At 36.6% G+C, this 288,358-nt stretch overlaps 1 non-coding gene and 1 pseudogene across 1 annotated transcript; both read right to left on the bottom strand.

Moving 5' to 3' along the window:
- Positions 1-256,929: 256,929 nt before the first annotated feature.
- LOC118635458 lies at positions 256,930-257,729 on the bottom strand (annotated as a pseudogene).
- An 18,483-nt stretch (positions 257,730-276,212) lies between these two features.
- Positions 276,213-276,346, bottom strand: LOC118636840. The gene has a single exon (XR_004960809.1). It is a non-coding gene; the product is annotated as a U11 spliceosomal RNA (small nuclear RNA).
- Between the last annotated feature and the right edge of the window lie 12,012 nt (positions 276,347-288,358).

Raw genomic sequence — 288,358 nt, 5'->3', positions numbered from 1 at the left:
ATTCTTTTGGACAGGGCAACTTTCTTGGCACCCCTGAAATCTCTTTTCACAGGTAATACCAAGAGGTAAGGCTGACCATATTTGTCCAGGCATGTTTCATCTGACAGACAACCTTGCTAGAGTGAAAGTACATCACAAGTAGAGATCATGTTTTTGATCTCTACATGCCCCCTATAGCTCCTAATGCACACAGTAGGGCTTGATAAATGTTCTCATTAATAAATGGCAGAAATCAATGCAGGCACATCCATCAGTCAGTCAGTCAGTATTTGGGGTTGTTCCAGCTGATGGCTGCTTAGCTCTAGTAGAAAATACCCCCTCAGGGGATGGATGCAACTCTTCAAAGAGATTATCCTCCATCCCAATGTAAAATGGTCACTTTATATAATTGTGTTCAAAATAATATATTTTATTATCAGTTTTTTAAGAAATAAGCACTTAAAAAAAGACAAAAGAGAATATTGTTTCATGGCTCTGGCAATATCTCTCTGTCTCTATTGTTTGTTGAAGTCTTATTAGGGTCAGATGTGCCTTGAATTATTCCATCTCACATTTTCCCATACCTTTATACTCTCAAATATTGCAGAAACAAAGTCCCCCCCACCTTTTTATTTTACTTTTTCATAGGGAAGTATTGAGTATGACAGGGCCTGTCATCACCTAATGAGAAATTGCTCTTGGGCCACTTATAACTATTAGTAAGATGACATTTTCCCCTCTGAGTACCAATAAGAAACTGAGATGCATGGGCTCTAAAACAAAACAATGAACGACCAAAGAGAAGACGATAGCCAAAGAAAAATAGAAGAATTCGGTTTATGAGTTTAGGCTGAGGCTGATAACCTTTTCAAAGGCATCTTGAAAAATTTCATTTAGAGAAAAATAAATACAAGCAAAGAGATACCAGGGAAATGAGATTCACTATATCATGAGGCTTCCAAGCCCATGTGGCTCAGTGGATTGAGTTTCGTCCATGGACTGAGAGGTCTCAGTTTGATTCCTGGTCAGGGCACATGCCTGGGTTCGATTCCTAGTAAGAGGCATGCAGGAGGCAGTAGATCAATGTTTCTCTCTCACATCCATGTTTCTATCTCTCTTTCTCTCTTCTTCTTGGTCTAAAAAACAAATAAAAACATATTTAAAAAAAACAATATATCATGAGGTTTATTGATTTTTAGTAGGCTTCTTGCATTAGGGACTCAATATTCTCACAAGGAGAAACGTTCCTCCCATTGCCCGATCACCAGGGAACCTGTAGTAGAGAAAGCCATTTCTAAGTGGGTTTAAAACTCAAGATGAAAATAATTAGTATGACAAACATGTACAATTGATCCTTGAACAACACAGGTTTGAACTGATGCATCTATTATACATGGATTTTTTTTCAATAAGCACTCTAAATAAATGTTCTTTTCTTTATGATTTTCTTAATAACACTTTCTTTTCTCTACTTTATTGCAAGAATACAGTATATAATACATATAACATACAAAACACATTAATCAACTGTTTATGTTGTCGGTAAGGCTTCTAATCAACAATAGGCTATTAATAGTTAACTTTTTGGGAGTTGAAAGTTATACGTAGGTGGATTTCTGACTGCCTGAATGGGGGGTTGGTTCTCCTAATTTTAACATTGTTCAAGAGTCAACTGTATATGTAATGCATAGGTGCAAAATTAATATTGGGTATCACACTGCAGACATGAAATAATGTATTAGAAAACTACCATGAGGTACTGAATACTTACAAACCCCATTTTTCTTTTTTGACAGAATAATGAAAAGTTTCAAAGCACTCTTGTCTTTCAAATTGTACTACCATTTTTTTTAATGGTTTAATTTCCCAGTAGATCTTTGATATCTGCCAACAATCATGGGGATGAAGTTTCGTATGAAGATGAATCACAAACTCAGAACTGTCACTAAACTAAAGCTTGGGTTCCTGAAAGTTAGACCAGATGCCTGAGTTATGAATTGCGATTTTGTATGGAAACAATCTGTCAGCAACTTAAGGCTGAGTAGCAACTGTTCTCAATAAAATAGCCTGTCTCCTTTGGTAACATGGCTATGCTTGAAGGATGCAAGTCATCTAAAATTTTGGAGACATGGAAGTAGAGATGTGGGATAGTTAAATTTTATTGCAGGTGCTGACATCATATATGGAGCTGTCATTTTTTAACTGGACTCCCAAACTCTCTAAGTTGGAAGGAACTCAACATTTATCTAGGCAGGTGCTTCTCAAACTTTAATGTGCTTATGAATCATCTAGTGGATATTGTTAAAATGCAGATTCTGATTCAGCAGGTCTGAGGATGATCCTGAGATTCTTCAGGTCTAAAATGCTTCCTGGTAAGAGCAATGATGCTGGTCTGTGAAACACATTTTGAGTACCTAGGTCTAAGACCATTTTTTTTGTTTTTACACTTATATTTTCCAGACATTCTAGTATTTTGTAATTATGTCACAGGTAATTTTTTACCAATGCTGGTTAAATCACCAAGGACTTTTTATATTGTAACTATATGAGTAATTATATCTATTGTATATTTCTATTTCTGCATATATATATATATATATATATTTATAAATGAATGAAAATAATTTCAGGTTATCCTCATAACATTACTCTTCTTGATATATAGCTTCTGACATGCTATCTTTAATGGAAGAGAAAAAGATAGATTTTTGATAGGGAATTAAACATAGACCTGGTTTTACCTTTGGGAATGTGTTACCCATGTGAATGTCATGTGCCATCAGTGGAGAAAAGATTGATAACTGCTAATCTAGTTCAATCGCACAACTAATATTTTGAAAAACAGATCACAATGAACCTTAAATAAATCTGTACTAATTTTTTTTAATTTACAAAAATAATACATCTCCATTAACAGATTTAATTAGTGACTATCTATGCAAAAGATGAAGTAATCAACTCTATGTGTTCCCTGAAACCCTTTGTTAACTGTTTATTGTGTATACTTTTTGATGGAGTTTTTAATGCTATATATTTTAAAAAATGAATTATATAATTGATCTGCAATTTTCTGTACTTATTTATATTTTGGAAACAACTATGGTAGATCTATTAGAAAAATAAAACCAAGTATTTTTTTTATTTAACATTTTAACCAGGTTAAAAATAATTTCCTTGGGCTTTAACTCCACTCAGTAATGCATAAACCACTTTTATTGAGAAGAAGATGAATATCAATCAAAATATTTTCCCAGAAAAGTGAATGGCAAAGATGGTGGCAGGCAGGTCTGGAGGGAGGGTGAGTGTGTCAGAGAGAGAGCTAATGTGTGAGAGAATGTGAGTAGACTTGAAGGTGTATGACCAAACTTGTGCAGTGCAGAGACACAGAGCAGAAGGTTCCTGTGCTGTGGACGGAAGCAGCCAGCTACCATGGTAAGTGGCTCTTCAAGGTGCTTCTACTTGCAAAACAGGGAGGTCCCACCATTTTGGAAGATCCCGGGTCTTCCCTGGGAGGAGGCAGTGTGAGCGGCTAGGGCCCAGCAACCTGAGCCCACCAGCACATCTAGCACCATCGAACCAGTGGACACTCTGTGTCAACACAGACCAGGGCACAGTAGTGGAGCTCCCACGGTGCCAGTGGTAGAAGCCACAAACAGCCAGCAGCCCAGCACCATACCCCATAGTAGCAGCCTGAACAGAGTCGAGATATACCCCCCACAACAGAGGCTAGGGAGCAGACATCTACTCCCAGGCAACAGAAACACAGACCAGCAGCTGAGACCCATCCCCAAAACTACAGAAGAAGTTGAGCCCCATGGGGCAGCAGCACTCCCCAGCCGCCAGAGGCCTGTGCAGTCCAGCAGCTCACAAGGGCAGTGGGAAGACTGAGCCCGAGATGGACTGCTGCAATTCAGCTGCTTGCCCTCAGGACCTTCAGGGTGCGGGGGAACTAGAGAGGCCTGTGCAACCTAGGAGGGACTATGCGATCTAGTTACCCATGGGACCTGCGGGGTCCTGAAACACCAGAGAGGCCTGTGCCACCCAGCAGGATCTGTGCCAGCAGGTCACAGCGGGACCTGCAGGGTACTGAAGCACTGGAGAGTCCCGTGTGACCCAGCAGCCCATAACATAGGCATAGAGCCCGATCCCCAAAGGAACTATGCTATCTAGTTACCCACAGGACCTGCAGAGTTCAGGGGCACCAGAGAGGCCTGTGTGACCCAGCTGTGCACAAGATAGGCATAGAGGATGTGAAAATGATGGCAGAGTGAATGGAAGCTACACAGATGATCTCCCAGGACCAAATGGGAATTACAACTAAAATAAAGACATATCCTCAGAAAAAAAAACAACAGAAAAGCAGCAGGACAAAACCATATAACCAGGGACACTGGTAGAATCTGCAGAGGTGTGAGAGATTGGTGGCTGGGAGCCCATGGACAGCAGCCGTCTTAGCTGTGAGGAGCACTCTTGGGGAAAAAAGACCAAGCCTACTCCACAGCACAGAGAGCCCGGACAGAGTGCTAAATGAGACACAGCTACTCACCCAAGAGCTACCACAGATGGTGTGGGGGCAGACTGGCCTGGAAATCTGTGTGGACAACCGGGATTTGAAGGGCAATCAGAGTTCTTGCTGAGTTGCGGCCACATAGGACAGTGGCCAGTGTGCTCTTTCCCAGACCTGTGGGGAAAAGCAGCAGCATCCCTTCAGAGATTCAGCCTTTCCCAGGAGAGGCAAAAAATGCAAATTGAGGCTCATTAACAACAAGCATCTATCCCACCCTCTGGAAATCCTTTTATGCAGAACACCAGGGCTATATTCCAAGGCACTGAGTAACTGAGACTACTAGACTCCAGGAAAAAGCTAGAGTATAACTGAACCTTTCCTGGGTGTGCAAATAAATCCAGGAAAGTAAGACTTGACAGTGGTGTTTAACGTGGGCCCACCCAGGCTCATCCACACCCAGTAGAGGGAGCCACAAACAGCAGAACACTAACACCCACAGGAAAAATTTGGCACACTGGAAAACCCACGGAGATAGCCATAATGGTAAAACAAAGAAACAAATCCCAAATCAAATAACAAAGGTACGTGATTGAAAATGAAATCAATGAAATGCACTAAGCAAATTATCAGAGGTAGATTCAGAGCCATGATCTTCAAAAAGCTCAACAGCATGAGTAAGGACATCAGCACCATGAGAAAGATATAGAAACACTGAAAACTAACCAAGTGGAAATTAAGAATGATATAGCAGAAATAAAAAACACATTGGAGGACCAGCAAAGTAGAGGAAGCTGAGGACCGTATCAGTGACTTAGAAGACAGGGTAGGAAAAATCAACTAATCAGAAACCAAAAGAAAAAACAAAACAAAACAAAAAAAAAAACAATTAAAAAACAGTAAGACAGCTTAAGAAAACTGTGGGACAACTGGAAATGTAATAACATTTGCATCATTGGAGTCACCAAAGAGAAAGAAAATGGGCAAGGGTTAGAGAATATATTTGAAGATGTAGTGACAAAAAACTTTCCTACTTTGGTGAAGAAAGAAGGCATTCAAGTTCAAGAAACACAGAGAGCCCCAAGTAAGAAGAACCCAAACAGGTCCACACCAACACACATAGTAATTAAAATGCCAAATATTAAAGACAAAAAGAGACCTCTAAGGAAGCAAGAGATAAGCAACAGGTTACCTACAAAGGAAACTCCATAAGGCTCTCAGCTGACTTCTGAACAGGAACACTATAGACCAGAAGGGAGTGACATGAAGTACTCTAGGTCATGAAAAACAAGGATCTGAATCCAAGACTACTCTATCCAGCAAGGCTATCATTCAAAATAGAAGGACAATAAAGACCTTTCAAGACAAAAAAAGGCTAAGGGAATATATTAACACCAAACCAGCACTGCAAGATATGCTAAGGACTGCTGTAATTAGTAGAAGAAATAGGAAGAAAATATAAGCACACTGAACAAAAACTGGCAATAAATAAGTACATATCAATTATCACCTTCATTGTGATTGGTTTGAATGCTCTGATAAAAAGACACAGAGTAGCTGACTGGATAAGAAAGCATGACTCACATATATCTTGTTTACAAGAGACCCACCTCACAACAAAAGACTCACATAGGTTGAAAGTGAACAGATGGAAAAAAAAAATCTTTCAAGCAAAGAGAAAGGAAAAATAAGTTGGGATAGAAATACTCATATCTGATAAAGTAGATTTCAAAATGAAGACCATAACTAGAGACAAAGAAGGCCACTCTATAATATTGAAAGGATCTATCCAGCAGGAAGATATAACTTTGGTGAACATATATGCACCCCGTATAGGAGCACCCACATATATCAAAAATCTTCTGTAGAACTTCAATGGAGATATCGACAGAAATACAATCATAGCAGGGGACTTCAACACCCTGTTGACATCACTGGATAGATCACATAGACAAAAATTAACAAGATTACAGACTCTAAATGAAGTGCTAGATCAAATAAATGTAATAGATATTTACAGAGAATTACAACCCAAAACTGCAGTATTCACATTTTTCTCAAGAGCTCATGGGACATTCTCAGATAGATCATATATTGAGGCGCAAATTAAGTCTTTACAAATTCAAGAAGATGGAAATCATATCAAGCATGTTCTCAGATCAAAATGGCATGAAATTAGAAATCAATTGCAATAAGAACATGTAAAGACATTGGAACACATGGTGGTTAATTAGGATGTTATTGAACAATGAATGTGTTACCATGGTGATCAAGGAAGAGATTAAAAACTTCCTGGAAACCAATGAAAATAAACACAGAACAACACAAAATCCATGGGATGTATCGAAAGATGTTCTGAGGCGGAAGTTCATAGCACAACAGGTCTACCTCAAGAAACAAGAAAAATCTCTAATAGACTATCTAACCTCATAACTTAAAGAACTATAAAGCAAACAGAAAGAAATCCCCAGAGCAAGTAGAAGGAAGGAAATAGTAATGATTAGAGCAGAAATAAATTACATGGAGACCAAAAACACAATTCAAAGGATCAATGAAACAAAGAGCTGATTCTCTGAAAATATAAACAAGATTGATGGACCCTTAGATAGATTCACCAAGAAACAAAGAGAGAGAACCCAAATAGACAAAATCAGAAATGAAAGAGGAGAAATAATAACTGACACCACTGAAATACAAGGGATCATAACAAATGTTATGAACAATTATACGGCAACACATTCATTAATCTAAGCAAAATGGACACATTTCTAGAAACCCATAGTCTCCCAAATGTGAACCAGGAAGAGATAGAAAACTTTCACAGACCAATAACAACAAAAGAAATTGAAGATATAATCAAGACTCTCCCAGAAAACAAAAACCCAGGCCCTGACATATTCATGGGGGAATTTTACCGAACATGCAAAAAGGAACTAAAACCCATTTTCCTCAAAATCTTTCAAAAAATTCAAGAAGAAAAAAGACTTTCAAACCTGTTTTTTGAGGCCAGCATAATTCTAATTCAAAAATCAGAAAAAGACACTCCAAAAAAAGAAAACTACAGGTCAATATCCCTGATGAACAAAAATGCCAAAATCCTGAACAAAATACAAGCAAATCAAATCCAGAAATACATCAAAAAAATTATTCACCATAACCACCTGGGATTAATACAAGTGATGCAAGGATGGTATAATATTCACAAATCAATATATGTGATACACCACATAAACAAAATGAAAGATAAATGTATGAGCATATCATTAGACGCTGAAAAAGCATTTGACAAAATCCAGCACCCATTTCTGATAAAACTCTCAGCAATCTGGAAATAGAGGGATTATAACTAAACATAATAAAGGCCATATAAGAAAGACCTACAGCCAACATCACATTCAATGGACAAAAACTAAAAGCATTTCCATTAAGAACAGAAACAAGACATGGATGCCCACTTTCATCACTCTTATTTAACACAGTACTGGAAGTCTTAGCCACAGCAATCAGACAGGAAGAAAAAATAAAAAGGATCCAAATTGGAAAGGAGGAAGTGAAACTGTCATTATTCGCAGATGACATGATACTATATGTAGAAAACCCCAAAGACTACATCAAAAATCTACTAGACTTAATAAATAAATTTGACAAAGTAGCAGGGTACAAAATTAATGTCAAGAAATTGATGGCATTCTTATACACCAATGATGAACTCACAGAAAGGGAAACTAAAAAAAAAAAAAAAAAAAAAATCCCATTTATCACCATAGCAAAAAAACTTAAGATATTTACTAATAAACCTAACCAAAGAAATAAAAGACCTATTTGCAGAAAACTACAGGGCATTTAAAAAAGAAATAGAGGGAGATATAAAAACGTGGAAACACATACCTTTTTCATGGATTGGAAGAATTAACATCATTAAAATGTCCATACTACACAAAGCAATCTATAGAGTCAATGCAATCCCCATCAAAATACCAACGACATACTTCACAGAACTAGAACAAATACTTCAAAAGTTTATATGTTACCAAAAAAGACCTCGAATATCTACAGCAGTCTTGAAGGAAAAAAAAAAAAAAAAAAAACTAAGTTGAGAAATCACATTACCAGATTTCAGGTTATACTACAAAGCCACTGTAATCTAAACAGCCTGGTACTGGCATAAAAACAGGCACATAGATCAATGGAACAGAATAGATAACCCAGAAATGGACCCAAGAAAATATGCTCAATTGATATTTGACAAAGGGGGAAAGAGCATAGAGTGGGGTAAAGACAGCCTCTTCAATAAATGGTGTTGGGAAAATTGGACAGCTACATGCAAAAAAAATAAACTACACCATCCAATTATAGCATACAGAAGAATAAGCTCAAAATGGATAAAAGACTTAAATGTGACTCATGAATCCATACAAATCCTAGAAGAAAATGTAGGCAAAAAAAAAAATTTTAGACATCATATGCAGCAGAATTTTCACGGATACATCACCTAAGGCAACAGAAACAAAGGAGAAAATGAAAACATGGAATTACATCAAACTCAAAATCTTCTGCACAGTAAAGGATACAATCATCAAAATTAAAAGGCAACATAGTGTATGGGAAAGCATAATTGCCAATGATATATCAGATAAAGAGTTTATTTCCAATATATATAAAGTGCTCATACAACTCAACAAAAGGAAGACAAAGAACTCAATTAAAAATGGGCAGAAGGCCCTGGCCAGTTTGGCTCAGCGGTTAGAGCATCGGACTGTGGTCCGGAGAGACCCGGGTTCGGTTCCCGCTAAGGGCACGTACCTCGGTTGCAGTTTGTCCCCGGCCCTGGTCGGTCGTGCGGGTGGCAGCCACTCGATATGTCCCTTCACGTCGATGTTTCTCACTCTCTCTCCCTTCCTCTCTCTCCTCCCACTCTGTCTGTGCAAAAAATGGAAAAGTGTCCTCAGGTGAGGATTAAAAAAAATGGGCAGAGGAACTAAATCGACACCTTTCCAAACAAGATATTCAAATAGCTAAGAGACATATGAAGAAATGCTCAACATCACTAATCATCAGAGAGATGAAAATTAAAACAACAATGATGTATCTCCTCACACCTGCCAGAATGGCTGCCATCAACAAATCATCAAACAACAAGTGTTGGCGAGGGTGTGGAGAAAAGGGGACTGTAGTACACTGCAGGTGGGAATGCAGACCGGTGCAGCCACTATGGAAAACACTATGGTGTTACCTCAAAAATTTAAAAATTGAACTTCCATTTGACCCAGCGATCCCACTTCTAGGAATATACCCTAAGAAGCCTGAAACACCAATCAGAAAGAATATATGTACCCCCATGTCTGTAGCAGCACTATTTATAATAGCTAATATCTGGAAACAGCCCAAATGTCCATCAATAGACAAATGGATAAAAAAAAGTTGAGGTATATATACACAATGGAATTCTATGCAGCTGTAAGAAAGAAAGATCTCTTATCCTTTGAGACGACATGGAGGAACCTGGAAAGTATTATCCTAATTAAAACAAGCGAAACAGAGAAAGTCAAGGATCATATGATCTCACTTATTTGTTGAATATAATGAACTTAACAGTCTGAGTAATGGGGTAGTCCCAGAGATGTGGAAATGTGGTATGGGCTGACAATCCCCAGAAGAGTGTGTGGTGGGGGAGAGATAAACTACAGAACTTATTTGCATGTGTGCATGAACAATGGACATGGACAACAAAGCTGGGGCAGGGTGGGGAGGGAGGGGGGTGGAGAAATCAGTGGGGGAAAAAGAAGAAACATCTATAACAAAAATATATAAATTAATAAATAAATAAATATTTAATTAATTAATAATAAAGAACAGTTTTGGGTGGTTTACGGGGTTCAAATGTAAAAAACACACAAACAAACAAACAATCAAAAAAAACAGCCAAGCTGTCATTTCTACACAGGCGCTTTTCACACAAATTACCGTTCAAGGAGAAGCTTGCACTGAATGGCCTGCCTCCTTCGGTGAACTGCCTCTCTGACTCTGTTCCTGACATCTGAGTCAGCCTTTATTTAAAAAAAAAAAAATTGCCTGGATTCTTATTTCAACCAATAGGACTGAAGCTTTCCCCATGCAATCAGAACTGTGCAACTATATCCCCATTAGTATCTTCACCAACCAATTTGAGTGACTCCCTTTTGAACAATCAGAATAGTAGTTTTTGGACCAATCAAACTGTGAGGATTTTTGGTTCTTATTTTCATAAGGACAGACCAATCAGAGACTAGGGGCAGGACTTATATCTATATGTCAGCTCCTTTTTGGCTTGGCGAGCTCACTTTCCCTTTCCACTGAAGACAGTGGCTCCCTTACTGGAGCTAAAACACCAAAGACTTCTTACTGGAGCAGATGCAGGAGACCAGTGCAAAGTAGAGTGAACCAGACAGAAGCAGGTGGAGCAGACCAGAGGAACAAGGAACGCTGTCTAGTCAGAGAGCCACCTCACCCCAGGGCTGCCTAGCAACAATGCTGTTCCAGAGTTATCCTGCTTCATAATTGATCTGTAACACTACTGAGTTGTTTCCACAGCCATGCTGTATCACAATTGAGCTGTTTGCACCAAATAAAGTTGCCTTATTCACCACACTCCAAATTGGAGATTATTGTTGGTGTTAAATTAGAAGTAATGACCACTGATATATCTGTGTCTAAATTTTGTTTAATGGCTGGTCACATACCAATTTTTTTTTTTATCCTAGCAATGTGACAAAATGAATATGCATTTGATTTGCCTTTTTTAATATGCTAAGATAACCTTAAGAAGGTTAGTTAATTTAAAATGAACCTGTGGCCCTGGCTGGTTTAGCTCAGTGATTAGAGCATAAGCCTGCGGTCCAGAGAGATCCCAGCTCGGTTTCCGCTAAGAGCATGTACCTCGGTTGCAGTTTGTACCCGGACCTGGTTGGGTTGTGCAGGAGGCAGCCACTCGATGTGTCCCTTTCACATTGATGTTTTTTTCTCTCTCCCTCCCTCCCACTCTGTCTAAACAAAAAATGGAAAAATGTCCTTGGATGAAGATTAAAAAATAATAATAATAATAAAATAAAATGAACCTATGGAACAATATATAATTGATTAATTAAATTATATGATTTATTGATAGTCTCTTCTGATAAAGTTATTTGTGTGTGTGTGTGTGTGTGTGTGTGTGCGCGCTTATATAAAGGCTTTTGCTCTCAGTTCTTTCTAATCTGCAGAAAAAAATTATTCCTTCATTGAACAAACATTTCTATACCAAGATCTAGGGGTCATGTATAAATGGCAGTACAATCAGGGTGTTAGAGCAGGATGGAGAACATTCCAATATAATGTGACTCTCATCTTTAGCACAATACTATCCCTTAGAATGCTGGAAAATTTCACAGCTACTCAGTAATTATCATGCTCAACTTCCAAGTAAAATAAATGTATTCATTTTGTGAATCAGAGGAAAATGAGGCTTGGCCATATTTAATATTGTACTGATAACTCTTAAATGCACTCTCCCACAGACTTTGGCTTCATCTGAGGACAAAAAAAAATCAAGAAAGGTGCTTTTCAAATGCTCCAGGACATCTAGAATTTTGAAGTTGTTATGCAAAGACAAGAAAAAACACTCTTTGCTTCAGGGGAATTAGTTTTGTTTTGTTTTTAATGTTTTTTATTTTTTATTATAATGTTTTTTTCTTTATTGATTTTTAAAGAGAAGAAGGGAGAGGGAGAGAGAGATAGAAACCTTGATGAGAGAAAATATCAATTGGCCGCATCCTGCATGCTCTCACTGAAAATCAGGCCCACAATCTGGGCATGTGGCCTGAACAGAGATTGAACCGGTGACCTCTTGGTGCATGGATCGAGGCTCAAGCACTGAGCCACACCGGCCAGGCTGTTTTTCTTTTTTTAATTAATTAATTTTTGTTACAGATGTTTATCCTTTTTCTACCATTGACACCCTCCTCCCGATCCTGCCCCTCAGAGCATTGTTGTCTATGTCCATTGGTTATACTTATATACATAAGTTTTTTGGTTTATCTTTTCCCTGCCAACAAGCATCCTCCTCTGAGATTTGTCAGTCTGAACCCTACTTTTATGTCTCTGGGTTTATTTTGTTCATAAGTTTATTTAGTTAACTGTATTCCACAAATAAGTGAGATCATGTGACACTTGTCTCTTTCTCTGACTGGCTTCTTTTGCTTAGCACAATACTCTCCAGGTCCATCCATGTCGTCTCAAAGGTTAAGACATATTTCTTTCTTACAGATGCATATTATTCCATTGTGTATATGTGCCACAGCTTTTTTTATCCACTCATCTATTGATTGACAGTTGGGATGTTTCTAGATTCTAACAATTATAAATAATCCTGCTATGAACACAGGGGTACATATATTCTTTCTGATTGGTGTTTCAGGCTTCCTAGGATATATTCCTAGAAGTAGAAATACTGGGTCAAATGGCAGTTCAATTTTTAATTTTTTGAGAAAACACCATATTGTTTTCCATAGTGGCTGCACCAGTCTGCATTTGCACCAGCAGTGTACTAGAGTCCCCTTTTCTCCACACCGTGGCCAACATTTGTTCTTTGCTGATTTGTTCATGTCAGCCATTCTGAAAAGTGTGAGGCAATACCTAATTGTTGTTTTAATTTGCATCATTCTGATTATTAGTGATGTTGAGCATTTTTTATATGTCTTTTGGTCATTTATGTGTCCTGTTTGGAAAGGTGTCAATTTAGCTCCTCTGCCCATTTTTAATTGGGTTCTGTGTCTTCCTTTTGTTGAGTTGCATGAGCACTCTATATATTTTTGGAAATTAACCCCTTATCTGATGTATCATTGGTAATTATGTTTTCCCATACAGTAGGTTCCTTTACCAAAAATCCCATCACCATTGCAACAAAAAAAAAAATTAAGATACACAGGAATAAACTTAACCAAAGAAGTAAAGGACCTGTTCAAAGAAAACTACAGGTCATTGAAAGAAGAAATAGAGGAAGATATAAAAAAAAGTAGAAGCATATACCTTTTTCATGGATTGGAAGTATTAACATATTTAAAATGTCCATACTACCCAAAGCCATCTATAGATTCAATGCAATCCCCATCAAAATACCAACAGCATATTTCAAAGAACTATTACAAATACTCCAAAAGTTTATATGGAATCAAAAAGGACTCCAAATAGCCACAACAATCTTGAAAAGAAGAAAAAAAGTGGGAGGTGTCACAATACTGCATATCTGGTTATACTACAAAGCCATTGTAACCAAGAACAGGCATATTGATTAATGGAACAGAGCAGAGAACCTAGAAATTGACTCAAGACATTATGCTCAATTAATATATGACAAAAGTGGCAAGAGCATACAATGGAGTAAAGACAGTCTCTGTAATAAATGGTGTTGGGAAAACTGGGCAGCTACATGCAAGAAAATGCAACTAGACCATCAACTTACACTACACACAAGAATAAACTCTAAATAGATAAAATACATAAATGTGACTTGTGAATCCATAAAAATTCTAGAAGAAAATGTAGGCAGCAAAATCTCAGATACCACAGACAGCAGAATTTTCACTGATACAATGCCTCGGGCAAGAGAAACAAAGGAAAAAATTAATAAATGGGACTACATCAAACTAAAAAGCTTCTGCACAGCAAAAAAAAAAAAAAAATACAGGAATTTGTTTTAAAGATTCACTCAAGCTTTGAACTTGTTTGCATGCAAGGTATAGAAATACCTTTCAAGATGAAAATCATTTTGTCATATAAATCAGAAGAGATCTGTTGAAAAATACTGTGGACTTTGGCAGTTTAATGAAAGGCTTACTTTCAAACCGTTGCCTTATGCAGCTTGGATCCTGTCAGGCGATTTAATTTTGATATTACTTGGAGTTAATGAAGGGGCAATGAATTCTGAAAAATGGTTTTGCAGTATAATAAAGTAAACACAGTAAGGCCAGAAAAGGACAGATTCTATCCTCATTTCTGTAGCTTAGAATCTTTGTGAACCTAAACAAATTACTTAACCACCCTGAGCCTTGGTGTCCTTATTTACAAACAGAATAAATGCTAATATTTTCTTGACAGGTTTATAGAAAGGAGCAAGTGAGATAATGCATGGAACATTAACTTGATGCCTGGCATGAAATAAATGGTCAACAAGGTTAACTAGTATTGTTACTAATAAGAATAAATCATACATTATAAGTATGAGTATATTTGTATTTGTTTTAGTCTAAACTCCTTATACTTCTCTGTTGGAGAAAGGTCTAAGCCAACATGTGGACTCAGCTTCCTGGTATCATTTGGCCAGCACTATAGTTTGCTTTTAAACTTTTGTTTTGGCTGAAACTTGAGTACTGGAAAACTTGAAAGAGAACACAGGAGAAGTAATGTTATTTTTAAATTACACTTTATTGCAATCTAGCCTTGAACGTCTTTGGCCAGATCAGTCCAAAGTGGTGCTAATAAAATCTTTTGCCCTCTTGTTGACCTGAGATGAGCTGTCAGGAATTGATTTTTATGTTCCACTTTAACAAGCCCATTCTGAGTCATTATGGTTTTTGGTTAAGTACTTCTGTTAATTCAAACATTATTTCAGCTCCTCACAATTATTGCCATCTCTTATGCTGAGCAATCTCAATTCAACTGACATTACATTAATATGTGTGTGTGTGTGTGTGTGTGTGTGTGTGTGTATGAGAGAAATTAACCTGAAGAGAAGTTACTGCACCAAGACCTACAATATAAAAGCAAATAATGCAAATCTGACATAGTTTGACTGGGTAGTTATTAGTCATGGCTTTTTTGATGTATACTTTAGTAGTCATAACCTTGCATTTTCCTAAAATAGCATGAGTCTTATTATTGTCCCTCAAACATATACTAGTCCCTCATTCTTATTGGTATTGTAGAGAATGAAGGAACTTGGCCTTCAATTTATTCTATTTTTAAAATTTATTTTTAATTAATTAATTTATTTTTGTTACAGATGATTCTCCTTTTTCACCCACTGATTCCCCCCTCTCCCACTCTCCCCGCACCATCCCCAGCCCCCTTGTCCATGTCCACTGTTGATGCACACATGCATATTAGTTCTGTGATTTATTCCTCCCCCACGACGCCCCCTTCTGGAGATTGTCAGGTTGCACCCCACTTCCATGTCTCTGGGACTACCCATTCTTCAGACTGTTATGTTAATTATATTCCAAAATAAGTGAGATCATATGATCCTTGACTTTCTCTGTTTCGCTTGTTTAGCTTAGGATATTTTCCAGGTCCCTCCATGCCATCTCAAAGGACAAGAGATCGATCTTTCTTACAGCTGCATATACTCCATTGTGTATATGTACCACTGCTTTTTTATCCATTCGTCTACTGATGGACACTTGGGCTGTTTCCAAGTCTTAGCTATTGTAAATAGTGCTGCTACAAACATGGGGGTACATATATTCTTTCTGATTGGTGTTTCAGGCTTCTTAGGGTATATTCCTAGAAGTGGGATCACTGGGTCAAATGCAAGTTCAATTTTTACTTTTTTGAGGTAACACCATAATGTTTTCCATAGTGGCTGCACCAGTCTGCATTCCCACCACCAGTATACTAGAGTACCCTTTTCTCCACAGCCTCACCAACACTTGTTGTTTAATGATTTGTTGATGGCGACCATTCAGACAGGTGTGAAGTGATACCTCATTGTTGTTCCAATATGTATCTCTCTGATGATTAGTGATGTTGAGCATTTCTTCATATTTCTCTTAGCCATTTGTATGTCCTGTTTGGAGAGGTGTCTATTTAGTTTTTCTGCCCATTTTTTAATTGAGTTCTTTGTCTTCCTATTGTTGAGTTGTATGAGCACTCTATATATATTGGAAATTAACCCCTTATCTGATATATCAATGGAAATTATGCTGTCCCATACAGTGGGTTGCCTTTCCATTTTGATGATTGTATCTTTTGCTGTGCAGAAGCTTTTGAGTTTGATGTAGTCCCATGTATTCATTTTCTTTCTTGTTTCTGTTGTTTTAGGTGATGTATCAGTGAAAATTCTGCTGCGTATGATGTCTGAAATTTTCTTGCCTACAGTTTCTTTTAGTAATTTTATGGATTCATGAGTCACATTTAAGTCTTTTATTTATTTTGAGTTTATTCTTGTGTAGGGTGTAAGTTGATGGTCTAGTTTTATTTTTTTGCATGTAGCTGTCTAATTTTCCCAACACCATTTATTAAAGAGGTTGTCTTTACTCCACTGTAAGCTCTTACCACCTTTGTCAAATATTAATTAGGCATGTTGCCCTGGGTTCATTTTTGGGTTCTCTGTTCTGTTCCACTGGTCTATATGCCTGTTCTTGTGCCAGTACCAGGCTGTTTTGATTACAGTGGCTTTGTAGTTCAACCTGAAATCTGGTAATGTGATCCCTCCTGCTTTATTTATTTATTTTTCTTTTTCAAGATTGCTATGGCTATTCGAAGTTTTTTCTTGGTTTCATATGAAATTTTGAAGTATTTATTCTAGTTCTGCGAAGTATGTCATTGGTATTTTTATGTGGATAGCACTGAATCTATAAATTTCTTTGGGTAGTTTGGACATTTTAATTATGTTAATTCTTCCAATCCATGAACAAGGTATGTGCTTTTACGTTTTTATATCTTCCTCTATTTCTTTTTTCAATGACCTGTAATTTTCCACCTAATGGTAAATGGGATTGTTTTCTTACTTTTTCTTTCTGTGAGATCATCATTTGTGTACTAGAATGCTGTCGATTTCTTGACGTTAATTATGTATCTTGCTACTTTGCCAAATTCATTTATTAAGTATAGTAAATTTTACAAGGAGTCTTTGGGGTGTTCTACGTATAGTATCATGTCATCTGCAAATAATGACAGTTTCACTTCCTCCTTTTCAATTTGGAACCTTTTATTTTTTCTTTCTGTCAGATTGCAGCGGCTAAGACTTCCAGTACTTTGGTTTTTTTTTTTTTTTTTAATCCTCACCCGAGGACATTTTTCCATCTCTTGTACAGACGTAGTGGGAGGGAGAGAGAGGAAGAGAGAGAGAGAGAAATGTCAACGTGAAAGGGACACATCGAGTGGCTGCCACCTGCACGACCAACCAGGGCCGGGGACAAACTGCAACCGAAGCACATGCCCTTAGCGGGAACCGAGCCCGGGTCTCTCCGGACCGCAGGCCGATGCTCTAACCGCTGAGCCAAACTGGCCAGGGCAGACTTCCAGTACTTTGTTAAATAAGAGTGGCGAAAGGGGGCATCCTTGCCTTGTTCCTGTTCTTAAGGGAAATGCTTTTACTTTTTACCCATTGAGCATGATGTTGGCTGTAGGTCTTTCATATATGGCCTTTATTATGTCAAGATATGATCACTCTATTCCCACATTGTTGAGCGTTTTTATCAGAAATGGATGCTGGATTTTGTCAAAGGCTATTTTGGCATCTATTAATATGATCATGTGCTTTTTATTCTTCATTTTATTTATGTGGGGTATCACATTTGTTGATTTGTGAATATTGTACCAGCCTTGCATCCATGGGATGAATCCTGCTTTATCATGGTGAATAATTGTTTTGATGTATTGCTGGATATGATTTGCTAGTATTTTATTTAGGATTTTTGCGTCTATCTTTATCAAGTTATTGGCCTGTAGTTTTCTTTCTTTGTAATATCTTTTTCTGGTTTTCAAATTAGAATTATGCTGGCCTCATAAAATGAGCTTGGAAGTCTTCTTTCTTCCTGAGTTTTTTGAAATAGTTTGAGGAGAATGGGTGTTAGTTCTTTGAATGTTCTGTAAAATTCCCCCAGGAAGCCTTTTGGACTTGTGCTTTTGTTTCCTGGGAGTGTCTTGGTTAGGTCTTCAATGTTTTTTGTTGTTGTTGTTGTTATTGGTTTGTTCAAGTCTTGTATCTCTTTGCAGTCCAGTTTTGTGAGACTATGGGTTTCTAAAAATTTGTCCATTTTGCTTAGATTGTAGAATTTTTTGCCATATAATTTTTTGTAGTAGTTGTTAACGATCCTTTGTATTTCTGTCGTGTATGTTGTTACTTCTCTTCTTTTGTTTCTGATTTTGCGTATTTGGGTTCTCTCTCATTGTTTCTTGGTGAGTCTAGCTAAGAGTCCATCAATCTTGTTTATCTTTTCAGAAAACCATCTCTTTGTTTCATTGATCATTTGAATTGCTTTTTGGTCTGTATATCATTTATTTCTACTCTGTTCTTTACTATTTCCTTCCTTCTACTTGCTGTGGGTTTGTTTGTTTGTTTGTTTGCTCTCTAGTTCTTTGAATTGTGAGGTTAGATAGTCTATTAGAGATTTTTCTTGTTTTTTGAGGTAGGCCTGTAGTGCTATGAACTTCCCCCTCAGAATTGCTTTTTCTGCATCCCATAGATTTTTTTTTTGTTGTTGTGTCTTCATTTTCATTGGTTTCCAGGAAGTTTTTAATTTCTTCCTTGATCACCTCGGTAACCCATTTATTGTTTAATAACATGTTAGTTAGCTTTCATGTGTTCATATGTCTTTGCATGTTCTTGTTGCAATTGATTTCTAGTTTCATGCTATTGTGATCTGAGAAGATGCTTGATATGATTTCAATCTTCTTGAACTTGTAGAGACTTAATTTGTGTCCTATCATGAGGTCTATCTTTGAGAATGTCTTATGTGCATCTGAGAAGAATGTGAATTTTGTAGTTTGGGGGTGTAATTCTCTGTAGATATCTATTAAATCCATTTGATCCAGTGCTTCATTTAGAGTCTCTGTTTCCTAGCTATTTTTTTTTTTTCTAGCGGATCTATCCAGTGATGTCAGCAGGGTGTTGGATACCCATGCTATGATTGTATTGTAAACAATTTCTTCTTTGAAGTCTTCCAGAAGAGTTTTAATATATTTTGGTGCACCTATATTGAATGCATATATGTTTATCAAAGTTATATCTTCCTGTTGGATAGATCCTTTCAATATCATGTACTGGCCTTCTTTGTCTGTAGTTATGGCCTTTGTTTTGAAATCTATTTTATAAGATATGAGTATTGCTACGCCAGCTTTTTTTTTTTTTCCTTTCTGTTTGCTTGGAAGATTTTTTTCCATCCCTTCACTTTCAACCTCTGTGAGTCTTTTGTTGCGAGGTGGGTCTCTTATAAACATCATATAGATGAGTCATGGTTTCTGATCCAATCAGCTACTCTGTGTCTTTCTATCACAGCATTCAATCTATTTACATTTAAGGTGAGTATTTATATGTGGGGTTTGTTTTTATTGCCATTTTTGTTTAATGTGGTTATATTCTTCCTATTTCTCCTGCTAATTACAGCAGCCCTTTTAACATTTCTTGCAGTTCTCGTTTGGTGTTAATGTATTCTATTAGTCTTTTTTTGTCTGGAAAACTCTTTAGTTGACCTTCTATTTTGAATGATAGCCTTGCTGTGTAGAGTAGTCTTGCATTCAGATCCTTGTTTTTCATGACCTTGATTACTCCATGCCACTCCCTTCTGGCCTGTAGTGTTTCTGTTGAGAAGTCAATTGAGAGCCTTATGGAGTTTCCTTTGTAGGTAAACTGTTGCTTATCTCTTGCTGCTTTTAGGATTCTCTCTTTGTCTTTAATTTTTGGCATTTTGATTACTATGTGTCTTGGTGTGACCCTGTTTGGGTTCTTCTTACTTGGGGCTCTCTGTGCTTCTTGAACTTGAATGCCCTCTTCTTTAACGAATTAGGAAAGTTTTCTGTCACTATTTCTTCAAATATATTCTCTAACTCTTGCTCATTTTCTTCTTCTTTGGGGACTCCTATGATGCAAATGTTATTATATTTTTAGTTGTATCACAGTTCTCTTAAGCTATCTTCCTGTTAATTAATTGTTTTTGTGTTTGTTTGTTTGTTTGTTTGATTTTCTGCTTGGTTGATTTTTTCTACCATCTTCTAATTCACTCATTCAGTCCTCCGCTCCTCTACTCTCCTGTTTAGACCTTCCAATGTGTTCTTTATTTCTGATATGTCATTCTTCATTTCTTCTTAGTGGTTTTTAATTTCCAAGTGGTTGATTTTCAACATTTCTATGTCTTTACTCATGGTGCTCATGTCCTTACACATGCTGTTGAGATTCCTCAAGATCATGGCTCTGAATTACAGTTCTGTTAACTTGCTTAACTGCACCTAATTTATTTAATTTTTGGTAGAGGTCTCTTGTTCTTTCATTTGGCTTTTGTTTCTGTGTTTCACCATTTTGGTTATTTCAGTGGGCTTTGGAGTCTGCCTAATTTTCCCTGTGTGTATTGATATTCTGCTCTTTGTGGCTTGCTTTCCTACATTTGGATGAGCCAGTGAGGATCCACATTAAACACCACTGTCAAGTCTTAACTTTTCAGGTTAAAGTTGCTAGCCCAGGAATGGTACAGTTATCCTCTAGCGCTTTGTCTGGAGGCTATCAGTAGTGGTTACTTGAAGAGCCTAGGCCCCTCAGTTGAATGAAAATCTCCCTCAGGTGTTTAGCATAAGAGGATTCCCTGGGGGTGGGGCAGATGCTGGTTGTTAATGAGCCTCAATTTGCATTTCAACGGCCACCAGGTGGGGTTTAATCTCTGAGGGAGGGACTGCTGCCTCTGCTCAGAGCCCTGGGAAGGAATAAGATGACCACTGTCCTGTGTGTGTCTGCAACTCAGCAAAAGCTCTGAGTTCCCTCCAAATGCCGAGTGTCCCCACACAGTTTCAGTGCAGACTGCCCTCCCTTTGCCGGAGCCCAAGGTGAGTGGCTGTGGCTATTTTAGCCTCTGTCCCGGCTCTGCACTGTGGAGCCCCTTGGGAGTGTAACCTTGAGGGCGCTGCTGACAGCTAAGGCCGCTGCTGTCTGTAGGCTCCCAGACCCCTCTCATGCCTTCGCAATCCTACCAGGATTGAGTCAGTGTCCCTAGGTATGTGATCCTCCACACTGCCTTTCTATTGCTTTTTCCTGACAATTTTTCTTTATTTTCATTGTAATTCCAGGTTGGTCCTGGGTGATGGTCTGTGTAGCTTCCATTAACTCCGCCACCATTTTGTAATTCCCCTCAATTTATTCTTTCTAGTGTTTTCTGTTAGGTTTATACACTAACTTGAAATTAGCAAAGAAATAAACAAATAAAATTATGTACAACAGAAAATAGAACATTTCTGTTCCTTTTAACACAAATTTGCTAGGCAGAAGCCAGAATGACCTTTTAAAATAGTAAATCATATCATGTTATTCTCTTGCTCAAAAAGCTTTACAGTATTGTCTTTCCATTGAATCTACAAAAAATAATCCAAATTTCTTCCTCAACAGGTGTATTATTTGGGCCCTGGCTCTTCCTTCTTTGTCCTCATCTTCCACTATCTCCCCTCCATCACTGTCTTACTTTGCTCTTACATACAATTTAGTTTAGCATTATGGAGTTCACAATTGATGTTCTTTCTGTTTAGAGAGATCTTTCCCTAATCTTTTGCATTGCAAGGCTTTCAGATCTCAGCCCACAGGTCACTTTCTCAGTGAGGCCTTCTTTGCTACACACACTAAATTAGCACCTTCCCCTTTCAAACACTCTTACCCTTCTGTTGTTGTTATTATTATTATTATTATTATTATTAATACAACACTCATCACCACAAAAAAATTATCTTCATCTTTGTTTTCTCACTTGCTATCTATCTTTTTCTACTAACATGAAGGAAGGACCTTATTAATGTCATTCATTGATATATCTACAGTGCCTACATCAATACCAGGCACAGAGTAGGCACTAAATAAATATTTGAATGAATCATACAGTGATACCTCAGAGATGTGGTATGTTTCTCTTAGAAACAAGATAAAGTGTGTTATTATTTATCAAGCTCTGTATTTGCTTAGCTTGTTATTTTAGGCTGTACTTGGTTTATCCTTAAAATGAGAAGGATATAGCAGGGTTTTTAAAAACTAGAACCAAACATTAATAATAAATACTCTTTATTTTTAATATTTCCAAAAGGTTGATGAAAATCTGACATTTTGTCCATATTACATTCATAGACAGCAAACATAATACCCATTTTTTGGCTTTGTCTACAATTCCATTAGTTAAGATTAATTAGCAGTTTTATTTCTTTTATTTATAAAAAGGGTGAACTAGTAAAGTATAATTTAATTTTCTAGTAAAATTGTTTTAAATGGGAAAATAAAAAAAAAAAATAGGTTTTGAGGGCTGAAAAAGCATTAGAGTAAATGATCTATAAATGTATTATCAGCTTCAAAATTCTGTGATGTTTAGTACACAATTCAGGATTCTTAGTTGCAAGCAACAGAGTCTAGTCTAGCCAGTTACTTAAGACAAGAATTTAATAAAAGAATGGCTTGTACCTCACATAACCTGTACAGCAGCCAGTAGCAATGACTAAACACAACTTGGGATTACAAAAATAGCGATACTTAATTATATCACTGTCAGATCAAATTTTTAGACCGAATTTTTTGGTTAAAACATATACATTATTTATGTTGATAGCCAACTCCAAATTTATACCAAAGTATATGACCAACAATAAATTGGAGAAGATTCATTTTCCCTCTCATCTTTGTCAAGTGCCAAGACATTGGTGAGTTGCTGGCCATTCATCTGTTCAAGTTCATATTGAGATACCTCATTCTTCTCTGCATGGCCTCTCCATAATCATTTGCTCTCCTAGACTTCGTTGCTACTCTGGAAATCCAAACAGACTTTTAGGGTATAAATCCCTTTGTCAGTTGGTCTTCCATTTTCCCATGGGGTCTTTCTAAATCCCCAGAACACACACCCAAAGATAAGGGCCCAGAGTTATTTCTCTCTCTTAGAATAAAAGTGTTCAAGGTTCCTTGCTTCCCCTTTGTCTCTTCTATTCCCCCTCATTCCAAGTAATATTTTTCCAACCTGAGTAGTAGTGGTGCTCTATTATCATTCACATAACTCTTCAAACATTGTATATGCCCCAGATCTGTTCTAATTTCTCTCAAACAGAAGTCATGATAAGGTGGCCAAGAGGCCAAATATGACCATAGATTAGCTTTCTTTGTCAGGGTAGTATTTTTCAAAAAAAATAAATTTGAAAGCTTCCAGGTGGGTCAAATATTTTTAATTCAGAAAACATGTTGTAGCAAAAACAAACATACAAAAACCCTTTATAAAAGTTTAAAAAATTTATTTTCCACCCGTGCAATATCTTTAACTAGTTGAAAATTATTAGAACCTTCTTCAAAGCTCAACACTAGGTTCTCCTCTCTTTCCCTTTTTGTTGTACATCTAGGCTGCCTCATCCATGCTCCAGGCTCTAAACCCCATCTATATGCATTAATTCTCAAATGTATACCTCTTGCCCAGATCTTTAAATTTCAGCCTCTTCTTTGACATCTCTACTTCTATGGCTTGACTATTTTCAAGCTAAACAATTTCAAAGCCAAATTCAAGATCACTTTTCCCTGGTCTTCTTCAATTTTACCTGATTTCAATGAATGGTAAGATAGTCCTGGTAGTACAAAACCAAGAAAAATAAAACAAATGAACAAAGGACTGGAGTCATACTTGATATCTCTCTCTTCCTCATCCCCTGTATTTATCAATCCTAACTATTGCCAATTCCTTTATATTGTTAATTCCAAAGCATAATGAGTCCTCAGTCATCCCTATTTCTACTGTGGCCTCTTTAGTTCAAGCTACTATTGCCTTTTGCTTGATCAGTCTCCTCAGTGATCTCCTAGCATCCATTTATTTCCCTCCAATTAGTTCTCCACTAAACTCAGTGAGCTTTTCAAAATGTGAGTCTGATCATGTTTGCTAAGCCTCCTCTTCACCAAATACCTCAAAGAGTAGAAATATTGTTTTTGTAATTCTTAAGATGATTATCACAATCTACACAGGGTCTTCCCACACTTGTATGGCCTGGCCCCTGACTTTTCTGTTTCATTTTGTGTCATGATACTCTAGCTTTCTCTACTCTAATCATACTGGCTTTCTTTTGGGCCCATCCACTAGCCATATCCTACCCTATTTTAATACCTTAAAAATTCTTCCCAGACCCCAGTGTTACTATCAGGGTAGATAAGTACTACTTCTCATGCAAATCTCAGCTCAAGTATCACTTCTTCAGGGAGACTTTCTCCAAATCCTCAGACAACCTCAGGTTCTCATGTATATGTGTCATAATGCCATGTACTTCCTTTGAAAGTTGGGTGGACATTTGTCTTTTTTTTTTTTTTTTCCATTTGGCCTGCTACTTGCCTAACTTCTTAGTCAGAAAATGTCCTGTTTTAGATACTATGGAACCAACATATTTGGGGAAAATCTCAGTTGATTCTTGCTACACATAAAGCATAACTGATAGAGAAAAAAAAGCAGAAAAAATCAAGAGAGGGCCTATAGTTCTCAAAAAATGCAGTATTTCATGGGCACCTTGAAGCATGTTACACAATAGGAATGGAGATCCCTACCAGATATCTACTGTTTGTGAACTTATTTGAATAAGGTATCTCTATAAGTATCCTATTGCTGCTGTAAGAAATGACCGTCAACTTGGTGGCTTAAAACAATGTACACATTTTCCCTCAATTCTAGAGGTTAGAAGTCTGAAATCAGTGTCACTGAGCTAAAATTGAGGTGGCTGTAGGGCTGCACTCTCTTCATAGTAGGAGAATATCAATTTCCTTGTATTTTCTTCCAGAGATGCATTCTTTGATTCAAGGCCAATTCCTGATCTTCAAAACCAGCAGTAGAATCTTGCTTCAGTCACTGCATTTGTAGTATTTTCCTGTAGTTCCATCTCCCTCTGCCTCCCTTTTATAGGACACGTGATTATATTGGGCTCACCCAGCTAATCCAGGATAATCTCTCCATCTCAAAATCCTTAATATAATCACATCTGCAAAGACCCTTTAGTCACGTAAGGTCACATATTCACATGTTCCAGGGATTAAGAGATGGATTCCTGGGGGCTTTTATTCATCCTACTATAGTGTCTCTCTTGTATTAGATTTTCAGCTTTAAGAGGGTAGGGTCTGAATTTACTTTTGTATATTTTTGTGCTTAGCAGACTTTTTGACCTATAGTAAAACTTAGAAAATATCTGCTAATGAGTGAATACTATTTAGCATCTTTTTGAAGAATTATGAACCATATTTGTCCCTTTTAAGACATTTATTTTATAGTTTCTTTGTTGGAATTAGAATCAAGCACTTTAAAGTTTTATTTACTAACACTTTGTAGAATAAAGGTATACTTAGCACTAACATGACATAATATCAACACTAATATTTAACAGATATTCAGTAAATGATTTATGTAAATTTAGGGCTGTTAAATAATTTATTCTAATATTTATTTCACAAAGGAGAGAATGGAGATCTAAAAAACAAAAAAAAATTGTTTGTTTAAGAGTAGAATGTGAAAGAGAGGTCTAGTTAGGATTTGAACTGAGGTTTTGTTTCTTGCACCAAGTGAAATCATGTGATATATCGAGGTCCTTCATATCACAAGTTGTAAAACTAGGGGAAAGTTATTTTTAATTTCATTCTTTATATTTTTTAATAAAATTAAAGCAATATTTTCTATTAATATTTGTGGTAGAGATTAAGTTACACAATACATGTAAGTACATCTAAGACACCAAAACATGTTACTGACTCTTACTCTTTCTTTAAATCATTGATGGAATGTTTAGGCGTCTGAAGACATTTCTTACTTGTTTGTGACTTTCTTTTAAGATCAATCCTTAAACACAGAATGAAAATACTATTTAAAAAAAGACTTCCCAAAAAGGATGTGATGCAAAGAAAATTATGGATATTTTAAAATTCTTAAGAATAGATTTTAGGACTTAAATACTGACTGATTCTTTGTTGTAAGGGCTAGCACAGCTAATTTACCCTTAGAGTCCAAGTTGCTCAATAACTTAAAGCTAACAGATAAAAAAGGTAAAAATTTATCATTTGGATGTTTAACCTGTATTTGTTAAGAAAAGCACCTTAAAGAAGGTACTCCTACCTTTGTACCTCAAAATAAGAAACCATAATTCCATTGTACTGAATAAATGCCTTAGTTAATAAAATATGAAAAATGATAGTTTAGAAGCTTCTGTCAGAAGCCCCCCCCCCCTAATCTTACTACAACACAGAAGGAAAGAAAAGATCATGAACCATGAGTGACATAAGAAAACCTGTCACACTCACAAAAAGCTAAAACAGGTAAAGAGGCCCTGGGAAAATTCATAAGTAAAAATAAATAAATAGCAAATATTTTATTTTTGCAGAAAATTAGAAGCGTCAGCACAAGAAGGCTTGTACAAAGATGTTCACTGTTGAACTATTTATAAAAGAAAAAACTGTGAAGTCTAACTCTTCACTAATAGATAAGTGATTAAATAAGTCATTGTCCATTCACACTCTGGAATATGACACAGCAGTTAAAATACAATGACATAGGTCATGATCTGCATACATAGAAAGGAAACACATATGTTCATAAGTTGAAAATGCAAAGTGCTATTTATGATTAAAACAAGACAAAAAGAGAAATTATTTATTTCTGCTTCATTTATACAGAGAAACACCTAAAACCATATATACCATAATGACAGAAGTGATTGATAACCTCGTTTTGGTTTTAGAGAGAGGCAATTCTGTGATTAGAAGTAATGACAGGAAGGATTTTAGCTTTATCCATATTATATGTTTTATAAAAAACTATAAAGCAGAAAAGCAGCTTGGAAGACCACATAACCAGGAACACTGACTCAATACTGGTAGGCTTGCAGAGATGCGAGAGGGGGGCTGAGAGCCCACGGTTGGCAGCGGCCTTAGCTGTGAGCAGCGGCCTTAGCTGTGAGTTGCAACCTTGGCCGGGAGCTGTGGCCTCAGCCGGGAGCGGCATCCTTAGCTGGGAGCAGTGCCCTCAGCCGGGAGCGGCATCCTTAGCTGGGAGCAGTGCCCTCAGGTTAAACTCCCAAGCAGCTCCACAGCGCAGAGCCAGGACAGAGGCTAAAATAGCCACAGCCACTCACCTTGGGCTCTGGCAAAGGAAAGGAAGACTGCACTGGAACTGTGTAAGGACACTTGGCATTTGGAGGGAACTCAGAGCTTTTGCTGAGTTGCTGCCACGCAGAACAGTGATCATCTTTTCCTTCCTAGGGCTCTGTGGAAAGGCAGAGACCCCTCCCTCAGAGATTCAACCCCACCCGGTGGACACTGAAATTCAAACTGAGGCCCATTAACAACCAGCATCTGCCCCACCCTTGAAAAATCCCCATACTCTGAACACCTGAGAAAGTTTTTAATTCAACTCAGAAGCCAAGGCTCTTCAGGTAATCGCTACTGATAGACTCCAGGCAAATAGTTAGAGGATAACTGTACCATTCCTGGGCTAGCAACTCTAATCAGGAAAGTAAGACTTGACAGTGGTGTTTAACATGGGTCCTCCATGGCTCATCCAAATCCAGGAGAGGGAGCCACAAACAGCAAAACATCAACATCCACAAGGAAAGATTGACAGGCTCCAAAACCCGCTGTGATAGCCAAAATTGTGAAAGACAGAAACAAAAGCCAAATGAAAGAACAAGAGACCTCTACCAAAGATGGAATAAATGAGGTGCAGTTAAGCAAGTTAACAGAACTAGAATTCAGAGCCATGATCTTGAAGAAGCACAACAGCACGTGTAAGGACATGAGCACTATGAGTAAAGTCATATTAATGTTGAAAATCACCCACTTGGAAATTAAAAACCAGCAAGAAGAAATGAAGAATGATATAGCAAAAATAAAGAACACATTGGAAAGTCTAAATAGCAGAATAGAGAAAGCTGAGGACTGAATCAGTGAATCAGAAGATAGGGCAGAAAAAAATCAACTAATCAGAAAACCAAATGGAAAAAGCTATTAAAAAAAAGGAAGACAGGAGAGAAAAAATGGCAGAGGAGTGAATGGAAGCTAACAAGACCATCTCCCAGGACCAAATTGGAATTACAACGAAAATAAAGACAAATCATCAGGAAGGGGCAACTGAAAGGCAGCTTGGAGGACCACATAACCAGGGACACTGACTCAATCCTGGTAGGCTTGCAAGGACGCGAGAGGGGGCCGGGAGCCCATGGACTGCAGCAGCCTGGATAGGGACCAGCGGACTCGGCTGGAAGCTGCGCCCTATGCTGGGTCCTGTGGCCTTAGCTGAGACCAGCGGCCAACTTGGCTGGGTCCTCTGACCTCGGCTGTGTGCTATGCCCTCGGCTGGGTCCAGCTGACTCGGCTGGAAGCTGCTGCCGCCTTGACTGGGTCTGGCGGTCCCGGATGGGTCCTGTGGCCTCGGCTTGGTGCTATGCCCTTGACTGGGTCCTGAGAACCAGGCTGAGTGCTATGCCTTCGGCAGGTACCGCAGCCTCTGCAACCCTTAGCTGGGAGCAGAGCCCTTGGGTTAAATGTCCCAGGCGGCTCCATGATGCAGAGTTCAGACAGAGGCTAAAATGGCAGCAGCCACTCACCTTGGGCTCCAGCAGAGGGAAGGCAGACTGGACTGGAACTATGTGGGGACACTCAGGATTTGGAGGGTGCTCAGAGCTTTTGCTGAGTGCAGCCAAGCAGGCCTGTGGTCATATTACTCCTTCCCAGGGCCTTGGGGAGATGTGGCAGCCCCTCCCTCTGAGATTCAACCCCACCTGGTGGCCACTGATATGCTAATTGAGGCCCATTAACAACCAGTATCCCCCCCACCCTCTGAAAATCCTCTTACACTGAGCACCTGAGGGACTTTTTCAGGCAACTCAGAAATCAAGGTTCTTCAGGTGACCTCTAATAATAGCCTCCAGACAAAAAAACCTAGAGGATAACTACCATTCCCTGGGCTATCAACTCTAACCAGGAAAGTTAAGACTTGAAAGAGGTGTTTCAAGTGGGTCCACCCTGCCTCATCCAAACCCAGGAGAGGGAGCCACAAACAACAGAACACCAATACCCACAGGGAAAATTTGGCAGACTCCAAAGCCCACTGTGATAGCCAAAATGGTGAAAAACAGAAACAAAAGCCAAATGAAAGAACAAGAGACCTCTACCAAAGATGAGATAAATGAAGTGTAGTTAAGCAAATTAACAGAACTAGAATTCAGAGCCATGATCTTGAGGAAGCTCAACAGCATGTATAAGGACATGAACACCATGAGCAAAGGCATAGAAATGTTGAAAATCAACCAGTTGGAAATTAAAAACCACCAAGAAGAAATGAAGAATGACATATCATAAATGAAAAACACATTGGAAGGTCTAAAAAGCAGAGTAGAGGAAGCTGAGGACCAGATCAATAAATTAGAAGAAAGAGTAAAAAAAAATCAACAAATCAAAAAACCAAAAGAGAAAAATGATTAAAAAAGAGGAAGACAGCTTAAGAGAACTGTGGGACAACTGGTAAGGTAATAACATTCGCATCATAGGAGTCCTGAAAGAAGAAGAAAATGAGCAAGGGTTAGAGAATATATTCAAAGAAATAATGACAAAAAAACTTCCCTAATTTGGTGAAGGAAGAAGGCATTCCAGTTCAAGAAGCACAGAGAGCCCCAAGTAAGAACAATCCAAACACGCCCACACCAAGACATATAGTAATCTAAATGCCAAAAATTAAAGACAAAGAGAGAATCCTAAAAGCAGCAAGAGATAAGCAACAGGTTACCTACAAAAGAAACCCCATTAGGCTCTCAGCTGACTTCTCACAAGAAACACTACAGGCCAGAAGGGAATGTCATGAAGTAATCAAGGTCATGAAAAACAAGGATCTGAATCCAAGACTACTAAACCCAGCAAGGCTATCATTCAAAATAGAAGGTCAAATAAAGAGCTTTCTAGACTAAAAAAGTCTTAGGGAATACATTAGCACCAAACCAGCACAGCAAGAAATGTTAAAAGGACTACTGTAATTAGCAGAAGAAATGGGAAGAAAAATAGGACCACACTAAACAAAAATGAAAATAAATAAGTACATATCAATAATCACCTTAAATTTAAATGGATTGAATGCTCGCATAAAAAGACACAGAGTAGCTGATTGGATAAGAATGCATGACTCATCTATATGTTGTTTACAAGAGACCCACCTCACAACAAAAGACTCACATAGATAGAAAGTGAAGGGATGGAAAAAAATCTTCCAAGAAAATGAAAAGGAAAAAAAAAGGCTGGGGTAGCAATACTCATATCTGATAAAATAGATTTCAAAATGAAGGCCATAACTAGAGACAAAGAAGGCCACTACATAATATTGAAAGGATCTATCCAACAGTAAGATATAACCTTGATAAACATATATGCACCCAATATAGGACCACCAAAATATAATAAAAATTTCTGGAGGACTTCAAAGGAGAAATCCACAACAATACAATCATAGCAGGGGACTTCAACACCCCACTGACATCACTGGATAGATCCTCTAGACAAAAAATTAGCAAGGAAACAAGGACTCTAAATGAAGTACTAGAACAAATGGATTTACTAGATATCTACAGAGAATTAACCCATAACTAGAGAATTCACATTCTTCTCAAGTGCACATGGGACATTCTCAAAGATAGAGCACATGTTAGGGCACAAACTAAGTCGCTACTAGTTCAGGAAGACTGAAATCATATCAAGCATCTTCTCATAACACAATGGCATGAAACTAGAAATCAATTGCAAGAAGAATATACAAAGACATTTGAACATATGGAAGCTAAATAACATGTTATTAAACCATGAATGGGTCACCGAGGAGATCAAGAAGAAATCAAAACTTCCTGGAAACTAATGAAAATGAAGAAAAAACAACACAAAATCTATGGGATGCAGCGAAAGCAGTTCTGAGAGGGAAGTTCATAGCACTACAGGCCTACCTCAAAAAAACAAGAAAAATCTCTAATAGACTATCTAACCTCACAACTTAAAGAACTAGAGAGCAAACAAAAAGAAAACCCCATTGCAAGTAGAAGGAAGGAAAAGTAAATGTCAGAGCAGAAATAAACGACATAGTGACCAAAAAATCAATTCAAAGGATCAATGAAACTAAGAGCTGTTTTTTTGAAAAGATAAACAAGATTGATGGACCCTTAGCTAGACTCACCAAGAAACAAAGAGAGAGAACCCAATTACACAATATCAGAAATGAAAGAGAAGAAGTAACAACTGACACCACAGAAATACAAACGATCATTAACAACTTATATAAACAATTATATGGCAACAAATTCAACAATCTAAGCGAAATGGAGAAATTTGTTGAAACACATAGTCTCCCAAAACTGGATCAGGAAGAGATAGAAAACTTGAACAGACCAATAACAGCCAAAGAAATTGAACATGCAATCAAAACTCTACCAGCACACAAAAGCCCAGGATTGGATGGATTCATGGGGGAGTTTTACCGAACATTCAAAGAAGAACTGACACCCATTCTCCTCAAACTATTTCAAAAAATTCAAGAAGAAGGAAGACTTCCAAACTCGTTTTATGAAGCTAGTATAATTCTAATTCCAAAACCAGAAAAAAAAAAAACACTACAAATAAAGAAAACTACAGGACAATATCCCTTATGAACATAGACGCCAAAATCCTGAACAAAATACTAGCAAATCGGATCCAGCAACACACCAAAAAAAGTGTCCACCATGACCAATTGGGATTCATCCCAGGGATGCAAGGCTGGTACAATATTCACAAATCAATAAACGTGATATATCACATAAATAAAATGAAGAATAAAAACCACACAATCATATCAATAGATGCCAAAAAAACCTTCGATAAAATCCAGCATCCATTTCTGATAAAAACGCTCAGCAATGTGGGAATAGAGGGATCATATCTAGACATAATAAAGGCCATATATGAACGACCTACAGCCAACATCATACTCAATGGGGAAAAACTAAAAGCATTTCCCTTAAGAACAGGAAAAAGGCAAGGATGCCCACTTTCTCCACTCTTATTTAACATAGTAGTGAAAGTCTTAGCCACAGCAGACAGGAAAAAATAAATAAATGGGATCCAAATTGGAAAGGAGGAAGTGAAACTGTCATTATTTGCAGATGACTTGATACTATATGTAGAAACCCCAAAGACTCCATCCAAAATTTACTAGACTTAATAAATGAATTTGGCAAAGTAGCAGAATACAAAATTAATGTCAAGAAATCAATGGCATTCTTATACATCAATAATGAACTCACAGAAAGAGAAACTAAGAAAACAATCCCACTTACCATCGCGGCAAAAAAATTAAGATACCTAGGAATAAGCTTAACCAAAAAAATAAAGGAGTTATTCACAGAAAACTACAGGTCATTGAAAAAAGAAATAGAAGATATAAAAAAGTGGAAGCACATACCCTGTTCATGGATTGGGAGAATTAACATCATTAAAATGTCCATATTACCCGAAGCAATCTATAGATTCAATGCAATCCCCATCAATATACCAAAGTCATATTTTACAGAATTAGAACAAGTACTTCAAAAGTTCTTTTGGAACCAAAAAAGACCTCAAATAGCCACAGCAATGTTGAAAAGTAAGAACAAAGTTGGAGGGATTACATTACCAGATTTCAGGTTATACTATAAAGCCACTGTAATCAAAACAGCCTGGTGCTGGCACAAGAACAGGCATATAGACCAGTGGAACAAAACAGAGAACCCAGAAATGGACCCAAGGCAATATGCTCAATTAATATTTGACAAAGGTGGCAAGAGCATACAGTGGAGTAAGGACAGCCTCTTTAATAAATGGTGCTGGGGAAATTGAACAGCTACATGCAGAAAAATTAAACTAGACCATCAACTTATACCCTACACAAGAATAAACTCAAAATGGATAAAATACTTAAATGTGACTCATAAACCTATAAAAATCCTATAACAAACTGTAGGCAACAAAATTTCAGACATCATACACAGCAGAATTTTCACTGACACATCCCCTAATGCAATAGAAACAAAGGAGAAAATGAACACAAGGGACGACATCAAACTAAAAACCTTCTGCACAGCGAAAGATACGATAATCAAAACGGAAAGGCTACCCACTGTATGAGAGAGCATAATTGACACTGATATATCAGATAAGGGGTTAATTTCATATAACTTGAGTTGCTCACACAACTCAACAAAGATGAAAAGAACCCAATTAAAAAATGGGCAGAGGAACTAAATAGACACCTCTGCAAACAGGACATACAAATGACTAAGAGTCATATGAAGAAATGCTCAACATCACTAATCATCAGAGAGATGCAAAATCAAACAACAATGAGGTATCACCTCACACCTTTCAGAATGGCCGCCATCAACAAATCATTAAACAACAAGTGTTGGGGAGGGTGTGGATAAAAGGGGACTCTAGTGCACTGCTGGTGGGAATGCAGATTGGTGCAGCCACTATGGAAAACAATATGGTGTTACCTCAAAAAATTAAAAATTGAACTTTCATTTGACCCAGTGTTCCCACTTCTAGGAATATACCCTAAGAAGCCTGAAACACCAATCAAAAAGAAAATATGTACCCCCATGTTTGCAGCAGCACTATTTACAATAGCTAAGATCTGGAAACAGCCCAAGTGTTCATCAATAGACAAATTGATAAAAAAGCAGTGGTACATATACACAATGGAGTACTATGTAGTTGTAAGAAAGAAAGATCTCTTATCCTTTCAAATGACATGGAAGGACCTGGCAAGTATTATCTTAAGCTAAACAAGCCAAACAGAGAAAGACAAATATCATATGATCTCACCTATCTGTGGAATATAATGAACATAACAGTGTGAGGAATGGGGTAGTTCCAGAGATGTGGAAGTGGGGTATAGACTGACAGTCCCCAGAAGAGGGGGTGGTGGGGAGAGATAAACTACAGAACTAATATGCATTTATGCATAACAATGGACATGGGCATGGACAACAAAGCCCGGGACTGGGTGAGGATTGAGGGGGAGGGCAGAATCAGTGAGGGAAAAAGGAGAAACATCTGTAACAAAAATTAATTAATTAAAAAAACAAAGAAAAAACTATGAAGCATATTTATGCTGTATCAATTATTAATTATTATATTATAATATGGTTGAAATAGAATTCCATTTGGAAATCATTACTTAACAGTATTTTCAAAAGCCAAGCAGAAAAAGACAAATACCACATGATCTTACTTATATACGGAATATAATGAACATAACAGTCTGAGGAATACAGTAGACCCAGAAACATGGAAGTAGGGCACAGACTGACATCCCTCAGAAGAGGGGGTGGGGGGGGTGGGAAGAGATAAACCACAGAACTTATATGCATGTATTCATAACCCATAGTCATGGACAACAAAGCCGGGGACAGGGTGGGTGTGGGGTGGGGAAGGGGTTGCCAATGGGGTTAAAAAGGAGAAACATCTGTAACAAATAAATAAATAAATAAATAAATAAGACTGCTCCATTCTCTTCTGATCTCTAATGTGAATTATTATATTAAGGTTAAGATAATTATCATTCCTATAGAAATGACCTTTTTTATCTCTGGAAGTTTTCAGAAATATTGTCCTTGTTATAAGTGTTTTCAAAATTTACAGTGTTTTTAAATCTCACATGGTAACCTTTTAAATTAGACCTTCTAATTAAAGAATCACCTCTCTTCTTAGGTTTTGGAAAGTTTCTTATTTATTCACTAATTTTCTTCTTTGTACTTTCTTTTATATATATTTGTGAAATCTATTTGTTTTTCTATACTCTAATATTTTTCATAATTTTATGCACTTTGCCTTTTGGTTAATGTTCTGAGAAATTTTCTGAATCTCAACAACTTTTTATTAAACTTGATATTCCAGTAATCATATTTTTAATTTCAAAGAGATCTTTATTGATTTTGGATTATTCCTTTTACCACTGTATTCTCTTATTGTCTCATGTATGCAATAATGCCACCAATCTTTTTGTGCACACTGTTTTTCTTTTAAGTTTTCATCTTCTTTTAAAATTACCACTCTTAGAAAGCTGATTTTCCGTCTTTTTTTTTCCCATTTATGTGTAAGTATTTCCACCAAATATCTAAAGATTCTTAGCTTTTAATGCAAATACAAGGTTGGAACTGAGTGGAGGGGAGCAATAGGGGATAAAGAGGGGCATCTGTAATACTCTCAACAGTAAAGATAAAATTTAAAAAACAACAAAAAAGCAAATGAAAGAATTGCCATTTATAGAAAAGCTAACTTCAGTAGTTAATTTTATGTATCAACTTGGCTGGGACACAAGGTATCCTGATATTTGGTCAAACATTATTCTGTGGGAGTCTGTAATAATGCTTCTGGATGAGATTAACATTTGAATCCCTAGACTGGGTAAAGCAGAGTGCCCTTCCTAATTAGGAGGAAACTCCTCCTGGCTGACTGTTTACACTGGGACTTTTTTTTTTTTTCTAGCTTTTGAATCTGAACTGAAACATTGGCTTTTCTTGGGTCTTGGGCCTCCTGGTTTTGAACTGTAATTTACACTACTGGCTCTCCTGATTTTCAGGCCTTTGGACTCAGACTGAAAATATACATCAGCTCTCCTGGATTTCCAGCTTGGTGACAATAGATCTTGGGAGGTCTCAGCTTCCATAATCACGTGAGCCAATTCCTTATAATAAATCTCTCTTTGTCTCTCTCAAATATATAAATTTGCAAAAAGTTTTTGGTTACCCGGGTTCTCCAGAGAAACAGATTCTATATATCTCCTAATCATCAATAGGATATATAGTGCCCCAAAAATGTATACAGGGTGTCTGCAGATTCTATTACATTTTGAAAGTAAACTATATTTTAATAAACACTGGCTTTATAATTATTCAAAGTTGTGAATACACTTTTTGATATTATATATATTATATATATATAATATATATATAGTCTTTTTCTGAAGAACGCTGACTAAGAACTTTTTGGAAATGGCTGTGGTCTGTCAGCTGTGGCTTTTACATTAAAGGAATCAGATGGGGTGCAGTCAGGGAGGTTACTATCATGCTGGGATTCTCCGAATTTCAAAATTGAAAGGCTGTCTTTTGGAGCACCCTAATATATCATAGACACGATAATGTACCCCAAATATTTTTATTTATTTTATTTGGATAGCCTTTCTTTATATTTTGGAAAATGGGGAATGCACAATTACATGTATGCTATTTTGAATGCATTTATTGGGGATAAACTGAGGAAGACTACAATTACATGTATTAATGTTGCTTTTATCATCACTTCTTACTCCTGTACCTGTCATGCCTACAACTTCCATGCTAAAGTGCTATTTAAGGCTCTTCCAAGTAAGTTAATCCTCCTTCCTTATCCTGCAACCCATTCCTGTGTATATAGTCTCGAGTTCAGTTTTTTCCTCTTTACTTCATGTGTTATTTTTCTATTCTCTTTTGATATTTTAGAAATGTGTTGATATTCTTTATCTGATAATGACCTGAATTCCATTTTTATTGTTAAGGGCTCATCCTTGTTTTATTAATTTTGCTATTATTTTCATAAAATTTTATGTGGTCATTTGCCATGTTTAGTAAAATAATGGCTTTGAGGTGTTTGGGGTTATAGAAGGAAAATGCTGAAACAAGAAAATTCTTTTGATTATTTCTATTCTGTAGTAATTCTTTCTTTCTGGTCAAAACTAGCATGCATCTTATAAGACTTTTAGTAGTCCTATAGTAAGGTAAACCTAGGCTTTTAAGACCATTCATAAGGGTGTGTGTGTGCTTATGAATGTGTGACTATTTATGTGTGCAGTACTGGAAGCTCATCAAGAACCATGGCTCCTACGAATGGGGGATGAATTTGCAGCAAGAGCTCTAAAATTATTTTTAAAATATGTAATATTTGAGATTAATCTGATTTCTGAGCTTGGGGTAAAATGGAGGGAGAGGTTAGTTTCAAGAAGGAAAGGAAAATAATGATTCTGGTTATATAGCAACAATATTATCCTAATCTTAGGTTATGAGTATGACAATATGACAATGGGCTAAATACAAATGGCTATTTCACAATGTTGCCTATGAGGCATGAGCATAGATGGAAGGAAACTTGCAGGAAGAAAAGCAGTATCATTTTTGATCCTTGGATCAAACACTTCTTGGAAGATTCAATTGTCATTAACACACCTTCTTTCCTGTTGGCCAGTAGCAAACATGGTTTTCTGGTCTTCCTTCTCAGCTACTTCCATGTACTGGCCTCCTTAATCTTGGAATGTCCTTTTGAAATCATCCTAAAACCAATAAAAAACATGTATGTGGCTCCTCCTTGTCTGTATGGTTCCTTAATCTTCAATTTCTACCTTTCTTTTTTCATCAAATACCAGGTAGAAAATAGCCTTGTTTACAATTGAAATTACATTTCCAAGGAAAATGTGTCCTTGATTTATGTAAAAAGCAATACTATGCTTCAAGACTGCTTGTGCCATTTCTGGGCAAGGAGAATAAATATCTTACTCTCAATGATCATGATTTGAGGGGCCAAAGTTAGCCTTTATTTTTACATTTTATAGATATCTTTAATTTTATTGTTGAAAGGGCCCTTAACACTACTCACTTCACAGATGAATAAAACTGAGGTCTCAGAGACATAGTAGTTTACCCAAGGTCAAGTGTTTTCCCCTCCAGCATGTTCACAAGCAAAGTTAGCAACAATTTCCAGTAATTAAATATTGATCTTTCCCAGTTCTTTACCAGAATATGCATAAGAGTAAGACTAACTGTAAAGAGAAAGAAGAGGAGGGGAGGGAGTGTGGTGTTGTGATGTGTGGTTTTGTGCTGTGTAGTATGTGTGTGGGTGCATATTGTGTGTGTGTATGCCAGGGGTGTGAATGACAACAGATCTACTAGGACAGAAGCTCCTTCTCTTCTTTTTTGGATTTAAACTTTTAAAAATATTTTATTAAACTTAGTAGTGTGACAGTGGTTAATAAAATTATATAAGTTTCAGTTGTACAATTTTATAATGGATCATGTGTATATTATATTGTGTGTTCACCACCAAAAGTCAAGTCACCTTCTGTCACCATTTATCTCACCTTTACTCTCTTCTTCCTCCACCCTTCCCTCTTTCCCCGCTCTGGAAATCACTATACTGCTGTCTGTCTATGAGGTTTTTCTTTGTATTCATCCCTTCACATTTTTACCCCGTCCCCTTATCCTCCTCCCCTCTGACAGCTGTCATTCTGTTCTCTGTATCCATGAGTCTGTCTCCATTTTGTTTGTTAGTTCATTTTGTTCATTGGATTCCACATATAAGTGAATTTATATGGTACTTGTCTTTCTCTGACTTGCTTATTTCACTCAGTATAATAATTTCCAGGTTTATCCATGCTGTCACAAAAGATAAGATATACTTCATTTTTATGGCTGAGTAGTATTCCATTGTGTAAATGTACCACAGCTTTCTTATCCACTCATCTACTGATGAGTACTTGGGATACTTCCAAATCTTGGTTGTTGTAAATAATGCTTCAGTAAACACATGGGTGCATTTATTCTTCAAATCAGTATTTATCAGACTAGTTTTAAGGTGTTGTGTTAAATCTGTATCTTTTTTACTTTCTTTTTTTTAGTAGTCATAACATTAATCTTTATTAGAATCATCTTTCTTTAAAATTTTAATCTATCTTTATGACATTTATTTTTCTTCTAATTCTTATTTAATAGTTTTAACATTAGTAATGTTTTCTTAATTTTTTTTCTTACATTTTATCTTTAATTTTCTCTTCTATATTTATTAATTTTATTAATTGTTTTCTTAAAAGCTTGTGAAAGTATAGTGACAAAGGAGGTAACATTAGTGAAAGCCCACCCCACAAATAAGAGGGGATACTGTACTGGATTTGTGCATGTTTGTGCACTTGTGTATGTGTGTGTGTGTGTGTGTGTGTGTGCATCTATACTTTGTACCCCACAGCCTTGAAAAGTGGCAAAGAATCTAGTCATCTACTTGAGGCTGTATGTAAGAGTTACCCAAGAGAAATTAGAATATCAATCTTATATAATACATAGTATAAATGTTGTATGCATAATCTATATAAGAGAAAGTAAATGTAAGTAAAAAAAATTAACTTTTAGTACTTATTTAGAACCAACAAAGATAGACTACTGCTGTCTTTCAGGGATGCCATAACAAAATAACACAAAGTAGCTGAGTGTATATCAATGTGAACCAAAAATATTCTATCTAATCAAATTATGCTTAAAATACAAAACAATAAAGACAAATAGTTTTGAATATGCCAGAGCTGAGGGAAATTCATTATCATGAGCACATCCTGAGAAAACTAATGAGAGACAAATTTAAGACAATAGATTAACAAGAAAATTATGGAGAAAATTTTTAATACATTTTTATATATTTAACAGTAGAAGTGAGTCTAACACATGTGGTGCAGAAAGCACAAAATAAAATAAAAAGTACACATTATAATAATGGAGAAATAATATAATATGTAGGGAACTCTGTCAGTGCTACATCTGTATCACTGTAGCTTTATAATTTAAGTTTGTTGTAATTGATGTATGTCTTTTTCCTAAAGGCAGCATAAAAGAAGTACCAACAAGTTAAAATACCCCCAGGAGAAGCCCTCAACAAAAAATTGATAGGAGTTGGTAAATAAATACTTCAGATCCCTTGATCCTTGGAGAGACAACTCTGGGGTATGTGTATTACCATATTTCCCATAAAATTTTCACAATATTAAGGTTCAGTCACCCACAGAAATAACTAGGATAATACTTGTTTTATTTGTTGCTTTGTTTTTTCTTTGTCGTTTATTACTTTTCTACTGATATTTCTTGCCTTTCACAAATAAATAAGTTGTGCTTCAATCATTGTTTCATTGTTTGCCTCTGAGGAAACCCAAATTAAGACAATATAAATAGCCAAAATTTATTGGGGAAGAAAAATATATACAAATTGTATTACACATATCTAGTTGCTTTGAGTGCAAAGAGATAATTTAAAATTGCAAATGAAGTAATAGAAGCATAAGCACATTTAAGCATAATTGTTAAAGAAAATATAATATAATTAACCAAAACTGAGTGGTAAAAGTGAAGCAAGGAAACTAAAAAGATGAAATGATTTGCTAAGTTTATCATTGCTCAGATAATAGATACTGGCTAGGAAATGGAACATTAAGAATATTATATAAATTTAGAGTTTTAAAATGAAAATGGCAAAGTAGGCCCTCCCAAATTTTCTCTTCCATAAAAGCAATGATAAAACTTGAAAATTGAACCGAATCAGCTTTTCAGAACTCTGGAAATTAACTAAAGGTTTGCAGTGTCCTGAGACTATTCATTCAAGAAAAAGTGCTGTTAAATCTTGGTATGAATGGCAAGTTTTGGGCCATTTAACTTGTTGTGGTCCATTCTCTGCTTCCCAGAAGCATGATGGCCTTCAAAAATAACAACTCACATTGATGGTAAAGAAGGGGGATCAATGGTGGACATCTGTAATACTGTCAACAGTAAAAATAAATATAAACAAAAAATCACATAGCTTTAAAATTCAGATGAGCAATCCATCCAGAATTGATTTACTTTTTGTGTGGATGGAGAATTGTATCTTTCTCATAGGCTAATAAATTTTCATTCATTCAGAAAAAATCAGAAAGATTGGCAGCTACAGGAGATAGTAAAATAGAGTTAAAGTTCTTTCAAAGCATGAGTCCCTCAAATTGTCAATTTGTGACATGCCTGGCAGTTCTCTAGAACACCATATTTTCAAGCTATCTGTATCTTACCATACTTGAGCTTGTGCACTGTGAAAAGCCTTATACCCAAAAGACATTTTTCAAAAATTAATTGCAGACCATTGGTGAACTTCATGGCTGCCTGAAGCAATGAATAACAGTTGAGACAACCAATAAACTAACCGAAAATATTAAAATCAATAACTGGAGAATGAAATTCTGTAGGGCCTTTTAAAAGCTCTGATATATTTCTGGAAATCTATAAGTCTAGGCACATGCCTAAGGTTTTTGTATGCCCAGAGTTTTGCACATGGGTATAAAGAATCTGAGGAGGGTTTAAGCTCTTACCTCTGGCTGACCTTGAGATATTGTGCAAGTAGAAAGGGAAAGCTAAGGCAAAATTTTATACTAACTGGACATACATAGAGCTCCTCAGCAAAGACTAGCAGTGATTTACTGGTCATGGCATTTAAGAAAATCTCTGTTCTATCATTAGCTGTTTAGGTAACCAAATAGAGACTTCAATAGTCACACATGAGAAAGACACAGACTTCTCAGAATTAGTTCAGAAAACTCACTAAAAAAAAAAAAAAAAAAAGTAAGCAACAAACCCTAGGGAGGGGAAAATCTGATTTTCAGAGTTACCACATTATATTACTTCAAATACAAAGAAACAAGAAAATATGACCTAAAACATTATATAGAGAAAAAAATCAATCCATAGAAAATATTTTTGAAACCCAGATATTTGACTTACTAGATAAAACTCTAAATTAGCTATTTTAAATATGTTCAGAGCTAAATAAAACTATTTCTAAAGAGTTAAATGAAAGTATAGAAATTATGTCTCACCATATAGAGAATATCAATAAAAAGATAGAAAGTTTAAGAAGGAATGAAGTAGAAATTCTGGAGTTGGAGAGTATAATTACTGAAATAAAAAAATTCACTAGAGTGGCTCAACATCAGATCTGAGTAGGCAGAAGACAGAATCAGCAAACCTGCAAATAAGTCAATTGATATTATTCTGTCTGAGGTACAGAAAGAAAAAATAATAATAAAGAAAAATAAACAGAGCCTCAGAGATTTGGGAAACCATTAATCATACCAACATACACATAGAAATCTCAGAAGGAGAGGATAGAAAAAGTATTTGAAGAAATAATAACCACAACCTTTCAAAATTTGATAAGAAAACATCAATCTACATATCAAAGAAATTCAACAAGTTCCAACTAGGAAAACTCAAGATGTCCACACTGAGATGCGTCATAATAAAACTGACAAAAGTCAAAGACAGATTAATTTAGAAAGCAGCAAGAAAGAAGTGAATCATCATGTACTAGGGATCCTTGATAAGAATAACAACTGATTTTTCATCAGAAACTTGGGAGTTCAAAAGGCACTAAGATAACATACTCAATGTAGAGGAAAGACCTATTAACCAATTATTTTATATATGACAAAACTATTCTTCAAAAAGAAAGAAATTAGGACTGCCAGAGGAGCAAAAACTAAGATAATTCATCTATAGCAGGTCTGTCTTATAAGAAATAATAAAGGGCCCAATAAAGACATACAAATAGCCAACAAGCCCATAGAAATATACACAACAAAATTAGTTATCAGAAAAATGCAAATTAAAGATGCCATACATACTTGGATGTCTAAAATTTAAAAGTCAGATAATAACAAGTATTAGCAAAGATTCGGATCAACCAGAACATTCATACACTGATGGTGGGAATGTAAAATGATGCAACTACTTTTAAAAACATTCTGGCAATTTCTCAAATGAATAAACGTAAAGTTATCCGATGACCCAGCAATTCCACTCCTAGGTATATAGCCAAGAGAAATAAAAACATGTACATACAAACTTTGCAAATGAATGTTTATACCAGTATTGTTTATAATGGTCAAGAGCAATCTAAATGGTCATCAACTAACAAATGGATAAATAAAAAGTGGCATATTTAGAAAATGGAATATTATTCAGCCATAAAAAGGAATGCATTATTTATACATGCTACAATATGGCTGAACCTTAAAGACATGTTAAGTGAAAGAAGCTAGTCACAAAACACACACACACGCATACACACACACACACACACTATATAAATCCATACATATTAAAGTCCAGAATAGGAAAATTGATAAAAACAAAAAGTAGATTAATTATTAATTTAGACTGGGAAGTGTGTAGAGGAATAGGTGATTGTTGTCTTAAGGGTGTAAGCTTTCTTTTCTGGATCTATGAAAATGTTCTAAAATTGACTATGGTGATGATTGAACATATCTGTGAATATACTAAAAACATTGGGTCAAACACTCGGGTGAATTTTATGGTATGTGACTCATACCTCATTAAAGCTGTTAAGTAAAAAGAAAAAATACTAAAGGAATCTTTCAGGTTTAAAGGAAAGGATAGTAGACAGTAATGTAAATCCACATAAGTAAATACAGAGGGCCAATAAATATTCAGCCATCCAACTTTTCTCACTACCACAATGCTGTCCATGCACTTCTATACACTTGGTCCCATGTGGATGACACCAGCAATCTCTGCCCCTTTGTAGATTTTAGACTAGAGAAGAGAACAAACATGAACATATCCTTTCTCTTGTGTTGATTATTAAAATAGGAAATAGGCAGATCACTGTAAATTAACAGCCTCAGGCTGAAATCTTTCCATGTGTCAGTTCATGAAACATTGATACTCCTGTGAAGCAGGGACTGTTGACTTCTCGGGAATTCACTTTTTCTATCTGGGAAATGAACTCAAAAGATTTGTCTCAGGTCTTAATTTATCAGGGACAAAGCCTTATTTTTAATACTAAATAGGCTAAACCCCTAATTCCAGAAAGTTAATTATTATGTCACATCAGTTCAGTGAAAGGGTATCAATCATTCCTTTTGTAATTATTAAGACTATGTTAAAGCATTACATAGAACACTTTAACTGGTAGTCTGACACATTAAATGAAAGAAACACAATACAGAATTTCATTTATTTGATGTTTATAGCCTTGTAATACATGCAAATTGTGTATAAATGAAACAGATTACAGGTATAAAGTGATTACTATATAAAATATAAATCTTCTTACAAATATGAAGAGTTCACATAGTAAAAGACTTGAAAATTATGAATAAAGCCTGGCTGGTTTTCTCAGTGGTTAGAGCATCGTCCACAGACCAAAGGGTCTCAGGTTTGATTCCTGATTCCTGGTCAAGGGCATTAGGAGGGTGCTTGGAGCTTTTTTTTTTTTTTTTGTAATTGACTAATTAATTATTGTTACAAATGTTTCTCCTTTTTTCCCCCACTGATTCCCCCTCCCCACCCTCCCTACCCTGTCCCCAGCTTTGTTGTCCATGTCCTTCTTCATGTATACATGCAACTAAGTTCTGTGGTTTATTTCTCCCCCACCACCACCTCTTCTGGGGATTGTCAGTCTGTACTCCACTTCCACGTTTCTGGGACTACCCCATTCCTCAGACTGTTATGTTCATTATATTCCACAAAAAAGTGAGATCATATGATACTTGTCTTTCTCTGTTGGCTTGTTTCACTTAGGATAATGCTTTCCAGGTCCCTCCATGTCGTCTCAAAGGATAAGAGACCTTTCTTTCTTACAGCTGCACAGTGCACCATTGTGCAAATGTACCACGACTTTTTTTATCCATTTGTCTACTAATGGACATTTGGGCTGTTTCCAGATCTTAGCTATTGTAAATAGTGCTGCTACAAACATGGGAGTACGTACATTCTTTCTGATTGGTGTTTCAGGATTCTTAGGGTATATTGCTAGAAGTGGAATAACTGTGTCAAATGGAAGTTCAATTTTTAATTTTTTGAGGTAACACCATATTGCTTTCCATAGTGGCTGCACCAGTCTGCATTCCCACCAGCAGTGTATTAGAGTCCCCTTTTCTCCACACCTTCACCAACACTTGTTGTTTGATGATTTGTTGATGGCAGCCATTCTGACAAGTGTGAGGTGATACTTCATTGTTGTTTTGATTTGCATCTCTCTGACGACTAGCGATGTTAAGCATTTCTTTATATGTCTCTCAGCCATTTGTATGTCTGGTTTGAAAAGATGCGTTTTTAATTCCTCTGCCCTTTTTTTTTTTCTTTTTTTTATCCTCATCTGAGGACATTTTTCCATTTTTTGTTCAGATAGAATGGGAGGGTGAGAGAGAAAGAGAGAGAAAAACATCGACGTGAAAGGGACACATCGAGTGGCTGCCACCCACACAACCAACCAGGGCTGGGGACAAACTGCAACCGAGGTACATACCCTTAGCGAGAACCGAACCCGGGTCTCTAGGGACCACAGGCCAATGCTCTAACCACTGAACAAAACTGCCCAGGGCCTCTGCCCATTTTTTAATTGGGTTCTTTGTCTTTCTTTTCTTGAGTTGTATGAGCACAGTATATATATTGGAAATTAACCCCTTATCTGATATATCATTGGCAATTATGTTGTCCCATACAGTGAGTTGCCTTTCCATTTTGATGATTGTATCTTTTTCTGTGCAGAAGCTTTTGAGTTTGATGTAGTCTCATGTGTTCATTTTCTCCTTTGTTTCTCTTGCTTTAGGTGATATATCAGTGAAAATTCTGCTGCATATGATGTCTGAGATTTTTTTGCCTACATTTTCTTTTAGGATTTCTATGGATTCATGAGTCACATTTAAGTCTTTTATCCATTTTGAGTTTATTCTTGTGTAGGGTGTAAGTTGATGGCTAGTTTCATTTTTTTTTGCAAGTAGCTGTCCAATTTTCCCAACACCATTTATTAAAGAAGCTGTCTTTACTCCACCGTATGCTGTTGCCACCTTTGTCAAATATTAAATGAGCATATTGCCTTGGGTCTATTTCTGGGTTTTCTGTTCTGTTCCACTGGTCTATATGCCTGTTCTTGTGCTAGTACCATGCTGTTTTCATTACAGTGGCTTTGTAGTATAACCTGAAATGTGGTAATGTGGTCCCTCCAACTTTGTTCTTCTTTTACAAGATTGCAGTGAATATTCAAGGTCTTTTTTGGTTCCATATGAACTTTTGAAGTATTTGTTCTAGTTCTGTGAAGTATGTCATTGGTATTTTGATGGGGAATGCATTGAATCTATAGATTGGTTTGGTTAGTATGGACATTTTAATGATGTTGATTCTTCCAATCCATGAACAAGGATTGTGCTGCCACTTTTTTATATCTTTCTTTTAGGATATCTTGCAGTGCTGGTTTGGTGTTAATATATTCCCTTAGCCCTTAGCCTTTTTTTTTTTTTTTTTTTTTTCCTTTTTGGTCTGGTAAGCTCTTAATTGACCTTTTATTTTGAATGATAGTCTTTTGTTGGATAGAGTAGTCTTATATTCAGATCCTTGTTTTTCATGACCTTGATTACTCCATGCCACTCCCTTCTGGTGTGTAGGGTTTCTGTTGAGATGTCAGCTGAGAGCCTTATGGGGCTCCCTTTGTAGGTAACCTGGTACTTATCTCTTTATGCCTTTAAGATTCTTATTTTTCTTTAATTGTTGGCATTTTAATTACTATGTATCTTGGTGTGGGCCTGTTTGGGTTCTTCTCACTTGGGCCTCTCTGTGCTTCTAGAACTTAAATAAATGCCTTCTTCCTTCACCAAGTTAGGAAAATGTTCTCTCATTATTTCTTAAAATATATTCTCTAACCCTTGCCCAATTTCTACCTCGTTGGGGAATCCTACAAGGCAAATGTTATTACGTTTCCAGTTGTCCCACAGTTTCCTTAAACTGTCTTCCTGATTTATTTTAATAAATTAATCAATTAATTTTTGTTACAAATGTTTCTCCTTTTCCCCTACTGATTTGACCCCTTCCCTCCCTCCCTGCCCTGTCCCCAGCTTTGTTGTCCATGTCCATTGTTCATACATACATCCATATAAGTTCTTTGGTTTATCTCTCTCCCACCAATCACTTTTCTGGGGATTGTCAGTCTCTACACCATATCCACGTCTCTGGGACTGCCCCATTCCTCAGACTGTTATGTTTATTATATTTCACAAATAAGTGAGATCATGTGATATTTGTATTCTCTGCTTGGCTTGTTTCACTTAAGATAATACTTTTTAGGTCCCTCCATCTTATCTCAAAGGATAAGAGACCTTTCTTTCTTATAGCTGCAGAGTACTCCACTGTGTATATGTACCACAGCTTTTTTAACCATTTGTCTACTGATGGACTTTTGGGCTGTTTCCAAGTCTTAGTTATTGTAATAGTGGTGCTACAAACATAGGGGCACATATATTTTTTTCTGATTGGTGTTTCAGGCTTCTTAGGGCATATTCATAGAAGTGGAATCACTGCGTCAAATGGAAGTTCAATTTTTAATTTTTTGAGGTAACACCATATTATTTACAATAGTGGCTGCAGCAGTCTGCATTCCTACCAGCAGTGTACTAGAGTCCCCTTTTCTCCACACCTTTGCCAACACTTGTTGTTTGATGATTTGTTGATGGCGGCCATTCTGACAGGTGTGAGGTGATACCTCATTGTTGTTTTAATTTGCATCTCTCTGATTATTAGTGATGTTGAGCATTTCTTCATATGTCTCTTAGCCATTTGTATGTCCTGTTTGGAGAGGTGTCTATTTAGTTCCTCTGCCCATTTTTTTAATTGGGTTCTTTATCTTTCTTTTTGGAGTTGTATGAGCACTCTATATATATTGAAAATTAACCCCTTGTCTTACATATTGTTAGCAATTATGCTCTCCCATACAGTGGGTTGCCTTTCCATTTCAGTGATTGTATTTTTTGCTGTGCAGAAGCTTTTGAGTTTGATGTAGTTCCATGTGTTTATTTTCTCCTTTGTTTCTGTTGCCTTAAGGGATGTACCAGTGAAAATTCTGGTGTGTATGGTGTCTGAAAATTTGTTGCTTATATTTTCTTCTATGATTTTAATGGATTCATGACTTGCATTTATCTTTTTTATCCTTTTTGAGTTTATTCTTGTATATGGTGTAGGTTGATGGCCTAGTTTCATTTTTTGCATATAGCTGTCCAATTTTCCCAACACCATTTATTAAAGAGGCTGTCTTTACTCCACTGTATACTCTTGCCACCTTTGTCAAATATTAATTGAGCATATTGCCCTGGGTCCATTTCTGGGTTCTCCGTTCTGTTCCACTAGTCTATATGTTTATTCTGGTGTCAGTACCAGGCTGTTTTGATTATAGTGGCTTTGTAGTAGAACCTGAAATCTGGTAATGTGATCCCTCCAACTTTGTTCTTCTTTTTCAAGATTGCTGTGGCTATTAGAGGTCTTTTTTGGTTCCACATGAACTTTTGAAGTATTCCTTCTAGTTCTGTGTGGTATGTTATTGTTATTTTGATGAAGATTGCATTGAATCTATAGATTGCTTTGGGTAGTAAGGACATTTTAATGATGTTGATTCTTCCAATCCATGATCAAAATATGTGCTTCCACTTTTTTATGTCTTCCTCTATTTTTTTTTTTTTTTTCAATGACCTGTAGTTTTCTGCAAATAGGTCTTTTATTTCTTTGGTTAAGTTTATTCCCAGGTATCTTATTTTTTTTTGCTGCAATGGTAAATGGGATTGCTTTTTCAATTTTTTTCTTTCTGTGAGTTCATTATTGGTGTATAAGAATGCCATTGCCTTCCTGTTTGTTAATAACTCATTTTTTTTGTTTTGTTTTGTTTTCTGATTGGTTGATTTTTTTCTACCCTGTTTTATAATTCACTGATTTAGTCTTCAGCTTCCTCTACTCTGCTGTTTTGTCCTTCCACTGTGTTCTGAATTTCTGCTAAGTCATTCTTCATTTCCGCTCTGTTGGTTTTTAATGTTTCTATATCTTTACTCATGGTGCTAATGTCCTTACTCGTGCTGTTGATCTTCCTCAATATCATGGCTCTGAACTCTACCTCTGATAATTTGCTTAGCTGTGTCTCATTTATTCCATCTTTGATAGAGTTCTCTTTTTCTTTCCTTTAGAATTTGTTTCTTTGTTTCAACATTTTGGCTATCCCAGTGGGTTTTGGAGCCTGCCAATTTTTTTCTGTTGGTGTTGGTGTTCTGCTGTTTGTGGTTTCCTCAACTGGGTGGGCTTATCCAAACGCCACAGTCATGTCTTACTTTCCTGGGTATATTTTCAAGCCAAGGAAAGGTTCAGTTATTCGCTAGCTCTTTCCTGGTGGCTAGTAGTCTGTTACTCAATGCCTTGGAATGTAGCCCTGGTGTTCTGCAAAAGAGGATTTCCAGAGGGTGGGATAAATGATGTTCTTAATGAGCCTTAATTTTCATTTCTTTGTGTCTCCTGGGAAAGGCTTAATCTACGGTGGAGGGGGTTGCTCCTTTTCCCCACAGCTCAGGGAAGGAGCATACTGGCCACCAGTATTTGTGGCTGCAATCCGGCAAAAACTCTAAGTGCCCTCCAAATCCCGGGTGTCACCACAGAGTTCCAGCCCAGACAGCCCTCTCTCTGCTGTATCCCTCAGGTGAGTGGCTATGGCTATTTTAGTGCTTTGTCCTGGCTTTCTGTGCTGTGGAGTGGGGTTGGTCCTAATTCTCCAAGGGCACTGCTCACAGCACAGAATTCTGCTCTCTGTGGGCTCCCAGCCCACCACCCTCTCCCAACTCCACAGATCACACCAGTGTCACTGGTGATATGGTCCCGTCCTGCTGCTTTTCTGTTACTTTTTCCCAAGGATTTGTTTTTATTTTAGTTGTAATTCTCGTTTGGTCCTGGACAAAAGTGTGTATAGGTTCTATTCATTCCACCTCCATTTTCACATCCTCTAAGCTTATCTGTGTGAAGCTGGATTACACATGTATTTCTGGTGCCCCTGACCCTGCAGGTCCTACAGGTAACTGGATCATACAGTCCCTTTGGGGACCTGGCTCTATGCTTATGTTATGGGCTGCTGGGTCACACAGGCCTCTCTGGTGCTTCAGCACTCCACAGGTCCTGTGGGTAACTGGATCGTGCAGTCCTTTCTGGGACACAAATTCCTTTCTGATGCTTCAGCATCCCACAGATCCCATGGTAACTGGATTGCACAGTCCCTGCTGGGTCGCACAGGCCTCTCTGTTGACCCTGCACCCTGCAGTTCCCATGGGAAGGCAGCTAAATTTCACCAGTCTTTATAGGGCTCTGACTTCCCACTGCTCCTGTGGGCTAGTGGACACCACAGGCCTCTGTTGAGCCCCAGGTCCCGCCGCAGGAGACTGGGTAGTGCTGCTGCCCCATGGAAGAAAACTCCTGTTCCACTTTTGCTGTAGTTTTTGGGGATGGGAATCAGCTGTTGGTCTGTGCTTCTGTTGCCTGGGAATGGATGTCTTCTCCCCAGCCTCAGTTGCTGGGGGTATATCTAGACTCTGATCAGGCTGCTACTATGGGGAATTGTTCTGGGCTCCATGCTGTCCCCAGCTTCTGCAACCGCCACTTTTGGACTTCCACTACTGTGCATCAGGCTGTGTTAGCACAGAGTGTCCACTGGTTCGATTATGCCAGGTGCATTGGTGGGCTCAGATTGCTGGCCCCTAGCCGCACCCACTGCCTTCTTCCAGGGAAGATCCAGGATCTTCCAAAATTATGGGACCTCCCTGCAGAATAGGGAAACGTGCACTGAGGGACTGCTTACTGTGGTAGTGAGCTGCTCCCATCCACAGCACAGGAACTTTCTGCTCAGTGGTTTGCATTGCTTGGGATAGATTGTCCACCTTCACGTCAACTTACGCTCTCTCACACAGTCGCTCATTCTCTCACACATTCAGCCTCCCTTTGGTCCTTCCCACTGCCATCTTTTTGGGTGCTCAGAGCTTTTGCTGAGTTGCAGCCATCAGGACGATGGCCATCTTACTCTTCCCAGGGCTCTAGAGAGAGGTAGAGGCCCCTCTCTCAGAGATTCAACACCATTCAGGAGGGCCACTGAAATGCAAGTTGAAGCTCATTAATAACCAGCATCTGCCCCACCCTCAGGAAATACCCTTACTCTGAACCACTGAAGGAGTTATTCATTCAACTGAGAACCAAAGGCTCTTCAAGCAATTGAGACTGAAAACCTCCAGGCTAAAAGCTAGAAAATAACTACTTCTGGGCTTGCAACTCTACCCAGGAAAGTAAGACTTGACAGTGGTGTTGAACATGGGTCCTCCCACACTCATCCATGCCCATTAGAGGGAGCCACAAACAGCAGAACACCAACATCCACAGGAAAAATTTGGCAGACTCCAAAACGCACTGAGATAGCCAAAATGGTGAAACAAAGAAACAAATCACAAATAAAAAAATAAGAAACTTCTACCAAAGATGAGATAAATAAAATGCAGTTAAGCAAGTTAACAGAGTTAGAATTCAGAGCCATGATCTTGAAGGAGCTCAACAGCATGAACAAAGATATCAACACCATGAGTAAAGACATAGAAACATTGAAAATCAACCAGTTGAAAATGAAAAACACCAAGAAGAAATGAAGAATGACATAGCAGCAATAAAAAACACATTGGAAGGACTAAACAGCAGAATAGAGGAAGCTGAGGACCGGATCAGTGAATTCAAAGACAAAAAATCAACCAATCAGATAACCAAAAAAAAAAAAAATGATAATAATAAAAAATAAAATAAAAAACAGGAAATCACCTTAAAAGAACTGTGGGACAACTGTAAACGTAATAATATTTGTATCATAGGAGTCCCCGAAGAAGAAGAAAATGAGCAAGGGTTAGAGAATATTTTTTAAAAAATAGTGAAGGAAAACTTTCTTAATTTGATTAAGGAAGAAAGCATTCAAATTCAAGAGGCACAGAGAGTCCCAAGTAAGAACAAGCCACACAGGCCCACACCAAGACACATATTAATTAAAATGCCAAAAATTAAAGACAAAGAGAATCATAAAGGTATCAAGAGATAAACAACAAGTTAACTACAGAGGAACCCCCATAAGGCTCTCAAATGACTTCTCAACAGAAACCCTACAGGCAAGAAGGGAATGGCATGAAGTAATCAAAATCATGAAAAACAAGGTTCTGAATTTAAGACTACTCTACCCAGCAAGCCTATCATTCTAAATAGAAGGTCAAATAAAGAACTTCTCAGACACACACACACACAAAAAGCTAAGAGAATACATTAGCACCAAACCAGCGCTGCAAAATATGTTGAAACAAATGCTGTAATTAGTAAAAGAAATAGAAAGAAAAATATAACCACATTAAAAAATGGCAATAAATAAGTACATGTCAAAAATTACTTTAAATGTAAATGGATTGACTGCTCTGATAAAAAGACACCGAGTAGCTGATTGGATAAGAAACCATGACTAATCTATATGTTGTTTACAAGAGACCCACCTCAGAACAAAAAACTCACATAAGTTTAAAGTGAAGGGATGGAATACAATCTTTCTAGCAAATGGAAAAAAAAAAACTGAGGTAGCAATGCTCATATCTGATAAAGTAGATTTCAAAATGAAGGTCATTACTAGAAACAAAGAAGACTACTATAATATTGAAAGGATCTATCCAACAGAAAGATATAACATTGGAAAACATGTATGCACACAATATAGCAGCATAAAGATATACTAAAAATCTTCTGGAGGACTTCAAATAAGAAATCAACAGCAGTACAGTCATAGCAGGAGACTTCAACACCCCACTAACATCACTGAATAGATCCTCTAGGCAAAAAAATTAGCAAGAAAAGAGAGACTCTAAATGAAGCACTAGACCAAATTGATTAAAGAGATATCTACAGAGAATTACTCCTCAAAACTGCAGAATTCACATTTTTCTAAAGTGCATATGGGACATTCTGAAAGATACACCACAGGTTTGAACACAAACTAAGTCTCTACACGTTAAAAAAAGATTGAAATCATATCAAGTATCTCTCAGACCACAATGGCATGCAACTAGATATTAATTGCAGAAATTACAGGCAAAAACTTTTGAACACATGGAAGCGAAATAGCATGTTATGAAACAATGAATGCGTTACCAAGGAGATCAAGAAAGAAATTAAAAACTTCTTGGAAACCAATGAAAATGAACACACAACAACACAAAATCTATGGATTTCAGTGAAAGCATATCTGAGAGGGAAGTTTATAGCACTACAGGGCTACCTCAAGAAACAAGAAACATTTCTAATAGACTATTTAACCTCACAACTTAAAGAACAAGAAAGGAAACAAAAAGAAATACCCAGAGCAAGTAGAAGGAATATAGTAGTAAAGATTATATTAGAAATATACTACATAGAGACCAAAAAATAATTCAAAAGATCAATGAAACAAAGAGCTGGTTTTCTGAAAAGATAAACAAAATTGACAGACCCTTAGCTAGACTCACTGGGAAACAAAGAGAGAGAACCTGAATACAAAAAATCAAAAATGAAAGAGGAGAAGTGACAACGGACACCACAGAAATACAAAGGATCATTAACAAATACTATGAACAATTATATGGCAACAAGTTTGACAATCTGAGAGAAATGGACAAATTTCTAGAAACACATAGTCTCCCAAAACTGGACTTGGAGGAGATAGAAAACTTGAACAGACCAATAACAACTAAGAACATTGAAGAAGTAATCAAGACTCTTCCAGCAAACCAAAGCCCAGGTCCAGATGGCTTCTCAGGGGAGTTTTACTGAACATTCAAAGAGCTAATACCCATCCTCCTCAAACTATTTCAAAAAATTCAAGAAAAAAGACTTCAAACTCGTTTTATGAGGCCAACATAATTCTAATTCCAAAACTAGAAACAGATGTTACAAAGAAAGAACAGTAGACTGGATTTTTGGGAAGATGGCAGCAGGCGGGACCAGAAGGAGGGTAAGTATGTGACAGAGGGAGTGAGTGTGTGAAATAGTGTGAGTGAACGTGAAGATTGACAACCAAACCCCAGCAGTGCAGAGCTGCTGAGCAGAAGGTTTCTATGCTCTGGACGGAGCAGTCAGCTACCGAGTAAGTGGCCCTTCAGGGCTCTTCTCCCTGCGCCATGAGGTGGACCTGGCATTTTGGAAGACCCCAGGTCTTCCCTGGGAGGAGGCAGTGGGAGCGGCTAGGGCCCAGCAAGCTGAGCCCACCAGTGCACCTGGCACTATCGAACCAGTGGACACTCTGTGTCAACACAGACCAGTGCACTATAGTAGAGCTCCCAAGGTGCTGGTCATGGAAGCCAAAGACAGCCCAGAGCCCAGCACATCCTGCAAGGTAGCAGCTTGATCAGAGTCTAGATATACCCCCAGCAACAAAGGCTGGGGGCAGACATCCATCCCCAGGCAACAAAAGCAAAGACCAGCAGGTGAGGCCCATCCCCCAAAACTACAGTAAAAAATGTGCAGTAGTTGAGCCACATGCTACAGCAGCACTTCCCAGTAGCCAGCAGCAGGACCTGGGGCTCCACAGAGGCCTGTGGTGTCCAGTAGCCCACAAGAGCAGTGGGAAGCAGGAACCAGAGACAGACTACTGCAATCCAGCTGTTCGCATGCAGAAACTGCAAAATATGGGGCACCAGAGAGGCTGGTGTGATAAGCAGGACTGTGCAATCCAGTTACCCATGGGACCTGCAGGGTGCTGAAGCACCAGAGACACCCCTGGGACCCAGCAGAGACTGTGCCATCTAATTACACATGGCACATGTGGGGTGTTGAGGCACCAGAGAGGTGCATGCAACACAGCAGGGACTGTGCCATCCAGTTACCTACAGGATCTGCAGGGTGCTGACGCACCAGAGAGGCCTGTGCCACCAAGCAAGAACTGCATGATCTAGTTACCCACAGGGCCTGTGGGGTGCTGGAGTACCAGAGAGGCCTGTGTGACCCAGCATCCCATAACATAGGCACAGAGCCTGGTCCCAAAAGACTGTGGAATCCAGTTACCATCAGGACCTGCATGGTGTGGGGGCACCAGCAAGGCTTATGCAACCCAGCTGCGCATATGATAGGCTTAGAGGATGTGAAAAAAGGAGGCAGAGTGAATAGAAGCCATGCAGACTATCTTCCAGGACCAAATGAGAATTACAACTACAATAAAGACAAATCCTCAGATAAAAGCAACAGAAAGGCAGCAAGACAGGACCATCAAACCAGGGACACTGGTAGGATCTGTGGAGGCATGAGAGGGTGGCCGGCTGGGAGCCCAAGGTCAGCAGTAGCCTTAGCTGTAAGCAGGGACCTTAGAGAACAAAGAGGAAGCCCTCTCCACAGCCCATAGAGCTAGGACAGAGTGCTAAAATAGCCACAGCTACTCACCTGGGGGCAACAGCAGAAGGAGGGCAGACTGGGCTGGAACTCTGTGGGGTCACCAGGGATTTTGAGGGCACTCCGAGTCTTTGATGAGTTGCAGCCACTAAGGACGGTGGCCAGTGTGCTTTTCCCCGGAGCTATAGGGAAAAGCAGCAGCCCCCACCCCCATTCAGCCTTTCCCAGATGAGGCAAAAAAATAAAAATCGAGGCTCATTAAAAACCAGAATCTACCCACCCTCTGGAAATCCTCTTATGCAGAACACCAGGGTTACATTCCAAGGCACTGAGTAACTGAGACTACTAGCAACCAGGAATAAGCAAGAGGATAACGGAACCTTTCCTGGAATTGAAAATCAACCCAGGAAAGTAAGACTTGACAGTGGTGTTTAATGGTGGCCTGCCCAGGCTCATACAAACCCAGTAGAGGGAGCCACAAACGGCCGTACACCAACACCCACAGAGAACATTTGGCAGCCTACAAAATCCATGGAGTTAGCCAAAATGGTGAAACAAAAAAACAAATCCAAAATGAAAGAATAAGAAAATTCTATCAAAGATGAGATAAATGAAATGCAGCTAAGCAAATTGTCAGAGGTAGAGTTCTGAGCCATGATCTTGAGGAAGATCAACAGCATGAGTAAGGACATCAGCACAATGAGTAAAGATATAGAAATATTGAAAACAACACAAGTGGAAATGAAGAATGTCATAACAGAAATTAAGAACACATTGCAAGGACTAAACAGCAGAGTAGAAGAAGCTGAGGCATGGATCAGTGAATCAGAAGACAGGGTAGAAAAAATCAACCAATCAGAAAACCAAAAAAAAAAAAAGAATTAAAAAACAGGAAGACAGCTTAAGAGAACTGCAGGACAACTGGAAATGTAATAATATTTGCATCATAAACTCCCTGAAGAGGAAGGCAATGGGCAAGGGTCAGAGAATATATTTGAAGAAATGACCCCAGAAAGTTTCCTCACTTGGTGAAAAAAGAAAGCATTCAAGTTCAAGAAGCATAGATAGCCCCAAGTGAGAAAAACTGAAACAGACCCACACCAAAACACATAGTAATTAAAATGCCAAAAATTAAAGACAAAGAACGAATCCTAAGGGCAGCAAGAGATAATCAACAAGTTACCTACAAAGGAACCCCCATAAGGCTCTCAGCTGACATCTCAACAGTAACACTACAGGCCAGAAGGGAGAGGCATGAAGTAAACAAGGTCATGAAAAACAAAAATCTCAATCTAGGACTACTCTATCTAGCAAGGCTATCATTCAAAATAGAAGGTCAAATATAAAGCTTTCCAGACAAAAAAATGCTAAGGGAACATATTAACACCAAATCAGCACTGCAAGATATGCTAAAAGTACTGCTGTAATTAGTAGAAGAAATAGGAAGAAAAATAGAACCACACTAAACAAAAATGGCAATAAATGAGTACATATCAATTATCACCTTAAGTGTGAATGGTTTGAATGCTTCGATAAAAAGATGCAGAATAGCTGACTAAATAAGAAAGCATGACTCACATATATGTTGCTTACAAGACACCCACCTCACAACAAAAGACTCACATAGGTTGAAAGTGAAGGGATAAAAAAAATCTTTCAAGCATAAGAAAGGAAAAAAGAGCTAGGGTTGCAATACTCATATCTGATATAGTAAATTTCAAAAAGAAGACCATAACTAGAGATAAAGAAGGCCAGTACATAATATTAAAAGGATCTATCCAACAGGAAGATATAACCTTGGTAAATATATATGCACCCAGTATAGGAGTACCAAATATATTAAAAAATTTGGGAGGACTTCAAAGGAGAAATCAACACCAAAAGCAGGGGACTTCAACTCCCCGCAGACACTGGATAGATCTAGAAAAAAATTTAACAAGGAAACACAGATTCTAAATAAAGCGCTAGATCAAATGGGGTTAACAAAATCTACAGTGAATTACACCCCAAATATTCAGAATTCACATTTTTCTCAAGTGCACATGGGACAGTCTCAAAGATAGACCACGTGTTAGGACACAAACTAAGTCTCTACAAGATCAAGAAGATGTAAATCATATCAAGCATTTTCTCAGATCACAATGGCATGAAACTAGAAATCAATTGCAACAAGAACATGCAAAGACTTTGGAACACATGGAGGCTAAATAGCATGTTATTGAACAATGAATGGGTTTCCATGGAGATCGAGGAAGAAATTAAAAACTTCCTGGAAACCAATGAAAATGAACACAGAAGAACACAAAATCCATGGGATGCAGCGAAAGCAGTTCTGAGAGGGAAGTTCATAGCACTACAGGCCTACCTCAAGATGCAAGAAAAAAATTTAATATACTATCTAACCTCACAACAGAAAAAACAAGAAAGCAAACAAAAAGAAAACTCCAGAACAAGTAGAAGGAAGAAATAATAATGATCAGAGCAGAAATAAATGTCATGGAGACAAAAAAAAAAAAGAAAACAATTAAAAGGACCAATGAAACAAAGAGCTGGTTCTTTGAGAAGGTGAACAACATTGATGGAACCTTAGCTAGACTCACCAAGAAACAAAGAGAGAACACTCAAATACACAAAATCAGAAATGAAAAAGGAGAAATAATAATTGAGACCACAGAAATTCAAAGGATTGTGAACAAATTTTATGAACAATTATACTGCAACTAATTCGACAATCTAAGTGGAATGGACAAATTCCTAGAAACACAGAGTCTCCCAAATCTGAACGGGGAAGAGATAGAAAACTTGAATAGACCAATAAAAAAAGAAGATATAAAACATGTAATCAAGACTCTCCCAGCAAACAAAATCCCAGGTTCGGATGGCTTTATGGGGGAATTTTACCAAACATTCAAAGAAGAACTAATACCCATTCAGCTCAAACTATTTCAAAAAAGTCAAGAAGACGGAAGACTTACAAACTTGCTTTAAGAGGCCAGCATAGTTCTAATTCTAAATCCAGAAAAAAAACACAACAAAGGAAGAAAACTATAGACCAGTATTCCTGATGAACATAGATGCAAAAATCCTGAACAAAATACTAGCAAATCAAATCCAGAAATACATCAACAAAATTATTCACCACGACCAAGTGAGATTCATCCCAGGGATGCAAGGCTGGTACAATATTCGCAAATCGAAAAATGTGATCCACCACATAAACAAAATGAAAGATTAAAATTATATGATCATAATAATAGGCAGTGAAAAGCATTCAACAAAATTCAGCACCCATTTCTGACAAAATGCTCAGCAATCTGAAAATAGAGAAATTATATCTCAACATAATAAAGACCATATATGAAAGACCTACAGCCAACGTCATACTCAATGGGCAAAAATTAAAAGCATATTTCTTAAGAACAGGAACAAGGCAAGGATGCCCACTTTCATCACTCTTATTTAACATAGTAGTAGAAGTCTTAGCCACAGCAATCAGACATGAGGAAAAAAGTAAAGGATTCCAAATGCAAAAGGAGGAAGTGAAACTGTCATTATTCGCATACTACATTATGTTATACGTAGAAAACCTCAAATACTCCATCAAAAATTTACTAGACTTAATGAATGAATTTGGCAAGGTAGAAGAATACAAAATTAATGTCAAGAAATCAATGGCATTCTTATACACCAATGATGAACTCACAAAAAAAGGAACTAAATTATTCCCATTTACCATTGCCGCAAAAAAAAATTAAGATACCTAGGAATTAACTTAACCAAAGAAATAAAAGACCTATTCCCAGAAAACTACAGGTCATTGAAAAAAGAAATAGAGGAAGATATGAAAAAGTGGAAGCATATACCTTGTTCACGGATTGTAAGAATCAACATCATTAAAATGTCCATACTACCCAAAGCAATCTATACATTCAATGTAATCCCCATCAAAATACCAACGACATACTTCACAGAACTAGAACAAATATTTAAAAAGTTCATATGGAACCAAAAAGACATTAAATAGCCACAGCAATCTTGAAAAATGTGAACAAAGTTGGATGGATCACATTATCAACTTTCAGGTTATACTACAAAGCCACTGTAATCAATACAGCCTGGTACTAGCTCAAAAACAGGCATATGGACCAGTGGAACAGAACAGAGAACCCAGATTTTGACCCAAGGCAATATGCTCAATTAATATTTGACAAAGGTGGCAAGAGCATACAGTGGAGTAAAGACAGCCTCTTTAATAAATGGTGTTAGGAAAATTGGACAGCTACATGCAAAAAAATGAAACTAGCCATCAACTTACACCCTACACAAGAATAAACTCAAAATGGATAAAAAACTTAAATGTGACTCATGAATCCATAAAAATCCTAGAAGAAAATGTAGGCAACAAAATTTCAGACATCATATGCAGCAGAATTTTCACTGATACATCACCTAAGGCAACAGAAACAAAGGAGAAAATGAACACATGGGACTATATCAATCTCAAAAGTTTCTGCAGTGCAAAAGATACAATCATCAAAATGGAAAGGCAACACACTGTATGGGAGAGCATAATTGCCAATGATATATCAGATAAGGGGTAAATTTCCAAAGTATATAGAGTGCTCATACAACTGAACAAAACGAAGACAAAGACTCCAATTAAAAAATGGGTAGAGAAACTCAATAGACACCTCTCCAAACAGGAAATACATATGGCCAAGAGATAAGTGAAGAAATACTCAACATCACTAATCATCAGAGAGATGCAAATTAAAACAACAACAAGTATCACCTCACGCCTGTCAGAATGGCCGCCAACAACAAATCATCAAACAACAAGTGTTGGCAAGGGTGTGGAGAAAAGGGGACTCTCTTATACTGCTGGTGGTAATGAAGACTGGTGCAGCACTGTGGAAAACACTATGGTGTTACCTCAAAAAATTAAATATTGAATTGCCTTTGACCTAGTGATCCCAGTTCTAGGAATATACACTAAGAAGCCTGAAACACCAATCAGAATAAATATATATGCCCCCATGTTTATAGCAGCACTATTTACTATAGCTAAGATGTGGAAACAGACCAAGTGTCCATCTGTAGATAAATGGATCAAAAAGCTGTGGTACATATACACAATGGAGTACTATGCAGCCGTAAGAAAAAAAGATCTCTAATCCTTTGAGAAAACATGGAAGAACCTGGAAAGTATTATCCTAAGCTAAACAAGCCAAGCAGAGAAAGACAAGTATCATATGATCTCACTTATTTGTGGAATATAATGAACATAACAGTCTGAGGAACAGGGTACTCCCAGAGAAGTGGAAGTACGGTGCAGACTGACAACCTCAGAAAAGGAGATGTGTACAGGAGGGAAGAGATATACCACAGAACTTATTTGCATATACGCATAACCAATGGACATGTACAACAAAGCTGGGGATGAAATGGGGGGATAGGTAGAAAGATGTCAATGGGGAAAAAAGGAAAAACATCTTTAACAAAAATAAATAAAAAAAAAAAAAGTGTGGTGAAAGTGGACATTTGTGTCTTGTTCCTGTTCTTAAGGGAAATGCTTTTAATTGTTGCCTATTGAGTTTGCTGTTAGTTCTAGGCTTGTCATATATGGTCTTTATTATCCTGAGGTAGGATAATTCTATTTTCACTTTACTGATAGTCACAAAAATTGGTGCTGGATTTTGTGAAATACTTTTTCTATATCTGTTGACATGATCATATAATTTTTGGTTATGTGGTGTGTACATTTATGGATTTGTAAATATTGTCCCAGTCTTGCATCCCTGAGGTAAATCTTTCTTGATCATGATACATAATTTTTAATATATTGCTGGATCTGATTTGCTAATATTTTGTTAAGGATTTTGAAATCTGTGTTCATCAGAGATATTGGCCTGTAGTTTTCTTTCTTTGTAGTGTCTTTATCTGTTTTCTAAATTAGGATTATGCTGGTTTTGTGTAAAGAGTTTAGAAATATTGCATCCCCTTGAATTTTTGAAATAGTTTGAGGAGAATAGGTTTTAGTTATTCTTTGAATATTTGGTAAAGTCTCTTGTGAAGATATCTAGACCAGGGCTCTGCTTGCTGGAAGTTTATTGATTACAGCTTCAATTTCATTTGTTGTTACTGGTCCATTCAAGTTTTCTGTTTCTTCCTTTTTGAGTTTTGGAAGATTGTATGATTCTAGAAATTTGTTCATTTTCCCTAGGCTCTTCAATTTGTTGACAAATAATTGTTCATAATATTTTCTTACAATCTTTTGTATTACTGTGGTATCAGTTGTTACATCACAACTTTTGTTTCTGATCTTATTTATTTTGGTCTTCTCTCTTTTGTTCTTGGTGAGTCTGGCTAAAGGTTCATTAATCTTGTTTATCTTTTTAAAGAACCAGCTCTTGGTTTCATTTATCTTTTGTATTTTTTTAAGTCTCTATGTTATTTATTTCCATTATAATTTTTTATTATTTTCTTTCTTCTGTTTACTCCGGACTTTTCTTTTTTTCTCTCTCCAATTCTTTAAGTTGTTGCATTAGATAGTATATTACAATTGTTTCTTGTTGCTTCAGGTAGGCCTGCAGTGATATAAACTTCCCTGTCAGGACTGATTTTACTGTGTCCCATAGATTTTGTGTTGTTGTGTGTTCATTTTTATTAGTTTCCAGGATTTAAAAAAATGTTTTCCTTTATCTCATTGGTAACCCATTTATTGTTTTATAACATGCTATATAGCCTCCATTTGTTGAGTGTTTTAAGTGTTTTTATTATTATTGTTTTCTTAATTAATGTTATTGTGATCTGAGAAGATGCTTAATATGATTTCAATCTTCTTGAACTTGTAGAGACTTTGTTTGTGTCTTAACATGTGATCTGTCTTTGAGAATGCTCCATGTGCACTTGAGAAGAATGTAGTTTGTAGCTTTGGAGTGAAATGGTCTGAAACTATCAATTAAATCTATTTTAGGCCATGTGTTATTTAGGGTCTCTGTTTCTTTTTTAAGTTTTTGTTTTGTTTTGTTTTCTGGACGGTCTATGCAGTGCTGTCAGTGGGGTGTTAATATTGCCTACTGTGATTATATTACTGTTGATCACTCCCTTAAAGTCCTCAAGAAATGTTTAAATATATTTCAGTACTCCTATATTGGGTGCATATATGTTTAACAGGGTTATATCCTCTAGTTGGATTTATCCCATTAATATTATGTAGTGACCTCCATTGTCTTTTGATATAACTTTCATTTTGAAGTCTGTTTCATTAGATATGAGTATTGCTAACCTAATTTTTTTTTTATTTGCATGGAATATTTTTTCCATCCATTCACTTTCATCCTGTGTGAGTCTTATGTTTTGAAGTGGATCTTGGGCAGACAACACATATATGGGTTATGTTTTCTTATTCACTCAGATATTCTATATCTTTTGATTCAAGAATTTCTTCCTTTTACATTTAAGGTTATTATTGATATATACTTACTTATTGCCAATTTGTTCATTATGTCCATGTTTATTTCCATATATATTTTTTCTTATTATTACAGCAGTCCCTTTAACATTTCTTGCAATGCTGGTTTGGTGGTTATAAATTCCTTTAGGCTTTCTTTTTTTTCTTTCTGTGAAGCTCTTTATTTAACTTTCTATTTGGAATGGTAGTCTTGCCAGATAGAGTGGTCTTGGTTTCAGATCCTTGTTTTCCATTGTCTTGAATACTTCATGCCATTCCCTTCTGGCCTTTTGTGTGTCTGTTGAAAAATCAGCTGACAGCTTTATGGGAGAGCCTTTGTAGGTAACATGTTGCTTTTCTGTTTCTGCCTTTAAGATTCTCTCTTTGTCTTTATTTATTTTTTTGCATTTTATTAATTGATTGATTGATTGATTGGTTAATTCTTTCTCAAGAATGTTTTCCCACTGATTTATAGATAGAATGGAAGGGAGGGGAGGGAGAGAGAGAGAGCGAGCGAGCGAGCGAACAATGTGAGAGAGACACATTGTTTGGTTGCCTTCTGCATGACCCTGACCAGGTGACCAGGGCTGGGGATTAAACCTGCAACCCAGATATGTTCCCTTGGCTGGGAATCAAAACTGTAACCTGTTAGTCTGCAGGCTGATACTCTACCTGCTGAGCCAACCTGGCTCAATTTTTGGTATTTTTATTGTGATGTGTCTTAGCATGAGCTTCTTTGGTTCTTCTTGCTTGGGATTTTCTGTGCTTCCTGTACTTGTGTGACTATTTTTTTTTCACCAAGTTAGGGAAGTTTTCTACCACTATTTCTTCTGACAGGTTCTCTAAACCTGTATCACTTTCTTCTTCTTCTGGTACTCTTATGATGCAGATGTTGTTACATTCATATTGTCCCATAGCTCTCTTCAACTGTCCTCCTGTTTTTTAATTATTATTATTATTATTTTTATTATATTTTTGTCTTTTTTGTTCTCTGCTTGTGTTTTCTATTGTATCTTCTAATTTGGATATCTGATCCTCATCTTTCTCTAATCTCCTGTTCATTTCCTCCAGTGCATTTTTTTTATTTCTGCTATATCATTCTTCATTTCCAATAGGTTGTTTTTCATTGTTTCTATATATTTTCTTGTGCTTTTGAGCATCCTTAGAATAATTACTCAGAACTCTATATCTGATAAATTGCTTGTTTCATTTAGCTCTTCTGGAGAATTCTCTTTATCTTTCATTTGGGGCTTGTTTCTTGGTTTCCCATATTGGCTGCCTATTTGGGTATGTTTGTATGTATTTGGTAGATCTGCCATGACTTCCAGTCTAGGTAGGGTGGTCTTATGTAGTAAGTGACTTGTGGGACCCTGGCGCTCTATTAATGTCCCTTGTGCACTTTGTGGGGGCCCTCCTATGTAATGTAGTCTTGATCACTATTGGCCTGTTTTTGCATGTCCCTCAGGCTGGCTGACAGTGATGCATAGCCCCCCCACCCCCAACGCAGCATGCAGGCTGTTGTGCAGTTGTTTATTAGGTGAAGTACAATTCACATCATCAGGGTTTGAAGCCTGCCAAAATCTCCTTGTGGATATTAGTGATCCACTGCTTGTGGCTCCCTCTGCTGGGGCTGGGTGTGTATGGAAAAGACCAAGTTGAACACCGAGTTCTTTTTTTTCAAGACCCAGGCAGAGGAGCAGTAGAGTAAAAGACTCAATGCACCCAGAGATTTGTCTCTGACCGTAGGCTGACTGTTAGTCTCAGTCACTTAATGAGCCTCAGGTTGTAATCCTCTACCAGTCAGAAACTCTACCAAGTGGGCTGAGGAAGATAATTTCCAATGAGTGAAGCAATTCTTCCCCTAGGGCCAAAGCTGCTTTGATGGTAAAAGTCTGCCTAAGAGATGGTTTCTGCAGCTTGGGGCAGTTAGTCAGCACAGGGATCCAGACAGCAGTCTTCCCAACACTCTCCCCACAGCCATGAACCCCAGAGTCTCTGTATGAAGCTCTAGTCCACTCTGCCCTCTCTCTGCCAGAGCCCAAAGTGAGTGGCTGCCAACAAAATTTAGTGCATTGGCCGATAAGAGAGTGCTTGTGTTTCCAGACATCTCTCCCAGCCAGACAGAATCTCTGGTACTTTTCACAGGCAGGTGTTATGTGGGCACCTTTTCCAGTTCCATAACTCTGGGCTGGGGAGCCAAGCTTGGTATTTAGGCCCAAGACTTCTCATGGGGAACCTCCTGTAGCTGAGATATCCTTCTGGAACTTCAGCTGCTACCTGTGGGAACTCAGCCAATCCTCTCACACCTCCACACTTCCTACCCATCTTGATGTGGGCTCCTCTTTACATCCTTGATTACAAGGGTTCTCTCCAGCTAATCTTCAGTTAGTTATTCAGGATGATTTTTCTATATTTTATTTTTACTTTCAGTTTGGTCCTAGGAGATGATCAGTGTAGCTTTCATTCAGTCTGCCACCATTTTGGAATCTAAGAAAGTAGTTTCTTGAGATGGAACCTACTCATGGTGAAGATATGAGGGTTCTTGAAATGACAAGAAAATATTCAGAATATTACATAAATTTAGTTGATAAAGCAGTAGCAGGATTTGAGAGGAGAGACTCCAATTTTTTTATTTGATTAATTTATTTATTTTTGTTACAGATGTTTCTCCTTTTTTCCCCACTGGTCCCCCCTTCCCCTCCCTCCCCACCTGTCCACAGCTTTGTTGTCCATATCCATTGTTCATGCATACATGCATATATATTCTGTGGTTTATCTCTCCCCCACCACACCCTGTTCTGGGGATTGTCAGTCTGTACCCCACTTCCACATCTATGGGACTACCCCATTCCTCAGACTGTTATGTTCATTATATTCCACAAATAAGTGAGATCATATGATACTTGTCTTTCTCTGTTTTGCTTGTTTCGCTTAGGATGACACTTTCCAGGTCCCTCCATGTCATCTCAAAGGATAAGAGATCTTTCTTTCTTACAGCTGCATAATACTCCATTGTGTATATGTACCACAGCTTTTTTATCCATTCTTCTACCGATGGACATTTGGGCTGTTTCCAGATCTCTAGCTATTGTAAATAGTGCTTCAATGAACATGGGGGTACATATATTCTTTCTGATTGGTGTTTCAGGCTTCTTAGTGTATATTCCTTGAAAGGTGTTATACCTTGGACCAAGTGGTATATAAAAACAACAAATGCTAAAGAAAAATAGTTTATGAAAGTAAGTCATCAATGTGGCAGTCTTCATTTGGCCTTATTTTAAGAAATTACCATAGCCACCCCAAACTTAAGCAACCACCATTCTGATTAATCAGCAGCCATCAACACTGAGGCAAAAGCATCTATTAGCAAAAAGATTATGATTTGCTAAAGGCTCAGATGGTAGTTAGCATTTTTTAAAATTCTCACCAGAGGATACTTTTTGTTGTTGTTGATTTTATATAGAGAGGAAGAGAGAGGGAGAAAGAGAGAGAGAGAGAGAGAGAGAGAGAGAGTGAGAGAGAGAGAAGTGATACATACACACACTGACACATCAATCAGTTGCCTCCCATACATTCCCCGACAGGGAATCAAACCCACAACCTTTTTGGTGTAGAGGATGATGGTCCAACCAATTGAGCCACCTGACCATACTGATAGCATTTTTTTTTTTTTAGCAATAATGTATTTTTAATTAAGGTACATAAATTTTTTTGTTTGTTTTTTGTTTTGTTTTGTTTTATTTTTGGACATAATGCTATTGCTCACTTTATAGATCAAAAATATAGTATAAACATAACTTTTATATGCACTTGAGAATTAAAGATGTCTGATACTTTTTTTTATTGAAATATTGACTTTATTGTGGTGATCTGGAACTGAACTTGCAATATCTCTGAGGTATGCCTGTTCTAGGCATATATAAACCCAAAGCAAGATGGTTTTTGACCTTTATATTAAATGAAACTTAGGGACAAAATAATTAGACAGAGTAAAGCACTTTGTAAACATAATGGTACAAATCACCATGAGAATATACACAGACCATGTTTTAGAATCTAGTTTTAACCAAAACCATAGGCGATAACCATAACTGGAAACTCACTATTATTGGGAAACTTTAAATATATTCTCAATGTCCAAGGAAAATTATTTGTTAAAAAATGAAGAATGCTATAAAAGACTTGTGCTGCTGGATCTTCAATTTGTTCCTCCAGATGCAGATTATACCTTGTTCTATGTTGCTCCAGTGCCCTGGGTAACAGAAGTTTTCTGTGGTCTACATCAAATACAACACTGGCTCTCTTTGTTTCTCTGTCTTCTGGTTATGTCCAATTAGTGGGGAGCACTAGTAATAGAACAGAGGATGAAAGGAGACTGAGATCAAAGTATTTATTTCAATGTCTCCCTTCCTGTTGAGTTGCTGAAGGTTAGCTATCTTTCTACTGAAGTTCTTCTTAGGTGGCCCTTTTTACTTTCTCTCTATATCAAGTTCTGTAATAACTCTTCCCTTACCTTTAGGTCTATATGTGATAATGGAACCCCCCAAATATTTTAGTTACTGCTTTATCCTTTGCGTTTTCCTTCCATGCCACTACGTCATTGTAAATTTTTCCTTAAAGTATTTTCAAGTTATCCAATTTAAGTGTGCCCCTCCTGTTTTCTGATTATACAAAAGCCAAACATAATTAATAAGATAAATCTAATCTATACATATCAAACGCTATTCTGAAAATAAGAATATTTTTTTTTTTTAGTATCCATTAAATAATCATGAAAAAAATGACTATGTAGTGATTTATGAGGAAAAACAAAATAAAACAAAAACCTCAGTCAATTCCAAAGGAGGGGAAAAAAAACAAAGAAACAAATGAACAAGAAATGTTCCCTTGATTCAGTGCAGTAATACTAGAAAAATATAATTAGAAATAAAGTATCTGCTGGTAATAAAGAAAAATAAAATCCTGTTAGTTGAGTCAATGAGAAATAAAAATTAAAATTGCAAGCTTAGTCCAAGGCAGAATTAAAAAACAAACAAACAATAATACCTAGATAAATTGCAATACATATGTAGACAAACAAAGACAAAGAGAAAAAATAATAAAGCAGTCAAGAAGAAAAGAGAGCTTGCCTAGAAAAATAAACAACAAGTTTTTGGCCAGTTATGACAGAAGAATAGCATTTCCAAATTGTGGGAAAATATTTGTTACATTAGAATTCTATGTTAGGTGAAGGCATTTGAATTATGTGAGAACCAGGAGAGTTTACTGTGCACATAACATTGTTAAAAGAATGAAAGGAAGTGCTTCAGTAATAATACAGAAAGAACATGTAAGATATAAAACACATGGTGAACAAATAGATTAGTAAGCATGATATTACTTCTAAAGTATTATAGGATATTAAGGAAGAGAAAAAAAGACAAGCTTTGGTGTGTTTAAAACAAGAGGGAGCTAAAATACAATAACAAATAAATAGTAGAGTAAAGTTTTAAAATTTTATGAGCTCATTCTATTTTTTGGATAGAGGCTAGAGATGAAGATGGTTTTCTGTTTTATTTTTATGCATGTTAAAATCTAATTGCAAGGTCACAAGTGCTACTTACATAGCATCTAACTGGCATTCACATCTTTATTACAGTCAAATATTAGTAGAGACCCAGCAAGTAAAGGAAAATTGGAGGCCAACCCATCTTCTGATCTGTAAGATAGAAGAAACCAACACCAAGGGCTGTTGAGACCCAGGATGCTCATATTTTGACTTTTGTGGAAGAATGATTTTATACATAATATTCTATAAATTGCTTCTTTGGTTACTTACTGGATGTCAAGTTCAGTGTCCTGTATGTCATTGGTATATTCTCATTCTAAGCATCTGTTCTCAGAATGAAATGAGCATAGATAAATAAGTGGCCTTGTTGACAAGATTCAAAGTCACAAGACAAATATGTGGAGTCTAGAGATATGAGAGACTGTTTTCTAGCATAATGTTGTCTGATTGTAGCTTATTCTTGTGGACTTTATTTTCATGTTATCTCCCACTGGCTTTCCTACAGGTGACCTAGTTTACTAAGCTAACATGTGTACTTCCAGAGACAAAAATATGATGAATGTTGTGTTTAGCAGCCCAGCATTTTGTAGTTCCGGGCAACACAAACCAAAACCTGTATTAGATGAAGCTTTTTTCTGTTACAAATGAGTATTTAGCTATTCAACTTACACTGAGTTTTTTAAAAAAATGAAGGAAGGGAAGTTGCTGGGAATTTCATTTGATGAATATTTTGGATTGTTCTATAATGAGATTAATTGCCTTTACCCCCAGGTACAGATGCCACATTTTATCTCTAGAGCCTGGGGAAGAACTCTCATCTTCATTTTAAAGCTAGTCTAGGGCCACAGGAATTCAGTGCAGGGGCTTGCACACACTGGAAAGAAATGGGAAAATTCTCTGTTCACGTTTCACTGCCTTTCTTTTTTCCCTCAGATTCCTGGGATTTTGCTTAGTCAGCTCCCGAGAAAGCTTGCTCATCTCCCATAGCCTATATAATTAACTCGAATTAACCTTCTCATTAATCCACAGATGGAGAAGACCAGCACACACAGCATGTGTAGACTCACATGGGCTCTCACTGGCTATGATTAAGAACTAAATTCCATCTCATGTGTACAGGAGGAATAGCTAAAATATATTTAAATTTGAATTTTTATTGCAAACAGTAGTTACCAGAACATATATTTTTATGATAAGCCCACACTTGGAATATAATTGTTAATTAAGAAAAATATTGAGTCATCTCAGGAATTGGATCCACATTTCTATTGATTTTGCCCGTTTATGGACCTGGCCTACTAGTGAGCACCATACTCAACCTGTTTCACACGGTTTGGTTTATTTACTGTCCAGGGCACATAGAGGTCTCCTATAAACCCATATATACGAGATTTTTACTTCTGTTAATCCTTTTCCATGTTCATGTTCAAAATTATCTTCTTCATCAAACCTTGTTAACAGAGTAACTGTATTTATTGACTGCCATTGTGTTTTGGCACTAATTATAAGTCAATCTCTATCTTTTGATGAGTCCCAGGAAAACCTTCTTCCTAATTAACGCACATGGCTCCATTTTCTCTACTTTACCTAGCTAGTCTTTGGGAGTCTGCCTGTCAAATTCCACGTATAAAGGCAAAACAGCAGACAATAAGTTTCCAGTTTTATGCCTGTCTTAGCAATTCTATAACAGATGTTTGAAGCTCCTCTTGAAAAATCTGTGCCAAAGACCTGGTAATTGTTTATTATGGTTTTCCAATGAAGTGTGAAGTCCTTCTAATAGCTGCCAATAGATTTCTCTTTTCTGTAGCTGTGAACACTAAGAAAGAGGCCTATAACAACCATTTCTGCTGTTTCCTGTCTCTCTCCCATCATCACTAGTTTGGTCTGAGACTGAACAATTGACATTATACCCCTGCATAGCCTAAGAGGTGTTAGGCATAGGTACAATCAATCCTGGTGGATCCCTTCTGAATTTTAAAAGAATACAAAATCTTTATATATGATTTATATCTAAAAGTTCAACACTAAAATGATGGACATATACTCTGCGCTGGATTTTGCTAAAAGCTGAGGATAGGTAGATAAAGAAAGGGGGTCCTTTTTCCTGATTAATTCTTAGTCTAGTTGGGTGAAGAGAGATGTAAATCAGAACACTGTAAGATTTTGTGCTCTGAGGAGAGAGGTAACCAGAAAAGACTGACTCTGAGAGATGAGCATAAGCACGTCTAGTATCACTATGCTTCCAGTATTTAACATAGGGTCCAACTTTTAATAGATATGAAATAAATGTGTATGTTGAATTAAACCATATCATACATCTTACTCTTGTTAAGTCATCCATAAGAATAGTGAAATAATCTTAAAGACATTACTATTTGCAGTTTATTTTTTTTAAAGAAAGTTGTCTAAGCTTTCCTAGATATCTCTTAAAAGAGATGAGCCAGCAAAATCATCCCTTAAGAAACCCTTTATTTTTTTTTAAGAAGGCACATGAAATTATTGTTAAGTAAATGTTTAATTATGTTTATTGTACTTAGCATAATAGTTTAGGTCAAATTCATGATTCATGAGAGCTGTATTTTTTATGCTGTTGGTACTCTTTATGGCACATTAGAGTCCCGTTTGTGTAATCAATGTGCAGAATATATTTCTGTATATTATATAGCACTTGACACATAATTTTATTCTCCTAAATTGTTATAGACATTTGTAGTTGTTATATTTTTGCTTCTATAACATACTGTTTCTCAAATTTATAATGTATTTTATATCATATCTTGGTTAGAAACACAGTCCCAATTATTTCCTTGTTACTTGAGAAGGAAAAAATGACCTGTTTCAGGACAATACGCTCTGTTCCTAGAAATATAAGAAATCTTTGTGGTAGAAATTGTGAATACCTGTGCAGCCATGTATGACTTGTCATTTTTTCTTTGGAGTGTTAGAGTTCTTTGTTCAATCTGAATGTATACCCTTTGAGTGAATAATTTTTTCTTCCTGTAACCATTGGTAGGTTATTCTTCTAGGCAAAGGTTGTTTGCCTCAGGCCCTGAGCCAATCCTGGAAGCCAAAAATATCACAAGCTCCAGGTCAACATCAAGAGGAGTTTAGAGTTAAACTTTAATGAGATACACTAAGGGTCAGGCATGCTAGGGATGCATGTTCTCCCCTAATCTCTACAGAATAGTCCAGCTTAGTTAGCCCCACAGTCTCCCTCTGAACCCACCTACTGTTTAACTGGGTTAAGGTCCTGCTACATTTTTGTTAAACTTGTCTCTGAAGTTACTGGACTTCATTCTCTATATTCTTCACCATTACCTGAGGTCTGCCTTTGAATAGACAGTGTTCAGAAACATGATTCATCAACTTTCATCCAACTCAACAGTCACTACCTGACTTCCAACCAAACTGGACTTTTTCTAAGACCTTACCAATTTTAAGACTTAGTCTCCATGGTTAGAATGCCTGGATATGTTATAACCTTAGGACAATGTAGTTCTCTGTCTAGGCATCCTTGCTAGGGCAAGCCTCTCTAAAATTTCCAGACTTACCAGTTCTAGTTTTGTCTCCTTTTTCACTAGCTCATGATTCCAAAGTACCAAGACACTTCACAACAGAACTGGCTGGACTTTTGTTCCACAGATATGAACATTCTATTAACCCTGCATCCTCCACAATATCTAGCACAGGATGGAGCACAGAGCAATTCCTGTTGAGCCAAGGTCTGGGATAAAAATAGGGGGCTTATCTGCAAATCCTGCTCGAGAGATAAAGAACAAACTTTGGCAGAGAAAAATTATTTTGACATTTATACCCTCATGAGTTTATAACTTGATGAAGAGAAGAGGATCAACACACAGGAAATACAAATCAATAATACAGACTGTCTGATTCCTGTGTTTTCTATGAAGATAAATGTTACTCTTTCCTACTTAGTCACTCCAACAAGAAAATAGGACACCTCACTTATTTAAATCCCTACTGACATTAATGGTGGTCAATAACCACAAGTTCCTCATTTTTGCTGTCTCTCATGTTTATTCATTCTTTCCACTATCAGTGATAATACCTCAACTGAAGTAATAACTCCTCACTTGGACCACTGTTACAACTTTCTAGTTGATATCCCTGTTTTCAGAATTCTCCCATTGCATCTATTCTTCTTCTTATTTTTTTTGTATTTATTTAATTTTATTTTTTTGAATTTTTGTTAATTTATTCTTGTTACAGATGTCCCTCCTTTTTTTTCCTATAAACTCCATCCTCCCCATCCTGCCCCCAATCCCCCTACATTTGTGTTTATGTCCATTGGTTATACATCTGTGCATATAAGTTCTTAGACTCATCTCATCTAACCCCCCCACCCTACTTCTTAGGTTTGTCAGTCTGAACCATACTATTTTCTATGTCACTGGGTCTATTTTGTTCATCAGCCAACCTTGTTCATTATATTCCACAAATAAGTGAGATCATGTGGTATTTGTCTTTCTCTGATTGGCTTATTTTGCTGAGCATAATACCATGTTGTCTTAAAGGATAAGAGATCTTTCTTTCTTACAGCTGCATGGTATTCCATTGTATATATGTACCACAGCTTTTTTTATCTACTCATATATTGATGGACACTTGGGCTTTTTCCAGATCTTAGAGATTGTAAATAGTACTGCTATGAACATAGGGGTACATATATACTTTCTGATTGGTGTTTCAGACTTCTTAGGATATATTCCTAGAAGTAGGATCACTGGGTCAAATGGCAATTGAATTTTTAATTTTTTGAGGAAACACCATACTGTTTTCCACAGTGGCTGCACCAGGGTGCATTCCCAACAGCAGTGTACTAGAGTTTCCTTTTTTCCCCCCACCCTTACCAGCACTTGTTTGATGATTTGTTGATGGCAGTCATTCTGGCTGTGAGGTGATACCTCATTGTTGTTGGAATTTGCATCTTTCTGATGATTAGTAACATTTCACATTTATTCATGTGTCTCTTGGCCATTTCTATGTCTTTTTGGAAAGGTGTCTATTTAGATCCTCTTCCCATATTTCAATTAAGGTCTTCCTTTTGTTGAGTTGAATGAGCACGCTATATATTTTGAAAATTAACCCCTTATCTAATGTATTATTGGCGATTATGCTCTCCCATACAGTGGGTTCCCTTTCCATATTGATGGTTGTTTCATTTGCTGTGCAGAAACTTTTTAAATTGATGTAGTCCCATGTGTTCATTTTTCCCTTTGTTCCTGTTGCCTTAGGTGATGTATCAGTGAAAATACTGCTGCATATAATGTCTGAAATTTTGTTGTCTATATTTTTTTCTAGGATTTTTATGGATTCACAGGTCACATTTAAGTCTTTTATCTATTTTGACTTTATTCTTGTGTATGGTGTAAGTTGATGGTCTAGTTTCATTTTTTTTTTTTCATGTAGCTTTCCAATTTTCCCAGCACCATTTATTAAAGAGGCTGTCTTTACTCCACTGTATGTTCTTGCCACCTTTGTCAAATATTAAATAAGCATAATATCTTAGGTCAATTTCTGGGTTCTCTGTTCTGTTCCATTGATCTATATGCCTGTTCTTATGCCAGTACCAGGTTGTTTTGGTTATAGTAGCTTTGTAGTATAACCTGATATCCGGTATTGTGATCCCACAAACTTTGACCTTCTTTTTCAAAATTGCTGAGGCTATTCAGGGTCTTTTTGGGATCCATATAAACTTTTGAAGTATTTGTTCTAGACTGTGAAGTGTGTCATTGGTATTTTGATGGGGATTGCATTGAATGTATAGATTGATTTGGGTAGTATGGGCATGTTAATGATGTTAATTCTTCCAATCCATGAACAAGGTATGAGCTTCCACTTTATTATAGCTTTCTCTATTTTTTTTAATGACCTGTAGTTTTCTGCAAATAGGTCCTTTACTTCTTTGGTTAAGTTTATTCCTAGGTTTCTGAAATTTTTTGCCAGGATGGTAAATGGGATTTTTTTAAAAATTTTCATTCTGGGAGTTCATCATTGGTGTATAAAAATGCCATCAATTTCTTGACATTAAATTTGTATCCTACTCCTTTGATAAATTTATTTATTAACTCCAATAGATTTTTTATGAAGTCTTTTGGGTTTTCTATATACAATATAATATCATCTGAAAATAATAACAATTTCACTTCCTCCTTTTATTTTTTCTTCTTGTCTCATTGCTGTGGCTAAAACTTCAAGAACTATGTTAAATAAGAGTGGTGAAATTGGGCATCCCTGTCTTTTTTCTGTAGTTAAGGAAAATGCTTTTAGTGTTTGCCCATTGAGTATAATGTTGGCTGTAGGTCTTTCATATATGGCCTTTATTATGTCAAGATATGATCTCTATTCCCAGGTTGCTGAGCATTTTTATCAGAAATGGGTGCTGGATTTTGTCAAATGCTTTTTCAGCATCTATTGGTATGATCATATGATTTTTATCTTTCATTTTGTTTATGTGGTGCATCACATTTATTGATTTGTGAATATCATACCAGCCTTGCACCCCTGGGATGAATCTCACTTGGTCATGGTGAATAATTTTTTTACTTTATTGCTGGATCTGATATGCTAGTATATTGTAAAGAATTTTAACATGTATGTTCATCAGGGATTTTGGCCTGTAGTTGTTGTGTTTTTTTGTTTGTTTGTTTGTTTGTTTGTTTTGTAGTCTCTTTATCTGGTTTTGGAATTAGAATTATGCTGGCTTCATAAAAAAAGTTTGGGAGTCTTCCTTCTTCTTAAATTTTTTGGAATAGTTTGAAAAGAATGGTGTTAGTTCTTTTTTGAATGTTATGTAAAACTCCCCCATGAAGCCCTCCAGGTCCAGGCATTTGTTTGCTGGGAGAATCTTAATTACGTCTTCAATTTCCTTAGTTGTTATTGGTCTGTTCAAGTATTTTCTCTTCCTGGTTCAGTTTTGGGAGACTGTGTTTCTAGAAAATTGTCCATTTTGCTTAGATTGTTGAATTTGTTGCCGTATAATTGTTCATAGTATTTGTTAATGATCCTTTGTATTTCTGTGGTGTCAGTTGTTACTTCTCTTCTTTCGCTTCTGATTTTGTGTATTTGGGTTCTCTCTCTTTGTTTTTCTGTGAATCTAGCTAAGGGTCCATCAACCTTGTTTATCTTTTTAAAGAACTAGCTCTTTGTTTCATTGATGTTTTGAATTGCCTTTTTTTTTTTTTTTTCTGGTCTCTATGTAGTATACTTCTGCTGTGATCTATACTATTTATTTTCTTTTACTTGCTCTGGGGTTTTCTTTTTGTGTTGATTCTAGTTCTTTAAGTTGTGAGGTTAGATAGTCTATTAGAAATTTTATGTGCTTCTTTAGGTAGGCCTGCAGTGCTATCAACTTCCTTCTCAGAACTGCTTTTGCTGCATCCCATAGATTTTGTGTTGCATGTTCATTTTCATTGGTTTCCAGGAAATTATTAATATCTTTTTTGATATCCTTGGTAACCAATTCACTGTTTAATAGCATGCTATTTAGCATCCATGTGTTCAAATGTCTTTGCATGTTCTTTTTGCAGTTGATTTCTAGTTTCATGCCACTGTGATCTGAGAAGATGCTTGATATGATTTCAATCTTCTTGAATTTGTAGAGACTTGCTGTGTGTCCTAACACGTGGTCTATCTTTGAGAATGTCCTGTGTGCACTTGAGATGAATGTATATTCTGCAGTTTTGGGGTGTAATTTTCTGTAGATACCCGTTAAATCCTTTGGATCTAATGCATCATTTAGAGTCTCCTTTTTTGTTTTAATTTTTTGTCTAAACTCTAGAGGATCTATCCAGTGATCTCAGTGGTGGGTTGACGTCCCCTATTATGATAGTAATGCTCTCAATTTCTTTTGATTTTTAATGTATTTTGGTGCATCTATATTGGATGCATATATGTTTACCAAGGTTATATCTGTCTGTTGTATAGAGCCTTTCAAATTTATGTAGTGGCCTTCGTTGTCTCTAGTTATGGTCTTCACTTTGAAGTCTATTTTATAAGACATAATCATTGCTACCTCAGTTGTTTCTTTCTTTTTTTTTTTTCCATTTGCTTGGAAGATATTTTTTCCATCCCTTCACTTTCAACCATTGTGAGTCTTTTGTTGTGAAGTGGGTCTCTTGTAAACAACATATAGTTGAGTAGTGCTTTCTTATCCAATCAGCTACCCAGTGTCTTATTTTTTATTAATTTATTTTTGTTACAGATGTTTCTCCTTTTTCCCCAACTGATCCACCCCCCGCCCCTGCAATCCCAGCCTTGTAACCAGCTTGGTTGTCCATGTCCACTGTTCATGCATACATGCATATAAGTTCTGTGGTTTAGATCTGCCCCACAACCCCACTTCTGGGATTTTCAGTCTATACCCCACTTCCACCTCTCAGGGACTACCCCATTCCTCAGACTGTTATGCTCATTATGTTCCAAAAATAAGTGAGATCATATGATACTTGTCTCTCTCTTTTTGGCTTGCTTCACTTAAGATGAAACTTTCCAGGTTCCTCCATGTCTTCTCAAAGAATACGAGATCTTTCTTTCGTATATCTGCATAGTAATCCATTGTGTATATGGGCCACAGCTTTTTTATCCATTCATCATCTGATGGACATTTAGACTGTTTCCATATCTTAGCTATTGTAAATAGTGCTGCTATGAATATGGGGGTACATATATTCTTTCTAATTGGTGTTTCAGGCTTCTTAGTGTATATTCCAAGAAGTGGAATCACTGGGTCAAATGAAAGTTTAATTTTTAATGTTTGAGTTAACATATTGTTTTCCATATTGGCTGCACCAGTCTGCATTTCCACCAGCATTGTACTAGAGTCCTTTTTCTCCACATCCTCACCAACACTTGTTGTTTGATGATGAGTTGATGGCGGCCATTCTGACAGGTTGGAGGTGATACCTGGTTGCTGTTTTAATATGCATCTCTCTGATGATTAGTGATGTTGAGCATTTTTTCATATGTCTCTTAGCCATTTGTATGTCCTGTTTAGAGAGAAGTCTATTTAGTTCTTCTGCCCATTTTTTAATTGGTTTCTTTGTCTTCCTTTTGTTGAGTGGTACGATCACTCTCTATATATTGGAAATTAACCCCTTATCTGTTATATGATTGGCAAGTTTGCTCTCCCATACAGTGGGTTCCCTTTCCATTTTGATAATTGTGTCTTTTGCTGTGCAGAAGCTTTTGAGTTTGATGTAGTGCCACGTGTTCATTTTCTCCTTTGTTTCTGTTGCCTTAGGTGATGTATTCGTGAAAATTCTGATGCATATGATGTCTGAAATTTTGTTGCTTACAGTTTCTTCTAGAATTTTTATGGATTCTTGAATCACATTTAAGTCTTTTATTCATTTTGAGTTTATTCTTGTGCATGGTGTAAGTTGATGGTCTAGTTTCACTTCTTTGCATGTACCTGTCCAATTTTCCCAACATCATTTATTAAAGAGGCTGTTTTCACTCCACCGTATGCTCCTGCCACCTTTGTCAAATATTAATTGAGCATATTGCTTTGGGTCCATTTCTTGGTTCTCTGTTCTGTTCCACTGCTCTATATGCCTGTTCTTGTGCCAGTACCAGGCTGTTTTGATTACAGTGGCTTTGTAGTATAACCTGAAATCTGGTAATGTGTTCCTTCTTACTTTGTTCTTCCTTTTCACGATTTCTGTGGCTATTTGAGGTCTTTTTTAGTTCCATATGAACTTTTGAAGTATTTGCTCTATTTCTGTGAAGTATGTCGTTGGAATTTTGATGGAGATTTCGTTGAATCCATAGATTGCTTTGGGTAGTATGGACATTTTAATGATGTTAATTCTTCTAGTCCATGAACAAGGTATGTGCTTCTACTTTTTTGTATCTTCCTCTATTTCTTTTTTCAATGACCTGTAGTTTTCTGAGAATAGATCCTTTATTTATTTGGTTAAGTTTATCCCTATGTATATTAATTTTTTTGCCACAATGGTCAATGGGATTGTTTACTTAGTTTCTCTTTCTGTAAGTTCATCATCAGTGTATAACATTGCCATGGGTTTCTTGACATTAATTTTGTACCCTGCTACTTTGCCAAATTTATTTATTAAGTCTAGTAAATTTTTCATGGAGTCTTTGGGATTTTCTATGTATAGTATCATGTCAGTTGCAAATAATGACAGTTTCACTTCCTCCTTTCCAATTCAGATTCCTTTTAGTTTTTCTTGCTGTCTGATTGCTGTGGCTACGACTTCCAGTACTATGTTAAATAAGAGTGCCAAAAGTGGGCATCCATGTTATGTTCCTGTTCTTAAGAGAAATGATTTAATTTTTGCTCACTGAGTGTGACGTTGGCTGTAGGTCTTTCATATATGGCCTTTATTATGTTGAGATATGGTCCATCTAATCCCACATTGCTGAGCGCTTTTATCAGATATGGGTGTTGAATTTTCTCGAATGCTTTTTCAGTGTCTATTGGTATGATCATTTGATTTTTATCTTTTTCATTTTGTTTATGTGGTTTATCACATTTATTAATTTGCGAATATTGTACCAGCCTTGCATTCCTGTGATGAATCCCACTTGGTCATAGTGAATAATTTTTTTGATGTATTTCTGGATTTGATTTGCTAGTATTTTGTTCAGGATTTTTGCATGTGGTTCATCATGGATATTGGTCTTTAGTTTACTTTCTTTCTAGTGTCTTTTTCTGGTTTTAGAATTAGAATTATGCTGGCCTCATAAAATGAGTTTGGAAGTCTTTCTTCTTTTTGAACTTTTTGGAATAGTTTTAGAAGACTGTGTATTAGTTCTTCTTTGAATGTTTGGTAAAATTTTCCCATGAAGCTGTCCAAGCCTGGGCTTTTGTTGCCTGGGAGAATCTTGATTATACCTTCAATTTTATTTGTTGTTATTAGTCAGTTCAAGTTTTCTATCTCTTCTCGGTTCAGTTTTGGGAGACTATGTGTTTCTAGAAATTTGTCCATTTTGCTTTGATCGTCGAATTTGTTGCAGTATAATTATCCATAATATTTGTTATCGATCCTTTGTATTTCTGTGGTGTCAGTTATTATTTCTCCTCTTTAATTTCTGATGTTGTATATTTGGGTTCTCTCTCCTTGTTCCTTGGTGAGTCTAGCTAAGAAAAGAACCAGCTCTTTTTTTCATTGATCCTTTGAATTGTTTTTTTTTTCTCCATGTCATTTATTTATGCTCTAATCTTTACTATTCCCTTCCTTTTATTTGCTCTGGGGTTTTTCTGTTTGTTTGTTTGTTTGCTTTCTAGTTCTTTAATTTGTGAGGTTAGATGGTCTATTAGAGACTTTTCTTGCTTCTTGAGGTAGGCCAACAGTGCTATGAACTTTCCTCTCAAAATTGCTTTTGCTTCATCTCATAGATTTTGTTGTGTTTTGTGTTCATTTTCATTGGTTTCCAGAAAGTTTTTAATTTTATCTTTGTTCTCCATGGTAACCCATTCATTGTTCAATAACATGATATTTAACCTCCATGTTTTCAAATGTCTTTGCATGTTCTTGTTGCAATTGGTTTCTAGTTGTATGCCATTGTGATCTGAGAAGATGCTTGATATGATTTCAATCATCTTGAACATGTAGAGATTTAGTTTGTTCCCTAACATGTCATCTGTCTTTGTGAATGTCCCATGTGCACTTGAGAAGAATGTGAATTCTTCAGTTTTCGGGTGTTATTCTCTGTAGATATCTATTAAATCCATTTGATCTAGTGCTTCATTTAGAGTCCATGTTTCCTTGTTAATTTTTGTCTAGAAGATCTATCCAGTGATATCAGCAGTGTATTGAAGTCCCCTATTATGATTGTATTGTTGTTGATTTCTCCTATGAAGTTCTCCAAAAGTTTTTTTTTTTTTTTTTTTTTTTTTTTTAATATATGTTGGTGCTCCTATATCGGGTGCATATATATTTACCAAGGTTATATCTTCCTGTTGGATGGATTCTTTCAATATTATGTACTGGCCTCTTTGTCTCTAGTTATGTCCTTCATTTTGAAATCTAATTTAGCCCTAGCCAGTTTGGCTCAGCAGTTAGTGTGTCAGCTTGTGGTCCAGAGAGGCCCAGGTTCAGTTCCCAATAAGGGCATGTATCTCAGTTGCAGTTAGTTCATGGCCCTGGTTGGGTCATGCGGGTGGCAGCCGCTCGATGTGTACCTTTCACATCAATGTTTCTCTCTCTCTTCCTCTTTCTCCTTCCCACTCTGAACAACAACAACAACAAAAAATGTCCTCAAGTAAAGATTAAAAAAAAGAAAAAAAAATCTACTTTATCAGATATGAGTATTGCTACCCCAGCTTTTTTTTTGCTTTCCATTTGCTTGAAAAAAATTTTTCCATTTTTTCACTTTCAACCTATGTGAGTCTTTTGTTGTGAGGTGGGTCTCTTGTAAACAACATATATGTGACTCAGTCTTTCTTATTCAGTCAGCTGCTCTGTGTCTTTTTGTGGAGCATTCAAACCATTCACATTTAAGGTGATAATTGATATGTACTTATTTATTGCCATTTTTGTTTAGTGTGGTACTGTTTTTCTTCGTATCTCTTCTACTAATTACAGCAGTCCTTTTAGCATATCTTGTAGTGCTGGTTTGTTGTTAATATGTTCCCTTAACCTTTTTTTTTTTTTTTATCTGGAAAGCTCTGTATTTGACCTATTTTGAATGATAGCCTTGCTTGATAGAGTAGTCTTGGGTTCAGATCCTTGTTTTTCAGGACCTTGATTATTTCATGCCACTTTCTTCTGGCCTGTAGTGTTTCTGTTGAGAAGTCAGCTCAGAGCCTTATGGGTTTTTTTTTTTTTTTTTTTTTTTTTTGTATGTATCCTGTTGCTTATTTCTTGCTGCTTTTAGGATTCTCTCTTTGTCTTTAATTTTTGGCATTTTAATTACTCTATGTCTGGGTGTGGGCCTGTTTGGGTTCTTCTTACTTGGGCCTCTATGTGCTTCTTGAACTTGAATGCCTTTTTCCTTCACCAAGTTAGAAAAGTTTTCTGTCACTATTTCTTCAAATATATTCTCTAACCCTTGCCCATTTTCATCCTTTTCAGGGACTTCTATGATATGAATGTTATTATGTTTCCAGTTGTCCCTCAGTTCTCTTGTCTTCTTGTTTTTTAATTGCCCCCCCCCCCTTTGGTTTTCTGATTGTTTTTTTTTTTTTTTTGTACCCTGTCTTTTAATTCACTGATCCAAACCTCAGCTTCCTCTACTCTGCTGGTTAGTCCTTCCAATGTGTTCTTTATTTCTGCTATGTCATTTTTCATTTTCACTTGGTTGCTTTTCAATGTTTCTATATCTTCACTCATGGTGCTGATGTCCTTACTCATGCTGTTGAGCTTCCTCATGATCATGGCTGTGAACTCTACCTCTGATAACTTTCTTAACTACATTTCATTTATCTCATCTTCAGTAGAGTTCTCTTGTTCTTTCATTTGGGATTTGTGTCTATGTTTTACCAATTTGGCTATCTAGATTTTGGAGCCTGCCAATTTTTTTCTGTGGTTGTTGATGTTCTGCTATTTGTGGCTTCCTCTACTGGATTTGTATGAGTGTGGAAGGACCCATGTTAAACATCACTGTCAAGTGTTACATTCCTGGGTAGATTTGCAAGCCCAAGAAATGTTATCTTTTAGCTTTATACCTGGAGGCTATTAATTTCAGTTACTTGATGAGCCTTGTGTTGTAGCCCTCAACTGAGGGAAAAACTCTCGCAGGTAGTCAGCATAAGAAGATTTCCAGAGAATGGGGCAGATGCTCGTTTTTAATGAGCCTCAATAATTAAATACTAAATCTTCTTAAGATTTATTCCTCAGTCTTCTCTTTCTGGGCTGCATAATGTTTAACTGTATGTGTTAAATTAACTGGGCTAAGGGATGCTTAGATAGCTGTTAAAGCATTATTTAAGTGGTGGGTCTGTGAGGGTGTTTATGGAAGAGATTAGATTTTGATTCAGTTGACTGAGCAATGACATCTGCCCTTAGCAGTGTGGGTGGACATCTCATTCTATTGAGGTCCCAAACCAAAGGACAAAGGAAAGGTTAATCCTCTTTCTCTCTTCATTTGTGAGCTGAGGCATCTATCTTTTCCTGTCTTCAGACACCAGAGCTCCTGTTTCTCAGGCCTTTGAACTCAGACTGAATTATACCACTGGCTTTTCTGGGTCTCTAGCTTGCATATAGCAGATTGTAGGATTTTACAGCCTAAACAACCATGTGAGCCAATTTCTATAATAATTATCTCACACACACACACACACACACACACACACATTCTGTTTCTCTGGAGAACCTATTGGTTCTGTTTCTCTGGAAAACCTTGACTAATATAGGTTGTGTTCTATTGGTTTATTTAATATCTGTAAATCATAGTTCTTTTGAGAATGTGTGTCTTTAAATAAATTAATTTAATTTTCCAAAATTTAAAATAAATACATATATTGTTTAAAATACTGTGAAACAAAACACACACAAGGAAAAGTACAAAAAACATAAATATTTAGCTTAACAAATTATTATACTATGAAAACATGCAACTGAGGCAAGTTAGTAAGAAACTAAAAAAATCCCTTAGCAAACAAAATGAGGAATTGGGGACAAATGGCTAAAAAAATAGCCAGAACTGCTGAACAATGAACAATGAGCTAATAAATCACAGGACCCTATCCTTCCTAACTGAATATGCCTAAGAGCAGATGGTTTAAATCACCAGTCAGGGAAGTAGGTAACAGAAAACAGTTAGATCCAGACTAATCTAAGATGGAGAAAAAATTGACCAGAGAACAACCCCAAGACTCATCATACCGTCATTATAATGAAAATTGACACCATAAGTAGAAGGAAGGGCCCAGGGGAACTAATGCCATGACACTTCCAGAATGAATCATATTAGAAACAAGACCCCCTCCCAAAAAGAAGACAGAGTCAGATTTTGGTGCCACAAAGCTTTGAGATAATAACCCCTTTGAAACACAAAATCTCAAGAACTAAATGACCACATATGCAACTCTCTTTCAAGGCGGCCCAAGTCCGCTCAAATGTGTACTTTTGTTTTTTTCACAGTGGTGCCTGCACCCTGGTCTCTTTTTATTTCTCTACCTGAATAAAACTTGCTTTGTTCTCACTTAGTCTAATCCTTCAAATTTTTCTTGTTGAGTCATGAACCTGGAGGTCACTTGACTTGTGAAAGTTTCTGGACCCTGCCAGGGCAAGGCCAGCCCTTAATGTGGAAGTGGTCAGATATCATAACTACCACTCGGGTTAAAAAACAACATTGTTGGCTACCTAGAAGCCCTCTGTGGGCCCCTTTCCAATTACATTTCTCTCCTTGTTAAATTTATTCTCAAGTGTTTTAATTCACATAATGTGAAATATTTTATTACTTTTGAGAAAGAGAAAAGCAGCCTCTGACATCTGGGAACTGACCAGGCCCTTTCCTGTTGAACATAAAAACAATTTCAAAGAACACCAACATCATGCAAGGCTACTCTGCAACCTTGATGTATTAAGACAAAAGCTAGACTACTCTGTAATCATGTCTGAACAAAAACAAAAATATAAACTCTTCCAAACCATAAAAATTACTCCTCTCCAAACTCCCATGAGTAATGGCTATTTGTCTACCAATTATAAGTTTGTCCTCACTCTAATATTCTCTTTTTCTAGAAAAGATTTATTAAAATAATCACAAAATTACCTCCATTTTCCGACAACATGAAACTTTGTTTCAATCCAGAACAAAGTCCTATTTAAACTATCCCCTAAAGCACCAGAAGCAAGCCTAAATTATGTAGTAAGTACTTTCTAACATTCTTTTACTGAGATGATCTTTTGTGGAATGCATTTTCTCTCATGACAATGACCAATAAACCCAACTTGTTCAACTCTAAGTGTTTTCTTGGCATCATTTGCCTAAAGGACAGAGACATTGTGTGTGTGTGTATGTGTGTGTGTGTGTGTGTGTGTGTGTGTTATTATCTATAGGTTTCTTTATTTTATTGTTGAAAGTATTACAGATGTCATCACTTTTACCCCCATTGACCCCTTCCTTCCTGTTCCCATCCCCCTCATGCCTTGCCCAGCCTAGTGTCCTTGTGGATTGATTGTGCATATATGCATATAAGTTCTTTGGTTTATCTCTGCCTACCCCGCCCATGCCCCCTCCCTCTGAGGTTTGTTAGGCTGTTCCCTACTTTCATGATTCTGGATCTTTTTTGGTAAGTAATTTTTAAATTTCATCTAATGAATATTTATTGATGCCTACTATGAGCTATTGTGCTAAGTACTTGGTAAACAAGTAATATAGTCTTGGTGATTTTCATTTATGTAAAGATAGTTAAATTTTTTTATATTAATTAAATTTTTTTGTATGTGCCCCTAGCGGGCATCGAACCCGGGACTCTTTGGTCTGCAGGCCAATGCTCCAACCACTGAGCCAAACCGACCAGGGCTATATTAATTAATTTTGTGAAGAGTCTCCTTACTGACTTTTTATTGTTTAAGGTTTCAATAATTACATCTGTAAAATTGTGAAAAAATGTTTACTTTTTCTTTTCCAACATTTATTCCTCTGATTCCTTTTTCTCATATATTTTCATTAATTAGTACTTATAAAACCTAATAAATATTTCTGGTGATAATAGATATATTTACCTTGTTCTTACTTTAAAGAAAATTTGTTACACTTGATCTTAGCCAAAAGGCCAAGAAGCAATAATGGAAATTTGTTGAGTGTCTCACTATTAAACATGATTCTGGCCTTTGGTTTGAGATGTATATCATATAAAGAATTATTCTGGTTCAAACTCTGGCTTTGCTTCTTACATGCTTCGTGACCTTGGGCAAGCTACTTAAACTTTTAGAATTCACTTCTTCATCTGAATATTCTGGCAACAATAACACTACCTCACATGGCTTTGTCAAGTTTAAATTCATTAAAATGTTAAAAATATAAAGAATGCTTAAAATAGTACTTGGTTCATAATAACTGCTATTTATAAATTATAAATTCTATAATATCAATATAATATAATATGATAGTTATATAACACATAAATAATATGAGTAAAATAATATTTCATATATAAATGCTATTTATTACTACTCTATTTTTATTTAATTAAGAATGTTATCAACATTATAGGTTGGATTTTATCAAATGCATTTGTAGCATTTGTAACAATGTTCATATGGCATTTCTCCTTTCATGGATTCATTTTTCTTAAACATTTATCTGAACATTTTTCTTACACCCCAGTTAGAAATCATCATACCTGCATATGATGACATATAATTTTTAGCAAGTCATTCAAGAACTTCAATGATATAACTACTGTTTTTGTTTCTAACCTCACGTATTTCCTCTATGCACCCTCTGCTCTGAATGTATTAAATAATTTATTCCATAAAAATACAATAATCTATAATATTTTTACCATGGGGTTTATTGTAAGGGTTAAATAATTTATGTATTTTAAAATATGTGAAATTAATAGAATGGTACCTGGAACAGTGTAAATGCACTATGTGTTCCTATAATTATTTTATTCTGCTTTCACTAAGTGTTTTACCAGTAAAGATGCTTGAATTTTATTAAATTATTTTGGGGACATCATAGAGATATTTATGTGGTATTTTTATTTTGATTGAGTTATCTTTTTTTTTTTTTTTTTACATTTATTTTCAGACAGAGTGGGAGGGCGAGAGAGAGAAAGAGAGAGAGAGAGATCAATGTGAGAAAGACACATCAATTGGTTGCCACTCACAAGACCCTGACCAGGGCCAGGGACAAACCACAACTGAGGTAGGTGCCCTTGGAATGGAACCCGGGACTCTTTGGTCCAAAGGCCGATGCTCCAACTGCTGATCCAAACCAGTCAGGGCTTCAGTCATCTTTTAAAACACATATCCAGCCCGGTTGGTGTGGCTCAGTGGATTGAGCATTGTTGAATGGACTGAGAGATCACAGTTTGATTCCTGGTCAAGACACATGTCCAGGTTGTGGGCTTAATCACCAGTAGGGGGCGTGTGGGAGGAAATAGGTCAATGTTTCTCTCTCACATCGATGTTTCTCTCTCTCTCTCTCCCCTTTCCTCCTTCCCTTCCACTCTCTCTAAAAATCAATGGGAAAATATCCTCAGATGAGGATTAACAAAACATAAAATAAAATAAAAAATAAATACAACAATATCTGAGCATATGACATCATTTATATAGATTCACCACTGACTGCAAAGCAAGACATTCAGTACCTTCCATGATCTAACCCAGCCTTTGGAGGACTTGACTGTGGTCCAGTAAATAAAGTTTTGAATTTTCTTTTAATACAAAATAATTTTGACCAGGCTGTGAATTTTCAACTTTTTCCTGCCTTCTCATGTCCTTAGTGTTGAAATAAATTGTAAGACAAAATCATAGCTTTGTAGGTGTTGAAGTTCATTGTTCTGAAAACTTTTATTTTTTATTTTTATTTCTTTATTGATTGAGAGAGAGAGAGAGAGAGAGAGAAACATTGATGAGAGAACATCGAATGACTGCCTCTTGTATGCTTCCCACTGGGGATTTGGCCCACAACATGGGCACGTGCCCTGACCGAAGAATCGAACCAACCTCTTAATGCATGAGTTGATGCTCAGCCACTGAGCCACACTAACCAGGCTGTTCTGAAAACTTTCAATTTATTGGACTGATTTTGTGCCAACCTTGTGTTTCTTCTTTGGGTCCCCAGGTAGCATTTTTTTTGTCTTTAATTCATATATATATATATATATATATATATATATATATATATATATTGGAGAGAGGGGAAGAAACAGAGAGATAGAAACATCAAACATCAATGTGAGGAGAGAAACATTGATTGGCTGCCTCCTGCACACCCCCTACTAGGATTGAGCAGGCAACCCAGGCATGTGCCCTGACTGGGAATTGAACCAGCAACCTCTTGATGTATAAGTCAATGTTCATTCTACTTAGCCACACTGGCCAGGCCCAGATACCATTTTGTTAAGTGTTCAGTAGTATAACTTATATTCTGTATATGGAAAAATTCCACATGTATTAAAAATATCTCCCATGTCAATACCTAGGTCATTGTTCTAGAATATTTTCTAGGTATACATTATAGACAACTGAATAGTATTTAGAGATTCCCTTAGAGCTATCTGAAAATGCAGAGATATATTGAAATCACATCAACAATACCTTGTCCTTTCATAATTTGTGAAGATTTATAATCTCTCCTAGGGAAACAAAATTAATTATTCAATATTCATCCCCTGTGAGAGAGGAGAGCATACTGAATACTCCTTCTCTGTACCTTTGGAGATAATTGCTTGGAATGCGATTGGGTAAAAATTGTTTTATTACTCAGAGTCACTCTGCTGCACATTAGCACCACTGAGGCATGCTTATGATTACTAGGAACATGCCCTCAGACAAAGATTAATTAGATGCAAAAGTTAAAAGAGAGAAACAAATGAATTCTCAGCATGGCTTTCAGAATATAAGCAGTGAGTGCAGTGCATGTTAATGGCTGAGCTAGTTTTCAAAGCTAGCCTTTTGAATCCATCTTATTATGTACCTAGTTTAAAAGGCTTATATTCCTATTAATAATAATATTGTAGAATGAAAGAGATCAATCTGGCATTCATTCAAAGGAAATAATTATTTACCATAAAAAAATAATTCACAAATGTCACCTAAAGAACCAAACTGAGGAGAAACCACTGCTTTGCTCATTCTCTTTTATTCAATTACAACTTTCCATGGCACTGGAAAAGGTTGCTTTGGGGTTGCAAAGATGAGTATAATGTGGTCTCACTACTTGATAATAGGTTCTTTAAGAGCAATAACCAGGGCAAATGTACAAATACCTTTGATACATTTCAAAAAAGAAAAATATCACATTTCCTGTTTTTATTTTGATGCTTTGTCTTGCTTAATCATTATATCAAACATTGATTGGCCACTTCCTCCATGACCCGCAATGGGTGTTTGGCCGAAAACCTGGGTATGTGCCCTGACCGAGAATCGAGCTGGTGACCTCTTGGTGCATGGCTTGACACTCAACCACTGAGCCACACTGGCCCGGCTATACAGTTTTCAATGAGCAACTGAAATGGCTGGGTCTGGATCAACTGAATATTTATATGGAAAAAATGATCCTTGATCCCCTTTCTCACACATATATAATTAATTTGATATAGATCATAGACCCAAATAGATTTAAGAGAATGCATAGTGGAATATAGTCATGACCTTGGAATAAGCAAACTTTCATAGCAAGACAGAAAAAGCACTAATCAGATAAAAAAATAAAATATGATAAATTGGATACACACAGATACTTCTGCTCTGATTTTCAAAGTAAACATATAACTTTATTCTCTCATCAGTAGCATAGAATTGTTCCAGTTGTTTTATATCTTGATCAACATATACCATTGGAAGGTTTTTTAAACTTTATTGTTGTTTTAATTTTAGACATTTTAGTTGGTGTATATCTTATTGTGGTTCTAATTGTACTTTCTTGGTGACTAATAAGGTGAATACCTTTTCATTGGCTCTTTGGATATTTTTTTTTTCCTGTGAAATATCCATTAAAATATTTTGTTCATTGAAAAAAAAATGAATTGTCTGTTTCTTGTTGATTTGGAGGCATTTTTAAAATATATATTATAGACAGGAAATATATCAATATCAAGCATTTTCTCTCAATCCCGTTCTTTCTTCTATATACCTTAATACAGTATTTTGATAACAAGAAGTTCCTAATTTTAATGAAATATATTTGGACAATCATTTCTTTATTGTTAGTGCATTTTGTGAGGGCTACCTAGGCAAGCCCAAAATTTATAGAGAAAGTAATCAGGAAGGCAAGATCACAAACAAGCTTCCATCCCATAGGCACTGGCTAAAGCTCATCCACAAGGAGGCAGGCAAGGTAGATGGAAAGACTACCAGCAAGCTGGAACAGCACAGCATGGGTAAAGTTTATTTTCCCCAGGCAGCAGTTAGGAAGGAAGACCCAGGAGGGATGGGAGAACAATTGCAGACCCAGGTGCTGTTTCGAGTTTCTGACCTCAGGAAACGCCTAAACCCTTTACTAAAGTTCTCCCAAATGATTAAATCAAGCCCGCAAAGATAATGTTCCTTTTGATTAATAAAAATCAACTGATTATGAACTTGAATCACCTTTGCAAAATCCCTTACAGCAGCACCCAGATTAGCTCTGTGTATACTACAAGATGGCTGCTGCCTCCTTTCTATTCCCCAACTCTTGCCAGAGAATCTCCCTTGGAACTGTAGTTCAGCATAGTCAAGTTAACACATCAAGTCCTCATCACAGGTATTCTTCTATGTTATCTTTTAGATCAATGTCCAATATGGAAGCCACATAGCTATTTAAATTTAAATAATTCAATTTAAATAAAATTAAATTTGGTTTCTCAGTACAACTACTCAGTCACCACATGTGAATACTGTGTTAGAGAGTACCAAGAAAATATCTCCAATATCTCAGAAAGTTATCCTGGACAGTGCTATTTCAGAAACTTTATTGATTGCCTTTAATGTTTAGGTTTATCTCCCATTTGGAGTTTATTTAAAAAATATATAGAGTGAGGTAGAGGTCAATATTTATTTTTTACTATGGAAATTTAATTAAGTTGACACAGCATTATTTATTGGTAAGTCTACCTATTTTACTACATTTCAGTGGCTGGCACCTTCGTTTTAAATTGGGAAATCATATATATGGTGATCTGGGTGGTCTGCTTCTTGGCTTTTTATTCTGTTTTATTTGCCTATTAGTTTATGCTTATACAAAAGGTACCTTATCTTAATTCCTATCTCTTTATAATAAATATTGGCAACGGAAATGAAAGCTTTCCCATTTTTTTCTTCTTCAGAATTGCCTCAGTGTTTTGACCTTTTGCATTTCTTTATGCATCTTAGAATTCAGTTTGTCAATTTACACAAACAGTATTTTGGGGATTTTCATTGGGATTGCATTAAATCTATAAGTTAATTTGGAAGAAATAGGGTACATATTTTACATTTTAGTGCTATTAAATACTGTATAGTTTATTCAATTATGTCCATAGACATATTTCTATTAGCAATATGTAAAATCTACTTCCCTTATGTTATCATCACCACTAAATATTATTAATTTAAAAAATATATATTATCCAATGAATAAAAATAATATTTTTAAATTAGAATTTTTCTTCTCATTCCAATCTTTTCATTTTCTCCATTTGAATTTTCTTTTCTTAAATTAATTTTTTACATAAAATTATTTTTGTTAATTCAATTGTAGGTCTCTTTGTATATTATGGATTTAGTGAATGCTATGCTATGCCACCCAGATGCCCGATCAGGAAAGAATCACTTTTTCTACCATCTTCCTGGAGAGTTGGCTACTGATAGACCACAGCTGTGCACTCTCTGGAACTTACGCTTAGCCAGAGTATGTTGCATCACCAAAGGTTTTATTTTATAATTGGCTGATGCTGGTGTACAGAGCCTTAAAGGTAGCTCTGAAAAGTTACCACAGTTTTAGAGCTCCTCCATTGCATTACCTGAAGTTGGTGGTATAACTGTACTGTATTTCAACCTGTTCTTCCTCGGCCCAATCTCGCTTCTCTTTTGGTCAAAGAACATTTCCCAATAAACCTCCTGCATGTAAATCTCAGAGTCTCACAATCTGTTTCCCTGGAACCTTGGCCCGTAACAGTTTGTACCTAAAGTGGTCACAGATAGCCAATTCTAAAATGCTATTTTGGAAATGGATTATTTGCAGGCAGGCTGGCAATGCGAACTCCAACACTGAAGTTGGAAAGCCCCTGGAATGCTGTGATTGTACAATTTTAAAAATTCATGCCAGTTGTAAACTCCTATGTGATATTGGTGGAGAGAAATGCACCTGTGTCTGCAATATCTTAGGCATTTGAGATGTTTGGGGAAGTGGTGATTTTTAAAACTTGGCATTGGGTAGCTATTGTTGGAGGCAATTGTGTTAAATAAAAGCAATGCAATAATGAAATAGATTAATCAGTAACTAAAAGCTAAATGCATAAGTCAGATGATCTTCTTGGCAGCATAGAAAGAGGTTGTCTTTATATAATTATGGGGTATAAAAAGTGGGATCAAGCCCAGGACTTAATTATAAGAGAAACAAATCTCTACAAGAGATTGAATTTTCAGGGTACAGGTCAGAGATATATAGGAATTATTAAGAGGCGGAGTTGAAATAATCATATATTTAACATGTTCTTAAAAATATAACTTTTAGCTCTCCCATTTTATTTTTTCTGACACAGTAAATATAAGTATTATAGGTTTGAAAATTAGAGAAACTTGACTACATTGCTATTTATTTATATATTTTTATTTGCAGTGGAAATAGAAATTCCAATTTGTTCTTCTGTTACCATTTTACTTTATTTCTTTTAGTTTTTAAAAGTACCTGGAAAGTTTATCTGATTTAATTATGTAATTTTTGAGATGTGTCAAGAATACTCAGAGGATAAAGAGTCAAGAAAATTTCTCAAGAAATCAGAGTTTTTAAAAGTTATATAACTCAGAGAAAACATAGTCTCCATTCACAATAACAAAAAAAAAAAACAGAAAAAAATTATTTGAAAGACAAGTATATGTGGAAAAACATAAGAAAAGACAACATGGGAAATTAATACTAAATAAAAAGTAAAATTAAAGTGTGTAGTCGACAGGGTCCTAGAATTTTATTACTTAGGCTGTTTCACAGGACACAAGCCTAAACTGAAATGAACAATTTCTTAAAAGCCAATATTGACAGAATAATAGAAGAGATTGCATGTACCTGCCTCATGAGTCTCCTCCAAGACCTTTTTATAATTACACAAGTCAGAAACATAGTGCTTCTTAGTTTTCCATTGTCCTACTTTTAAAATTTATACCAGAAATACAGAGATGCCAATAAAAAATATTAAAATTATTCATGGGATTGCATTTTTATAAAAGCTAAACTTTCAGAAGATGAATGTCAAGAAAATCCTAGGACATTGACTTTGCTAAGACAGAAAGACCATTGGAGAACATGGTATTCTTAATTTTTGTTACAATTCCAGGGTAAGGAATACACAATACATAGAACATATTCTCACCTACAAAAGTCAGTTGAAACTATATATAAAAATGTACTAGTTTTATTTTATATTGAAAAAAAAATCAAAAATTGGAAGATGGTGGCAGGCAGGACCAGAGGGAGGGTGAGTGTGTGAGAGAGTGAGCCAGTGTGTGAGAGACTGTGAGTGAACCTGAAGGTGGGCAACTACACCAAGCAGTGCAGAGCCTCAGAGCAGAAAGTTCCTGTGCTGCGGACTGGAGCAGCCAGCTACCTCTATAAGCAGCCCTTCAGGGCACTTTTCCCTGCCACGTGGGGAAGTCCCACCATTTTGGAAGATCCCAGGTCTTCCCTGGGAGGAGGCAGTGGGAGCGGCTAGGGCCCAGCAACCTGAGCCAACCAGCACACTTGGCACCATCAGACCAGTGGACACTCTGTGTCAACACAGACCAGTGCACAGTAGTGAAGCTCCCAAGGTACCAGTCTCAGAAGCCACAGACAGCCAGAGCCCAGCATCATCCCCCATAGTAAGAGCCATATTCGAGTCAAGATATACCCCCAGCAACAGAGGCTGGAGAGAAGACATCCATCCCCAGGCAAAATAAGCACAGACCAGCAGCTGAGACCCATCCCGCAAAACTACAGCAAAAGCTGAGCAGGAGTTGAGCCCCACAGGGCAGCAGCACTCCCCAGCTGCCAGCAGCGGGACCTGGGGCCCACAGAGGCCTGTGCAGTCCAGCAGTTCACAAGAAGAGTGGGAAGCCTGAGCCCAAGAGACTGGTACCATCCAGCTGCCCACCCTAGGGAATTTCAGGGTGCAAGTGCACCAGAGAGACCTGTGCAACCCAGCAGGGACCTGTGGAGTGCTGAAGCACCAGAGAGGCCCGTGTGACCCAGCAGGGACTGTGCCTTCTAGTTACCCATGGGATTGTGCGGTGCTGAAGCACCAGAGAGGCCTGTGCAATCCAGCAGAGACTGTGCCATCTAATTACCCATGGAAACTACAGGTTGTGGAAGCAACAGAGAAGCCTGTGCTACCCATCAGGGACTGCGCAATCTAGTTACCCAAAGGGCCTTTGGGGTGCTGAAGCATGAGAGAGGCCTGCATGACCCAGGAGGGACTGTGCCATCCAGTTACTCGTTGGATCTGCAGGGTGCTGAAGCACCAGAGAAGCCGGTGCCACCCGGCAGGGACTGTGTGATCCAGTAACCTGTGGGACCTGTGGGGTGCTGAAGGACCACACAGGCCTGTGCAACCAGGAGCCCATAATATAAGCAAAAAGCCAGGTCCCCAAAAGGACTGAGCAATCCAGTTACCCAGGAAACCTGCAGGTGTGGAGAATGAAAAAGTCCTGTGCAACCCAGCTGTGCACAAGATAGGCAAACAGGATGTGAAAATGGAGGAGGAGTGAATAGAAGCTACGCAGACGATCTCCCAGGATGAAACGGGAATTACAAGTAAAATAAAGACAAAAAAAAAAAGCAGCAGGATAGGACCATATAAATAGGGACACTGGTAGGATCTACGGAGGCGTGAGAGGATGGCAGGCTGGGAGCCCATGGACAGCAGCAGTCTTAGCTGTGAGGAGAGCTATTGAGGAATAAAGACCAAGCCCACTCCACAACACAGAGAACTGAGACAGAGCACTAAAATAGTGACAGCCACTCACCTGGGGGCTAAAACAGAGGGAGGGCAGACTGGGCGGGGACTCCATGGGGACATCCAGAATTTGAAGGGCATTCAGAGTTTTGCTGAGTTGCAGCCAAAAAGGGGGGGGTGGCCAGTGTGCCCCTTCCCTGGGCTTAGGGGAAATGCAGAAGCCCCCCCACCCTAGAGATTCAGCCTTACCCTGGTGAGGCAAAGAAATGCAAATTGAAACCCATTAACAACGAGCCTTTATCCCACCCTCTGGAAATCCTCTTATGCAGAACAAAAGGGTAACATTCCAAGGCACTGACTCACTGACACTACTAGCCACCAGGAAAAAGCTAGACGATAACTGAACTATTCTTGGGCTTGCAAATCTACACAGGAAAGTAAGACTGGACAGTGATGTTTAACGTGGCCCCACCCAGATCAATCCAAACCAAGTAGAGGGAGCCACAAACAGCAGAACACCAACACACACAGGGAAAACTTGGCAGGCTCCAAAACTCATGGACATAGCCAAAACTGTGAAACACAGATACAAAAGCCAAAAGAAAGAACGAGAGACCTCCACAGAAGATGAAATAAATGAGGTGCAGTTAAGCAAGTTAACAGAACTAGAATTCAGAGCCATGATCTTGAGGAAGCTCAAAGCATGTGTAAGAACATGAGCACCATGAGTAAAGACATAGTAATGTTGGAAATCAACCAGTTGAAAATTAAAAACAACCAAAAGAAATGAAGAATGATATATCAGAAACAAAGAACACATTGGAAAGTCTAAATAGCAGAGTAGAGGAAGCTGAGGATCGGATCAGTGAATTAGAAGATAGGGTAGAAAAAAAACAACCAATAAGAAAACAAAAAGAAATAAACAATTAAAAAACAGGAAGACAGCTTAAGAGGACAGTGGGACAACTGGAAACGTAATAACATTCATATCATAAGAGTCCCCGAAGAAGAAGAAAATGAGCAAGGGTTAGAGAATATATTTGAAGAAACAGTGACAGAAAACTTTGACAATTGGGTGAAGAAAGAAGGCATTCAACTTCAAGAAACACAGAGAGCCCCAAGTAAGAAGAATCCAAACAGGCCCACACCAAGACACACAGTAATCAAAATGCCAAAAATTATAGACAAAGAGAGAATCCTAAAAGCAGCAAGAGATAAGCAACAGGTTACCTACAAAGGAAACCCCATAAGGCTCTCAGCTGACATGTCAACAGAAACACTACAGGACAGAAGGAAATGGCATGAGATAATCAAGGTCATAAAAAACAAGAATCTGAATCCAAGACTACTCTACCCGCAAGGCTATCATTCAAAATAGAAGGTCAAATAAAGAGCTTCGCAGACAAAAAAAAAAGAAGGCTAAGGGAATGCATTAGCACCAAACCAGCACTGCAAGAAATGTTAAAAGGACTGCTGTAATTAGCAGGAGAAATAGGAAGAAAAATATAACCACACTAAACAAAAATGGCAATAAATAAGTACCTATCAATAATCACCCTAAATGTAAATGGATTCAATGCTCCAATAAAAAGACACAGAGTAGCTGACTGGATAAGAAAGCATGACTCATCTATATGTTGTTTACAAGAGACCCACCTCGAAACAGAAGACTCACATAGGTTGAAAGTGAAGGGATGGAAAAAAATCTTCCAAGCAAACGGAAAGGGCAAAAAAGCTGGGGTAGGAATACTCATATCTGATACAATAGATTTCAAATAAGGGTCATAACTAGAGAGAAAGAAGGCGACTACATAATATTGAAAGGATCTATCCAACAGGAAGATATAACCTTGATAAACATATATGCACCCAATATAGGAGCACCAACATATATTAAAAATCATCTGGAGGACTTCAAAGGAGAAATCAACAGCAATACAACCATAGCAGGGGAATTCAATAGCCCGCTGATATCACTGGGTAAATTTTCTAGACAAATAATTAACAAGGAAATACAGACTCTAAATGAAGCACTAGATCAAATGGATTTAATAGATATCTACAGAGAATTACACCCCAAAACTGCAGAATTCACATTCTTTTTAAGTGCAAATGGGGCATTCTCAAAGATAGACCACATGTTAGAACACAAACTAAGTCTCAACAAGGTCAAGAAGATTGAAATCATATCAAGCATCTTCTCAGATCACAAATGCATGCAACGAGAAACAAATTGTAACAAGAACATGCAAAGACATTTGATAACATGGAGGCTAAATAGAATGTTATTTAACAAAGAATGGGTTAACATGGAGATCACTGAAGAAATTACAAGCTTCCCAAAAACAAGTGAAAATGAACACACAACAGAAAATCTATAAGATGCAGCAAAAGCAGTTCTGAGAGAGAAGTTCATAGCACTAGAGGCCTACCTCAAAAAACAAGAAAAATCTCTATCAGACTATCTAACCTTACAATTTAAAGAACTAGAGAGCAAACAAACAAACAAAAATGTGAAAGCAAGTAGAAGGGAGGAAATAGTAACGATCAGAGCAGAAATAAATGACATGGTGACAAAAGAAACAATCCAAAGAATCAGTGAAACACAGAGCTGTTTTTTTGAAAAGATAAACAAGAATGGTGGACCTTTAGCTAGACTCACCAAGAAACAGAGAGAGAACCCAAATACACAAAATCAGAAATGAAAGAGGTGCAGTAACAACTGACATCACAATAATACAAAAGATCATTAACAATTACTATGAACAATTATATGGCAATAAATTTGACAATCTAAGCGAATTGGACAAATTTCTAGAAATGCACAATCTCCCAAAACTGGACCAGGAAGAGATAGAAAACTTGAACAGACCAGTAACAACTTAGAAAATTGAAGATATAATCAAGACTCTCGCAGCAAACAAAAGCCCCAGCTCGATGGCTTCACAGGGTAGTTTTACCGAACATTCAAAGAAGATCTAACACCCATTATCCTCAAACTATTTCAAAAAATTCAAGAAGAAGAAAGCCTTCCAAACTTGTTTTATGAAGCAAGCATAATTCTAATTCTAAAACCGGAGAAAGACTTTACAAAGAATAAAAACTACAGGCCAATATCCCTGATGAACATAGACGCTAAAATACTAAACAAAATACTAGCAAATTGGATACAGCGATACATCAAAAAGTTATTCACCATGACCGACTGAAATTCATCCCAGGGATGCAAGGCTGGTACAATATTCACAAATCAATAAATGTGATACACCACATAAACACAGTGAAATATAAAAACCACATGATCATATCAATAGATGTCAAAAAAACCTTCGACAAACTCCAGCATTCATTTTTGATAAAAATGCTCAGCAATGTTGGAACAGAGGAATCATATCTCGGCATAATAAAAGCCATATATGAAAGACATACAGCCAACATCATAATTAATGGGCAAAAACTAAAAGCATTTTCCTTAAGAACAGGAACAAGACACGGATGCCGACTTTTGCCACTCTTATTAAAATAGTACTGGAAGTCTTAGCCATGGCAATCAGAAGGAAGTAAACATAAAAGGGATCCAAATTGGAAAAGAGGAAGTGAAACTGACATTATTGCAGATGACATAGTACTATATGTAGAAAACCCCAAATACTCCATCAAAAATTTACTATACTTTATAAATTAATTTGGCCAAGTAGCAATATACAAAATTAACGTCAAGAAATCGATGTCATTCTTATACACCAATGATGAACTCACAGAGACAGAAACTAAGAAAACAATCTCATTTACCACTGAGGCAAATAAATTAGCGTACCTAGGAATAAACTTAACCAAAGAAATAAGGGACCTATTCGCAGAAAATTACAAGTCATTGAAAAAATAAATAGAGGAAGATATAGAAAAGTGGATGCATATACCCTGTTTATGGATTGGAAGAATTAACATCATTAAAATGTCCATATTACCCAAAGTAATCTACAAATTCAATGCAATCCCCATCAAAATACCAACGACATACTTCATAGAACTAGAACAAATACTTCAACAGTTTATATGGAATAAAAAAAGACCTCGAATAGCCACAGCAATTTTGAAAAAGAAGAACAAAGTAGGAGTGATCTCATTACTAGATTTCAGGTTATACTACAACGCCACTGTAATCAAAACAGCCTGGTACCGGCACAAGAACAGCCATATAGACCAGTACAACAAAACAGAGAACCCAGAAATGGATTCAAGGCAATATGCTCAATTAATATTTGACAAAGGTGGCCAGAACATACAGTGGAGTAAAGATAGCTTTTTTAATAAATAGTGTTGGAAAAATTGGACAGTTACATGCAAAAAAATGAAACTAGACCATAAACTGACACCATACACAAGAATAAACTCAAAATGGATAAAAGATGTGAAAGTGACTCATTAATCCATAAGAATCTTAAAAGAAACTGTAGGCAACAAAATTTTAGACATCATACGCAGCAGAATTTTTACTGATACAACACCTAAGGCAACAGAAACAAAGAAGAAAATGAACACATGGGACTACATCAAACTCAAAAGCTTCTTTACAGCTAAAGATACAATCATCAAAATGGAAAGGCAACACACTGTATGGGAGAGCATAATTGCCAATGATATATCAGATAAGGGGTTAAATTCCAAAGTATATAGAGTGCTCATACAAATGAACAAAAAGAAGACAAGGAATCCAATTAAAAAATGGGCAGAGAAACTAAATTGACACCTTTCCAAACAGGAGATACAAATGGCCAAGAGACATATGAAGAAATGCTCAACATCACTAATCATCAGAGAGATGCAAATTAAAACAACAATGAGGTATCACCTCACACCTGTCAAAATGGCCGCCATCAACAAATCATCAAACAAGTGTTGGTGAGGGTGTGGAGAAAGGGTACTCTAGTACACTGCTGGTGGGAATGCAGACTGGTGCAGCCACTATGGAAAACAATATGGTGTTACCTCAAAAAATTCAAAATTGAACTTCCATTTGACGCAGTTATCCCACTTCTAGGAATATACCCTCAGAAGCCTGAAACACCAATCAGAAAGAGTATATGTACCCCCATGTTTGTAGCAGCACTATTTACAATATCTAAGATCTGGAAACAGCCCAAATGTCCATCAGTAGATGTATAGATGAAAAAGCTGTGGTACATATACTCAATGGAGTACTATGCAGCTGTGAGAAAGAAAGATCTCTTATCGTTTGGGACGACATGGAGGTACCTAGAAAGGGTCATCCTAAACAAAACAAGCTAAACAGAGAAAAACAAGTATCATATGATCTCACTTATTTGTGGAATTTAATTAACATAACAGTCTGAGGAACCGGGTAGTCCCATAGACGTGGAAGTCGGGTACAGACTGACAATCCAGAAGAGGGGTTGTGGGTAGAGATAAAACACAGAACTTATATGCATGTGTGCATGAACAATGTACATGGACAACAAAGCTGGTTACAGGGCAATGTGGGATGGGGAAGGAGGAATCAGTGGGGATAAAAGGAGAAACATCTGTAATAAAAATAAATTAATTAATTAAATTTAAAAAAAAACTTCCTGGAAGCCAATGAAAAGGAACACACAATAACACAATATCTATTGGACACAGCAAAAGCAGTTCTGAGATTGAAGGTGACAGTACTACAGGCCTACATCAAGAAACAAGAAAAATTTCTAATTAACTTTATTACCCTACAACTTAAACAACTAGAAAGCAAACAATAAAGAGAACCCCAGAGCAAGTAGAATAAAGAAAATTGTAAAGGTCATAGCAAAAATAAATGACATAGAGATTCAAAAAACAATTCAAACGATCAATGAAACAAAAAGCTGATTTTTTGAACATATAAACAGGATCAATGGACCTTTAGCCAGACTCACCATGAAACAAAAAGAGAGGACTCAAATAAGCAAACTCAGAAACAAAAAAAAGATATGTAACAACTGACACCACAGAAATACAAAGGATCATTAAAAAATACTATGAACAATTATATGCCAACAAATTGGACAATCTAGGAGAAGTGGACAAATTTCTGGAAACACACAGCCTCCCAGAACTGAAAAAGGAGGAGATAGAAAACTTGAACAGACCAATAACATCAAAACAAATTGAAGATGTAATCAATAAACACTCAGCAAACAAAAACCCAGGCCCAGATGCCTTCATGGGGGAGTTTTACCGAATGAACATTCAAAGAAAATCTAATACCCATTCTCCTCAAACTATTCCAGAAAATCTAAAAAGACAAAACACTTCCAAACTCATTTTATAAGGCTAGCATAATCCTAATTTTAAAACCGAATAAAGACACTACAAAGATAGAAAACTACAGGCCAATATCTCTGAGGAACACAAATGCCAAAATCCTTAAAAAATATTAGCAAATTGAATATAGCAATACATAAAATAAATTTATTCATCATAACCAAGTGGGATTCATCTCAGGGATGCAAATTTCATACAATATTCGCAAATGAATAAATGTGACACACCACGTAAAAAAAGGAAAGATAAAAACCATATGATCATATTACTAGATGCTGAAAAAGCATTTGACCAAGTCCAGCACCCATTTCTGATAAAAACGCTCAGCAATCTGGGAACAGAGGAATCATATCTCAACATAATAAAGGTCATATATGAAAAGCCAAAGCCAACATCATACTCAATAGGCAAAAAATAAAAGCATTTTCCTTAAGAATGGGAAAAAGACAGGGATGCCCACTTTCACCACTCTTATTTAACATAGTACTGGAATTCTTAGCCACAACAATTAGACATGAAGAAAAAACCAAAGAGAATACAAATTGGAAAGGAGGAAGTAAAACTGTCATTATTTGCAGATGACATGATATTTTACATAGAAAACCCTAAAGACTCCATCAAACATCTACTAGAGTTAATAAGTGAATTTGGCAAAGTAGCAGCATACAAAATCAACATCAAGAAATCAATTGCATTCTTATACACCAATAATGAAATTACAGAAAGAGAAACTAAAAAGACAATCCCATTTACCATTGTGGCAAAAAGAAACAAACAAAAAAAATGATACCTAGTAATAAACTTAACCAAAGAAGTAAAGGATCTCTTCACAGAAAACTACAGGTCATTGAGAAAAGAAATAGGGGATGATATAGAAAAGTGGAAGCATATACCTTGTTCATGGATTGGAAGAATTAACATAATTAAAATGTCCATACTACCCAAAGCAATCTATATATTCGATGCAATCCTCATCAAAATACCAATGACATACTTCACAGAACTAGAACAAACACTCCAAAATTTTATATGGAACCAAAAAAATATCCCGAATAACCACAGCAATCTTGATAAATAAGAACAAAGTTGGAGGGATCACATTACCAGATTTCAGGTTATACTACAAAGCCACTGTAATCAAAACAGTGTGGTACTGGCATAAGAACAGGCAGATAGATTAATAGAACAGAATAGAGAACCGGGAAATCAACCCAAGATACTACACGTAACTAATATTCAACAGAGAATGCAAGAGCATACAATGAAGAAAAGACAGTCTCTTCAATAAATGCTATTGGGAAAATTGGACAGCTACTTGCAAAAAAAAATGAAGCTAAAACACCAACTTACACCATACAGAAGAATCAACTCAAAATGGATAAAAGACTTAAATGTAAGTCCTGAAACCATAAAAATCCTAGAAGAAAATATAGGCAGCAAAATCTCAGACATCATACGCATCAGAATTTTCACTGATTTAACACCTAAGGCGAGAGAAACAAAGGAAAAAAAATGAACACATGGGACTACATCAAACTAAAAAGCTTCTACACAGCAAAAATAAACAACCATCAAATCAAAAGGGATCCCACTCTATGGGAGACCGTAATCCCCAATGATGCATCAGATAAGGGGTTAAATTCCAAAGTATATAGAGTGCTCATACAATACAACAATAGGAAGACAAAGAACCCAATTAAAAAATGGGCAGAGGACCTAAATAGACACTCCAAAAAGGATATTCAAATGGCCAAGAGACATATGAAAAAATGCTCAACATCACTAATCATCAGAGATGCAAATTAAAACAACAATGAGGTATCACCTCACACTTGTCAGAATGGCCACCATCAATAATTCATCAAACAAGTGTTGACGAGGGTGTAAAGAAAAGGGGACTCTAGTACACTGCTGGTGGGAATGCAGACTGGTGCAGCCACTATGGAAAACAATATGGTGTTACCTCAAAAAATTCAAAATCAACTGCATTTGACCCAGTAACCCTATTTCTAGGAATATACCCTAAGAAACCTGAAACACAAATAAGAAAAAATATATGTACCCCTATGTTCATAGCAGCACTATTTTCAACAGCTGAAATCTGGAAACAATGCAAGTGTCTATCATTATATGAGTGGATTAAAAAGCTGTGGTACATATACACAATGGAATACTATGCAGCTGTAAGAAATAAGATATCTTATCTTTTGAGATGGCATGGAAGGACCTGAGAGTATTATGCTCAGCGAAACAAGCCAAGCAAAGAAAGACAAATATCTCATGATCTCACTTATTTGTGGACTATAATTAACTAAACAAACTGCTGAACAAAATTAACCCAGAGATGTAGAGGTGGGGTATAGACTGACATGCCTCAGAGGAAGGGGTTTTTAGGGGAGAGATAAAGCACAGAACTTACATGCATGTATGCATAACCAATGAACATAGACAACAAAGATGGGCATGGGGGGTTTAATGGGGTAAAAATGAGAAACATTTGTAACAAAAACAAATTAATAAATAAAAATAAATGAATTAATTATGAAAGTTAATTGTATATAGTTCTCTCTCACTGATGTACATTCATTTTTATCAATTATTATTTATTACTTTTTTATTTTAACTAAAAATCCACTCAACATCTGCTTATATGTAAGTTCAGACAATAATAATTACCTCTCAGATGAACAGAATGTGCACCCATGATAAGCAGCCCCTTTACAAGTGACTGGAATCAGAAACATTCCTTCTGCACATGTCATAATTCATACTAGCAAATCTGCATGTACAGATACTAGTCATAGAAATTGAACCCTGAAAATTTTTAACAACTATCACAATTTTATGTTTAAAATTCTAGTCTTGCTTGTGGGACTAATTAGCATTTATCCAGACAGAGATTATCAAGCAATTTTTCTTCATATACTTTATCTTATCATTTATGGCAAGAATATTTTACTGTATTGTAAAATGTCTCAATGGCGAGAAAGTTAAATTTTTATGAGACTATAATTTTAGGGTTGAATGACTGATATTATCCATTCTTGCTTTCAGAAATAGGTAATAAAAAAGTAATAACTAAAAATCATTAATGAGAAGAGTATTCCTTAGAAAACAGGATAATAATAGATTTTCAAATAATTGGGGTGAGTCACTAGAAGGCAGTGAGTGATTGAAGTTACTTCTGCCACCACCCCTTTTTATTGGCAACAAAGAAAATCAAGTCATTGGTCTACAATCACTTTATTAAGAAGAATTATGATTCAGATGGAAAGTCTTAGGAATGTGGTATGGTATAGCTGAAGTGGTACTTCCAGAAATTTTGTATCTGAACCCATATTAGCCATGAAAAGATATGAGTTTTAAGAGATCATGGGCCAAATTTACAACTCCCTATTTGTTAACATTACTGACAAAAATTAAATTTTACATTCATAAAGCAGATATTTTGTGAGTTCCTACCTATTATCATGTACCATGAACCAAAAAGAGAAATGGCAAAGGTAAATGGGATAAGCATTGCCTCAAGGCACACCCCAGTTAAGGGTCATCACAGTCACTCACTTGACGACATATTCCATACACCTTATGTTTCTCTTTTGCTGCCTATTTGGTAAAGGGCATTGATGGGAAGGGAAAACTACAGCTTTTATGATCATAACTGTTTTATTAAAGTGCATGTGTTTCCTTTATTTTGTTGCATTTTTCTTTCTCTACTAGTTACCAATTTCTCCACAGATAGGACTTTTGCCTAAGATTACGTTTCTAATATTTCCCCATTTATCCTCTGCCCCACTAGAACCATAGATAGGATACTCCACTAACAATGCCAAGCAATTATTTCATAGGTTTGAACGATTTGAGTTCCTAGGATTCTCCATTTTGTGAGGTAACATCAGGAATCTCTCCTATTTTTTAAAGACTTTATTAATCCTCACCTGATTTATAATTATGTGTTTTGGGGGCATTAAGAAGACCCACTGTACTTTTGAGATGGCCTTAAGACTGAGTTCTAAAACTGTGCACATTCATACCATGAAATATTATCCATGAGTAAAAATAATAAAACATGGATAAATTTCAAATGTATTATTATAAGTAAAAGAAGCCAAACTTAAAAGGTTACATACTATAAGATTCATTTATATAGCATTCCGAAAAGGACAGAACTATAAGAGGAGAAAATAGATTAGTAGTTTCTAGGGGCTGAAAGTGGGAGAAGGGGTGTTGACTGCCAAAGGGTGGGGGTTAATTTGGAGGAGTGACAGAAATGTTCTATATGTTAATATAATGGTGCTTTCTATATGCACTTGTCAAAACCTATAGAACTATGAACTCAAAGGGTAAATTGTATTATATGTAAATTATACCTCAATAAACCCAGAGTTGGAGGAGACTGAGTCCTAAGGCATAGACAGTGTCCTTTAGGAACTATCTCCTTGAGTCTTTGTGTGTTGGGGAAATGATTAAACCTATGAACTTATACATTAATGCAATCTTCGGAGTAAAATATGTATTTCTACTAAAGTCAAAGGCTATCACTTGACTTCTGGATGGGAACAATGATTTCCTAATGCTCTCACTAAACTTCTCTAGTTATTAGAAAAGCACAAGTAGAGTGGATAAGGGACCGGCTTCTGGAACCATACTGCCTGCGTATGAATACTAACATCTTCAGTCACTAACTATGCTGCCTTTGGAAATGTACCTATTAGAAAACTACATATTAGTTTGTATAAAGCTGTATCAGTCAGCCAGTTAAATAATAAATAATTGAGGTTTTTTGTTTTTTTTCCCTAATTAAGACAGTAAAGGAAAGCTATACAGTTTGAGGTTAAGGGATAAAAATGATAATACTGCTGATAAAGCTCTGTACTAGGTACTCTTTCAAGCATTTTGCATATACAAATTAATTCTCACAACAACCCCATGATAGTTACGATCATTGTCACTGTTGTACAAATGAGGAAACTGAAATGTGGCATAAAAAAAGTCACTCAGTTAGGGACTGAGAAAGCTGGGATTCAAACCCAGTCAGTCTGGTTCCAGAAGCCATGTGCTAATTTCCTCTACTCTACTGCCTTTATATTAATTAGGAAACATTAATTAGAACATTAGTAAGTCATTGTTCCCAATGAGAATTCAAGCCAAGTTTAATTTCTAATATCACTTGTAAAAAAATGAAGAACAATTTTCTCCCCACCCATATTCAAAAGATAAAATCAGGGAGTATTCATAAAGTTGCTCATTCTCAGCCATGTTATATCAAACTACACGGGACTTCATTTTCCACAAGGAAGTGAAAGATATGGCAATCTTTTGGGAAAAGTGGAAGCAATTTGCTTCTGTGAAGGTTATATGGCAAACTATGTCACAATTTATCATGTGGCAATCTACAGAACTGCTTCCCTGACCCTGCCTACAATTCAATTTCTTATTATGTGACTTTTTTCACAGCTGTAATTCATCTCATTAGCATTGCGTGTCCTAATATTACAGCAGTGTTTTTAAAATTGCAATCCAACAACAAATGCCTTGACTCTAGCACCCAAAATATCCTCAGCAATATGTTCCTCTCCTTGGACTTTATTTAAATGAATATATGTTGAAATAAATCCATGTAGATATTGTTATATATTTATAGCATACCTTGTTTCCTAAACAAGATATGAGGTATGGTAAGTCCATAACATACAATTTTTAAAAATCTGTATTTGTGCAATCTCACAATTGATGATATACTGACAATATATGCTATGTATTAGAATCCACATTGAACATCACTTTTATCTTCAAGAGGCAATCTTTTCCCATTTTTCTTTGTCAAAGACTTCTGGAAATATTATGCTAAAAATAACAGACTTTTAATGTGAATAACAGGTTAACAAAATGAAAGTTGCTATAGAAACAGAATACAGACTTCAGAAAATGGAACTGCAAGGAGAAAAGATATTTACTTGCTGCATTGAATTGGCAAAAGCTTATCAATATATATTTCATAGTCTGTTTCAGATAACTTAGTAGCTGCTAATGGCAACATTTCCCAGTATTTTCCTGAGTTCTAAGAGTATATGCAATAAAGAATGTTTAGTCAAGAGAAAAAACAAAGATGGCTACTTTATGAATTCCTACACTAATAAGCATAAGCAAAATTGGGTTTATTAGGGCAGGGCCCTCATGTCTCCTTACTGCTATGATTTATTTTGATGTCTTATCCATTAATATTTATAAGGTTGTCAGAATTATTCATGCAAATAGTGGGGGAGTTCCCAAATCTCAGAATTATTTATTTACATGGGGTTTGATGTGCTTGGTTTTCTCTGAGTAGTAAGCTGCCAGTATGCTTAAGCAAAACTTCAATGATTGGCTATCTCTTATTTAACTTTATGATTAAAGGATATTTCATTTATTATTGCTCCCCAACTGAAACTTTTGACTGAATACTGCCATGGTTTGGTCATATTCTATTGAAGAGGAACAAACAGTAGTTTTTATATAGCATGTATCACTCTGCTTTTATAGCCTGCATTTTTCATGCAGTAAATCCAGACACTTTACAATCATTAAGACGATGTAAGATGACTTGGCTCCATAATATCCTCTCTCCAGAATTCAACCTTTGTTATAAAATAAGCTACCACAGAAAACATACATTTAGGCTCAAATCTCTAAAAGCCGAAAACCTCTATTGCAAATACGTTATTTCTGATAGGAAAGTCATAGGCAGCTCTTTTTAATGTTTTGCTAATTTTGATCTAGATGGCTGTTGCTTCTTCCCTGCTCACCTCCTTCAAATTACAATTTATCCTCTTTTTTTTTTTTTGCTCATTAATAATAAAGCTTTTGTTAAGTGCACAGTGCTTAACTGAGATGACTATATTGCAGTTGCTAGAACCCCACTGGTTTCTGCAATGAGATTATGTAAAGCTCTAACTAGGCAGGTTTCTCCCCTCAAAATTTCCTCCAGGTAATTTTGAGAGGATAGTGATGAGATGATGGTGATAGTTCTGCTCTGGAGTTCACTGAAGTCATGCTGGGAATCCCTTATTCTCATCCTGTCTCCCCAGCTCCTGGCTCCTCCTGTGTGAGAGAGTAGTAATGGTAACAAATTGGATTTTTTGAGCTAAAGAGCCGAAAAGTGAATAATTAATTGCTTTCCTACCCGAGACAACAACTTTCTCCAAGACATGGAACTGGCTCTCTGGAGAAAATGGAACCAACATAGATCAGGGAGATTTTCCAAACTTATGGATTTCTGGACTTGAAACAGTACAAATGGCCTTTCTTTCTTTCTTTGCTCCCAAAGAACAGTTCTCATAATAAGAAAGGGTTAAGTTCAGAAGCAACATTACCTGATGAAGACTGAGTAACAGGAAGCACAGGCTCGGTTTATTGAGCCTTAACTATACAGTGGGCATTGTGCCTTATCTCCTGCTTTAGCTCATTCCATGTTTACAACAGCCCTGTGAAATAAGAGGTTTTTTTGTTTTTGCTTTTTTTTAATACTGGTTCTCTTTCTTGTTGAATAGAGAAAGAAGTCGGAACTACTGAATTCCCTTTTTTTTCTGTCATTTTTTTTTCTTTATTGATTTTTAGAGAGAGAGAAAGAGAGAAGGAGAGAGAGATAGAAACATCGATGAGAGAGAACATCACTTGGCCGCCTCCTGCATACCCCTCACTGGGGATTGGGCCCACAACCTGAGCATGTGCTCTGACAGGAAATCAAACCAGTGACCTCTTGGTGCATGGGTTGGTGCTCAACCACTTAACCACACTGGCTGGGTGCCTTCTGTCATTTTTTTAATGCTCTATCTTCCTTAAGCAGGGCCCCTACTCTTTTTTGCTACATAATGTTTCTCAAAAAGTAATAATTTAAACCTCTCTTTTTATGGTATTTATCTTTCAGTTTAATTCACGACTCAGTATGTCATTGCATAGACAGAGGTCAGCAAACTTTATCCATAAAGAGGCAGATATTAAATACTTTAGGTTTTGTAGGCTATATGGTCTATCTCAATTCTTCTGCTATAGTATGCAAAAGGCAGCAAAATTAAAACATAATTTACAGAAGAAAGAGACTTCCCCATAAAACTTAGTTTGCTGATGTATAGATTTTTAAAAAATGAAAGTGCCAGGAGATGGGCTGCAAAGAAAAGGGATGGTTATCAATTTATTAATTTCTAAGACCACGATATTATCTGTGTGATGTTAGACAAATTGCTTTATTTCTTTAAGGCTTAGTTTTCTTTTCTGTACAACAAAGGCAATTGCTTTTTCCTGGGATTATATTGGGAGGCTTAAAATAGAGAAACATGTCCTCCTTGATTTGTCCCACTGTTTGATTCTTTACAGTGTTCCAGCTTTCCTTCAGTGTTCATGATACAACTATAAGACAAGACCCCTTGGAAAACTGGACAACTACATGCAAAAAAATAAAACTAGACCATCAAATTACACCATACACAAGAATAAACTCAAAATGAATAAAAGACTTAAATGTGACTCATGAATCCATAAAAATCCTAGAAGAAAATGTAGGCAACAAAATCTCAGACATCGTACGCAGCAGAATTTTCACTGATACATCACCTAAGGCAACAGAAACAAAAGAGAAAATGAACACATGGGACTACATCAAACTAAAAGGCTTCTTCACAGCAAAAGAAGCAACCATCAAAATGGAAAGAGACTCCACTGTATGGGAGAGCATAATCCCCAATGATACATCAGATAAAGTGTTAATTTTCAAAATATATAGAGTGTTCAACAACAACAACAACAACAACAAAAAACAATTGGGCAGAGAAACTAAATAAACACCTCTCCAAGCAGGACATACAAATGGCCAAGAGACATATGAAGAAATGTGAAATGTCACTAATCAACAGAGAGATGCAAATTGCAACAACTATGAGGTATCACCTCACAACTGCCAGAATGACTACCACCCACAAATCATCAAAGAACAAGTGCTGGTGATGGTGTGGAAAAAAGGAGCTGGTAGAAATGCATACTGGTGAAGCCACTATGGAAAACAGTATGATTTTACTTCAAACAATTAAAAATTGAACTGCCATTTGACCCAGTGATCCGACTTCTAGGAATATATCCTAAGAAGCTTGAAACACAAACCAGAAAGAATATGTGTTCCCCTATGTTCATAGCAGTACTATTTACAATCACTAAGATCTGGAAACAGCCCACGTGTCCATCAATATATGAGTGGATTAGAAAGCTGTGATACATATATACAATGGAATACTATGCAGCTGTAAGAAATAAAGATCTCATATCCTTTGAGACAACATGGAGGTACTTCGAGATTATTATGCTAAGTGAAATAAGCCAATCAGAGAAAAACAAATACCACATGATCTCACTTATTTGTGGAATATAAGGAACAAGATGGGCTGATGAAAGAAATAGACACAGAGACATAGAAAGGAGTATGGTTCAGACTGACAAACCTCAGAGTAGAGAGGGTGGGGGATGGATGAGATGAACCAAAAAATTTATATGAATGTATGCATAACTAATGGACATAGACAACAATGCTAGTGTGTTTGGGGTATGGTATGGAGAAGAGGGGTTTGGGGGGGAGGAGAAATATCTGTAACAAATATAAATTAATAAAAATTGGAGAAAAAATAAATAAATAAGACATGATCATTGTTTCTTGTTGTACCCTTCAGGAATACAAGGAACATTAATCCTGTCTCAGAGGATAACAGAAGGAAGTCAAGACCAACCTTCAAAGATGAGTTAATTTTTTTTTTTAAGTTGAGAAACAAGAAGGCATTCCAAGTAGAGATAACAGCTGGAAGCAAAGAAATAAGAGCCTTGTTGAATTGCACAGCATTTCAGGGGCTTGTGAAAAATAGTCCAGTATAACTAGAGAACATGATAATGCATGGTGAGGCACATACTAATACACTCTACCTAATATCCACTTACTTTTTCTTTTTTTTTCTTAATCAATTTATTCATTTTTGTTACAGACGTTTCTGCTTTTTCCCCCACTAATTACCCCCTCCCCACCCTCCCCGCCCTGTCCCCAGCTTTGGTGTCCATGTCTATTGTTCATGCACACATGCATATAATTCTGTGGTTTATCTCTCCCCCACCACCTCATCTTCTGGGGATTGTCAGTCTGTATTCCACTTCCATACCTCAGAGTCTACCCTATTCCTCAGACTGTTATGTTCATTATATTCCTCAAATAAGTGAGATCATATGATACTTGTCTTTCTCTGTTTGGCTTGTTTCGCTGAGGATGATACTTTCCAGTTCCCTCAATGTCATCTCAAAGGATAAGAGATCTTTCTTTCTTACAGCTGCATAGAACTCCATTATGTATATGTACCACAGCTTTTGTATCCATTCGTCTACTGATGGACATTTGGGCTGTTTCCAGATCTTAGCTATTGTAAATAGTGCTGCTACGAACATGGGGGTACATAAATACTTTCTGATTGGTGTTTCAGGCTTCTTAGGGTATATTCCTTGAAGTGGGATAACTGGGTCAAATGGCAGTTCAATGTTTAATTTTTTGAGGTAACACCATATTGTTTTCCATAATGGCTGCACCAGTCGGCATTCCCACCAGCAGTATACTAGAGTCCCCTTTTCTCCACACCCTCTTCAACACTTATTGTTTGATAATTTGTTGATGGCGGCCATTCTGACAGGTGTGAGGTGATACCTCATTATTGTTTTAATTTGCATCTCTGTGATAATTAGTGATGTTCGGCATTGCTTCATATGTCTCTTGGCTATTTGTATGTCCTGCTTGGAGAGGTGTCTATTCAGCTCCTCTGCCCATTTCTAATTGGGTTCTTTATCTTCCTTTTGTTCAGTTGTATAAGCACTCTACATATATTGGAAATTAACCCCTTATCTGATATATCATTGGCAATTATGCTCTCCCATACAGTAGGTTGCCTTTCCATTTCAATGATTGTATCTTTCGCTGTGCAGAAGCTTTTGAGTTTGATGTAGTCCCATGTGTTCATTTTCTCCTTTGTTTCTGTTGCCTTAGGTGATGTATCTGTGAAAATTCTGCTACGTATGTCTGAAATTTTGTTGCCTCCATTATCTTCTAGAATTTTTATGGATTCTTGAATCACATTTAAGTCTTATATCCATATTGAATTTATTTTTGTGTATGGTGTAAGTTGATGGTCTAGTTTCATTATTTTACATGTAGCTGTCCAATTTTCCCAACACCATTTATTAAAGAGGCTGTATTTAGACTTGCAATCCCCTGAAGAGGGGGTGGAGGGGAGAGATAAACCACAGAACTTATATGCATGTATACATGAACAATGGACATGAACAACAATGGTGGGGACAGGGTGGGGAGGGAGAGGGAGGGGGTAATCAGTGGGTGAAATAGGGGAAACATCTGTAACAAAAATAATTAATTAAAAAAGAAAGAAATTATCATCACTGAAAGTGGTAAATATTTGAGTAAATATATATTGATTCTTTAAAAATAAATAAATAAATAAACCTGTGAAATGTTGCTCGCTGCAGCTTTCCTTAGATGGAGGTTTATAACTTTAATTGAATATATTAGAAAAGAATAAAGATATAAAATAAAATAAAGCGGCTGCATTTACTCCATGGTATGCTCTCGTCACCTTTGTCAAACATTAATTGAGCATATTGACTTGAATCCATTTCTGGGTTCTCTGTTCTGTTCCACTGGTCTATATGCCTGTTCTTGTGCCAGCATCAGGGTGATTTGATTACAATGACTTTGCAGTATAACTAGAAATCTGCTAGTGTAATCCCTCCAACTTTGTTCTTTTTCAAGATTGCTGTAAATATTCTGGGTCTCTTTGGGTTCCATATGAACTTTTGAAGTATTTGCTCTAGTTCTGTGAAGCATGTCATTGGTATTTTTTGGGGGATTGCACTGAATCTATAGATTGCTTTGGGTTGTATGGACATTTTAATGATGTTAATTCTTCCAATCCATGAACAAGGAATGTGCTTCCACTTTTTTATATCTTTTTCTATTTCTTTTTTCAATGACCTGTAGTTTTCTACAAATAGGTTCTTTATTTCTTTGGTTAAGTTTATTCTTAGGTATCTTTTTTTTTTTTTCCCCACGATGGTACAAGGGATTGTTTTAGCAGTTTCTCTTTTTGTGGGTTCATGATTGTTGTATAAGAATGCCATCTATTTCTTGACGTTAATTTTGTACCCTGCTACTTTGCCAAATTAATTTATTAAGTCTAGTAAATTTTTGATGGAGTCTTTGGGGTTTTCTATGTATAGTATCATGTCATCTGGGAATAATGACAGTTTCCTGCTTTTCAATTTGGATCTCTTTTATTTTTACTTCCTGTCTGATTGCTCTGGCTAAGTCTTCCAGTACTATGTTAAATAAGAGTGGCAAAAGTGGGCATCCTTGTCTCATTACTGTTCTTAAGGGAGATGCTTTTAGTTTTTGCCCATTGAGTGTAATGTTGGCTGTAGGTCTTTCATATATGGCCTTTATTATGTTGAGATATGATCTCTACTCTCAGAATGCTGAGCGTTTTTATCAGAAATGGAAGGTAGATTTTGTCAAATGCCTTTTCAGCGTCTATGGTATGATCATATGATTTTTATCTTTTATTTTGTTTATGTGGTGTATCACATTTATTGATTTGCGAACACTGTACCAGCCTTGCATCCCTGGGATGAATTCCAGTCGGTCATGGTGAATAATTTTTTTGATGTATTGCTAGAATAGATTCGCTAGTATTTGGTTCAGGATGTTGGCATCTATGTTCGTTGGGATATTGGTCTGTAGTTTCTTTCTTTGTAGTGTCATTTTCTGGTTTTAGAATTAGAATTATGCTGGCCTCATGAAACGAGTTTGGAAGTTTTCCTTCTCCTTGAAATTTTTGAAACAGTTTGAGGAGAATGGGTATTAGTTCTTTGAATGTTTGGTAAAATTCCCCCTTGAAGCCGTCAGAACCTGGGCTTTTGTTTGCTGAGAGAGTCTTGATTACATCTTCAATTCCTTTTTTTGTTGTTGTTGTTATTGGTCTATTCAAGTTTTGTATCTCTTTCCTGTCCAGTTTTGGGGACTACGTTTTTCTAGCTATTTTTCCATTTTACTTAGATTGCCAAATTTGTTGCCGTATAATTGTTCATAATATTTGTTAATCCTTTGTATTTCTGTGGTATCAGTTATTATATCTCCTCTTTCATTTCTGTATTTGTGTATTTGGGTTCTCTCTGTTTCTTAGTGAGTCTAGCTAAGTGTGCATCAATCTTGTTTACTTCTTCAAACAATCAGCTCTTTGTTTCATTGATACTTTGGATTGTTTCTTTTGTCTACATGTCATTTATTTCTGCTCTGATTGTTACTATTTCCTCCCTTCTACTCAATCTGGTGTTTTTGTTTGTTTGTTTGTTTGCTCTCTAGTTCTTTAAATTGTGAGGATAGATAGTCTGATAGAGATTTTTCTTGCTTTTTGAGGTAGGCCTGTAGTGCTATGAACTTCCCTCTCAGAACTGCTTTTGCTGCATCCCATAGATTTTCTGTTGTGTGTTCATTTTCACTTGTTTTTGGGAAGTTTGTAATTTCTTCAGTGATCTCCATGTTAACCCATTCTTTGTTAAATAACATTCTATTTAGCCTCCATGTTATCAAATTTCTTTGCATTTTCTTGTTGCAATTTGTTTCTAGTTGCATGTCATTGTGATCTGAGAAGATGCTTGATATGATTTCAATCTTCTTGACCTTGTAGAGACTTAGTTTGTGTTCTAACATGTGGTCTATCTTTGAGAATACCCCATTTGCACTTAAGTAGAATATGAATTCTGCAGTTTTGGGGTGTAATTCTCTGTAGATATCTATTAAATCCATTTGATCTAGTGCTTCATTTAGAGTCTGTGTTTCCTTGTTAATTATTTGTCTAGAAAATTTATCCAGTGATATCAGCGGTGTATTGAATTCCCCTGCTATGGTTGTATTGTTGTTGATTTCTCCTTTGAAGTCCTCCAGATGATTTTTAATATATGTTGGTGCTCTTATATTTGGTGCATATGTGTTTACCAGGGTTATATCTTCCTGTTGGATAGATCTTTTCAATATTATGTAGTGGCCTTCTTTATTTTGAAATCTATTTCATCAGATATGAGTATTGCTAACCCAGCTTTTTTTTTTGGTTTCTGTTTGCTTGAAAGATTCTTTTCTATCTTTTCAGTTTCAACCTATTTGAGTCTTTTGTTGTGAGTTGGGTCTCTAGTAAACAACATATATGTGAATCATGCTTTCTTTTTCAGTGAGCTACTTTGTGTCTTTTTATTGGAGCATTCAAACCATTCACATTTAAGGTGATAATTGATATGTACTTATTTATTGCCAGTTTTGTTTACTGTGGTTATATTTTTCTTCCTATTTATTCTACTAATTACAGCAGTCCTTTTAGCATATCTTTCAGTGTTGGTTTGGTGTTAATATTCCATTAGCTTTTTTGGTCTGGGAAGCTATTTATTTGACCTTCTATTTTGAATGATAGCCTTGCTGGGTAGAGTAGTCTTGGATTCAGATCCGTTTTTTAAATGTCCTTGATTACTTCATGCCACTTTCTTCTGGCCTGTAGGGTTTCCATTGAGAAGTCAGCTGAGAGCCTTATAGGGTTTCCTTTTTTTTTTTTCATTTTCTGACTGGTTGATTTTTTCTATCCTGTCTTCTAATTCACTAATCTGGTTTTCAGCTTCTTCTACTCTGCTGGTTAGTCCTTCCAATGTGTTCTTAATTTCTGCTATGTCATTCTTCATTCACACTTGGTTGGTTTTCAGTGTTTCTATATTTTTACTCGTGGTGCTGATGTCTTCACTTATGCTGTTGAGCTTCCTCGAGATCATTGCTCTGAACTCTACCTCTGATAATTTGCTTAGTTGCATTACATTTATCTCATCTTCAATAGAGTTCTCTTGTTCTTTCATTAGGGATTTATTTCTTTGTTGCACCATTTTGGATATCTCAGTGGGTTTTGGAGCCTGCCAAATTTTTCCTGTGGGTGTTGGTGTTCTGCTCTTTGTGGTTCCTTCCCCTATTGGGTTTGGATGAGCCTGGGTGGGCCCACGTTAAGCACCACTGTCAAGTCTTACTTTCTTGGGTAAATTTGCAAGACCAGGAAAGGTTCAGTTATTATCTACCTTTTTTCCTGGTGGCTAGTAGTGTCAGTTACTCAGTGCCTTGGAATATAGCCCTGGTATGTTTTATAAGAGGATTTCCAGAGGGTGGGATAGAGGCTGGTTGTTAATGAGCCTCAATTTGTATTTCTTTGCCTCTCCAGGGAAAGGCTGAATCTCCAAGGCAGGGGGACAGCTGCTTTTCTCCACAGCTCAGGGAATGAACACACTGGCCATTGTCCTTTGTGGCCACAACTCAGCTAAAAATCTGAGTGCCCTTCAAATCCCGGGTGTCCCCATAGAGTTCCAGCCCAGTCTGCCCTCCCTCTGTTGTAGCCCCCATGTGAGTGGCTGTGGCAGTTTTAGTACTCTGTCCTGGCCCTCTGTGCTGTGGAGTGGGCTTGGTCTTTATTACCCAAGGGCGCAGCTCACAGCTAAGCTTGCTGCTGTCTGTGGGCTACCAGCCCGCCACCCTCTTGCACCTCCACAGATTTTATCAGTGTCCCTGGTTATATGGTCCTGTCTTGGTGCTTTTCTGTTGCTTATTTTCTGAGGTTTTGTTTTTATTTTAGTTGTAATTCTCGTTTGGCCCTGGGAGATTATCTGCATAGCTTCCATTCACTCACGCTCCATTTTCACATCTTTCAAGCCTATCTTCTGTGCAGCTGGGTCGCATAGGCCTTTCTCGTGCCCTTGAACCCTACAGGTCCACAGGTAACTGGATTGCACAGTCCCTTTAGGGACCATGCTCTATGCCTATGTTATGGGATTCTGGGTCACACAGACCTCTCTGGTCCTCATCACCCCACAGGCCCCGTGGGTAACTTGATCACACTGTCCCTGCTTGGTCACATGGTCCTCTATGTTGCTTCAGCACCCCACAGGTCCCTTGGGTATCTAGATTGCACTGTCCCTGCTGGGTTGCACAGGCGTCTCTAGTGTTTCCATACCCCACAGGTCCCGCGGGTACCTAGATTGCACAGTCTCTGCTAGTCACACAGGCCTCTCTGGGTATCTGCACCCTGCAGTTTCTGTGGGTAACTGTATTGCACAGTCCCTGCTGGGTCGTACCGGCCTCTCCTGTGCTCCTACGCCCTGCAGTTTGGGTTGGCGGGCAGCTGGATAGCACCAGTCTCTCTAGGGCTTTGGTTTCCCACTGCTCTTGTGAGCTGCTGGAAGGCACATTCCTCTGTGGAGCCCCAGGTCCCACAGCTGGCGGCTGGGGAGTGCTGCTGCCCTGTGGGGCTCAACTCCTGCTCAGCTTTTGCTGTAGTTTTGGGGGATGGGTCTCAGCTGCTGGCCTGTGCTTCTGTTGCCTGGGGATGGATGTCTTCTCCCCAGCCTCTGTTGCTGGGGGTATATCTCGACTCTGATTGGGCTGCTACTATGTGGGATGGTGCTGGGATCTGGGCTGTCTGTGGCTTCTGAGACTGGCACCTTGGGAGCTCCACTGCTGTGCACTGGTCTGTGCACTGGTTTGATGGTTCTAGGTGCGCTGGTGGGCTCAGGTTACTGAGCCCTAGCTGCTCTCACTGCCTCCTCCCATGGAAGACCCAGTATCTTCCAAAAGGGTGGGACCTTCCCACGCTGCAGGGAAAAGGGCCCTGAATGGCTGCTTTTTGTGGTTGCAGGCTGCTCCCGTCCACACCACAGGAACCTTCTGTTCTGCGTCTCTGCACTGCTTGGGTTTGGTCATCCGCCTTCACGTCCACTCACACTCTCTCACACATTAGTTTACTCTCTCACACACTCACCCTCCCTCAGGTCCTACCTACTGCTATCTTCCTCAATCACTTCCTGTTTTTCTTTACTCATAGGTCCATGATTTTATTCAGGGCAGAAAATATATCCAGGTAAAAGTACTCAATCCCCATTATTTCTTGTAGTTAGAGGTAGCCATATGACAGAGTCTAGGCAAAGATATAGGAAGAAGCCCCTGGGAAGGACTTCTTTTTCTGGATAAATAGAAATTAACTGTATAGAGAAAGGCCTTCTTCTGGTCTGTAGCATGGACATTCATCAACACTTTGGCAATCATGAAAACAACATCCACATATTGACAGTGACAGGTCAGAAAGACCAAAGAAGCCCGCCTTTCCTATAGCATTGTTGAACTACGTCAGCCCTAAAGATGTATTTCCAGGCTTTTTCTGCATGAGAAAAAATAGTTCCATTATTTAAGCCACTGTGTATTGCGTTTTCCATTGTTCACAAGTGAACAAAATAAAAATTGATACTCATGGAGTTGGAAGTGATAGGAAAGTCACTGAAAAAATAGATTAGGTTCAAATTGTAAAGAGTGACAAATGTTATAGTAAGGAATTTAGACTCTGTCTTATAGACAAGTGAGATACAGCAAAATGTTTTAAGCAAAGGAGAGATATAACATAATTTATTCAATTAAACTCTAAATGTACATCAGGTATTGTGGGAAATGATAGAGAAAAGAACAACAAGGAGATATACTAACAAATACAATAATACTATCTTATGAAGGAAACAAATTGTTTACCTAAAGAGTAATGAGAGTAGCCTACTTTAGATATGATAGAAAGGCCTTTAGAAATAATAATAATAAAACTCAGACCTCAAAGATGAGAAGTTGATTATGCACGTACTTATGATAATAACATTCTAAACAGAAAAGCCAGTGTTTGTAAGGACCCAGAAGTAAGAAAGAATTTAGTAGCTTCTAGGAACTTTAAGATTATCAGTGTAGTTACAAAATAGTCATGGAGATGTAAAGTACAGCAAGGGAAAACAATCAGTAATATAATAACTATGTATGTGCCAGGTAGGTACTGAAAATATTGGGGGGAACACTTTGAAAAGTATATGATTGTCTAACCACTATGCTGTATGCCTGAAACTAATACAGAATAATGTTGAATGTAAACTATAATTGAAAACAAAATAAAAATAAAAAATGAGCCCAGTATGACTGGAACTTATTATGCAAATTGGAAGTTGATTGTTTGAGGTGATATTGGAGACATGGGCAGAACATTGTAGGCTATGGCAAAGAGCGGTTTGAAGCAAGTGATATGATTCAGGTCATATTTTAATACAGTGTTTTTGACATGAAGAAAATGGATTAGAAAGGAACAAGAGTAGAATGGTGTAGCCCAAATAACATTTTTTTGCAGTAGTCTAGGTGAAAGACTACAGAGGGGTGATGGTGGCCTAGTCTAAGGTGATGAATATGAGGATGGAGAAATGTGGGTGGATACAGGGAGGCACATCAGCATGACTTGTCATATGCATTGGGTGTGGGGGTTAGGGAAAAGTAAGGATCAAAGATGACTGTCTCTGAACTGATCTCCTAGGTCTAGAGTGATACCACTTATTGAAATAAGGAAGACTGTGGGAGAGGATACATTTGAATGGAAAATTTACTGTTCTGTTTTAAACAGGTTTCATTTGAGATGCCTTGAGGCATCCAAGTGGAAAGAAACATCAAGTAGGCTGTTCAATATGTGGGATGTGTGAGTCTGAGATTCAGAGAATTTCCCTGCCTGGAAATAAAATTTTGACTCCTCAGCAAAATGATTATATTTTAATCCAAGATAATAAATGAGCTCATTTTGGAATATTTTTATGAAGAAAGAGAAAATCTGAGGTATGCTTGGGGAAGATAAGAGGATGATGATTTAGAGAGAAGAGAGACTAAGGACAGGGAAATGAGCTCAGAAGTTGTAGTAGTTTTGAGTGAGAAGTAAGGAAGGTCTGAACTAGAGTAGGAGTTATGGAAATGGAGAAAAAAGGATGGATTTAAGGAATAGTTCACAGGAAGAATACACAGAAATTGGAAACTGATTGAATTACAAGGGTGGGAAAGTTGAAGTCGAAAATAACTCTGAGGTTCCTCCTACATCAATTGACTGTATCCTGATGCTCTCAATCATTGTGTGATACACAGAACAAAAGGGAGTTACAGGTCCAATAACAACTTTGATTTGGGTACTAGAAGGGTGAACATCAGATAGAACTAAAGTCTAGGACTACTGGGTGATGTTCTTGAAAAATTGCCCCCTCTTCATCTAAAACTGAAGTAAATGCTCAGGAATGTTTGTAGTTGTTCGGAAGTTCGTGAAAAGTCAGTATCCAGGATAGTCATGTGGGTGGTGGAGGGCTTTTACAAGGTGATGAAACTTCATAAGAATACAAGGGCAATTAAAAAAAAATCTTTATTGTCCCCCATTGTCCCTTTCCACCAGGTACCCACTCCACCCCAGGCCTTCAGCAGCCTATTGTCTGTGTCCATGGGCAGTGCGTATATGCATATAAGGTTTTTGCTTAATCTCTTCCTACCTCCCTTCCCTCAGAGTTTTGTCACTCTGTTCCATGATTCTATGCCTATGGTTCTATTTTATTCATGAGTTTATTTTGTTCATTAGATCCCATATATATGTAAGGTTATATGATACTTTTCCTTCATGTGAGATTATATGATACTTTTCCTTCTCTGACTGTCTTATTTCACTTAGTATAATAATCTCCAGGTCCCTCTATGCTGTTTCAATTGGTAATAGGTATTTGTTTCTTACAGCTATACAGTATTCCATTGTGCAAATGTACCACAGCTTTTTTATCCATTCATCTACTAATAGGCACTTGGGCTGTTTCCAGATGTTATATATTGTAAATAATGCTGATATGAACAAAGGAGTGCATATCATCTATCTGGTTGGTGTTTTGGAATTCTAAGTGTATATTCCTAGCAGTGGGACTGTGGAATCAAATGGCAGTTCCATTTTTCATTTTTTAAGGAAACTCCACACTGTTTTCCTTAGTGGCTGCACCCACCTACATTTCCATCAGTAGTACAATAGGGTTCCTTTTTCTCCATATCCTCATAAACACTTGTTTGTTGATTTATTGATGGTAGCCCTTATGAGGCGATACCACATTGCTGTTTTAATTTGCATCTCTCTGATGATTAGTAACCTTGAGCATTTTTTTTTTTCATATGTCTCTTGGCCATTTGTATGTCTTCTTTGGAGAAGTGTCTATTTAGGACCACTGCTCATTTTTAATTGGAGTGTTTGTCTTCCTTCTATTGAGTTGTATGAGTTTATGTATTTTGAAAATGAACCCTTTATCAGATAAATCATTGGCAAATATGTTCTCCCATATAGAAGGTTCCCTTTTCATTTTGATACTTTTTTTTTAAGTATAACTTGATATCCAGTATTGTGATCCCTCCAATTTTCTTCTTTCTCAACATTGCTGCAACTATTTGGGGTCATTTTGGTTCCATATACATTTTTAGAGTCTTTGTTCTGGATCTGTGAATTACGCCATTGGTATTTTCATAGGAATTGCATTCAATCTGTAGATTGCTTTGGGTAGTATGAATATCTCAATAATATTAATTCTTACAATTCATGAATACAGTATATTCTTCCATTTGTTTGTATCTTCCTCTACCTACTTTTTAAAAAACGTTCTGCAGTTTTCCAAGCACAAGTCTTTTACCTCCTTGGTTAAGTTTATTCTTAAGTTTCATATTTTTTTGTTGCAATGCTAAGAGGAATTTTTTTTTAAAATTTCTCTTTCAGAAAGATTATTACAAGTGTATAAAAAGGCCATCAATTTATATATGTTAATTTTGCATCGTGCTACTTTACCGAATTCATTTATCAACTCTAGTAGTTTTTTGGTGGATTCTGTAAAGTTTACTATGTACAATATTATATTATCAACAAATAATGACAGTTTTACTTCCTCTTTTCCAATTTAGATGCTTCTTATTTTTTTCCTTTTGTCTAATCAGTATGGCTAGGAATTCCAATACTATGTTGAATAAGAGTGGTGAAAGCAGACATTTCTGTCTTGTTCCTGTTCTTAAGAAAAATGTTTTTAGTTTTTGCCTATTAAGTATGCTTTTGGCTCTAGCTTTGTTGTATATGACCTTTATTATTTTGTATGATCCCTCTATTTCCACCATGCTGAGAGTTTTTATCAAAAATGGGACCTGGATTTTTTTTTTTAATTGCTTTTTCTGCATCTTTTGATATCATGTGATTTTTATCCTTAATTTGTAAATTTGAGGTATCACATTTATTGAGTTGAAAATATAGTACCGGCCTTGCATCTCTAGACTAAATCCCACTTGGTCATGGTGTATGATCATATTAATGTGTTGTCGGATCCTATATGCTAATATTTTGTTGAGGATTTTAGCATATCGATTCATCAGGGTACTGGTCTATGATGTTCTTTCCTTGTAGTGTGTTTATGAGGTCTTTTAATTAGGATAATGTCCTTGTAAAAAAAGTATGGAAGTCTTTTTTTCTCTTAAATTTTTTGGGAATATTTTGAAAAGGATAGGTGTTAATTCTTTGAATGTTTTTTGAAGCTCCCTTGTGAAGCCATCTAGTTCAGGACTCTTGTTTGCTGGGAAGTTTTTTTTGTTTTGTTTTGTTTTGTTTTTTTACCATTTCAATTTCATTACTTATTATTGGTCTATGCAGATTTTTCTGATTCTTCTGATTGACTTTTGGAATATTGTATGTTTCTATGAATTTGTACATTTCTCCCAGGTAGTCTAATTTATTGGCATAAAGTTGTTCATATTATTTGTTTACAATCCTTTGTATTTTTCTGGTGTCAGTTGTTACATCACCTGTTTCATTTCTTATTTTATTATTTTGAGTCATCTTTGTTTCTTGATGACTCTTGCTAAAGGTTCATCAATCTTATCAATCTTGTTTATTTTTTCAAAGAACCAACTCTTAGTTTCATTTATCTTTTGCATTTTTTAGTCTCTATTTAGTCATTAATTTCTACTGTGCTCTTTATTATTTACTTTCTTGTAGTTATTCTGTTTTTTTTTTTTTTTTTATGGTTCTCTTTCTAATTATTTTTGTTGTAGGAATAGATAGGTTATTAGAGACTTTTCTTGTTTCTATAAACTTTTTTCTCAGGACTGCTTTTGCTGTGTTCCATATATTTTGGGTTGCTGTGTGTTCATTTTCTTTTGTTTCCAGGAAGTCTTTTTTTCTTCCTTGATTTCATTGGTCCCATTTCTTGTTTAGTAACATGCTATTTAGCCTCCATGTGTTTGAATGTTTTTGAGTGTCTTTACTGTAGTCGATTTTTAGTTTCATGCCATTGTGATTGAAGAAGATACTTGATATGATTTTAATCTTCTTGGACATGTAGAGACTTATTTTGTGTCTTAACATGTGGTCTATCTTTGAGAATGTTCTGTATACACTTGAGAAGAATGGACATTCTGCAGCTTTGGGGTGAAATATTCTGTAAATGTCAATTAAATTAATCCGATATAGTGTGTTGTTCAAGGTTGCTGTTTTCTTCTTGATTGTAAAATCTATCAAGTGATATCAGTGGCATGTTAAAATACTGTACTATGGCTGCATTACTTTATTTTTTAAAGCACATGCCATGTTTTATTAAATCACTAGAAATAAAAACTAAGTGAGAGTTACTAAATTAGATTACCCTATATAAAACAAACATATTTTATCTAAAGTTTCTCTAAACAGGTGTTATTACCATTTGCTGTAAAGGTAAGATATTTTCTTTCATTTTTTTTATTAATTAGTTTTTGTTACAGATGTTTCTCATTTTTCTCCCATTGGCACCCTACTCCCCATCCCCCCACCCCATTCCCAGCTTTGTTGTCTATGTCCATTGGTCATGCATACATGCATATAAGTTCCGTGGTTAATCTGTCCCTTAAAGTCCTCCAAGAACTTTTAGTTATATTTAGGTGTTCTTATATTAAGATGCATATATGTTCACCAGGGTTATATCTTCTAATTGTTTGATCCCCTTAGTATTATGTAGTGACCATCTTTGTCTCTTGTTATGACCTTTACTTTTATTTATATATTTATTTTTTTTATTATGAATTTTTATTTATTTTTTGTTACAGATATTTTACCTTTTTACCCCATTGGCACCCCCACCCCCCCCCCTCCACCCTGTCCCCGGCTTAGTTGTCCATGTCCATTGGTCATGCATACATGCATATAAGTTCTGTGGTTTATCTCTTCCCACCTCTCCACCCCCCATCCCCTCTTCAGAGGGATGTCAGTCTGTGCCCTACTTCCATGTGTCTGGGTCTACTGTATTCCTCAGACTGTTATGTTCATTATATTCCTCAAATAAGTGAGATCATGTGGTATTTGTCTTTTTCTGCTTGGCTTCTTTCACTTAGGATAATACTTTCCAGATCCCTCCATGTCGTCTCAAAGGATAAGAGATCTTTCTTTCTTACCACTGCATAGTACTCCATTGTGTATATGTACCACAGCTTTTTTATCCATTCATCTACTGGTGGACACTTGGGCTGTTTCCAGATCTTAGCTATTGTAAATAGTGCTGCTATGAACATGGGGGTGCATATATTCTTCCTGATTGGTGTTTCAGGCTTCTAAGGGTATATTCCCAGCAGTGGGATCACTAGGTCAAATGGAAGTTCAATTTTTAATTTTTTGAGGTAGCACCATATTGTTTTCCATGGCGGATGCACCAGTCTGCATTCCCACCACCAGTGTATTAGAGTCCCCTTTTCTCCACACCCTGGCCAACACTTGTTGTTTGACGATTTGTTGATGGCGGCCATTCTGACAGGTGTGAGGTGATACCTAATTGTTGTTTTAATTTGCATCTCTCTGATGATTAGTGATGTTGAGCATTTCTTCATATGTCTCTTGGCCATTTGTATGTCCTGTTTGGAGAGGTGTCTATTCAGCTCCCCTGCCCATTTTTTAACTGGGTTCTTTGTCTTCCTTTTGTGGAGTTGCATGAGCACTCTATATATATTGGAAATTAACCTCTTATCTGATACATCATTGGCAATGATGTTCTCCCATACAGTGGGTTGCCTTTCCATTTTGATGATTGTTTCTTTTGCTGTGCAGAAGCTTTTGAGTTTGATGTCGTCCCATGTGTTCATTTTCTCCTTTGTTTCTGTTGCATTAGGAGATGTATCAGTGAAAATTCTGCTGCGTATGATATCTGAAATTTTGTTGCCTACATTATCTTCTAGGATTTTTATGGAATCATGACTCACATTTAAGTCTTTTATCCATTTTGAGTATATTTTTGTGTGTGGTGTAAGTTGATGGTTTAGTTTCATATTTTTGCATGTAGCTGTCAAATTTTCCCAACACCATTTACTAAAGAGGCTGTCTTTACTCCATTGTGTGCTCTTGCCTACTTTGTCAAATATTAATTGAGCATAATGTCTTGAATCCATTTCTGGGTTCTCTGTTCTGTTCCCCTGGTCTATATGCCTGTTCCTGTTCCAGTACCAGGCTGTTTTGATTACAGTGGCTTTGTAGTATAACCTGATATCCCGTATTGTGATTCCACCCACTTTGTCCTTCTTTTTCAAGATTGCTGTGGCTATTTGGGGTCTTTTTTGGTTCCATATGAACTTTTGAGGTATTTGTTCCAGTTCTGTGAAGTATGTAGTTTGTATTTTGTGGGGATTGCATTGAGTCTATAGATTGCTTTGGGTAATATGGACATTTTAATGATGTTAATTTTTTCAATCCATGAACAAAGTATGTGCTGCCACTTTTTAATATCTTCCTCTATTTCTTTTTTCAATGTCTTGTAGTTTTCTGGAAATAGGTCTTTTACTTCTTTGGTTAAGTTTATTAGTAGGTACCTTAATTTTTTTGCCACAATGGTAAATGGGATTTTTTTTTTTTTTCAGTTTCTCTTTCTCTGAATTCATCAATGGTGTATAAGAATGCCATCAATTTCTTGACATAAATTTTGTATTCTGCTACTTTGCCAAATTCATTTATTAACTCTAATATATATATATATATATATAATTTTATATTTATTTTATTTTTTAACAGATGTTTCTCCTTTTTTAACCCATTGACACTCTCTTCCCCAACCCCCTGGCCCATCCCCGGCTTTGTTGTCCATATCCATTGGTTATGCATACATGCATATAAGTTCTGTTGTTTATCTCTTCCCTCCCCCCACCATCCTCTCTTCTGAGAGTTGTCAGTCTGTACCCTATTTCCACGTTTCTGGGTCTACCCTGTTCCTCAGACTGTTATGTTCATTATATTCCATAAATAGGTGTGATCATGTGGTATTTGTCTTTGTCTTTATATTCTATAAATAAGTGAGATCATGTTGTTTGGCTTGTTTCACTTAAGATAACACTTCCCAGATCCCTCCATGTTGTCTCAAAGAATAACAGATCTTTCTTTCATTCATCTGAATAGTACTCCATTGTGTATATGTACCACCACTTTTTTATCCATTCATCTACTGATGGACACTTGGGATATTTCTAGAACTTAGCTATTGTAAATAGTGCTGCTATGAACATGGAGGTACATATATTCTTTCTGATTGGTGTTTCAGGGTTCTTAGGGTATATTCCTAGAAGTGGGATCACTGGGTCAAATGGCAATTCAATTTTTAATTTTTTGAGGGAGCACCATATGGTTCTCCACAGTGCCTGCACCAGTTTGCATTTCCACCAGCAGTGTACTAGAGTTCACTTTTCTCCACACCCTTGCCAAGAGTTGTTGTATGATGATTTCTTGCTGGAGGCCATTCTGACACGAGTGAGGTGATACCTCATTGTTGTTTTAACTTTCATCTCTCTGATGATTAGTGATGTTGAGCATTTCTTCATATGTCTCTTTACCATTTGTATCTCCTGTTTGGAGAGGTGTCTATTCAGCTCCCCTGCCCATTTTTTAAATGGGTTCTTTGTCTTCCTTTTGTTGAGTTGTACGAGTACTCTTATATATTTTCAAATTAAACCCTTATCTGATGTATCATTGGCAATGATGTTCTCCCATACAGTGGGTTGCCTTTCCATTTTGATGGTTATTTATTTTGCTGTGCAGAAGCTTTTTAGTTTGATGTAGTCCCATGTGTTCATTTTTCCCTTTGTTTTTGTTGCCTTAGGCGATGTTAGTGAAAATTCTGCTACGTATGATGTCTGAAATTTTGTTGCCTATATTTTCTTCTAGAATTTTTATGGATACACAGGCCACATTTAAGTCTTTTATCCATTTTGAACTTATTCTTGTGTATAGTGTTATCTGATGGTCTAGTTTTATTTCTTTGCATGTAGCTGTACAATTTTTCCAACACCATTTATTACAGAAGCTGCCTTTACTCCACTGTATGCTCTTGCCACCTTTGTCAAATATTAATTGAGCATATTGCCTTGGGTCTCTTTCTGGATTCTCTATTCTGTTCCTCTGATCTATACATCTGTTCTTGTGCCAGTACCAGACTGTTTTGATTACAGTTGCTTTCTAGTATAACCTGATATCTGGTATTGTGAACCCACCTACTTTGTTCTTCTTTTTCAGAATTGCTGTGGCTACTCGGGGTCTTCTTTGGTTTCATATGAACTTTTGAAGTATATGTTTTAGTTCTGGGAAGTGTGTCGTTGGTATTTTGATGGGGATTGCACTGAATCTTGAGATTGCTTTGGGTACTATGGACATTTTAATTATGTTAATTCTTCCAATCATGAACAACGTATGTGCTTCCACTTTTTTATATCTTCCTCTATTTCTTTTTTCAATGTCCTGTAGTTTCCTGCAAATAGGTCCTTTATTCTTTGGTTAACTTTATTCCTAGGTATCTTAATTTTTTTGCCACGATGGTAAATGGGATTTTTTCTTCAGTTTATCTTTCTGTGACTTCATCACTGGTGTATAAGAATGTCATTGATTTATTGACATTAATTTTGTATCCTGCTACTTTGCCAAATTCATTTATTAAGTCTAGTAGATTTTTAATGAAGTCTTTAGGGTTTTCTATGTATAATATCATGTCATTTGCAAATAAGGACAGTTTCACTTCCTCATTTCCAATTTTTATCTCTTTTATTTTTTTCTTCCTTTCTGATTGCTGTGGCTAAATATTCCAGTACTGTATTAAATAAGGGTGTCGAAAGTGGGCATCCGTGTCTTGTTTCTGTTCTTAAGGAAAATGCTTTTAGTTTCTGCCTATTGAGTATAATGTTGGCTGTAGGTTGTTCATATATGGCTTTTATTATGTCAAGATATGTTCCCTCTATTCCCACATTGCTGAGCATTTTTACCAAAAATGGATGCTGGATTTTGGCGAAGGCTTTTTCGGCATCTATTGATATGATCATGTGATTTTTATTCTTCATTTTATTTATGTGGTGTGTCAGATTTATTGATCTGCAAATATTTTTACTAGCCTTGCATCCCTAGGATAAATCCCACTTATTCATGGTGAATAATTTTTTTGATGTATTGCTGGATCCAATTTGCTAGTATTTTGTTCAGGATTTTGGCATTTATTTTCATGAGGGATATTGGTCTGTAGTTTTTCTTTGTAGTTTCTTCTTTTGGTTTTGGAATTAGAATTATGCTGGCCTCATGAAACAAGTTTGGAAATATTATTATTAATTTTTTTTTTAATTTCTAGAAATAGATTGAGGAGAATGGGTGTTAGTTCTTCTTTGAACGTTCGGTAAAACTCCCTTGCGAAGCCACACGGGCCTGGGATTTTGTGTGCTGGGAGAGTCTTGATTACATTTTCAATTTCATTTGTTGTTATTGGTCTGTTTAAGTTTTCTATTTCTTCCTGGTCCAGATTGGGAGACTGTGTGTTTCTAGAAATTTGTCGATTTCGCTTAGATTGTCGAATTTGTTGCCATCTAATTGTTCATAGTAGCTGTTAATAATCTTTTGTATTTCTGTGGTGTCAGTGGTTACTTCTCCTCTTCCATTTCTTATTTTTTGTATTTGGATTCTCTCTCTTTGTTTCTTGGGGACTCTAGCTAAGGGTCTATCAATCTTGTTTATCATTTTGAAAAACCAGCTCTTTGTTTCATTGATCCTTTGAGTTGTTTTTTTCAGTCTCTACGTCATTTATTTAGGCTCTGATCTTTACTATTTCCTTCCTTCTACTTCCTCTGTGCTTTTATTTTTGTTTGCTTTCTAATTCTTTAAGTTGAGATGTTAGAGAGTCAATTAGAAATTTTTCTTATTTCTTGAGGTAGGCTTGTAGTGCTATGAACTTCCCTCTCAGAACTGCTCTTGCTGCATCCCATAGATTTTGTGTTTGTGTTCATTTTCATTGGTTTCCAGGAAGTTTTTAATTTCTTTCTTGATCTCCTCAGTAAAGCATTCATTGTTTAATAACATTATATTTAGCATATATATGTTCAAATGTCTTTGCATTTTTAGTTGTGATTGATTTCTAGTTTCATGCAGTTGTGATCTGTGAAGAAGCTTGATATGATTTCAATCTTATTGAACTTGTAGAGACTTAGTTTGTGTCCTATCATGTGGTCTATCTTTGAGAATGTCCCATGTGCACTTGAGAAGAATGTGAATTCTGTAGTTTTTGGGTGTAATTCTCTGTAGATATCTATTAAATCCATTTGTTCTAGTGTTTCATTTAAAGTCTCTGTTTCTTTGCTAACTTTTTGTCTAGGGGATCTATCCAGTGATGTCAGTGGGGTGTTAAATCCCCTACTATTACTCTATTGCTGTCAATTTCAACTTTGGAATCCTCCAGAAGATTTTTAATATATTTTGGTGCTCCTATATTGGGTGCATATATGTTTATCAACTTTGTATCTTCCTGTTGGATAGATCCTTTCAATATTATGTAGTGACCATTTTTGTCTCTAGTTATGGTCTGCATTTTGAAATCTATTTAATTAGATATGAGTATTGCTATCCCAGCTTTTTTTTTTTTTGCTTTCCGTTTGTTTGGAAAAAATTTTTTCATCTCTTATATTTCAACCTATGTGAGTCTTTTGTTGTGAGGTGGTTCTCTTGTAAGCAACATATAGATGAGTCATGCTTTCTTATCCAATCAGCTACTCTGGGTATTTTTATCAGAGCTTTCAGTCCACTTACATTTAAGGTTATTGTTGATATGTACTTATTTATTGCCATTTTTGTTTAGTTTGGTAATATTTTTCTTTCTATTTCTTCGACTAATTAAAGTATTATTATTTTTTTAACATTTCTTGCAGTGCTGGTTTGGTGCTAATGTATTACCTTAGCTTTTTTTTTGGGGGGGGGGTCTGGGAAGCTCTTTATTTGACCTATTTTGAATAACAGACTTGCTGGATAGAGTAGTCTTGGATTCAGATCCTTGTTTTTCATGACCTTGATTACTTCACGCCATTTTCTTCTGACCTGTATTGTTTCTTGTGAGAAGTCAGCTGATAGCCTTATTGGGTTTTCTTTGTGGGTCACCTGTTGCTTATCTCTTGCTGCTTTTAGGATTTTCTATTTGTCTTTAATTTTTGGCATTTTAATTACTATGTGTCTCAATGTGGGGCTGTTTAGGTTTTTCTTACTTGGGGTTCTCTGTGCTTCTTGAACTTGAATGCCTTCTTCCTTCACCAAATTAGGGAAGTTTTCTGTCACTATTTCTTCAAATATATTCTCTGACTCTTGCTAATTTCCTTTTTATTTGAGGGGGGGGGACTTCTATTATGCTAATATTATTGTGTTTCCAGTTGTTCCACACTTCTCTTAAGCTGTCTTCTTGTTTTTTAATATTTTTTCCTTTTGGTTTTCTGATTGGTTGATTTTTTCTACCCTGTCTTCTAATTCACCGATGCGGTCCTCAGCTTCCTCTACTGTGCTGTTTAGACCTTCCAATGTGTTCTTTATTTCTGATATGTCATTTTTGATTTCTTCTTGGTGGTTTTTAATTTCCGATTGGTTGATTTTCAACATCTCTATGTCCTTATTCATGCTGTTGAGCTTCCTCAAGATCATGGCTCTGAATTCTAGCACTGTTAACTTTCCTAACTGCTACACATTGATCTCATCTTCTGTGAAGGTCTCTTTTTTTTTTCATTTGGCTTCTGTTTCTGTGTTTCACCATTTTGGCTATCACAGTGGGCTTTGGAGCCTGTCAAGTGTTTCCTGTGGGTGTTGGTGTTCTGCTGTTTGTGGCTCCCTCTCCTGGGTTTGGATAAGGCAGGGAGGACCCACGTTAAACACCACTGTCAAGTCTTAATTTCCTGGTTAGAGTTGCTATCTCCGGTATGGTACTATTATCCTCTAGCTTTTTGCCTGGAGGGTATTTATTAGTAGGTTACCTGAAGAGTTTTGGGTTTTAAGTTGATTAGAAAAACTCCCTCAGGTGCTTAGAATAAGGGGATATCCTGAAGTTGGAGCAGATGCTGGTTGTTAGTGAGCCTCAATTTGCATTTCAATAGCCCACAGGGTGGGGTTGAATCTCCGAGGGAGTGGCTACTGCCTCCTCCCAGAGCCTTGGGAAGTAGCAAGATGGCCACTGTCCTGCGTGGCCACAACTTAGCAAAAGCTCTGAGTGCCTTCCAAATCCTGAGTGTCCCCACACAGTTCTAGTCCAGTCTGCCTTCCCTCTGCTGGAGCCCAAGGTGAGTGGCTGTGGCTATTTTAGCATCTGCGCTGTGGAGCCACCTGGGAGTTTAACCCGAGGGTGCTGCTCACAGCTAAGGTGACTGTTGACCATGGGCTCCCGGGCCCACCTCGCACCTCCACAATCCTACCAGGATTGAGTCAGTGTCCCTGGTTATATGATCCTTGCAAGCTGCTTTTCTGTTGCTTTTTCCTGTCGATTTGTTTGTGTATTAGTTGCAGTTGCAGTTTGGTCCTGGGAGATGGTCTGTGTAGCTTCCATTCACTCTGCCGCCATTTTGGATTCAGTCCAACTCTAGTAGATTTTTGATGGTGTCTTTAGAGTTTTCCATGTATAATATCATGTCATCTGCAAATAATGAGTTTCACTTCCTCCTTTCCGATTACTCTCAGCTTTAACCTTGGTGCTCTGCAACCTGTGCAATCTAATTGCAGTTTTAAAAATATGTTCAGAGAGAGCAATTTAAAAATAATTTTCTCATTGGACGAAACCAATTCAAGTAGAAATCACTAGTGTTTCAATGAGGTATAAATCGCCCACTGATTGATGTGTACAAGAAGCAATTTCTTTTTGAAACTTCTGTTTGAAAGATAAGTGTTTGGTTGCATAGAGGTTAGACAGGAGGTGATTGTTGAAATGTGACTGAGAAATAGATTCCTACATGTCATCATTTTCAAGATGACCCACAGTTTCTAATTATGCTAATTAAATGGTATTGTGATGATGCACCTAAAATGGTAAATAATTAACTTTATAATTATAGATATATATTTTTCTTAGAAAAACCAAGCTACCTAAACAAAGAAGGGAAATTTGGCCTTTCCAAAGTTATGAATCTTGCGGCTGGTATAGAATAAAATATGTATATGTTTTGAATAATTAGAGAGCTAGGAAATAATGAATATTTTGACAAATTTACTGTTCCCTGAATCTTTAGTAAAATAAATACTATAAACGCATTTTATTTTTAATTTTTTTATTGTTTAAAGTATTACAGATGTTCCCTTTTTTTCCCCACTGACCCCTCCTTCCCAATCCCATCCCTGCTCCACCTAGCCCAGCATAGTGTCCTTGTAGATTTGTTGTGCATATATGCATATAAGTTTTTTGGCCTTTCTTTCCATCCCTCACTCCATGCATCCCTCTGAGGTTTGTCAGTCTGTTCCCTGCTTCCACGATTCTGGATCTCTTTTGGTCAAAAGCTCATTTTGTTTATTATGTTCCACAAATTAGTGAGATCATGTGGTACTTGACTTTCTCTGACTGGCTTTATTTTGCTTAGAATAATACTCTCCAGGTCCCTCCATGTCATCTCAAAGGATAAGAGATATTTCTTTCTTACAGCTGCATAGTGTTCCATTGTGTACATGTACCACAGCTTCTTTATCCACTCATTTACTGATAGGCATCTGATCTTCACTATTGTAAATAGCACTGCTATAAACATAGGTGTGCATACATTCTTCCTGATTAATGTTTCAGGCTTCTTAGGATATATTCCAAGAAGTAGGATCACTGGATCAAATGGCAGTTTCGTTTTTACTTTTTTGAAGAAACACCGTATCATTTTCCATAGTGACAGCACCATTCTGCATTCCCACCAGCAGTGTACTAGAGTCTTTTTTTCACACCCTCGCCAGCATTTGCTGTTTGAAGATTTGTTAATGGCTGCCATTCTGTCAGATGTGAGGTGATATCTCATAGTCACTTAATTTGAATCTCTCTAATGATTAGCAATGTTGCACCTTTTTACACTTTTATGTTTCATGGCTATTTGTATGTCCTGTTTGGAGAAGTGTCTGTTTAGGTTCCCTGCATATTTTTTAATTCAATTGTTTGTCTTCCTTTTATTGAGTTGTATGAGTACTTTATATATTTTGGATATTAACCCTTTATCTGGTGTATTGTTGGAAAATATGTTCTCTCAGAGAGTGGGTTTCCTGTACATTTTAATGCTGGTTTCTTTTGCCATGCAGAAGCTTTTAAGTTTGAGGTAATCCTATTTATTATTTTTTTTGTTCCTTTTGCTCTAGGTGATGTACTAGTGAAAATTCTACTATATGTGATGTCTGAGATTTTTCTGCCTACATATTCTTCTAGGATTTTTATGGTTTCATTTATGTCTTTTATCCATTTTGTGTTTATGGTTGTGTAGAGTGTAAATTGGTGGTCTAGTTTGTTTGTTTGTTTGTTTATTTATTTATTTATTTATTTATTTATTTATTGCACTTAGCTATCCATTTTTTCCAGCACCATTTATTGAAGATGCCATTTTTTTGTTTTTTCTCCATTTTATGCTCTTGTTTCCTTTGTCAAATATTAATTGTGCATACTGTCTTGGGTTAATATCTGGGTTCTCTATTCTCTTACATTGATCTATATGTCTGTTTTTGTGCCCTTATCAAGCTATTTTTATTATGATGGCTTTGTAGTATAACTTGATATCTTCTATTGTTATCCCTTCCACTTTGTTCTTCTTTTTCAAAATTTCTGTGGCTATTCAGGGTCTATTATGGTTCCAAATAAACTTTTGAAGTATTTTTTCTAGATGTGTGAAATATGCCATTGGTATTTTAACAAGGATTGAATTGAATCTGTAGATTACTTTTGGTAGTATGGACATTTTAATAAAATGGATGTTTGTGGTCCATGAACATGGTATGTGGTTCCACTTTTTTATATCTTTCTCTATTACATTTTTCAATGTCCTGTAGTTTTCTGAAAACAGGTTTTTTATGTCCTTGGTTAAGTTTATTCCTAGGTATTTTATTTTTTTGTTACAATGGTAAATGAGATTGTTTTTGTTTGTTTGTTTGTTCTCTAAGTGTTTATCATTGGGGTATAAGAATGCCATTGATTTCTGGATATTAATTTTGTGTCCTGTTACTTTGAAAAATTCATTTATTAGTTCTAGCAGATTTTTTATGGCATTTTTACAGTTTTCTATGTACAATATCATGTCATCTGAAGATAATGACAGTTTCACTTTTTTCTTTCCAATTTGGATCCCATTCATTTTTTCTTCTTTTCTAATTGTTGTTGCTAAGATATCCAGTACTATGTTAAGTAAGAATGGTGAAAGTGGGCATCCCTACCTTATTCCTGTTCTTAAGGAAAACTATTTTAGTTTTTCCCTACTGAGTAAATTTTTGGCTGTGGTTTTTTCATATATGACCTTTATTATGTTAAGTTATGATCTTTATATTCCCACTTTGCTGAGCATTTTTATCATAAATGGGTGCTGAATTTTGTCAGATGCTTTTTCAGCATCTATTGACATGATCATATGATTTTTATCTTTCATTGATTTATGTGGAGTATCACATTTATTGATTTGCAAATATTGTACCATCCTTGCATCCCTGGGAAAAATTTTATTTGGTTACAGTGAATATTTTTTAATGTATTACTGGATCTGATTTGTTAATATTTTGTTAAGAATTTTGACATCTATGTTCAACAGGGATATTGGCCTGTAGTCTTATTTCTTTGTAGTGTCTTTATCTGGTTTTGGAATTAGGATTATGCTGATCTCATAAAAAGTGTTTGAAAGTCTTCCTTTTTCTTGAATTTTTTGGAATAGTTTGAGAAGAATGGGTGTTAGTTCTTCTCCGAATATTCAGTAAAACTCCCCTTGAAGACTTCTGGGCCCAGGCTTTTGTTTGCTGAGAATTTACTGATTACATCTTTAATTTTTTTTCTTGTTATTGGTCTGTTCAAGTTTTCTGTCTCTTCCTGGTTCAGTTTGGGAGACTGTGTGATTTTAGAAATTGTCCACCTAGATTGTCCAATGTGTTGGCATTCATAGTATTTTTTAACAATTCTTTGTACTTCTGTGGTGTCAGGTGTTATTTCTTCTGTCTTTTTTTTTTTTTTTTTCTGACCATGCTTATTTGGGTCCTATCTGTTTCTTAGTGAGTCTAGCTGAGAGTTCATCAATCTGGTTTAGTTTTTCAAAGAAGCAGCTCTTTGTTTTATTGATCTTTTGAATTGTGTTTTTTGTCTCAATGTTATTTATTTCCACTCTTACCTTTAGTATTTATTTCCTTCTACTTGCTCTGGGTTTCTCTTTTTGTTTACTTTCTAGTTCTTTAAATTGTAAGTTTAGATACTCAATTATAAATTATTTTTTGTTTTTTGAGGTAGGCCTGAAATGCTATAGACTTTCTTCTCATGACTGCTTTCACTGCATCCTATAGATTTTGCATTGTTGTTTATTTTCATTAATTTCCAGAAGTTTTTTGTTTCTTCCTTGATCTCCTTGTTAACTCATTCATTGTTTAATAACATGCTATTTAGCCTCCATGTGTTTGAATGTTTTTGACTGTTTTTATTGTAATTAATTTCTAGTTTCATGCCATTGTAATCTGAGAAGATGCTTGATATGATTTCAGTCTTCTTGAACATGTAGAGACTTAGTTTGTGTCCTAACATGTGGTCTATCTTTGAGACTGTCTCATTTGCACTTGAGAAGAATGCAAATTCTGCATCTGTGGAGTGTAAGTTTCTGTAAATATCTATTTAATCCATTTGATCTATTGCATCATTTAGAGTCTCTGTTGCCTTGTTAATTTTTTGTCTAGAGGATCTATCCAGTGATATCAGCAGGGAGTTGAAGTCCCCTGCTATGATGATATTGCTGTCAATTTAGCCTTTGAAGTTCTCCAAAAAATTTTTAATATGCTTTGGTGCACTTACATAGGGTGCATATATGTTTACCAGTGTTATATCCTACTGTTGGATAGATCCTTTCAATATTATATAGTGGCCTTCTTTGTCTCTAGTAATGGCCTTCATTTTGAATTCTATTTTATTGAATGTAAGTATTGCTCCCCCAACTTCTTTTTCCTTTTCCATTTGCTTAGAAAATGTTTTTCTATTCCTTCACTTTCAACCTATGTGAGCCTTTTGTTTTGAGGTGGGTCACTTGTAAACAACATATATATGAGTCATGCTTTCTTATCCATTCAGCTACTCCATGTCTTTTGATTGGGACATTTAATCCATTTACATTTAAGGTTATTGATATGTACTTATTTATTACCATTTTTATTTATTATGTTTATGTGTGTCTCCCTATTTCTTCTACTTGTTATAGCAGTCCTTTTAACATTTCTTGCAATGGTGGTTTGGTGCTAATATATTCCCTTAGCCTTTAGCCTTTTGTTTTTTTTTTTTTGGGGGGGGGTGTCTGGAAAGCTCTTTATTTCACTTTCTTTTTTGAATGATAGCATTGCTTATAGAGTAGTATTACATTCAGATCTTTGTTTTTTGTTACTTTGAATACATCATGTTATTAACTTCTGGCCTGTGTTTTTCTGTTGAGAAGTCAGCTGAGAGCCTATGGGGGCTCCTTTGTAAGTAACTTGTTGCATATCTCTTGCTGCCTTTAAGATCCTCTCTTTGTCTTTAATTTTTGACATTTTAATTATGATTTTTTGCTGACATGTTTATAACCCCATAATTGATGATTGGTATATTTTTGTGCTGACTTGTTTATAGCTCCATAATTGATGATTGGGAAAGTCACTGTGTACCCTCTAGCTGAACCTGTTTTGTAAATAATTTAATGAACAGGATAGAGATAAAAATAACCTCAGTAAATTGGAATACTCTCTGGACCAAGAAATGTCTAAGATATGTCCAAGAAATGTCAGGTCCCCAGGCACTGGACCAAGACATGTCATATTCCCAGGTTAGCCAGGTTAGCCAACTGCCTAAATGCATATTTGTGCTTCTATATGTGCATGCTTGCTATGCTCCAATGCATACCAAAATGTAGTTTTAAGCTGTAAAAGGTGGGTGTGTAGGGAGGTCAGGGCTGATCTCTGAAGACTCTGTCACAGGAGTGTTTGGAATCAGATGCTGGCCAGCTAATAAATGGCTCTTATTTGGACTTCAGTTCTCTAGAGTTCATTTTTTGACTCTGTCGCACCACAACGATTTGCCTTGGTGTGGGCCTCTTTGGGTTCTTCTTGCTTGAGGATCTCCGTGTTCCTGAACTTGTATGCCTTTTTTCTTTACCGAATTAGGAAATTTTTCTGTCACTAATTTTTTGAATATATTCTCTAACCCTTGCTCATTTTCTTCTTCTGGAGTTCCTATGATGAGGTTGTTGTTATGTTTGATATTGTCCCACAGTTCTCTTAAACTGTCCTCCTCTTGTTTTTTTTTCTTTTTCTTTTTCATTTTGGTTCTGATTGGGTAATTTTTTTTCTACCCTCTCTTCTAATTCACTGATCTGATCCTCGACTTCCTCTACTCTACTGGTTATTCCTTCCAATGTGTTCTTTATTTCTATGTCATTCTTCATTTCCACTTGGTGGTTTTTCCTTTCCAATTGGTTGATTTTCATTGTTTCTGTATCTTCACTCAGGCTATTGACCTCTTTACTCATGCTTTGAGCTTCCTCATAATCATTAGTCTGAACTCTACCTCCGATAAATTGGTTAATTTATTTTCATTTATCCCTTCTTCTGTAGAATTATCTTGTTCTTTCACTTGGGATTTGCTTTTTTTGTTTGTTCGTTTCATCATTTTGGCTGTCTCAGTGGGTTTTAGAGCCCACCTAATTTTCCCTGTTGTTGTCGTTGGTGTTCTGCTGATTGTGGCTCTTTCTACTGGGTTTGGATGAGTGTGGGAAGGCCCATGTTGAACACCAATGTCTAGTCTTACTTTGCTGGGTAGATTCACAGGCCAAACCAAGATTCAGTTGTCCCATAGTTTTTGCCTGCAGGCTTTTAATCTCAGTTGCTTAATGAGCCTTGTGTTGTAGCCCTTATCTGAATGAAAAATTCCTTGGGTGGACATGGTAAGAGGATTTCCAGTGTGTGGGGTAATTGCTTTTACCTAGGTTAAAGTTGCTTTGATAAGAAAGTGTTTTCTACAGTGTGGGTTATTGGTTCTGCCCAGGGGTCCAGGCCTCTGACTTTACAGCTCAGTCCCCAGAGCCACAGGGTGGTGTTAAATACCTGAGAGAGGAGCAGAGTTGCTTCTCCCCAGGCTAAAACTGCTCTGATGTAGCTACTTGACAGATGGCTACTGAAGCTATGGTATGTGTGACTCAGCACAGAAACTCATGACTCAGCTTTCATAGCTCAGTCTTCAGACTCAGGATCCCAAACACTGAGAGCCCAGTCCAAATTTCAAATCTTTTGGAGGCTTTTGTTCCTCCTTGCTTGCTGGTAGTCTCTATATGTTAATGAGCTTCAGTTTGCATTTCTTTGGCTAAGTGGTGTTAAATTCCTGAGGGAGGAGCTGTTGCTTCTACCTGGGGCTCTGGGAAGGGTCTCTTTGAGTAAGATATCTGCTGTCCTACGAAGGAGTGATTCAATATAAAAATCCTGATGGCCTTTTTCCCAACTCTCTCCACAGTGCCACGGACCCCTGACTCTCTTCACACAGTTACAGTCCAGTCCACCCTCCCTCTGCCAAACCCCAAGGTGAGTGGCTGTAGCTAATTTAGTGCACTGGACCTTCAAGGAAGTGTCGGTGTTTCCTGCACCTCTCCCTGCTGGATAAAACCTCTGTTCTGGTGTTTTTCTCAGCCAGGTGTTATGTGGGCACCTTTCCCTGTTTCACCTCTCTGTTCTAGGAAATATGCTTGGGGTTTTAACCCCTAACTTCTCTAAGGGAATTGCTCACAGCTAAGACAGTCCTCAACTGCTGCCCGTGGGCACCCAGCCAACCCTCTCACAGCTCTGCAGCTCTTACCAGGCTTGATTTGAGGTCCTATTTATGTCCCTGGTTTTAAGGGTTCTCTCCAGCTGCTCTTTAGTTCGTTTTTCCCAATGACTTGCTTTATTTTAGTTATAATTCCAGTTTGGTCTGAGGCTATGGTCTGTGTAGTTTCCATTCACTCCACTGTCATTTCAAATCTCTCTATAAAATCATTTTTAAAAGTTGCACAAAGTAGAGAGGGTCTTAAAAAATAAGTGAACACTAGTGAGAAAAAATGTCAAAGTAGTTAATAGAGGGTCAGGTGCTCTTGCAAAGATGGCCTATATTATTCTGCTCTGGCTGTCATAGCAATATACCACAGACTGGATGACTTAAACAACAGAAATTTATTTTCTCACAGATCTGGAGCCAGAAGTACAAGTTCAAAAGTTTTGGCAAATTCAGTTTCTGGTGAGAGCTCCCTTTTGGCTTGAAGATGGTCACATTTTATGTCCTCACATAGCCTTTCCTCAGTGTGCTGCTGTAGGCAAGGGGAATGGGAGTGAGAGAGCACAAACTCTCTAGTGTCTTTTGATTAAAAACCTTAATCTTATCTGGTCAGATCCTCACCCTTATTACCCCATTTAACCTTATTACATACTTCCTTAATGGCCCCATCTCCAAATACAGGGAATTAAGACTTCAGCATAAATAGGGAGTGGGGGGGGCATGCAATCATTCAGTCTATAATACAACTCAAGAGACCAATAAGTGGAGTAACAGCACCACTGGAAGCTATGGAGGCAGGACAGAGAGAAGCATTTCTGTGCCTCTGCAGACTCAGCTTAGACTTCTTGAGGCTGGGTGAACTATTAAAAGCAGAAACCTGCCCTGGCCTGTTTGGCTCAGCAGTAAGAGCATCAGCCCATGGGCCATAGTCATGGGTTTGATTTCAGCCAAGGGCACGTACCTCAGTTGCAGTTCAGTCTCCTTCCCTGGCAGGGGTCACACAGGAGGCAAACAGTCAATGTGTCTCTCTCACATTGATCTCTCTCTCTCTCTCTCTCTTCCTCCCCCCCCCCATCTTAAGATAAGTGGAAAAAATAATACTTGGGTGAGAATTTAAAAAATAAAAGCAGAACCCTTCTTTCTACCCTCTGCTCACCCAGCATAAGGAAACCAGATATAAAAATGGTGTTAGAAACGTGTAGCCTATGTATGAAGTTGTAATTACTAAAATGCTTTATATGCTATTTTTAAATAATATTAAGCCTGCAGAAGAGTTGTTCTACACAGGCAGTGGCTGAACTTGCCCCAGAACCAGCACACCCAGTGGACAGCTTCAGAACATTGCAAAGAAACATCTCCACAAGTGACACACTCTGTGAGTGGACTCAGTGAGTAACAGAGCCTTGCTAAAGTAAGTCTTGTTCTGTGTGGTGGGCCCCTGCAAAACTGATCATCCAAGGTAGTCAGAGATTGGTGGATAGTGGGCACAGCCAGTTCTTGCAGCCGATCAACCTTAGTAAAATCCTCTCATTAATGTGCCAACAGCAATCAAGGCTCAATCACAACAGAAGGGTGTAAAGTCTACATGAGAGGTGTACCTTGAGGTCCCAGCTGGGAAACCAGAGAGGCTGTGCAACTGGATTCTACAAGACACCTACTATAATAGGTCACCCTAGGAAGCCCAGGAGACATAGCAACTCTATCGAATACATAGAAACAAACACAGGGAGACAGCCAAAATGAGGAGACAAAGAAACAGGTCACAAATAAAAGAACAGAACAAAACACCATAAAAAGACCTAAACAAAATGAAGATAAGCAACCTAACAGATGGAGAGTTCAAAACACTGCTTTTAAGGATGCTCAATGAACTTAGTGAGAACATCAGTGAACTTAATGAAGGCCTCAAGAGCATAAAAAAGAAAGGACCAGTCACAAATGAAGGAGGCACTAACTGAAATAAAAAATAATGTACAGAGATTCAATAATAGAGTAGATAAAGCCAAGAAGCAAACCATCGATGTGAAATATAAGAAAGCAAAAACACCCAATCAGAACAACAAAAAGAAAAAAAAAATCCAAAAATATGAAGATAGTGTAAGGAGCCTCTGGAAAAACTGCAGGCACACCAACATTCATATCATGGGGGATCCAGAAGAAGGGAGTGAACAAGAAATTGAAAACCTATTTGAAACAATAATGACAGAAAACTTCCCTTGTTAAAGAAACAGGCATACAAGTCCAGGAAGCACAGTGATTCCCAAGCAAGATGAACCCCAAGAGGGCCTCACCAAGACATATCATAATAAAAATGCAAAGTTTCAAGCCAAAGAGGGAATCTTAAAAGCATCAAGAGAAAAGCAGTTTGTTACCTACAAGGGAGCTCCCATAAGACTGTCAGCTGATTTCTTAAAAGAAACTTTGCAGGACAGAAGAGAGTGGCAAGAGACATTCGGAGTGATGAGAAGCAAGAATCTACAACCAAGATTACTCTGTCCTGAAAAGCTGTCATATAGAATTGATGGGCATATACTTTCCCAGACAAGAAAAACCTAAAGGAGTTCATCACCACCAAACCATTATTATATGAAATGTTGAAGGGTCTTCTTAAAGAAAAAGAAGGTAAAAAATATGGACAAACTGGCAATAAATACATATTTATCGACAATAGAATCTACAAAGAAAATGAACAAGCAGAACAGAAACATTCTCATAGATACAGAGAACATTTTGTTGATTGCCAGGTGGAAGCGGGGTTGAGGGAATGGGTGAAAAAAGTGAAGGGATTAAGAAGACAGCAGCACACTTAGCTGTAAGCAGCACCCTCGAGTTAAACTCCCAAGCAGCTCCACAGTACAGAGCCAGGCAGACACTAAAATACCAACAGCCACTCAACTTGGGCTCCTGCAGAAGGAGGGCAGACTGGACTGAAATTGTGTGGGGACACTTGGGATTTGGAGGGCGCTCAGAGCTTTGATGAGTTACGGCCACATAGGACAGTGGTTATCTTACTCCTTCCCAGGGCTCCTTGAAAAGGCGGTGGCCCCTCCCTTGGAGATTTGCCCCACCCAGTGGCCATTGAAATGCAAATTGAGACTCATTAGCAACCAGCATCTGCCCCACCCCCTGGAAATTCCCTTACACTGAGCACCCGAGGGAGTTTTTTATTCAACTGAGATACCAAGGCTCTTCAAGTGACTGTCACTAATAGCCTCCAGGCAAAAACCTAGAAAATAACTGAACTACTCAGGAATTGCAACTCTGCAAAGGAAGATAAGACATGACAGTGGTGTTTAACTTCGGTCATCCCATGTTCATCCAAACCCAGTAGAGGGTGCCACAAACAGCAGAACACCAACACCCACAGGGAAAATTTGGCAGGCTCCAAAGACCACTGAGTTAGCCAAAATGGTGAAACAAAGAAACAAATAGCAAACGAATAAACAAGAGACCTCTACCGAAGATAAGATAAATAAAGTGCAGTTAAGCAAGTTAACAGAACTAGAATTTAGAGCCAAGATCTTGAGGAAGATCAACAGCATGTGTAAGGACATGAGCACCATGAGTCAAGATATAGAAATGTTGAAAATCAACCAGTTGAAAATTAAAAAGGAAAGAAGAAATGAAAAATGACATATCAGAAATAAAAACAAAACAAAAAAAAAAAAACAAAACAAAACATTGGAAGTTCTAAACAACAGAGTAAAGGAAGCAAAGGACTAGAACAGTGAATGAGAAGACAGGGTAGAAAAAATAAACCAATCAGAAAAACAAAAAGAAAAAATTATTATAAAACAGGAAGACAGCTTAAGAGAACTGTGGAACAACTGGAAACATAATAATATTTGCATCACAGGAGTCCCCGAAGGAAAAAAAAAAAATGAGCAAGGGTTAGAGAATATATTTGAAGAAATAGTGAAAGAAAACTTCCCTAATTTGGTGAAGGAAGAGGGCATTCAAGTTCAAGGAGAACAGAGAGCCCCAAGTAAAAAGAACCCAAACAGGCCCACACTAAGACACATAGTAATCAAAATGACAAAAATTAAAGACAAAGAGAGAAACCTAAAAGCAGCAAGAGATAAGCAACAGGTTACCTACAAAAGAACCCCATAAGGCTCTCAACTGACTTCTCAACAGAAACACTACAGGCCAGAAGGGAATGGCATGAAGTAATCAAAGTCATGAAAAACAAGGATCTGAATCCAAGACTTCTCTACCCAGCAAGGCTATCATTCAAAATAGAAGATCAAATAAAGAGCGTACCAGACAAAAAAAAGGCAAAAAGTATACATTAGCACAAAACCAGCACTGAACGAAATTTTGAAAGGATTGCTATAATTAGGAGAAATGGGAAGAAAAAAATATATACTAAACAAAAATGGCAATAAATAAGTACATATCAATAATCACCTTAAATGTAAATGGATTGAAAGCTCCAATAAAAAGACACAGAGTAGCTGATTGGATAAGAAAGCATGACTCATATATATGTTGTTTAATAGAGACCCACTTCACAACAAAAGACTCACATATGTTGAAAGTTAAGGGATGGAAAAAAATTTCCAAGAAAAGAAAAAGAAAAAAAAGCTGGGTAGCAATACTCATATCTAATAAAATAGATTTCAAAATAAAGGCCATAACTAGAGACAAAGAAGGCCACTACATAATATTAAAAGTATCTATCCAACAAGAAGATATAATCTTGATAAACATATATGCACCCAATATAGGAGCACAAACATATATTAAAAATGTTCTGGAGGACTTCAAAGGGGAAATCGATAGCAATACAATCATAGCAGGGGATTTCAATACCCCTCTGACATCACTGGAGAGATCCTCTACACAATATATTAACAAGGAAACTCAGATTACAAATGAAGCACTGGATCAAATGAATTTAATAGATATCTGCAGAGAATACTCCCCATAACTGAAGAATTCACATTCTTCTCAACTGCCCATGGGACATTCTCAAAGATAGACCACATGATAGGACACAAGCTAAGTCTCTAGAAGTTCAAGAAGATTGAAATCATATCAAGCATCTTCTCAGATTGCAATGGCATGAAAGTAGAAATCAATTGCAACAAGAACATGAAAAGACTTTTAAACATATGGAGGCTAAATACCATGTTATTAAACAACAAATGGGTTAGCAAGGAGATCAAGGAAGAAATTAAAAACTTCCTGGAAACCAATGAAAATAAACACACAACAACACAAAATCTTTGGGATGCAGCGAAAGCAGTTCTGAGAGGGAAGTTCATAGCACTACAGCCATACCTGAAGAAAAAAAAAAATCACTAATAGACTATCTAACCTTACAACTTAAAGAACTAGAAAGCAAACAAAAAGAAAACCCCTGAGCAAGTAGAAGAAAGGAAACAGTAAAAATCAGAGCAGAAATAAATGACATAAAGTCCAAAAGAAAAAAAAATTCAAAGAAAGGATCAATGAAACAAAGAACTGGTTTTTCAAAAAAAATAAACAAGATTGATGGACCGCTAGCTAGACTCACCAAGAAACAAAGAGAGAGAACCCAAATACACAAAATCAGAAATGAAAGAGGAGAAGTAACAACTGACACCACAGAAATATAAAAGATTGTTAACAACTACTATGAACAATAATATGGCAAAAAATTTTGACAATCCAAGTGAAATGGACAAATTTCTAGAAACACATAGTCTCCCAAAACTAGATTGGAAAGACATACAAAACTTGAACAGACCAATAATAACTATTGAAATTGAAAATGTAATCAAGACTCTCGCAGCAAACAAAAGCCCAGGCCAGGATGGCTTCATGGGGGACTTTTACCTCACATTCAAAAAAGACCTAACACCCATTCTCCTCAAACTATTTCAAAAAATTCAAGAAGAAGGAAGATGTCCAAACTCATTTCATGAGGCCAGCATAATTCTTATTTCAAAACCAGAAAAAGATATCCCTGTTGAACATAGATGACAAAATCCTGAACAAAATACCAGCAAATCGGATCTAGCAATACATCAAAAAAATTATTCACCATGACCAAGTGGGATTCATCCTAGGGATGCAAGGCTGGTACAATATTTGCAAATCAATAAATAAGACACACCAAATAAATAAAATGAAGAATAAAAATCACATGATTATATCAATAGATGCCAAAAAAGCCTTTGACAAAATCCAGCATCCATTTCTGATAAAATCACTCAGCAATGTGGGTATAGAGGCATCATATCTCAACATAATAAATGCCATATATGAAAGACCTATAGCCAAAATCATACTCAATGGGCAAAAATTAAAAGCATTTTCCTTAAGAACAGAAACAAGAGGAAATGCCCACCTACACCACTCTTATTTAACATAGTATTGAAAGTCTTAGACACAGCAATCAGACAGGAAGAAAAAATAAACAGATCCAAATTGGAAAGGAGGGAATAAAAGTGTCATTATTCGCAGTGACATCATACTATATGTAGAAAACCCCAAAGACTACATCAAAAATTTACTACACGTAATAATTGAATTTGGCAAAGTAGTAGGATAAAAAATTAACATCAAAAAATTGACAGCATTCTTCTACACCAATGATGAACTCACAGATATAGACACAAAACAAAGAATCCCATTTGCGATAGCAGCAAAAAAAATTTAAGATACCTAAGAATAAACTTAACCTTAGAAATAAAGGACCTCGTCACAGAAAACTACAGGATATTAAAAAAAAGAAAAAGAAAAGAAATAGAGGATGATATAAAAAGTGGAAGCACATACCTTGTTCATGGATTGGAAGAATTAAGATCATTAAAATGTCCATGCTACCTCAAGCAATCTACAGATTCAATTCAATCCCCATCAAAATACCAATGACATATTTCACAGAACTAAAACAAATACTTCAAAAGTTCAAATGGAACCAAAAAGATTTCGAATAGCCACAGCAATCGTAATAAAGAAGAACAAGTTTGAGGTGATACCTCATAATTGTTTTAATTTGCATCTCTCTGATGATTAGTGATGATGAGCATTTCTTCATGTGTCTCTTCGTCATTTCTATGTCCTGTTTATAGAGGTGTCTATTCAGGTCCTCTGCCCATTTTTTAATTGGGTACTTTGTCTTCCTTTTGATGAGTTGTATGGGCACTCTCTATATATTGGAAATTAACCTCTTATCTGATATATCATTGGAAATGATGTTCTACCATACAGTGGGTAGTCTTTCCATTTTGACGATTGTTTCTTTTGGTGTGCAGAAGCTTTTGAGTTTGATGTAGTCCCATGTATTCATTTTCTCCATTGTTTCTGTTGCCTTAGAGGATGTATCAGTGAAAATTCTGCTGCGTATGATGTCCAAAATTTTGATGCCTACATTTTCTTCTAAAACTTCTATGGATTCACGGGTCATATTTAAGTATTTATTCATTTTGAGTTTATTTTTGTTTTTGGTGTAAGTTGATGGTCTAGTTTCATTTTTTTGCATGTATCTGTCCAATTTTCGCAACACTATTTATTAAAGAGGCTGTCTTTACTCACCTAACATCTATCAGAATGGCCGCCATCAACAAATCATCAAACAACAAGTGTTGGCGAGGGTGTGGAGAAAAGGGGACTCTAGTACACTGCTGGTGGGCATGCGGACTGGTGCAGCCACTGTGGAAAACAATATGGTGTTGCCTCAAAAAATTAAAAATTGAACTGCCATTTGACCCAATGATCCCACTTCTAGGAATATACTCTAAGAAGCCTGAAATACCAATCAGGAAGAATATATGTACCCTCGTGTTCATAGCAGCACTATTTACAATAGCTAAAATCTGGAAGCAGCCCAAGTGTTCATCAGTAGACGAATGGATAAAAAAGCAGTGGTACATATACACAATGGAGTACTATGCAGCTGTAAGAAAGAAAGATCTCTTATTCTTTGAGACGACATGGAGGGACCTGGAAAGTATTATCCTAAGTGAAATAAGCCAAGCAGAAAAAGACAAATACCACATGATCTCACTTATATATGGAATATAATGAACATAACAGTCTGAGGAATATGGTAGACCCAGAAACATGGAAGTAGGGCATAGACTGCCATCCCTCAGAAGAGGGGTTTGAGGGGTGGAAAGAGATAAACCACAGAACTTATATGCATGTAAGCATAACCAATTGACATGGAAAACAAAGCAGGGGACGGGGCGGGGGAGATGAGGAGGGGGTGCCAATGGGGTAAAAGAGGAGAAAGACCTGTAATAAAAAAATTAATATAAAATAAAATACTTTTTAAAAAATTAGTAGTTTGGCACAGGACAGCAAAGTTATGAAAAATGTTACAAATCATTGTGTTTGAGTAGGGTAGTATTGCTGGCTAAGTAAAAATTCAATGTCTGATGCATTCAACAGTGAACTTTTAACCTAATCAGTGTAATTCAGATTGTGGAATTCAAACCAATTAGTGTACACATACACATACTGGGAAATATAATATGGATTGTAGCTAATAAAATCATGAGCCAAAGAAGTAGCTGAAACACAAATAATAATGACAAAAATAAAGTGAGATACCCATCCACTGTTTTAGTAGGCATGTGTTACAATCATATCTTCCCACCATCTTTTGAAAAGCTTTTCTGTATTTGAGGAAATCCCCACTTCATAAGTCCTGCCTCTGTAATGTTGAAGTCTGAACTCAAATGTCCAGCATCCTTTACAACAAGCATGAAGTCATGTGGCTTAGGCCCCATGATCAGATATATCTAGGAGATACTTCAATTTGGAAGTAAGCAAAAAAGATGCAATCTTGGTATGGAGTTTCTGTTTGTGCCAGCACAGATAATAGCCAAGGCATTTGGTTTTTAAATGGCAGCGCCATCTAATGCTACAAATTTGAGTTCCTGATGCAGAAATAGCATTGTGGCTAGCAGTAGAAATTGCTGAGTAGTCAAATTCTTGGCATTTAGTGTTTGGTTGGTTGGTTTTTCTTCAGGTGGTTTTTCTTCAGGCTAGTTCTGGAATGTGGCTTTGAACATTTCCTTAGGAAATAATTATTTGAACTAGCCTCTTTGTTTTTACCTGTAATCTTGTTGTTGTTAATTCTCACCTGAGGATTTTTTTAAAATTGATTTTTAGAGAGAGTGGATGAGAGGGAGGGAGAGAGAGAGAAACATTGATGTGAAAGAAACACATCAATATCAATTGGTTGCCTCCCGTATACTCCCTGACCAGAGCTGAGGATTGAACCTACAACCCAGGTATGTGTCCTTGACCAGAAGTCAAACCAGGACACTTTGGTGCATGAATCAACACTCTAACTACCGAGCTATGCTGGCCAGGGGTTTCCCGTAATCTTTTTTAATTGAACCCACCAAATTATATTCTGGTTGTAACTTCTTAATGTAGTATTATAAGTATCTCCCTGCTTAGTTCTTCTAGAAGCCAAGTAGTGAATGATCAAGTTTGTAGCTATCAAGAGATAAGAAAAATCAATACAGACTTTAAGGAAAGTAAATACAGAAACTCAAATGGAATAGACTTTCCTGGGTAGCTCACATTTTATTTGACTTCTTTGCTTTTACATTGCACCCACTTTGAATTCTCAGTTGGCTCTTCATAGTTCCCCAAATATAACCAACACTACAACACATGATTGGAAGTAGATATTTTCTATGAAAATGTCATGGACAGATAAAGAAGAGGTCGCATTATACATCTCAAAATAGCACATTATGTTACCATTAGACACTTTTATTCCTTTCCTAAAGACCTTTTCTGTCTGATGGAAAGGACAAAAGGAGTGGATTCTGATTTCAAGAACATAGAAATTTTAAACTATATTTTAAGCGAAGAATGCCTTGAAAATACACTTCTCATAGAATGGGCACCATATACTTACAAATTCTTCTATTTTAAACATTTGGGCAAAACTCTAACACTATGTCAATTTTAATGAGTATTAGCTATCTGGAGATTATTTTATCTTATTTTCATTTTTATATGGGAATACAAGCAACAATAACTGTGGAGAAATGGTGAAAGTGAAAGCAACAATTGTTTTTTTCCGTCTATTTTTCTGTATGTCTCGTAATGTGTGTGTGTGTGTGTGTGTGTGTGTGTGTGTGTATGTATTATGCAGGGACAGAGAAGTTACATAGATGCATTTCAGTAGCCATGGGCAGTATGTTTTTGTGAATTTTCCTGTTGTGTCTCCCAATCACTTAAAAGTTTCATGCTAATGGGCTTACCCATTACAACCTTCAGAAAGATCAGGACCCTGGTCCTATATAAAAGCCAGAGATAGTCTATTTTCCCCATAGCCGACTGCCTGTATTTGTTTTCATTAGCATAAATAAAAACAAATGGAATACCTAGGTGTCCTAGGCAGAAGGGGTGCTATGCCCTGCTGCTCTCTGCATTGCCGCAGCCTACAGACTTCTGAGCTCATTCAGAAACCTTGCCAATAGAGGGATACTTCCACTACAGCTCTCCCCTTCAGAAGCTCTGGGCATATTATTTTGAATTATTTCATAAGAGAAGACTCTCAGCCAATCAAAATGCAGCAGTAATATTAGCTCATTTTCAACCAAATGATAGCTTTGTAGAATAAAAGTCTCCTCAGATCTTACCATTTCTAGTCTGCTTGTTTCCTTAGCCTAAATTTAGTCTCCATCTTGAGAACACTAAATCTATGTTGCTGTGTCTGGAATTTTGTATGAACAAAGGATCTCATAAATATCTGCAGTTAATTGTTGGAATGTGTGTTTACATGTTCCTTTTCTGTTTTGAAAACTCAGGCTCAACTCAGCCACATCAAAAAGCTGCTTCCCCCCAGCAGATGTTCTGGCAGTCAATGTGTTCTTGTCTGCACTCATTTGTCTCACTTGGCTATCCATCTCCACAATACAAAATAACCTGGAAATGCAATTCTTCTTCTTCTTCTTCTTCTTCTTCTTCTTCTTCTTCTTCTTCTTCTTCTTCTTCTTCTTCTTCTTCTTCTTCTTCTTCTTCTTCTTCTTCTTCTTCTTCCTTCTCCTTCTCCTTCTCCTTCTCCTTCTCCTTCTCCTTCTCCTTCTCCTTCTCCTCCTCCTCCTCCTCCTCCTCCTCCTCCTCCTCCTCCTCCTCCTCCTCCTTCTCCTTCTCCTTCTCCTTCTCCTTCTCCTTCTCCTTCTCCTTCTCATTCTTTCTCCTTTTCCTTCTTCTTCTTCGCCTCCTCCGCCTCCTCCTTCTTTTTGGTTCGTTCGTTTGTTTGTTAATTATCACTTAAGGATATTTTTCCATTGATTTTTAGACAGAGTGGAAGGAAGGCAGGTGAGGGGGTGGAGAGAGAAAGAAACATCAATATGAGAGAGACACATTGATTGGTTGCCTCCTGACCGGGGCTTGGGATTGGACCTGCAACCCAGGCACATGCCCTTGACCAGGATTCAAACCTACAACCCTTCAGTCTGTGAGCCGATGCTCTAGCCACTGAGTAAAACTGGCCAGGGCAATGCAATTTCTTCTTTTCCCTCTCAAGTCCTCTCCAGTCATGACTTTTCCACTGCTTCATTCCACAAACTGCAACTACCAGAGTTCTGTATCATTTGCTGAATTGAAGTTATTTCTGCTTCCATGGTTCTTCACAGTTGGACATTAAAAACATCGATGACTAAAGCCTTAATTTTTTTCTCCTCACACCATCTCTCCATACTCAAGCTTTTCTGTCACAGTGAGAGACATGACTACTACAAAAACGTAGTTGGCTATCAAGAAAGTCATAGAGCAATATTTGACTTTATTTTCTCTAATATTTAAAGTAATCACTATATGCTGAAGAAACATGTCTAATTTATATCACCTTACCAATTATTAGAGTCAAATGCCTGTTCCTATCTCAATTCAAGCTCTTGTAATAGTATCCTCACTGATCATAACATCTGAGGCCTTAATTCGATAAATGTTTACTGGTAGGTGAGGAAGCATTTACTAAATTGCTCCTGAATGTAGATTACCTATTTGTCTATATTCTCAGGCCTTTAAAGAAGTGTGAGGACCACATATTTTTTTTTGTTTTACAGAGAGAAGTAATTCCTTTCCTTTTTCCTCCAAATGGTCCTGCAATCAGACCCCTCAGGTAAATGTGGGAGTCAAAAATGGGAATGAAAAGAGGAATAAACATATGATTTGAGGAGGGGAATAATCTGAGAGAGGTCATAGCTTTGTGACTGATCAACATTACCTGGACATTAGGGAAGTAAGTTTACCTGTGTCAGGTTGTGAAATTTGACAATGTGTTATAAATCAGATATTTTCTTCGGTTAATAAACTCTTACATATTCTGTGCCAACTACTGTTTTTAAAATTTTGGGAGGTACAAAGTTTCAATTTCTTCCTCTTCATTTATTGCAGGTTTCTGCCTTGACTGAGACCTCCACCCTCTCCAGCAGCCACCTGCACAGATAAGCCTATAGCAGCTTCAAAAGGGGCAGAAGCATGGCTGGTGTGGCTCAGATGGTTGAGCATCATTCCATGAATGAAGAGGTCACTGGTTTTATTCCCAATCAGTGCACATGCTTGGATTGCTGGCTTGATCACCAGTAGGGGTTGTACAGAAAGCAGCTGATCAATGTTTTCTCATCGATGTTTCTATCTCTCTCTCCCTCTCCTTTCCTCTCTCTGTAAAAAATAAAATAAAATAAAATAAAATAAAAAAAGTCAGTAAAATATAATTTTTAAAAGTGGGGGCAGAAAATTAGGAGGATAAATGTGGCTCCTCAAACCATCAACTGAAATTTCAATATCTGGTTGGATTCTCTCTGGGGTTCTAAACACCTCAGTGTATCTACACTGTCTCCTCCGTCCATCTGAGTGGTTCTCAAACTTGGGTGCATTTCAGAATAGCTGGGAAACTGAAAAAAAAATAAATTTAACATCTAAAATTATTGAATTGGTAAATTCTATATTATGTAAATTTTTCCATAATAGAAAAAAATGTAGTGGGTCTTCTATCCTCAAGGAGGTGGAGTATAACTATTCACCCTTTATGTGTGGGCTGCACCTAGTACCTTTATTCCAAAGAGGACAGTATGGAAAGGGGGAAGAAAGTGGACAAAACTAACAAACTTCAGCCAGGTGATCAAGGTCAACATCAGCAGTGAAAGCCATGTTGAAACTATGTACTCCAGATATTATGTGATGAAAATGGCATTTAACCTCTTCAGTTTTTCTCTCCAAAATCTATAACCCCAGGCTAATTATGGGGAGATTATCAAAACAATCTCAAATGAGAGACAGGCTACAAATCATCTAGCTAGTAAACCTCAAAATTGTCAAGGTCATCAAAAACAAGAAAAGTGTGAGAAACTCACAACTCAGAGAAGCTTAAGGAGACATGACAACTAGATATAATGTAGGATTCTGGATGGGATTTAACAGAGAAAACAGACATTAGGAAAAAGCTGAGGAAATCTGAATAATTCATTGATGTTAATTAATAATGATGTTTCAGTAACAGTTCATTTTTACAAGCGTTCCATACTAATAAAAGGAATTAATAAAGGAAACTGAGTGTGGGGTACATGGGAGATCTCTGTACATTTTTTTCCCAATAGTTCTGTAAATCTAAAACTGATCTAAATAAAAAGTTTATTAAATAGATAAATATGTTTGTATCTCATCCAAGGTAAATACATATCTTTGGATGTGAGGGTCTAGGCAAGTGCAGTTTTACAAGCTTATCCAAGGGATTCTGATGCACAGTGAAATTCAAGAATTATAGGTTCATCTGCCCCTCTTCTCTGCAGGTCAAGATTCCGATGTTATCTTGCTGTCTCATTTCACTAGCTTAAGCCTTCCTTAGTTCTAACAGGCAGATTTATCAATTAGCCTGATCTCGTGGCCCAGATCCAGCCATTTCCATTTTATAATGAAGGTTAGCTTAAGCTGGGGCTGGAATTTGTTTTTTCCCGTACACCACCCAGACTTGAAATGATGTTCTATAATCCCTGACTCCTCCCAGTCAGCCATAACCCAGTTGTATAAGAATTTGCTTCTATGTCAATTTCTTTCCTGTGGTCTCTTCAGGGAACTGCTCATATCAAGACACCTTCTTGAGTATGGGCCTCAAACTTCTTATGTAGACACCCTATCTTTGGTAGTTGCCTTATGGCCACTAATTAGATACTGATGAGGATAGGCAAGGCCTCGATTCTGCCTGACGTCTGTGTCACTGATTGAAAGTTGCCAAAAGTTTCCCCAAGAAGGTACCATATGCTAGGTGAGACCTCCTGAGGTATATATCATGAACTCACTAATTTCCTACCCAAGCACTGTAGGTTCTGGGTGAAGTTTTTCAATTTACATTTGGAATATTAGAAATGATTCTAGCTCAATTTCATCTTGGTGGCCCTCTTTTGCTCATTATAACATACTGAATCTTGAGCTAACTCTCACTATAACAACAGTTCTGTCAAGCCAAACGTCCCTTTTTTCTGATTTTCAAGTTGTACCTCTAATATATCTGTCAACTTGTTATCCAAATACTTTAGTCTGGTAACACTTTCACATCTTCATTTACTCCATTCTACTCCATTTCATCTATATATTCTCCTTGATCCTCTTTTTTTCCTGCCATTACTAATAAAATTCCTTCAATTATCTGTCCCACCAATATTACCAGACTTTTGAAGAGAACCTGTAATTTGAAAAAATAGACCAAAAAAAAAACCCACAAAGAAATAGGGGAAAAAAGAGGATTTTAGAAGAAACAGAGAATACAGGAAGTAGAATAAAATTTAAAAGAGAAAGAAAACACCTATAATTATTATCCTGAAGAGAGGAATGAAAATATTTTATCTCTGAAACAGAAACAAAACCCTACATTAAAACATGTAAAAATAAGAAAGAATTCTTCAAATTTAAAATTTGATACAGAAAATATAAAAGGTTATTTGAAAAGTTTTTTTTTTTTCTTTCTTGTGCTTTCATTTCTGGGTAGGGAATTGATAGGTATACTTGAACATCTTGCCTCCTTGAAATGAACAAATCAGGCAGAGTCTTCTTTACCTTTTGCTATTGAATGTGTAGGGCCCTTCTGGGGTTCTTGACCATGTAGCTGGTTGGATAAATGGACCTAAAATATACACTGTATAGTCAGTCATTTCTCTGAAGGGCCACCTGAGCAGGTGGCTCCTAAAGTAAAGATTTAGGATGAAAACCAGAAAGTTTCTTTTGAACCTCAGGCCCAAATCAGATTCTTAAATCCAGATCTTACCTTGAGCTTTGTACTTGGTTATTTTGGGATTAACTCTCAAGCTACTAATAGAGTCTTACTTGGACCCATATGATTTCTGATCTTTCTATGCTTGCTTCAACAAACAGAATCCCAGATGGGAAAAGAGGTGAATGGTAACCAGAGCCCTTGATATGTGCTTTCCCCCAGTAACAAAATAAAGTGTCAAAAAACTAAGGCATGTCTCAAACATGAACGTTTGAGGAAATTTTAGTGACCTAAAATAAATATATTATACTCCCAACATTGCATATCAAGGCACTATGTGCCTCTATGGTCTATTTTCTCAGAGGTATACCCCCCTACCAACTGTTCTTATCAACTGAAACAATAACAACAGCAAAAACAAAAAAACCTGTTTTATGGGGTAACTATTTTGTGTCAGGCATTGTGCTAAATACTTTACAAATGCTGTTTCATTTGACCATCATAAAATATATTCCAAGAGGCAAGTAAAATTCCTATCTCCATTTTACAAATTAAAAAACAGGCAGAGATCAAGCAAATTGCCCATGATATAGTAGGGAAGGAACTCAAAAATATATAGGATGACTTCTTTCAGTCTATATTCTCATTCCTAAACTTGTTTTTCATGGTGCCTTTGCGAACACTGGTTCTTTGTTTAGAGTCTCTCTCCCTTTCATTTCTCTATTGAAAGCTCATTGGTTACTCAAAAATCAAATCAAATGTCATTTTTTTTTTCAAGGAAATATTCCTCTTTCAAAAGTATTCTCTCTCTCCTCAGTATTCTCATCAACTTTTTAAAAAAAATGTCTTTATGATTTAGGTCAGGTTTTCCAGAAGCAGATCCAAAAATGAAGTTCTGTGTGCAGGTATTTTATGTAGGGAGTGATCCCAGGAGAAACTGATAAGGGAGTGATGAAGTCAGACACAGAAGGAGAGGAAGCCCCAGCTTCAGTTTGATCCTGCAGGGGAGTTCTGAAGTATAAGTTACAACTCAGAGTTTATCTGGACCCTAGGCAAGGAAGCTAAAATGTCCCCCTAACCTGCCAATCATTGGCTAAACCCTTCATCTCTGAAAAATAAAAATTCCAGGCATTTCAGGATTTAAGTATTGCAAGGTAAACTGGCTTTAATATACAAGGGACGTTTTCTAGTAAGTATGAACATTATGGGCCCTTAGAAGCAAAATAATCCAAAAACTGGGGTGAGGATCACAAAAATGGTAAAAGTAATCTTAGGGTATCTGAGAAGAGTCCCAATAGTGCCTGGCAATCTCTGTAATAGAATTTATGAATTACTGCTCTGTTATTTATTTAAGTATGTGTTTTCTTTACTAAACTATTTGATAAAACCTCCTGCATCTTTTTATTTGCACCTAACACAATTTATTTAAATGTATTTCACCCTAATTAGGAAGAGAAGCCATGGCAAAAACTATGAATTCTCAATTCATTTTTTTGGCTTCTTTGAAAATTCCTCAATTCCTACCATCTATGCTCAGTTCCATTTTTGTTAAAATCCCCAAAGACAACATTCTCTACTGAAAGTTCCCTTTTAAATATGATGAGGGGAAAGCACAGAGGATTTAGCTAAGGACTACCTTCAAGGGATGTTTCTTTTAAAAAAATAGAGAACTCATTGCTGAATAACCAAGTTATCCATTCTGCCACTCCAGAACCAAACATGTTTCTGCACTTTCGACCCCATGCCTTTCTACCTTTCTAATCCCAATACTGAATAAAGAAAATTTGAATGTGACTTTGTAAGGGATATAAGGAAAAATTGGCTAGTATAATCATTGTCATAAATGAATACCTCATTTTGTAACATCAAGACGGAGAGAAACCTCTACATGTTGAGTTGCTGTCATGACAACTGAGAATTATGAATTTCTGTAAGTGAGACAATCTTCTCAGAGGTTCAGATAACCATTTTACATCACAGTCTGCTCAGGTCTGGAAGATAACACTAATGCAGAGCCACTTGATTTTCACAGAATTCTGATAGCAGAAACTGAAATAATCATGGATCACTGAAATTACTTGTGTTATAAAGTAGAAGCGGGAGATCACTCTTTATCAAATTTCTGAACATAATAATGTTTAATATTATTGAGTGCTTACTGTTAGCCACCCAATATGAGAGTGTTAGAGATGCGTTATCTAGCTTGTGCTCATAACTGCCCTTTGATGTAAATACTTAACATCATCCCTATTTTCTAGATGAAAAAACTGAAATCTGGAAACTTAAATCACATGACCAAGGTCAGACAATCTAGAAGTTGTAGAGATCTGAGATCTGAATATAAGAAAAAAGGACTGATGTCAGCATCTGCTCTCAGAACATTCTGTCTTTCTGCCTCTCCACACAGGATCAGAATGTGTGTCTCTTTCATAAAACTCTGTCTTCAATATATCATGCAATAATTTTGAAAGTTCCACACTGAAGATTATGTTCCTCCAAATGGATCCTTAAAATATCTAAACAGCACTGAACACAGACCTCTTAAATCCCTGATCATACACAGCTCTGCTAAAGTTTATGTTAATTATAAATAGAATATTGGGGTGTAAAAATAATAGAAATAAGAATGAAGGGAAGATAGTTCCAATATGGCTGAAGAGTAAATGGAAGCTCTGTTCACTTGTTCCCAGTCCTATACCAGAGTTGCAGCAAAATTACAGAGCAATAAACTTGAAAAACCAGTTGAAGTGTAGCTGATTTTAAATATTATAACAAAGGAGCATAGAAGAAGCCAAGAAGAGACTGGTGGGAATGGTGGAAACATGGTGAAGGTGAACCCCCTCTTGCAGGTGTGGTGGCTGAGAAAACAGAGGGATATCAGAGATATTGTGGCTGCACAACTCCCTCCCACTAGGAGTGTGCTGTCTCAACCCCAGGCAGGTATCCCCAACCCCGAGCACCAGAGACAGGAAGGGGAAGCTGTGTAGCCTAAGGAGGTAGGAATCAGTGGGGATTCTGTCCACCTGGGAGACTTTCACCATACCATACCATATCAAGGAAGGAACACTCTTATTGTTACAACACCAGTTTGGGAAATTTGCTCTGGTCTATGACTGATGGAGAGGCCATGCAGCCTTGCTTGAGTCTGGCAGAGGGGTCTGTTCGCTATACACAGCAGTTACTTTGAGAAGCACTCTATTATCTGGAAAGGTTTTTGGAAGAGAGCTAGTCAGTGACTAAAATGTGTGACTTGGGAAAGAAGGTTGGTCTTGCCCAGCTTGAGTGCATAGACAGCGCCCCTCCCCGCACCTGCAGAACTGCTTAGTCTGTCCCATACTGCTGGGTTCAATGGCACAGAGGAACAGCACAACCTGGGATTTTCACCTTGCCCTGCTCAGTTTGACAACATTGAAGAGCATGACTTTTAATCTGTTCAGAGCCTGGGCAGATCTGGAAATTTCGGCCCTGCCCTGCTGTGACCAGCCATGTGGGAGAGACTAGAGTGTGGACTGAGGCTGATTTTTGGGCCCCTCCTGCTTGCTTTGGTGGTACAAGGGTTCAAGAGAGCCACACAGAGCTGGGTTTTTTGAGACTCTGTATCCTTGTGTGGCTTCTGTTCAGGTGTCTGATGGGCAAGTACTGGGCTCTGTGACTGCATTGTGAGGAGGTATATCTGAGCTCCCCTGTGAGTTCACCCATGCTGTCCTGGGAAGGAAAGGAAGTGGGCACCACCCCCAACAGGAGACTATTTGAATCAGCCCTGTCAAGTCCTGGATAATCCAGCTGAGCAAAGCTCCATGGGGGAAGGGAGAGTGACTCAGAACAGAAATATTCAAAGTGCAAGACCGGTGGAAGAACCAACCTCTGGGTTCCAGATGCCCTACCTGCTGGACTACTAGGGTTTTGGCCCTGCCAAGGTCAGGGGAAGAAATCCAGGACACACTCAGACTTTTGGTTTTAGACAGAGAAACATACCCACTATCTTCCCTGAAGTCTTCCCTTCATGGGAAATCCAGTGACTCTACCATCCCCAATTCCACCAGTCTCTTTCAGGGACTGAGCCTTTTCAGTTACTAAACCTGAACAGGTTGAGGCAGGTGGAGGCAGATTTCAGGGTGCCTTAGGACATTTGCTAACCTGCCCCTGGGCCCTGTGTTGGTAAAAGCCAACCTTGGAGGGTGTCATGGTTTATCCTGTGCACAACCAGGCCCAGCAGAGGCAGCCACAAACTATGAATCACGTGTTGCTTCAGACAGTTTGTTAAGGGCCAGGCGTGGACAGTGTCTAACATTGGCTTACAGCAGAGAACCACCTGGGAGGCCTGAAACTCCAGCCAGTTTTAGACAACATCGGATTAAGATCGAATAAGCTTCACAAAGTGCATATTCGAATGGTGGATTATAGCAGCAGGCACTAAACTCTGCTGAACTGAACTTCACTTTTTTCTATTTTATTATTTTCTTTATTTATTTTCTTTTGTATTTTCCTTTTCTTCTCTTTTTTCTTTCATATTTCTTATTTCTCTCTTTTCTTTTAATATTCAAATTTTTCCTTTCTCTTTTTATTAAATTTTTCTTTTCCTACTCTTAATTTTTAATTTTTCTCTTCCTCCTTTCCATTCATATTATTCTTTCTTTTTCTTTTTTCTTCTCTTCTTTTTTGTCTTTTATCATAATTTTTATTTTCATAGTCTTTGTTGTTTGTTTTGTTCTTTGTTTTCTTTTGTCTTTTTTTTTTGCTCTCTCAGCACCTGTACAACAGTTTGCATGATGTAGTTGGCCAGCTTGAGCATTGATCCCATCCATGAATGGGCCAACAGTATTCAAGACCCAATTACAACAGGAAGACCCACAAAACTCACACAAGGGACATTCCTAGAGCATCCTGCTTAGGATACCAAGGAGACCGCACTACTGCATCCCACAGAACACCAACTACATAATGCCATGCCATGAAGACTAGGAGTTTTAGCAGTTACATCTAATACATAGAAATAAACAAGAGATAACTAAAATGGGGACACAAAAAAAAAAAACAAGCCCAAATGAAAAACAGGAAGAATCACAAAAAAAAAAAAGAGCTTGATGAAAAGGAGGCAAGCAATTTATTAGATACAGAGTTCAAAGAAATCCTTATAAATATGCTCAAGGAACTCAGTGATAATGACAGGAACTCAGTGGGAACTACAGTAGCATGAAAAAAGACACAGGAATCATGAATAAGAACTAGTCAGAAATGAAGAATACCATATATGACATCAAGAATACATGGGAAGAAATTAAAATAGGACTGATGAAGCAGAGAATTGACTCAGAGATTTGGAAGACAAGGCACAAAAAACATCCAATCAGGGCAGCAAAAGGAAAAACAATAATTAAAAAATGAGGATAGTTTAAGGGAACTATGAGACAATATGAAATGTAACAACATCCATATCAAAGGGGTAAGAGAAGGAGAAGAAGTGAGCAAGGGATAAATAAACTTTAAAAAAATAATGACAGGAAATGTTCTCATATTGGTGAAAAAAAAGTCACATGATTTCAGGAAGCACAGAGACTCCTAATCAAGATGAACCCAAAGAGACCCACAACAAGAGTCACCATAATTAAAATGACAAAGGTTAAAGATGAAGGGAGACTGTTAAAGGTAGCAAGTGAGAAATAGTTAGTTACCTACAAGGGAGATCCCATTAGGCTGTCAGCTGAATTCTCAATAGAAACATTTTAGGCCAGAATGAACTGATATGGAGTATTCATCCTAATGAAAAGTAAGCACCTGGAACCAAGACTATTATATTGAAACATGCTATCACTTAAAAATGAAGGCAAAATAAAGAGCTTCCCAGACAAAAAAACAAATAAACAAAAAACAAAACAAAACAAAAAAACTAGAGGAGTTCATTACCACCAAACCAGCATTACAAGAAATGTGAAAAGCAGTGCTTTAAAAAGAATAATAAATAGAGACAGAGGGAAAAATGGGCAGAAAAAAAGGCAATAAATAATAAGCTATGAATAATAACCTTAAATGTAAATGGATTAAATGCCCCAATCAAAAGGCATAAGGTAGCTGAATTCATAAGAAACCATGACCCGCCCTGGCCAGTTTGGCTCAGCGGTTAGAGCATCAGCCTGCAGTCCAGAAAGACCCCAGTTTGGTTCCCGCTAAGAGCACATACCTCGGTTGCAGTTTGTCCCTGGCCCTGGTTGGGTCGTGCAGGTGGCAACCACTCGATGTGTCCCTTTCACATTGATATTTCTCTCTCTCTTTCTCCCTCCCACTCTATCTGAAAATATGGAAAAATGTCCTCAGGTGAGGATAACAAAAAAAAAAAAGAAAGAAACCATGACCCCTCTATATGCTGTCTACAAGAGACCCACCTCAGAACAAAAGATTCATGCAGGCTGAAAGTGAAGAAATGGAAAAAAATATGCAATGCAGATGAAAATGGAAAACAAAAAAAGCTGAGGTACCAATACATATACTTGACAAAATAGACTCAAAACAAAACAAAAAATGGCCATAAAAAGAGACAAAGAAGGACACTACATAATAAGAAAAGAATCAATCCTTATAAACATATCTACACCCAATATAGGAGCACTTAAATATATTAAAAAATTTTGGTGTACTTTCAAAGACAGATTAATAGAAATACAGTCATAGTAAAGGATTTTAACCCCTACTGTCATCAATGGATAGATATTCTTGACAAAAAATCAACAAGGAAACAACAATCTTGAGTGACACACTATATTGGATAGATTTAATTGATGTTTGCACAAAATTTTATCCCCAAACTAAAGAATATACATTCTTCTCAAGTGCACAGGGAATATTCTCAAAGATAGAGCATATGTTAGAACACAAAATGAGTCTAAACAAATTCAAGAACATTGAAATCATTCCAAACATCTTGAATTACTATGGCATGAAACTAGAAATAAACTACAACAAACAAACAAACAAATAAAAAAAAAATAAAACAACCACTCAAAAACACACCTCACACATGGAGGCTAAATAGCATGTTATTAAATAATGAATAGGTAAATAATAAGATCAGAAAAAATAATAAATTGCCTGAAAATAAATGAAAATGAACATATAACACCCCAAAATTTATGGGACACAGAAAAAGAAGTCCTGAGAGGCAATTTCACAGAATTACAGGCCTACCTCAAGAAGCAAGAAAAATCTCAAATAAACTATCTAGTTTTACATCTAAAACAACTAAATAAGAACAAGAACAGCCCAAAGTAAAAGGAAAAAAATAATAAAGATCAGAGTGAAAATAAATGACATAAAAACTAAAAAAAAATACAAAAGGTCAATAAAACTAAGAACTTGTTCTTCAAAAAGATAAACAAGATTGATGAACTTTATTTATTCTCATCAAGAAACAAAGAGAGAGGATAAAAATAAATAAAATAAGAAAGGAAAGAGGAGAAGAAACAACTAACATCAATAAATACAAAGGATTATAAGATAATACTAGGAACAACTATACAACAATAAAGTGGACCACCTGGACATAATGGACAAATTTCTAGAAACATACAATATTCCAAAACACAATCAGAAAGATTCAGAAAACCTGAATAGACCAATAATAACTAATGAAATTGAAGCTGAAGAAACAAAACAAAACAAAAAGAAACAAACAAACAAAAATCCTCCCAGCAAACAAGAGTCCTGGACCAAATAGCTTCACTGGCAAATTTTACCAAACATTCAAAGAAGAACTACCCATATCCTCCTCAAACTATTCAAAAAAATTCAAGAGGAAAAATACTTCTAAGCTCTTTTAATGAGGTGTGCATTATCTTAATTCCAAAACCAGATGAAGACACTATAAAGTAATAAAATTACAGACCATTATCCCTGATGAATATAGATGCTAAAATCCTCAACAAAATATTAGCAAAGTGGATCCAGCAATTTATTAACAAGATCATACACCACGACCAAGTTGAAGTTTTTCCAGGGATACAAGGTTGGTATAATATTTGCAAATCAATAAATATGATATATTACATAAACAAAATGAAGGAAAAAAATCACACAATCATATTAATACATGTAGAAAATCTTTTGATAAAATTCAGCACATATTTATTATAAAAACTCTAAGCAAGACCAGCTGCTATGGCACAATGGTTGAGCATTGACCCATGCACCAAGAGGTCACTGGTTTGATATCTGGTCAGGGAACATGCCTGGGTTGTGGGCTCAATCCCCAGTAGGAGGTATGCAGGAAGCAGCCAATCAATGGTTCTCTTTCACATTAATGTTTCTATCTCTTTATCCTTCATTCCTCTCTCTCTAAAAGTCAACAACAACAACAGCAAATATATTTATGACATCTCAGCAAAGTGGGAATAGAGGGAACATACATCAACATAATAAAGGTAGTATATGAAAAGCTTACATCCATTATTATACTTAATGGACAAAAACTAAACTCATTTTCCTTAAGATTAGGAACAAGACAGGGATGTCCACTTTCACCACTCTTATTCAACATAGTAGTAAAAATTATAGCCAGAGCAATCAGACAAGAATAAGAAATAAAAGGTATCAAAACTGGAAAGAAGAAGTAAAATTGTCATTATTCACAGATAACATGATATTCTACATAGAAAACCCTAAAGATGCCACACAAAAAGACTACTAGATTTAATAAAGGGATATGGCAAATTAGCAGAATACAAAATTAATATCCAGGAATTGGTAGCATTTTTAGACACCAATAATGAGCTATCAGAAAGAAAACTATCCCATTAATTATTGTAACAACAACATAAATAAGGTACTTAGGAATAAATGTATGCAAGGAGGTAAAAGACCTCTACATGGAAAACAAGATGACATTAAAGAAAGAAGAAGGTAGATACAAACAAGTGGAAGCAGATACCATGTTCATGGATTAGAAGAATTAACGTTTTTTAAATGTTCACATTACTCAAAGAAATTTATAGATTCAACACAATTCCTATTAAAACATTGATGGCATACTTCATAGATCTAGAACAAATATTCCAAAAATTTATATGGAGTCAAAAAAGACCCCAAACAGCTTCAGCAATCTTAAAAAGTGAAAACAAGTGGGAAGGATCACAATACTAGGTATAAAACTATACTACAATGATATTAAAATCAAAGCAGCTTAGTTTTGACACAAGGACAGGCATACAGATCACTGGAACAGACTAGAGAGCCCAGAAATCAACCCACACCTTTATGGTCAATTAATGTTTGACAAAGCAGGCAAGAGCAGACAGTGGAGTAAAAACAGTCTCTTCAATAAACGTTGGGAAAATTGGACATGTACAGGGGAAAAAGGAAACTGAACCACCAACATACACCATACACAAGAAGTAACTCAAAAGGGATAAAATAATTAAATGTAAGTTGCAAAACCATAAAAATCCTAGAAGAAATGATAAACAATAAAATGTCAGACATTTCATGTAACAATATTTTTGCTGATATATCTCCTAGGGAAAGGGACACAAAGGGAAAAAATAAACAAATGAGACTACATCAATCTAAAATGTTTCTGCACAGCAAAAGAAAACATCAACAAAATGAAAAGGGCTTACAGTATATAGGAGAAAATGTTCACCAATGATACATCTGAAAAGGGGTTAATTTCCAAAACGTACAAAACACTCATACAACTCAACAAACGGAAGACAAGTAATCCAATTTAAAAATGGGCAAAAGACTTGAACAGACAATTCTCCAAGGAAGATATAGGGCTGGCCAATAGACATATGAAAAAATGCTCAACATTCCTATTCATCAGAGAGATGCAAATTAAAACAGCAATGAGGTATCACCTCACATCTGTCTGAATGGCTGCCATCAATAAATCTACAAACAACAAGTGCTGGCGAGGGTGTGGAGAAAAGAGAACTCCAGTACACTGCTGGTGGGAATGCAGACTGGTGCAGCCACTATGAAGAACAGTATGGAAGTTCCTAAAAAAATTAAAATTGAAATTTCCTTTTGACCCAGTGATCATCCCACTTTTGAGAATATAGCCAAAGAATACTGAGACATTAATAAGAACAAATATATGCATTTCTATATTCATAGCAGCATTATTTACAATAGCCATGATTTGGAAACAGCCCAAGTGCTCATCAGTACATGAATGGATAAAAAAACTGTGGTACATTTACACAATAAAATATAATACAGTTGTAAATATAAGAAACTCTTACACTTTTGGATAGCATGGATAGACCTGGAGATTATTATGTAAGCAAAATAAGCCAGTCAGAGAAGGACAAATACTATGTGATCTTAATTATATGTGGAATCTAATGAACAAAATAAACTGACAAACAAAATAGAGCCAGAGGCATGGGTAAATAGAACAGACTGACATATCTTATAGGGTAGGGGGTTGCAGGGACTACATAAAAGAAGGTGAAGAGATTATCTAAAGAACATATATGGACACAGACAATAGTGTGTTGAAGGCCAGGGGAGGGGTCAGCTGGGGCTAGGTGGCCAAAGGGAGGAATAATGGAGGACATCTGTAGTAGTGTTAAAAATAAGAAAAAATAAGGCAAGGAAAGTGTTCATTCTGCTAAACAAAATGACGTGTTATACATGTATTTGAAAGCACTAAAATCAAGTAGTAATGTTTACTAAAATTAAAAACTATGTAGATAAATCTCCTTTTTAAATTATTTTTATTAATTCATTTTTGATACAGATGTTTCTCCTTTTTCCCCATTGACACCCTTCTCCCAATCCCCTCACCTTGGCCTGTCCCCAGCATTGTTGTCTAGGTCCATTGGTTATGCATACATGCATATAAGTTCTGTGCTTTACCTCTTTCCTCCCCCCCACTCCCTCTTCTGAGGTTTGTCAGTCTGTACCCTACTTCTGTGTCTCTGGGTCTATCTTGTTCATCAGTTTATTTTGTTCATTATATTCCACAAATAAGTGAGATCATGTGATACTTATCTTCCTCTGATTGGCTTGTGTTGCCTAAGATAATACTCTCCAGGTTCCTCCATGTTATCTTAAAGGATAAGAGCTCTTCCGTTCTTACAGCTGCATAGTATTCCACGGCTTTTGTATCCACTCAACAACTATTGATGGACATTTGGGCTGTTTCCAGATCTTAGCTATTGTAAATAGTGTTGCTACAAACATCAGATTACATATATTCTTTCTGATTGGTGTTTCAGGCATCTTAGGGTATATTCCTAGAAGTGGGATCACTGGGTCAAATGGAAGTTCAATTTTTAATTTTTTGAGGAAACACCATAGTGTTTTCCATAGTGGCTGCATCAGTCTGCATTCCCACCAGCAGTGTACTAGAGTCCCCTTTTCTCCACACCTTTGCCAACACTTGTTGTTTGATGATTTATTCATGGCGGCCATTCTGACAGGTGTGAGGTGATACCTCATAGTTGTTTTAATTTTCATCTCTCTGGTGATTAGTGATGTTGAGCATTTTTTCATGTTTCTTGGCCATTTGTATGTCCTGTTTGGAGAGGTGTCTCTTTATGTCTTCTGCCCATTTTTTAATTGGGTTCTTTGTTTTCCTTTTGTTCAGTTGTATGAGTACTCTATATATTTTGGAACTTAACTCCTTATCTGATGTATCATTGGCTATAAAGGTCTCCCATATAGTGGATTCCCTTTCCATTTTGATAGTTGTTTCACTGGCTGTGCAGAAGCCTTTTAGTTTGATGTAGTCCCATGTGTTCATTTTTTCCTTTGTTTCTCTTGACTTAGGCATTGTATCAGTGAAAATTCTGCTCTATGTGATGTCTGAGATTTTGTTGCCTACATTTTCTTGTAGGATTTTTATAGATTCATGAGTCCCATTTGAGTCTTTTATACATTTTGAGTTTATTCTTGGGCATGGTGTAAGTTGGTGGTCTAGCTTCATTTTTTGCATGTAGCTGTCCAGTTTTGCCAACATCATTTATTGAAGAGGCTGTCTTGACTCCACTGTATGCCCTTGCCACCTCTGTCAAATATTAATGGAGCATATTGTCTTGGGTCAATTTCTGAGTTCTCTGTTCCATTCCATTGATCTATATGCCTGTTCTTGTGCCAGTACTGGCTTGTTTTGATTAAAGTGGTAGATAAGTCTCTTTTCTAGAACATGTGATTTTTCATTAATCACATATGTTTACATGTAGAAAATAATGCATACATAATTCTATGGTTTAGACATTTCATTATTTCACAATGGTTTTAATTTTATCAATATATTTTAATTATGTTTTTAATTAAATAACTTTAAATTAAACTATTAATTAAACTATGTGCTACTTTTCTTAAAGAAATTATTGTTTCTGATATATACAGCTGTTAAGGGTAGACAGTTTTAAATTTCATTTGATCTTTTTTTTTAAATTATTTTTTCAGTTAAATTTAATTAACAATATTTCTCGGCAGAAAATGTTGGATGTCTGTCTTTTTATGGTATCAAAGTCTCACCAGGATGCAGATGGCATGCTTAAATTACAATATTCAAGGAGAGTTTAACAAAGAGTTTATCTACAAAGATGTTGGTCAGGTATAGGGAAGTCAGAAGGGATTACACAGTACCAAAGGCTTGTAACAATGGACAAGGACAACAAAGCCAGGGACAGGGTGGAGGTGGGGGGGAGAGTGTCAATGGGGAAAGAAACCAGACACATCTGTAACAAAAATCAATTAATTAAAAATAAAAAAATAAATAACTAAATAGTTTCTCTTTCTGTGAGTTCATCATTGGTATATAATAATGCCATTGATTTCTTGACATTAAGTTTGTATCCTTCTACTTTACCAAACTAATTTATTAAGTCTAGTAGATTTTTTATGTAGTCTTTAGGGTTTTTTATGTATAATATCATGCCATCTGTGAATAATGGTAGTTTCACTTTCTCCTTTTCAATTTTGATCCCTTTTATTTTTTCTTCCTGTCTGATTTCTGTTGCTAAGACTTCCAGTACTATGTTAAATAAGAGTCCTGAAAGGGACATGTTTGTCTTGTTCCTGTTCTTAAGGGAAATGCTTTTAGTTTTTTTTCATTGAGTATGATGTTAGTTGTCGATCTTTCATATATGGTCTTCATTATGTCGAGATATGATCCATCTATACCCAAATTGGTGAGCACTTTTATCAGAAATGGATGCTGGATTTTGTCAAATGCTTTTTCATCATCTATTGATATGATCATATGATTTTTATCTTTCATTTGTTTATGTGGTGTATCACATCTATTGATTTGTGAATATTGTATCAGACTTGCATCCCTGGGATGAATCCCACTTGGTCATGGTGGATAATTTTTTTGATGTGTTGTTGCTAGTATTTTGTCCAGGATTTTGGCATCTATGTTCATCAGGGATATTGGCTTGTAGTTTTCTTTCTTTGTTGTGTCTTTTTCTGGTTTTTGAGTTAGAATTATGTTCCCTCATAAAACAAGTTTGGAAGTCTTCCTTCTTGAATTTTTTGTAATAGTTTGAGAAGAATGGGTGTTAGCTCTTCTTTGAATGTTCAATAAAACTGCCCCGTGAAGCCATCTAGATCTGGGCTTTTGTTTCCTGGGAGAGTCTTGATTGCATCTTAAATTTCCTTAATTGTTATTGGTCTGTTAAAGTTTTCTATCTCTTCCTGGTTCAGTTTTGGGAAACTATGTGTTTCTATAAATTTGTCCATTTTGCTTAGATTGTCGAATTTGTTGCCATATGATTGTTCACAATATTTGTTAATAATCCTTTGTATGTTTGTGGTGTCAGTTATTATTTCTCCTCTTTCATTTCTGATTTTGTGTATTTGGGTTCTCACTCATTGTTTCTTGGTGAGTCTAGCTAAGGGTCCACCAATCTTGTTTATCTTTTCAAAGAACCAGCTCTTTGTTTCATTGATCCTTTGAATTGTTTTTTTTTTTTTTTTTTGTCTCCATTTATTTCTGTTTTGATCTTTACTATTTAGTCCTTCTACTTTCTCTGGGGTTTTATTTTTGTTTGATTTCTAGTTTTTTAAATTGTGAGGTATATATATATATATATATATATATATATATATATATATATGTATTGTCTTGAGGTAGGCCTGTAGTGCTATGAACTTCTCTCTCAGAACTGCTTTCACTGCATCCCATAGATTTTCTGTTGTGTGTTCTTTTTCACTGGTTTCCAGGAAGTTTTTAATTTCTTCCTTGACCTCCGTGGTAACCCAATCATTGCTCAATGGATGCTGTTTAGCCTCCATGTTTTCAAATGTCTTTGCATGTTCTTGTCATTGATTTCTAGTTGCATGCCATTGTGATCTGAGAAGATGCTTGATATTATTTCAATTTTCTTAAACTTGTAGAGACTTAGTTTGTGTCTTAACATGTGGTCTGTCTTTGAAAATGATCCATGTGCACTTGAGAAGAGTGTGAATTCTGCAGTTTTGTGGTGTAATTCTCTGTCGATATCTATTAAATCCATTTTATCTAGTGCTTCATTTAGAGTCTGTATTTCTTTGTTAATTTTATGTCCAGTGAATCTATCCAGTGATGTCAACGGGATGTTGAAATCCCCTGCTATGATTCTATTGGTGTTGATTTCTCCTTTAAAGTCCTCCAAAAGATTTTTAATATATTTTTGTGCTCTTATATTGGGTGCATATATGTTTACCAATGTTATAGTATCCTGTTGGATAGAACCTTTCAATAATATGTAGTGGCCTTCTTTGTTTCTAGTTATGGCCTTCGTTTTGAAATCTATTATATCAGATATGAGCATTGCTACCCAGCTTGTTTTTCCTTTCCATTTCTTTGGAATATTTTTTCCATCCTTTTAGTTTCAACCTGTGTGTCTTTTTTTGTGAGGTGGGTCTCTTGTAAACAACATATATGTGAGTTATGCTTTCTTATCCAGTCAGCTACTCTGTGTCTTTTTATCTGAGCATTCAAACAATTTACATATAAGGTAATTATTGATTATGTACTTATTTATTATCATTTTTGTTTAGTGTGGTTATATTTTCCTATTTCTTCTACTAATTACAGCAGTCCTTTTAACTTTTTTTTTTTTTTTTTTTGCGGTGCTGGTTTGGTGCTAATATATTCCCTTACCCTTTTTTTTTTTTTTTCTGGGAAGCTATTTGGCCTTCTATTTTGAATGATAGCCTTGCTGGGTAGAGTAGTCTTGGATTCAGATCCTTGTTTTTCATTACCTTGATTACTGCATGCCATTTTCTTCTGGTAGTGTTTCTGTTGAGAAGTCAGATGATAACCTTATGGGGTTTTCTTTGTAGGTAACCTGTTGCTTATCTCTTGCTGCCTTTTGGATTCCCTTTTTGTCTTTAATTTTTGGCATTTTAATTACTATGTGTCTTGGTGTGTGCCTGTTTGGGATCTTCTTAGTTGGGGCTCTCTGTGCTTCTTGAACTTAAATGCTTTCTTCTTTCACCAAGTTAGAAAAATTTTGTGTTACTATTCTGTAACCCTTGCTCATTTTCTTCTACTTCGAGGACTCCAAAGATGTGAATGTTATTATGTGAATGTTATTATGTTGTCCCGCAGTTCTTTCAAGCTGTCGTCTTGGTTTTTAATTGTTTTTTCCTTTTAGTTTTCTGATTTGTTGATTTTTTGTACCCTGATTTCTAAATCACTGATCTGGTCCTCTGCTTCCTCTACTCTGCTGGTTAGTCCTTCAATGTTTTCTTTATTTCTGCTATGTCATTCTTCATTTCCACTGTGTTGGTTTTCAATGCTTCTATATCTTTACTCATGGTGTTAATGTCGTTACTCATGTTGTTGAGCTTCCTCAAGATCATGGCTCTGAACTCTACTTCTGATAATTTGCTTAACTACATTTCAGTTCTCTCATCTTCAATAGATGTCTCTTGTTCTTTCATTTGGCATTTGTTTTTTAGTTTCACAATTTTGGCTATCTCAATGGGTTTTGGAGCCTACCAAATTTTCCCTGTGGGTGTTGGTGTTCTGCTGTTTATGGCTCCCTCTACTGGGTTTGGATGAGCGTGGGAGGGCCCACATTAAACACCACTGTCAAGTCTTACTTTCCTGGGTAGATTTGCAAGCCCAGGAAATATTCCGTTATTCTCTAGCTTTTTGCCTGGAGTCTATTGGTCTCAGTAACTCAGGGCTTGGAATTTAGCCCTGGTGTTCTGCATAAAAGGATTCCCAATGGGTGGGACATATGCTGGTTATTAATGATCCTCAATTTGCATTTATTTGCCTCACCTGGAAAGGGCTGAATCTTTGATGGAGGGGCTGCTGCTTTTTCCCACAGCTCTGGGAAGGAGCAAGCTGGCCAACATCCTTTCTGGCCACAACTCAGCAAAAACTTTGAGCACCCTCCAAATACCTGATGTCCCCACAGAGTGTCCCGCCCACCCTCACTCTGCCGGAGCCCCAGGTGAGTAGCTGTGGCCAATTCAGTGCTCTGTTGTGGCCCTCTATGCTGTGGAGCAGGCTTGGTATTTTAACCCCGAGGGTGCTGCTCACAGCTAAGACTGCTGCTGTCCGTGGGCTCCTAGCCCACCACCCTCCAGCACCTTGGCAGACCCTACCAGTGTCTCTGGTTATATGATCCTGTCCCACTGCTTTTCTGTTGCTTTTTTCTGACTATTTGTCCTTTTTTAGTTGTAATTTCTGTTTGGTCCTTGGAGATGCTCTGTGTAGCTGCCATTACTCTATGGCCATTTTAATACCATCTGTTTGTTAAATATTGTTGAGTCCCACATGGTCAATGGTTAGGATTCCTGATAAGATTTAAGAATAGTCGACATGCATATAGAGTTTACTCAAAAACTTAAAAATAAAACTGCTTTATTAAATCCCATTTCTGGCAATATTTCCTAAGAATTCTGAAATACTAATGCAAAAGAATATATGCACCCCTATGTTCCTAGCAGCGTTATTCACAATAATCAAGATCTGGAAACAGACCAAGTGCTGATCAGTAGATGACTGGATAAAAATCTGTGGTATATTTAAATACTATGTGGCCATAAAAAAAAAAAAAAAAAAAAAAAAAGAACTCTTACCTTTTGCTACAGCATGGATGGACATGGAGATTATCATGCCAACTGAGATAAGCCAGTCAGAGAAAGACAAATACAATATGATCTCATTCATATGTGGAATCTAAGCAACAAAATAAACTGATTAACAAAATAGAACCAGAGGCATGAAGACATGGAACTGACAGACAGTTCTCACAGGGGTGGGGGGTGGTGGAAGGGATTAGCCAAAGAACATATATGCATAACCCATAGACACAGAAAATAGTGTAGTGTTTGCTGGAAGGAAGTGGAGGTAAGTACTATGTGGAGGTGGGCAAAGGGGGATGAACAATAAAAAAAATAGTTGGAATAAGTACGATATCAGTGATCTGGAAACATAGAAGGCTGTTATGAATGCCTGTGAAGGCCCGGCTCTTATGGCTCAGTGGCTGAGCATCAACCCATGCACCAAGAGGTTGCTGGTTTGGTTGCCAGTCAGGACACATGCCCAGGCTATGGGCCAAATCCCCAGTGGGGAGAATGCAGAAGGCAGTCAATTGATATTCTCTCTCATCGATGTTCCTATCTCTCTCTCCCTCTCCCTTCCTCTCTCTCTAAAAATCAATAAAGAAAAAATAAAACATGTGATGTTTGAAGTTAGTATTTAGGGTATTCCTCATCACAATTTTATCTGAGTAATCAGAAGTGCAATATATGATGATTTCTAAAAGAATGAGCCAAATTCTGGGTAAAATGATTAGCAAACAACAAGAACACCTAGTCTACCTCTAGTTCCTATAAGTAGCATTTTAAGAGGATGCAAAGGAGGTGTTCTTCTGAGGACTCAGCTTGATTATCATTGAAACAAAAATTTAAGGAACTTGAAGAGATGAAGTAAAAGTTAGGAGGAATTTTTCTTATGACAAACTATGAGCTTCAAAGGATGTGGGATTGAGGATCAGGAAAATGTGGGTGACGAAATCAGACTTGCACATGTACAGAGCTGAACAGGGAGAAAGTCTAGATGATGATGTATTACCTGAGAGATTTGTATTTCTGGTAGTAACTAATAAAAACAGGTATAGGAGAGAGTTTGATGGGATGAAAAAAGAAAAGCGTTTAGTCCTAAAATGGTCTCTTAGAAGAAAGTAAGTGATCACTTCTATTGAGGCTAATAGTTGATATCAATGGCCCTGAAAATGTCAAGCTGTGTTGTAGATATTATCTTACCTGGAGCATGCTGAGCCTTGTCCACATATTTTATATACTATAGAGACTTGTGTTAGGCTCAGAAGAGGCCACCAGAAACTGGTGGTGTTTAGGCCTACATTAAATCCTGCTTTGGCTATTGGTGTTGTGGCCAAGGAATAAGGGTAGTATTCCTAGGCCTTCTTGCTCAGACTTTCTCTTTGAGTCCCAGGCCCCCATGTCCAACTTCTACTCAACTTCTTAATTTCAATGGAGATTTCAAAGATATCTCAAATTCAACAAGTTTAATAAAGCACTCATAAACTTCAAACATTACCACCCCAAATTTCATCCTCTTTTAGTCGTCTCTAATATTAAATAGTACAAACCAGAAATTCAAGAGTCATTTTTACTATACATGTAAAATCAATTACCTAGTCCTGCTGACTCTATTCCCACAGTATACACCAATATATCTACTTTTTCCAGTTCTTGTACAAACACTCTTTACAGATACTTCCCTGGAACAACCCATTATCTATCCTCTATTCTAGTATAACAACTTCTCAACTGGACTTGCTCCTTCAATTTTTGCTCCTAATGTAACTACCAGATTTGATCTTTTGTTAAAGAATAGTTTATTGATGTCAGTTGTTACCTCTCCTTTTTCATTTCTGATTTTGTGTATTTGGGTTCTCTCTCTTTGTTTCTTGGTGAGTCTAGCTAAGGGTTCATCAATCTTGTTTATCTTTTTGAAAAACAAGCTATTTGTTTCATTGATCCTTTGAATTGGTTTTTTGGTCTCTATGTTATTTATTTCTGCTCTGACCTTTACTATTTCCTTTCTTCTACTTGCTCTGGGGTTTTCCTTTTGTTTGCTCTCTAGTTCTTTAAGTTGTGAGGTTAGATAACCTATTAGAGATTTTTCTTGTTTTTTGAAGTAGTCCTGTAGTGCTATGCACTTCCCTCTCAGTACTGCTTTCACTGCATCCCATAGATTTTGTGTTGTTCTGTCTTCATTTTCATTGGTTTCCAGGAGGATTTTGATTTCTTCCTTGACCTCCTCGGTGACCCATTCATTGTTTAATAGCATGCTAAACGCTCAGCAGTGTGGGAATAGAGGGATCATATCTAGACATAATAAAGGCCATATATGGAAGACCTACAACCACCATCATACTCAATGGGCAAAAACTAAAACCATTTCTCTTAAGAACAGGAACAAGGCAAGGATGCCCACTTTTGCCACTCTTATTTAACATAGTACTAGAAGTCTTAGTCACAGCAATCAGACAGGAAGAAAAAATAAAAGGGATCCAAATTGGAAAGGAGGAAGTGAAATTGTCATTATTTGTAGATGACATGATACTATACGTAGAAAACCCCAAAGTTTACTAGACTTAATACATGAATTTGGCAAGGTAGCAGGATAAAAAATTAATGTCAAGAAATCAATGGCATTCCTATGCACCAATGATGATCTCACAGAAAGAGAAACTAAGAAAACAATCCCATTTACCATTGTGGCAAAAAATTAAAGATACCTAGGAATAAACTTAACCAAAGAAATAAAGGACCTGTTCACAGAAAACTACAGGTCATTAAAAAAAGAAATAGAGCAAGATATAAAACTGTGGAAGCACATACCCTGTTCATGGATTGGGAGAATTAACATCATTAAAATGTCCATATTACCCAAAGCAATCTATAGATTCAACGCAATCCCCATCAAAATATCAATGACATACTTCACATAATTAGAACAATTACTTCAAAAGTTCATATGGAACCAAAAAAACCTCGAATAGCCACAGCAATCTTGAAAAGGAAAAACAAAGTTGGAGGGATTACATTACCAGATTTCAGGTTATACTACAAAGCCGCTGTAATCAAAACAGCCTGGTACTGGCACAAGAACAGGCATATAGACCAGTGGAACAGAACAGAGAACCCAGAAATGAACCGAAGGCAATATGCTCAATTAATATTTGACAAAGGTGGCAAGAGCATACAGTGGAGTAAAGACAGCCTCTTTAATAAATGGTGCTGGGAAAATTGGACAGCTACATGCAGAAAAATGAAACTAGACTATCAACTTACACCCTACACAAGAGTAAACTCAAAATGGATAAAAGACTTGAATGTGACTCATGAATCCATAAAAATCCTAGAAGAAACTGTAGGCAACAAAATTTCAGACATAATATGCAGCAGAGTTTTCACTGACACATCACCTAAGGCAATAGAAACAAAAGAGAAAATGAACACATGGGACTACATCAAACTCAAAAGCTTTTGCACAGAAAATGATACAATCATCAAAACAGCAAGACTACCCACTGTATGGGAGCGCATAATTGCCAATGATATATCAGATAAGGGGTTAATTTCCAATACATATAGAGTGTTCATACAACTCCACAAAAGGAAGACAAAGAACCCAATTAAAAAATGTGTAGAGGAACTAAATAGACACCTCTCCAAACAGGACATTCAAATGGCTGAGAGAAATATGAAGAAATGCTCATTATCCCTAATCATCAGAGAGATGCAAATTAAAACAACAATGAGGTATCACCACACACCTGTCAGAATGGCCGCCATCAACAAATCATCAAACAACAAGTGTTGGCGAGGGTGTGGAGAAAAGGGGACTCTAGTGCACTGCTGGTGGGAATGCAGACTGTTGCAGCCACTATGGAAAAAAATATGGTGTTACCTCAAAAATTAAAAATTGAACTTCCATGAGACCCAGTGATCCCACTTTTAAGAATATACCCTAAGAAGCCTGAAACACCAATCAGAAAGAATATATGTACCCCCATGTTTGTAGCAGCACTATTTACAATAGCTAAGATCTGGAAATAGCCCAAGTGTCCATCAGTAGACGAATGGATAAAAAAGCTGTGGTACATATACACAATGGAGTACTATGCAGATGTAAGAAAGAAAGATCTCTTATCCTTTGAGCCTACATGAGGGACCTGGAAAGTATCATCCTAGGTGAAACAAGCCAAACAGAGAAAGGCAAGTATCATATGATCTCACTTATTTGTGTAATATAATGAACATAACAGTCTGAGGAATGGGGTAGTCCCAGATACGTGGAAGTTGGGTACAGACTGACAATCCCCAGAAGAGGGGGTGGTTGCGGAGAGATAAACCACAGAACTTATATGCATGTATGCATGAACAGTGGACATGGACAATCAACTGGGGAAAGGGCAGGGAGGTAGGGGAAGGTGGGAATCAGTGGGGGGAAAAGGAGAAACATCTGTAACAAAAATTAAGTTAAAAAAAAAAGAATAGTTTATTGATTTTTAGAGAGAGAGGAAGGGAAAAGAGAGACAATGATGTGAGAGAGAAACATTGATTGGCCACTTCCTGCACTCCCCCTACTGAGGATCAAGCAGACAACCTTGCCATGTGCTCTGACTAGGAATCAAATCAGTAACCTGTGTGTTTATGGGATGATGCCCAACCAACTGAGCCACATTGACTCGGGCCAGATTGATCATTTTATTTATTTATTTTCAGATTGATCCTTTTAAAGGATGTCATATATGTTTCTCTTTAGCTGAATACGCTTTCATGATTTCCTAATATACTTAAAATAAAATCCTAATTCCTTGTCATGATATCTAAGGTCCAATATGAACTACTTCTAGCTCACAAAATTCCAGCCACCCTGGCCTTTCTGATCTTTGATTATAAGTTTATTTCAAACATTAGGCTTTTGAGTGTATCATTCCCTCTTCCAAACACTCCCATCTTCGAATATTTCAAATGGCTGCCCCTTTCTTATTATCCAGGCTTTAAAGCAAATGTCACTTTCTCAACATAGGTTTGTCTTAGTATAATAAAGTAGCCAACCCCCACTTCTAGCTTGCTTCAGTCATTGTCACATTGCCTTCTTATATTTTCTTCATCCTTATTGCAATTTATTTTATTTACTTGTTTATTGCTTGTTTCTTCTAGAATTTGATTTCTATGAGGAAAGGAGCTTAATTATGTGCCCATAATATTGTCAGTGCCTAGAAAAATGCTCGGTACATGGTACTCATTTACTAATATTTATTGAATAAATGTCAAGGGTTTCTACTGTTAAATAATTATGCTCCCCATTGAGTGGATAGTGTCAGCTTCACAAGATTACTAATCAAAATTTTTAATGTATCATTATTTAATGTGCAACAATTTAAATTGCTCCTTAACCTCTAATTTATACATTTCTATTTTTGAGGCTACTCTGAATATTTTCAGGACTCTGCAAAATATTACACTATCACTAACTTCTAAGGTCTGCTCTGAAAAGAAACATGTTTTTTAGTGTGAAAAATTATTTGGACAAAATCATATTTGTAAATGCCTCTTTTTACAACTGATATATTTCATGGTATTTACTTAGTTATCTTTAGAAAAAAAAAAAAGATCTTTCTTTAATATTCTCCAGCTGTACACACACACACAGTTAAACTAGCTGTTTTTGAGTCAGTGAACATGTCAAAAAAAAATTTTGTTGCATAGTAATAGCCACTTATTAGAAAAATATGTTTGTTTTTAAAGTAATACCCTTTTGTATTCCAGAAAAAACATATCAATAACCACTAAAGTATAGAGAAATCTTTACTTTCTTCATTTCTTTCACTGTACTATTGGATATCATTTGCTGGGGAGATTGGGATAATGGCTGGTGGAAGTTCACAGTTCTAAATAAAAATCCTGCTGAGGCTGTGTGGAAAGATTAATAATGCCTAAGAATTGTGAGCTGCTCAGTTAATTGATTTTTTAGAATAGTCATTCTTTTATTTTCACTGTAGTTGGTCTATAGTAGACTGAGCCCAGTGGGCACAACTGAACTATCTTCAGTTGTGAGAACATGTGCTTTTTAAATGAAATTTTTGGTACCAATTTAGTAACAGAAATTATATATGCTGACATTAACCCTTCTCATATTTTACTGTGTCTATGTAATCACCATTTTCATGGCTCAAAGCTGACCCAGAAGACAAATAACAAAAGGACAGTAAATTAGTGTATTTGTAGTGAGTACTACATGCCTCCTTTTTATTATAAGTAGATTATTTTGTTCTTCTGGAAATAAAAGCTCTTTATGATCCTATTTCTAAGGGCATAGATGATATTTTTCTTTAAAATTAATCATAATCATCATATATGTTGTATACATTCTATTTCTGAATCTATGAATTTTTATAAACATTAATTTTGAGAGCTCTGCTATGAAGCAAGATAGGTTAGACTCACAAATCAGATATTCTATTTTCTTGTTTCTGGAACAACCTAAAGAATTTCCAGAGTTGGAATTTAAAAGAGTTTCTCTTCCATCTTACCTAAAGGATAGTAACTTGGCAGTTTTGGCAGATATCATAAAATTGATAAACAGAAACCTCATTTATAATGGAGTCAGGAGGCTAGAAGAGAGAATTCTAAACACGTGTCACCAAACATATACTACTAGCTCTAACAAGAAGAGAGGTGCCTTGACCTGGCCGGTTTGGCTTAGTGGTTATAGCGTTGGCCTGTGGTCCAGAGAGACCAGGGTTTGGCCCCCGCTAAGGGCGCGTACCTTAGTTGCAGTTTGTCCCTGGTCGTGCAGGTGGCAGCCACTCAGCATGTCTCTTTCACATCGACGTTTCTCTCTCTTTCTCTTTTCTCTCCCTCCCAATCTATCTGAGCAAAGAATGGAAAAGTGAAAATGGAAAAGTGTCCTTGGGTGACGTAAAAAAAAAAAAAAAGAAAGAAAGAAGAAGAAGAGAGGTGCCTTGCATCTCTGAGAAGAAGTGATACTACTTTACTACCTCAGCAGGAGGAAAAGAAGATTCTTCCTTGCCTAGTAACAGCTCAGTCAATGGAAGACTGCCATAACTCAGCCAATAAAATGTCACTGTACTTCAAACTTTCAGTTTCCTCCAGTGGACTCTTTGTTTACAGTGAAACCTCCCAAGTCCATACATAACATTCCTCACCTTTGTTTTTCTGGAATTACCTATGGTTTGCCATTTGACCATTCAACCACATGTCCCAAATTGCAATTCTTTGTTGTTCCAGAATAAATCAATTTTTCTGGAGAAATATCTGGCTGTCTATTTGTTAAGGTCAATATGTTATTTATTTCTGAGGTATTTCAACTCTACTGGTAGTTTTAAACTAAGATTCAATTGCCAACAAGGTAATGTATTAGTTATAATTAACACATTAGTTGTAAATAAATTGTGTTTGAACTAGCTATTTCATCTCTGGGACCCTTAGTTTAATTGGACTTCCCAGATCTGGTACAACTTGAATGAGAATGTAGAATGTTTAAGTCTCCTAACTCTTGAGTATGGTCAGAAAATTAGAATTACAGGTTGAAATTCTATTTAAAAATATATCAATTATTCTCTTTTTGTATCCCTGCATTTGTTCTCATCCTAGAAAAATTTACACATCTATGCACAAATAATATTTTGAATATAGTTTTAGGAAGTTTATGAATGCCCAGATGCCAATCCAAGGACTAGTATAATTACGTTACATTATTGAATCCTTCCAATTATCTTGGTATGTAGTATCCTGTAGAGAAGTTTCAAAGTAGCATAATTATTCTCCCTTTTGTAGGTTGTATTTTTATAAGATTCCCATAGAATACTTTTTATTAATCTTTAAATATTAATTTTTTATCTATATTGTTGAGAGTATTACCGATGTCACTTCTTTCTCCCCCATTGCCCTCTTCCTCCGGATTCCTGCCTTGCCCCAGACTTTCACCACCCTGTTGTCTGTATTCATGGGTAGTGCATATATGCATATAAGTTCAATAGCTTCACCAGTAACTTTTCCTAGGAGTCAACCTAATTTAATCATGAGTCAAAAATTGTATTTTGAAAACACTTGTATTAAAACTTTGAATATCCTTTTTATCTTATCTGTTCCCTCTTTGTTTTATTTCTATTTAATATAATCTTCTTACAATAATTTTATGTTTAATTTGTTTCTAATTTCATGTTATGTGATCTTTATTGAAGCCTGACTTCCATGTCCTTGATTATGGGTTCAGATATTGTTTACTCTAGTTATGGTGGCATCCAACGTGACATTTACGTCTAGAAACATTTTTATTTTCTTCTAATATTTATTACTCATATATTTATTTCATTGACAGCTTATTTTCCATATCCTGTTTTAAGTCTTTTTAAACAAGGTAGCATTGACTATACATTTTTGAAATTATAGAAAAATTTGTTTTTAACTCTTAGTCTTTGAGTCATGCTTGTTGTAATACATGTTATTAATTTGCTTTTGATTGTTTTTTTTTCTGTCTTTGTTTTGTGATGTCTACTCATAAGTCCAGTAGTTAGACCAGCTATTAATTAATTTAAAGAGCCAGTACTAGTCCTGGCCTCCATACATCCAGACAGTTTATGTGAGAGCATAAACCTTTCATCAGCTTTAAACTACTATTTAGAAAAATATTTCTTACTCTTAATCAAACATAATTCCTAATTAATACATGCTCACTGTATAATGAAGATGTAACATTGATGACTATTTATAAACCAGATAACATTTTGTTATCATTCATAAAACAGAAACTACAGCAAATGTAAAAAAAAATAAATAAAGAAAGAAAATTATAGTAGTATTAGTTAGATTTGATTTACTTTTCTTAGATCAACTATATAAAATTATAAAATATATGAGGAAAAGCCAAACTGCAATATGTTGAACTCAAATTAACTGGTAGAAAATATGCCGGCAAATCTGTAGAAGAGTTGAATAATGTGATCCACAAATTTGGCTTTTCAGTACCTGAGAAAGGTGAATTAAATTTTACTATAATTCTTTGGAATTTGGCTATTGCTTTATTTTCTCCTGTCACATTTTTTTGTGTGTATTTGGGGAGTAAGTTATTAGACACATAAATCTAGAGCTATCATATCTTTCAGTTGAATTAACTCTTACACAATAAAAAAATGTTTCTTTTATTATAAAATTTTTTGCCTAAAAGTTTTCTTTGATGTTAGTCCAGCTACACCAGATTTCCTGTGGGAAGTGGTTGTATGTAATCTTTTCTATCCTTTGCTTTTAAAATTCTTGTATAATTATATTTGAGGTTAGTATCTTATAAGTAGGATATTGTGCTTTCTTAATCAACTCTTATAATCTCTGGAATATTTATATATTTTACATTAAATGTAATTACTGATACAGGTACATCTCAGAGATATTGTGTGTTTGGTTCCAGACCACAGTAATTAAGCGAATATCACAGTAAAGTCAGTCACATAATTTTATGTTTTCCAGTACAAATAAAGTTATGTTTATACTATACTGTAGTCTACTAATTGTGCAATATATATCTAAAAACAATGTACATACTTTAATTAAAACTCCTTTATTGCTAAAATGTGCCAACCATCATCTAAGCCTTCAGTGAGTCATGTTTTTGCTGGTGTAAAAAGCAATATCTGTGGAACACAATAAAGTGAAGTACAACAAAACTAAATGTGCCAGTATACTTGCATTTATTTATTTTTTAATCCTCACTGGAGGTTATTTTTCTATTTATCTTCAGACAGAGTCAAATAGAATAGGAGAGGGGAGAGAGAAAGAGAGAAACTTTGATGTGAGAGAGACACATCGACTGGTTGCCTCCTGCGCCACCCTGACCATGGCCAGGGACCAAACTGCAACCAAGGTACATGCCCTTGACTGGAATCAAACCAGAGCCTCTTTGGTCTGTTGGCCAACACTCTAATATCTGAGCCAAACTGTCCAGGACAGTATACTTGTATTTAAACATATCATCACACTTGTTTTTCTATATGTTCTATATATATTGCTATTTCTGTCTTTACTTACTTTTATTTTTCCTTTTTTTTTAAATTTATTTTGTTACAGATGATTCTCCTTTTTTCCCCCATTTTTTCCTCCTCTACATCCCCCCCACCCCATCCCCAGCTTTGTAGTCTGTGTCCATGGGTTATGCGTACATGCATATAAGTTCTGTGGTTTATTTATTTTCTCCCCCCAAATCCCTCTTCCGAGGGTTGTCAGTCCATACCCTACTTCCATGTCTCTAGGTCTACCCTGTTCCTCAGACTATTATGTTCATTATATTCCACAAATAAGTGAGATCATGTGATATTTCCCTTTCTCTGCTTGGCTTGTTTCGCTTAGGGTAATACTCTCCAGGTCTCTCCATGTCGTCTCAAAGGATAAGAGATCTTTCTTTCTTATAGCTGCATAGTACTCCATTGTGTATATGTACCACAGCTTTTTATCCATTTGTCTGCTGATGGACATTCGGACTGTTTCCAGATCTTAGCTATTGTAAATAGTGCTGCTTTGAACATTGAGGTACATAATTTCTTTCTGATTGGTGTTTCAGGCTTCTTAGGGTATATTGCTAGAAGTAGGATTACTAAGTCAAATGGCAATTCAATTTTTAATTTTTAAAAAATTTTTGAGGTAACATCATAGAGTTTTTCATAGTGGCTGCACAAGTCTGCATTCCCACCAGAGTGTACTAGAGTCCCCTTTTGTCCACACCCTTGCCAACACTTGTTCGATGATTTGTACACGGCGGCCATTCTGAGAGGTGTGAGGTGATACCTCATTGCTGTTTTAATTTGCATCTCTCTGATGATTAGTGATATTGAGTAGTTCTTCATATGCCGCTTGGCCATTTGTATGTCCTGTTTGGAGAGGTGTCTATTTAGCTCCTCTGATCATTTTTAAATTGGGTTCTTGTCTTCCTATTGTTGACTTGTATGAGTACTCTATATATTTTGGAAATTAACCCCTTATCTGATGTATCATTGGCAATTATCCTCTCCCATATAGTAGGTTGCCTTTCTATTTTGGTGGTTGTATCTTTTGGTGTGCAGAAGCTTTTTAGTTTGATGTAGTCCCATGTGTTCATTTTTTCCTTTGTATCTGTTGCCTTAGCTGATGTATCAGCGAAAATTCTGCTACATATGATGTCTGAAATTTTGTTGCCTACATTTTATCTTAGGATTTTTATGCATTCTCGTGTCATATTTAAGTCATTTATCCATTTCGAGTGTATTTTTGTGTTTGGTGTAAGTTGATGATCTAGTTTCATTTTTTTACATGTAGCTGTCCAATTTTCCCAACATCATTTATTAAAAAGGCTGTCTCTACTCCATTGTATGCTCCTGCCACCATTGTCAAATATTAATTGAGCATAATGTCTTGGTTTATTTCTTGGTTCTCTGTTCTGCTCATTGGTCTATATGCCTGCATTTGTGATAGTACCAGGCTATTTTGATTACAGTAGTTTTCCAGTACAACCTGATATCTGGTGTTGTGATCCCACCTACTCTGTCCTTCTTTTTCAAGATTGCTGTGGCTATTCGATGTCTTTTTTGGTTCCATATGAACTTTTGAAGTATTTATTCTACTTCTGTGATCTATGTTGTTGGTATTTTGATGTGGATTGCATTAAATCCATTAATTACTTTGGGTAAATGAACATTTTAATGATGTTGACTCTTCCAATCCATGGACAAGGTATGTGCTTTCACTTTTTTATATCTTCCTCTATTTCTTTTATCAAGGTCTTGTAATTTTCTGCAAATATGTTCTTTACTTCTTTGGTTGAGTTTGTTTCTAGGTATCTTAATTTATTTGCTGCAATAGTAAATGGGATTAATTTTTTAGTTTCTCTTTCTGTGACTTCATCATTAGTGTATAAAATGCTGACAATTTGTTGACATTAATTTTGTAACCTGCTACTTTGCCAAATTCAATTATTAAGTCTAGTCAATTTTTCATGGACTGTTTAGGGTTTTCTATGTATAATATCATGTCATCAGCGAATCATGACAATTTTACTTTCTCCTTTCCAATTTGGATCCCTTTTATTTCTTCTTCATGTCTGATTGCTGTGGCTAAGACTTCCAGTACTATGTTAAATAAGAGTGGCAAAAGTGTGAATCCCTGTCTTGTTCCTGTTCTTAAGGGAAATGGTTTTAGTTTTTGCCCATTGAGTATAATGTTGGCTGTAGGTCTTGCATATATGGCCTTTAGTATGTCAAGATATGATCCCTCTATTCCCAGATTGCTAAGTGTTTTTAACAGAAATGGGTGTTTGATATTGTTAAATAAATTTTCAGCATCTATGGATATGATCATGTGGTTTTTTATCTTTCATTTTATTTATGTGGTATATCACATTTATTTATTTGTGAATATTTTACCAGCCTTGCATCCCTGGGATGAATCCCACTTGGTCATGGTGAATAATTTTTTTGATGTATTGCTGGATATGATTTGCTAATATTTTGTTCAGTATTTTGGCATCTATGTTCATCAGGGATATTGGCCTATAGTTTTCTTTTTTGTAATGTCTTTTTTCTGTTTTTTTAATTAGAATAATGCTGGCCTCATAAACGAGTTTGGAAGTCTTCCTTCTTGAATTTTTCAAAATAGTTTGAGAAGAATTGGTGTTAGATATTCTTTGAATTTTCAGTAAAACTCCCCCGTGAAACTGTCCGGGCCTGGAAGAGTCTTGATTACATCTTCGGTTTCCTTCATTTTTATTGGTCTGTTCAAGTTTTCTCTCTCTTCCTGGTCCAGTTTTGGGAGTCTATGTGATTCTAGAAATTTGTCCATTTTGCTTAGATTGTCGGATTTGTTGCCATATAATTGTTCATAGTATTTGTTAACAATCTGTTGTATTTCTGTGGTATCAGTTGTTACTTCTCTTTCATTTCTGATTTTGTGTATTTGGGTTCTTTCTCTTTGTTCTGTGATGAGTCTAGCTAAGGATCCATCAATCTTGTTTATCTTTTCAAAAAAAAAAAAAAAAAAACAGCTTTTTGTTTCAGTGATCCTTTATTTATTTATTTATTTATTTTTTATCTATGTCACTTATTTCTGATCTGATCTTTACTATTTCCTCCCTTCTACTTGCTCTGGGGTTTCCTTTTGTTTGCTTTCTAGTTCTTTAAGTTGTGAGGTTAGGGAGTCAATTAGAGTTTTTCTTGTTTCTTGAGGTAGGCCTGTAGTGCTATGAACTTCCCTCTCAGGACTCCTTTCACTGAATCCCATAGATTTTGTGTTGTCTTGTGTTCATTTTCATTGGTTTCCAAGAAGTTTTGATTTCTTCCTTGATCTCCTTGGTAACCCATTTGTTGTTTAATAATATGCTATTTAGCCTCCATGTGTTCAAATGTCTTTGCATATTCTTCTTGCAATTGATTTCTAGTTCCATGCTATTGTGATCTGAGAAGATTCTTGATATAATTTCAATTTTCTTGAACTTGTAGAGACTTAGTTTGTGTCCTAACATGTGGTCTATCTTTTAGAATGCCCTATGTGTAGTTGAAAAGAACATGCATTCTGTAGTTTAAGGGTGTAATTCTCTATAAATATCTATTAAATTCATTTGGTCTAGTGTTTCATTCAGAGTTTCAGTTTCTTTGCTAATTATTTTTCTAGAGGTACATTCCAATGATGTTAGCAGAGTGCTGAAGTCCCCTGTTATGATTGTATTGGTGTTGATTTCTCCTTTGAAATCCTCTAGAAGATTTTTAATATATTTTGGTGCTCCTATATTGGATGCATATATTTTTATCAAGGTTGTATCTTCCTGTTGGATAGATCCTTTCAATATTATGTAGTGACGTTCTTTGTCTCTAGTTATGGCCTTCATTTTGAAATCTACTTTATCAGATATGAGTATTGCTAACCCAGCTTTTTTTTTGCTTTCCATTTGCTTGAAAGGTTTTTTTCCATCCCTTCACTTTGAACCTATGTGAGTCTTTTGTTGTGAGGTGGGTCTCTTGTAAATAACATATATATATGGCTTATACTTTCTTATCCAATCAGTAACTCTGTGTCTATTTATCAGAGCTTTCAAAGCATTTACTTTTAAGGTGATTACTGATATGTACTTATTTATTGACATTTTTATTTAATGTGGTTATATTTTTCTTCCATTTTTTTCTACTAATTACAGCAGTCTTTTTCACATTTCTTGCAGTGCTGGTTTGGTGCTAATATATTTCCTTAGCTTTTTCTTTGTCTGGGAAGCTCTTTATTTGACCTTTTATTTTGAATAATAGCCTTGCTGGATCAAGTAGTTTTGGATTCAGATCCTTGTTTTTCAGGACCTTGATTACTGCATGCCATTTTCTTCTGGCCTGTCATGTTTGTGTTTAGAAGTCAGCTGATAGCCTTATGGGGTTTCCTTTGTAGGTAACCTGTTGCTTATCTCTTGCTGCTTTTAGGTTTCTCTCTTTGTCTTTAATTTTTGGCATATTCGTTACTATGTGTCTTGGTGTGGGCCTGTTTGAGTTCTTACTTGGGGCTCTCTGTGCTTCCTGAACTTGAATGCCTTATTCCTTCAAGAAATTAGGAAAGGTATTTGTCGTCATTTTTTCAAATATATTCTCTAACCCTTGTTCATTTTCTTCTATTTTGTGGACTCCTGTGATGCGAATATTATTACATTTGCAGTTTTCCCACAGTTCTATTAAGCGGTCTTCCTTTATTTTATTTTATTTTAATTTATTTTATTTTACTTTTTTTTGTTTTCTGATTGGTTGATTTTTTCCTACCCTGTCTTCTATTTCACTGATCCAGTCCTAAGATTACTCTACTCTGCTGTTTAGTCCTTCCAGTGTCTTCTTTATTTCTGCTATGCCATTCTTCATTTTTTCTTGTTGGTGTTTCATTTCCAGTTGTTTGATTTTCAATGTTTCTATGTCTTTACTCTTGGTGTTGATGTCCTTACTCATGCTTTTGAGCCTTCTCAAGATCATGGCTCTGAATTCTAGCTCTGTTAATTTGCTTAACTGCATTTCATTTATCCCATCTTTGGTAGAGGTCTCTTGTTCTTTCATTTGGAATTGTTTCTTTGTTCCACCATTTTGGCTCTCTCAGTGTGTTTTTGGAGCCTGCCATTTTTTTCCTGTGGGTTCTGGTGTTCTGCTGTTTGTGGCACCCTCTACTGGGTTTGGATGAGCATGGAAGGACTCGCGTTAAACACCACTGTCAATTCTTACTTTCCTTGATAGAGTAGCAAGCCCAGAAACAGTTAAGTGATCCTTGAGCTTTTTGCCTGGAGGCTATTAGTCTCAGTTACTTGAAGAGCCTTGGGTTCTCGGTTTAATGAAACACTTCCTCAGGTATTCAGTGTAAAGGGATTCCTTATGGTGGGACAGATGCTGGTTGTTAAGGAGCCTCAATTTGCATTTCACTTGCCCACGTGGGTGTGCTTGAGTCTTTGTGGGAGGGCCCGCTGCCTCTCCCCACAGCTCTGGGAAGGAGTAAGATGGCCACTGTCCTGCATGACTGCAACTCATCAAAAGCTCTGAGTGCCCTCCAAATTCCGAGTGTCCCCGCACAGTACCAGTCCAGTCTGCTCTCACTCTTCCGGAGCCCAAGATGAGTGTCTGTGGCTATTTTAGCACTCTGTCTCAGCTCTCTGCCCTGTGGAATGGGCTTGGGAGTTTAACCCAAAATGCATTGCTCGGAGCTAAGACTGCTGCTGTTTGTGGGCTCCCAGCCCCTACTCACACCTCCACAATCATACCAGGATTGATTCAGTGTCCCTGGTTATATGGTCCTCACAAGCTTTTTTTCTGTTGCTGTTTCCTGATGATTTGCCTTTATTTTAGTTGTAATTCCAGTTTGGTCCTGGGAGATGGTCTGTGTAGCTTCCATTCATGGTACCGACATTTTGGAATAAAAAAAAAAAAAGTTTTCTTGCATTGATAAAATATTATACTTGTAATCAATTTCTCCTCCATTAGCTTATTACCTATGCATCCCTTTACTTTTTTTTTTCAAGATTACTCTAGAGATGAAAAAATGAATTATTTATTTATTAGGTTTTAATAGAACTTAGATGTTTTCCCACATCCCAGAAAATATAAGGACTTTAGAACACATTAAACTTATACTCTGTGGTAGATTATATATTTTTTCAGATTCAGAAATATGTTTTGACTCTTGTATGTTTTATAAAAGATTATATAGTTCTGCTCAATATCACATGATTCAAAATGCCTCCCTGTGGAAAATTTTATTGACTCATTGATACAAGGCTTTGGTATGTTATTTACACTGGCCAATATATATATATATATATATATATATATATATATATATATATATATATATATATATTAGCTGAAGTGATTGCATGTGATGTCTAAGCAGATACTTTAGGGATATTGGACAGTCCTAACATGTCACTTTTTGTTCTGCCATGAGAGTAGTATGTCCCAAATAGTACTTGCTTCTACTGGCTATGTATTGAAATAAAGACAATATATAGAAATGAACCAAAGTCAACCCAGAGTGATTACAGCCAACATATAATATGAGAAAAAAAATGTTGTGTTAATCCACTGAGACTTTGAACATTGTTTGTTATTGCTGCATCACCTATGGATGCTGATTAAAACATTCCTTACTTTCTTTAGTGGTATTGTTTGAATGTATTTTAATTCTAAATGTGTATTTTAACAGTCTTAGACATTATTATTACAATTTTATTAAGTGTATATAACACATAATTATTTACATGTTCATTTTTTAATAGAGAATTAGACTTTTAATGAAAAACTATTTCTATTTGAGCCATATAAGCAATTTTAAACTATCCAATGTTTTCAATTAGATTCTTTTTTCTTTTTTCTTTTTCAATTACAGTTGATATTCAATATTATTTTATATAAGTATGTAACAGCCAAGCTATGGAAGCAACCTAAGTGTCCATCAATAGACAATTGAATAAAAAAAGGTGGTACAGCCCTGGCTGGTTTGGCTCAGGGGTTAGAGCGTCAGCCTGCTATCCAGAGAAACCCAGGTTCGGTTCCTACTAAAGGTGCATACTTCAGCTGCAGTTTGTCCCCAGCCCTGATTAGGTCATGAGGGAGGTAGCCACTTGATTTGTCCCTTTAGCATCTATGATTCTCTCTCTCTCTCTCTCTCTCTCTCTCTCTGTCTTCTCTCTCCCTCCCACTCTATCTGAACAAAAAATGAAAAAAATGTCCTTGGGTGAGGATAAAAAAAAAAGGTGGTACACATATACAATGGAATATTGTTTGTTCACTTTTTTAAAAACTTTTCATTCCTCTGAATTCTCTGTGTTTCTATCTGGGATAATTTTTCTTCTGCATGAAGTACTCCCTTTAATAATTCCCTTATTTGGGTATTTAAGTGATGAATTTTCTTAGTTATGATTTTTCTGAAACATCTTTACAGTATTTTGTTTTCTGTTTAGAAAAATATTTATGCTGGACATATAATTATATAGATTGCAAGTTATTTTCTTTCAGCATTTTGAAGATCCCATTGCTGTCTGGCTTCCATTATTTAAGGTAACAACTCTTTTTAAATTTATGGTATTTCTCCTTTGAAATTAAATATATTTTCCCTCTGACTGGTATCAAGATTTTATCTATGTCTTTGGTTTTCAATAGTTTTACTCTGATATGTTTAGATGTGGGTTTTTATATGTATTTTCTTTGTTTCTAATATTTCTCAAGTTTGTAGTTTGGTATATTTCATCAGTTTTGGAAAATGCTCAGCGTCTATTTTTTTAAAATTTGCTTCTATATCCTCTTTTCTGGAATTTAAATTTCATATGTGTCAGATGTTTTCTCCAGTCACCATATATATCTTATACTCTTTTTTTCATTTTGTATCCTTCGGTCTATTCATGATTCACTTCTGAGCATTCTATTTTAAACTATATTTTATGTATAATTTTTTCATTTGCGATATCTAATCTCTTCTTAAATGTATCTATTGTGTTTTTAACTTTTAGCTATTTATTTTTTCTGTTATAAAATTTCTATTTGATTCTTTCTATTTATATTTTCTAGTTCTCTATTGAAATCTCTGAATATATTGATACTTATTTTAAAGTAACATTTGGTCATTCCGAAATCTGAATCTCCTGAAAGCCTGATTCCAATATTTAATTTTTCTCTGTGTCTATTTGTCTGCCTGACTATTTTTATTGCATGTTGTTCACTGTGTATAAAATACTGTAGAGGCAATTTGAAGCTCTGGAACATGTTTTCTTTCTCCAGTGAGGATTTGACTTTGTTTCTGTAAGCAGTTGTATTAGGGACATACCATCTTTACCAATGAGGTATTGGGTTGTTATAAAGATAGTTTTCAGTTATTTTTAGTATTAGACTATTTGCCATTCACCATTATTCTTAAATTGCAGGTCTTTGGGAATTAAGTTTATAGTATTTATCTGTATCCCTTCTTCATCACAGGCTCTAAATTTTAATTCCTCCACAAGTCTATGAAACTTCAAGAGGCTCTCCTCAGTCTTTCAGCTTCTCAACCATCACCATTTGCACCATTTGCTTAAGTCTTTTTTTTTTTTTTTCAGATGCAATCTTTTGCTCAGCTTCTCAGACTCTCAGAAAACAACTTTGAATTTTTAAATGCCTATACTATGTATTAATTTGCTATAGTGGCTGAAAATAACACACATTTATTATCTCAGAGTTTGTACGGGTCAGGGTCTGGGCCTGGTTTACCTGGATTCTCTACTCAGGGCCTCACAAGAATGTAATCAAAATGTTAAACAAACTACATTTTTACCTGGATCATCTGATTCCAAGCTCATTTGAGTTGTTGGTAAAATTAATTTCCTTCAGGCTATATTATTGAAGGGTCCAGCTTTTTGTTGGCTGGAGGTTGCCCTCAGGTTCTACAGAAAACTGCAGTTTCCTGCCATGTGACCCTCTCTATAGGCAGCTCACAACATATCAGGTTGCTTCTTTAGGATTAGCATAAAAGTTATCTTACTCCAAACAGCTAAAACACAGTTTACATAACATAATCTAATAATGGAAATGACATCTCATCACCTTTGCCATGTGACATAACCAAATCAAGTGAGTGATATCCTATCTTTTTTACTACATATTATATTTATTAGAAACAAGTTACAGATCTCACCCTTACTCAAAGACTTGATGGTGGCACAAATCTCTAAAATGCCTACAGGCATGTGATATTGATTTTGGTTTAGTATATTTATAGTTAGAGGCAGTTTTAGTGGTTTCTACTTTGCCTTTCTACCATAATAGGCCTCTGTCTATGTGTCAGAGAACCAATGTTGTAATTCTGGAAGTTGTTGAGTATATCTATTTAAATTATAATTACTGGAAAATAGAGAAATGATTTCATGATTGGTTTATGGATACCCTTTGGGGCACTGTGAGATGGACTTGAGTCAAAATACCATGGATCACCTGACTTTTGACCTAAGTCTCTACTCTGAATTTGTGGACAATAGTGACATATCAAGTCTTCAGAAATTAGTGTCACTTCAGAGCCAATATTCAGTAATCCCCCACAAATCTGATTATTTCTAATTTCCAAGTGCTCAGTCACCCTAATAATTGGTAAATGACTACAGGTTCCTTTAAGAAAGGCTAAGAAGGAGATCAACAGTACAATGAATTTTGACAACATAACATTTAATTTTCTTAAAGGTACCCATTCTCACCTTTAAAGGATTCTAGGTCTTTGAGCAGGCTTAAATTCTGAAATTGATTGAGGGGTATGGTTTTGAGGGATTCATGTTAAACTTTGTACTAGGACTAGATCTATTCTACTTATATAGATTAACTAAAAAATTAGAAAACTGCTCATCTATTTTTTCCCCCCTAGGGACACCATGTTCTACTAGTCAATACTAATGATCACTGTGAGTCAGAGTATTCTAATTGTTGCTTTGATTCTGCTGTGTATTATAGTAATCACCCCATCTTGTCTTTGGTGATCATACTAGTTTCCTACAGCTATTGCATCAAAATACCACCAACTAGATGGCTTAAAAAAACAGAACTGATGGGGGAAGAAGATGGCGGTGGGCAGGACTGGAGGGAGGGTGAATGTGTGAGAGAGTGTGAGTGGATGTAAATATGGACGACCAAACCAATGTAGTGCAGAGACGCTGAGCAGAAGGTTACTGTTCTGGGGATGGGAGTAGCCAACTACCACAGTAAGTGACCCTTCAGGGCACTTCTCCCTGCACCTCGGGGATGCCCCACCATTTTGGAAGATCCCAGGTCTTCCCTGGGAGGAGGCAGTCAAAGCAGCTAGGGCCCAGCAACCTGAACCCAACAGCATACCTGGCACCATCAGACCAGTGGACACTCTGTGTCAACAAAGAGTAGTACACAGTAGTGGAGCTACCAAGGTGCTGGTCACAGAAGCTGGGGATGGCCTGGAGCCCAGCATCATCCCCCACAGTAGCAGACCAATCAGAGTCAAGAAATACCCCCAGCAACAGGGCCTGGGGAGCAGACATCCATCCCCAGGCAAAAGAAGCACATACCAGCAGCTAAGACCAATCCCCGAAAACTAGAACAAAAGTTGAGCAGCAGTTGAACCGCATGGGGCAGCAGCACTCCCCAGCCACCAGCAGTGGAGCCTGGGGCTCCAGAGAGCTCACAAGTGCAGTGGGAAGCCAGAGCCCTAGAGAGACTGGTGCAATCCAGCTTCCCCCCTCGCAAGAAATTCAGTTGCAGGGGCACCAGAGAAGACTGTGCAACCAAGCAGGGACTGTGCCATCCAGTTACTCGCCGGACCTGCAGAGTGATGAAGCACCAGAGAGGCCCCAGTGACCCAGCCAGGAATGTGCCATCCAGTTACCCATGGGATCTGCAGGGTGCTGAAACACCAGAGAGGACTGTGCGACCCAGCAGGGACTGCGCGATTGGATTACCCATGGGGACTGTGGGGTGCTGAAGCACCAGAGAGGTCTGAGCGACACAGCAAGGACTGTGCCATCCAGTTACCCATGAAACCAGCAGGGAGCTGAAGCACCAGAAAGGCCCCTGCAACCCTGCAGAGACTATGCCATTCAATTACCTGTGGGACCTGCGGGGTGCTGAAGCACCAGAGAGGCCTGCAAGACCCAGCAGGTACTATGCCATCCAGTGACCCACAGGACATGCTGGGTGCTAAAGCACCAGGAAGGCCTGTGCAACACAGCAGCCCATAACATAAGCATAGAACCAGGTCCCCAAAGGAATGTGCAATCCAGTTACCCATGGAACCTGCAGGGAGCAGGGTCACCAGAAAGGCCTCTGCGACCCAGCTGTGCACAAGATAGGCTTAGTGGATGTGAAAAAGGTGGTAGAATGAATAGAAGGCACACAGAGGATCTCTGAGGACCAAATGGGAATTACAAGTAAAATAAAGACAAATCCTTGGAAAAAAGCAACAGAAAAGCAGCAGGACAGGACCATATAACCAAGAACACTGGTAGAATCTGCGGATGCGAGAAAGGGTGGCAGGCTGGGAGCCCATAGACAGCAGCAGTCTTAGCTGTGAGCAGCGCCCTTGGGGAATATAGACCAAGCCCGCTCCAGAGCACATAGAGCCAAGAAAAAGTGCTAAAATAGCCCCAGACACTCAGCTCGGGACTACAGCAGAAGGAGGGCAGATTGGGTTAGAATTATGTTGGGACACTGGGGATTTGGAGGGCACTCAGAGTTTTTGCTGAGTTACGACCACAAAGGATGGTGGTCAGTGTGCTCCTTCCCCGAGCTGTGGGAAAAACAGTACCACCCCCCCCCTTGAAGATTCAGCCTGTCCAAGGTGAGGAAAATAAATAAAAATTAAGGCTTATTAACAACCAGCATCTATCCCACCCTCTGGAAATCCTCTTATGCAGAACACCAGGGCTACATTTTAAGGCACTGAGTAACTGAGACTATTAGCCACCAGGAAAAAGCTAGAAGATAACTAAACCTTTCCTGGGATTGCAACTTTATCGAGGAAAGTAAGACAGTGGTGTTTAATGTGGGTTGACCCAGGCTCATCCAAACCCAGTAGAAGGAGCCACAAACAGTAGGACACCAACACCCCCAGGACAAATTTGGCAGGCTCCAAAACCCACTGAGATAGCCAAAATGGTGAAACCAAGAAACAAATCCAAAATTAAAGAACAAAAGACCTCTATCAAAGATGAGATTAATGAAATGCAGCTAAGCAAATTATCAGAGGTAGAGTTCAGAGCCATGATCTTGAAGAAGCTCAACAGCATGAGAAGGACATCAGGTCCCTAATTAAAGATATAGAAACATTGAAAACCAACCAACCAAGTGGAAATGAAGAATGACATAGCAGAAATTAAGAACACATTAGAAGGACTAACCAGCAGAGTAGAGGAAGCTGAGGACTGAATTAGAAGACAGGGTAGAAAAAATCAACCAACAGAAAACCCAAAGAAAAATGCAATTAAAAAAACCAGAAAGATAGCTTAAGATAACTGTTGGACAACTGGAAATGTAATGACATCGCATCATAGGAATCCCTGAAGAGAAAGAAAATAGATAATAATTAGAGAATATATTTGAAGAAATAGTGACAGAAAACTTTCCTAACTTGGTGAAGGAATAAGGCATTCAAGTTCAGGAAGCACAGAGAGCCCCAAGTAAAAAAAAAAAACAAAAACAAAAAAAACAAACAGGCCCACACTAAGACAAATAGTAATTAAAATGCCAAAAATTAAAGACAAAGGGAGAATCCTAAAGGCAGCAAGAGATAAGCAACAGGTTACCTACAAAGGAAATCTCATAAGGCTCTCAGCTGACTTCTCAAGAGAAACATTGCAGGCCAGAAGGGAGTTGCATGAAGTAATCAAGGTTATGAAAAACAATGTTCTCAATCTAAGAATACTCTATCCAGCAAGGCCATCATTCAACATAGAAGGTCAAATAAAGAGCTTTCATGAAAAAAAAAAAAAAAAAAAGCTAAGGGAATATATTAACACCAAACCAGCACTGCAAGATATGCTAATAGGACTGCTGTAATTAGTAAAAAAAAAAAATAGAAAAAAAATAAGACCTCCCTAAACAAAAATGGCAATAAATAAGTACATAACAATGATCACCTTAAATATGAATGGTTAAATGCTCTGATAAATTATCTAAGGCAATAGAAACAAAGGATAAAATAAACACATGGGACTACATCAAACTCAAAAGCTTCTGCACAGCGAAAGATACAATCATCAAAACGGAAAGGCTACCCACTGTATGGGAGAGCATAATTGCCAATGATGTATCGGATAAGGGGTTAATTTCCAATATATAGGGAGTGCTCATACAACGCAACAAAAGGAAGACAAAGAATCCAATTAAAAAATGGGCAGAGGAATTAAATAATCACCTCTTCAAACAAGACATATAAATGGCTAAGAGGCATATGAAGAAATGCACAACATCACTAATCATCAGAGAGATGCAAATTAAAACAACAATGAGGTATCACCTCACACCTGTCAGAATGGTGGCCATCAACAAATCATCAAACAACAAGTGTTGGCAAGGGTGTGGAGAAAAGGGGACTCTAGTGCACTGCTGGTGGGAATGCAGACTGGTGCAGCCACTATGGAAAACAATATGGTGTTAGCTCAAAAAATTAAAAATTGAACTTCCATTTGACCCAGTGATCGCACTTCTAAGAATATACCCTAAGAAGCCTGAAACACAAATCAGAAAGAATATATGTACCCCCATGTTTGTAGCAGCACTGTTTACAATAGCTAAGATCTGGAAACAGTCCAAGTATCCATCAGTAGACAATGGATAAAAAAAAAACAAAAACATTGGTACCTATACACAATGGAGTACTATGCAGCTTTAAGAAAGAAAATCTCTTATCCTTTCAGATGATATAGAGGGACCTGGAAATTATTATCCTAAGTGAAACAAGCCAAGCAGAGAAAGTCAAGTATCATATGATGTCACTTATGTGTGCAATATAATGAACATAACAGTCTGAGGAATGGAGTAGTTTCAAAGACATGGAAGTGGGGTACAGACTGACAATCCCCAGAAGGGGTGGTGGTGAGGAGTGATAAACCACAGAACTTATATGCATGTGTGCATGAACAATGGACATGGACAACAAACCTGGGGACTGGGCCAGGTGGGATGGGGAGGGGGGTATCACTGGGGGGAAAAGTAGAAACATCTTTAACAAAAATAAATTAATTAAAAAAAAAAAAAAACAGTACTGACTCTCTCATAGACTGCAAGTTTGAAGTTTAAAATCAAGGTGTTAGAAACGATGTATCTTTCTGGAGTCTCTGAGGGATAATATATTCCATACATCTCTCCTAATATTTGTTAGTTACTATGAATTTTTGTCATGGCTTGGAGCTGCATCACTCCAATCAGTGCTTTTATCATGACATGGTACTCTCCCTGTGTTAAATTTCCCTCTTTTTTAAGGAATGGCAATCATGGATTAGTATCTGTCCTAACTCATAATGACCTTATCTTAACTTGATTGCATCTGCAAAGACCCTATTCTCAAATTAAGTCACATTCATAGGTATTAGGAATTGTGACTTCAACATATATTTTAGGGCACACAGTTCAATCCACAACAGCACTTAAATATCTCTACTTGGCTTCTGTCATTCCAGGATTTCATAATTCTTATTGTATTTAGCAATTCCAGTTTCATGTAGAAGTTTCCACTATAATGTCTGACCTATACTAAATAGCCAGAACAAAGCTTGTCAAGGATGTTGGGGTCCCCTTACAGATTTATTTCTCACAGCCAAGGTAAAAATCATGTTTTCAAAACCATCTCAGGATGATGCAGATGTTAGAAGATAAAGCCATTTTGACATTTTAATATCCCCAAGTGTTTATATACCTTACTCTATAGTATACCAAAGCAGTTCTGGCATTTCAATTTCATTAACTTTAAATCACCTTTGGGTTTGTGTTTGATCCAAGGAATCAAGTAAAATATTAAAGCCATTTCAAACCTCTCAAGCTAATATATAAATATGTAATCTTTGCTATGTGATCCCTGTTATGGACTGAACTATGTCCCCCCCAAAAAAACATTTGTTGAAATCATAACCCCCAATGTGACTGTATTTGGAGACAGGGACTTCATTTATTATTTTATTATTTTCTTTATTGATGTTAGAAAGAGAAGAAGGGAGGAGAGAGAGATAGAAACATCAATGAGAGATGTCAGTGAATATTGATTGGCCACCTCCTGCATGCCTCACACTGGGGATCGAGCCCACAACCTGGGCATGTGCCCTGACTGGGAATCAAACTGGCGACCTCTTGGTGCATGGGTTGATGCTCAACCACTGAGCCACACCAGCGAGGCTGGAGAAGGGCCTTTAAAAGACAAATAAAGTTAAATGATATCATAAGGATGGGGTCTTTATCTGATAGCATTGATATCTTTGTAAGAAAAAGAAAGGCACTAGGTTTCTCCCTCTCTTTCTGTGGGTGCATAGACAAAAGGCAACAAGGGCACAGCAAGAAAGTGACCATCAGCAAACCAGGAAGAGATGTATCACCAGAAATCAAATATGTGGACATCTAATCTTGAACTTCAGCCTTCCAAAACTGTGACAAAATACATTTCTGGGTTTTGTGGCAGTCTATAGTATTTGGAAAGTCCAGAATTACTAATATAGGTCTATATCAATAAATTTGACCTGATTCAACTTTCTATTCCTTTCACCTTGATGCCATATCTTTAAGATTGATTCAAATACGTATTCCTCAGATTTCTGTCTATATAAATTGACAAAAAACATATTTTTTATTTTGTGTGTGTGTGTGTGTGTGTGTTTTGGTGTGCATAGCAGGTACTCATTGTCACACTTTGTACTTCACCCTTTGGAGCCTGCTGAGACTTGACTATAGTTATAAGTCTTATTCTGTCACTGGAAGAGAGAGAAAAATGCTGGGTTTGGAGTTTCAGAATCTTGGCCCCATTACTACAGAAGATAAGGATTTTTTAAGGCCTGTCATAGAAACTAACAGGTCATTTACATGGACACTGAGCTGAGAATTCAAATCCCTGATCTTATCCTTTCCCTACTTTCTGCAGCACAGGAGAAACTAGCCAATTCCATTATACTCTTTAGTTTGGCTAAAATGTTCTAAGACATCAAATACATGGTCATCTAGAACCTTGCCTTCTATAAATATTTTATTAGGGATGTCCAATGGTGATATTTTGTGTATACCAATTGCCACATTATGCCATTTACTGCTAGTACCCTCTTTACCACTGAAAACAGATTCATCAGTGCCTTTAAATCTAATGATATTAGAGAACTATTTCCAGAACACTCAAAGCCATTTTTGAGATCTCTTGCTTAAGATCCTCTTCCTCTGGAATCATTCTGTTGCAAAATCTGTGTTGGTTAAAGTTTAATTGGAGAAACGGAACCACTAGGATCTATCTATATTTATATTTATATCAGAGCTTCTCAGTAGTGGCATTATTGATGTTTTAGACTGGATAATTATTTTTTGTGGGGCTGGGGAAACTGTCTTATATGTACACTAATATTTAGTTAGCAGCATTCATGACCTCTACCCACTAGATGTCAGTAGCACAACTTCTTCAACCCCAACCAGTTATAACAACTCAAAATGTCTTCAGACATTTCCAAAGTTCCCCTAAGGAGCAAAATTGCCTCGAGTTGAGTACCACTGGTATCTCTACCTGTATCAATTATTTCTATATCTATATTTATGTCTATATATGTATCTATCTAAGAGAGATTTGTTACATGGGATTGACCCTTTGTGATTGTGAAAGCAGGTTAAGTAGTCTCTGCAAGGTTGTTTTTTCCCCATATGATGCTAGAGCTTCAAGTCCACAAGGAAGGCATCCAAGAATGGAAGATCCCAAGCCTACTGGAATCCACAAGCTTGAGCTGGAACCCCATAGAGAAGGGTTAAAATCTGTGTCAGTTCTTGTTGTCACTTCCCTTAGTGATGAGGGTATTTAGCATAAGTGAGGCTCTTTGTCAGAGAACTAAACACGCACCTGGCCTAGTAGTTAAAGAAGCTGAAGGAGAATCAGAGGAAGGCGGAAAACTTGCAGGATTAGCTGCTGAATCACACCAATAAGTTAAGTCAGCAAATCAGCAACATGTATGTGCTACAAAATGGCCACTGTTTCCCTTCCAGCCTCCAAATCTAACAAACTTTCTTGTAACTGACCTTAACTGGAAAAAAAATAATGAATTCTGGCAAATGTAGTTCAGCCTAGGCAACTTGACACATTACAAAGCCATCAAAAGACAGTTTTCTCAAAGTAGGATTCAAACTAAGCTCGTACTCAAATGAAATATCAACCAAGCTGGAAAAATTTGCAGTTACCAAGACTAACTCCAAAATAAATTGTGAGTTTAAATGGATCAAAATCATATTAAATATCTAGAAAACTTCAAAACTCCACAAATTAATAGTATGTAATGTATGAACACAAATTGTTTTTCTTTATTAATGAGATTGAAAAGGGATTTGTCTGGCACAAATTTATGATCCCTTGTATATTGAAAATAAATTAAGCCAAAGCAAAATGTTCAACAGATATATAAATTTAATGTTAACCAACACATTTGATCATTGTCCCAGGAGGATGATAAGTAACAACATATAAATATTTTATCAAGTAATCTATGATAACCAGCATTTTAATGTGCCATGGAGACATTTATTTCAGAGAATCAGCAAAGCAGCATAAACTTTCATGTCAGAACAAAGTATACATCTTCTGGTTGGAGAAGATGCTGAAAATATACTCCAATTTTAGCAAGAATATCTCAATTTTTTTTTCTCTCTAAGATTTCCTAGAACCTCACTGAGGCCTCATGCAATTCATATAGTGATCCAACAAACATATATGGAGCCTCTGTTATGTGTGAGGCACTGTTCTCGGTGCTTTCTATATAACAGAGAATTAAAAAAAAAAAAAAAAACAAGAATCAGCTCTTCAGTAACACACCTTCCAGGAGGAATGTAGATAATGAATCAGTAAACAAATATATATATTTCATTATGGTAAATGCTATGAAGGAAAATATGTCAGGGTATAAAGATGGAATGTTATAAAGTAGGGTGCTAGTGATATTTTAGATCAGGTATTCAGAGAAAGTCCACTAAAAAAAAAGTGATCTATAAGCAGAGATATGGATCAAGTGAGGAAGTAAGTAAATGAAGATTTCTAGAGGAGGGGCATTCTAGGAAGAGGAAATCTTAATTGTAAAGGCCCAGAAGATTGGACCTGTTGGCACATTAGACATCCAGCAAGGGGGCAGAATACCTGGAGTTGAATAGGCCAGGGAAAAGAATTTGGAGATGAAATCACAAGACATCCAGTGGCCAATCTCACAAACCATGTTAGAATTTTCTTCTGAGAGATAAAAGAAACCACTGGAAAATTTTAAGCACAGTAGTACAACCTGGCTTTTATTTTTAAAAGTACTGTTCTGTTTGCTTTGTGTGGGACAATGATGCAAACAAGGATACTGAAGAGGAGGCTCTTGCAGTAATCCAGGAAAAAAGGGTGGTTGGTAGTTATGGAAATAGGAGAGGTGATTGAATTCTGGGTATATTTTATTTTTATTTATTTATTCATTGGATTCTGGGTATATTTGAAATAGAGATCAAAATATTCTTGAAGGGATTAAGCAGAGAGAGAGAGAGAGAGAGAGAGAGAGAGAGGCGCAAAAACTCATAGACACAGACAACAGTGTGGTGATTACCAGAGGGAAAGGGGATTTGTGAAAGATGGAAGAGGGTAAAGGGGGATATATGTTGATGTAAGAGACTTCACTTTGAGTGGTCAGCATACAATACAATATACAGATAATGCATTATAGAATTATACTCTTGAAACCTATATAATTTTATTAACAAATGTCACCTCAACAAATTCAATATGTTTTAAATCTTCACCTGAGGATACCATTCCTTTGATTTTTTTTTTTTTTCAGATAGAATGGGAGAGAGGGAGGAAGAAAGAAAGAGAGAAGCATCAATGTGAGAGATACACATTAAATGATTGCCTAACACATGACCTGACCAGGGCCAGGGATGAAACTGCAACCTATGATCGTGCCCTTGACTGGGAATCCAACCCACTACTCATTCTTCAGTTCATGGGCCAATGCTCTAACCACTGAGCAAAACCAGCCAGGGTCAATAAACTATTTTATAAAGTAAATTATAAAAAGGAAAAATAAAATAAAGATTATTACATTTGCTAATAGATACTATCTGGTGAGAAAGAAATATAGGGATCAAGTTGATGCGGTTAGTAGGAAGAAATTCATGATTAAGTTCTCTCTCTTTTTTTTTTCTTCAATAGAGTCATCTTTTATTTTTCTCCCAACATTCAGCATCCTAATACTTGCTTCTAACTTCTTAAAACAATGTGACCCTCAGACCTACAAATGTAGCATATAATCCAGCTCTATCATTTCCACTCCTCTCTTTTTCTTATAAAAAACCTCTTTCTGCCTGTTCCTTATTGAACGTACACCCTACCACCCCATTCAAAACCCTTAAAGCTCAAGACAAACTTTTTTTATTTCAGTATTAAACAGAAAGTATCTGATTCATGTAGAAATGAGTAATAGCTTAAATTAAAATAATTTTATTTTCAGCAAGGGTATTTTAAAGAGCTTTGAAATCACTCAAATGAGCCCCCTTTTTTTGTGGTGAATATTCTTAAGTAGTAATGTGTTTTATGATCACCTGCAAATTTCACTTAGTTGATGACTACCCTCCACCCACATGGGTATTATGCTGATTTTGCTCAGAGCTCAGGCTTTATTTATTTATTTATTTTAAAGAAAGCTACAAGGGAATGAATCATTATTTTTAAAGGGCAACTCCAGGAAGATATCCACGGGCAGGACTGGAGGGAAGGTGAGTGTGTGAGAGAGTGAGGGAGTGTGTGAGAGAGTGTAAGTAGACGTGAAAGTGGACAACCAAACCCAAGCAGTGCAGAGCCACTAAGCAGAAAGTTCCTGAGCTGTGGACAGGAGTAGCTAGCTACCATCATAAGTGGCCATTCAGGGTGCTACTCCCTGCACCGCAGGGATGTCCCACCATTTCGGAAGATCCCTGGTTTTCCCTGGGTGGAGGCAGTGGGAGCAGCTAGGGCCTAGCAAACTGAGCCCACCAGCACACCATCACCATGTGACCAGTAGACACTCTGTCTCAACACAGACCAGTGCACAGTAGTGGAACTCCCAAGGTGCCTGTCACTGAAGTCACAGACAGCCCAGAGCCCAGCACCATCCCCCATAGTAGCAACCCCATCAGAGTCCAGATATACCCCCAGCAACAGAGGCTGGAGAACAGACACCCATGCCCAGGCAACAGAAGCACATACCAGCAGCTGAGACCCATCCCCAAAACCTAAAGCAAAAGCTGAGCAGAAGTTGAGCCCCATGGGGAAGCAGCACTCCCCAGCCCCCAGGGGCAGGACCTGGGGCTCCACAGAGGCCTGTGTGGTCCAGTAGCCCTAGAGAGACTGGTGCAATCCAGCTGCCTGCCAACAAGAACTGCAGGGTTCAGGAGCACCAGAGAGGCCTGTGCGACCCAGCAGAGACCATGCCGTCTAGTTACCCTCAGGACCTGCAGGGTACTTAAACACCAGAGAGGCCTGTGCAACCCAGCAGGGATTGTGCAATCCAGTTACCCTTGGGACCTGGGGTCGCTGAAGCACCAGAGAGGACTGTGCAATCCAGCAGGGTCTGCACGATCTAGTTACACACAGGGCCTGTGGGGTGCTAAAGCACCAGAAAGGCCTGTGTGACCGAGCAGCCCATAACATAGGCATAGAGCCGGTTCCCCAAAAGGACTGTGCTATCCAGTTACCTGCGGGACCTGTAAGGTGCGGGGGCACCAGAAAGGACTGTGCGGCCCAGCTGTACACAAGATAGGCATAGAGGATGTGAAAATGGAGGGTAAGTAAATAAAAGCTAAGCAGAAGATCTCCCAGGACCAAATGGAAATTACAAATAATATAAAGACAAATCCACAGAATAAAGCAACAGTAAAGCAGCAGGACAGGACCAAATAACCAGGGACACTGGTAGGATCTGTGGAGGTGCGAGAGGATGGCAGGCAGGGAGCCCAGGGACAGCATCAGACTTACCTGTGAGCAGTGCCCTTGAATAATAAAGACCAAGCCTGCTCCACAGTGCAGAGAGCTGGGACAGAGCACTAGAATAGCCACAGCCACTCAACAGTGGGCTATGGCAGAGGGAAGGCACATGGGGCTAGAACTCTGTGGGGACACCTAGGATTTGGAGGGCACTCAAAATTTTTGCTGAGTGGCAGCCATAAAGGACTGTGGCCAGTGTGCTCCTTCTTTGAGCTGTGGGGAACAGCAGCAGCCACTCCTCCCCCCACCCCACACCCAGAGATTCAGCCTTTCACAGGTGCAGCAGAGAAATGCAAATTGAGGCTCATTAATAACCAGCATTTATCCCACCCTCTGGAAATTCTCCTATGCAGAACAATAGGGCTACATTCCAAGGCACTGTGTAACAGTCTACTAGCCACCAGAAAAAGCTAGAGGATAACGGAACCTTTTCTGGGATTGAAAATCTACCCAAGAAAGTAAGACTTGACAGTGGTGTTTAGTGTGGGCCCACCCAAGCTCATCCACACCCAAAAGAGGGAGCCACAAACAGCAAAACACCAACACCCACAGAAAAAAATTGTCAGGCTCCAAAACCCACTGAGATAGCCAAAATGGTCAAACAAACAAACAAATTCCAAATGAAAGGACAAGAGAACTCTATGAAACATGAGATAATTGAAATGCAGTTAGGCAAATTATCAGAGGTAGAGTTTACAGCCATGATCTTGAGAAAGCTCAACAGCATGAGTAAGGATATAAACTCCATGAATAAAGATATACAAAATTTTAAAATCAACCAAATGCAAATAAAGCAAGACATAGCAGAAGTTAAGAACAAATTGGAAGAACTAACCAGCAGAGTAGAGAAAGCTGAGGACCAGATCAGTGACTTAGAAGACAGGATAGAAAAAAATCAACCAATCAGAAAACCAAAAGGAATAAAAAACAAATTAAAAAACAAGAATACAGCTTAAGAGAACTGTGGGACAACTGAAAACATAATTCTATTTGCATCATAGAAGTCCCCAAGGAGAAGGAAATGGGCAGGAGTTAGAGAATATATTTGAAGAAATAGTGACAGAAAACTTTCCTAACTTGGTGAAGGAAAAAGGCATTCAAGTTCAAGAAGCACAGAGAGCCCCAAGTAAGAAGAACCCAAACAGGTCCACACCAAGACACATATTAATCAAAATGCCAAAAATTAAAGACAAAGAGAGAATCCTAAAAGCAGCTTGAGATAAGCAACAGGTTACCTAAAAAGGAAACTCCATAAGGATCTCAGCTGACTTCTCAAAAGAAAAACTACAGGCAAGAAGGGAATGGCATGAAGTAATCAAGGTCATGAAAAACAAGGATCTGAATCCAAGAGGACTCTACCCAGCAAGGCTATCATTCAAAATAGAAGGTCAAATAAAGAGCTTTCCAGACCAAAAAAAAAAAAAAAAAAAAGTATATTAACACCAAACCAGCACTGCAAGATATGCTAAAAGGACTGCTTTAATTAGTAGAAAAAATAGGAAGAAAAATAGAACCACACTAAACAAAAATGGCAATAAATAAGTACACATCAATGATCACCTTAAATGTGAATGGTTTGCATGCTCTGATAAAAAGACACAGAGTAGCTGACTGGATAAGAAAGTATGACTCACATATATGTTATTTACAAGAAACCCACCTCACAACAAAATACTCACATAGGTTGAAAGTGAAGGAATGGAAAAAATCTTTCAAGCAAACGGAAAGCAAAAAAAAAAAAAAAAAAAAAACTGGGGTAGCAATTCTCATATATGATAGAGTAGATTTTAAAATGAAGCCATAACTAGAGAAAAAGAAGAATACTACATAATATTAAAAGCATCTAGCCAACAGAAAGATGTAACCTTGGTAAACATATATGCACCCAATATAGGAGCACAAACACATATTAAAAATCTTTTGGAAGACTTCAAAAGAAAAATCAACAGCAATACAATCATAGCAGGGGACCTCAACACCCCACTCACATCACTGGATAGATCTTCAAGAAAAAAAATTAACAAGGAAACACAGAGTCGAAATGAAGCTCTAGAACAAATGGATTTAATTAGGTATCTATTCAGAATTACACAATAAAACGACAGAATTCACATTCTTCTCAAGTGCACATGGGACATTCTGAAAGAAAGGCCACATGTTAGGGCACAAACTAAGCCTCTACAACTTCAAGAAGATTGAAATCATATCAAGCATCTTTTCAGATCACAATGGCATACAACAAGAAACCAATTGCACTGAGAACATGTAAAGACATTGGAAACCATGGAGGCTAAATAGCATGTTATTTAACAATGAAAGGGTTACAATGGAGATCAAGGAAGAAATTAAAAACATCCTGGAAACCAATGAAAATTAACACAAAACAACACAAAACCACCCATGGGAAGCAGTTTAATCAGTTCTGAGAGGGAAGTTCATAGCACAACAGGCCTACCTCAAGAAGCAAGAAAAATTTCTGATGGATTATCAAAACTTACAACTTAAAGAACTGAAAAGCAAACAAAAAGAAAACCCCAGAGCAAGTAGAAGGAAGAAAATAGTAAAGATCAGAGCAGAAATAAATGACATGAAGACAAAAAACAAAAACAAAAACAAAAAACAAAACAATCCAAAGGATCAATGAAACAAAGAGCTGGTTCTTTGAAAAGATAAACAAGATTGATAGACCCTTAACCAGACTCACCAATAAACAATGAGAGAGAACGCAAATACACAAAATCAGAAATGAAAGAGGAGAAAAAATAACTGACACTACAGAAATACAAAAGATCATTAACAAATATTATGAACAATTATATGGCAAAAAATTTGATAATCTAAGTGAAATGGACAAATTCCTAGAAACACATAGTCTCCCAAAACTGATCCGGAAAGAGATACAAAACTTAAACAGACCAATAACAATGAAGGAAATTAAAGATGCAATCAAGACTCCCAGGAAAGAAAAGTCCAGGTATGGATGGCTTCACGGGGGAGTTTTACTGAACATTCAAAGAAGAGCTAACATCATTCTCCTCAAACTATTCCAAAAAATTCAAGAAGAAGGAAGACTTCCAAACTCCTTTTATGAGGCCCCCATAATTCTAATACAAAAAGCAGAAAAAGACACTACAAAAAAAGGAAACTACAGGCCAATATCCCTGATGAAAACAGATGCCAAAATCCTGAACAAAATACTAGCAAATCGGATCCAGCAATACATCAAAAAAATTATTCACCATGACCAAGTGGGATTCATCCCAGGGATGCAAGGCTGGTACAATATTCGCAAATCAATAAATGTGATACACCACATAAAAGAATGAAAGATAAAAATTATATGACCATATCAATAGATTTTTAAAAGCATTTGACAATATCCAGCACCCATTTCTGATAAAAATGCTCAGCAATCTGGGAATAGAGGGATCATATCCCGACATAATAAAGACCATATATGAAAGACCTACAGCCAACATTATACTCCATGAGCAAAAACTAAAAAAAAAAAAAAAAAAAAAAAAAAAAAAAGCCCTGGCCGGCTGGCTCAGCCATTAGAGTGTTCGGAGAGATCCAGAGACATCCAGGTTTGGTTCCTGCTAAGGGCACGCATCTCAGTTGCAGTTTGTCCCCATCCCTGATTAGTCATGTGGGTGGCAGCCACTCAATACATCCCTTTCAAGTTGATGTTTCTCTTCTTCTCTTTCCCTCCCACTGTATCTGAACAAAAAATGGAAAAATGTCCTCTGGTGAAAAAAAAATTAAAGCGTTTCCCTTAAGAACAGGAGCAAAGGAAAGGAAAATTGCAGCTGAGTGAGTGTAAGCTACACAGACCATCTCCCAGGACCAAACTGGAATTACAACGAAAATAAAGACAAACCGTCAGGAAAAAGCAACCAAGAAGCAGCTTGGGGGACCACATGACCAGGGACACTGACTCAATCCTGGTTGGCTTGCGAACACGCTAGAGGGGGCCAGGAGCTCACGGTCCTAGCGGCCTGGGCTGGGAACTGCGGTCCCTTGGCTGGGACCTGCGGCGGCCTCGGCTTGGACCTGCGGCCTCGGCTGAGAGTTGCGCCCTCAGCTGGGGGCTGCAGCAGCCTTGCCTGGGACCTGCGGCCTCAGCTGAGACCTGTGGCCTCGGCTGGGAGCTGCGACCTCAGCTGGGAGCTGTGGCCTCGGCTAGGAGCTGCCACAGCCTCAGCCAGGAGCAAAGGCCTTAGCTGGGAGCAGCACCCATAGCTGAAAGCTGCGCCCTCGGGTAAAAGTCCCAAGCAATTCCACAGCACAGAGCTGGAACAGAGGACAAATTAGTAGCAGCCACTCACATTGGGCTCTGGCAGAGGGAGGGCAGACTGGACTAGAACTGAATGGGGACACTTGAGATTTGGAGGGTGCTCGGAGCTTTTGCTGAGGTGCAGCCACACAGGACTGTGGCCATCTTACTCCTTCCCAGGGCTCTGGGGAGAGGTGGCAGCCCATCCCTCAAAGATTCAACCAAAATGGTGGCCATTGAAATGTTAATGAAAGCCCATTAACAACCAGCATCTGCCCCACCCTCGGGAAATTCTATTACACTGAGCACCTAAGGGAGTTTTTCATTAAACTCAGAAACCAAGGTTCTTCAGGTGACCTCTGCTAATTCACTCCAGGCAAAAAAGCTGCAGGATAACTACCATTCCCTGGGCTAGGAACTCTAACCAGGAAAGTAAGACTTGACAGTGGTGATTAACAAGGGTCCTCCCTGCCTCACCCAAACCGAGGAGAGGGAGCGACAAACAGCAGAACACCAACACCCACAGGAAAAAAATTTGGCAGTCTCCAAAGCCCACTGTGATAGCCAAAATTGTGAAACACAGAAACAAAAGCCAAATGAAACAACAAGAGACCTCTACCGAAGATGACATAAATGAGGTGTAGTTAAGCAAGTTAACAGAACTAGAATTCAGAGCCATGATCTTGAGGAAGCTCAACAGCATGTGAAAGGACATGAGCACCATGAGTAAAACATAGAAATGTTGAAAATCAACCAGTTGGAAATTAAAAACCAACAAGAAGAAATGAAGAATGACATATCAGAAATAAAAAAAGAAATTGGAAAGTCTAAGTAGCAGAGTAGAGGAAGGTGAGGACCGGATCAGTGAATTAGAACATAGGGTAAAAAAAAAAAATCAACCACTCAGAAAACCAAAAGAAAAAAAATAATTAAAAAACAGAAAAACAGCTTAAGAGAACTGTGGGACAACTAGAAACGTAATGATATTCACATGATAGGAGTCACTGAAGAAGAAGAAAATGAGCAAGTGTTAGAGAATATATTTGAAGAAATAGTGACCAAATTCCCTAATTTGGTGAAGGAAGAAGGTTTTCAAGTTCAAGAAGCACAGAGAGCCCCAAGTAAGAAGTACTCAAACAGGCCCACACCAAGACACATAGTAATCAAATGCCAAAAATTAAAGACAAAGAGAGAATCTTAAAAGCAGCAAGAGAGAATCAACAGATTACCTACAAAAGAAACCCCATAAGGCTCTCAGCTGACTTCTCAACAGACACACTATAGGCCAGAAGGGAATGGCATGAGGTAATCAAGGTCATGATAAACAAGGATCTGAATCCAATACTACTCTACCCAGCAAGGCTATCATTCAAACTAGAAGGTCAAATGAACAGCTTCCCAGACAAATTAAAAGGCAAATGGAATACATTAGCACCAAACCAGCACTGCAAGATGTTAAAAGGACTGCTGTAATTAGTAGGAGAAATAGGAAGAAAAATATAACCACACTAAACAAAAATGACAATAAATAAGGACATATCAATAATAATAATCACCTTAAATATAAATGGATTGAATGCTCTGATAAAAAGACACAAAGTAGCTGATTGGATAAGAAAGCGTTATTCATCTATTTGTTGTTTACAAGAGACCCAGCTCACAACAAAAGACTCACATAGGTTGAAAGTGAAGGGATGGAGTGGGATCACTGGGTCAAATGGAAGATTAATTTTTAATTTTTTGAGGTGACACCAGACTGTTTTCCATAGTGGCTGCACCAGTCTGCATTCCCACCAGCAGTGTACTAGAGTCCCCTTTTCTCCACACCCTCGCCAACACTTGTTGTTTGATGATATGTTAATGGCGGCCATTCTGACAGGTGTGAGGTGATATCTCATTGTTGTTTTGATTTGCATCTCTCTGATGATTAGTGATGATGAGCATTTCTTCATATGTTTCTTAGCCATTTGTATGTCCTGTTTGGAGAGGTGTCTATTTAGTTCCTCTGCCCATTTTTAATTGGATTCATTGTCTTCCTTTGTGGAGTTGTATGAGCACTCTATATGTATTGGAAATTAACCCCTTATCTGATATATTATTGGCAATTATGCTCTCCCATACAGTGGGTAGCCTTTCCGTTTTGATGATTGTATCTTTCGCTGTGCAGAAGCTTTTGAGTTGGAATATACCCTAAGAAGCATAAAACACCAATAAGAAAGAATATATGTACCCCCATCTTTGTAGCAGCACTATTTACAATCGCTAAGATCTGGAAACAGCCCAAGTGCCCATCAGTAGACGAATGGATCATAAAGCTGTGGTACATATACACAATGGAGTACTACGCAGCGGTAAGAAAGAAAGATCTCTTATCCTTTGAGACTACATTGAGGGACCTGGAAAGTATCATCCTAAGTGAAACAAGCCAAGCAGAGAAAGACAAATTTCATATGATCTCATTTATTTGTGGAATATAATGAACATAACATTCTGAGGAATGGGGTAGTCCCAGAGACGCGGAAGTGGGGTACAGGCTGACAATCCCCTAAGGAGTGGGGAGGTAGGGGAGGGATGAACCACAGAACTTATACACATGTATGCATGAACAGTGGACATGGACAACAATCTGGGGAAGGGGCAGGGAGGGGTTGGGGAGGGGGGAATCAGTGGGGGGAAAAAGGAGAATCATCTGTAACAAAAATTAATCAATAAAAAAAAAATTAAAAAAAGAAAGTGAAGGGATGGAAAAAAATCTTCAAAGCAAATGGAAAGTAAAAAAAAAATCGGGGGAAGCAATACTCATATTTGATAAAATAGATTTCAAAATGAAGGCCATAACTAGTGACAAAGAAGGCCACTACATAATATTGAAAGGATCTATCCAACAGGAAGATACAACCTTGGTAAACATACATGCACCCAATATAGAGGCACAAAATATATTAAAAATCTTCTGAAGGATTTCAAAGGAAAAATCAATAGCAATAAAATCATAGCAGGGAACTTCAACACACCACTGATATCACTGGATAGATATTCTAGACAAAAAATTAGCAAGGAAACGAGACACTAAAGCACTGAACCAAATGGATTTTATAGATATCTACAGAGAATTACATGCAAAACTACAGAATTCACATTCTTCTCAAGTGCACATGGGGCATTCTCAAAGATAGACCACATGTTAGGACACAAACGAAGTCTCTCCAAGTTCAAGAAGATTGAAATCATACCAAGCATCTTCTCAGATGACAATGGCATGAAACTAGAAATCAATTGCAAAAATAACATGCAATAACATTTGAACACATGGAAGCGAAATAGCATGGTATTACACAATGAGTAGGTTACAAAGGAGATCAAGGAAGAAATTAAAAACTTCCTGGAAACCAATGAAAATGAAGACTCGGCAACATAATATCTATGGGATGCAGTGAAAGCAGTTCTGAGAGGGAAGTTCATAGCACTACAGGCCTACCTCAAAAAAACAAGAAAAATCTCCAAGAGACTATCTAACCCCACAACTTAAAGAACTAGAGAGCAAACAAAAACAAAACCCCAGAGCAAGTAGAAGGAAGGGAATAGTAAAGATCAGAGCTTAAATAAAAGACATAGAGTCCAAAAAAACAATTCAAAGGATCGATGAAACAAAGAGCTGGTTTTCCGAAAAGATAAACAAGATTGATGGACCCTTAGCTAGACTTACCAGGAAACAAAGAGAGAGAACCCAAATACACATAATCAGAAATAAAAGAGAAAAGTAACAACTGACACCACAGAAATAAAAAAGATTGTTTAGAACCACTATGAACAATTATATGGCAACAAATTCATTGATATAAGCGAAATGGACAAATTTCTAGAAACACATAGTCTCCCAAAACTGGACCAGGAAGAGAGAGAAAACTTGAACAAACCAATATCAAAAATAGAAATTGAAGATATAATCAAGACTCTCTCAGCAAAGGGAAACCCAGGCCCGTAAGGCTACACCGGGGAGTTTTAACAAATATTCAAAGAAAAACTGACACCCATTCTCCTCAAACTATTTCAAAAAACTTAAGAAGAAGGAAGACTTCCAAATTCATTTTATGAGGCCAGCATAATTCTAATTCCAAAACCAGAAAAAGATACTATGAAGAAAGAAAACTAAAGACCGATATCCCTGATGAACATAGATGCCCAAATTCTGAACAAAATACTAGCAAATCAGATGCATCGATACACCAAAAAAATTTTTCACCATGACCAAGTGGGATTCATCCCAGGGGTGCAAGATTGGTACAATATTTGCAAATCAATAAACATAATACACCACATAAATGAAGTGAAGAATAAAATCCACATGATCATATCAATAGATGCTGAAAAAGACTTCAATAAAATCCAGCATCTATTTCTGATAAAAACATTCAGCAATGTGAGAATAGAGGGATAATATCTCGACATAATGAAGGCCGTATATGAACGACCTACAGCCATCATCATACTGAATGGGCAAAAACAAAAAGTATTTCCCTTAAGAACAGGAACAAGGCAAGGATGCCCACTTTTGCCACTCTTATTTAACACAGTATTGGAAGTCTTAGCCACAGCAATCAGACAGGAAGAAAAAATAAATGGGATCCAAATTGGAAAGGAGGAAGTGAAACTGTTATTATTTGCAGATGACATGATACTATATGTAGAAAACCCCAATGATGCCATCAAAAATTTACTACACTTAATAAATGAATTTGGAAAAGTAGCAGGATACAAAATTAACATCAAGAAATCATGGCATTCTTATACAACAATGATGAACTCACAGAGAGAGAATCTAAGAAAACAATACCATTTACCATTGCAGCAAAAAAAATTAAGATACCTAGGAATAAACTTAACCAAAGAAATAAAGGACCTATTCACAGAAAACTACAGGTCATTGAAAAAAAATAGAGGAAGATAAAAAAAAGTGGAACCACATACCTTGTTCATGGATTGGAAGAATTAATGTCATAATGATGTCCATACTACCCAAAGCAATCTATAGAGTCAATGCAATCCCCATCAAAATACCAAGTGCATACTTTACAGAATTAGAACAAATACTTCAAAAGTTCATATGGAACAAAAAAAAGACCTCAAATAGCCACAGCAATCTTGAAAAAGAAGAAAAAAGTTGGAGGGATCACATTACCAGATTTTAGGTTATACTACAAAGCCACTGTATTCAAAACAGCCTGGTACTGGCACAAGAACAGGCATATAGACCAGTGGAACAGAACAGAGAACCCAGAAATGGACCCATGGCAATATGCTTAATTAATATTTGACAAAGGTGGCAAGAGCATACAGTGGAGTAAGGACAGCCTCTTTAATAAATAGTGTTGGGAGAATTGGACAGCTACATAAAAATAAAATAAAACTAGACCATCAACTTACACACTACACAAGAATAAACTAAAAATGGATAAAAGACTTAAATATGACTTGTGAATCCATAAAAATCCTAGAAGAAACTGTAGGCAACAAAATTTAAGACATTATGCACAGCAGAATTTTCACTGATACTTCACCTAAGGCAATAGAAACAAAGGAAAAAATGAATACATGGGACTACATCAAACTCAAAAGCTTCTGCACAGCGAAATATACAATCATCAAAATGGAAAGGCTACCCACTGTATGGGAGAGCATAATTGTCAATGATATATCGGATAAGGGATTAATTTACAATATATATTGAGTGCTCATACAACTCCACAAAAGGAAGACGTAGAACCCAATTAAAAAATGGGCAGAGTAACTAAATAGACACCTCTCCAAACAAGACATACAAATGGCTAAGAGACATATGAAGAAATGCTCAACATCACTAATCGTCAGAGAGATGCAAATTAAAACAACAATGAGTTACCACCTCACACCCGTCAGAATGGCCACCATCAACAATTCATCAAACAACAAGTGTTGGCGAGGTTGTGGAGAAAAGGGGACTCTAGTACACTGATGGTGGGAATGCAGACTGGTGCAGTCACTATGGAAAACAATATGGTGTTACCTCAGAAAATTAAAAATTGAACTACCATTTGTCCCAGTGATCCCACTTCTAGGAATATACCCTAAGAAGCCTGAAACACCAATCAGAAATAATATATGTACCCCCATGTTGGTAGCAGCACAATTTACAATAGCTAAAATCTGGAAACAGCCCAAATGTTCATCAATAGACAAATGGATAAAAAAGCAGTGGTACATATACACAATGGAGTACTATGCTGCTGTAAGAAAGAAAGATCTCTTATCTTTTGAGATGACATTTAAGGACCTTGAATTATCTTAAGTGCAACTATCCAAGCAGAGAAGACAAGTATCCTATGATCTCACTTATTTGTGGAATATAATGATCACAACAGTCTGAGGAACTGGGTAGTCCCAGAGACGTGGAAGTGGAGTACAGACTGACAATCACCAGAAGAGGGGTGAGGAGGGAGGGATGGGCCACAGAATTTATGTGCATGTATGTATGAACATTGGACATGGACAAAACAAAGGTGGGGACAAGGTGGGGAGGGAGGAGAAGTGGCGAATCAGTGGGGGACAAAGGAGAAACATCTGTAACAAAAATAAATAACTTAATTAATTATATAAAATAAATAAGAAAATAAGAAATATTATGGCCAAAGACATTCAAACTCTCTAGTAATAAAGAATGCTTATTAATACTTTTGCCTCTGGCCAAGATGCGGTAACAGGGACTAGATTTACCATTATACCTGAAACAACTAAATAAAATAGAAATGCATATATGAAATGAGAGTTTTCAAGACACTGGTTATCAAGCAATGAAGGAGAATGGTCCCTATGAATTGGGAAACAAATGAGGTGAATCCTGTGATTACCCAGTTTCCAGGCTGAGGTACATGGAGGGGTGGCCCAGGTAGAACAGGGCAAACTCCTTGAGTTGAGGAGACAGAGCTGAAATTTGTGGGAAACCAGGGCATCTAGAGTTCATAGGACAGAATACTGAAGAGGAGAGAGATTCACAGTGAAGGAACAGCAGAGATCTATAGAAAGTTCTCGAATATTCAGCAGAGTACTAATCAGATGACATCTGACAGGCAACTATGCAAAGCCAGGAAAAGAACCATTTGGATAGATTAAAGTACTACATAGTACTCACACAAGGTTGGTAATAGTCCCTATTCCCAATAGCCAGATTGGAAAATTTGTGATTCATGGAACATTGGGTAAACAAGTTAGAAAATATTTTGACTCAGTACAAGAGAATAGTTAGCCCCAATGTGGTTTAGGACATGCTACCCCAAAATATGGCAACTTGGCATATTGAATATTTTAAGCTGAAGGAATTGAAGAAATGGAAGGTGCAGGAATAGGTTTCTCATCTTCCTCTGAAACCAAGTCACAGACCCTCATGTGAAAAGTACCTTCCATTTAACCTGAAGAAAGGAGTATCCTTATCACTAAAGACAAAGGATTTTCAGAGGAAACTGAAGGAACAGGCCTTGCTGTTTTCCCCAGTTTACCACACTTAAGCTCATACACCTTTCGTTCTATAGTAGCTATTTTCTACCTTTTTCATCTCATGGCACACATAAACTAATTACTGAAATTCTGCAACGCATACAAAAATGTATTTTTTGCCGATCTGACAAAAAAATAGGTATAATTATGATTCATTCACACTGGGCAACTATTGTATTGGTTGTTGTCATTTATTTTTACTTGACAATCTAATGGAAAGGAGTCAGTGCCCCTGACTAAATAGTCAGGTATTGCATAAATGAACATTTGTAATACTTTCAACAATACAGATAAAAATAAAAAAGTCTTGTGGCACACAGGTTTAAAATCGCTATCCTATGGCATTTTCCTATAACTTTTCACTCTTCACCAAACCTAGCATTAAAAAATGTTTGGGCTTAACTGCTTCATTGGGTCTTCTCTCTTGTTAATCTGTCTTTTATTACAGGAGCTCCAGCCAAAAACTCAAAAGGGTAAAGAGAAAATTACTTTTCCCTCCCCTACAGCCCTAAAGTGTGTATTGCTCCGAACCCAAGAAATTACAAAATCAGGGCATGAGGGATCAAATGCTTCCAAATAGGAAAACAGTACAACCATTCTAGAAAATGGTTTGGTATTTTCTTATTAGGTTAAACATGTATTTACCATATGACTCATTGATCCCACTGCTAGGTAGTTACCTTAAAGAACTAAAAAGTCAGGGTCATGTAAAACATGTTCTAAAATGTTAAAGAAGTTTTAGTCATAATTTTTAAAAACTAAAAATAACCCAAGTGTCTAACAGCAGTTTAAAAGACGAACAAAATGTGGTATATTCATACAATAAAACATCACTCAGCTATAAAAAGGAACAAATTAATAATACATGCCATTACATGGGTGAATCTCAAAGCCATTATGTAAAAAAGTAAATCCCAAAAGATTATATACAGCATGATTTCCTTAACATGACATTTGGAGAAGGAAAAATTATGGGGATAGAAAACAGATTAGTGGATTACAGCGATAAACAGAGAGGAGGTTGTAATTATGAGGGAGATTTTTGGGTGACAAAAGAATGCTGTATCCTGATTATGGTCGTTGTTATACAAATCTCTAGATGTGCTTAAATTCACAGAATAGAATACACACATACACAACACAATGAAATACTATCCAAATAGTTAAAATGCAAAAGACGAACAGTATCAAGTATTGACAATGATGTGCAGCAACTATATTACTTATATACTACTGGTGGGTTTTTTTGTGAAATCACTTTGGGTAACTGTAGCACAATTTACTACATTTGAACAAATATGTGTCCTAATAACTTGTACTTCCATGCCTTCAAATATATAGAACATAAAAACATATAATGTTCACACACATATAAGTATAATAATGTTTATAGTTCAAAAATAGAAACCCCTGCTTGACCAGTGTGGTTGAGCCTTGGCCCATGCGTCAAGCGGTCACCACTTTGATTCCCAGTTAGGGCACATGCCCGGGTTGCAGGGTCAATCCCCAGTGGGTAGCATGCAGGAGGCGGCTAATCAATGTTCTCTCTCATCGATATTTCTGTCTCTCTCCTCCCTTCCTCTCTATCTAAAAATCAATCAAAACATTTTAAAAATGGAAAGCCCTCAAATGCCCATAAACAAGAAAATGGATAATAATCTGTGGTATATTGCTTTAATAAAATAGAATATAGAAAAGAAAATGAATAAATTACTGTTACATGAAAAAATATAGATATATTGCCCTGGCCGGTTTGGCTCAGCGGTTAGAGCATCGGCCTGCGGTTCACAGAGACCCAGGTTTGGTTCCCACTAAGGGCACATACCTTGGTTGCAGTTGGTTCCCGGCCCCTGTTGGGTTGTGCGGGTGGCAACCACTCGATGTGTCCCTTTCACGTTAATGTTTCTCTCTCTCACACACACTCTATCTGAACAAAAAATGAAAAAATGTCCTCTAGTGAGGATTAAAAAAAATAGATAGATAGATATATTGAGCAAAACCCAGACAAACACATATAAATGCCTAATTATGATTTCCTATTTAGAATGCATAAACGGAGATAAATCTAATATACTATGGATCAGGATATTTATTATCTTTTAGGAGGAAACAGGATTTGTAAAGGCTGATATTTGATGACATAATGACACAGAATCATTCCTGTGGTATTGGTAATATGCTATTATTTCTATCTGAAGGTGAATTAAAATAGTTACATAGTAAATTGTCAGATCTAAATATGCTAATGCTTATTACTTTATGCATTGTCCATTTGCTTTAATATTAAAGTCAATTAAGTACAACTAGTATTGGTGCCAATAAAATTAAAACATAAATACTGTCTAAAAATAGCAATAATAAATATACAACATGCAAACTGCCTTCTCCAAAGTAGTGGAACTCCCAGGTTTAGGAAACCTTCACCTACTGCTAGGCTTCAGACATGCTGGGCATGTGACTTTGATGGAAAGAGCTCTGCAGGAATAACTTGCATAAGAATTTTGAGCTTGAACCAATTGGCATGAATAATTTGAAAGTAGAGAATAAGGACCTGGGTCAAAGTTTCTTTCCATTATTGATCTATTTGTGGATTGGTGTCGAGAAAAAAAAAGGATGTAAGTAGTAGCTAAAGGATGTACAGTAAGTATTCCCCCTTTATTCACAGTTGTGCTTCCATGGTTTTAAGTTACCTACCATCAACTGTGGTCTGAAAAGAGTAAATAAAGAATTCCGGAAATGAACAATCCATGTTTAAATTGCACACTGTTCTAAATAGTATGATGAAATCTTGCACTGTCCTACTCTGTCTCACCTGGGATGTGAATTATCCCTTCGACCAGTGTTTCCACACTGTATAGGCTACCTGCCTATTAGTCACTTAGGAGCTGGCTCAGCGATCCGATCGAGTGTCATGGTATCACAGTGCTCATTTTTAAGTAACATTTATTTTACTTACTAATGGCCCCTAAGCATAAGAGTAGTGGTGTTGGCAATTTGGATATGCCAAAATGAAGCCATAAAGTGCTCCTTAAAATTTTTTTTTTATTTATTGATTTTGAGAGAGAGAGAGAGAGAGAGAGAGAGAGAGAGAGATATCGAGATCTGCCACTCCACCACCCACACATTCATTGGCTGATTCCTGCATGTGCCTGGACCAGGGATCAAACCTGCAAACCTGGTGCACTAAGATTATGTTCCAACTGAACTAGACTACTTAACTTAAGTAACTCAATTCTGACCAGCTATTGCTGCACATACACACCCTGGCGACTTTTTTTGTAAACATAAGGGCCTTAGGAAACCCAGAGAAACCATAAAGATAAGGGGGTTAATTATGACCTTGGAAAACTCAGAGGAACCATAAAAATGAAGAGATTAATGATTGCCCTGACCTCTGTAACAGCTCCTCTCACCCCCTATTGTATCAGTTCCTCCCCTTAACAGCGCCAGAAGGGGTGCCAAGCGATTGTAGTTTTAGACCTTATAAGTGGACTGCAAGAACACTTGGGGCTGTTAATTTGGGAAACTATGCCCCTGCAGCCTGACAGTGAATAAAGTGCTCCTCTCATTTACAATTTGGCTGTGTGTCTCTGATTGTCTCGCTGGCTTATCATAACACAACCAAATAAGCTACCCGACCAGGGTCATAAAGTTCTCTTTTTAAGTGAAAAGGTGAGTACAGTACAATAAGATATTTCAAGAGAGAAAAATTTCATATGACTTATATTACAGTATATTGTTAAAATAATTCTATTGTATTATTAGTTATTGTTGCTAATATCTCACTGTGCCTAATTTATAAATTAACTTTATGTTAAGTATGTATGTACAGGAAAAAACCTAGTATGTATAGGCACGGCACTGTCTGCAGTTCCATACATCCACTGGGGGCCTTGGAACTTATCCCCCATGCAAAAGGGGACTATTATTATTTTCTTAGCATTCCTCAGTTTCTGCCACTCAAATGTCCAAAAGCATTGGTTTAATCATTTCAAATTCTCTATAAATTTGGAATAGTATCTCAAGCCCTTCAGTGTGTGTGTGTGTGTGTGTGTGTGTGTGTGTGTGTATATATATATATATATTTTTATCCTCACCCAAGGACATTTTTCCATTTTTTGCACAGATAGAGTGGGAGGGAGAGAGAGAGAGAGAAACATCAACGTGAAAGGAACACATCGAGTGGCTGCCACTCGCACGACCAACCAGGGCCGGGGACAAACTGCAACCAAGGTACATGCCCTTAGCAGGAACCGAACCCGGGTCTCTCTGGACCGCAGGCTGATGCTCTAACCGCTGAGCCAAACCAGCCAGGGCTTCAGTGTATATTTTTGCTTCTTTATTCTCAATGCCTGTCAGTGTACATAGCATGTAGTAAAAAATCAATCAATCCAAATTTATTTCATGAAATAAGAAAAGTACGATGGATAGAATAAAGAAAGAAATGGAGAAACATGTTTCATAGGAGTTCTAGAAGAAGAATGCATGTATGGTGCCCACTCAATATTTGAAATGAAAATGATTAGGTTTCTAAAATTGAAGAAAGAAATGGGTTTTCATATCAAAGGCATTCAAAGTTCCAAACAAAATTAATAAAAATAAACTTCCTAAAAGCATCTTAGTGGAACTAGAAAGACCAAGGATTATAATGAAAACCTTAAAAGCTAGTACAGAGAAACAACTAAACAGAAGAAGAAGAAAAGAAGAATGATTTTTCTGTAAAAAAGGAATGTACTTTGGTCAAGATGTTATTCTAAGAACATGCTTTGAGCTTTAAGAACATAGCAATGATAGATAAAATATTGAGAAAAAAATAAAATATATAATTGGACTTATAGGCAAAATAAGATGAGAAGCTAAAATTTCTTTTTTTAAAAGTAACAGGAGCCAAAATATTGAGCAAAGCTGAAGCTACAAGCTAGGGCTGAAACCAGAGATGATCAGGTTTACAGTAAAAAGAAGCAACAAGAAATTAAAATATCCATTTACTTAGGTGGCCAGTTTCTAACTAGAGCTTAGGCTCATGAAACACAGCAGGCCTGGACATTGGAAGACAAAGATAGAGCTGCCAGCTATGTCTAACTGAATCAGCCATATCTCCAATATCACCGCAGAATAAGCACTGCCAACTGGTGAATTTGACATAGTTATAGATGTGGAGACTAGGTAGCTTGAGTGGAGAGATAAGGGGAGAGAAACAGGAAGAGAGAAAGACAAAAGTAGAGCCTAAATAGGCCTATGTCACTTGGGTGAGCTGTGGTCATTATCCTATTTCTGTCATTGAGCCAAACTATGTGACCACTTCTCCTAACATCATTCCTGGGCTACAGAGGGTAACTCCTTAGTAGTGCTGGTGTTCTTTCCAACAGTGCACACCTGATGGCTTTGGTGAATACTAATTATGTCCTTTGGGCTTTCCCCTGGAATATAAACCTCTGTTGGATCTTCTGGCTTCACAATATATTCATTCCAGTATGCTCACTTTCCTGACTCAGCCATTGCAACTCAGGCATTTCCACTGTGTTTAACCATCTCAGGACTATCACTTGGGTTCCTAAGAGCCATAGCAGTAGCAACTTCGCCCCACTCTCTGGGGTTCTTACCAGGTATTATTTCCTTTGTCCTGAGAGAGTGGTAAAAAAAAAAAAAAATCAGCGAACCCTTGCTTATCCTGTATTATATTCTGACCCACTCAAAACCCAATCCCATGAGTACTCCCTGGCTCCTGCCAGTAAATGTTAGCTAATTCTTGCAGTTCCTTTGGGTGTAATCTTTTTATTCTCTTATTAGGTAAAGCATCACCCTAGTCAGTATATGTTAGAATGTTACCCTAGTTTTCAGTCTGGCACCCAGGAGAAGTGATAAGGGAAGCTTCTGAGGGTAACACCTTTTGCCCTACATGGGAGAGTCTACAGTGTCTTCCTACACAGGGGAATTGCGACCTTTTTAATAATATGGACTTAGCCACACAGCAATGCTCCTGAAGGCTTAGGGGAGTCAACCCAGCTATGATCCTGGAGAATATCTACCCAGAAATATATACGCGATATGTTAGGATTTCAGATTTTTCTAACTAGGGCTTTGACTTTAGTGTGACACACCTACCTTAACTGACCATGAACTTGTCTTTGAAACTTCACCTTCACTCTCAGATCCTGATATTTTTTCTCAGCTGGTGTGTCTGTATGGTACCAAAGTGGCCCTCTAGTTCTCATATTTAGTGTTTATTTTTTAATTAATTTATTTTTTATTGATTAATTTTTGTTACAGATGTTTCTCCTTTTTCCCCCACTGATTCCCCCCTCCCCCTCCCTCCCTGCCCCTTCCCCAGATGGTTGTCCATGTCCACTGTTCATGCACACATGCATATAAGTTCTGTGGTTCATCCCTCCCCCATCTCCCCCCTCTTTAGGGTATTATCAGTCTGTACCCCACTTCCGCGTCTCTGGGACTACCCCATTCCTCAAACTGTTATGTTCATTATATTCCACAAATACATGAGATCACATGAAACTTGTTTTTCTCTGTTTGGCTTTTTCACTTAGGATGATACTTTCAAGGTCCCTCCATGTAGTCTCAAAGGATAAGAGATCTTTCTTTCTTACCGCTGCATAGTACTCCATTGTGTATATGTACCACTTTTTTTATTTTTTATTTTTTTTTATCCTCACCCGAGGACATTTTTCCATTTTTTGTTCAGGTAGAGTGGGAGGGAGAGAGAGGAACAGAGAGAGAGAGAGAAACATCTATATGAAAAGAACACAGCGAGTGGCTGCCACACGCACAACCGACCAGGGCCGGGGACAAACTGCAACCGAGGTACACGCCCTTAGCGGGAACCGAACCCGGGTGTCTCAGGACCACAGGCCGATGCTCTAACTGCTGAACCAAACCGGCCAGGGTTACCACAGCTTTTTGATCCATTCGTCTACTGATGGACACTTGAGCTGTTTCCAGATCTTAGCGATTGTAAATAGTGCTGCTACAAAGATGGGGGTACATGTATTATTTCTGATTGGTGTTTTATGCTTCTTAGGGTATATTCCTAGAAATGGGATCACTGGGTCAAATGGAAGATCAATTTTTAATTTTTTGAGGTGACACCATATTGTTTTCCATAGAGGCTGCACCAGTCTGCATTCCCACCAGCAGTGCACTAGAGTCCCCTTTTCTCCACACCCTCGCCAACACTTGTTGTTTGATGATTTGTTGATGGCGGCCATTCTGACAGGTGTGAGGTGATACCTCATTGTAGTTTTGTTTTGCATCTCTCTGATGATTAGTGATGTTGAGCATTTCTTCATATGTCTTTTGGCCATTTGTATGTCCTGTTTGGAGAGGTGTCAATTTAGTTCCTCTGCCCATTTCTTAATTGGATTTTTTGTCTTCCTTTTGTGGAGTTGTATGAGCACTCTATATGTATTGGAAATTAACCCCTTATCTGATATATCATTGACAATTATGCTCTCCCATACAGTGGGTAGCCTTTCCGTTTTGATGTTTGTATCTTAAGCTGTGCAGAAGGTTTTGAGTTTGATGTCCCATGTTTTCATTTTCTCATTTGTTTCTATTGCCTTAGGTGATGTGTCAGTAAAAATTCTGCTGCGTACGATGTCTGAAATTTTGTTGCCCACAGTCTCTTCTAGGATTTTTATGGATTCATGAGTTACATTTAAGTCTTTTATCCATTTTGAGTTTATTCTTGTGTAGGGTGTAAGTTGATGGTCTAGTTTCTTTTTTCTGCAAGTAACTGTCCAATTTTCCCAGCACCATTTATTAAAGAGGCTGTCCTTACTCCACTGTATGCTTTTGCCACCTTTGTCAAATATTAATTGAGCATATTGCCTTGGGTTCATTTCTGGGTTCTCTATTCTGTTCCACTGGTCTATATACCTGTTCTTGTGCCAGTACCAGGCTGTTTTGATTATAGTGGCTTTGTAGTATAACCTGAATTCTGGTATTGAGATCGCTCCAACTTTGTTCTTCCTTTTCAAGATTGCTGTGGCTATTCGAGGCCTTTTTTGGTTCCATATAAACTTTTGAAGTAATTGTTCTAATTCTGTGAAGTATGCCATTGGTATTTTGATGGGGATTGCGTTGAATCTATATATTGCTTTGGGTAATATGGACATTTTAATGATGTTAATTCTCCCAATCCATGAACAGGGTATTTGCTTCGACTTTTTTATAGCTTGCTGTATTTCTTTTTTCAATGACCTGTAGTTTTCTGCGAATAGGTCCTTTATTGCTTCGGTTAAGTTTATTCCTGGGTATCTTAATTTTATTGCTGCAATGGTAAATGAGATTGTTTGCTTACTTTCTCTTTCTGTGAGTTCATCATTGGTGTATAAGAATGCCATCGATTTCTTGACGTTAATTTTGTACCCTGCTACTTTGCCAAATTCACTTATTAAGTCTAGTAAACTTTTGGTGGAGTCTTTGGAGTTTTCTATGTACAGTATCATGTCATCTGCAAATAATGACAATTTCACTTCCTCCTTTCCAATTTGGATCCCTTTTATTTTTTCTTCCTGTCTTATTGCTGTGGCTAAGACTTCCAGTACTATGTTAAATAGGAGTGGCGAAAGTGGGCATCCTTGCCTTGTTCCTGTTCTTAAGGGAAATGCTTTTAGTTTTTGCCCATTGAGTATGATGTTTGCTGTAGGTCTTTCATATATGGCCTTTATTATGTCGAGATATGATCCCTCTATTCCCACACTGCTGAGCGTTTTTATCAGAAATGGATGCTGGATTTTGTCGAAGGCTTTTTCAGCATCTATTGATATTATCATGTGGTTTTTATTCTTCATTTAATTTATGTGGTGTATCACATTTATGGATTTGCGAATATTGTACCAGCCTTGTGTCCCTGGGATGAATCCCACTTGTTCATGGTGTATAATTTTTTGCTGTATTGCTGGATTCGATTTGCTAGTATTTTGTTCAGGATTTTGGCATCTATGTTCATCAGGGATATTGGCCTGTAGTTTTCTTTCTTTGTTGTGTCTTTTTCTGTTTTTGGAATTAGAATTATGCTGGCTTCATAATATGAGTTTGGAAGTCTTCCTTCTTGAACTTTTTGAAATAGCTTGAGGAGAATGAGTATTGGTTCTTCTTTGAATGGTCGGTAAAACTCCCCCGTGAAGCCATCCGGGCCTGGGCTTTTGTTTGCTGAGAGAGTCTTGATTGGATCTTCAATTGCTTCTGTTGTTATTGGTCTGTTCAAGTTTTCTATCTCTTCCTGATCCAGTTTTGGGAGACTATATGTTTCTAGAAATTTGTCCATTTCGCTTAGATTTTCGACTTTGTTGCCATAAAATTGTTCATAGTAGTTGTTAACAATCTTTTGTATTTCTGTGGTGTCAGTTGTTATCTCTCCTCTTTCATTTTTGATTTTATGTATTCGGGTTCTCTCTCTTTGTTTCTTGGTGAGTCTAGCTAAGGGTCCATCAATCTTGTTTATCTTTTTGAAAAACCAGCTCTTTGTTTCATTGATCATCTGAATTGTTTTTTTTGGTCTCTATGTCATTTATTTCTGCTCTGATCCTTACTATTTCCTTCCTTCTACTTGCTCTGGGGTTTTCTTTTTGTTTGCTCTCTAGTTCTTTAAGTTGTGAGGTTAGATAGTCTATTAGAGATTTTTCTTCTTTTTTGAGGTAGGCCTGTAGTGCTATGAACTTCCCTCTCAGAACTGCTTTCGCTGCATCCCATAGATTTTCTGTTGTTTTGTCTTCATTTTCATTGGTTTCCAGGAAGTTTTTGATTTCTTCCTTGATCTTTTCGGTGACCCATTCATTGTTTAATAACATGCTATTTAGCTTCCATGTGTTCAAATATCTTTGTATGTTCTTGCAATTGATTTCTAGTTTCATGACATTGTGGTCTGAGAAGATGCTTGATATAATTTCAATCTTCTTGAACTTGTAGAGACTTAGTTTGTGGCCTAACATGTGGTCTATCTTGAGAATGTTCCATGTGCACTTGGGAAGAATGTGAATTCTGTAGTTATGGGGTGTAGTTCTCTGTAGATATCTATTATATCCATTTGATCTAGTGCTTCATTTAGAGTCTCTGTTTCCTTGCTAATTTTTTGTCTAAATGATCTATCCAGTGATGTGAGCGGGGCGTTGAAGTCCCCTGCTATGATTGTATTGCTATCGATTTCTCCTTTGAAGTCCTCCAATAGCTTTTTAATATATTTTGGTACTCCTATATTGGGCGCATATATGTTTATCAAGGTTATATCTTCCTGTTGGATAGATCCTTTCAATATTCCATAGTGTCGTTCTTTGTCTCTAGGTATGGCCTTCATTCTGAAGTCTATTTTATCAGATATAAGTGTTGCTACCCCAGCTTTTTTTTCTTTTCCGTTTGCTTGAAAAATTTTTTCCATCCCTTCACTCTCAATCTAAGTGAGTCTTTTGTTGTGAGTTGGGTCTCTTGTAAACAACATATAGATGAGTCATGCTTTCTTATCCAGTCAGCTACTTGTGTCTTTTTATGGGAGCATTCAGTCCATTTACATTTAAGGTGATTATTGATATGTACTTATTTATTGCCATTTTTGTTTAGTGTGGTTCTATTTTCCTTCCCATTTCTCCTGGTAATTACAGCAGTCCTTTTAACATTTCTTGCAGTGCTGGTTTGGTGCTAATGTATTCCCTTAGCCTTTTTCTTTTTGTTTGAAAATCTCTTTATTTGACCTTCTATTTTGAATGATAGCCTTGCTGGGTAGAGTAGTCTTGGATTCAGATTTTTGTTTTTCATGACCTTGATTACTTCATGCCATTCCCTTCTGGCCTGTAGTGTTTCTTGTGAAGAGTCAGCTGAGAGCCTTATGGGGTTTCCTTTGTAGGTAACTTGTTGCTTATCTCTTGCTGCTTTTAGGATTCTCTCTTTGTCTTTAATTTTTGGCAGTTTGATTACTATGTGTCTTGGTGTGGGCCTGTTTGGGTTCTTCTTACTTGGGGTTCTCTGAGCTTCTTGAACTTGAATGCCTTCTTCCTTCACCAAATTAGGGAAGTTTTCTGTCACTATTTCTTTGAATATATTCTCTAGCCCTCGCTTACTTTCTTCTTCTTCAGGGACTCCTATGATATGAATATTATTTCGTTTCCAGTTGTCCCACAGTTCTCTTAAGCTGTCTTCCTGTTTTTTAATTGTTTTTTTCCTTTTTGATTTCTGATTGGTTGATTTCTTCTAGCCTGTCTTCTAATTCACTGATCCGGTCTTCAGCTTCCCCTACTCTCTTTTTTAGGCCTTCCAATGTGTTTTTCATTTCTGATATGTCATTCTTCATTTCTTCCTGTTGGTTTTTCCTTTCCAACTGGTTTATTTTCAACATTTCTATGTCTTTACTCATGGTGCTCATGTCCTTACACATGCTGTTGAGCTTCCGCAACATCATGGCTCTAAATTCTAGTTCTGTTAACTTGATTAACTGCACCTCATTTATTTCATCGTCCATAGAGGTCTCTTGTTCTTACATTTGGCTTTTGTTTCTGTTTGTCACCGTTTTGGCTATCACAGTGGGCTTTGGAGTCTGCCAAAATTTCCCAGTGGGTGTTGGTGTTCTGCTGTTTGTGGCTCCCTCTCCTGGGTTTGGATCCGCCAGGGAGGACCCACTTTAAACACCACCATCAAGTCTTAGCTTTTCTGGTTAGTGTTGTACGCCCAGGGAATGGTAGTTATCCTCTAGCTCTTTTTTTTTTTCTGCCTGTAGGCTATTAGTAGAGGTCACCTGCAGACCCTTGTTTTCTGAGTTGCCTGAAAAACTCCCTCAGGTGCTCAGTGTAAGAGGATTTCCTGAGAGTGAGGCAGGTGTTCGTTGTTAATGGGCCCCAATTAGCATTTCAATGGCCACCAGGTGGGGTTGACTCTCTGCGGGAGGGGCCGGCGCCTCTCCTCAGAGCCCTGAGAAGAAGTAAAATGACCACAGTCCTGCATGGCTGCACTCAGCAAAAGCTCTTAGCACCCTCCGAAACCCGAGTGTCCCCACACAGTTCCAGTCCAGTCTGCCTTCCCTCTGCTGGAGCCTAAGGTGAGTGGCTGCTGCCAATTTAGCCTCTGTCAGGACTCTGCGTCCTGGAGCTGCCTGGGACTTTTAACCCGAGGGCGCTACTTCCAGCCAAGGGTGGCTGCGCCTGTGGCACTAGCTGAGGGGGTTGCACTCAGCAGAAGCCCCAGGACTGAGCCGTGGTAGCGGGACACTGCAGAGGTGGCAGTAGTGTCCAGCACAGTCCCCTGGTCCCCGCGAGTCCACGCGGCGCCCGTGGAGGGCTTAGCACGCAGAGTTCGCGGGACTCAGCCTTGGTAGCAGCGTCCCGCCGAGTCCCCTGGTGCCCGCGTGTCTGTGCGGCTCCAGCCGAGAGCTTAGCAGGCTACAGAGTTCCCAGGGCCCATGCAGGGTGGCAAGGGAGGCAGTAGCAGTAACTTCCCGCCAAGTTCCCTGGTCCCGCCGAGTCCCCTGGTGCCCACGAGTCTGTGCGGCTCCAGCCGAGAGCTTAGCAGGCTACAGAGTTCCCAGGGCCCATGCCGGATGGCAAGGGAGGCTGTAGCAGTAACTTCCCGCTGAGTTCCGTGGCCCCTGCCCAGGCCGCTGGGGATCATGGGTTCCTGGCCCCCTCCCACGTCCTCGCAAGCCTACCAGGATTGAGTGGGTGTTTCTGGTTATGTGTTCCTCCAAGGTGTCTTTTGGCTGCCCTTTCCTGACGATTTGCCTTTATTTTCATTGTAAATCCAGTTTGGTCCTGGGAGATGGTCTGTGTCGCTCCATTCACTTCACCGCCATTTTTCCGTCCCTAGTGTTTATTTTTTAAATGCCTTCATTTTCTTATTGTTACCCTGGAGGGTTTCAATGCAACTTAGTGATAATTGTCTAAGCTCATTATCTTTCTACACATTGTTCATCCCAGTACTTTCCAATGCCAGTGACATCACATTGGTCAGGGTAATCCTCTTCATCAGGATATTTTTCAAAGTCATTTCCAGTGAAAGTTTAGCAATTTATCACTAAACCCCACATACCTCGTGGGATGGGGTTCATGTTTTTAGCCAAGCAGTAAATTAATAAGTCTCTAAACTCCATCTTAATGTATGTTTCCTTGGACCACACCTGATAATGAATTCTGTCAGTTAAAGTCTTTTGGTAAGCAGATGCTAAGATATAATTATAAATGCAAGAGATTTGTTGTGGTTTAAACACTCGAAAGATAAGAAGAGAGGAAACGGGAGTAGACAAGGAAAGCCTTCATGCTACAGTGGATGTCTGACACCTGATAAATAAGAAGGGATGAGGATTATATGGGAATACCTTCCAACTTAGGTGCATTGTTGAAGAAATCATGACAAGGTGCTCCAGAGCAAAGATTGCTTGTTGAAGAGTTCTGCCTTGTGTAGAATTGGCCAAGCCGTGGCACCTCTATTTTGCTCAGTCTATGACTAAAACTACTTGAGGAGAATGTTCCCTTGACTTACACAGTGCAAGGAATCTCAAAGGTGCTTCAGCTGGAGGCTGTCAGCTGACTGTACTTGCCAGCAGGTTTGCCCTGAATGAAGATCTGAGTGGCCCACTTGGTTTCAAATCAAGCCACATGATTTGAAAAAGTAATTTCAAAATGATAATATTTAAAACAACATGTAAACCTATAGGAAACAAGTGTAACAAAATATGTACAATCTACTTGTAGAAAATTATGAAACTTAAAAGGACATAAAAGAAGTTCTGATTAAATAGTGAAATAGACCCTGTTCATTAATAAGACAAATCAATAAAAGAAAATGTCAATTCTTCCTATTTTGATATTTGAATTCAATCACATTACAGTCACAACACTTAACACTTTTTTTTTCATAGAATTTACCAAGATAATTCTAAAATTCACATGGATTTTTGGGGATGTGTTTTTAGTGTCCAAAAATAATGAAGTCAGTAAAAGAAATAAAATGTGGATACTCGCTCAAGCAGATAATAAGGTTTATTATAAATATATACTAATTAATCACAGTGAGTTATTGTTGTAGAGATAAACAAATAAACCCAGGAAATAGAATAGAGAACCCCAAAACAAAAATATGCAGATATGGAAATTTGGTATTTGACAGAGTTGTCATTGCAAACTAGTTGGGAAAAGTAACCTAGTCTATAAATTGTGAAGGGATAACTGAATATTTCAACAATTTAGTGAATAACAGACTTGTGGGAAGAGACTTTCCTATCCCAAACTGGTTATAAGTATCAATTAATTTATGCACAACTTCAGAACTTCATGGAATTGCGGTAGCCAAACAGAGCCAGAGCAGATGTTGCATAAATTAGAATTGCTTTTTCATTTCCCACTCTCTAAATTTTTAAAGTATGAATACCTTCCAGAGATAACTCTGAGAGCAAAAAATCACCTAATTCTTACTGTGCCACTGCCCTGTTATACTCGAGCTTACATTACTAGTCCAGAGAACATTCATAAACAGCCTAGTGCTTCTATTTAAGGAATATTCACACAAAATCATCAGACTGCTTTTATAAAATTATATTCAGCAAGAACAAATTCAATCTTTTGTCCAGTGAGAGAAGGAAGAATCATTGCCCAGATCAATAAGTTTGCCTCCATCTCTCCAGTGTATTGAAAGCCTGTCTCTCCACAGACAACCTCCAAGCTATGGCTTAATAGCCTTTACCTTTGTGGGCTCTGACACTACATTTTCTCTATAGGTCATGGTCTCAAACTCTTTCTTCACAATTATCTATATAAAAATAACAACCAAATATGATGAAAACTGTCCAATATTATTTAAAAATAAGTTACAAATTGAATTAAAACTTAAATGTGAATAGGAAACCACAATTTCTAAATTACCTGTAGGAGCATATAAATGTGACTTAGGAACTGAGAAGATGTTAAAAGCAAGAAACAAAAAACTTAAAAAGATAAAACACTGAAACATTTTGACTAAATAAATATTTAAAACTTTTTAGACAACCAGACACTCTTAGAAAAATGAAAAGATTAGAGACAAGGTACAGACAGTGACAAAATATTTGCAATGCACGTAAATAAGGAAGTATTAGCTTCCAAAATGTATAATGATGCCTAAACATCGTTACACAATACAACTCAATAGCTAAATGGGCACAGAATATGAAAAAGCAATTAACAGAAGAGGAAACTCAAATAGCCAATACATTAAAAAATCCTCCATCTTGCTAGAAATAGTGAAAATGAAAATTTAGCCAATAATGAAACATCATATCATTACTATCTGTTTGACAAAAATGATGGCTGCTAATATTATTTCTTGATGAGTATGTGTAGGAACAGTAAATTGAATATACTACCAGTGGAAGTTTAGCTTTATAACACTAATTTGGGAGATAATTTAACAATGGTTAGAAAAGTCGAAGATGCATATCTTACAACCCATCCCAATAGTTTCAATTCTAATTGTTTTCTAGTAAACACTTGTGTCAGAAAGTGAGTATTTTCATATTTCCAAGACAGGTGACTTTCTGAAGAAATAAAATAGACATGTTAGAAAATGTCTCTTTTACGCCAGGCCCATTGGCTCCTCACATTCTTAGGGTATAAAACTTGGAGCCATGTGCTTCCATTCAAGGTATAATAAAATTTATCTCCGTTGTAGTCACTGAGACATACCAGGCTGAGGGTGAAAATCCCTTGTGAAAGTTTGCAGATTCTCTTTCCTGCTGACAGTAAATATGTAGGTGTGTGTTCATAGGGCAGATCCCCAGCCTGAATGAATTGTTAAGTTGCTACATGAAAAAAAATCACTTACCTTGGAGAGACTTCTAACCTATAGTGGACTTTGTATGCACGATTAATAAAATTTATGTGATAAGCCATTAAGATTTAGGGGTTGCTTATAACCAAAGTCTATGTTTAGTTTATTCTAATACAATAATGTTATTCATTTTATTGAATTTTTCAGAGAATAAGCTCCTAGATTTATGTGTTAAATATAGCAGTTTTGTTTTCTGTATTAACAATTTTTGCTTTTGCTTCATTTCCTTTCTGCTTCCCTTAGATTTAATTTTGTGTTCTTTTTCTAGTCAACTGAGCTTGATTAATGTATTTTTTTATTAATACAAATATTTAGGGCTCAGATTTTTTTCTATGAGTAATGCTTTAATTTTTATCTGATAAGTAACATTTATACAATTGTACTTATTTTTTGAAATAATTTTTTCCTTTTATATCAGTTGTTTAGGAAAGATTTGTATTTTATTTTAGAGGTTGGTAATTTTTTTTCTTTCTGTTTTTGATGTTAATTTCAACTTTTGTGTTATTGTTATCAGGGAACATTTTTTTGGTTTTTTTTTTATACATGCCAAAGTAGGTCAAACTTGTGTATCACATCGTACAAATCTAGAACTCTCTTGTTTTTTTATTCTTGCTTGTTCTAATTTGACATGATAGAAGACCCCAACAATTATAGTGTGCATTACTTTCTTTGTTAAAATATATTTTTATTGAATTTTTAGACAGAAAGGAAGGGAGAGTGAGATAGAAACATTGATGTGAGAGAGAAACATCGATCTGCTGCCTCCTGCATGGCCCCCACCAGGGATTGAACTTGCAACCTGGGCATGTGCCCTGACTGGGAAGCAAACCAGGACCTCTCAGTCCATAGGGTGATGCTCAATCCACTGAGCCACACCAGCTAAGCAAGTTGTGAATTACTTTAAGAACACACAAAACAAATAACAAAATTTACCATATGTTGGGCCATAGAATAAATTTCAAGGAAGTGAAAACATTCAGAGTATGTGGAAGTAAAAAAATAACCATAAAATACCTTTGTGTTTGGAAATCTAGCAACATAAGTTTAAATAAACAATGAGATAAAAAAGCAATTACAATAGAAATTATAAAATATTTCAAACTAAATAATAATTAAAATACAAGCTAACTTGCGAAATATATCTAAAACTATGCATGAGGGAATTTATAACAATAAATGAATATATTCTGTTTATTCCTGTAGATATGTAAAAAATGATCAATCTTATTAGCTATCAAAAAAACACAAATTAAAACCACAATGAAATACAACTATACACTTAAATTGGTTTAAATAAAGAAAAATGAAAATATCAAGTCCTATGAGAATGTAGAGCAACTACAACCCTCATATATTGCTGGTACTACTATAAAACTTACAAACATTTATTTTTAAACTGGAAACTTTAACTACTTACCACATATACTGTAATCCAACATTTTTACTTCTAGATATATACCCAAATAAACATATACATATGTGCATCAATAGTCATGTACAAAAATGTTCATAGCAGCGTTATTTGTAATAGTCAATAACAGAAAACAACTCAGACATCCATCAATAGAATGGATAACCAAATTGATTATATTTATATAAAATGTAGCAATACAAATTAACAAAGTACTACTATGTGCAATAATACTGGTAAATTGCTCTTATAAATATAATGTTGGGCAAAAAATCCAGACATGAAAACAACATAATGCATAATTCAATTTATATAAGATTCAAACACAGGCTAAGTAAATCTATAGGTCTGGGAATTAAAAAAAATGGTTACCTCTAGGAAGGAGAATGGGGTTAGTCCCTGAGCGGGGGCACAAAGATCACTTTGGAGTGTTGATAATGTTCTAGTTCTTGATCTAGATGGTGGTTTATACTGTAATTATTTCTTGAGCTGAAAACCTGTAATTCATATTCTTTATTTTATGTATTTTGAATTTCTTAAAAATGTTAAACAACTGAATCGGAAATTATTATTTTGTAATATATGTCAAATTTGAACCGGCAAATACTGATCTGAACCTAATTTGAGTTGCAGAGATAGCCACCAGAGAACGCTTAGATTAAAAAAATTGAACAGTTCAAATTTGTAAGCTTCCATGCATTAGCTCTTATTAGAAGCCTGAACTTATGTTGTGAAAAAGAATGATCAATTCCAAGCCCAGCTGGTGTGACTCAGTGGTTGAGCATTGACCAATGCACCAAGATGTTGACAGTTTGATTCCCTGGGTACAGTGCCCAGGTTGTGGGCCAAATCCCCAGTGCGGGGCATGCAGGAGGCGGCCGATCGATGTTCTCTCTCATCCATGTGTCTATCTCTCTCCAGCTTCCTTCCTCTCTTTCTAAAATCAATAATGAAAAAAAATAAAAAAGAATGATCAATTTCATACTTTAGGGCTCTGAAGAGTTTTTACTCACAACACTTCTGATACTGAATAAGAAATCTAACATTCTTTTTTTTTTTTCCTTTCTTTCTCCTGTATCCCACACCATCTTTGTTCTAGCCTCAAAATGTATTAAGAATCAAACATTTAGAATGTTTCTACCAGTCTGCTTTGTCAAAGCCACCTCATCTTTCCCCTGAAAAAAACACAATTTATTCCTAACTAATCTCTCTGCTTCTATCTCTGCCCTCTGGTCTAGTCTTCACAAAGAAGCCAAAGGGATCAAATTAAAGGTAAATTAGATAAAGTTACTCTTCTATTCAAAACATTCTAATGTCTTCTCATCCTCTGAAAGTCAAATTTGAAACTTTTACTTTAATCTGCAAAGCCCTATAAGATCTGACTCCATCTCTTACTCCTCTCCCATCACTAACCATTCCAGTCACACCACTCTCCTTTCTACTTTTCTCACATGGTTAGCATGGTTCTCCCTCAGGCCATTAAACTTTATGTTCCTCCATCTTGAAATTATCTTTTTACACATGGCACCTTCTAGATCTGGGGCTGCAAATTGAAAAGTGAACCTAAGAACATCTTAGTGTACTAGAAAATACTCAGACTAATGGTATCATGTCAAAAAAGATATAGAAGCTGGCTTGAAAGGGCCTCTACTGGACAAAAATGGGACAAGTTGAGTATCAAAAAATTTAAATAATAGCAATTTATTTTAGAAAAAAAGAATAAGTAAAAATCCATCAGTCCATAATAATACAAAGAGAGAGAAAGAGACTCTCCTTTGAAAAAGATGCCAGCTACTAAGTATAAAAGGAATGATACATTATAAAACCACCACTTTACAATAATAATAATAATTCAGGAAGAATCATCAGTAGATTCTAAGACTATAAGAAAAAAGCTACTAGGAAAAAGAATATTTGCATGGTATTAAAGTGTTAGCCCACAGATTACTTGAAAATTGTGAAGAAAAAATAAGTGTACATTAACAATGGAGAAATTAATAATCAAGTGATCAAACTTAGTATCCACTAATAGTGGGGCAACCTAGACTTATGAAGTTCTTGATATCATGAAACATGAAGTATACAACATCACTTAAACCTGTAAATCTGAAGGTTTGTCTATATCACAGACTAGAAGAGGACAAGTTAAATTATACCATGAAGAAACAATTGGACAAAATAAGCATGTGGGACATTCTATAGACAGCTAGCCTAGAATCTTTCTTAGAGGAGTTTATTGAGAGGATAGAACTGCAGGTTGACCCATGAACTGGACCTGAGCAATCAGATGCTCCTCAAACTTCTCCTGTCCTTGGAGTATACATCATGTCCACCATTTTCACATTAGGAGCTCTTTCAATGACATAGCCTCATTGTGTTTATTGAGAATATCTGGATGATTTACATGACTGAACAGAGTTAAAGCTTTCATATAATCTTGTTAAGGTTCTGATGGGTGTAAAGATATACTTGCCTTATGGCCAAGACAAGCCTTTAAGTAAGTTGCCTTACTTATTAAACCTGTCACTTACTGATCTGAAGTAGTTAGCCTCTTCTTTGATCTCTTCTTGCCATTCATGTATGGTGGCCAATTTGTGAACCAACAATCTTCTACAATCAATATCATAAAAATGGGAGGAGGGAGAGACATAATAGCAAAATGTAGTGCATGAATTATGACTGGACCTTGGTTTGTAAAAAAACTGCCATAGAATAAATTCTTGGGATAGCTGAAGAAATGTTAATATGGACTTGATATGAGATAGTATTATGGAATTATTTGTAGTATCTGTGGGAAATTGTTTATCAACACTAGTAATCAAAAATCTAATTTTAAAAATAGAAGCAATTTGTTCTCTATTTGGTAGGCAGTGATTAAAAATAATTATAAGAATTTTAAATTCTAATCATAATTTTAATTTATAGTGATTAAAAGTAATATTGCTGCTGTGACAAAATGAGCTCTGTAATGCAATGTGCCATAGCACATGTGAATAATATCTGTCATCCTAAACCATTTCCAGGAATTGCTCTGTGGAAAATAGTCATGGATATAAACATGGAAATAACCTCATGATAACAATTCTGTATTTACAAAATCAAATTTAATATTCAACATAGGATATTAATTAAATAAGGGACTACTGGATAGCCATTAAAATGATAATAAAGGCATATATTTATTGACAAAGATGAAATTTCATAATATATTAATGAATTAAGCCAATGAATTACAAAATAGTCTGAGCTGATTTTATCACATATTTATTTATTTATAAATATATGCTCTGGAATGGAATAAAATACAATGCAAACAGTACATATCTTTCAGTAGTAGAATCACACTTGGCTTATTTTCACTCATTTGTATCTTTCATGTAATGAAGTTGTCTAAGATAATTTCTTTTTAAAATCCATTGTTTAGGTTTTGATGCACACTAAAACAGGAATTAAATATTAGAAGAGAAAGCTCTTAAAATAACCTAAATGTATGTCCAGTAGTGAACAAGAAGTCATTTTAGACTTCTACTAGATTATTTATTGCAGCATATAAATATTATTTCTCAGAAAACAATGTAACCCTCTTGGCCATTTTTAAAGAGATACAACATTCCTTAAATAAAAGATACCCCAGGATAAGTTGACATTTGAGATTCCAGTTGCATATGATGTTGACTAGTTTTACCTGCTTCCAGATTTTCAGGGGCACAGATCAAGAGATGTGTGTTCTTAAGTCTCCCAGAGAACAGCTTGGTCATCAGGGTAGAGAACAGAGATAAACACATAAATTGGAACCAGATCCTGGGCTAAGATATACTTAATCTTATGTCCTTTAAATATTTACAATTTGATACTACAAGGCTATAATAATCAAAGCAGCATGGTACTGGCATAAGAAAACAGATACATAAACCAATGGAACAGAATAGAGAGCCCAGAAATAAAGCCTCATTAATATGGCAGTTTATTTATAACAAAGAAGGCAAGAAGATACAATAGGGTAAAGACAGTAAATACTGTTGGGAAAATTGGACAGATACATGCAAAAAGAAGAAATTAGACCACCTTTATCCCATATACAACAATAAACTGAAAATGGATTACATGCTTAAATGTAAGACTCAACAATTCCTAGAAGAAAACATAGAAGAAAAATCTTTGATATCACTCTTAGCAACATTTTTGTGATGTATCTCCTCAGGCAAGGGAAACAAAAGAAAAAAAAATAAACAGGAGTAAAGCAAACTAAAATGTTTTGCACAGCAAAGGAAACTATCAACAAATCAAAAAGCCTACTGAATGAAAAAGGTATCTGCCCATGATACATTCAATAAGAGGTTAATATCCATAATTTACAAATAACTCATGTAACTCAACACCAACAAACCAAACAATCCCATTAAAAAATTGGTAGGGCCCTGGCCAGTTTGGCTCAGTGGTTGGAGCGTCAGCCCGTGGACTGGAGAGTCCTGAGTTAGATTCCCACTAAGGGCATGTACCTCGGTTGTAGTTTGTCCCCGACCCCACCGGGTTGTGTGGGTGGCAACCACTTGATGTGTCTCTCTCACATCGATGTTTCTCTCTCTCTCTCTTTCTCCCTCTCTCCCTCCTGCTCGATCTGGAGATAAATGCAAAAAAAAAAAAAAAAAAAAAAAAATGACAGGAACCTAAACAGACACCTCACTAAAGAAGACATACAGGAGGCCAATAGACATATGAAAAGATACCCAACAGCACTAATAATCAAAGAGATGCAAATTAAAACCACAATGAGATATTACGTCACACCTGTCAGAATAGCTATTATCAATAAATCAACAAGTGTTGACAAGGATGTGGAGAAAAGGGAATCCTTATGTACTTGGTGGGAATGCAGATTGGTATAGCCACTATGGAAATAGTATACAAGTTCCACAAAAAAAAATTAAAATGGAACTGCCTTATAACCCAAAAATTCCACTTCTGGGTATATATGCAAAGAAACCCAAAAAACAAACTCAAAATAATATGTGAACCCCTATGTTCACTGCAGTGCTATTTACAATATTCAAAATATGGAAGCAATCCAGGTTCCCATCAATAGATAAGTGGGTAAAAGAGTGGTGGTACATATACATACAATAAAGAAAAATGAAATTTTACCATTTACAACAGCATGGATGGACCTAAAGAATATGCTAAGTGAAATAATTCAGTCAGAGAAGGACAAATACCACTTATATGTGGAATCTAAAGAAGAAAATAAATGAACAAAAAAAGAGACTCCTAGATATGGAGTACAAACTGATGGTTTCCAGAGTGGAGGAGGGGTTGGAGGTCTGGGTGAAAAAGGTAGAGGGATTGAGAAGTACAGATTGGTATTCACAAAATAATCATGGGGATGTAAAGTTCAGCATAGAAAATATAGTCAATAATATTATAATAACTGTGTATGGTGCCAGGTGGGTACTGGAAATATCAAGGGCAACATTTTTTAAAGTACATGATTGTCTAACCACTATGCTGTATAGCTTCAACTAATACAAAATAATATTGAATGTAAAATGCAAATAAAAAACGATATAATAAAATAATTTAAAAATAAAGACTTTATTAAGTTTACCTCATCTGTAATTGTGTTATTTTACACCGTTATATATATATTTTTTATCATAAGCCAATCACAACTAAGGATATGACAGTTGCAGTCACACAATGTGGCCTTTCCACTGACCAGTCCTTCCATCTGATATACTCTTCTCTTAGGTAACTGCATCCAAACTTTCTCACTGCCTTTAAGTCTATGCTCAAATGTCACCTTCTGTGGTTTAATTTAAAATGTCTTGTTTAATACTTAAAAGTTATCTTTTTCTGGCTTTCATGTTGAAAAAAATCACTCTATTTTTTTTTTTATCTGACATTTTTTTTTCTCAACCAGATAACTTCTTCTTGGGGGCGTATTAAAGGGTTTATAATTTAGATAATAAAATTGATTATTTGTCCCCAGTGACAAAAAATCTGTATGACTCTTATTATGTTTGCAGAATTTCAGTTGATTCTGCTTATCAACACTGTATGTCTCAGCTGACCAAAGATAGCTTATACCTATTTGTCTTAAATATATATATATTTTAAAAAGGTACACTGGCTCTGGATGTGGTAAACTGTATTTCTACTTATATTACTTATCTACTGTTGGATAATGTAGGGGAGGAAAAGCATGTCTCTATCCTCTCAGGTTCAGTATCTTAGGGTCTGTGAATTAAACTAACAAAAAAAATGAATTAGCAAGAAAATGCTATAAGTGCGATGTGGCATACATGTAGAAGCACTCAGTGATAGTTAGAATTGGAGCTTATATATCACCTTAATAGGTGAAGAGGAAGGCAAGAAAAGGCTCTTAGGGGAAAACAAATAACTTTTGGAAAATGTAATGATTTCATAGTAGAATAGATGGGAGATATGACACTCTTGTGACAAGGTCTGTTTCTTGTTTCCTGCTCCTGGGGACAGAATTATGACAGTTTTGTTCTTTTTGGAGGTTCTACTTTTAGGTAGATAAAGGAAGCTCTGAGAAGCCTTATTTCTGTACCTGTTTATTCTCAATTGCCTTCAGATCAAAATAATCCTTATGCCAATGTGGCATATTTTGGGATAGCATAACCTCATCTTCTTCATTAGCAAACCACTCTCAAATTTAGTGATTTTAAATACCAACAGAATATTATTTTTCATCATTCTGTGGGTTTTTACAACAATCTCTCTGTTGGTTTCACCTGAGCTCATTCATACAACTGATGTAAGCTAGAGCATTGGCTGGGCTAAAAAGATCCACACTTATATATGTCAGTTGGTTCTGGCTATCAACTGGGGCATTTTAGTTCTTATCCTCAAATAGAATAGATCAGCTTCCTTATGTGATAGTCTCATTGCAGCATTCTAAGAAAGTAATCATGGAATGTACAAGGTCTCAAGGCTTAAGCCTACAACTGGCACAGTGTCATTTGCACTGCATCCTATTAGTTAAGGCAAGTCAAAAAGTCAGTCCAGATTCAAGGAAAGGGGGAAAATACTCTGTCTCTTGACAGGAAGGGTGACAAATTTACATTGCAAAAGAACAGAAGAGAATGTGTTGTAAGCATTTTTGAAAATTTACCATACCACTCCAAGACACTGTCTACTTTGGGAGAAATCTGACCATTTGTCATTTTTAGTTTAATTAATTAATAAAAGTTTTTAACAAAACCTGAGTTAAATGATGTTTTCTTTCTGATTTACTTCAGGTGTGTATTAGCACCCCTTAATAAGTGGTATAAACAATAGCAGCAAAGTCTTGTTAAATCAAGAGAATTATGAAAAATTATATTATATAGCTCTCAGAAATTCCAGATGGTGATTGGAAGGCCCAAGGTAAATAGGGATACTCTAAATCATGCTCTGTGGGGCACAACACTAGCTGTAGAGTCTGTAGAGAAGAAATGGCAGTCATTGTTACTGTCACCATTTACAGAGAAAAATTCATACAACTCATCATTCAGCATATGATGACAAAGAGCTTCTCTCAGCCAGACATAGAGTGATCTAGGCCTCAGGTTACACCTTGGTTAAAAATAAAATCTCCAACTCCTATGGAGCTCACATTCTAGTGGCAGGATATAGCTAATAAACTATATGGATAATAAATAAATAAGAGAGATTCCAAAATGGCGGCAGAGTAAATGAAAGCTACACAGACCATCTCCCAGGATCAAACTGGAATTACAACTAAAATAAAGACAAATAATCATGGAAAAGCAACAGAAAAACAGCTTACCAGGACCACATAACCAGGGACACTGACTTGATCCTGGTAGGATTGTGGAGGCGTGAGAGGGACCTGGGAGCCAATGGACAGCAGCAGTCATAGCTGTGAACAGTGCCCTCGGGGTTAAAATCCCAAGCCCTCTCCACAGCTCAGAGACCCAGGACAGAGTGCTGAAATAGCCACAGCCACTCACCTTGGGCTTTGGCAGAGGGAGGGCAGACTAGACTGAAACTGTGTGGGAACACTCAGGATTTGGAGGGTGGTCCAGCTTTTGCTGAGTTGTGGCCACACAGGACAGTGGCCATCTTACTCCTTCCCAGGGTCCTGGGGAGAGGCAGTGGCCCCTCCATCAGAGATTCAACCCTATGCTGTGGATCATTGAAATGCAAATTGAGCCTCATTAATAATCAGCATCTGCCCCACCCTCCGGAAGTCCCTTTACTCTGAACACCTGAAGGAGTTTTTAATTCCACTGAGAAACCAATGCTCTTCAAGTAACCACAACTAATAGCCTCCAGGCAAAAACCTGTAAGATAACTGAAACTTTCCTGGGTTTGCAACTCTACCCAGGGAAGACTCGACAGTGGTGTTTAACGTGGGTTCTCCCTCGGTCCTCCAAACCCACTAGAGGGAGCCACAAACAGCAGAACACAAACACCCACAGGGAAAATTTGGCATGCTCCAAAACTCGTGGAGATAGCCAAAATGATGAAAGAAAGAAAAAAATTCCAAATGAAAGAACAAGAGACCTCTACCAAAGATGAGATAAATAAAAGGCAGTTAAGCAAGTTAACAGAGCTAGAATTCAGAGCCATGATCTTGAGGAAGCTCAACAGCATGTGTAAGGACATGAGCACCATGATTAAAGATACAGAAACATTGACATCCACCAATTGGAAACTAGGAAATGAAGAGTGACATAGCAGAAATAAAGAACACATTGGAAGAACTAAACAGCAGAGTAGAGGAACCTGAGGACCGGATCAGTGAGTTAGAAGACAGGGTAGAAAAAATCAACCAATCAGAAAACCAGAAGGAAAAAAAATAAACAATTAAAAAACAGGAAGACAGCCCTGGCCAGTTTGGCTCAGCGGTTGAGCATTGGTCTGCAGACCAGAGAGTCCCAGGTTCGGTTCCTGCTAGGGGCACATACCACAAAAATAATAAATTAATTAATTAATTAAAAAAAACAAACAGGAAGACAGCTTAAGAGAACTGTGGGACAACTGGAAATGTAATAATATTCACATCATAGGAGTCCCTGAAGAAGAAGAAAATGAGCAAGGGTTAGAGAATATATTAGAAAAAATGATGACAGAAAACTTCCCTAATTTGGTGAAGGAAGAAGGCATTCAAGTTCAAGAAGCACAGAGAGCCCCAAGTAAAAAGAACCCAAACAGGCCAACACCAAGACACATAATAATCAAAATGCCAAAAATTAAAGACAAAGAGAGAATCCCAAAGGCAGCAAGAGATAAGCAACAGGTTTCTTACAGAGGAACCTCCATAAGGCTCTCAGCTGACTTCGCAACAGAAACACTACAGGCCAAAAGTGAATGGCATGAAGTAATCAAGGTCATGAAAAACAAGCATCTGAATCCAAGACTATGCTACCCAGCAAGGCTGTCTAGTACACTGCTGGTGGTAATGCAGACTGGTACAGCCACTTTGGAAAACACTATGGTGTTACTTCACAAAAAGTAAAAATTAAATTGCCATTTGAGCCAGTCATCCCACTTCTAGGAATATACCCTAAGAAGCCTGAAACACCAATCAGAAAGAATATATGTACGCCCATTTTTATAGCAGCACTATTAAGAATAGCTAAGATCTGGAAACAGCCCAAGCGTCCATCAGTAAATGAATGGATAAAAAAGCTCTGGACATATACACAATGGAATACTATGCAGCTGTAAGAAAGAAAATCTCTTATCCTTTGAGACGCCATGGAAGGACCTGAAAAGTATTATTCTAAGTGAAACAAGCCAAGCAAAGAAAGACAAATGTCACATGATCTCACTTATTTGTGGAATATAATGAACATAACAGTCTGAGGAATTGGGTAGACCCAGAGATGTGGAAGTGGGGTACAGACTGACAACCCTCAGAAGAGGGGTAGTAGGGGTGGGAAGAGATAAACCACAGAACTTATATGCATGTACGCATAACAGATGGACATGGACAACAAAGCTGGGTATGGGGTGGGGGATGGGGAGGAGGGTGTCAGTGGGGAAAAAAGGAGAAACATCTGTAACAAAAATGATTTGATAAAAAATTATAAAAAATATAAGTAAATTATATTATATTAGGAAATGAGTGGTATGGAGAATTAGAAAAAAATGTAGGTCAGGGCAAGAGAGGTTAGAAGTGGTGAGGATTGCCTGGCCTGTGTGGCTCAGTGGCTGAGCGTCGACCCATGCACCAAGAGGTTGCTGGTTCGATTCCTGGTCAGTACACATGCTCATGTTGTGGGCCCAATCCCCAGTGGGGGAAGTGCAGGAGGCGGCCAATCGATGTTCTCTCTCACATCGATGTTTCTATCTCCCTCTCTCTCTAAAACCAATAAAGAAAAAAAGTGGTGAGGATTGACAGGGCACTGAGAAAATGACTTTTGGGCAAACACTTGAAGGAAGTGAAGAGGTTCCATAAATAAACAAACAAACAAACAAACAAACAAACAGGAAGACAGCTTAAGAGAACAGATATATACAGAAAGAACATTACAGGAGTAAAGAACAACCTAAGATGTCTGAGAATCATAGAGGAGGCCTCTGTGGCTGGAGCAGAATGAGTGGGGAGAGAAATTGGAGGTATGCTCATGTCAATAAGAAGGAAGCAACAATCACAGAGAACCTTTTAAACTATTGACTGGACTCTGGCTTTTACTCTAAACTGGGTAGACATTGCCAGGTTTTGAATGAAGAAATTACATTATCTGACTTGTTTTCCCAACAAAATATGCTCTATTTCATAAGAGTATTAGCTTATAATCAATATGTGGAACAATAATGATAACGATTGAAAAGGGAATGTAGAAGTATTAAGTTAATTAGAATCAGTACAGAAGAATACGTGTAACCTTGTGTGGGTAGATAAACAAAACCCTCAAAAACACATACCATGAAACAAAAAACTAACATATTTGATTACCTCAAAATTATGACTCTGCTAAGTGAGGCACATCATAATTAAAATTATCAGATAGATTACACATAACAGCAGGTAATGGTGATGTCTAAAATTGAGGAGTCCTTCAGACTGCACAAGGAGCTCCTTTAAAACAACCAGAAAATTATGTCTCAATTTCTAAAATGGGCAAATGATATGAGCAGACAATATTATATAGAATAGAAAAATGTAAAGTCTTATAAATAAAGAGAAGTTTAAAATAGTATGTAATCAGAGAAATGCAAGTGAAAACTATCATGAGATATTAACTATGCCTGTTGACTGGCATCATTTATAAAGATGGATGTTATAAAATATTAACAAGGAAGTAAGAATATAGTAACCCTCATGTATCACTGATGATAGTGGGTACTGTGTCACCACTCTGGAGAGTGATGTGGCAATACCCTGTCGAATTACATATGCACTTAACCCTATAATCCAGCAAATCTGTTACAAAATATGTATTCCGAAAAAATTCTCACTTGGTATACTATTGGGCATAGAGGAGTATGGAGCTGTTTTTTCTCATGAAAGTTTGAAATAAAAAACGTACAAGTAAACCTTCAGTACTTTGGTTGAAGAGAAAAAGAGAGAGCTGGGGTGAAGCCCTATCTGAGTGTCTTCTTGCCTTCTATGCAGCTCATGATGGAAAATCATGAATAGGCTCCTTTTAAAACTACAGTGCTACCCAACACCAGCATATGGAGTTTGAAAACCCTAAAGGGGGTACCAAAACATGAATAAGTAAATGGTAAGAATTACATGTTATAGAATTGTCATGTGTATAAAGGAGGGGGCAAGGGAATAAGATATCAAGTGAACCCTGAAAGTTGCAAGGTCAGATAGCTGAGAGAGTTTGTACAACTCATCTAACCTCTTTCTGAGAGGAAAATGCTTGGAATTTGTCCTGCTTCAGTGACTTGTTCAGAACCATTCTCTCATCCTCCCTTCCATAGCCTAGCCTGGACTTATAAAACAGTGCAATTCCCTCTTCCATGATAGAATATAGAGACACACAATTTAACTGTCTTCCTACTTTAAATGCTATAATTCTATCTTAAAGGATAGGAAAAGGGAAACAAGGAAGAAAAAATGTTACAAAACCCAGCAACTCTTCCAAACTCACAGAGATTTGCTTTAGGCAATGTTTTCTGGCAGAAGTATCAAAAGAGAATATTTTTGCAGACAGCTTGTTTATTGCTATGAGATGATTTCAAAAAGAAAATGAACTTTTCTAGACTGTGTGAAAACCCAGTTAGCTGAGCCAACACTTGATCCCTTCACTGGAGTGAAGTGACCTGGCATTACTTTTATCACTGTCTCATGTCCTGGTCAGATCGTTCTGCCCCTGATAGCAGATGTTCTCACTGCCAGCTATCTTTAACCCTTACTCCCTCTCTTGCCCTTCATCCCTACCTCCCTCCTTTTTTTCCCTTTTCTCTTCATTTCACAGTGATTGCTAAAATGGCTCCTCTCAGCACTTTAACAAAGACAGTAAGAGCCACTCTGTTATTAGTATGCCCTGAAGAATCTGGACTTTGTCTCTAACTTCTATTTATCTGAACCCCAAGTAGGAGAGGTACTGCAGAGAGAACTTTTACTGTAATTTTCAAGTTTTAATTACAAAAATGTTCAAGAGACAATAGAAAATTATTTTATCTCTCAGAATCTCTTTTTTGATTGCTTGCCTTGCTTTGATATGAGTAGATATGCCTCTAGTGTTTTCCCATTAAATAAGATACTGGTTTTAGAACTAAGGTATATCCTAGTTAAGAGAATATCCTTTTATTCTTATTTTATTAACAAGTTTTTTCATGAGTGGTTGTTAAATCTTGTCAGTGGCATTTTCAGCATCTATATAGATAATCTTACGTGTTTTTTGTCAGTATGTTAATCCGGTGTATAATACTAACAGATTTTTTTTTTTTTAGTATCTATGTATAGGCCTGGAATAAATCTCACTTGGTCATGATATACTATTTTCTTACTGTAATGTTGGGTTTTGTTTGCTAGCATTTTATCTTTTGTGTTTGTTTGTATTTGCATTGTTGGGTGATATTTGGCCTGTATTTTTTTTTTTTTCTCATAATATCTTTATCAAGTTTTGTATCATAAATGAAATTAGAAACTTTTCCTTTATCCTCAATGTTCTGGAACAATAAGTAGAACATTGGAATTCTCTTTAAGGGTTTGATCTTTCTGGCCAGGTAACTCCTTCATGATTTTCTATATTTCTTTAATGTAAATTGGTCTTTCTAACTCCAGTACAGCACATTTTGGTAATGTGTATTTTCCTAGGAAATTAACCATTTCATCTAGATTTTCAAATTCATTTCTGTAGATGTCTCCAAAGTAGTCTCATGATTTAAATATTCTTCTGTTTCAATGATTGTTTTCTTTTTGTCACTTCTTATTTTGTGTATTTGTGCCTTATCTTTGCTTTTGAACAAGCTAGCTAGTGATGCGTCTGTTTTGTTATTTTTCTTTGAAAATATGATTTTGATTTATTAATGATGTCTATTGATTTCTCAATCTCTGCTTTCAGGTTCATTGTTTCCTGTCTCAACCTCTGCTTTTATTTTTATACTTTGTTTCCTAGTGCTTTTTTGTTTGTTTACTTTATTCTTTTCCTAGTTTTTCCTAAACCTATGAATTTTCCTGTGGTTATAGCTTTAAATGTATCCTGTAGATTCTGATATGTATGTTTTTATTATCTTTTTCCTTATAGATTCTGTAATTTAAGTCTTTGTTATCCTTATACTTATGAGTAGTTTAATAGAGGGATTTTTTTATTTCCAGGTGGAAGAGCTAATTTGTTTTGTTTATTTTCCTGTTTGTACAGTTTTTATTGTATCATAATCAGATATGTTGTTTGTAATATTTCTACATAACAGAAATTACTGATGTTTTCCTTGTGACCTAGTGTATGATCAAATTTTGTCAATGTGTCATGGATGCTTGAAGAGATGGTATATCAAGATGTTTAGTTCTATATACATTTGTAACATTTATCTTATTAGTTATGTTGTTTAGGTATTCTATATCCTTACATATTTTTGTCCATTTGATCTGTCTTATACTGTGAATATTACAGTAACTTCTTTTATTATTAGTGTTTTCTACATGTTTCCTTGCATATCCTGTAGTGTTTGTTTCTGAAATGTAGTTGCTGTGTAATTTAATGCATAAGTTTTCATGTTTGTTTTATCGTGATTTGTATGATGACTTTTGGCACACAAAAAAGTCCTACTTTGCTATACTGAATACTTTAGTGCTTAAATTAGATTGTATCTTATATCAGCATCTTTATGCCTGTTCTCTTTTTGTTTGCATTTGTTTAGTTCTTATTTCTCAGTATTGGTTTTATGAATCAGGCATACAGTTGAGTTTTGTTTTGTGAGAAAATCGAAAACATTTTTCTTTTAATAAATGAGTGTGTTAGTTACTGCTTAACAAACAAGAAATTCTACAAGTTGGCAGCTTAGAATAAGAAACATTTATTTTGGCACAGTTTCTTTGGGTCAGGAATCAACGAGTCTCTTAGCTGAGATCCTCTGTCTCACAGTTTCTCACAAGGCTGTAATCAAGATGTTGGTCAGTAGTACAGTCATGTTAAGGTTCAACTGGGGCATGATTCACTCTCAAGTTTTGGCAGTTGTCAGACCTCAGGTCCATGCTGGTTTGTTGAAGATTTTAGTTCCTTGTCATTCAAGGCTTTTTATAGGGAAGCTCATGACATGGTAGCTATCTTCTCTCAGAATAAATGATAGAGAGTGAGTGAGACAGAGGTTACAATCTTTTTGTAACTTAATATTTGAAGTGATATCACTTTACTTTTACCATATATTAATCATTAGAATCTAGTCATAAATTTATTCTACACTCAAGGAGAAGGTATTACACAGGGACTTGAGTATCAGAAGGAAACAGGGATCTCTGGAAGCATCTTCAATTCCACATGTAAAATATGGTACTCAAAATTCATAAACCATTATAGTAATAGCTCAAAGTTTAGAATCTTATAATCTAAATAATGTCCATGTGAGGCTCCTTGGGTGAACTTCCTCTTGTTCTGTACATGTGTAAAACTAAAGAGACATGCTATTTTCTCCTAACACAGCCCAACATATAATTTTGGGGCAGACAGAGAATAAATGCTATACATATTCCTATTTAAAATTGGGGAAATAAGAAGCACAAAAGAATCACTGGTAAATAGAAATGCTATTATCCAATCAGGCAAATGTGGGATGTTCCTTTATTAGACTTGAGTGATTGACTACATTTGCCTGGCTTTGGGGTTCATCATTAAGCAAGTATTTGTTGTTGAGTGGGTTTCTCCACCTTCTACATACCATTAGACTTTTGGGTATCCAAAAGCCTCTTTTCATTTGTTTTTCTCTCTGTTCCCCATGGTTGAAATTGGCAGTATTATTGGTGATACAGTTTTCTTATTTACTCTATGGGTATTAATTTCATAGGAATGTACTCCATTAGAGAATTGCCACATCTAAAAATCTCTTTGAGATAATTTTTTCCTACATTGTGCTTCTCCTGAGTGAGTTATGGGACAACATTCTTAAAGATTTCATTTAGCTCAGCTGGTTGGAGCACCATCTCATGCACAGAAAGGTTGTGGGTTTGATTTCTAGTCAGGTAACATACCTAGGTTGTGGTTTCGATCCCCAACTGGGGTGTATGTGTGCAGGGCAAATGATCAATGTTTCACACTCACATTGATGTTTCTCCCCCCTCCCTCTACCTCTCCCTTCCTCTGTCTCTAAAAAATTCTGTGAAAGCATGTCCTCAGATGATTATTAAAAATAAATAAATAGAAAAGAAAGGCATAGGGAATTTGAAAATGAAGGCGGAGTTAATGGAAGCTACACAGATGATCTCCCAGGACCAAATGGGAATTATAACTAAAATAAAGACAAATTCTTGGAAAAAAGCAACAAAAATACAGCATGACAGGACCATATAACCAGGGACACTGATAGAATCTGCAGAGGCATGAGAGGTTGGCGGGCTGGGAGCCCACGAACAGCAGCAATCATAGCTGTGAGTAGCTTCCATGGGAAATAAAGACCAAGCCTTCTAAACAGTGCAGAGAGTTGAGACAGAGTGTTAAAATAGCCACAGCCACCCACGTGAAAGCTACTGCAGAGGGAGGGCAGACTGGGCTGGAACTCTGTAGAGACACCCGGGATTTGGAGGGCACTCAGAGTTTTTGCTGAGTTGCAGTCACAAAGGACAGTGACCAGTGTGCTCCTTCCCAGAGTTGTGGGGTAAAGCAGCAGCCCCCACCTCGGAGATTCAGCCTTTCCCAGGTAAGGCAAAAAAATGCAAACTGAGGCTCATCAATAACCAGCATCTATCCCACCCTCTGGAAATCCTCTTATGCAGAAAAGCAGGGCTACATTTTAAGGCACTGAGTAACTGAGACTACTAGCCAGGAGGAAAAAGCAGGAGGATAACTGAACCTTTCCTGGGCTTGCAAATCTACCTAGGAAAGTAAGACTTGACAATGGTGTTCAACGTGGGCCAACCCAGGCTAACCCAAACAAGAGAACTCTATCAAAGATGAGATAAATGAAATGCAGCTAAGCAAATTATCAGAGGTAGAATTCAGAGCAATGACCTGGAGGAAGTTCAACAGCATGAGTAAGGACATCAGCACCATGAGTAAAGATATAGAAACACTGAAAACCAACCAAGTGGAAATGAAGAATCACATAGCAGAAATTAAGAACATATTGGAAGGACTAACCAGCAGACTAGATGACTCTGAGGACCGGATCAGTGGATCAGAAGACAGGATAGAAAAAAACCAAGCAATCAGAAACCCAAAGGAAAAAATAATTAAAAAATAGGAAGATAGCTTAAGAGAACTGTGGGACAACTGGAAACATAATAACATTCGCATCATAGGAGTCCTCGAAGAGGATGAAAATGGGCAAGGGTTAGAGAATATATTTGAAGAAATAGTGACAAGAAACTTCCTTAACTTGGTGAAGGAAGAAGGCATTCAAGTTCAAGAAGCACAGAGAGCCCCAAGTAAGAAGAATGCAAACAGGCCCACATCAAGACACATAGTAATTAAATGCCAAAAATTAAAGACAAAGACAGATCCCTAAAGGGAGTAAGAGATAAGCAGCAGGTTACCTACAAAGAAAACCCCATAAGGCTCTCAGCTGACTTCTTAAAATAAACACTACAGGCCAGAAGCGAGTGGCATGAGGTAATCAAGGTTGTGAAAAACAAGGATCTGAAGCCAAGGCTACTCTATTAAGCAAGGTTATCATTCAAAATAGAAGGTCAAATAAGAGCTTTTCAGACAAAAAAAAAAAAAAAAATAATGGGAATACATTACCACCAAACGAGCACTGTAAGATATGCTAAAAGGACTGCTATAATTAGTAGAAGAAATAGGAAAAAAAAAAAAAACTAGAACCACACTGAACAAAAATGGCAATACATAAGTACATATGAATTATCACCTTAAATGTGAACAGTTTCAATGCTTTGATAAAAAGACACAGAGCAGCTGACTGGATAAAAAAAGCATAATTCATATATATGTTGTTTACAAGAGACCCACCTCACAACAAAAGAATCACATAGGTTGAAAGTGAAGGAATGAAAAACAATCTTTAAAGCAAATGGAAAGCAAAAAAAAGCTGGGATAGCAATACTCATATATGAAAAAGTAGATTTCAAAATGAAGACCATAACTAGAGACAAAGAAGGCCACTACATAATATTGAAAGGACCTATCCAACCGGAAGATATAATCTTGGTAAAATATGTGCACCCAATTTAGGAGTACCAACATATATTAAAAATCTTATGAAGGTCTTCAAAGGAGAAATCAACAGCAATGCAATCATAGCAGGGGAATTCAACACCCCACTGACATCACTGGAAAGATCTTCTAGACAAAAAATTAACAAGGAAACAGCCTCAAAATGCAGTGCTATTTCAAATGGATTTAATAGATATCTACAGAGAATTACATCCTAAAAATGTAGAATTCACATTCTTCTCAAGTGCACATGGGGCATTTTCAAAGATAGACCACATGTTAGGACACAAACTAAGTCTCTACAAGTTCAAGAAGTTTGAAATTTTATCAAGCATCTTCTCAGATCACAATGGCATGCAACTAGAAATCAATTGCAACAAGACCATGCAAAGACATTTGAAAACATAGAGGCTAAATAGCATGTTATCGAACAATGAATGGGTTACCATGGAGATTAAGGAAGAAATTAAAAACTTCCTGGCACAAAATGAAAATGAACACAGAACAACACAACATCTATGAGATGCACCAAAAGCAGTTCTGAGAGGGAAGCTCATACTACTACAGACCTACCTCAAGAAGCAAGAAAAATTTCTAACAGAATATCTAACCTCACAACTTAAAGAACTAGAAAGTAAAGAAAACAAAAACCCCAGAGCAAGTAGAAGGAAGAAAATAGTTAAGATCAGAGCAGAAATAAATGACATGGAAGCCAGAAAAACAATTCAAAGGATCAATGAAACAAAGAGCTGGTTCTTTGTAAAGATAAACAAGATTGATGGACCCTTTCACCAAGAAACAAAGGGAGAGAATACAAATACACTAAATCAGAAATGAAAGAGGAGAAATAATAACTGACACCACGGAAATACAAAGGATTGTTAGCAAATATTATGAATAACTATACTGCAACAAATTCGACAATGTTGGTGAAATGGACAAATTTTTAGAAACACATAGTTTCCCAAAACTGAACTGGGAAGAGATAGAAAACTTGAACAAACCAATAAAAACAAAATAAATTGAAGATGTAATCAAGGATTTCCTAGCAAGCAAAAGTCAAGGCCTGGACAGCTTCACGGGGGAAATTTACCAAACATTCAAAAAAGAAATAATACCCATTCTCCTCAAATTATTTCAACAAATTCAAGAGGAAGGAAGACTTTAAAACTCTTTTTTGAGGCCAGCATAATTCTAATTCCAAAGTCAGACAAAGACACTACAAAGAAAGAATACTACAGAACAATATCCCTGATGAACATAGGTGGCAGAATTCCGAATAAAATACAAGCAAATCAAATCTAGCAATACATCAAAAAAAATATTCCCCATGACCAAGAGGGATTCATCCCAAGGAAGCAAGGCTGGTATAATATTTGCAAATCAATAAATGTGATACACCACATAAACAAAATGAAAGATAAAAATAATATGATTATATCAATAGACGCTGAAAAATCATTTGACAAAATCCAACACTCATTTCTGATAAAAATGCTCAGCAAACTGGAAATAGAGTGATCATATCTTGATATAATAAAGGCCATATATGAAAGACCTACAGCCAACATCATACTTCATGGGCAAAAATTAAAAGCATTTCCCTTAAGGACAGAAAAAAGACAAGGATGCCCCTTTCACCACTGTTATTAAACATAGTACTGGAAGTTTTAGCCACAGCACTCAGACATGAAGAAAAAATAAAAGGACCCAAACTGGAAAGGTGAAAGTGAAATTGGCATTATTTGCAGATGACATGATATTATATGTAGCAAACCAAAACACCCCATCAAAAATTTACTAGACTTAAGAAATGAATTTGACAAAGTAGCAGGATACAAAATTAACGTCAAGAAATTGATTGCATCTTCATACACCAATGATGAACTGACAGAAAGAGAAACTAAAAAAACATTCCCATTTACCATCGCAGCAGAAAAATTAAGATATCTAGGAATAAACTTAAGCAAAGAAACAAAGGACCTATTTGTAGAAAACAACAAGTCATTGAAAAAATAAATAGAGAAAGATATAAAAGAGTCAAAGCACATACCTTCTTTTTGGATTGGAAGAATTAACATTATTTAAATGTTCATACTACCGAAACCAATCTATAGATTCAATGCAATCCCCATTAAAATACCAACAACATACTTCACAGAACTGGAACAAATACTTCAAAAGTTCATATGGAACCAAAAAGACCCCGAATATCCACAGCAATCTTGAAAAAGAAGAACAAAGTTGGAGGGATCACATTACCAGATTTCAGGTTATACTACAAAGCCACTGTAATCAAAATAGCCTGGTGCTGGCAAAAAACAGGCATATAGACCAGTGGAACACAACAGAGAACCCAGAAATGGACCCAAGACAATACGCTCAATTTATACTTAACAAAGGTGGCAAGAGCATACAGTGGAGTAAGGACAGCCTCTTTAATAAATTGTGTTGCAAAAATTGGACAGCTACATGCAAAAAAATAAAACTGAACCATCAACTTACACCCTACACAAGAATAAACTCAACATGGATAAAAGACGTAAATGTGACTCATGAATCCATAAAAATCCTAGAAAAAAATGTAGGCAACAAAATTTCAGATCATACGCAGCAGAATTTTCACTGATACATCACCTAAGGCAACAGAAAGAAAGGAGAAAATGAACACATGGGACTGTATCAAACTAAAAAGCTTTTGCACAGCAAAAGATACAGTCATCAAAATGAAAAGGCAACCCACTGTTTGGGAGAGCATAATTGCTAATGATATATCAGATAAGGGGTTAATTTCCAATATACATAGAGTGCTCATACAACTCAACCAAAGGAAGACAAAGAACCCAATTAAAAAATGGGGCCCTGGCTGGTTATGCTCAGCGGTTAGAGCATCGGCCTGTGATCCATAGAGACCTGTGTTTGGTTCCTGCTAAGGGCATGTACCTCGGTTTCAGTTTGTCCCTGGCCCTGGTTGGGTTGTATGGGTGGCTACCACTCGATGTGTCCCTTTCACGTCAATGTTTCTCTCTTTCTCTCTCTCTCTCTCTCTCTCTCTCTCTCTCTCTCTCTCTCTCTCTTCCTCTCTCTCCCTCCCACTCTATCTGAACAAAAAACAAAAAAAAATATCCTTGTGGGAGGATAAAAAAAAATGGGCAGAGGAACTAAATAGACACCTCTCCAAACAGGACATACAAATGGCTAAGAGACATATGAAGAAATGCTCAACATCACTAATCATCAGAGAGATACAAATTAAAACAACAATGAAGTATAACCTCACACCTGTCAGTATGGCCATCATCAACAAATCATTAAACAAGTGTTGGCGAGGGTTGGAGTAAAGGAGACTCTAGTACACTGCTGGTGGGAATGCAGACTTGCAGCTACTATAGAAAACAATATGATGTTACCTCAAAAAATTAAATATTGAACTTCCATTTGACCCAGTGATCCCACTTCTAGGATTATATGCTAAGAAGCCTGAAACACCAATCAGAAATAATATATGTACCCCCATGTTTGTAGCAGCACTATTTACAATAGCTAAGATCTGGAAACACCCCAAGTGTCTATCAGTAGACGAATGGATACAAAAGCAGTGGTACATATACACAATGGAGTACTATGCAGCTGTAAGAAAGAAAGATCTCTTATCCTTTGAGGCAACATGGAGGAACCTGGAAAGTATTATTGTAAGTGAAAAAAGCCAAACAGAGAAATACAAGTATCATATGTTCTCACATATTTGTGGAATATAATGAACATAACAGTCTGAGAAATGAAGTAGTCCCAGAGACATGGAAGTGGGGTACAGACTGACAATCAACAGAAGAGGGGGTGGTGGGGGAGAGATAAACCACAGAACTTATATGCATGTGTGCATGAACAGTGGACATGGACAACAAAACTGGGGCAGTGTGGGGAGGGAGAGGGAGGGAGGATTCAGTGGGGGAAAAAGGAGAAGCATCTGTAACAAAAATAAATTGATTAATTTAAAAAATAAAAAAATAAATAAAATACATTTCTTATTTTTTTCAAAACTGGTTATATTTTTTAAATCTTGTAAAAACTTTTTCCAACTAATTTAATCAATTATTCAACATTATGTTGCAATTAATTAAGAAATTTTCCAAGGTACAATTTTCAAGAGATAGATATGAAGGCAAGAAGCCTGAAGATATTCAAGGAGTTTTGAAAGTTACACAAAGATTAGAACCAATGAATTCTGAGCAGTTACTTACTGAAGACATAGTTTATGCTTGTGAGCAGAAAGAAACTTTATTATTATAATTATTTTTGGTATATGTGTGTGTTTGTGATATGAGAAGATAAATGCAAAAATGACTAGTATATTGAGAAAGCATTAATTTGGTTATCAAAGGATTCTTTCTACAATTTACATTTGCCAGTTTTATGACTAAGTTGTTCTTTTTACTCCTCTAAGGTATCATTTACTCATCAATAAAACTGCCCTTCCATCTTCTGGAGATTGTTGCAAGGATACAATGAGATCAGGAATATGGAAAAGTTTACACACTGTAGTTTTTGTTTGTTTGTTTGTTTGTTATTGTCAATGTTAATTTTTCTTTGGAATATCTATTGTTTAGTCTGCAAAGATTAAAACTGTGTGTTGACAAGAGTACTTGTTTTATAAATAAAAAATAAATACATTATAAAATCATACAATCATATCAATAGATGCTAAAAAAAGAGTTCGACAAAATCCAGCACCCATTTCTGATAAAAACGCTCAGCAATGTGGGAATAGAAGGATCATATCTTGACATAATAAAGGCCATATAAGAAAGACCTACAGCCAACATCATACTCAATGGGCAAAAATTAAAAGCATTTTCCTTAAGAACAGGAACAAGACAAGAATGTCCACTTTCGCCACTCTTATTTAACATAGTACTGGAAGTCTTAGCCACAGCAATCAGACAGGAAGAAAAGATAAAAGGAATCCAAATTGGAAAGGAGGAAGTGAAACTGTCATTATTCACAGATGACATGATACTATATGTAGAAAACCCCAGAGACTCCATCAAATATTTACTAGACTTAATAAATGAAATTGGCAAAGTAGCAGGATACAAAATTAACGTCAAGAAATCGATGGCATTCCTATACACCAATGATGAACTCACAGAAAGAGAAACTAAAAAAACAAGCCCATTTACCATCTCAGCAAAAAAATTAAGAAACCTAGGAATAAACTTAACCAAAGAAATAAAGGACCTATTCGCAGAAAGCTACAGGTAATTGGGAAAAAAAAAAAAAAAAAAAGCTTAATCTTTTTAAAGGTCCTTGTGTGTGACTGAATATAACTTTAAGGATCTAAATAAAACATTTGGTATTTCTTAAGTATTAACAAAGAAGTTTACAGTCATACCTTAGATTTCATTTTTAGACAATGACTTTCTAGATATGCTCTGAATATGATCTCTGATAAAGAGCCATTTTTAAATTTGAACATTTTTTGCCACTTCGAGGAGCTGAGAATTTTTAAAACTCTAAGTCCTAACTCATTTTTTTTAAATTATTCTTTCCTCGATTTATCTATATCCTGTCACATTTTATGCTCATGTACTGCTTAATGATGGAGATATGTTCTGAGAAATGTGTCATTATGTGAACAAAAAAGGGACTCAGTAATAAATTTAACCAAAAAAACATCACAGGCCTTTAAAAATTTATCTTCACCTTAAGCAAGCCCTGTCCATTGTTTTGTGCATCTAAGTAAACATATTTTTGAAATATCTATTTGTCAGACACATGGGAAACATAACCACCCTCAAAAGAACATGTAATCTTGTTAACTTTTCTGCAATTTAATTATAGAAATTTCTCTGTCTTGCTTTCTCCCACGTTCGTGTAATCTTCCTTATGTTCCCTTCTTAATTCCAAACATGTAAAGAAACTACACATTGTTATTCTTGGAGCATTTTTCTCAGTCTCTTGAGATCTTGCTTCTAGACATGTCAGTTTGACTCAAATAAACTCATAAAAATTCTCTACTGCCTGAGCTGTGTGGCTCAGTGGATTGAGCATCATCCCATGGACTGAGAGATCCTGGTTTAATTCCTGTCAGAACATGTGCTCAAGTTGTGGGCTTGATCTGCAGGAGGGGATATGCAGGAGAAAACCAATCAATGTGTCTCACATCAATCTTTCTATCTCTCTCTCTAAAAAAAAAAATCAATTAAAAAATTCTCTACGGGTTTAGACATTTCTTATGTGAACAGATGATTTCATCACTGTGCAAATATCACAGAGTGTATTTACACAAACTTAGATGGTATAGTCTACCACATACCTAGGCTATATGGTATAGGACATTGTTCTGGAGGAAAAATAAATTTTCTTCTACCTTTCTGGGTTCTTGTATGAAACATCCTTTTTATACAAGATTAACAGGAAGAAAAAAAGAACGATAGTTTAATAACGTGTATATCTCCTGTATACATGGAAGAGACCTAGGAAAACTAACATCAAAATGGCTGAAGTCACTTAAATACCATCTTTATCTGAACACAAAAAAATGCCTGTCTGGTGTAGCTCACTGGTTGAGCGTTGACCCACACACCAAGAGGTTGCCAGTTGAATTCCCCTGCCAGGGCACCTGCCCAGGTTGTGGGGCCAGTCCCTGGATGCAGGAGGCGGCCAATCGATGTTCTCTCTCATCAATGTTTCTGTCTCTCCCTCTCCCTTCCTCTCTCTCTAGAATCAATAAAGAAAAAAAATATTTGTTTAAAATGGTTGTGAATGAGGAGATTCATTTATGAGGGGTGACCAGGAAAAAGCAGTGTAAACAAGGGTAAGAATGTTATGCAGAATTAAGTTTTGTCTTCTGCATTAATAAGAGATTCTAGAAATATGGTTATTCTTTTCTTCCTGGTACAGTCAAGGAAACACCCTTAGAAATGGAGATTTACCTTATCCACATAAATATTGTTCAGAAAGGGTAACTTCTACATCTTTTTCAGAGCTTCTCCCTTGTTTACTCTTTCTTAAAATTAATAAGCCTAAAATAATCCTCATGCCTAATAGACATATTTTAGTGTGACAAAGTATGTTCCCCAGCTACAAACTTGTATAGCGTGTTAGTGTACTGCATTCTGTAGGCGACCGTGACATAATGGTATTTGTGTATTGTGTTGTACTATGACTTTATGATGACTATGAGGTCACTAAGAATTAGAAAATTTTCAGGCCCATTATAATCTTATGGGACCATGTTCATATATGTAATCTCTCATCGACCAAAATGTCATTATAAAACTATGACTGTATTATAAAGACTAAGAAGGAGTCAGATGGCATCTTCAACGTTTTGCTTAGAAATAGCCTTAGATCATAGTTTATTAGGCACATTTTCTATTTTCAACATAACTTCATACAACAGCTATATTTTGCCACTTCACCATAAGAATCTCCTTTCTTCACGATTCTAATACGTTTTTCTCACTTTCTCTTGAGTTCTCACTAGCATCTACCTCAAAGCCCAACATTTTACAGTGTGTTCAAGGGATTTTAAACACTAAGACTCTTATCAAAGTTTGCTGCTCAGTTTAAATGACATGTCCATATTTTAGTTATTTATTATGACAGTAACACATTTTGAAGTACAAAAATCTGTACCCATTATCTATTGTCATATAAAAAATAAACCCCCAAACCAGTGGCTTAAAACCACATTTTTCTTTTATCACAAAATATAGATACTTTATTCCAACTCTGGAAAATGAAAAGAAAGGAGAGGATTGGGAATATGTCCTTCCACAAACCATTCTAATTTAGCTGACATTAATTAGAAAATGCTAAAGCAAATGTATGTGTATATACGTATTGATATATACACATACATATTTTTTAGATCTTAGTCTCATAACTGTTCACCTATGTACTCTATTTTTTATAAACACCCTTGAAAGTCTTCAAATGCATCCTAATACCTCTGCCTCTTTACCAATCATTTAATATTGTTTGGATTGTATAGGCTATTTGTGTTTTAGTAACTTAAGTGTTTGGTCAAACTATACATTAGAAGATGTAATGGATACTTTTGATTTAAATTATGCTCTATGTGTCACCATGATTTATTACATGATTTTTTTCATCATTATTTGGAACTTCACATATCTTATAATTCTCCATGTAGACTATTTTGCTTCAAATGCTATGCATATGCACATCTTCTGGATGGGACTTCCCATGATCCATGAGCTTGGGGTCATGTATAAACTGTGTAGTACCTGAGGTGGATTCTGATTTGGTCTTCATTTCAGGTCTGAGTTCTGTTGGCAAAGCCCCTAGGTGTTTCAGGTTGTGAGCTCTTTTTGCAGGTATTTTGTTCCAGCAAAGTTTCCTAACTTTTTGGTTTATTTAAATTAGACCTTAGTTTTTTCTTTAGGTTCAGGAAGTGACTTTTTTTTTTTTTTTTTTGTCCAAAATGATTTAACTCACTTTTAGCATATGCCATTTTTTCCCAGTTACCTTTGCAATTATTATGGACCGAACTGGGTAACAGTTGCTCTTAAAGTGTGCAGTCCCAATGGATAAGCGATTTTCTTAAATCTAGAACCTTATCTTGCTGAGACTAAGCCTGCCAATCTTAAAACTGTTATCACTCCAATTTTAGGAAGAAAATCTTGTGCTGAAATCTTCAGGTAAACATAGGCATCTACCATTTCCAAATTATGCTATATCCATTATCTCAATTTTTACAAAGACATAAATACCCTTGCACCAGCCAGTATACTGGTGGAGTTGTAGTGAGATGGAAGCAAAGCCCATTTGTCTTTGATGAAAAGCAGCCTGGTTTTCATCATATTAGACTGGAGAGGTGGTGAAATATATATGGAGATCTGCTCTTGTTTCACTAGCTGCTCTTTGGATTCCTCTTCTTTGGCTGCATGCACACTTATAGATGCAAACATCAAACTTACAGGCATGGCTGTCAGCTTTCCCATCTCTGTTCCTCTTTTTGTAATGTGTCCTTCTTCTCTAGCTGTTTTCTATACTTTTATCTCAAATTTTCAGTAGTGTGAAAATGATGTTTACAGGGGTGTGGGATGTGTCTGTGTGTACGATATTTATCCTACATGGGATACTATCCACTTTTAAGAGCTCTGATTTGATGTGTGTCATTATTTTTAGAAAATTATCAGTCATTGTTTTGAGACCATTACAATAATCTGGTTATTATTTAGCAAAAAAGGCATAAAGGGAAGACCAGATGATATAGGGATGCCATTTGTACAGCTTTGATAGGAAGCTACAGTTTAACACTCTAGGTCTATTCCCCACTAATGGATGGGGAAAAAAACTGGACAGAGACAGTTTAGAGTGGTTCTCAACCTTCCTAATGCTGCGACCCTTTAATACAGTTCCTCATGTTGTGGTGACCCCCAACCATAAAATGATTTTCGTTGCTACTTCATAACTGTAATTTTGCTACTGTTATGTCTTAGTCGACCCCTGTGAAAGGGTCGTTCAGCCCCCAAAGGGGTCATGACCCACAGGTTGAGAATCGCTGGTTTAGAGGCATGCCCATTAAGGTCTGAGTTGATGTGGGAGGTGCCTACCTGTCCATCACACCTGGGAGGAGTCTGTGGCCAAAATAGGTGTGGCCACTGCAAGGGCAGAAATCTGAGTATTTAATCTCCTAGACAAAGGAAAGTTCTCTCTCTCACTGCCCCTTCTGTACCTCCAGCTTGCAGGACTGATCTGGATCTGGATCCAGTTACATCATGGAGTGGACACTCTAGAACCTGGCCTTATTTTTAACTTTATTAAACCCACAACTGCCCCTCTTCCAGGACTGGACTGAGGGAACTGGGACACTACACCCCCAGTAATAAAATCCCACGCCAATAAAACCATTCATTCTCTCATGGGGACTTTCGAACATGCTTATTCTGACTGCACCCCAAGAATCTCCTGCCCACAAATTTTGGAGGGATCTGGCTTCCTCATTACTCCAGTATCAGTTTCTTCACTTATTTTTTCTGCCTTTTGCAGTCACCATGTCTATGACCCTCTCCACTCAAGTTTCCACATGGAGAGCAAAACACAAACAATTTTTTTTAATCTCACAGTATCTGTGGGATAGTAATCCTGGCATATACAAGCAGACCTCTAGCTCAAGATTTCCTACAAGACTCTAATCAAGTTGTGGATGGGTTTCACTCACTGCCCATAGCCTCTAATGCAATGAATATTATTCTTACTTTTTCTGTCATTAATTTTACCTTCTTTCTCTCTGAACCATTTTACTTCTTTCTTTATCTACTATTCATTATCTTGATTGTTTTCTTGTCTTCCTTTAATCTGCCATATTAAATTTTACTTGAATCTACTTTCCCTTGAGTATTCTTTATTTCTAACATAATTTTCCCTGTGTAAAATACTTACCTGAAGAAATCAACTCTCTTTTTTGTCTCTCTGGTTTATTCACTATTTCCTTACTTAGTTTTTAAAATTTCTTACAAGGTGTTTTTTTATACCCTCAAATATATATTTGATTATATTTCATTTTTACAGTATTCTTCTTCTGCTTTATGGTTGTTTTTCCTATGGGAATTTTGCCTCATATGTGTGAAATTTTCTTCACATGTGAATTTTTTTCACATGTGTGAAATTTTGTTTTCTGAATTTTTTATAATAGTTCTATGTGGATTTGCTGATTTTCCTTTTGTTCATATTTTTTGTAGTGAGAAAAGCAGTTTGCCATGCCAAAATATACCTTTTTAAAAATACTGATTATTTTAGGTAGCTATTTTTAAGAAATGTAGGACTCAGGAAAAATCTTGGACCTTCCCCCTAATTGCCTAAAATAATTTAGATAGAAGACCTGTTCCAGGGAAAAAAGCTATCATCATAGATAATTATAATTTAATATGAACTAAGTATGGTAGACAGAAAAGAATCTAGTAAGGCTTTGATCAAAGTCTTATCTCTGCCCCATTGTAAAGATGACCCAGCAAACATTTGTTTAACAGACTTTGCTTTTCCATCTTCATGTGAATTGCCTTTTTGTCATTTGAAGTCCCAAAAAAACTACCTCTGACTCTCCTTAGTTCAAGAGGCATATGAGCCTTAACTACCTGATCTGTTCTCTATGTCATATTCTTATGGAACACCTGTATATACATATATAATACATTTAGTCATTTCTCTATTAATTTGTCTCATGTAAATTTGACTCCAGCCAGAATAACTTAGAAACATAGCAGAGAAAATTATTTTTCCTCCCCCACTGGAGTTATTTCACAAGATTCGTAGTTTACGGATGCCCTTTTCTCAACATAACAAAGTCTAATCTCTTTAAGCAGATTTATTTGTTTGTTATGGTTGGGGTTGGAAGGGCTGTGTGTTCTCTGGTTTTATGATTCTTTTCTATCCTGTAGGATCCTACATTTCTCCCTTTAACATTTTTCTTTTATACCACCTAATTGCCAAGTGGAGTTTCTCTCTTTTATTGACATGTTTACTCTTTTAGAAACTATGTGTTTCAAAGACATAGTTTAGGCCATGTATTAACCCCCTTAAACCATGTATTTTGATAACCCTTTACTGTAAACCATGCTTTGATCTATTTAGAATATTCAGATTTAAATGGGACTTAATCTTTCTGAGGCTAACTTTGGATCATTTGTATGCTTCTCCTTCATCTCCCCTTCTGTCTTCCCCACAATTTTTCTCCTTGTGCTTTGTGTCTGGAGGGTGAAGGTTAAGATATCAGCATGGGAGATTACACTGGGATTTGGTGAGTTTATTTATTTATTTATTTTTATCCTCACCCAAGGACATTTTTTTTTTTTTTTTGCATCTCCAGACAGAGTGGGAGGGAGAAAGGAAGGAAGAGAGAGGAAGAAACATCAATGTGAGAGAGAGACATTGACTGGTTGCCACCCACACAACCCCAACTGGGGCCAGGGACAAACTGCAACCTAGGTACATGCCCTTACTGGGAACCAAACCCAGGACTCTGGTCCACGGGCTGATGCTCTAACCTCTGAGACAAACTGGCCAAGGCATAATTTTAATTATTTTTAATCAAAACTTATTTTGAAATTCTGTCATTCTGTATCTTCAAGTTATGCCGAGGGCTTGGTTTTTGTCTAAGTACACATTTCCCATCTTGTTGTCTAGTATTGTTTTGCAATATTTAGTAGAAGACTTGCAACTTGGTGGTCACCATTGTTTTTAGCCACCCAGAAGTTCTTCAATTTTTTAACAATTCTAATTGCTTCAGATTATATTTTTATTTTTTAATCTTTAAATTACTTTTTACATTCAATATTATAGTGTACTAGTTTCAGATTGATAGCAAAATGGTTAGAAAAGCATGAACTTTAGAGAGTAGTTCCCCCCTGCTTCAAGTACCCACCTGGCTCCATACATATTTATCTTGATATCATTAACTATATTCCCTGTGCTGTAATCTAGATCTTTGTGGCTATTCTGTGGCTATTCTGAAACAGTAACTGAGACATGGAAGTAACCCAAGTGTTCATTAATAGGTGAATTAATAAAAAAGCTGTGGCACATTTACACAATGGACTATTACTTGGCTATAAAAATGAATGAAATCTTACCTTTTGCAACAGCAATGATGGAACTAAAGGGTATTATGATAACAGAACTAAGACAGAGAAAGATAAATACCATATGATTTCACTGATATGCAGAATCTAATGAACAAAATAAACACATAAATAGAAACAGACTCATAGGTACAGAGAACAGTTATCAGAGTGGAGGGGGTTGAGAGCTTGGTAATAAAGGTGAAGGGATTAAGCAGCACAAATTATTAGGTACATGTTTAATTATTTTTTCAAAATTAGTATTCTTTGTTAAATTGGAAGCTTCAAGAGGGGAGGGTCCACATCTATCTGTTCCTTTCTATCCCATTTGCCTAGTACAGGTGCAATTACTATAGAGTCAAAAGAACACTGGATTTTAATGAATACTAGACTCAGAGGATGCGTTTATTTACTTTGTCTACTTAGGTATTATATTCTTCATCTATAACCAACGATTTCACAGAGTTGCTGTGAAATAAGATCACGTATAAAAGTACATAATGATAGTTATTGTTTTGTCTATACTCAGTTAACACTTACAAAACACACACACACACACACACACACACACACACAGAGCTCTGCATTAATAACCTATAATGCAATGCTAAGCATTTGGTAATTACACTAAACCTATTTATGTGTAAAATTTTCTAGCTAGTCTATCATATATTTCTTGTAAATAGAAGTGTCTCACATCTCATTTGTTAAGATCTAACTTTTGAAAAATTTTTGCACCTTCTTGCTTTTATTAAAAAAATTAGAGCCCTGGCCGGTTTGGCTCAGAGGTTAGAACATCGGCCTGTGGTCCAGAGAGACCCGGGTTCAGTTCCCGCTAATGGCACGTGCCTCAGTTGCAGTTTGTCCTCAATGGCCCTGGTTGAATTGTGCATGAGGCAGCCACTCAATGTGTCCCTTTCACGTCGATGTTTCTCTCTCTCTCTCTCTTCCTCTCTCTCCCTCTCACTCTACCTGAACAAAAAATGGAAAAATGTCCTTGAGTGAGAATAAAAAAAAAAAAAAATAGAACCTAAATATTAGTGAATATTTTATTTTTCATATCGGTAGGAAGCCTATGTTCATAATTTATGTTAACATAAAATACCCAGTGCACTGGAAGCCCACTTTTACCTTGAAATTTAGAAATAATACCATTCTTATTTGTACTAGTAATAAAACAATCACTAACACATATTTAAAAATTAATATATGCTCCTCACCATTTTAAATGCTTTGAAGTTATTAACTCAATCAATCATCACAATACTATGAGGTAGATATTATAATTATTATTATTACTATTATCCTCATTATATAAATAAGAAAATTAAATTAAGTAACTTTCCAGTGATTACACTAGTAAATGCTGTAACCAGTGTTTGAACCTAATGAAAAATATGTCATGAGTTAGACAAATAGTAAAATACTACTTATTCAGATGAACTCTTTTTTACGCTAAACATTTCTAAGAAAAGTAAACCTCAAGTAAATAATATTATTTTAAAATACAACACAAAATAATATTGAATGTAAACTGTAATTAACAATATTTTTTAATTAAAAAAATACAACAGAAGTTTGAAATCTTTAATTCCCAGGAAAAAGTAGGGTTGTAAACTACAAAGGGAGTGTCGATGCTCAAAGGCAGATTACTGGAGAGAAAAAGGATAGGTCTGGGCACAGGTTCAGGGAACTCCAACCCTAGATAACAGTTGGATTTTCATATCTGTTCATCCTCAAGAGAACTCAGCCTTGGTCTGTGATGTCTGAAATGAAAAGCTTCAAGGCAATCAGTTAAGATGATTTTATTTTTCACAAAAGTTTTCTTTGAGATTCTTTGATTTGGAAAACAAATGAAGCAAAATGAAGTTAATGACTCTTTCAAGTCCTTCCATCAAAGGCTCCCAAATTATATTCATTGTATCAGTGGAAAATGCCCCAGAAGGAAAATAATTTGCTCTGAAACACAGCAATGGAGGAAGGGAGGAAGAAGGAGATACTCAGGTTGAATGGATCCTAAACATGGCACAAAGTTATTGATTCCAACCAGGAAAAATGAAGGGACTGACATTGGGAAGGGACATAATCATTTAAATACAACCAGCACTACAGACTTTTCTCCTTAAAGGCCAGATGTAATCAGAACATGTACAGCAGCAACCGAAACACTCATATTAGGAAATCAGTGATCCATCTTTTTTACTAGATTTAGGGAAAATGTGAAAGATTATGAACATTCATTAGAACACTAGGCATACGTGACTTTTGCGTTAGTTGGTACAACTAGCAATTAAATCTTTGGCTTTTGTTCTCTTTGTATCTAAGAAGTTTACATTATGATTTTTTCCCAAACAAGCGGTTTATTTGCATATATGTAAAACAAGACCCTGCCACTGGAGAAGGGCACTCCTCCCTGGCCAGAGGGGAAAAGACTAGAAACTTCAGCTCTCCCGGGCCTCCCTCTCCCTCTCCTCTACTCCAAATTAATTCTTTCTTGCCCCAGCTAAAATCTACTCATCCAAAAGAATGGACCACCCGAGGGAGACGTCAATGAACATTAAGTGGCTATTAGCTGTGGGGATGCAGCTGGCCACATTATGATTTTTTAAAAAATCATTATTTAGGTCCAAAATCCCAGACTGTTCTGGGAACATAGTTACTAGGAATAAATAAACCTCAAGCAGATTATATTACTTTAAAAATACACAAAAGAATCTTAAAAGCTTCTATTATCTGGAAAGAATAAGATCTTTGTTGCCTTTGTCAGCTAATGTTGCTGTTCTTATTGTGAAAGGTATTGGTGATGCTAGAAACATCTCAGACATTCAGAAATTATAAAGACACCTTAGGAATATCTGAATATTGTAAAAATCTTACAAAAATAAAAAATCATACAGATATTTTTTTGCATTGGAACAAGCTTGAAAAATAGATGTATTTTCTCAGGTATGTCAAATACATTTCAGAGGTGGTTAGGGAGAACAAGAAAGAAAAAGGTTTGTAGAAATAATTCCAAAGGAGGTAAACAGAGAGGCAGAGATGCATATTTTGGTATATCAGAGTGATAAACGAAGAGATCATTGTGTTTCTTTTTCCTTTTCTCATCCCCACACCATGATATTAATTGAATTCTGTGGTTTTGGGACCAAACTTTTCATTAGCTACATTACACATTTGTCACATCTCCTCACTTTACTTGCAAACTTAGAACTGCCTAATACATTAATAAATTAATAATAAAACATATTTATTTATTTATTTATTTATTTTTAATAGAGTGGGTGGGAGAGAGAGGGAAAGAGACAGAGAGAAACATTGACGTAAAAGCAACACATCAAGTGGCCGCCTCCCACACAACCCCAACCGGGCCGGGACAAACCACCGTAACCAAGGTACATGCCCTTACCGGGAACCGAACCTGGGTCTCTCTGGACCGCGGACCGACGCTCTAACGGCTGAGCCAAACCGGCCAGGGCTATTTATTTATTTTTAATTAATATTTTTGTTGCAGATGTTTTTCCTTTTTCCCCCATTAACACCCCCCACCCCATCCCCAGCTTCATGTCCATTGGTTATGTGTACATGCATATAAGTTCTGTGGTTTATCTCTTCTATCCCCCTCCACCCCCTCTTCTGAGGGTTGTAAGTCTGTACCCTACTTCCACGACTCTGGGTCTACCATGTCAACTGTAAGCCACTTAAAGCCCCTGTCCTCCTACTTTATCATCAAGGCATAATAATTTGTTAAAGCTCCAGTGGTCATCAGATTTATGAAATTCATACTAACCCAGCTTGCCCTCCAGGTGTCCTGAATCCTCAGAAGAAGGAAGGAAATATTTGAATAGCTGATAAAATGCACCTTTAATCTACTGAACCACATTAATTGAATTTGGGGGTTAAGTACCCAGAAAATAAATAAGAATGAGGTTGCAAAACAACAGTAATTTCACAAATTCCATATGGTGGTCATGTCTGGAATGATTCTTTTTATGGAGTCCAGAGACAGCTTGATATCTGACATTATTTCTGTGCTTTTGTCCTTATTGTTTAGAGAAAAAGTGTTTATAACCAATCTCAAAAGAGGAGATTCCAGTACAGACACAAGACACATTTCTGTGCAATATCTCTGAGTAGAAAACTTAAATTCCTTTGTCAGAAAATATGCATTCACTGAGGAATGGATGTTGTATGAAGAGGAAAGAAAGAAAGAAAAAAAGAAAGGAAGGAAGAAAGGAAGGAAGGAAGGAAGGAAGGAAGGAAGGAAGGAAGGAAGGAAGGAAGGAAGGAGTGATGAGAACTCAATCCACACCCAGAATTAAGGTCACATCAGCACTTCAGGATAGGGAATAAATGAAGCTGTGTATTTATGAACCAAATTATACATGAATCTGTAAAGCATGCAGGCTGACCATGAGATTAATACATTATCCTTCTTCCTACCACATTATAGTTTATCACTCTTCTTGGAAGGATTGTCTCTCTGAGTGCTGATTCTAAAGAAGGTTGTTCCCCAATAGGTTGTCCCTGACAGGTATAAATATTACCTTTAATCATGTGTTGTCCACTGATAACAAAAGGAAACTAAGCATGATTTCCAGGTTTTTTGAGTTAAGGTCCTCCCTAGTGCCCTTAGAATTACTTACAGGTTTGGAATGGTGCCAACTGTGTGTTGGATCTGGGCAATGCTCCTACATTCATATAAGTTCTGTAGCTAATGATGAAATAATAGAATCACAATTCATGGAAAGCTTATTTTTCTGTCCTGAAGAGTGAAGTCTCTGCAGATGTTAGTGAATGCATCAGTGTTCATTGCTATTGTAAATTCTCCTAAAGCCTCTTCCTAAATCCACAAAATCTTCCAAAGCATTTCAAGTTTGCGGCATTTTCTATTATTCCAAATGTAGTGTTTTCATGGCTTATTTACTTAAAGTCTTATTGTACATTTGTGAAGAAAATTCTTGGCATGGTATTTCAGTGGTATCATTAATCTCTCTGTATGAATAAGTGCTACCAAGATGGCTTCAAATATCTCCACTGACTATTTCTCTGAATAGCAAACTGATTTTGTTTAAATTTTACAGCATTTTTATTTTTACCACTTCAGAGAAATCTTCCAGCTAAACAATTAACTGGTACTGGACAATAACTTATCCACTCTTGTTCACTTACTCTAAGCATATGTTATTGATGTCTGGTCCACACTGGTCTGGCCTTCAGCCTTGACTCCATCATGTGCCCATGTACAGTACCTGGTACACAGTAGATGCCAAATTAAATTTACCAGATAAAATTCATGAATGGATTAATCTCATATATACGCAGCTTGCCTTGTTGCTTGAATCTTAAGCTTTTGTCAGTTATAAACAGTGGAAGGACAGTTCCAACAGTTGTTTCAATGAACACCTCTGGGAAACTTGTCAACATGGAAGACCTAGAAAGAGATCTTGTTCCAACTTGACCAGGGAATAAATGACCCTTGTTGATTTAGATGCCTGGCATGTAGATCAAGCTTTTAGAAATTAAATCTGATACTTGGTGTATAAGCTTGGAGTTGAGATGTGAACCCTGAATTTGTGTACTGCACAGATGAGCAGGGGCAAAAATTGTCATCACTACATCCCCCAGGGAACTAATGTATGCATTATTCCCATAGGTAAGTAGACCATTAAAAAGTGCATATTTGTAGAACACTTTGTTGTAACTGTTTTCTTTTATGGACAGGTAACTTCTCTAGAAGTGCTGCATGTGCATAATTACAAACAATTATTGGTTTCCATGCTTGAACAGTTTTATCCCCTTTGGCCCAATTAAATCTGGCAGGATAAATATTTGAGAAGAAGAGGTGTATGATTTTATAGATAAATCTGTGAACAGTGCTTCTTACTGAGGTTCATTGTATATAAACTGCTTTTCATGTTAACAACATTCAGAGTACTTCCCTGAACTTTTATCAAATGGATTGAATGACAGACACTCCTTGTATCAAGCCTTCCAGCATATTTTTTAGAAGTTTACTGCCTGATTGTTTCTAAATAATGCATTTAACTGAAGGAAATGACTGTGTTGACTTCCTCAGAGTATCACATATTTGTATACAGTCAAGAAAAAGTCCCATATTCAGAAGTCTATGCTTAGATACCAGCTGTTTGTCTTGATTTCTAATTCCTAGTTACTCAATGAATGAGTTTGTTTAATAAGAGATGAAAAAGGATTTTGTTTTCTTATATATTATTTTATATAAAAGTTTCACTTACTTTGCAAGAGGAAGTTAAATTAATTCATTATAATGATGATTTTTATTAAACTCAGCCAATTTTGCACTTTTTCTGCTCATAAATGAACATTATTTTCCAGGTACTACAAAGGCCTAATATTATATTTTAATATCATCATGAAATGGGATCATATTTTTTAAACATTTCCATGTATTTGCACATTCTACAACTAGGCTCTAGGAATTTCCTGCCTGTTGGAGCCTTGAATTTCAGTGTTTCGGGAGAAGGGTAGACACACTCACCAGAACTCTGTCATGTCTTAGTATCAAGGGTCAAATTATTTTTTTCACATTCCATATATTGAATATAAACTGTAATTAAAAAAAAACTAAAAATGGATCAAATTAAAAAAAAATCATGTGCATTTCTAGAAAAACAATAAGCTTGAAAACCAGGCTTTGGGGAAATAAAGACATTTTCATAAATTCCTTTAGCATATTAATGATAAAGCATGGAAAGCTCTTGGTAGATGTTTCTATTATTCACGAATACCCTCCTAAACTCCTTAAAGTTAGTGAGGCCATGCATCTACTCCTGGCTAATGGTCTACCAGCAGAAGTAATGGATGTCTTTTTTGGACTGACAGTGAAATACCTCTTTAACTTTTTCTTTTAGTGGTGAGCCAAAAGCGGTGTATTAAAATGACAGATATGCAAGATTGAAGTAGTTTGCATTGCTAGGTTATCTCATGGAAGACAAGTTCACTGTAGTCACCTGACCTACAATAGATTTCATGGGTTTAAAAAAATGTATTTCATGTATTAATCCACTGAAACTCGAGGGTTGCTTATTGCTATACCATAACTCAATCTTATTTTTATAAGAACAATGTATTTTCTTCAGTGAGACTGAGAAAATACTTCTGCTGTTTGAAGGCCAGGATATAAATTTTACTGCTCCAGAATAGGAGCATCTTTTCTTCTGAATGGAGGGATTATAGGACAAAGGAGGAGAAAGGGAGATCAAGAAAGGGAGGCATAAATGAGATCTTTTGTTTTACCATCTTTTAGCATTGGTAGTGGTAAGGTATAGATATTTATATTCTTCCAAAGCTTTCTTCTTTCTCAATTTTATTTCCAATTTTTATCACATATGTTTAATATTATCCTTCAATATTTTAACTTTACTCCTCCCTGGCCCTGAAGTTTTTACTGTTTCCCTTATGCAATACTATTTAATCTCCCTTTTAGCTTTTAAGGTTACAAACAGTCATTGGTATTCATTTTAGACTGAGGATACAATGGAATAAAAACATTGCCTCCAAAACTGGTTTAAAAAGATGATTTTCTTGGATAAAGCAGTGTATGTCCAAATTTCCTGATTAATAAAATCAATCATTCCATGTGCTCTGCAAGTTTTAGTGTCTCTGACTGAAATAACAATGTTCATATTTTTCCTTGTGAATGAATTTTCAAATTTTTCTACTAACCAGCACTTTCCATTGCATTCTTAAAAAATATGCTCAATGTTCAATGTGTCTTGGGAAAAGTTTGCTCCCCTATTATTAAATTGCTTTCCCAGAATGTCTTACAAGTGCTATTTTCTAAAACAGCATTTTATTTAGCCTTTACTACTTTGTCAATGTGCCAATAAACACATGTTTGAAAGTTTCTCATTGGTAGTATGTAAACCAAGTTCTGATTAAGTCTGTTACTCTCATCGACATCTTACAGAAGCCAAAACTTTGCTTTCTCCAATTATAGGTTCAGTTGTTTAACCAGCTGTTATATATCTTCTTTATTTATCACTGACCAAGGTGGCAATAAATTGGTGGTAATTATTCTAAATTACCACAACAAACACTTTGATCTCATTTAATAATATGTTTTATTTTAGCTATAAATTATACATCACTTTAATACAATTTTGTATAACAATGTAAGAAACATTGTTATCAGTGCATAAAGATGGAGTCAGGAGGCTTAAAGATGTCCTTTTCTCTAGTTTCATTCTCAGAAGATAACTTTATGTCTAATAATAAATGAGATTAATCACCTGTAGCTGTAAACTAAGATATCGTTGATGTGGATGTGGCTAAGAAAATTTGGAAAATACTCAAGTCTAAGTGACTAGGGTATCTCTTCAGGGAGGCAAGACTGGAATTTTGTTTAACCTAGAAAGTTAAATTATAACCAATTGTATGATATCCAGTAGATTTATCCATGGCCAGAGCTATCAATCTCCTTTGACTCTAAGTGTGCACTGAACACACAATTTTTAAATTATTATTTTGGTTTTCCAGAGACCTTGATACAAGGTAGACTATTCACTGGACCATGGGGATTAGTGTTTGAGTTATGGATAAAATGACTCCATGTCTTGTTTTGTCCTGGCTGACCACAGTTTGTACCTCTTGTCCCAGCTTAATTATATATAGTTCCTTTTTCAATCTTAAAAGTGTCAAAATTTGGACAATAAATTATGTGGTCACTCTAGTTTACGAGTAATGCTTTAGCAATGAATTTATTTAAAAGCAATTTATATACCACCTTCATAAATTTGGTTAGATGTAGTCTGTCCCTGATACCTTAATAAACACAGAGTATACTGACAAATTAATTTGTTAGATTTGCAAATATGAGCAACAATCACAATCCAACCTTTGAGATTCCACCAAGATGATGTTAACCTGTGGAATCCTGTATGACCTCTTCTTGGACATCTCAAATTCATTTTTCAGTTTCCTATATGTGAAATCATGGTAGGTTTGCTTACAGATTTTTCTGCTAGTTTCCACTTATCTTTTAGAAGATTACCAGCTTTTAAATTGTCATGAGAGATTTTTGGATATGAAGAATTTCTTAAAATTAATTGCAGCTCCTGTGAAGGGTTTTAAGGATGACTAGTATCACTTTGAGCAGGATACTGAGTGTAGGATACTTGAAGAATAAAGACTGTTAGAATTTGAACTCAGGAAAGTGTCACGTGATTGATGACAGTAATGAGAACAGAATGTGCAGTTGGCAAAAACTATGTAACAATTGAGAAATATTTTAATACCCTACAAAATAGTTGTCCTATCATTGAATATTTTGGTCATCTAAGGTATAGACTCTTGTCCTGATGATACTTAGAAACCATGCTGGTATAATTCATAAGGACACATGTATCCAGTACCTCCCAAGGGTAAGCAGGACTAAGACCCAAGCAAGAGCTGTGCCCTGACCAGCCTGTGGTATATTTATTGTCCATTTTTGCCATTAGTTATGATATTATTTGCCTTGTAGATAGATACAAATGATAGGTTAATATTTCTGGTTATTAGCATATAGATGTTTTCTTGAGAGACTTGTTACAATTAGTCATAATAGAACCAAATAAGACTGCTATACACCTACTACTTATGTTATGTAATTTTCAAACTACAAACTAGCTGTTGTAAAGGTATTTTTAACATTCTGTTTGTGATAATCTATTCTCAAGGGATAGGTTAAGGAAGGGGTAAAGGAGATATTTTATATATTATAAATTATCTAAAATGTTTTTGAATTCATAAAAATAGTGGCCAATATTTTACTTTATGTGAGAAATGGAGTTATTCTTTTAATTGTTAACATTTTGGGTCTTGTATGTCTGATTTACCCAGAATTATTTAGACTCTACATATTCAAAGTAAATCCATTAAATACAAAACTACAAAGAGATTTTTCTCCATAATATTTTCAAATGTAAACTGAATATATCTTTCCTTAGTTAATTATAGTGTGATGATTCCTCTTAACTGCTAAGTACATGATCATAATAATGACAGTGACTATTGATTTTAAAAAGTGAGGGGGATGGCCAATGACTTGTTTCTTTCAACTGATCTACCATGTATGCACAGATGACATGTCTAATTTTACTTTCTACACCTCAAGTGAACATTAACTTTGTTCTATTTGATAGTAACAGGTTGGACTTAAAACCCCATGTCTACTGTGATACAAATGCATGCCACTAATCATGAGAAAGCAGGCAATGAATTGGCCATGCAAAATTAGAATGTCCTACTGTAAGTATGACAATTACATCTACTTCATATGACCTTCATTTCATTAAATAGTTTGTACTATCTCTGTTTCTCTTTGTTCTTTTCCCTTTATCTATTTTTTTGTTTGACCAGACACCATTATTGAAAATATAAAAAACTGACACTACATACATAATATAAGCATAATTAGTAAATCAAATTAATAGTGATGGTTCCTGTTGATGCTAGAAATTTTATTTACATTGAGGTTTGACTCTTACATTAGTGACTGAATTTACTTTTTTCCTAGAAAAGCAAATAATTTTTATTTTTAGTAAAAATCAACTTTAAAATTATTTTTGGAATTAGTTTTTATTTCTGATTTAAAAAGTAATATATTCTTATGATAAAAAATTAAATCTATGCTTAAGAAAGTGAAACTACCTATGAAACAACTATATAATTAATACCTTTAACCTATGTTGGCAATAAACATTTTAATATAAAAATTGTCTAGTAATATACTTTACTAAAAAGATATAGAAACAATATGAAGAAATATATAAAATCACATTAAAGAATGTAAAACGACATAGAGAGGGAAGATATACTGTATTCATATTATATAAAATTGCAAACAATCCCTTAATTAATTATTAGCACTATTGAAAATCAAACTAGTATCCCTTTACACGAACTGGATAAAAAAAATAAAGAATAATAGCCTAAATTGGTTGAACAAATTATAAAAATTATAAATGATAGCAAAGGAACTCTCCTTACCACATATCTAGAAAGGCCTTATACTAAAAATGGTATTGAAATGACACTGGAATAAACAAATAGGTCAGTAAAAATGAAATTAAAATTCCAGAAATGGATTCAAATGAATGTGAAGTCTTTATATATGATGAAGGTTTTATTACAACTTAATGGAATAAAGAAGATTTATTTTAGTAAAAGTGCTTACATAACTGACTCTCCATCTTGAGCTAAAAGAGACTAGATCCTTACTTTACCACATATAAAAATTAATTCCAGGTGAATTGTGAATTTGAATTAAAAATAAAAATATTTTTAAAAATTGGAAGAATATTTGCATAATTTCATAGTGGGAGAGAACATTCTCCTAAAAAAAAAAAGAAAAGTAGAAATTTAGAAGTCATATACAAAGAAAAACAAAAATATTTTTAAATACTTTAAACAAAAAGAAAAAAGAAAAGTATAACAAAAGCACTGTAAATACAACTCAGAAATGCAAATTAAACCCAAAATTAAATATAATTTTATTCATAAGAATACCAAACCAACAATTTAGAACTCTAATGTAAGAAAGTGACATAAATCTGTGAATTGCTACAACAGTTTTGGAAACTAATTTGCAAAATTTATTTTATTTTTTTAAATGTACATATGCTTGACTCAGCAATCCTAATATTTTACAATTTATTTCATGGAAGTAAGTGAAAGTTTTCATTACACACACACACACACACACGCATGCATGTGTGTGTATGGTTTCCTGCAGTATACTTGTGGTAATGAAAAACCTGGAAAGAATCAGAATATGTAAACAGTTGAATGAATTGTAGTAGTATGTCCATGCTGTAAATGGTTAGTTTTATGTGCTAACTTGACTATGCCCAGGGTGTCCAGATACTTGAGCAAATAGTCTGGGTGTGTCAGTGAGGGTGTTTCTAGATACAATCAGCACTTGTAATGATAGACTGAGTAAAGCAAATTATCTTTCCTAATGTGGGTGGACCTCATCCAGTCAGTTGAAGGCCTGAGTAGAACAAAAAGGCTAACCTTCCTGTGAGTAAGGGGTAACTCCTCCTGCCTGACTGCCTTTGAGCTGAAACATTGATTCTTTTCTGCCTGTGAACCATACCAAAAAATCAGTTCTTCCTTTGTCTCAAGCCTGCCACCATTCAGACTGAAACTTACATAATTGGTTCTCTTGGATCTTAGTACATAGGATGCAAAGTGGAACTACAGTACTGGCAATCCTAGGGCTTCAGTTGCTAAATGCAGATCTTGGGACTCCTCAGCCTCCAATATTGTATAAGCCAATTTCCTATACTAAAACTCTCTAATGGAAGAATTAACATCATTAAAATGTACATAAAACCCAAAGTAATCTATAGATTCAATGCAACCCCCATCAAAATACCAATAACATATTTCACAGAACTAGAACAAATACTCCAAAACTTCATATGAAACCATAAAAGACCCTGAATAGCTGCAGCAATCTTAAAAAATAAGAACAAAGTAGAAAGGATCACAATAGCAGATATCAGGTTATATTACAAAGCCACTGTAATCAAAACAGCCTGATACTGGCACAAGAACAGGCATTAGATCAATGGAACAAAACAGAGAACCCAGAAAATAATCCAAGACATTATGCTCAATTAATATTTGTTAAAGGTGGCAAAAGCATAGAGTAGAGTCAAGACAGCCTCTTTAATAAATGGTGTTGGGAAAATTGGACAGCTACATGCAAATAAATAAAACTAGACCATCAACTTACACCATACACAAGAATAAACTCAAAATGGATAAAAGACGTAAAGGTGACTCATGAATCCATAAAAATCTTAGAAAAAAATGTAGGCAACAGGATTTCAGACATCATATGCAACAGAATTTTCACTGATGCAACACCTAAGGCAAGAGAAACAAAGAAAAAAATGAACATATGGCAGTACATCAAACTGAAAAGCTTCTGCACAGCCAAAGAAACAACCATCAAAATGGAAAGGCAACCCACTGTATAGGAGAGCATAATTGCAATGATACATCAGACAAGGGGTTAATTTCCAAAATATATAGAGTACTCATACAACTCAACAAAAGGAAGCCAAAGAACACAATTAAAAAATGGGCAGAGGAGCTGAGTAGACAGCTCTCCAAACAGGACATACAAATGGGTAAGATACATATGAAGAAATGCTCAACATCACTAATCATCAGAGAGATGCAAATTAAAACAACAATGAGGTATCCCCTCACACCTGTCAGAATGGCTGACATCAACAAATCATCAAACAAGTGTTGGCGAGGGTGTGGAGAATAGGGGACTCTGTTACACTGCTGATGGGAATGCAGACTGGTGCAGCCACTATGGAAAACCATATGGTGTTACCTCAAAAAATTAAAAATTGAACTGTCATTTGACGCAGTGATCCCACTTCTAGGAATATACCCCAAGAAGCTTGAAACACAAATCAGAAAGAATATGTGCAGCCCTATGTTCATAGCAGAACTGTTTACAATTGCTAAGATCTGGAAACAGCATAAGTGTGTATCAGTAGACGAATGTATAAAAAAGCCCTGGTACATATACACAATGGAGTACTATGCAGCTGTAAGAAAGAAAGATCTCTTATCCTTTGAGATGACATGGAGAAACCTGGAGAGTATTATCTTAAGCGAAACAAGCCAAGCAGAGAGAGACAAATATCATATGATATCACTTATTTGTGGAATATAATGAACAAAACAAACTGATGAACATAGACCCAGGGACATAGAAGTAGGGTACAGACTGACAAACCTCAGACGAAAGGGTGGGGGGGGGGTGGGAGGGAAGAGATAAACCACAGAACTTCTATGCATACATGCATAACCAATGGACATAGACCACATTGCTGGGGACAGGGTGTGGGGTGAGGGTGTTAATGGGGAAAAAAGGAGAAACATCTGTAACAAAAATAAATTTATAAAAAAAATAAAATGAAATAAAAATATCAAACACACACACACACACACACACACACACACACACCCTATTGCTTCTGTTTCTTTGGAGAACCCTGACAAATTTTAGTTCTATGGAGTGGTATGGAATATTATGTAGCTGTCAAAAAGAATGAGAGGGAGAAATATTTATTGACTTGAAAGATGTACAAGAGCTATAATATAATGTATAAGGTATGATTCCATCAGTGTTAAAATTTTTAAAATATGTGTGTGCCCATACACATACTTGTACATATGCTAATATTTGATTGGGTAGGGTAAAAAACGTAAGCTATGTATTTTGGTTTCCAGGCTAGAGGAGCAGGAGAATAGAACTGAATGAACAGAGTATTAAAATCTTACTTGAATATTATACAGTATCACTGATTATGTTATATTATGTTAATTATATATGTTCTGAAAAATTTTTGAGATAAAATTCACCATTTTAACTATTTTCAAATGTGCAAGTCAGTGATTTATAGCATATGCATGATGTTGTGCAACTAACAACAATATCTTAGTCCAAAATATTTACATCACCACAAAATAAAACCCTGTATCTAGGGTTTTATTCCACATTCCCCTCATAGCTTGGAAACCACTAATCTACTTTCTGTCTCAATGGATTTGCTTAATTCAGACATTTAATATGAATGAAATACAATATGTGGCCGCTTGTGCTTGACTTATTTAATGTAACATAATGTTTCCAAGGTTCATCTATGTTGCAGCATGCATCAGTACTTCATTTTTTTGTTATGACCAAATAATACATTGTATGGATATACCAAATTTTGCTTATATAATCATCAGTTAAACATTTGGATCATTTCTCCTTTGTGGTTTTTATTTTTTATTTTTCCGAACTTTTATTTTAAACCTCAGATGACAGGCGCCAGGACCAACGATCACCGGCTGCCCAAGTACCAAAAAATTATGCTTCCGAAATCTCTTGATGTCGATTCCGCACGTAGAGCAATCAAGCTGCTCTACGTGTGCCACTCACGACAGAAGCCCTTTTTTCCTTTGTGGTTTTTATGAATAATGCTGTAATGAAAACTCTTGTACACATGTATGTAAATTCATGCATATACACAGTTGTATATACATATGTGTTTATATACACACATACCTATATACATGCACATATATATTTTCAACTGTGAATACAAATAGTGTTTTGGACAACTGAGGAGTTAGAAACACTGATGCATCAAGTTAAAAAATTCAATATTAGTCTAGGGTAAAGATTCCAGAGGCTCTCATCTGAATATATAAAGTGCATAAATATGTGTGCTTGTGTGTATAGACATGTATATGTATGTTTCGGTTGTAGTTGGCTGTGGAGTGAAGATAGTGAAAGCATGTTAACATGTTTTCATAGCGAGACAATGTTGTAGCTAATGATTAACTGTGTATTTTCACATTTAAATAAAAGTAATATAGCCCTGGCAAGTTTGCTCAGTGGTTAGAGCATCCACATGGAGTCATGCGGGAGGCAACCAGTTGATGTGTCTCTCTCACATCTATGCTTCCCTCTCTCTCTCTCTCTCTCTCTCTCTCTCTCTCTCTCTTCTCTCTCTCTCTCTCTCTCTCTCTCTCTCTGCTCCCCCTCCCACTCTATCTGAAAATCAATGGGAAAAGATCCTCAGGTGAGAATTAAAAAAACTAATATATATATAATTAAATTTATGTATGTTTTATATGTATTAAAATTTAAATACAGAAATGTGATGTGCTGCAGGAGAAAAATGAAACAAAAGCAGTTGAAAATTCATAAAAATGCTAGAAAGACAATGAATTTAAAGCCAAAATATGCTAAATGCAAATGAACACAATGCTTGAAAAATGAAGAATATAACCAAGACCAGAGAAATATGTGCAAACATATAAATCCTTATGCTAAACATAGACAGATTTATTTTCCCAGTAAATGAACAGACACTATCTGACTGGCCAAAATTAAAAGTTTTTTTTGTAATTTTTTTGGGGGGCAGTTGACTTCTTATTTTCTGTATGCTTATTACTTTGGAACATAATTCTATGACTTTACTAGCAAAGCACATAATTCTCTACATTCACATTTGTAAAGAATAAATTCAAGATGGATAAAATAGTTAAACCTCAAGAATTATGGTATAAAGATTAAAGTGTATTTTTATAAATTTTCAAGTAGAAAATGAGTAGATATAAAAAAGAAAAAGTATGATTTTATCATAAGACAATTAAAGGAATGTTTTATATCCCACCATAAACAAGTACCTGGAAGAAGATAGTTGCTTCATATAACATAATGGATTAACATGAAGTGAGAGCGACCAGAGTTTACCACTCCAAAATATGACTTTTGTGATATTGGTTTTAAGCTGGTTAAACAAAAGACTCAGAAAGAAACTGTGACCCTTCCCCTTACCTGCCTAAAGGAATTCAGATAAATAAATAAATAAATAAATAAATAAATAAAACCTTTTCAGTAAAGAAACCTTAGCATATTCACCTTAGCATATATGAGTTAAGTGTGGCAGGAAGGGAGTATCCAAGCAGAATTCTGTTTGTTGACCTCCCCTGTGTGTTTTGTTGTTTCTGGGTGGCCCACCAATAATTTATTTATTATGTTGGATTATTTTTATCTACCTGTAAGTAGCCTCCCTCAGCTAAATCCAGAATGGCATATAAACCTCAACTGTACAATATGTGCTCAGATTTCATAATCTCATGGAACCCCCATATACGCATATGTAATAAATTTGGTAATTGTCTTCTGTTAATTTGTCTCATGTTAATTTGATTATTAGTTCAGCCAGAAAAAGGTGGGGAAATTATTTTTTGCCTCCACACAAGAATATGTAAAGATATCACATAAAATTAAAAGCACAATCAACAAAAATGTAAAAAACTAGATAAAAGAGACAAAAATATTGTACTATTATACTGTGAATTACATACATTGAAATGAATAGAAGCAAGAAATATTATCTGGGCATCAGATAAAAGCTAAGGATCACTAACACTAAGAGTTATCACACACATGGGGAGTCAGACTCTCTCATGTACTATTGGTGATTGCGTAAATTGGCAAAATAATCTTGGAGAATGCAATGTAGCAATATGTAAACACATTCAGATGCTTCCTGGTATCTATCCTTGAGAAGGACTCAGCACATACATACATCAAGAAACATGTAGATTGAGATTAATTGCAGCATTTTTGTGAATAATAATTGATAAAAGTAAAAACAACTTAAATGACCATCAGTAATGGTATAATCAAGTAAATTTTATAATATTTATGCCATTGAATATATGCAACAATTAAAAAAGAATAAAGTACATCTATTTGTACTAAGACAGAAAGATTACCAAGACATATTGCTTTAGAAGAAACAAGTAGAAAATGATTCAGATAGCTAATTTACCAAGCTAAGTATCTAAATTTTACGTAAGTAAATGGATTGATGTAGAAATAGAATACCCACTAAACTATTCAAAGTGTTTACTGCTGAGCAATAGTGTGGGAAAGAGGGAAGGGTTTGCTTTGTTTACTTCTTCACTGTTATAATTTTTTCAATGATGTTGATTATAGTTGTTTATATTGAAATACAAACTGCCATTAAAGTATTTTTAACTGGTAAAAAAATACAAACTGTAATCTAAGTAAACTTTAAAATTATATTTTCTTTTATTAAATTTTTAATTTAATTAATATACTTTTGTTACAGGTGTTTCTCCTTTTTCCCCCATTGACATCCTCTTCCCGGCTGCTGCCCCACCTTCACCATATTGTTGTCTATGTCCATTGGTTATGCATATATGCATATAAGTTCTTTGGTTTATCTTTTCCCTCCCACCCTCCTCTGAGGTTTGTCAGTCTAATTTGTACTTCTGAATCTCTGGGTCTATTTTGTTTATCAGCTTATTTTGTTCATCATATTCCACAAATAATTGATATCATGCAATACTTGTTTTTCTCTGACTGGCTTATTTCACTTAGGATAATACTCTGCTGGTCCCTCCATGTCATCTCAAAGGATAAGAGATTTTTCTTTCTTACAGCTGCATACATAGTATTGTATCTTGTAAATGTACCAGAATTTTTTTATCCACTCACCTATTAATGGACACTTGGGATGTTTCCAGATCTTAGCAATTGTAAATAGTGCTGCTGTGAACATAGGGGTACATGTATTCTTTCTGATTGGTGTTTCAGGCTTCTTAGGGTATATTCCTAAAAGTGGGATCACTGGGTAAGATGGCAGTTCAAATTTTAATTTTTTGAGGAAACACCATATGGTTTTCCATAGTGGCTGCACCAGTCTGCATTCCCACCAGCAGTGTACTAGAATCCCCTTTTTTCCTACCCTCGCCAACACTTGTTGTTTAATGATTTGTTGATCGCAGCCATTCTGGTAGGTGTGAGGTGATACCTCTCAGTCATTCTAATTTGCATCTCTCTAATGATTAGTAACGTTAAGAATTTTTTCATGTGTCTCTTAGCCATTTGTATGCCTGTTTTGAGGAGTGTGTATTTAGGTCCTCTGCCCATTTGTTAATTGGATTCTTTGTCTTCCTTTTGTAAAGTTGTATGAGTACCCTATCTGTTTTGGATATTAACCTTTATCTGATATATCATTGGCAATTACATTCTCCCATATAGTAGGTTCCCTTTCCATTTTTATTTTTGTTTCTTTTACTGTGTAGAAGCTTTTGAGCCTAATTTAGTGCCATGTATTAATTTATTTCTTTGTTTCTCTTGCCCTAGGTGTTGTTTCATTGAAAATTCTGCTGTGTGTAATATCTGAAATTTTGCTGTCTAGATTTTCTTCTAGGATTTTTATGGATTCACAAGTCACATTTTAGTCTTTTATCCATTTTGAGTGTATTCTTGTGTGTGCTGTAAATTGATGGTTTAATTTCATTTTTTTCATGTAGCTGTCCAATTTTCCCAACACCATTTATTTATTTCCTCCAATTTTTATTAACTTATTTTTGTTACAGATGTTACTCCTTTTCCCCCCCTAGATTCCCCCCACTAGTCTTGTTGTCAATGTCCATTGGTTATGCATTCATGCATGTAAGTTCTTTGGTTCATCTCATCCATCCCCAAACACCATTTATTAAAGAGTGTGTCTTTACTCCATTGTATAGTTTTGACACCTTTGTCAAATATTAATTGAGCATAATGTCTTGGGTAAATTTCTGGGTTCTCAGTTCTGTTCCATTGATCTATATGCCTGTTTTGTGCCAGTACCAGGCTGTTTTGATTACAGTGGCTTTGTAGCATAACCTGATATTTGGTATTGTGATCCCTCCTACTTTATTTTTCTTTTTCAAGAATGCTGTGGCTACTCAGGGTCTTTTTTGGTTTCACATAAAGTTTTGGAATATTTGTTCTGGTTCTATGATATATGTCATTGGTATTTTAATGGGGATTACAGCGAATCTATAGATTGCTTTGGGTTATATGTACATTTTAATTATGTTAATTCTTCCAATCCATGAACAAGGTATATGCATCCAAATTTTTATATCTTCTTCTAATTCTTTTTTTAATGTCCTGTAGTTTTCTGTGAACATGTCCTTTTTTCTGTGGTTAAGTTTATTCCTGGGTATCTTAATATATTTTTGCATTTGTAAATGGGATAGTTTTGTTTCTTTGTTTGTTTCTCTTTCTGCGTATTCATTATTGGTGTACAAAAATGCCAAAGATTTTTGGATGTTGATTTTGTATCCTGCTACTTTGTTGAATTAATTTATTACATCTAGTAGCTTCTTTAATGGAGTCTTTATGGTTATTTACTACATTTAGTGATCTGTGAATAATGACAGTTTCACTTCTTTCTTTCCAATTTGGATCCTATTTATTTTTTCTTCTTGTCTGGTTGCTGTGGCTAAGACTTTCAGTACTATGTTAAATAAGAGTGATGAAATTGGACATCCTTCTCTTGTTCCTGTTCCTAAGGAAAATGCTTTTAGTTTTTGCCCATTGAGTATGATGTTGGCTGTAGGTCTTTCATATATGGCCTTAATTATGTCCAGATATAATCTGTCTATTTGCATATTGCAGAGCATTTTTATCAGAAATGGGTACTGCATTTTGTCGAATGTTTTTTCAGCATCTATTGGTATGATCATATGTTTTTTATCTTTCATTTTTTATGTGGTTTACTACATTTATTGATTTATGAATATTGTACCAGCCTTGCATCCCTGGGATAAATCCCATTTGGTCATGATGAATAATTTTTGTAATATGTTGCTGGATTCTATTTTCTCAGATTTTATTGAGGATTTTGGCATCTATATTCATCAGGAATATTGCATGTAATTTTCTTTCTTTGTAGTGTCTTTACCTGGTTCAGGGATTAAGATTATGCAGGCTTCATAAAAAAAAGCTTGGGAGTCTTCCTGCCTCTTGACTTTTTTGGAATAGTGTGAGGAGAATAGGTGATAGCTTTTCTTTGAATGTTTGGTAAAATTCCCTTGTATAGTCGTCTGTACCAGGGCTTTTGTTGGCTGGGATTTTATTGATTACTTCTTCTATTCCTTTAACTGTTAATGGTCTGTTCAGGTTTTCTGACACTTCCCAGTTGAGTTTTGGAATACTATATGATTCTAAGAATGTGTACATTTTGCCTAGGTTGTCAAATTTGTTGGAATATAATTGTTCACAGTATTTTCTTACAATCCTTTGTATTTCTGCAGTGTCCATTGTTACTTCACCCCTTTCTTTTTTTTTTAATTTTTAATTTATTAATTTGTTTTTGTTACAGATGTTTCTCATTTTCCCCCATTGACATCCTCCTCCCCTTCCCCCTCCCACCCGCAAACCCATCCCCAGCTTTGTTGTCTATGTTCATTGGTCATGCATACATGCATGTAAGTTCTATGGTTTATTTCTTACCCCACAAACTTCCCCCTCCTCTGCGGCTTGTCAGCCTGTACCCCACCTCCATGTCTCTGGGTTTAGCAGTTTGTTTAGTTTATTATATTCCACAAATAAGTGAGATCATGTGATATTTGTCTTTCTCTGCTTGGCTTGTTTTGCCTAGCATAATACTCTCCAGGTCCTTGTTTTATTAATTTGGGTTCTCTCTCTTTGTTTCTTGGTGAGTCTGGCTAAAGATTGATCAATCTTGTATATCTTTTCAAAGAATCAGCTCTTGGTTTCATTGATCTTTTGTATTGTGTTTTTAGTCCCTATGTTATTTATTTCTGCACTGATCTTTATTATTTCCTTCCTTCTACTTGCTCTGTATTTTTCTTTTTGTTCACTTTCTAAATCTTTAAGTTGCTGGGCTAGATGTTTTATCAGAAAATTTTCTTCTTCCTTGAGGTAGGCCTGTATTGCAATGACCTTCCCTCTCAGGACTGCTTTTGCTGTGTCCCATAGATTTTGTAATATTGTGTGTTTGTTTTCATAAAGCTTTTTATTTCTTTCTTGATCTTATTGGTAACCCATTTGTTGTTTAATAACATGCTATTTAGCCTTCATGTGTTTGAATGTTTTTGAGTGTTTTTATTATAATTGATTTCTAGTTGCATGCCATTGTGATCTAAGATGCTTGATATGATTTCAATCTTCTTGAATTTGAGAGACTTACTTTGTGTCCTAACATGTGGTCTATCTTTGAAAATGTCCCATGTGCACTTGAGAAGAATGTATATTCTACAATTTTGTAGTAAAATGTTTTGTAAATATCAATTAAGTGCAACTGATCTAGTTCGCCATTTAGGGACTCTCTTTGTTAAGCTTTTGTCTAAAAGAGCTATCCAGTGGTGTCCATGGGACATTAAAGTCACCCACTATGATTGAATTGCTATCAGTTTCTCCCTTGAAGTCCTTCAGAAGTTTTTCAATACATTTTGGTGCTCCTATATTCAATGCATATATGTTTACAAGCGCCATATCCTCTTGTTGGAGCATTCCCTTTAATATTATGTAGTGACTTTCGTTGTCTCTTATTATGATTCTCATTTCGAAATGTATCTTATCAGACATAAGTGTTGCTATACCAGCCATTTTTTTTTCCTTTCCATTTGCCTGAAAATTTTTTTTTCCATCCCTTCACTTTCATCCTGTGTGTCTTTTGTTGTGATGTGGGTCTCTTGTAGCCAGCATGTATATGGGTTGTGTTTTCTTATCCAATCAGTTACTCCATGTCTTGATTGGAGCATTTAAGCCATTTATATTTAAGGTCATTATTGACATGTACTTATTAGTTGCCATTTTTACTTTATGCCTGTGTTCCTCTCTCTATATATATATTTCTTCTTCTTACAACAGTCCCTTTATCATTTCTTACGGTGCAGGTTTGGTGGCAGTAAATTCCTTTAGTTTGTTTTTGTCTGTAAAGCTCTTTATTTAACCTTTAATTTTGAATGATAGCCTTGCTCAATAGAGTAGTCTTGGATTCAGACCCTTGCCTTTCATTATTTTGTATACTTCATGACAATTCCTTCTGGCCTGCAGTGTTTCTATTGAGAATCAGTCGACAGTCTAATGTGAGCTCCCTTGTAGGTAACTTTTTCTCTCTTGCTTCCTTTAAATTTCTTTCTTTGTCTTTAACATTTGCTATTTTAATTATGATGCATCTATCTGTGGGTCTTTTTAAGTTCATCTTGCTTGGGACTCTGTGTTTCCTGGACTTGTGTAACTTTTTTCTTCACCAAATTAGGGAAGTTTTCTGTCATCATTTTTTCAAACAGGTTCTCTATTCCTTTCTTATATTCTGCTCCTTCTGGTACCCCTATGATGCAAATGTTATATTTCTTATTGTCTCAAATCTCCCTCAAACTCCCCTCCTGCTTTTTATTTTTTTATTTTTTTCTCATTTGCTGCTCTATTTGGGTGTTTTGTTTTGTTTTGTTTTTCTACCTTGTCTTCTAACTCCCTGATTTGGTCTTCAGTTTCTTCTAATCTACTATTGAATCCTTCCAAGGTGTTTTTTATATCACTTATGTCATTCTATATTTCCACTTGAGTTTTATTCATAGCTTCTACTTCTTTTTTAATGCTGATGTAGTTTCCGCTGTTTGTAGTTCTCACTAAGTTGTTTGAGCACCATTAAAATCATTGTTTTGATTTCTTTATCTGACAAGTTGCTTACTTCCATTTCATGTAGTTCCTTTTCTGGTGATTCCCTCTTTTCTTTCATTTGGGAGTTGTTTCTTTGTCTCACCATTTTGGCAGTCTCATAGTCTGAGGCCCAGTGAGGCATTTTAGGATGTGTAGGCAGCTTGGTGTGTATCAAATAAGACTGCTGTGCCTCCCAGACTGTTCTGGTGCATGTTGCCTCTTGACTGCTGTGGGTCCTGGAGGACTGACAACTGGCAGCTGGTATTGGTCTGTTGTGGTAGGCGCTGCTGGGGTGCTTGGGTCCAGCTGGTGCTCTGCTGGGATGTGCGGGTCCACCTGGTGAGCTGCTGGGGTGTTTTGCTGCCTGATTGGGCTCAGCTCCTGATCAGTCACTGCTAATGCTGCTGTGAGTGACTGTCAGCTCCTGGTTTATGCTGCTACTGCTCCTGCTGTTACCGGGGCATTCTCTCAGCTCCCAATCCTTTGCTGTTGTTGGGAGATGAAGATGCTCAGCTCCTGGGACTTTGCTGCTATTTGGGCTGGGGCACCACTCATGATCAGCCTCTGCTGATGCTGCTGGGGATGGATCTCAGCTGATGATACAGACTGTTGCTGCTGCCTGGGGATGAATATCTGCTCTGAGCCTCTGTTGCTGGCGGTCAGTGTCTCAGCTCCTGAGCCTCAGCTCCTTTTGGGGGCGGGGCTCCACTCCTGTGCCAGTCACTGCTGCTGTCAGAAAAAGTGCTGGGCTCCCATGCTGGAGCTAGTGCTGCTGAGGTTGATGCTAGGATCCTATTAGGCTACTACTGTTGAGGGTGTTGCTCTGCTCCCAAGCTGGCTGCTATTGCTGCTGCTGTAGAGATGGTGCTTGGCCCTCAGCAGATTGCTGCTTCCATGAGCAGATATGTTGACAGTGCCACTACTGTGCTCTGGTCGACGTTGACACAGCAGTGTCCACTGGTCTGATGATGCAAGGCGCACTGTTGGACTCAGGTTACTTGGCCCTAGCCACTCCTTTCTGCCTCCTCCCAGAGAAAACCAACAGATCTTCCTAAATGGTGGGGCCTTCCTGCCTAGCAGAAAGAAGAGCCCTGACAAGCCGCTTACAGAAGTAGTAAGCTACCCATTCACACCACAGGAACCCTTTTCCCTATGTTTTGGCACTGCTTCAGGTTATTTATCCACACTCATGTCCATTAACACTTTCTCGTGCACTCACTCACACGCTCACACACTGACCCTCACTCCAGTCCTGCCACTGCCGTCTTCCCCCAAAACTATATTTTCAATAAAACTTTTTGTCCCATTTTTATCATTAGTGATTGTTTCATTTATACCAAAGACATATTAAAACAGATTACAAACAAAAGCAATAATTAATATTGTTTACCTAAAACAATATTTAATACAATTTAAAATGTAATAAAGTGCATCATTATTCCTAATTTTACTGTAAAAATTATTGTTTTTATACAGAGATTACTACAATTCACATTTTCGGTCTGTCATATTAGTTCAAAGAATGGGACTGAACTAGGAATGTGTTAATGCTGGCAAGTTCCTTACCTGCTCAGATGCCATCATTCTGTCATTTAAAGAGAATGGGCTAGGTGATCTTCAAGGTCTAACAACCTATGATTCTATGACAATCTCCAAGTCATGTCCATGTAGTTCAAGATGTTTAGTATGTTTTCATATCCCTAGATTTTACATTTTTAGGAAACTTTCAAAGATTTGCTTCATTTTTTTCAAGAGCATGCTGGTTATACTAAATATCTATATTTGGGGGACATTTCTTACCTTGATATAATTGTCTTTTTAACAAAAAAGGGCTTGAGTAATGGTTTCCCGATATAGCAAGATACTGGTAAATAATGCAGGCAACAAAGTATAGTGGGAATGGGATAGCATAATTTAGTATGCAAGATGGTGTATATTATATAGAACACCTTGACAAGGCTATTTAAGGGATCTGAGTCATTTTCTGTAAAGTGAAACTAATACTATCTACCATTATATTTCTCCATTTATAGTGATAGCCACCATTTACTAAATCCACACTATATATCTGACAATGTATCAAGTAAGCTCTTCACACAATATCTAATGTAATTCTCACAATAAATCTTAGCTGCAGAGGAAAGCAGAATTACTCTGTGACTCACTTTAAGAGACTGTTGATCTATCGTGCAAAGGAGAACATGTGTCTTATGGATGATGTAAGACCTCTCTTTTGTTATCATGGGATTCTCTGTAATGCATGAATACAGAGTTTATCACAGTATATCAGTGCTGGTAACAAACTAATATTCCTTTAATGCCAAATGATACTCCTTCAGGGCTAAATCTTATTTTTCTTATTTTATGTTGGAAACTTCCAATTAAGAAATCACCATGGCCCTGGCCGGTTTGGCTCAGCGGTTAGAGCGTCCGCCTGCGGTCCGGTCCGGAGAGACCCGGGTTCGGTTCCCGCTAAGGGCATGTACCTCGGTTGCAGTTTGTCCCCGGCCCTGGTTGGTCGTGCGGGTGGCAGCCACTCGATGTGTTCCTTTCACATCGATGTTTCCCTCTCTCTCTCTCTTCCTCTCTCTCCCTCCCACTCTGTCTGTACAAAAAATGGAAAAATGTCCTCGGATGAGGATAAAAAAAAAAAAAGAAGTCACCCTGAATAGTGGGAAATGTAATGCCAGATCAACTTTTGGTTTTCTCTTTATACTTTTGCTGATGAATATGTATTATGATTTCATTATTCTTTGTATTTCCACTGATTCTAAATGCTATAACCCTTTATTCTTGTCACCCACCCTGTTCATTGTCAGTTCCTGCAATAATCTTGCTTACAAATTCATCAATGCTTTTATATAATACTTAAAAACTATATGCAATTTTCATTTCTACCAAAATTAATTAGTAAATACAATTCCATTTCAATCAAAATGCCTCCATAAATTAAACAAAAATAGGATGAGGAAAGCTAATTCTCAAGTTATCTAGAAGACAAATGTATAAGTTCAGCCAAGAAATGTTTGGAAAACAATGATAGATTGAAAAACAAATGGCAAATACAATGTGAGTTGTGATACAGACTGAAATTTTATAAGTTAGCCTTCATGGGTTAGAAGTATTTCAGCAATCATGCTCACTCTAATTGTAATTATAGCACTGTTCACTGGAATAAATTCAATTAGGTCATTGTTTACAACATTTTCCTTTAGCATATGGTAAATGAGAACGGCTTATATTTTCTTAAAGTATGACATTAAAATTGAGGCATATCTTATCGGTTGCTCATTCAAAATCTATTTCTCCTTCTTTCCTGCTAAGAAAATTCTGCTCTGGTTAGTAATGTGACCCAGTCTAGGAGAAACAATATGCTGAACTATAAAATCCCTTATCTGGTTAACAAGAATAGAAGGGTAGAGAGAACTGTCCTTAGTACATAATTAAAATTCTGGGCCATCTCTGACACCATCCATTTCAGGGCTTTTTATTAAATATACATAACTGTATTTATGCTTTAAGCCATTTTAGTCCAGTTATTTATTACCCACAGCTAAAATAATTTATTGATATAAGTCATAAGGAGTGGTAAAAATGAACATCCTAAAATACACCTTTTTAATTAACTTTATAGGGATAACATTGGTTATTACAATTATAAAGATAAATACTCTATACTTATTAATTTTGTTGTTGTTAATACTCACCTGAGGATATTTTTCCATTGATTTTTTCAGATAGAGTGGAAGGAAGGGAGGGAGGAGAGAGAGAGAAGCAGCGATGTGAGAGAGACACACTAATTGGTTGCCTCCTGCACAACTGTAACCGGGGCTGTGGATCAAACCTGGAACCCAGGTATGGTCCATTGACCAGGAATCGAACCCAGGACCCTCTGGTCCTCAGGCTGACACTCTAACCACTGTGCAAAACCATCCAGGGCAATAGTCTATACTTATTG

Source organism: Molossus molossus, unplaced genomic scaffold (assembly GCF_014108415.1).
Source record: "Molossus molossus isolate mMolMol1 unplaced genomic scaffold, mMolMol1.p scaffold_m16_p_2, whole genome shotgun sequence".
Taxonomy (NCBI): Eukaryota; Metazoa; Chordata; class Mammalia; order Chiroptera; family Molossidae; genus Molossus; species Molossus molossus.
Note: the sequence above shows the minus strand (reverse complement) of the source record. Positions and strands in the feature narration are given on the sequence as shown.